Source organism: Polypterus senegalus, chromosome 3 (genome assembly GCF_016835505.1).
Source record: "Polypterus senegalus isolate Bchr_013 chromosome 3, ASM1683550v1, whole genome shotgun sequence".
Taxonomy (NCBI): domain Eukaryota; kingdom Metazoa; phylum Chordata; class Cladistia; order Polypteriformes; family Polypteridae; genus Polypterus; species Polypterus senegalus.
This window is the reverse complement of record NC_053156.1, coordinates 215,574,068-215,829,410: the sequence shown is the minus strand read 5'-3', so window position 1 is coordinate 215,829,410 and position 255,343 is coordinate 215,574,068. Positions and strand designations below refer to the sequence as shown.

The window sequence follows — 255,343 nt, the reverse complement described above, 5'->3', positions numbered from 1 at the left end:
ATGTACATGATTCAGTGAAAAACATGATGAGCAAGAAAGTTATACCGGCCTCATGTCTGTGCCCAGGGTTATGACTACGGGCACTGTATTTTTCACTACAGACTGCAGGTAGCAAACAAATATTAGTCCATAACTGTAAAAGCAATTGGAGTTCACGAGGAATGTTTCAGTTTTTGAGTTAGTTTAGAACATAGCTAATTTGACTAGTCTGTTGTCTTTTAGGCTTAGCGCTAGAATCTCCCGGGGCCATATTTATAAAACATTGGTTGAATAATCCAAAGTGTGAGCACGTGATTATTCCCCTAAAAGTTCCTACAAATAATTTATAAAATATTCCTAATCAACAAGAAATATTGCTAAATTCTTCCCACTCAAGGCTTTTTCATAAATCCAAAATCTAACCTTGTGTGCATGTGAAGAAACATCTAATCTCTACCCAAAGAACACCTTTGAAAGTCCTAATATTTTAGGATTTGTTTGTTTTATAAGTGTCAAGAAACCAGCCATGATTAACTATTTTATAATTGCAAATGAAAAGGTGAATGATCTGAATGCTTTTACTGAATTTTGCAGTTTCCTGTTCACACAAGTGAGTTCATTCACTGAAGGAGCTTGTATGGCACCTTCATGGGTGCGATCAATTAAACATCATGGGTGCGATCAATTAAACTATTCAGAATTCTGTTCAAGTCTCCTCCTAACTGGACTTTCAGTCAGTTCATCATAGGGGTGACATTGATGTAATGAGACATAAAATAATACAGTGCAAATAAGAAGTTTTCACTGCCTTGGAAATTTTAACATGTAATTGTTATGCAACATTGAAGCACAGTGGAATTTAACATAGCTTTTTTGTCAGCAACAATTATTTTGTTAAATATGTATAATAAATGTAAATGATTTTATACTACTTTACAGTGGTCAGTTTTTACTTTGATATTAAAGAATATTTTTCTGTTGATCAGTGTCAAAAAAGCCAAATTTTATCCACTTTGATTGAATGTTGTATAACAATAAAATGTGAAAGTCATTGTCAGATGTCAAAGGGAAAGTATATTAGCTGAGAATAGGCAAAAAAGGCTCATGAACCACTCATCATTGTGAGTATATGAACTGTTTTCTAAAAATGTTGTTTATGCCGCCTCTAGGAGTGAAAGTGCAAAAATAGCTTTAAAGACTTTATATATAAAATAAAGTGTGTGTGTGTTATATATATATATATATGTGCAGTTTATATAAAATGTACTTAGTGGTTAATGATGAATGGTGCTACACCAATTTGGTGATTATCACATTTTAACTGTCATTTTAACATTTTAAATATCACATTTTAACTGTCATTTAAACATTTTAAATGCCATTTGAAAACACCCAAACAATGGGTGTTTCATTGACTTTGCTGTGAACTATAATGAAACACATTTTAATGCAAATGTCTTAATTTAAATATAATTAAACTGTCATTTATTGCTTGTTCTTAATAGTCGTTCTACAACACACTTCTGCTAACCTACAGTATATCAGTATGTTAGTGCAGTCTTATTTTGTTGTTAATTTTGTCCTTAGGTTTTAAGGACAAATCCTCACATCTCATGTTAGCTGAACCTAATGTGTTGTTTTAACTTTGTCTGTTTGTTTGGTTTTGTATTAGTCTCACTAAGTCTTCTGATGGGAAAAAGTGGGCATGCAGTAAACTACTGGTGTGTGTGCATGGATAAATCTTTGTATGCTATGTCAGTTTCAGGTTTTATAAATCCAAATTTGTATGCTGATTTTCATTTAAGATTTAATCCATGGAATTTTAAATTTATCTTTTTGTATGATCATTTTATACTTGAGGCCCCAGGGTCTTTAAAGTACATTGTGGTTTTTGTACTAATAATGTCAACATGAAAAATAGTATGATAAGGTTCACCTGTTAATGACATTATGTTGCAGATGTTTAAATTAATTTTTGCCTCAGATATTAGAGCACATATACTATTTACAGCTTTGCCTGCTCTCTGTGTTTTGGTGAAGAATTAATCTGATGGCTTAAGTGTGCATATAGGACTGTGAATGCTCTCCAGGTGTACACACAATTGTTAAAATTCGAATGAAAGCACTAATTCAAAGCTGCCATTTGGTTTACAATATTAAATATAAGTAATATCAGAAACAATCCAGTCTTTATCTGTTCAGTTCCATTCAAGGTTGTGGGGACTGGAGGCTACTCCACAACTAACAGGCACCATTCCATTGCAGGGCCCACACACTGATACTAATTTACAGTTGCTAATTAATCTAAATCACTTGTTTTTATTAGAAGAGTAAGAAGAACCCACAATGGCTCTGGAGATCCATACTATGCATTTTGAGTTTAGTTCATGTAATATATAAATTCTTGAAGGACCAGGGGAGAGAATGTACACAGGGCATGTCCTCCCTTGTAGTGCTAGATGGAAGCCCCCCAGGATTGCTACAGCACTCCGGATTCCCACAGGGCACACTGTGACTTAGAGTTTTTGGGCTCAGCCTTGTTGGGCTTCCGGAGGTGCTGCAAAAATTTGGGAGCCCTATTTCATTGGGCTTCTAAAAAACCACCATGCCGCGCAACCTAGAGTGCTCCCAGTTGCAGCATAAAAGGGACCACCTCACTTTATTCAGGGAGCCAGGGTCGGGAGGAAGGTGTCAAAGCTTGAGGGAGGAGGAGTGGAGGTGGAAGGAGACAGAGAGAGAGAGACAAAGAGAAAAAAGAAGAAAAGGCATTGCTGTGTGCTATACTGCTTTATTGTGCTTATTTTTGCTTGTGTACTTTGCTGGTTAGTAGGAAATGACTGGGAAGTAGGGATTGCTGATTACTGATTACTGGGAGCCCGGGATTCCCGGACATTTTTCATTCCCACATTCCCGAGAATGAAACTGCTGTAATTCCCGGGAAAGGCCAAGCTCGCATATATAGCATGTAAAAGTGTAAAAATCGATCAAGAAATAACAGAGTTGTATTTGAAAATAATTAAGTGGCACGGTTTTTTGGCCTACGGTGTAGTGTTTTGCAGATAGATTAATAGATTAATTCAGTCAACCAGCAGCAGTTGTCAGTCTCCCGGTTCCGATTAAGACTGAGTATAGTGGACTGGGAGGAGTCTGCACTCGGCAGCTCAACGAATGCCAGGACAGGGCAGACTTCATTGACGTCTGTCAGACAACAGCTTTGAACAGCAACTTGAAATTGTAATGTGTCAGTCTGTTGCATCCGCATTATCTGTGCCAAGAAACTTGCCATCACAGAGTGATGACAAGAAACTGGATGCATCAGTAAAAGCTGAAATGGCAGTGTTTCAGAGCAATGTCAAGCGTGGGCGTTGTTTAGAACAAGTGTATCAGTATCTGATCAGGTAGATCGCATTGCATTCAAAAAAAAAATGTTTTAAGCGTTAGTCTATAATATATTGTCCCTATGGCATTTGCCACTTGATTGACATACAGGGCGGCCAGTCTAAGATCTCTTTCCTTCTAACACACTGGTCATCCCACATGCACCCATACAATCAGATTGTGATTCAGACTACGAATGCCATGAATGTAATTAAAGTACACTGATCTACATGCTATCAAATAAACAAAACACCACGCCGTGGCTTCACTGCTGACGTTCCGAGGTTCGATTCCCGAGAGGGGGTGCAGTGAGTGTGTACACCTGATGAGCCCAGAATTAGGGTGAAACACGTGTCGTGTACTCTTTGCATTATTCTATGATTTTCTTCTCGCAACTGAAGAGGGCACCGTGTCGGATGTTTGCTGACACAAGCGCTACCTGGTAGGTAACCACCCATACAATCAGATTGTGATTCAAACTACAAATGCCATGAATGTAATTACCCCGATCTACATGCTGTCAAATAAACGAATCACACGCCGTGATGCAACGTAAAGGACGAAACACGTGTTGCATACTCTTTGCATTATTTGACAGTAAAACTATATAAACTATATATATTTAGCAATTTTAATTTAGGTAGATCATTTCGACCTAGTCATTTTAAAAGTAGCTTGCAAGCCAAAAAAGTGTGGGCACCCCTGTACTAGATACATGTACTTATATGACAGCATGAACTGCTTGTAGATAAGGTTAGTCTGTTATTGGTGTCAACATATTGCAGTAGTTTTATTAAAAATAAGTGTTGGCTGTTCTAAAACCGTTCACATGTGAGATGCCCGTGCACAGTGTCATCACAGGGAGCCCGGGATTCCCGGGAATGACATGCAGGATTTTCGAATTCCCTGGAATGGATAAACCCGTCCAGGAATGGATTCCATACTGGGAAGTGTTTCCCACATAAAAATAAAAAGCCTGTGTGTTGCTGGACCTGTGGCTGTGCACAATCACATGCATATGGTAGAACAGTACAGAAGCCGCCAAAGAGGCACGGAAACACTGTTCCTGCCTTGATGGGAAAAAAGAGGAACATGTGAGGCCCGAAGGTAATGGGCGGATCAGCTTGACAAAAAGGGAGGCCACCCGGGAGGATCAGATATCTAAGAACAGGATTCGGAAGGAGGTAGGTGTTGGCCCCAGGGACATCTTGGCCTTGGAGGATGAAATGTTTGTCCCATGTGCCTACCTCCTAGATGGAGATTGCCAGGATCTCTGTTTGTGCCCCAAGCACACCAATCCATGGGACAACGGTGAGGCAAGCTCGAAGGAGACGAATGATGAGTACCTGGGAGCAATGGATCACCTAGAGTATCACCTGGAGTCCTGCCTCCCCGAACAAATCTGTCAAATGGAAGGAGTGGTGGAGGGCCTGAGATCAGGTAAGGGGTTGGATCACTGGTAAAGAGTGAAGGTGAGGCTGGCAAATGACCACCTTGAGCCCAAAGGGCACTTGACCGAGCCAGCACAGGGAAAGCGCAGGCATAGTGGCTCACAGCAAGTGCAAAGGGACGACTGGATCTGAGTCCTTCACTGGTCAAACTGATTGATATTATGTTGGCTGTATGAGAGCTGGAAATGGTGCTCCAGTCCATACAGTCTCTGTTACTGGTGATTAGACTCCTAAAAGGGAAGATTGAGGGTCTGCAAAGGACATCCAAGGTGGCCTTGAAGATGGCACATTAGTGTTTACGGAAGCTTGTCGCAGGGCTCTCCGCCCACATAGATGCAGTGGTACAAGTGAGCGACACCAGTACTACACAGGAAAAGGGAGCCCAATGTGAATTGTCCCCAGAAAGGAGGAGTAGCATTTACTCTGACAGTGGATGTGGGCCTGATGAATAACCGCATGGTGGTGGGGAGAAAGACAGAGGGCTGGATAAAACGGAGCAGCTTGCTGATGGCCGTGTCCAAACTCCCCAACCTCCTATCAAACCAGCGGTGGTCAAACGCAACTCTAAAGGGGTGCAGACAGCGTGGGGTCCCTCTTTAAGTCATAGAGAAACCCAGGCTGTCACTGTGCCCCAGAGAAGGTAGGAGACCTGCAAGAAAAAGACAGCATCTCCAAACATGGTAGTGCATGAGCCCATGTGCTCACATATGGTGGACGGCCTGCCTCAGTGGGCATGAAGAGATAAGCTGACCTCAACTGGGCATGAGGATGCAGGAGTTCTCATCCTGCTTTCGTTCCTGCAGGTCATGGATGCTAGAAGGTGGGGTCGCTGTCCAGGACATGGTTGAAGGCACTGCCCATATAGGGTGCCAGTAGATACCAGGAGATGGTGTCGGTGTCTCCCAAATGCTTTCTTGTCTGTTTGTTTCACGGCAGAGCTGTGGACCAAATTACATTGACTCCTCCTCCTCCTAGAGATAGACAGCCCTCACAGGACTGATTGCTACGACTCATATAGCTTAGCTGAGGGAGGGGCCATTTGACGGAGAGCTGAGGCCCTTACCCAGCCAGGATGCCTCTATAGTGGAAGGACAGGGGGATAGAACACGCACAGGGCACTTCCTCCCCCAGAGCTCTAGATGGCAGCACCTCTGGGTTTCTACAGCACTCTGGATTCCCACAGGGCACGTTGGGACTTGGAGTTTATGGGCTCAGCCCTGCTGGTTTCCGGAGGTGCTGCAGGAATTGGCAAGCCCTATTTCATCAGGCTTCCAGATCATGTTAATGGAGTGCAGCATAAAAGTGCCCATCTCACTAAATGTAGGGAGCCAGAGTCAAGAGGAAGTAGACAAAACTTACTGGAAGGTGGGTGGAGGCGGAAGGATACAGTGAGAGAGGCAAAGACAAAGAGATGAAAGAAGAAAAAGCATTGTGTGCTATAATGCTTTATGGTGCTTATTGGTGCTTGTGTACTATGCTGACTAGTAGGAAATGATCAGAAAGCATTTCCCACAGAAAAATAAAAAGCATGTTTTGCTGGACTTGTGTCTGCATTGTCTGTGTTGGGTTTGGCAGCTGGTGCTCTCCCTGCAGGCCACAATATACATATATTGCCAGAACCTTGATCTTGTTTATCGGGGTTTACATCTTTCCAGTGGCAAACTGCATTAGTAAACTGACTGAGAAATTGACTTAACAGAAATAAAAAGAACAGCAGTGTAATCTGCTGAGTATGAAGCAAATTGCAGAAGCCAATTGTCTAATAGGAAGTAGAAAAATGACAGCTCCTGCATTACACATTTGGTGTGGCAACCTGCTAGTACTTATGCACTGCTGTGGCTGGAACTTTGATCTTGGAAGTATAGAAGGTCCATGCACTTACTAGTTCCTCATATAACTGACCATTATTATTTTGTTTTTTTTATTGCCCAACATGAGCAGAGTTTAGAAATAGTTATTTTATTTTGATATGAATGAAAACAAATTTTAACATTCAAAGAGATACACAAGTGACATGTATTATGAGGAAAAACTCATAATGCAGCACTTTAACCTTTATGTGTATTTGTTGAGGAAAAAATAAACATACTATTTAAAGAAAGAAAATGATCCTCTATTAGGACAAGTTTGCTAAAACTGCTTTGAATCAGTAGGGCTGGTAAGACAGGTAACTGGAGTCAGTAATCAGGCTGGAGGAAAACTGTACATTGCACCTTTAATTATCTCCTCAGCAAATGCTGAAGAGTGAGCATCCACCACAGCAATATAAGGATCAAAATGGTGAAGGCAGAGGTCAATTTTATAAACAATTAAATTTACATAACAGTGCTGATTAATGCTTACACATCACCTGACATTTACTGTGATTGGTTCCTTAGTTTACACACCCAGATTACTTGGTAAATAAAAGTCTATTTTATTTCACTCTTATTCTTTTCTTATCTCTTAGGTTTCAGCTATTACTCTTGAAATCTCTGTCCTGTCTTGTTATTTACCGGATATCTGCTGATCTCCTAATCATCACCTAGTACATTTTGTTTTTGACATCCTGGTACATCATTGTTTTTATTGTTGACTTGGCCTTTACTTGGTTTCCTGATATGCTTGAACAGGTTTCTGGTATTTGTTAACCTTTTATGCTGTTTCTTAAGAGCAATGCTATGTTACCCTAAACTTATTCTCTCACATTGTAAGCAGACTGATCAATAGCTATGCAAATATTCTCATTTTTGCTATATTGGGAATTATGTAAATATTCAAGAAACAAATCTAGATGCAATTTTACAAAGCTTATGGTGATATAATTAAGCATTGTTTTAAACATTTTCTTAATCAGTTTAGCTTGGCTTTAATTCTTTAAGTCTGCGAAACCTATAAATTATGATTTATGGAAATCATATCCCTAATTAATTAAACTTAACTGAAACCGTTCTGTTTTATCTTGTAGGGTCCTATGGTGACTCTAATTACCTCTTTACGTTATTGTATAGATTTATCCAAAATGCCTTAGATTCCATACACTCACCACCATAGACATATATAGAGAGACGCCGCATTCACTGTGTTGCCCAGTCGACACGATACGTCAGCGCATCTGCCATATTGCAAGTGGCAAAAGTGCCATTTAAACTAATACAGGTAGACGTGGAAAACGAGTTTTCTGATGAAAAAACAATAACATTTAAAACAATATTGTTTACATACAACAGATTTTGGCGAATCGTTTAAATGCAATTATATATACATTTATACACCAATAATGGCAATTATTAAATAATTATTATTAAATAATTCCTCCCATATAAGTAACATTTCTTGGACTGCCTTCTTCCATTTCCGAAACATTTCTAGACTTCCCATAGAACTGAGTTTGATGTGTTGTACAGAAAGTAGAGCTGCAGATGAGGATCTGAGTGAGCGAGAGTGTCAGTCTGTAGGAGATCAGTGAGGTAGGGGGAGCTTTAAATGTTCAGAGCAGTATTTTGTATTGTATTCTGTAGTTAACAGGGAGCCAGTGAAGTTGAGAGAGAATAGGTGTAATATGTTCAGTGGATTTAGAACAGCAGGTTATTATCCTGGCAGCTGGATACGTTTTTGTGGGATGCCAGATAGAATAGCATTACAGTAATCTATATGTGAGGTGACACGGGCATTAACCAATACTTCAGTACTGTGTTGCGTAAGAACAGAACGAAGTCTCTATGGGAGCTCGAGCGTCCTCTCATAGTGTGCCTCAACTCGGGAATTCTCTTCCCTCTCATATTCGTCAGCTTGATTCATCCATCTATCCATCCATTAACCTGAAAGTCAAAATAGTAAGACTGCAACTGGCAATCTGGTCTTTCTTTTAACAGTGAAATGATACACTCAATGACAAAAATAAACAATTTTTGAAAACATTTCACTCATTCCTCTCTCAATCTCTCTCTCTTTCTCTCTCTCTCTCACACACACACACACACACACACACACAATGTAGTTAATTAAATATATACAGAATAGGATCTAAAATCCTTGAAACAGAACTGTCTTACATAGCTTTTTCCATGTGTTGCCACTCTGTAATTTGAGAGTATTCAGTCTGGAAATATGGTGCAGCCTTAGTTTGTGGAAGACAGACACAACTAAAGACATGAGCATAAAATGATGGTTGTCAATTTCAAACTGTGTTTCCTCAATGTGCTCCTTGAGAAAAAACACATCATCTGAACCAATCTCAGCCCGAACAAACTGATTGATCAAAGATACACTGACAGCTTGCCATAATGTCAGCTGTCAGATAACACGCTCAGCTACTTTGACCACCTTGACTGTACTCTCAGAAGGAATCATCAAACCTCCTTTGTTTTTTAATGTAAGCAAGTGGTAGCTTTGATCATATGATGCCGGTACAGCACCTGTTACCAAACTAGCATGGCACACATCACAGGACAGCTTTCTCAAAATCCCATCTAAGGGCTACCTACCGCTGCTTCCTGAGGTGGATTTCTTTGGGAAACCTTCCAGGTTTGAGAAATGTTAACAGCTAACAACAATCTACATAGTTAGTGACTAAATACATTTAGCCAAAATATTGTTTGGAGGCTCACTTGAGCACATAAATGCATAGCTTTACTAGCTTAGCCTAGCGTAGCTAAAGTTAAGATTATAAAATGGGATTTTCTAACAGCTAAATATAACCAAAACAATTGTTCAGCCTTACCAATGAAATGTAATCCCCCGGGATTTGGTTTGGAGCATACAGCGGATTGTACAATCCCAAGCAGCACATGCATGAGGCATTTTTATCTATTATTTCACTCCACAGCAGTGCCACTTGCAATATGGAGGCGATGCTGACGTACGATGCTTTTGGTCATGCGGTGCCTAATACTACTATGTCTATGCTTACCACTCTGTGGTCAGATACACAGCTTCACTTTATCACGTAACTGCGGTTGGCTGGCCCCCTGCCCAGGATTTGTTCCTGCTTTGTGCCCTGTGTTGGCTGGGATTGGCTCCAGCAAACCCCTGTGACTCTGTGTTAGGATATAGCGGGTTGGATGATGACTGACTGACTGACTGACTTTAGCTCTTCCTCACCCATTCCTTCTTTATGTATAACCTCAGGCAATTAGACAGAGTAAAAGAACATGCAGGAGAAACAGAGTACAGAATACATATTATACGTAATACATTTATTATAACTGGTGCTATACAAGCATATCGAATGTGGCTTTCTAAATCAAGACCTTACAACCTGATAATGCTAGATGTATAATTTCAGGTGGCACAAAAACTTATAGTTGCATTCAATTTCTTTCCTAATCTGTACAGACCCAGACAGCCTGCTTTCTTCAGGTCATCATATGGTCTGCTTCTGTCAGGATGCAACATGGCAGAGAGATCAAGCCTCTCTCTTTATTGTCCTTGTGTAGCTCCTGACAAACACACACTTCCGTGGGCCATTCACCATTGGAATAACTCAGGCACAGCTTCCCAACTCAAGTAATTTTGTTTCTTCTCAGCATCCTTCAAACAAACAACCAAGAAAGGAAATTCAAGTCATTAGGTAATAAATCTAGCCCTTTCTGTCACAGGTCACCATTAATTCAGTCATAAAAGACAGCATTCCTAAAGTTTTGGGAGTAGAGAAAAAGAACTGGTTTGTCCATTTCCATTGCTCTTTAAACATTATAACAATTAAAATGCTAATTCTCCAATTTAAGACATATGAAGTATGTATCAATTTACGTATATGCGACATATCACTCCACCACATTAGTCACAGACTCTCAGATTTTATCTCTTACTTTAATAAATCCTAATAAAAACTTATTTACATCCATACTTTAAACTCTATAGTTTAAGTTTCACTGGTCAGTTCCCATTGATGGCATGCACTAGCTGTATAACTTTCAAAAAGTATCTGAAATCAACACTTTTTCCTATTTAAGTTATAAGTTAATTTGTTTCCACTTTGCTTTATAGAGTAGGGTAATTGGTTTGAATAAGAGATAATACATTTATAAACTGTTAAAAAATTAAGAAAACACATCAGATCTCAATGGGAAAAAGAAATCTTCCTGGATATCTATACTGATAGGCTGGGTAATGTGTTAGGAACGAAAGGATGCCACATCGTTTGATGGAAATGAAAATGATCAACCTACAGAGCCCTGAATTCAAAGACGCCCCAAAAATCAGAGTGAAAAAATTATGTGGCAGGCTAGTCCATTTTGCCAAAATTTAATTGCAGCAACTCAAAATTGTACGCAGCACTTTGTATGGCCCCTGTGTTCTTGTATACATGCCTGACAACATCGGTGCATGCTTCTAATGAGATGACAGATGGTGTTGTGGGGGATCTCCTCCCAGATCTGGACCAGGGCATCACTGAGCTCCTGGACAGTTTGAGGTGCAACCTGGTGGCATTGGATGGACCAAAACATAATGTCCCAGAGGTGTTCTATTGGATTTAGGTCAGGAAAGTGTGGTGGCCAGTCAATGGTATCAATTCCTTCATCCTCCAGGAACTGCCTGCATACTCTCACCACATGAGGCCAGGAATTGTCGTGCACCAGGAGCCACTGTACCAGCATAGGGTCTGACAATGGGTCCAAGGATTTCATCCTGATACCTAATGGCAGCCAAGGTGCCTTTGTCAAGCCTGTAGCGGTCTGTGTGACCCTCCATGGATATGCCTCCCCAGACAATCATTAACCCACCACCAAACTGCTCATGCTGAATGATGTTACAGGCAGCATAATGTTCTCCATGGCTTCTCCAGACCCCTTCACTTCTGTCATGTGCTCAGGGTGAACCTGCTCTCATCTGTAAAAAGCACAGGACACCAGTGGTGCATCTGCCAATTCTGGTATTCTATGGCGAATGCCAATCGAGCTTCATGCTGCTGGGCAGTGAGCTCAGGGCCCATTAGAGGACATGGGGCCCTTGGGTCACCCTCATGAAGTCTTTCTGGTTGTTTGGTCAGAGACATTCACACCAGTGGCCTGCTGGAGGTCATTTTGTAGGGCTCTGGCAGTGCTCATCCTGTTCCTCCTTGCCCAAAGGAGCAGATACTGGTCCTGCTGATGGGTTATGGACCTTCTATGGCCCTCTCCAGCTCTCCTAGAGTAACTGCTTGTCTCCTAGAATCTCCTCCATGCCCTTGAGACTGTGCAGGGAGACACAGCAAACCTACTGGCAATGACACGTATTGATGTGCCATCCTGGAGAAGTTGGACTACCTGTGCAACCTCTGTAGGGTCCAGGTATCGCCTCATGCTATCAGTAGTGACACTGACTGTAGCCAAATGCAAAACTAGTGAAGAAACAGTAAGAAAAGATGAGGAGGGAAAAATGTCAGTGGCCTCCACCTGTTAAACCATTCCTGTTTTGGGGGTCATCTCATTGTTGCCCTCTAGTGCATCTGTTGTTAATTTCATTAACACCACAGTAGCTGAAACTGATTAACAACCCCCTCTGCTACTTAACTGACCAGATTAATATCCCATAAGTTTCATTGACTTTATGCTATACTCTGATTAAAAAGTGTTCCTTTAATTCTTTTGAGCAGTATATATACTGTAAGTGCATTTTGTATATCTTAAGCAAAGAACAAAAAGAATGGGGGCTAGGGGTAAATATTTTAAAAATTATAAATTATTAGTTAATTGCAGACTACTAAATATTGTTTATGGAAATTATGATCCATTTTCTGAGCCCACTTCTTTCCAAGAACATGGTGATGGAGAACAGTGCTGTGGGCGCCAACATAGAATATCTCAGGGTACACTTACTTAAGTAAGAATTCCTATGTATTTGTGGCGAATGACAAATAAAAAGCAACTACACATCAATGCCAGAACAAAGAGTAACTCAACTGTACCATGGTAGGATCAGCATCTGGATTATTCCTTCTGGATCCAAAGTTCATCTAACAGTTGTGATCTCATTTTCTAGTACAATAGCTTTCTTGAGAAGACTAGTAACTGGAACATTTGCTTTTATCCCACTCTCAAATAATTAAGACAAATACCTGAGTCTACCAATCTGAGGCACTTTATCTGTCTTCCAAGTAATTATAAAGATGAATATTTACCAACAATGTCTCACAATTGTGCAGTTTGTGCTATTTTCCAAGAGATCTCACATTCTAGGTTTAAATTCTGTACTTGACCTGCTGTCTGTATGGATTCTGCATGTGCTCTATAAACTAGTGGCAATTCCAGGGGTGGTTTCCTCCATACACCCAATGCTACCTGGATAGATTCCATCCCCTGCAAGTATAATTTGGATTAAGCAAGTTTGAGAAGCCTGTGTTATGTTAATTACATTTGTGTCACCATGTTATCTTTGCTACACTGAAGGTTTTCATCCATCACTATGAACCCTACCACAACATTTGACCTAGTCATTTTTGCCATTGTCACCTTTAGTGACAGTTCTTGTAATATCCTTAAACACTACTTGGGATTTCTTAATGCTATCCCCTGCCCACTGGTGTCATTGCAAAATCCTTCCTGTCATTATTTGGTTATCGAACAGTTTGCATAAACCAAAGCCTTCCTGAGCAAGGACATTAATGTATTATTACTAGTTCACTGATTACATAAAACATAAGCAGTGGTGATGTACTGTATATACAGCATGTAACAAAAATGGAAGATATTTTATATATTTATTTACATTTTAAATTTTTAAGGCGCTAACACTTGCAGTATTCAAATTTCTGCTAGCTTTATTTTTCTCTGTCTGTTTAGCTTTTTGCTAGGAAATGTTGGAAGTGATCTCTGTACAATGTTCTAGGAGGGGTTGCCTATGCTATTGTAGCAATCAAAGCAGAAATGACATTTCAGTTATTAATTAATCAGGAGTAATGTTATGCTGTTGTATTCTCTCTGCTGGAGCAGTAATAATGCAGAAGCAGTGTAATTAAGCAAATGTTCGCCTGAGACATTGTGTGCTCAGTCAAATAAAATTGACGTACCAAAGAAGGCCTCTCTGGCATATCAATAAAGTGAGCAGTGTACTGACATTTTGGTGTATTAGTGAGTGAGCATGATAGGACCAAGAATAGATGGAAGGGGTAATTATAAAAGCTATCGAATAAAGAAAATCCAAGGGTAGTATTTAGGTATGGAACCCCAAATGAACAGCTAGTACCAAGAGCAAGGAGGGAGGAGGTAAAAGAGGCCCTGATAAGAATGAATATTGGATATAGATAATTAATAATAATAAATAATGGAAAGAGAATAGGACAAGATAATATAACAATGGAAGTGTGGAAGAGTTTACCAGAAAAGGGAGCAGATGTGATTTAGGATCTAATTCCAAAGATCTATGAGCAGGATTGTGGAAACCAAAGAGGAATAAAGATAATGTCACACACAATAAAAATTTGGGAAACAGTTATAGAGAGAAGACTTAGGGAATAGACTACCATGGGAGAAGATAAGTTTGGTTTTATGGTGCTGGTGAGGATCAACTGAGGCAGTGTTTGCGTTGAGACAGCTCATAGAGAAGCAGTGAGAAAAACAGAAAGGTGTTTATCAATCTGTAGAAGGTTTATGATAGAGTGTCATGTAAAGAGGTCTGGATGTGCATGAGAGAGAAAGAAGTAGCAGAGAAGTATGTGAGGATTGTCCAAGATATGTGTGAGGGAGTGAGGACTTTGGTTAAAAGCAGTTATTGGCTAACAGACAAGATCCCATTTAGGCCAGGTCTGCAGCTGGGATCTTCTTTAAGTCCTTACCTCTTTGATCTGGTTATGGATGTGTTGACTCCTGGGATGAAAGACCAATCCTCCTATTGCATGCTTTTTGCTGTGTTTTGTGTAACACCAGAAAGCAGACAGTGGAGAAGAAGTTAAAAAATGAAGAAGGGCTTTGGAAGATAGAGGATTGAAGATATATAGAAGGAACACAGAATATATAAGGTTCAATCATGATCAGGATTCAGAAGGTAGCCTGCAGGGAGAACTATTAAAAACAGTGGAAAAATGTAAATATCTATGATAAGTGGAAGCCCAAGATAGAGAATTAGATGCAGAGATATCCCATAGAGTGCAGTGTGGATGGAATATTTGGAAGAAGATATCAAGAGTATTGAGGGATTGAAGAATTAAGGTGAACATTAACGGTAATGCTTAGGAAAGCTGTAAGACCAGCAATGATGTATGGAGCTCAAATATAGGCAGTAAAGGGAAAGCAGGAGAAGAAGTCGGATGTGCCAGAAATGTTGAGACGGGTATATGGAATTACGTATAAAAAAGGGCAGAATAAAAATGAGACAATCAGAGGTGCAGCAAAAGTGAGGAAGCTATCTAAAAAAGTACATGAATTTAGGTTGCATTGGCATGGCCGTGTGATGATAAAAGACTATGAATATGTGGACAAAAGAGTGATGAGAATGGAATTACAGGAGAAGAAAAAGTGACAGAAGCCAAAGCGGAGGTGGATGAACAGCATTTATTTATATAGCACATTTTCATACAAAAAGTAGCTCAAAGTGCTTTACATAATGAAGAATAGAAAAATAAAAGACACCGTAAGAAAATAAAATAAGTCAACATTAATTAACATAGAATAAGAGTAAGGTCCAATGGCCAGGGTGGACAGAAAAAACAAAAAAAAAAACTCCAGATGGCTGGAGAAAAAAAATCTGTAGGGATTCCAGACCATTAGACTGCCCAGTCCCCTCTGGGCATTCTACCTAACATAAATGAAACAGTCCTCTTTGGATTTAGGGTTCTCACGGAAGGACTTGATGATGATGGTCACGTAGACTTCTGGCTTTTGATCCAACCATCATTGTTGGAGCATCATGATGCTTTGAGTAGGTGGTGGTGGCACAGGCCACCACCAAAGAGAAACTGGAAAAAGAAACAGAAGAGAGAGTAGGGGTCAGTATGGATTTTAGAGCCACCATGAATAGTTATTATGATGAATTGAACATATAGAGTATCAGGATTAAGTTAAAGTGAAGTTATAAAAAGGCCATGTTAAAATAATGTGTTTTCAGCAGTTTTTTAAAGTGCTCCACTGTATTAGCCTGGCGAATTTCTCTTGGCAGGCTATTCCAGATTTTAGATGCATTGCAGCAGAAGGCCGCTTATAAATAAATAAGTAAAATAATATTCAAAGGAAAAAGACTTGACTAAGGAGGAAATGCAAGACCAAGCTGTTTGGAGAAGGTTGATCAAGCACATCGACCCCACATAGAAGTGTGAAAAGATGAAGAATAAGAGGGGAATGGGGAACCATATTTCCAGGATGATTGTGTTTCAACAACCATGGTTTGATGTTGACTAAATCTCAGGTCATTACAATGAGAGTGAAACTCACATGCAAAAGATTCTGTTTGCTGCATCTCAATTTAAAAAAATGAGCTCTTTTCACACTTCATTATTTTTTGGTCTGAAGGTGTCATTGACAGATAAACTATTTTCCAGTTATCTTAAACAAGGACAGAATGGAAAAAAAGAGCTTATGTAGTGTTCTTACAGACACTACAATGTGAAAGCAAATATGCATCCATCCATTATCCAACCCGCTATATCCTAGCAGAGAGTCACAGGGGTCTGCTGGAGCCAATCCTAGCCAACACAGGGCGTAAGGCAGGAAACAATCCCCGGGCAGGGCGCCAGTCCACCGTAGGGCACACACACACACCAAGCACACACTAGGGAGAATTTAGGATCGCCAATTCATCTAACCAGCATGTCTTTGGACTGTGGGAGGAAACCCACGCAGACATGGGGAGAACATGCAAACTCCACGCAGGGAGGACCCGGGAAGCAAACCCGGGTCTCCTAACTGCGAGGCAGCAGCGCTAAGGAAAATATTCAATAGGTAAATATAGATTGGATAGATTTATGTTATAAAATTACAGCTGATGTACTTTATTTATTGTATATTACAATATACTGACATCTGTTAAAACAGAACGAGCTAATGTTAAATGACAAGTTAGCTGAAACTGTTAGTATACTGGAATATGAAAAGTAAACTTACCTTGGTAATTATAAATAAATTCCTCCACATCAGTTTTTATGCTTTTGTTGTGCAGTGCTTTTAAACAGTACCTCTTACACTGCAAAGTGAAAGTCGAGAAGTGGAATAAACACAATCCATTGCTGATTAACTAAAAGCATTTCACTTCCACATTTTGAGAAAAAGGCTAACTGAAGTCAGGCCTTATGTTTTACATAAAGCTGATATTAACAACAGAACATTAGTGAGAACACAAGTGGGACAATGCTTCAAAAATACATATCAGGTGATCATATATGATTATAATGTCACATGTAAAGAGTACAGTGAAATGTTTTCTTGTATAGACTAATAAACATGCAACATGTCAAGAGAATGAACACTATGTTGACGTGACTTTGTTGAAGTTTTTTCTTGGTGAGCATCCTTATTCTTGACTTATTATCACAGAAGGAGTAGCAGTGAATTTTCCATGGTGGTTCCAGGAACTTCCAGGAAGTAGGTTTAGCTTGGTTCCAGCTGGTAGTTGAAACGTAGCGTTATAATACACATAAGCAGTCAATCATCTCCTAGACTCAAACACCTTACCTCTTGGGGAGTTCTCCACTCACTAACAAGACCAACCATAATAATCCTGTGTTTCTACATCAAGTATTGCTTTTTTACACCAGGCAATTTATTACAATACCATGTTTAGCCTACTATGATTAGAAATAAGCAATACAGAAATACTAACATTGTTTAATTTATGGAATTTGCACTTCATAATTCAAGTGATATTTATTCAGGTGTCTGAAAAAGATGAAAGACAGCTAGGAATTTATTGAATATCAGCTACATTATTGGTTTATTTTCTTAAATTGTTCTGAGAATTTTTTTCTTCCTCACCTTTTTAACCTAATTAGAAGACAATTTTAAACATTGTGGTAGAAAACCAGGGCTTATTGGAAGAACCCAGGGAGAGAGCAAATTCAGGACATTACCTTCCTCGGAATGCTAGAGGGCTGCAACAGTGCCTCGGCCTCCCACAGGGTTCCTGGGGAGTTGGAATTTGGAACAGCCCTGCTGGGTTCTGTGGGCACCACAAGAACGGCTAAGCCTTGTGTAGCAGAACTTCTGCCAAACCCAGAAGTGCTGCTGGAAGAAGGTCGTCGAGCACCTGGAGCACTTCTGGGTGCCCCATAAAAGGAGCCAGCCACCACTACTCTGAGAGACATAGTCGGGAGGAGGTGGACAAAGCTTGCTGGTGGTGCAGTTAAGGCGAAGAAAGAGGAAGAGAAGGAAACGGGGAAAAAGAAAAGTGTGCAGGTAGGAATTGGGGGAAGGCGTTTCCTACAAGGAAAAAGAAAAAAAAACAAAAAAAATGAATGTGCTGAACTTGTGGCATCTGCATCTGTCTGTGTTGGGTTTGGGTGGAAGGAGTGCCATCTGCAGGCCACAACATGTTATGATGCCATACATACAACAACATTCAGACAGCGTGAACCAAAAAGGATATCATGTCTTTGCTTTATTTAAATTTCCAAAATACACAGAGATTTACAGTATATACACTAATTTAAATACTGGTGATTTTGCTGCGTACCCCATAACAATTATAGAGTATATGTTACAGTTTATATATTACACTTTTAAAAAACTAAACTGAAGAATTAAGTAACATAAAATTGAAAATGACCTTCATTCACTTTTTTTATTTTATGATGGCCTTGTGCCTTTCCTGTGACACAACCTCAAGACACAGGATACCAGGAGGCTAACCTCTTAATGGTTGTTAAAACATAAAAGTAGTCATTAGTTTACTGTGGATGCAGCACAGACGCATAGTGCTTAGCACCAATATCGCATAGTTTTAGGGTATGAGTTATTCTCTCTCTTTGTGGGATTTTCTCATTGTGTTCCGGTTTCCTCCTTTTTCATGATATCATTACCTTGCCTTGGTGAGGAGACTCTCAAACAAGAGGGGTCTTTGAAACTCATGATTCATATACCCAAGTCTGGACAAGTCTTTAGAGATGGTCCAGTCAAAGAATGTTACCCTGTTTCTGCATGTTGAAAATATGAAACAGATAAATGACCCTGCCTTGGAAAATATGTTTTTTTTTTTTGCAAATAAAGGACAACAGCCTAGAAAATAATAAATTATTTGATCGTGGCAATGTACAAACTGAAACAAGGTGCACTGTGAGAAATAAAAAGATGAAGATTACATTGTGGTGGACATGTGCAAAACATGACAGAAAAAAGAGGTAGTGATGTGGCTTATCAGGGTAGTCCAGGGGGCATATGGTGTAGAGCAGAGGTAAGCAATGCCGGCCCTGGAGGGCAGCAGTGGCTGCAGGTTTTTGTTCCAATCCATTTACTTACAGTAATTAGAAAACAACCCTTGCCAGTAACAGATCTTGTTTAATTTCATGGCTGTTATTGTTTCATCTCTCTAATGTTTGATCATACTTATATTGTAGAATTTTTTTCTTTCCAAGAATATCTTCCAAACAGAGGTGGCCTTAGTGGTGTGCAGGGCCTAGGGCTGACCAACCCCACGCGGGGTCGGTTATGTCAAATACTGTTACTGGTATGTATGGACTGTATAAATGAATTTAATAAAAATAATGTTAACATACAACGGATTGTCTCATTACAGTGTTCAGCTAAATTTTTGTAAGATAGCACGCAGATTTTATCAAGATATAACAATATATCTTTTTTTCTCTTCGGCTCCTTTCTAAATACTTTATTACACCAGGTAGTTAAAAATGAATACACACAGGTGTAAATGGAAACCAGCTAGAATGGAGAACTACTGTCATTTGCATCTTATTGCTATTAAGGGGCAATTAAAACCAGTGAGTGCAGCTGTTAGAGACTAAAATGAGCAAATAAAGATTTGGAATCTTAACTAGCAAGACAACTAAAATTAAGCAGAAAAATGTCACTTGAGCAATGAATGACTTCTTGGGTTAGAATAAAAACCTGTGGCCACTGCAGCCCTCCAGGTCCAACATTGCTCCTCACAGATTTAGAGGTGGGTTGAGGAGAAGATGGCTACAAAATCTGGGGGTAAATCTAATAAAAGTGAGGGTTCTGAGGTGTAGAGTGAGGTGAGAAAAAAGAGTGAATATGTTTTGTTTTGGAGTCCTTTATGGGCTCCAGCTCCGAAGGCATATGCATCCATGTATGTATCCTAGTTTCCCACGACTAACTACCAAGAACGGGCAGTTTAGGTTAGATGTAGCCTGTTGATGAGCCAGGTAAGAGAGTGTGAATATATGATTGAGAGTCTCCCGTCTTACGAACTGACAGCAAGTTCAAGATTGTTGCTTTCTTAGCCGCCAATACTGCTGGAATAGGCTCTGGCTACAGCCATGCTGTGATGGAATTAGCAACTTTAAAATATCTATGGATATATAAGTGACTGTGGAGGTTCACTGACAAAAGCGCGATAGACATATGCGCCCCGACAAAACCGCGACGGACAAATGAGTGCCGACAAAATCGCCACGACAAAATCGCAAGAGAGGCCAAGAGAGTGGGACGCATACGTGCGCATTATGTACACATTATGTGCTAGGTTATAACTGTTATAACTGCTGACGGCATGCCGCGAACAAATAACTCAGTTGAGGGTTGGCATAACGCGTCGTATACAAAGCGGAATTACCAGCAGTCAGGCAGCCAGCAAGTCTACATACGCTCAACTATCAAGACGCCCTTTCTGCAATTCTTCCTACATATGCAGGGCATGATCTTAAGGACTATCTGCGTGCCGTGCTGATGGCATGACGCGTCTCATATTATTGACTTCTAAAATAAACATTATTATATATGCTTTAAACTAGTAATTCATATTTAATGAAACTTTCACGATTTTGTCTGCTCGATTTTGTGACGCCGCGTTTTAATCGCCGCTATTTTGTCGGCGCTTATATGTCTATCGCGCAAATGTCGGGTCACAGACTGGGTTTGTGTGTGTGTCATGCAATGAACTACTCTGCCATTCAGAGCTGAATCTTGCATTGCACCTGATGTTGCCAGAGTAGGATCCAACTCTAACATGAAATAAAGGTTCAGTAAATTGATTCATGGATGCGTATTATGCTGGCTTCCTTAAAATTTCAGAAGTGAACAGTAGGTGATCAATGCCATTTTCATTCTTCTGATTATATGATGAAATATAATACCAGTTTTAAACTATCAATCATTTTTTTATTAAGACTTGCTTTTTGGAAATGTATCATCCACTCTGAAAATGCTGAAAAAACTGTATTAGTGAAATGTAAGTTAATGTTAATTTAATAGGTGATATTACTAGCTGTGTTTAGTTAGCTATATAATAATTAATGGGTTAAAAGCACTAGCTTAGAGATTTGTAATCCGACCATTGGTCAATTCTCCAGCACAGAGTTGTTAAGAACAGGAACCATACAACATGCTGTCACTCTCCAGCACCACAATTAGTGAGAATAACAACCTCAAAACATCTGTCCTCCTTACGTGAAATGCCTCAGAACATAGTTTTAACAAAACTGTTTGTTATTAGGAGACATTAAGTTTTATCGAAATGCCGATGACCACAGTTTCTTTTCAGTTGGTGAAAGTACATTCTTTTGATCAAAAGCCTTTATGCCACAAAAAACGTTGTAGTGAATGTTAAGTACCCCTGAGTTTCAATTAATTAAATAGTTTAGCATCATAGTCATTTTTCAAGTTACAGATTCAAATCTAAACCAATTACAGCTCAGCCCTTTCAGCACCAAGAGGTACTGTATATCATAGGCACAGTTTTTAAAATGTGTACTGCTAAGGTGTACAGAATTTCTCTGTGCAGTGTTATGATTCTACTGTGTAAACATACAGTATATCTTCTTATAATGCAAGAACACACAATAAAACCACAAGTGGCAGCAATGTAATTCTTAGTGAATTTTGATCTTTCCTCACTGAAGGCATCATGTTGTTTTTTGACATCCTGGTGCACATTAAATATACCTTACGGTTTGAAAAAAGTTTAAAGTTTAGTTTTCATTTTTTTATATCTAACAAGTTGCTCCAAAACAACAAGGTTAAAAATCATCATCCCAGCCTGAAAACTCCTCATCAGCGTTTGCCTTGTCTGGTGGAAACCTGTCAAAATTTACATAGAGTGTTCCCTGGAAAAAAGAGAACAAGGAGCTGTTAATTAGCAGAATGAATGCATGAATCTCATAAAACTACTAAATATTTTATATTTGTAATTTCATGTTTGAGTCTTGCGAGTAAATATTGTTTAATAAAATGACACACTGTGTTAAAGGGGACCCAGCAGGGAATGCGGTTGCAATGACATTGCCATATTCTAGGAGAGGAATCTGGCTGTATAAGGTAACCAGGTGGCACATAGACTGACAGTGTCATCATTACCAGTAACATCAGACAATTATCAATAAGGGGCACAGTGCCTCAGTGTTGTGCATGTGGCTCCTGTCATGTCAGACATGATGGGATGAATGTCTGAATTCCTCCTATGCCATAAGGTGGCAGTAGGTGACTTTTCACCAGATGTATGTAATAGCCAGGTGTCTGCCTGGCATTTTAGCAATAGTCTGAGGTGCAGGACTGTAGGGACATTTGGGGCCACTACAGGGAGTTCTGATAGGATGACTCCAGGAGTTTCCTAGACCATTGTTGACCCCAAAAGTGGTATCTGAGCATCCCTGAGAAACAGATTCATGCAGGGGCCACTCACACCTGGCCATATGCTAGTTACACCTGGCAATCTGAGGTCTTGTGGTGGCAAGAGTAAATATAAGCCAAAGAGAAAGGAGGAAATGGGTTGTATGGGCAAGTGTGGTAGCTATCCAACCAGATAGACAGGATTGGTCCTCTATATAGGCCCAGAATGGCTTTTGGCTTGTTGTTTCTTCTTATTTTTTGTATCTTATCTCCATGAAAGTCAAAGTCAAAGTCAAAGTCAACTTTATTGTCATCTCTGCTATACACTGTACAGGTACATAGAGAGACGAGACGACGTGGCTCCAGGTTTCCAGTATAGACAAACATAGAACAGCATAACAGAGGATATAGAATAAATAGGCATATGAAATAGACAATAAATAAGTGACACATTTTAAACTAGAGAATGTGCAATATGCATTTAAATAAAGTTTAAGAGTTTTTAAATAAAGTTAGAACTAGAAAAAGACGAAGAGGTAGGAAGAGGAAGTGTGATGGCTGGGAGTGAGTTCATGAGTCTTATGGCTTTTGGGGAGAAGCTATCACGCATCCTGGAAGACCGAGACCTGATGCTGCGGAAGCGTCTGCCAGAAGGAAGGAGCGTGAAAAGTCCGTGTGAAGGATGAGAGGGTCGAGCACGATGCAGGAGGCCCTTTTGATGCAGCGTCTGTGGAAGATGTCCTGCAGTGGCGGAAGAGACGTTCCAATGATGTTTCCAGCTGCTTTGATGATCCTTTCAATCCGCCTGATATCAGCAACAGTACTGTTTCCGAACCAGGTGGAGATGCAGCTGGTTAGGACGCTCTCTATAGTGCCCCTGTAGAACATGGTGAGGGTGGGAGGGGCAGGTTGGTTCGCTTCAGTCGTCTCAGAAAGTGTAGACGCTGCTGGGCCTTTTTGGTGATGGAGGTGGTGTTGGTGGTCCAGGTGAGATCATCTGAGATGTGAACTCCCAGGAACTTGGTGTTTTTTACAGTCTCAACCGTGGAACCGTGAATGCTAAGTGGTGTGTGGGTGGAGCGAGCTTTCCTGAAGTCGATGACCATTTCTTTAGTTTTGTCCACATTCAGCGACAGGTTGTTGTCACTGCACCAGGCAGCCAGCTGCTTCACCTCATCTCTGTATGCAGATTCATCGTTGTTTTTGATGAGCCCCACCACGGTCGTGTCGTCGGCGAATTTGATGATGTGGTTTGAGCTGTGCAGGGCAGTGCAGTCGTGAGTCAGGAGTGTAAACAAAGTGGACTGAGAACGCAGCCCTGAGGAGCTCCGGTACTCAGCCTGATGGTGCTGGAGACAGTGTCACCGATTCGGACGGACTGAGGTCTCTCTGACAGGAAATCAAGTATCCAATTGCAGAGTGAGGTGCTTAGTCCCAACTTGCTCAGTTTCACACACAGTCTATGGGGGATGATGGTGTTGAACGCTGAACTAAAGTCTATGAACAGCAATCTAACATAAGAGTCTTTATTGTCCAGGTGAGAGAGGGAAAGGTGAAGTGCAGTGGATATGGCGTCCTCAGTTGACCTGTTTGTGCGATAGGCGAACTGCATAGGGTCCAGTGAGTGGGGGAGGTTGCTCTTCACTCGTGCCATGACAAGCCTCTCAAGGCACTTGATGATGATGGGGGTCAGTGCAATGGGCCGGTAGTCATTCAGGCAGGAAACTGAAGATTTCTTTGGCACTGGGATGATGGTAGTGGACTTGAAGCATGTCGGGATGATCATCTGGCTCAGTGAAGTGTTAAAGATGTCTGTGAACACCTCAGCGAGCTGATCAGCGCAGTCTCTCAGCACTCGACCTGGAATGTTGTCCGGACCGGCAGCTTTACGTGGGTTGATCTTGGAGAAAGTTCTCCTCACGTCAGCTGCAGGCAGAGAGATGGTCTGGTCGGTGATGAGAAGTGTCGCTTTCGTCGGTGGCATGTTGTTCAGTCGTCAAAACGGGCGTAGAACTTGTTCAGTTCCTCAGGGAGTGTGGCATCTCCCTCACAGCTGCTTGATGCTGGCTTGTACTGGGTGACAGCCTGGATGCCCTGCCATAGACTGCGGGAGTCTTTTGCGTCTTTGACCCTGCACATTTCTATTTGTACTAATACTTTATACTACACTTTCCTTTTTTTGATTCACTTTGGTCTTCTGGTCTTTACTTGGGCTTGCAGTTTACTTTTGAGTACCTAAAACCCACTCCACAAAGGGCACTCCAGGCTTTGAGGTTTTATACATCTTATATTTCGCTGCTGGCTTACTGTAACTTGACATTAAGCTACAATGAACAGAGAACACTGTGGCAGTGCACAGTCAATGAAAAGATAATGTTTGCAACATCTTGATTGTATGAATGCTAACTTGTTAATTTTTACATTTCACTGGGACTTTAACACTCATTATAGCCACCGAGGAACCAAGGCCTAAAAAAAAGGTAAATGTTGTAGAACGTGGTATAACTCTTTCATTGAAAACTCTGATCTAATATTGATTTTGAACCAGTCATTCATTTAGCCATTCATGTAACTGAGCCATGCCAGTTTTAAATTTTATTCCACCATTAGTACATCTGATTTACTTGGCAAAGGCTTGAGGAGTAACTGAATACATGAGTCAAGCAGTGAAAGAGAAGAAAGAGAAGAATGGGGAATACTGTATGTGTAGGTCTTATTAGGAAACACTGATATACTAAAATCATTTCTCATAAATAATTAATAAAATTGATTTTGCACATTTTTGAACATCATGTAAAATATACAGTGTTTCGGTTATAGTTATAATAACAGATGTATTATAATTTATTAGAACAGATGCTTACTCTGTATTTCTTACAAATGGTACAAAAAATTAATGATTAGTTTCAACATTAAAAACTTTCACCATAGTTTGTGAGCATCAAAAGCATGGGTCAGTTGCAGTGTACCTGAGATAATACCATACTGAGTGCAGATGAAGACCAGATTATGTAGTATGGTACAAAGAGGAGATGATCCTCAGGTCTAACTGCTATCTTCATCAACAGTGGAGCAAAATCAGCCTGAAGTTTAATGAATCAGCAGATAGTCTTGTTTTGGCCTCGTGTTTCTCCTCGGTTTGCTCAGCTGGCCATCTGATTGCCAGTTAGAAGTGATGCAATTTACATTTCACCCTTTCTCAATTAAGGATGTGCAGCTACACATTCCCCAGGATTAAAAGAGCATAGGGAAAAAGTACATCCTCATGTAATAGAGAGGTTGGGAACATGTGCTTATAGTGCGTTGCTGCAGCCACCACACACCAAACCACCTGGATTGGAACCTGAGTGTAGTGGGTGACACCTCAGCACCATACTGGAACAGTGTGTGGTTTTTCATGGTGGCTGGAGTGCCAATCCTGCCAACAACCCTCAAGTTTTCCCTGTAAATTTGAGGACCTGCATGTAGCTCTGGTTGCAGATTAACGTCATACCCAGGACGGAGCAATTGTAGGTTAAGGGACTTGCTCAAGGGCCCAACAGGAGTAGAGTCACTTCTGGCATTTATGGGATTCAAACAAGTAACCTTCTGATTGCTGGTGCAGATCCCTAGCCTCAGAGCCACCACTCTGCCTATCCTCATGTAAAGTTATTAAAAAATAATTGCAATCATTAAGCTCAAAATTCACTTCAAGCATATGAAGAGGCTCTGAAATCCCTGTGTGGAAAGTAGGATGACGAGAGATACCTGTTAGCAGTATTGCATCTCAGATATAATTGTTTCCCTGTAACTCATTTCGGAATTAAATAGTTAATACAGAAGAGTCATTCATTATGAACCCAGCTTTTTCTAATAACTGAATTCATCATTAAACAGTCTCCCAAGCATATAAAATATCTAGTCAGAGGTTGGACAATTTTTGTAAAGAGTGCCTCGCAGTGCAAACTTCCCAGTAGAGCAAAACTCTATATAATATATAATACATATTGTGAGTAGGGAATCCAATCCCGGGCTCCCAGCATTCCCAGGAATGAAACTGCTGTAATTCCCAGCTGAACGGGAATGGCCAAGCTCGCATATATAGCGTGTAAAAGTGTAAAAAAAAAAAAGTGTTATAGTTGAAAATAATTAAGTGGCACGGTTTTTTGGCCCACAGTGTACTGTAGTGTGTTGCTCATTAGTTCAGTCAACAAAAGACCAGCAGCAGTCAGTCTCCCGGCTCCCACTAAGACTGAGCACAGTGGACTGGGAGGTGTCTGCACTCTGCAGCTCATGAATGCCAGGACTGGGCAGAGTTCGTTGACGTCTGTGGCACGTGCTGTTGACAGTACAGGCTGGTGTCTTCATCAGACAACAGTTTTGAACAGCAACTTGAAATTGCAATTTGTCAGTCTGTTGCATCTGCATTAGCTGTGCCAAGAAGCTTGCCATCACAGAATGATGACAAGAAACTGGAAGCATCAGTAAAAGCTGAAATGGCGATGTTTCAGAGCAACAGCAAGCGTGGGCGTTGTTTAGAACAAGTGTATCAGTATCTGATGACTGCGCCGCCTACTACAGTGGAGGCAAAGCGTGTTTTCTCAGAAGCTGGCGTACTCTGCACGAAGGTGTGCTCTCACCTGGACAACCGCACGCTCGACATGTTGTGCTTTCTTCGGCTCTTATTACCGCAACTAACTAGATACATGTACTTATATGACAGCATGAACTGCTTGTAGTTAAGGTTAGTCTTTTATTGGTGTCAACATATTGCAGTAGTTTTATTAAAAATAAGTGTCGGTTGTTCTAAAACTGTTCACATGTGAGATGCCCGTGCACTGTGTCATTCACGGGAGCCTGGGATTCCTGGGAATGACATGTGGGATTCCCAAATTCCCGGGAATAGATAAATCCGTCCAGGAATGGATTCCCTAATTGTGAGAAATCTCATTTCAGATATGCAGAACACCAACAAAGATACCTCCATGACACTGAGTTGAAGAAACTGGAAGCATCTTTCAATGTGCACCCAAAAAAATGAAAATTAGGAGCCAGAAAGGCAATTCGAGAGCGTCAGACAATTGTGTAGATATTAAGGCTATTTCTTAATTAGGTACACAGACTCTTAATCTTTGTACTGAAGAGTAATGGTTAAATGTATGTTGATCCATATTTTCTATTTTATTTTATATTTTCCAATATAAATATTCCAATGTATCGCTTGTCTTTTTCTATGGCATTGAGTTAACTATATTTGATTCAGTATCAATCTATACTTCAGTCCCAATATAAATATAAAATATGGTTTCCATATTTTTTTAATTGCATGTAAGTGCTTTTACATGCCCCCTTAACAGTTTTATACATACAGAATTCATTTTGTAACATTACCCACCATACTGTGTCTGTTAAACCTGCTCGTGAGTTAGTATGCAACTTTAGTTCCCTTTCTCCAACTCCATGAAGCCCACTGCAACTGCTCTTAGTCTTAGTCTTGGTCCACTGTAAGCCCACAGCTCTGGGGCACACTGCAAAGGTGCTAAACCAGAAAGTTAGTCTGGTTACAGTAAATACACACTAAGACCAGACCAACATGGAATCATCTCATGTAGACAGAATACTGCAACTGACCCATACAGTGCATTCATGGAACTTACACTACATGTATATTGCTGTCTATTTGTGCATTATTAATTGAGTGTTATTTGGACACCACTTGCCTCTTTTGTAAAATTAAAACTCTACTTTCTATTGAAAAATATGAATACCTTAAAACAAATAAATACCTTCCGTATTAGGCGAACTGTAGGTGCTTCCATTTGTCCAGCCTGAAGTTTTTGCCAGTTAATTTCACTGAACCACCTAAGAAATATATGAGATATCACAGGCCAATAAGAAGGATTTAGAGGTAATAGTAAAAATCTCTTGCAGTCAAATATTATTAGTATGCCAACACTTTAAAGGACTCAAAGGACTGCTGCATATTGGTTACTAGCTGCCATCACAAAGTAATGCATAGTTATTCTATTTAGTTTATAGTAAAGTATGCAGTTAAAATCCTCCAAGCATCTGGCAAGATTTTAATATGGATATTTTATTGGCATTTTTTTTATGTTTCCATGTTATTTTTTTGCATTATTTATCTACATTACTGTGGACATTGCAAGTTCTCCCCATGTTCATGTAAGGTTTTCTCTTGTTTTCCGCCCATTCCATAAAGACAAACCTGTTAGCTTAACTGACAATTCTAAATTAGTCCTGCGTGTGAATCTGAAGAGGCATGTGTGTGTGTCCTCAAATAGACGGGCACACCAGTGCTGCTGAAAAAGACTCCATGATCTGGTGATTTTCTTATTAAATTAAGCACATTCAGAAATGGATGGATGGATGGATGGATAGATTAGAAAACATGTGCAGTACTCAAAGAATGTAATTTGAGATGCACTACTTAAGAATATATTGAACAGAACTTTAAAATCTTTAAACAGAATATCTGACCCACAAGTAACAATTATTGCATTTATCAGAAAGGACTATATGCAGAGGCACAGTACACAATGTAATACCTGAATAAAAGAAATAAAAAACAATATTAAAATGCATTACTTCAATGGCTGGCTTGTTTCCTAAAGCATTTTAGACTCTACCTTTCAGGATTAATATTGTGTTTTTGTACCTGTGGTGTCTGATGTCCTTTATTCCATTTTTTGTGTTTCCTAGTCTTTGGCCAGGTCGTTGTCTATAAAAAAACAAAGACCAAATATGTTTAGTTTAACATTTATTTTTTTAATGTATATTAAAAATGGAGGAATATATAAAAACATTACTGCAATGCCCTTGGTTAAGTTTTATTATTAATATGATCTGCTCATTGCTATAGGCATATAACACCTCCCATGAGGGAAGACAGAATGTTCTATAAGTACCTCGAGTAGTCATATGAACTAAGACAAAATTTATTTGCATATCAATAGGAATATATCAGATTATTCAAATTAGTGAATATTTTGGTAAATGAGTAGTAAAGCAAAAAAAAAATAAAAAAAAATACTGCACTAGGAACAAAGAAATAAACTAGCCAATCTTCTCCTTCATTTTGTGGCTGGCACATGGCTGCACTCGGGTCCTAACCTGGGGTCCTGAGTTGGTTTGTCATATGGTGGGTGTGGTAATGCACTGTATCAGCGCGTGTTCCTAACCTCCTCCTCATCCTCACAGTTCTGATCTACCCACCCACAAGTACAGTAGTTCATCCTTATCTACCTATCGTCCCAAGTATGAATATAATATGAGTCTTGTGGGGACCAGTTTAAAGGAGACATTTAGGAAATATATGGACTAAGTGCCACAGATTATTCTTCGACAACCAGAAAGACTGTGACCTGGAAAAAGCCACCTTATCCTGCTGCCACACCACCTCTGTATTTACTTTGCCACTTTGCCATTCATTTACTTAAAAAAAAAACAACACATTTGTCAGTAGTGACCTGAAGATGAAGATGGCACACCAGTGACCCAACACTTAGTGACTTTTCTGGATATTGTTTTTTACACAACCTACACTACACATTATGCGTCAAGAACATCAAGTATACAAATGTACTTTATGGTATCATTTAATTAATTTTTTTACATGTTATTATTGTATGTAACATTATTGTTATTTTGGTGATATCTTTTTATTGTCATTTTTTTTAACATATCTATTGTATGCATTGTTTAACATGGCTGCTATCATATTCTTGATGTCAGCAACGCTTACAGCTAATCGCATAGGCTGATGGTAACATAACAGGTTATATCTTCACATCCACAAAATAAAAGATGGTGGTGCATTCAGACTGCTGTCCAAACTTCATATTTAAATAAAAGAAGGATCTTGTGATATAGTAAAGGACTAGATTTCTTTCAGAAACAAAAAAAAAAATAGAAGAATAGAAGAATAGTAGAAAACAAATTTCAAGTCTATTTGGACTTGTCTTTTTACCAAATGAACTCAACAACAAACAGCTCAAAATGTTCCCAAGATTGCTTATTTGAGGCCGCAAAAGGACATCAATTACTTTGGAAAAGGAGTCCTAGCTGACAGATGCTTTAGTGATCATGACTAGATTAGTTATGCCAGGCGTACTCTGATGAGCGTTGGTGCCTAATGTGATGACGGCACAGAACACAACTGAGTCTGTGGCAAAGGATACCAATGAGAAATAGTTAACTTGAAGTGTGAGGTGAAAAGGTGTTCGACTATGGCATAATCAACTAATTGGTCCAAGGAGCCAGTGTCACTATTATTTTTGCGTGAAGAGCTAAAGATGGAGTGCACAAAGCACTCATCATGTCATTTTTCAAATCTGATTTAGCTGATCTTTCCATTCTTACCTGCAAAGCTTGTTAACAATGGATCTTGCTGCTTCCCTCATGTAAGCAGGGAACTTAATAATCCCATCCAGGATCTTGCTGTAAATCTTCTGTGGATCAGAGCTAGAGAATGGTGGGCTGAAATACACATTAAATAATAAAAAAAATTACACATTATTGTAACTAATAAAACATTTTCATGTTACAAATGAAACGCACTGACTCCACAAAAAGAAACAAATCATCTGTTAGCCAAGGAATTGACTCCGCAGAAAGTTTGCTGAAAAGTTTCACAGGAAGTTTTGACATGAATTGGGGTAAAGATGTGACAACTCTCTGGTGATAGTTCTGACACAAGCAGGGAATGGTGTCTTAAGAGAAAGAGGGAGAAAAAGGGCAGTTAAGTGTTCTGGGAGGCAACAAGTGCTGCCAAGAGCCACGCGTTTTTTGGGAAAGGAGTTGCAAACTGAAAATGGTGCTAGAAGGAAGTGCAGCAGTTGGGTAAAGTCTTTGTTTGGGCCAGAAAGGCTGCAGCAAGAATTCTGCCATGTGCCTAGTTTCCATTCAGAGGTAGATGCAGAGCCAATATGAATGAGCTGAAAGGTCAGGGGAGGTGTAATGGTAGGGGTTGCAGAAAGTATCTACTCTAAATGCATTGTGGGTGACCATAAGCATTCACATTCTGAATATACATTACACATCTTAAGGTCTGGAAGTAGACCCTGCTGCCTTTTAAATTTGTAAGAACTGAATATTGTGATGAGAGGGTGACAGCCTGCACCCCCTGGAGATACAGTTCAGTTCAGTTTTTTTTGTATAGCACTTTTCACTGACACAATCATTGCTGAGTATTTCCAAAGTAAGAAAGAGCCCACACAACTGCAGAAAACCAAAAGTACACAATCTGAAAACCAATACACATTTGTTTTGTTTTCTGTTTATTTGTGTTGAAAGGACCAATATTTATTTTTTCTATAGACCAGAGCAATCTCAAGTCATGCAATGGTGTTAATTGGTAAAGGACCATTAATAAAAATGAATAGTGCTGTGACCTTTTACTTTCTTATGATAGCTTAAATATTACTGTCATGTAATGTCAGATTTTTCTTTATGTTGCAAATGACCACATGTACTTTGAAAACATGTATATTTTCAAAAATACAGTATGTACACGCATTTTCAAGACAAAGCCACACATTCCAAATCTGGGTCATAGGGGACCCTAAACGCAAAGCGAGAAACAAAATTGAACATGGAGCCACCCCTTCACAGGGCATATACAAACACACACGCAGACATTTATTTTGGGGTGTGGCAAACCAAGTTAACATTTAGAGACACCTTAAAATTAATGTTTTTTGTGATATCTAAAACTCATTTTCAGATATCTCAAAATCCTTTACATTTTAAGATATCTGCAATACATTTTGAGATATGTCAAATGCATTTAAAGATATTTCAAATACATTATTTAGGTACTGTATCTTGCATTGACCTTACATGCATTTTAAGATATCTGAAGTGCATTTCCTGAAATCCCAAAATACTTCCTGTAAAATATACTTTTCTATCAATGGGACAACTTTAGTCTATTTTAAGCTATCTTAGAATGTATCCGAGATATCTTGAAATACAAACCAGATATCTCAAAATGCATTTTAAAATATCTAGAATGCATTTTATATATCTCAAGTTGAATTGCCATACTGGAAACTATTTTGAGATATCTGGAATCATTTTTGACATATGTCTAATTGAATTGTAGATATTTGAAAATGGTATTCAGATATCCTGAAATAAGTTCATGTCTTTTTAAAGATATCTTAAAAGGTATTTAAAATATTTTGAAATAAAGTTCAAGATATCTCAAAATACATGTATAGGAATCTGATATGCAACAGTGTATGGCAAGCCAAATTTACCTTTACAGCTATCTCATAATTCATTCTAAGATGTTTAGAAATTAAAATATTTTAAAATGAATTGCAGATATCTGAAAATACATCTATTTCAAAATATGTTAAATAAATTTAAAGATATCTCAAATAGATTTCAAGATATCAAGAAATGATGCTCTCTCTGTTTTAAGATATCTGAAATGCAATTTGGAGCTTAGTGTGTTTTGAAATCTCAAATGCATTTCAAGATCTCTTCAAATAGACTGCAAGACACATTGAAAACACTGGGATTTTTGCAATATCTTTAATTGTATTTCAGATATCTCAAAATGTATTTGAAATATTCAAAATGGATGTGAAAGTATTTCCAGATAAACTGAATTGCATTTCAGATATCTTGAAATACATCTGAGATAACCTTGAACAGTGTGTCATTTCAAGATATCTTAAAATCTATTTGATATATTTTAAAATGCACTTAACATATCTTGAAATAGATGTATTTTCAAACATCTGTACAGTAATTAATTTAAGATATCTTAAATGGATTTCCACATATCTTAAACTGATATTTTTAAGATATCTCTGAATGTTAATTTACCTTGCCCTCCTGAGAACAGTTTAGAGTTTCCAATCAACATAATCTGCACAAATTTGAGGATATAGGAGGAAAACTGGAGTGCCTTGCATACCATGAAGATGACACAGGGTGTAGCGGATGGCCGAGACCCATGCCCGGCTGGGATGCCCCTTTGACACTAGATCCGGGGGAGCAGCCATGGGATCCACGCTACATCCCCCGGAACATTTGGTGGCTGCCTCCCTGGGTTGCTTCGGGGCCACTATCCTGGAACACCGGAGCTCATCCCTGTTGGGCTCTGTGGCCACCGCCAGGGGGAGCTGCAAGGCTTCCTGAGCCTGTGTGGGTGGGCTATAAAGGGAGCTTGTGGCCACTACTCAGCATGGGAGTCAGGAGGAGGAGGACAAAGCTGCCTGGGAGGAGTGGAGAAAAATTAGTGATTTTTGTGGTCTTTTTGGGGACTGTGTTGTGTCTGTGGGTACAAGGAAGGCGTATCCCACAGACGAAGAACAAATCAATATTTTTGTTGATTTTCACCTGTGCCTCCAGTGTCAGTCTGTGTCGGGTTGGCGCTAACCAAGCGCTTCTGCCACAAGGGAAAATATGCATATTCTCCCCAGTGTAAGAGGAAGGACACCATATCTAGGCAAGGAATCATCCTCAATCCCAGTCAGGATGTCAGTCCTTCCTCTCGGAAGAACACTTGATATACAGTATATGTAGATATCTTTTGCAATGCTTTCAGTAAAGGATACTTTGGTTTTGTTACTCATTTTTGATATTTGCCAGCAGCCATACCACATGCGCCTTAGAACAAGTCATCCAACTGAAGCTAAGCATGTTAGGGCCCCATCAGCACTTGAATGGGAGATCACCCAGGAAAAAACTTGGGTTGCTGCTGGAAGACATGTTGTTGAGGCCAGCAGGAGGTACCTACCCTGTAGTCTGAATGTGGATCCCAATGCCCCAGTGCAGTGATGCGGACAATGTGTTGGGAAAATGGAGCCGTCCTTTGGATGAGACGTAAAACCGAGGTCCTGACTCTCTGTGGTCATTAAAGATCCCTGGGCATCCTTCATAAAGAGTAGGGTGTATCCTGATGATCTGGCTAAATTGTCCACCACAGCCTGTTCATACTGGCCCCTAATCATCATCTGTCTCTGACTGGCTAACTACCTCTTACTCCTTCACCATCTAACTAATGTGTGGTGAGTGTTCCTGCGCAAATTTGCTGCCAGCGCATCATCCAGGTGGATGCTGCACATTAGTGGTGGCTGAAGTTGCTCCCCACTCACTGTGTAAAGTGCTTTGAGTACCTTAAAAACTGCTATATAAATGTAATTAATTATTATTATGTATTATATTTTATTCTAATGTAATTTTGTGCATATTTACTGTATATTATTGATTTGCTTTAAAAAATATTTTAGTGGAGATAGATGCATATTCAAGCATACTCACACTACTGGCAGGCACCACTTATTTGAAACTTATGTTCTAGTAGAAATGATCTCCTTATTGCAAAGGGTCCAACCTTTCTGGGTGCTTATTGACATGGTGATTAGATCTTCCATTTCACAGCTGAAGACTCCTAGTTTCAAATCACAGTGTATGTGTGGAGTCTGCATGGTTTCCCCCCCATTCTTTGACTGGAGATGCTAAATTTAGTCCCACTGTAATGGACTGCTGTCCCATTATGGTTTGGTTCCTGACAAGTGCTTCAGGTTTCTGGGTTTGGCTCAAACCAACAAGATCATGTAATGGAATCCACAGGTTCAACACAAAGACAGGTGGGTGACAGATTTCTTTTTTCCTTACCTGCCTGTCAGAAGCTCATATATCAAGACTCCAAGTGACCAGAAATCAGCAGCAAAATCATGCCCTTCATTTTTTATTATCTCAGGAGCTAAATACTCGGGCGTGCCACAAAACGAGTAGGTTTTTTCTCCACGTACAATCTCCTTGGCAAAGCCAAAATCCACCTGTCAGATTAGAATATGACATTTTTAATCAGAAAAGTGTTATTAATAACCACAGAAAAAAATAATTTGTTAATTAATTTGAAAGAGAGAAGGAGATCCTACCAGTTTGATGTATCCATGCCGATCTAACATTAAATTCTCTGGTTTTAGGTCTCGATAAACAATTCCCTTGTTGTGCAGATAAGAAAATGCCTCAACAACACATGCAGTGCAAAATACAGCAATGACCTCTTCAAAGCGTTTTCTGTGCCACAATGGAAAAAGACGTTAGCTGCAATATGTAGAAATCTTCAAATATACAGTTTTGCAGCCCAAACTTCACTCAAAGTGAATAAAACTGTCAACTATGTGACACTCTCAATGCACCATACGTTTAGCCCCTCAACTTTACATTGTAAACATGCTTCCCCCGTGTCTTTCTGTAAAATGGCCTCTTTAACCACCTTCTACTGTCTTGGTACCTTCTTACCCTTAGACATTGTTTTATGAACATCTCAGTTTAGACAGTAGGTGTGCAAGACTTAATTTTAAAAATGATTGCAAGAATAAAATCCTGCACATTTCAACATGTACATGTCATAGATTACAATGGCTTCTCCCAAAAGAAAGGAATTTGAAAATAATGTACTAGTAATAGTAATAAACAAAGACACAGTAAAGGGAAGAATGCCAATCAAAATCAAAAAAGATTGAAAAGGTCAGGACCAGAAAGACAGCAATTAAATCATTCAACAAGTTCAAAAGTCAGTAATACAAAGCAAAGTTCCTACCGCCCTAATTTTTTCTCCCTAAATAACTAACATGAATTTTTTATATTTGCATCCAAAACTTAGACATTAGTCCTATAGTACCACCATTTTAGAAACTGTCTTTGTAATATTGTCACAAATCACTACACCACCTTTTACAAACAACATGGGTATGACCATGGACCGTCAATTCAAAATGGTGCCCCACTGATGTCAAAAAAGAATTGTGAAAAATAAAATAATCTTAAGAAATACACAGTAAAATAAAACAAAACCATGAAGATGATCGATTCCAAGGTACAAAAAACTATCATTGATAAAAGTACACTGTGACAGGTAGCCCAGCTGAAAGTGTTTTTCCATGGGCAGAATGGGCAAAGGGAGAAGAAATGACAGGGTACAGGCCTGACAGAATTTCTACTTTAAAAAAGAGCCCACATTGATAAATGGAGAGAACCCAGCCACAGGGGATGCACAAACCAGTGTATTTCTTTGTGCCGGTCCCAAGCCTGGATAAATGGGGAGGGCATCCTATGTAAAATTTTGCCAAATCAATATTCGGACAACAATACAAATTTCCATACCGGATAGGTCGAGCCCCGGGTTAACAACAACTGCCACCATTAATGTTAGTCAACAGGATGCTGGTGGAAATTAGGCTACTGTTGGCCGAAGAAGAAGAAGGGGAAGAAGGAGAAGAAGAGGGGGGAAACGTGTCCGGAGGCAGGAGGAAAGGAGGAAGGTAAAGAGAGTAGAACTGAGGGTAGGAACTTTGAATGTTGGCAGTATGACTGGTAAGGGGAGAGAGTTAGCCAATATGATGGAGAGGAGGAAGGTTGATATATTGTGCGTGCAAGAGATTAAATGGAAGGGGAGTATGGTCAGGTGGATCGGAGGTGGATTCAAATTGTTCTATCATGGTGTGGATGGGAAGATAAATGGAGTAGGGGTTATTTTGAAGGAACTGTATGTCAAGAGTGTTCTGAAGGTGAAAAGAGTGTCAGTAATGATTATGAAGCTGGAAATTGGAGGTGTGATGATGAATGTTGTTAGTGCATATGCCCCGCAAGTTGGGTGTGCAATGGATGAGAAAGAAGATTTTTTGAATGAGTTGGATGAAGTGATGAACAGTGTACCCAAAGAACAGAAAGTTTTAATTGGAGCGGATTTCAATGGACATGTTGGTGAAGGGAACAGGGAAATGAGGAGGTGATGGGTAGGTATGGTGTCAAGGAGAGGAATGAAGGTCAGAAGATAGTGGATTTTGCCAAAAGGAAGGAAATGGCTGTGGCGAATACGTATTTTAAGAAGAGGGAGGAACATAGGGTGATGTACAAGAGTGGAGGAAGATGCACACAGGTAGATTACATCCTATGCAGGAGAGTTAATCTGAAGGAGATTAAAGACTGCAAAGTAGTGGTAGGGGAAAGTGTAGTTAAGCAGGATAGGATGGTGGTCTGTAGGATGACATTGGAGATCAATAAGAGGAAGATACTGAGGGCAGCACCAAGGATCAAATGGTGGAAGTTGAAAAAGGAAGACTGGAAGGTTGAGTTTAGGGAGAAGGTAAGACAGGCATTGGGTGGTAGTGAAGAATTAACAGACAGTTGGGAAACTACAGCAGATGTAGTAAGGGTGACAGCAAGAAGGGTGCTTGGCGTGACATCTGGACAGAGGGAGGAGGAAAAGGAAACCTGGTGGTGGAATGGGTAAGTACAGGAGAGTATACAGAGGAAGAGGATGGCAAAGAAGAGGTGGAATAGTCAGAGAGATGCAGAAAGTAGACAAGAATACAAGGAGATAAGGTGTAAGGTGAAGAGAGTGGTGGCGAAGGCTAAAGAAAAAGCGTATGATGAGTTGTATGAGAGGTTGGACACTAAGGAGGGAGAAAAGGACCTGTACTGATTGGCTAGACAGAGAGACTGAGCTGGGAAAGATGTGCAGCAGATTAGGGTAATAAAGCATAAAGATGGAAACATACTCACAAGCGAGGAGTGTGTGTTGAGCAGAGTACTTTGAGAGACTTATGAATGAAGAGAACGAGAGAAAGAAGAGGTTGGATGATGTGGAGATAGTGAATCAGGAAGTGCAACGGATTAGCAAGGAGGAAATAAGGACAGCTATGAAGAGGATGAAGAATGGAAAATCCGTTTGTCCAGATGACATACCTATGGAAGCATGGAGGTGTTTAGGAGAGATGGCAGTGGAGTTTTTAACCAGATTGTTTAATGGAATCTTGGAAAGTGAGAGGATGCCTGAGGAGTGGAGAAGAAGTGCACTGGTGGCGATATTTAATAATAAGAGGGATGTGCAGGACTGCAGTAACTACAGGGGGATAAAATTGATGAGCCACAGCATGAAGTTATGGGAAAAAGCAGTGGAAGCTAGGTTAAGAAGTGAGGTGATGATTAGTGAGCAGCAGTATGGTTTCATGCCAAGAAAGAGCACCACAGATGCGATGTTTGCTCTGAGGGTGTTGATGGAGAAGTATAGAGAAGGCCAGAAGGAGCTGCATTGCGTCTTTGTGGACCTGAAGAAAGCATATGACAGGGTGGAAGGAGGAAGTCGGGAGTGGCAGAGAAGTATGTAAGAGTTGTACAGGATATGTACAAGGGAGGTGTGACAGTGGTGAGGTCTGCAGTAGGTGTGACGGATGCATTCAAGGTGGAGGTGGGATTACATCAGGGGTCGGCTCTGAGCCCTTTTTATATTTGCAATGGTGATGGACAGGTTGACAGACGAGATTAGACAGGAGTTCCCATGGACTATGATGTTTGCTGATGACATTGTGATCTGTAGTGATAGTAGGGAGCAGGTTGAGGAAGAGGTGGACATATGCTGTAGAGAGAAGAGGAATGAAGGTCAGTAGGAACAAGACAGAATACATGTGTGTAAATGACAGGGAGGTCAGTGGAATGGTGAGGGTGCAAGGAGTAGAGTTGGCGAAGGTGGATGAGTTAAAATACTTGGGATCAACAGTACAGAGTAATGGGGATTGTGGACGAGAGGTAAAAAAGAGAGTGCAGGCATTGTGGAGGAGTAATTTGTGACAGATGGATATCAGCAAGAGTGAAAGGAAAGGTCTATAGGACGGTAGTGAGACCAGCTATGTTATATGGGTTGAAGATGGTGGCACTGACCAGAAAGCAGGAGACAGAGCTGGAGGTGGCAGAGTTAAAGATGCTGAGATTTGCATTGGGTGTGACGAGGATGGACAGGATTACAAATGAGTACATTAGAGGGTGAGCTCAGGTAGGACGGTTGGGAGACAACGTCAGAGAGGCGAGGTTGTGTTGGTTTGGACATGTGCAGAAGAGAGATGCTGAGTATATTGGGAGAAGGATGCTAAGGATAGAGTTGCCAGGCAAGAGAAAAAAGGAAGGCCTAAGAGAAGGTTTATGGATGTGGTGAGGGAAGACATGCAGGTGATGGGTGTAGCAGAACAAGATTCAGAGGACAGAAAGATAATGATGATCTGCTGTGGCAACCCCTAACGGGAGCAGCCAAAACAAGAAGACTGATAAATGGAGAGCTTCATTATGGATAAAAAGATGTCAGTAATGATATAACCAGCTTAATATCACCAGAAGAATAAAGTGACCCCCACAGAGTTTTTGATGGCAATTAAGGAACAGGGAACCTTGTTCCACATACTAGGTGTTATGCAAAATGGGAGCAACCTAGGAAGTCTTACTGTCTAAAGTATCATATGGAACAGAAGTGTACAGTGATGAGGAGCTGAGGTGAGATTATCGAAAGAGTCGGATGTAACTCCAGTGTCAGAATCAATGGCCCATTGTGTTTCATTGGAAAATGGATGAGTCCTCCCACCTTATATGCAGGGTATTCACTTGGTATAGTCAAGTCCAGTGGGACAGTTTTATTTTGGCTTTTACTTGTTTGTTATTTTGACTCCTCCTTTTGATCATACCTCCTAAATTTGTTTTGTGCAATAAAATTGTTGCCTTTATTAAAGATCTGTTTCTGCGCTATTCACTCCTGAATGGGGAAGCACACAGAGGATCCACATTACAATATTTATGCAATTTAATACATTTGCATACTGAGTGATAATTAATATTGGTGATATATCATTTACATTCACTATGCAAACACACAAGCCACCCAAAATGTAAAATGAAGCTGCAGGTCACAGTGGAGAAGAAATAATCCACACTCTCGAACAGACAGGAATGATAGGGAGAGGTGGATTTTGAATTAAAAAACTCAATGCCTTGCAATTCCTATTTATGATGTGTGCTGATTTTTATTTAACAATATTTAAGCCAAGAAAACTTTTCTTTAGTATGTTCTAAGCATACAACTGGATAATTAACACACATATGAATTATGTAACACAAGTTTTCTTTTTTCCTTGGATGTTTTTGTTATTGTTTGTCCTTGTACAGCATTATTCACCACTTGCTTGTATTATATCATAAACCTTTTGAATTTTGTTCAACATGAAAATATGAGATAACATTTTTTTTCTTGGTTATCACAACAAAAAACATGGGGTAATGACATCAATGGCAACAACAGAGTTGGAGTCACCCAGTGGGGCAACCAAGGTCAGATTAAAACCCCTAATTTGGAGGTGCATCTCCTCCATCTTAAACATCTGCTTACTATCTATAACAACATGCTGAGAGCAGCCAGGGCCTCCTAATTTGTTAATATCTAATAACAAGTGCAACCTCAAAGTTCTCTTTAATAAAATCTCCAGCCCTATGTAATATTTTGGTCTCTTCAAACAGTGATTGAGATGACTTTCTAAAATAGCTATATCACAGACTGTACACCTACTTTTCCTTCAGTGTCTGCTTTATTAAGAGTTGGTTCCTTGTTCCTTATTTTTTTACTCTTTTAATCCAACGCCCCTTGATGAATTAGTTTACCTTGTCAGAAAATAAAATGATCTTCCAACACTTTAGATGTTTTACCAAGTTCTTTGTTTTTAAAAGTCCTTGATTCTGTTGGCCCCAGCCTGGCATCGGTAATTAATGTCTCCCTGAAGTTCAAAAAAACCCCCAAAAAATTAATATTGAATCCCTCTATTCCTAAAAGGTAGAGGCCCATTTCTAAATTCCTGTTTATCTCAAACAATTTAGAAAAGGTTGTTGAGCAAACAGCCGAGTGTTTTCCTTGAGAAACATAAGCGTTTGGACCATTTCTAGTCAAGCTTTCAAAAACATCTCTCTATAAAAACAGCTCTCCTTAAAGGATCCAAAGATTTATTAATGGCTGCAGACACAGACAAGACCTTTGTGTTTGTACTGCTTGATATTAGTTCAGTCTTTTGAATGGTTGATTATAAGACCCTTTTAAGGTTAAATTACTCTGTAAAAATCACTAGTTCAACCTTGGCTTGGTTTACTTCATATTTATTTGACAGGAGTTTCTCCATAAATGTGTGTGGAACTACTTCTGCTTCTGCCTCTTTGACTTCTGGGGTGCCTCATGAATTTTTCCTTGGACCTATCTTGTTTTAATTATAAATGCTTTCTCTAATTCAAATGATCAGTTCTTTTAATGGTATCTCCTACCATAGTCATGCCAATTATTCTTCAGCTTTATTGTTCTTTGAAGCTGAAACAACTACACCACTTGTCTTTGGTTGACTGTATAAAGGTTAATAAATGGCTGCTAGCCAACTAGTTGAAGTTAAATGCTCGTAAAACTGATATCTTCACTGTTGACCCCCAAGGATCTGCACCCGGCCATTACTCGGAAACTTAATACCATCTCTACTTCTTCTCATGCATCCCTAATTTGTAATTTAGGTATCATATTTGATCAGTCTCTGAGTTTTGATACTCATGTCAAGGGTCTCAGTCGTTCTTGCTTTTTACATTTAAGAAACTTTTCTGAATTGAGAGCTGTTGTTGTTATCTGTTGCTTATCCATTGGGGATGGGCTGCTTGGATGACAAATGATTAAAGTCAGATAGGAGACATCATCACTACTCAAAATCTCAGTACCAACATGGAGGGCATTGGACCCTCTCAAGCATCCTGCCGCAAGAGTGAGTGGCACACAGTGGGTTGGCTGGCAATACTAAGGATGTCCAAGCCTCTTGCAAGAGAAGCAGAAAAGCCATGGAAGCAAAAAGTCCTCTAGTTTGCGAAGTGAACATAAGGAAGTCCCTTCTCCTAAAAATCATTCCATGGTATGGGAAAGAGGTTAACACAACTTCGGAAAAGAGCTGCACTACATCTAGAGTTCAAATTAAATCATATTAGCATAAGGAAGAAAGAGCTGTGAGAGAGAAATCATGGAGCTGAGCAGGGAGAGTACTTTTTATGTTACTTTTGAGATACATAAGAGAATAAGCCAGCCATTATGGAAGAGGAGAGCTGAGGATGTATGACAGCTACATCCAGTGGAGTATCTGGAAATTATTTTAACTTGTACATTTATTTGTATTTTATGTGGTGATCCCTCTCTGGGGGTCTTTTATTTTCTAACATAAACACATTTTTCTTATATCTTGTGTCTTATATTAGGCATAGAGAGATCTCAGGAGGCCTGTCCAATTACACCTGCTTCCACTTTAGAGAGATTTTTCGGCAAAAAGATCAGAGACTTATGTCGTACATGAAAATACATGAAAAAGAATCCCCATGCAAGGTAAGGAGCCGTGTCCTAGATTCAGCAGCAGCAAAAGTAGTCAGGTGAAGCTACTGGGAAGTTCCCCTGTATGTTTCGTTCCTTTGAATGCTTTTATTTTATTTACAGGTTAGGTGCATTGGCGGTCCTAAATTGTCCCTGGTGTGTGGGTGTGTGTGTATGTGTGTGTGTGTGCACCCTGCGTTGGGCTGGTGCCCTGCCCGGGGTTTGTTTCCTTGTGCCCTGTGTTGGCTGGGATTGGCTCCAGCAGACCCCCGTGACCCTGTAGTTAGGATATAGCGGGTTGGATAATGGCTGGATGGATGTCTGTCATCTGTTTGTGTACTGGAAAGAAGACATGGCATATTTATTGGAACTGCTAAGCCGTATCTTAGTACAGGCTCCTCTAAATGACATGTGAGGGATTCATGGAACAAAATCCTGTCATAATTGCACCTTCAAAATGCACAGTTCAGTAATTGGTGAATAATTGGGGGAAGTGTGTGGGGGGGTTAGACTATTGTTTGCAAGAACAATGTACTAAAACCAAGAAACCTTTTCTTCTCTACCCCATGGGGCTGTCATTATCTTTGTAAATCTTATAGAAAGAAGTCCTAATAAGTGGACACAGAGATTAATATGTCAGGCAGGTGTGTCAATAAGTTTATGTCACCATGTACTCCGTGATTTGTGTGCTATTTGTTATGTGCCACCCACATGGGTGGCATCTAGTCATAAACAGTGGTGGGGAGGGCAAAAAATAAGCTAAAGCATAAATCATTAAAATAAAAATAATAAGAAAATTCAGCTGCATTTAACAGCATGTCATTAACACTCTTACTGTCTCAGTTTAGAGATTTGTCAATGATATTGAAAGATTCAGCAGCACAGATGTTAGGAGCATGCGCTGATACAGCGCATTGCCACACCCAGCACATGACAAACCAACTCAGGATCCCAGATTTAGACCCGAGTGGCGCCATGCAATGGGTGGCACCTTAGGACCATACTAGTTCAAATGGAATGGAACCAGTGTGTGGCTTTTTATGGTGGCTGGAGAATTGCAGTAATACTTTACTGAAAACACAACATTAAAAAGTCAGATGAGGAGCCTGGCCTTTAATGCTTTGGAGATTTTTGTTTATTTTATTTTGGATTTATAATAAACTAGAGACTGGGAGCCCGATTGAATCAGGCTACAAATTCTACGTTCTGAAATCCATACTTTCTCTGCAAAGAATTGTTTGTTTTTTAAGTCCTTGAAATGATTTTATCATGGCACTGATTTGTGCTTAAAATAGACCTTTTCAGCCGATGTAATGAAGAGCTTCCTGTTTAAACAGGGCTGCAAGACATGAACTCAGTTCTTCAGCGCACCTCATTTGATTTTTTCCAGCAAACAAATTTTCAAAACAAATCGCATTTTACGACTCTAATCAGAGTCAGAGTAATAATTATGTTCGCGTGGTTTATTTTAGATCTGAGATTGGCTAAAATTTAAACAATGACCATTGTTAATGCCCAACTGTCATTAATCAGTTTGCCAATAGATGTCAGAAGGACGGATGCCTAAACCGAACTGCCCAAAGATAGATTTCGATTACCAAGCAAATGGTGATACGTGCTAAATTACTTACGGTTCCGGGTTTAAGTCAGTTGACGATGTTAGTCCTGTAAAGTATGCCCCACCAAACCAACATTCCAAAAACCAACCAAATTTACTGTTATCTGCTCGAACCAACACCAACTTACTATACTCGGCCGTCCAGCGGCGTCACTGAAGCATTCGAACATTCTTAGCCAATCATGCAATACTGCGTCCGCGTTTGTCACGTTATGTTCTAACTACAGAAGCAGAGTCCCATTGCATGGTTCTAACTTGTATTGAGTCGAAGTATTGACGCGAACACCATACATACGGGGTATTGACGCGAACACCATACATATGGGGTATTGACACCATGCATACAGACAGTATCAAATTATATATAAGAATATTTTTGCGATTTTAATGACCACATTTTTGTTGTAACTTATTTCCATTAAAACTGTATTAGTTCACTTTACAAAAAACAGAAGCAATAATAATAATAATCTACATTTACATAAAAAGGTTTGTGAAATAGTGTGCCATTTCAAGCAACGCTCATTTTTCTTCAAAATTGTATGCCTTATAGTATACATCTATATATAATTTTTTTGTCTTCATTAGCAGACTACAATAATGATACTCTCACATCAATACAACTAATTTAACGCACATACATCAAACAAAATGCCTCATATACATCCACTAAGAACAGTAGTAGTTCAATTATGTGTTAGTGCCTGACAAAGCCAATGTAAAGGCACACACTTACAAATTGTAAAGCTGCATAAACATCCAATTTCTGACAAAATCATGGCGAGGTGTTTATACAGGAGAAGTCATATTCCTTCTTCCGTATTAAGTTAGATACTAGCGATACTGTTCATCTTGCATACACAACAGTTTTCAATAGTTTTAGCATTTGCTATAACTATAAATAAATCTTAGGGCCAGGGTTTTGACTTTCTTGGAATATACTGATGGACCAATAGCGAGTGAACTATCGAGGGGGTTTGGGCCACCATAGTCAGCCAGGGGGACACACCACCCCTAGTAATGATAGTAATAATAGTAATAATAATAATAATCTTCCAACTTGAAGAGACACAGACACAGCAAAATAAAAAAAATAGTTAACACAACAACATGACAGCAACCTTCGGCTTTGAATGCTTTGATCAAGACAGGTTTAATTCAAAGTCAAAATATACAGTAAATGTCTCCAAAAGGAGCTTAAATTAAATCTTGCATTAAAACTAGGTAAATACCACCTTCCTTCGATCACTAACATCTATCATATGATTTATGATATTACTGTCTAACACTGTGACAGTGACATTGTGTTCTCTGCATATGCTGGCATTGATACAATGAACAGGGATCATGGTCAGTGTTTGAAGATAATTATTAAATTTCCACTGCATCACACGGCTAGCCAGTTTATTTCAGAGGCCTGAATACAATTTAGTTTATGGTTTATGAGTGGCTTTAGTGAGATTATGATTTTGCAGTCACCGCCATTGCAGGCTATCAGTTAGGCTGACAAGTCAGATCTGCCTTTATAAGTAGCCTGTACAAATGTATACTCTCAAATGTGTTTGGTATGACCCAATTTACTGCCACACAGACAGCACCTATGCCTGCCTGGTATTTTGCTTCCTTTTTGGCCAGTCTACTCTTTCAGGGCTTTAACTTACCAGTCTTTAACAACTGTATGCTCGTCAACCCAACTTGGTATGACAATAACTGTACCAGCTGATAATTCACAAGCAATATTTACATCAAAAAATTTAAACTCAATAGAAAGCATCAATCATAGTAGGATAGTAGGAGTTTTGTATTAATTAGCAGTATTTTAGTTGAGGGCTAATGAACTAAGTTACTATGCAAAATAAACATTAAGATAATTAATAAGGCAGTTATTCCATATGAATTAAATTAGCCAAAAAATAATACTTGATTAAAATATAAAAATATTAAGCCAAAAATGTCTTACAGTTCTCTAAGTTTGGTCCATAGCTCACCACCAGAGCAGAACTCTAGAACCATATAAATGTACCTGGAATCCTTAAAGGCAGCAAACAGTCTGAAAGAATTAAAATATACGTACATAAGAATATAAAAACATGAAAATTTGACAAATGAGAGGAGACCATTTGGTCCATCATGCTCGCTTGTTTATATACTAGCTAATATGTTCCAAAATTTCATCCCCATTGCTACTTGTATATGTGGATACACAAGTAGCAATATCAATAGACAAATACTGAATGTTCTAAAATATTTTACACACTATATATAATTATAATGTAACATATTAATGCAGTGATTAGTGCTATTCTCTCACAGCTCAAGGACACCTTGGTCACTGCCTTCTTGGGTTCTTCCTATGCCTGTGTGAACTTTCTCTAGGTTTTCTAGTTCTGACTCAGGGTTACTTTTTGCCTCACATCGAGTTCTGCGTTCATTCCCACTTTACATACTTTTAAATAAGTGGGTAAGGAAATTAAGTTAATTATACATACACTCGCTTAAAGGATTATTAGGAACTCCTGTTCAATTTCTCATTAATGCAATTATCTAATCAACCAATCACATGGCAGTTGCTTCAATGCATTTAGGGGTGTGGTCCTGGTCAAGACAATCTCCTGAACTCCAAACTGAATGTCAGAATGGGAAAGAAAGGTGATTTAAGCAATTTTGAGTGTGGCATGGTTGTTGGTGCCAGACGGGCAGGTCTGAGTATTTCACAATCTGCTCAGTTACTGGGATTTTCACGCACAACCATTTCTAGGGTTTACAAAGAATGGTGTGAAAAGGGAAAAACATCCAGTATGTGGCAGTCCTGTGGGCGAAAATGCCTTGTTGATGCTAGAGGTCAGAGGAGAATGGGCCGACTGATTCAAGCTGATAGAAGAGCAACTTTGACTGAAACAACCACTCGTTACAACCGAGGTATGCAGCAAAGCATTTGTGAAGCCACAGCACGGACAACCTTGAGGCGGATGGGCTACAACAGCATAAGACCCCACCGAGTACCACTCATCTCCACTACAAATAGGAAAAAGAGGCTACAATTTGCACGAGCTCACCAAAATTGGACAGTTGAAGACTGGAAAAATGTTGCCTGGTCTGATGAGTCTCGATTTCTGTTGAGATATTTAAATGGTACAGTCAGAATTTGGTGTAAACAGAATGAGAACATGGATCCATCATGCCTTGTTACCACTGTGCAGGCTGGTGGTGGTGGTGTAATGGTGTGGGGGATGTTTTCTTGGCACACTTTAGGCCCCTTAGTGCCAATTGGGCATCGTTTAAATGCCACGGGCTACCTGAGCATTGTTTCTGACCATGTCCATCCCTTCATGACCACCATGTACCCATCCTCTGATGGCTACTTCCAGCAGGATAATGCACCATGTCACAAACATCGAATCATTTCAAATTGGTTTCTTGAACATGACAATGAGTTCACTGTACTAAAATGGCCCCCACAGTCACCAGATCTCAACCCAATAGAGCATCTTTGGGATGTGGTGGAACGGGAGCTTCGTGCCCTGGATGAGCATCCCACAAATCTCCATCAACTGCAAGATGCTATCCTATCAATATGGGCCAACATTTCTAAAGAATGCTTTCAGCACCTTGTTGAATCAATGCCACGTAGAATTAAGGCAGTTCTGAAGGCGAAAGGGGGTCAAACACCGTATTAGTATGGTGTTCCTAATAATCCTTTAGGTGAGTGTATATGTTATGAATAAATACGCTCCCGTTCATGGATAAATGAATTTTGAGAATTTCATGTTTTTGTTATCTATTTATTAATTAATGCTTGGAACTTTTTTATTAATGTCTTTAGCATAAAATTAACAAATAGCTAGCTTCCTGAATGTCTAATTCTTTGATGCTAGTTAGAGGTCCTGAGTTTTTACTATGGAGGTACCCTTATTAGGAACCTCATTACTAAAATTCAGTAAAATGTTAAGTACAAGCTTAGCACAATTCTGCAAATTACTTCTTCAACTTATAAAATGAAATACATTAACTAAATATGTATTTTTCTGTGAACAATAAGGCAGACAAAATATAAATTACTGAAAAGGGTTCAGTTTCCTCATGTTAATTCAGGTTACCCATATGCATTAAATGCTATTTTAAATTAATATTTATACTTATCAAGAACTTTGTTAAATGGTTGCGACTCAAACCACCTACAACCGAACACCAGTAAAACCAAGGAGCTGGTGGTGGATTTTAGGAGGCCCAGGCCCTTCATGGACCCCGTGATCATCAGAGGTGACTGTGTGCAGAGGGTGCAGACCTATAAATACCTGGGAGTGCAACTGGATGATAAATTGGACTGGACAGCTAATACTGATGCTCTGTGTAAGAAAGGACAGAGCCGACTATACTTCCTCAGAAGGCTGGCGTCCTTCAACATCTGCAATAAGATGCTGCAGATGTTCTATCAGACGTTTGTGGCGAGTGCCCTCTTCTACACAGTGGTGTGATGGGGAGGCAGCATAAAGAAGAAGGGCGCCTCACGCCTGGACAAACTGGAAGACAGGCTCTATTGTAGGCACGGAGCTGGACAGTTTAACATCCGTGGCAGAGCGACGGGCACTGAGCAGGCTCCTGTCAATAATTGAAAATCCACTGCATCCACTGAACAGGATCATCTCCAGACAGAGGAGCAGCTTCAGCGACAGACTGCTGTCACTGTCCTGCTCCACTGACAGACTGAGGAGAACGTTCCCCCCCCACACTATGCGACTCTTCAATTTCACCCGGGGGGGTAAACGTTAATATTATACAAAGCTACTATCTGTCTGTTATACCTTCATTGTTATCACTCTTTAATTTAATATTGTTCTTTATCAGTATTCTGCTGCTGGAATATGTGAATTTCCCCTTGGGATTAATAAAGTATCTATCTATCTATCTATCTCCATTTTTTCTGTTCTGTTCATTCGACTTAAAAATTATGAACCAATTCTTAAATAAACATAAGTGTGGCAGGTGTAAAAAAACTTTAAACTTTTCATGAATTTTGCTTTGATGGTTAATTAAATTAGAAACCCACTGATTTTATTATCAACAGCCTCTTTAGGACACCTCTTCACCATGCAGGCCTTTTTGGTGAAAACATCTATAGACACAGAGAGAACAGCAAAATCCACCTTACAAAAATCAAATCCTTGAGTTTTGGGGTGGCAGTTCTGACCACTGTACCACCTGTAGGTTTCCTTGTTCAGGTTGCTTTAAGGACTATATTTTTAACAATCCTAAAATATCAAGAACTGTAATATGCAGAGAGAACTATCCTCTGGTTAAATCACATCTGTATGGCTACAAAAGAGTGATAGTTGCTTACTTGACAACAAAGTTGCACTGAATATCTTGAAGAATCTTCTTCTCCAGCATGATATGATCTTGCTGTCTTTTCGACACAATTAGTTTCTTACTGACTCGTTTCAAGGCAAAATATTCTGCTGGACATGAAATGGGTGTTGTCATCTAATAAAACAGAAGAGGTTTAGACTAAAGATTAGCTGGAAAAAAATGGTTTTAAATACAATTAAAAAATAAAATGATTTATATTATTAAAACTTGAATGTAGGGTTTTTTTTTTATTATGAATGTATGTTTAAAGCAAAGATATAGTTTTGCATAACATAAAATCGGCTTTGCATTTTAGTCTAAATATGGGATATATATGTCAAATGTTATGTTGTTACACGTATAAAAGGAAAGAACTCATCCATGGACAGAAAGATCAGGACACCTTTGAGTAGAACACAATTTAATAAACCTCTGCGCAATATTAACAGAAGGCAATGGAAAATAAAATGACTACCAGCAACTGATATTGTTTAAACAAAGCATTAATTAGCTGATAAAAATGTCATAACCCAACATTTGTGTTATAGTACATAGTACAGACTTTTTTTTTCTCCACATCTAGTTTATGCCCACTTGACGTATGCTGCTTTATAACATAACATTGTAAAGCCCACTTAATCCAGTTCAGGCTCAAGAGCCAATCCTGGCAGCAAGGGGTGCAAAGTGAGAACCAACTTTTGGAAGGGGCACCAGTCAATTGCAAGCCTACCCTGAAAAACATACATACACTAAACTGACACACATGTCTTTTAGATGTGGGGAAGCAACTGTTTTAACAGCCAACAGTATAATCCTTCTGGAGACAGAGCCATGCTTTATAAAGATTATTCCCTTCCAATGGAGTATTATTTGAGAATTTCATAATTTTCTTTCTCCCAGTTACCCCCCAGTTTGCCACTTAAGAATTTCAGAGCTATAATACCAAGAATGCAAGCCCCACTGCCTTTGACATAAGGCTCCCTCAGTGGATACTCAGAAGCATCCTCTTGGAAGGAATGCAGACTGTGAACATGACCAAAAGAGTGAAGAGAAGATAGAAATTTAGAACTAGTTGGGTTTGATCAAAGCTTTAAATTGTCCCACTGTAGGTATAATCCATAAGTGTGCCCTGTAATTGGTCTGCCCAACAATGAGGGTATTTTTATTACTTTTCCTTCTTAGCTACTGGGATAGGCTTGGACTCTATGAAACATTGCAGTATATACAGTAAGTTATGCATAGATTATCTTGTAGCTTTGTACTTTACATAGTTATTTTTTTTCTTATAACATGGATTTACCAAAATAGTTTTAATAAATAAAATTTTTTTAAAATAATATTAAAACATAAGATCAAATCTTACAAGTTCAACACGTCCAAAACCTCCAACTCCTAGGGTAACTGGACTTCCCTGGTATTTTCCATCCTGATATAACACTGGAACTAAATCCTTAAGCTTCAGTGAGGCGTGGAGTCTAGAGTTATGAGAACTGAATATACAACTGTTTCAACATGAAAGAGAAACAATATGGCATTAGTAAAAGTATGGAACAAGAGGTGTTAATACATTTCAGTATATTTAAACTGAGATAAATTCAACAGATTGAAGGCAAAATATTGAAAAACTGAATAATTCCCTCAAGTTGTGCCGAAACATGTGCTAATCACTACATTAGTACATTAGGTTAAGCAGACCAAGGTTCAGAAGGAGTGGTGATGGCATGACTTGGACAGATCAGTCGTTGGTGTGGAGTACTGCAAAACAAGTGAAGGTGTCACCACACACCATTTTTGGAGGAAAAATGGCACTACATATCACCCCAAAAACACCATACCAACAGTGAAGTTTGGAGGTGGGAACATCATGGTATGGGGCTGTTTTCCAGCATATGGTATTGGCAGACTTCAGATAATTGAAGGAAGGATGAATGGAGAAATGTAACAGGACATTCTTGATAAGAATCTGCTGCCATCTACCAGGATGCTGAAGATGAAACAAGGGTGGACATTTCAGCAAGGCAATGATCCCAAACACACAGCCAAGGAAACTCTCAATTGGTTTCAGAGAAAGAAAATAAAGCTGTTAGAATGGCTCAGTCAACCACCTGACTCGATTCTACTTGAAAACTATGGAAAGAACTGAAGATCAGAGTTCATAGAAAAGGCCCCAGAACCTTCAAGATTTGAAGACAGTTTGTATGGAGGAATGGGCTAAAATCACACCTGAGCAATGCAGGCGACTAGTTTCTCCAAACAGGAGGCGTCTTGAAGCTGTCATTATCAACAGAAGCTTTTCTACTAAGTATAAAATAAATTTCAGTAAGCATGTTTAATACATATTCCCTGTGTCATTCCACTTTATTACACATAATTTATGGACATATTTGTTTTGATTTATGTGTATGTGTGGATTACTTGGGTTGTTACCGACATCTGGTGTAAATTTCATGTCAATAGCCACATTAGAAATATATTTACTGAGAAAAACTTTGACACATTCAATACTTATTTTCCCTGCTGTATATATATACAGGTTCAGTTATGTGATCCATTTCTAAAAAAGAACATGTTCCTAGGGAGCAAGTGCCCCCTGCTGGACACAGAAGCTAACAAGAGGCCAATAGCATGATTAAAGAAAGTAACTGGACACCCTTGAATATAACACTATTTTTCATGTTCTCCACAAATGTGAGGTGTGGGGTAGCGTGTCAAGATAGAAACCATTTCTCGCAAATCTGAGAGCATCTAAACTCTCACTAGAAGAAACATGAGGAAACCATGAGGGAAAAATGCATCACTGCCTGATAAGACCAATGTAGAAACATTTTGCATAGTTTCACCAGACAAAGTAGATGTAAAGCCATCACATCTAATTGCCCAAATAACACATTACCTACTGTTATACATTGCAATGACAGAATCATACAAAAGGGCTGCTTCTATTCAGCAGTGATTAGGATGGAAGGCAAAATTATTTCTAAATATCAGGAGAACTGGGTGCAAAATTTGTTGCCATCTGCCAGAAGGATAAGTATTTTCTAAGTTAAAGATAAATTGCATCTTTCACCATCAGAATGATCTGAAGTACATAGCCAATTCAACCATTAAGTGTGATCAATCTGTGTCATTCAGTGCCATGAAATGGACTAGTAAGAGTCAAAATCTCAGTCCTATAGAAAATCTATAGGCTCGCCTTAAATAGAATTGTACACAGAAGATCGACTCAATAGTTTAAACTCTTTGGCAGAATAGTGCAGATGACCTGTCCAGACACAACTATTACTAAAATCAAAGAAAAAGGTGCACCCATTATGTAACAGTTAAAAGGATATGCATACATTAGCAACCAAGACAGTTTATTAGTATTTTTAATTCTTTTCAAAAAATTAATCCACTTGTTTTTCACTAAATACTGTTGGTCATAAAATCTTTTTTGAGAGTGAAAAGGTTGGACATGTTTTGTCTAGATTTCAGCCTTTATTTCCCTAATAATAATAATCATCATAATAATAAATAATAATATCCATCCATCATCCAACCCGCTATATCCTAACTACAGGGTCACAGGGTCTGCTGGAGCCAATCCCAGCCAACACAGGGCACAAGACAGGAAACAAACTCCGGGCAGAGTGCGCACACTCACACACCCACACACCAAGGACAATTTAGAATCACCAATGCACCTAACCTGCATGTCTTTGGACTGTGGGAGGAAACCCATGCAGGCACAGGGAGAACATGCAAACTCCGCGCAGGGAGGACACAGGAAGCGAACCCGAGTCTCCTAACTGGGAGGCAGCAGTGCTACTCACTGTGCCACCGTGCCACCCTATAATAATAATAATAATTTATTTATAAAGCACATTTACAACAGCTGTACTGAAGTGCTGTACAAAGTAAAACAAAAATGAAACTCTGACATATAAAACACTGAATAAAACACTGAATAAAACTATGCAAACAAAAACAATACAACTTGGTCTGCAAACCCTAAAGTGTAAAGGAACAGAATGACTTCCAAGCCATAGCAAAGCAAAAACATAATTCAACATCTCCTAAAGCCCAAGAAACAAGATGTGTCTCAGGACCATGGAAGCAGTTCTGACAAATAAAGGTAACTCGTTCCGGAGTTTTGGAGCAACCGCTGACAAAGCTTGGTCACCTTTCTTTATGAGGTGAGAATGAGGCAATGATAAGAGAAATTGGAAAGTTGATCTCATTGCCCTGAAGGAAAAATATTGGACGAGGAGATCTGAAATATGCAGTCTTTCTATCTTTGTTCCATTGAAAGTGACCTGACTCATGGGATACTCAGATGGTATGACTACAGCTCAGCAGCTAACAAAAAGGCTCTTCAAAGATTCATTAAAACAGCACAGAAAATTATCAACACACCTTTATGTACCTTGGAAGACAACTACACTTCTCGATGTCTGCAGAAGACAAGTAGCATCGTAAAGGACTTGTATCACGCAGCACACCAACTGGTTAATTAAACAAAATATACAATACTAGCCAACACGCGCCGTATCATACGCCGCATAATCAGGCCGGTTTTTTAATGATTTTTAAGCACAGGGAGAAAATTAACATTTGAAAAAATCAGTAATGTAATAAATCAGCAAGAAAAGCAACATTGTAACAATGCAAGGAACGAACCAACACACAATCGTCCGTGACTGAAAACTGTCGGATTCTCCTGCCAGACGGAGGGATGGGGGTGCACGGCGCGGAGTGTGGAACGGGAGGAGAGGAGAAGGACGTCCATTCAGCTCCCTCCGTCATGCCTGTCTGCTGATTTCTCGTTCAGTATGCACTGCCTGCTTATGTGCCCACCTCCAACTCGTCACTTGAGTCGTTGTCGTCTTTACACAGTCCAGATGCACCTGTGACTGACGTAGACGTTTCATTGCTCTGTGCGTTTTTGCTGCTTTTCTATATATAATCCACCAAGACACCTGACCACGGTAGTAGTGAGGTGGGAGGGGGGTGTGTACAAAGGGTAGGGACGAAAACTGTGGGAGCGTATGAGTCGCACTTAGTGGGAATTCCACGGTTTGCAGCCTGAATGGGGTTCAACGGCTTACCCACGCCTAGACACACGCTCAATCTCATGCATAATTATTTATTGAATGCTAAACACTTCTGGAAAGACATGGTTGTCTAAAATGGGTTGGTGTGAGAATACAACAGTAAATGAATGAAAAGATGGAACTCTGGAGAGAGCAAAATACAACACAATAGTGAACCCGCGGCATAATTATTTATTGATGGTTGAAAACTTCTGGAAAGACACAGTTGTCTAAAAAGAGAGGGTTAGAGGTTACAACTGAAAGTGAATGAAAAGATGGAACTCTGGAGAGAGCAACATATAATTGTCCGTGAGTGAAGAAGACGCATGTTTGTCACGGATGCGAATTGCTGTATGTTGTGTGTAAAACAGTTTGCTATGGCGGAGGCGGTCGTGCGTTGTAACCTAAAACTCGTTTTTTAAAGACTGCTTACTTCATTGTGTTTTAACCTCAGTTGTAAAGGATTGTTTTAAGGATCCCATGGGATACCCCTTGCAAACCATTTTACACGCTGCATATGGCAAGAAACATGCCTCTATGAGCAGTCAAGGTGGCTCGGAGCTACATGAGGCCTCCACGACAAACGAATATAAATAACGCCGTTCCTTCTGTGTCGTCGCGTCCGAGTTGGTGGGCGTGGCTCTGCGAGTTGTCGTCGTATCCAATGGTCTTGAAGTTGGTGGGTGTGGCTCCTCCCTGCATGCGCCATAGGTGTCTTATTTGTCGACGGCTTAGTGAATCCACGCCGCTTTCCATGGGTGTCTTGCCTTAGTGAATTATTGTGTAGTGACCCAGCAGCCAGTGCTGGCGGCATGATGCATTGTGGGTAATTTATGTAAAGTTTACTGTTGTGTTAAATTAGCAAGGCAATCGAATTATTGTTCCTGTTGTAATTGTTGTATGTGTTTGTGTTCAACTAGTGGGGTGGGTTTGGGTTATTGCCATCCGGGGTTATTAAATTGTAAATAGTTACCATCAATGAGAAAGATGGCTTCGTTAATGACCTTTGCAATGGCTTTGCAATGAGATTGTGTTTTGTTTTCTGACTATCTGCTCTAATAAAGAGATACAACAGGACAGAGCTGTGTATTGCTAAGATTTCATCTAAGCAATGATTGCGAGACACTCGAGTCGATGCGGTGTATGCGACACGAGTGCTCGCTTGCCTAATGAGCTAGGTACAGCTGCGTGCATGGCGCTGGCATTCCGCTGGCCGACCAGCTTGGGGGAAGTGCACGGCTGAGTTCGGCTCTGAAAACTTTAAGACTCAACCACGGGTCACTACAATATATATAGATATATATACAAAAAGATGTATGGGGAAAATATCAAGAGGTGGTTTAATGATAACAATCCAAAGCAGGTCTGGAAGGGAATAAAAACAATTACAGGACTGGGCTCTAAAAAGAATGTGAATTTTCCAGCTGACAAAGACCACAAGCTTTTAGCAGATGAACTGAATAACTTTTTTGGCAGATTTGAAACAAGTGATTTCAGCACCCAAAATACAGAAATAAACTTTATAAAAACACCAGAAATTCTGCTGTGATGGGTTTCAGTTTAACTGAAGCAGGGAAAGGCTTGCGGCAGGCCAAAACCAACAGGGCAGTAGGACCAAATGGCATATCAGGTCGGCTCTTAAAGTCTTGCTTTAAGCAGCTCTCTCCAGTTTTTCATTTGCTTTTTAACTGTTCTCTGACTTGTGGTATTGTACCTAATCTGTGGAAACAATCAATCATTACCCCTGTATCTAAGGTTTCTAGGCCAAGCTGTGTAAATGACTACAGACCAGCGGCCCTTACATCTATTCCAATGAAATGCTTTGAACATTTGGTGAAAAACATTTTAATGACAGAGACAAAGTCTTTTCAAGACAACAATCAATTTGCTTATTGTGCAAACAGAAGTGTGGAAGATGCTCTGCTTGTTATCTTACATCAAATCTACACCTTTCTTGATTAGCCTGGTTCATATGTCAGAGCACTATTTTTGGATTTTTCTTCAGCGTTCAATACCAGCCTCATATACTGATTGAGAAATTGAACAATATGAATGTAAACCCATTTATTACACTATGGATTCAGGACTTTCTTTTAAATCGTTCACAGACAGTTAAAGTACAGGACACTTTTTCAAGAGTCATTCATTCAAACATAGGAATTCCGCAGGGGTGTGTCTTATCACCATTACTGTTTACTCTGTACACAAGTGACCTGAGAACAATGATCACTGCTCCATTATCAAGTATAATGATGACACCATGCTCATAGCACGCATATCTGGGGGGGATGAAAGCCACTACCTAAATCAAGTGGACTGTATGGTAAACTGGTGCAATAAAAACTCTCTCACTCTAAATGTAAAAAAGACCAAATAAATGATATTTGATTTTAAGAGACAGAAATCTGTATGCTCACCTACTGTAGCTCTGAGAGAAGAGGTAGAAATAGTGACTGAATATAAATACTTAGGAATTTACCTAGATAACAATCTTAACTGGGATACTAATACAAAAACAATATTGTCTAAATGCAACCAGTGCTTATTTCTCCTCCATAAACTCAAACTGTTTAAAGTAGACAAGGACCTCATGTTGTCCTTTTATCGCAGTCTGATCCAGTCTGTGATCACTTTCAGTTTCATTGCCTGGTTTAATAGTCCGACAAACCTAAACTCAAAAAAGCTCCAGCAGATTACGAAGTATGCAGCTAAAGTTATTGGGGCTGATGTAGATGATTTGACTAGTGTGTTTTAGAGGGCAATGTTAAAGAAACTGGAAATCATCTCAAATGATGACAGACATCCATTACATGTAGAACTAAACTTCAGTAAATCAGAAAGGACAGTCTCTTTGAAAACCCACACAAATCGCTCCAAAAATTCCTTTCTTCCTTGTGCCATACAACTTTTTAATAAGAAATATTGGAGATAATGATTAAGGTTTTTGATATATATCCTGTAACCTTTTTTTTGGTGTAAATATGTATTATTTAACTGCCTTACCTTAACCTTTCTTGTTTCTATTTGTCTGTTTTAATTTCATTCTGTCTGTTATTAGATGCAACTGAAAAGGCAAATTTCATATTTTCTTGTGTAAACATGACTAAATAAAGAAACCTTAAATACTTAAACCAACTGTTTGAACTTCTCCCCTAAGGGAGAAGATATAAAGTAGACTGCGCAGTCTGATGAACAGTTTCTACCCCAAAGCAAATTACTAAACACTGTACTGAAATCAAACGCCTAATAGACATATTGTAATTTTGAAATATTATATTTATCATTATTTATTTATTATCTTAACTTGTGCAATATGTATTTATTTTTGCACATGCTGACAATTGTGTAATGCGTAAACTATATATATTTTTTTTAAATGTATAGTTTCAAGCTTCGTTTCAGGTAGTGAACCAGAATCTCATTGTAAGTGTTATGCAATGACATTAAAGGAATCTTATCTTATCTTAAGAAATGTTCACATACACAAATACAGGAGAAAGGCAAAGTACATGTAGGGCAAGAGATAGCAAATATTTTAAAATGACTCTATTACCTGTACTGTGGTTAATATTAAATAATACACTCAATAATTATTTTGTTAAATTTTGGTTTATACTATTTGTTTAGAAAGCCCTTACTTCCCAATATTTAGTACAAAACTTTTACCTTTTCTTTTCAGACAATGAAGACTTTTCAAAGAGGTCACAACTGTAGAAGAAAAGTAATGTTTTTGGTTATTTGTTATTGTTTTACATTTGCATATATATGCTTTAATAAAAGGATCACATTTTCTCAAGAGTCATTAATAAACAATAAAAAACATGTCAAAGCAATACAAAAAGGACTAGAGTCAGTGAGTAATTTTTAGTTCTATTCATCTTCCCTTCCCATGGGCTCATATACTCAGTACACACCAACTGACCATTGTACACCAGACTAGAAATTGCAGGTCCTCCTTAGAGGACAGCTGCCTGTCAAAGGCCAAGGTGTGATCTCTAGCGAGTCACCGGAACATTTATCTTTCCTTTTCCTCAATATTCGATAACATGAAATAAGCTGCTGAAATGTGTCAGTTTTTTTTTCCTGTACTGTAGTAGCACAAGGAGATGAGGAGTGGAAGTAACAGGTTCTATTTTTCAGGACTAATGGGGAAACACATTTTTTCTATTGCTAAAATACTGGAGAAGAGATGATCGATTTCATTGATAGAAGGCCCCCTAGGCTAGCTGCTCGTGCACAGAAGAATTCATTTCAAAATTGTCATAAGAGTCTGGGGTGTAATGACAGCTAAAGCCTCCAAACCGAAACAATTTGTTGTGGTGGCTCCCCCACAGTTATGTGACTGAGGTATAAATTGCCGACCCCACAAAGCTGTTTGAGCTTTGAGTCAGCACTGAGGAGGAAAGACCTACTTTGGAGGAATCAGCATATTACGGATTTGGCAGATTTATTTGGGTGTGTTTGTGGGTGCATGTGTAGCCACTACCACAATACACAGATTCACTGAGACACCTAGTGAGACTATACAGGGCAGCAAGTCTTTGTTTTACGTTACTTTAATAATTTGTTAGACTCTGTTGTGATGTAAGATTTTGCATATAACTTGATAAATGTTTTGTATGTCTTTACTTGTAATCTAGGCAAAGCAATGTAATTTAGTGTTACTTTGGTGAGAGGTAGTCATGTTTGCCCCCGCCGTTTAATTAATTATTTAACTAATTTTACGACAGGATTTGGGGGGATGTGTCTTAAACCAGTTTGATGAGTATTTCTCTGCTAAAGTCTTTTAACCCCCCTGCAAGGAAGCCAGGATGTTTAACATATGGTTTGGGGGCGTGGCAGGTGTTAAGATGTACTATTTCCCCCATTGGTCTGAGATATGGCTGTCTGGATTGGCTGATGGGGTTGGACAGAAAACCTATAAATTTGCTTGCTCAACCACATTCTCTCTCTCTAACCAACATATGATGAATAAGTACCTTTCTCTTGCTAACCTGTGATGATGTAGAAGTATCTTTCTCGTGTTAACAACTGAGGAAGACCAGCACACCATGAACTGAAGACAACACAATCAAGAGCACAGTTTCAGCCATTTGGAACAGACATGTGGCTAAAAGCTGAGCACCAGTGATGCCTTAACTCGAGACATTAAGTAACTACAAGTCTGTGGGCCACCTGAATTACACATCACCATTTTATCAGGTTGTATGGTTGCCAATATTCAAATGTACTTTGCATTTTGTTATTATTTATGAATATTATCAGTAATACATTATTTTATGTGTAACTTAGCTCCTGCTTGTCTTTTTACTACATCTAATTGCCTGAGGTTATACAGTAGATATAGAAGGGAAGGTGGGGATGTTATATACAGTGGTAAGTCTGTGAGATTAGGCATTCTAAGGCTACATATTAATAATACAATAGGGGAAAGTAGAGCAATATATTGTAGACGCTGGCCCGGACACAGACAGGCAGACATGTTGTTCATCACCCAACACACTGTTTATTTACAAATATTTACAAAACTTCGTGCACTCACAACCCCAGTGCCTCTTGCACCGATTCCCCCAAGTCCAGGCCTCACAGTCTCTGTGCCTTTCTCTCCTGGCCGCCTCCAGTCCTCACTCCAGCTCTGTCCTCTTCCACCCGACTTCTGCCAATGACTGGAGGGAGGCGGCCCCTTATATACAGCTCCCGGATGAGCACCTGGTGTTCCCGGCATTCCTCCCTTGGCCACGCCCCAGCGTGGCGGAAGTGCCGGCTGTCCTCCCGGCAGCTCTCCGGGTGTCTCCCAAAGTCTTCCCCCCAGCACTTCCTGGTGTGGCGGAAGTGCTGGGCTTTCGGGATATTTAGGCACTGGGGCGCCACCTGGCGGTGGCCACGGGTCCCTACAGGGCTGGGCTTCCAAGCCCTGTACCCAAGGCCTCCAGCACAACCAGGACGGACGCCCCCTCTCGGTCTGGAGGAGGCACAAGCCCTCCTCCGGTCCTCCTGGGCGTCCCAGCCGGGCTCCAGCCCCAGCTGGGTACCACACGGGATATTCAGGTACTGGGGTGCCGCCTGGCGGTGGCCACGGGTCCCTACAGGGCTGGGCTTCCAAGCCCTTTACCCGAGGCCCCCAACATAACCAGGGCGGACGCCCCCTCTCGGTCTGGAGGAGGCACAAGCCACAATATATATTACTCTACCAAGATAAAACAGACTCTCTGTTTCACCCCAGATAGAGGAAGCAAGGGACAGTGGAGCAAGGGGGAAAAAACCTGGAAAGAGAGGAGTAACTAAATAACTAATTAGTTAACTGTCCTTGACCCCATACTATTTTATTACAAACTCCACATGATACATCCCTATGTGATTGTGGCCTGTTTCAACATGACAATAAGTTGAGTACAAATTATTGACTTTGAGGTCTCACAAAATATCCATGATGTTGATAATAATCCATTAAACATTTAAGTAAACAAACACATTTTATTCACAAGTATCATTTGTTTTATACTCTTTTAAACACATTTAAAAATTATGCAATACTTACTCTTCAGGGAGTTCTATACTTTCAATTGGAATGGTTTCCTCAAAAACTCTGAAAAAAGAACAGATTTTATTTTCAAGGATCTCTCTTGTTCTTTCTTTTATTGCTAATACTATTCTTCAGTTTTAAGAGTAGAACAATTGCTAAGAGACATTCATTTCCTATGGATTTTTTTGTCGAAAACTGTAAGAGTAGAAAATAGTTTGTCATTGACCAAATTAACTGTGTAAGTCAATGTGGTAAAACAGAAAATAGTGGTAAACATTTACTCTCCAGATACTACATATTAACAAAGATGTGCAAAGACCTGTTGGTGGGCTGTTGATCAAACAGGGAGAAAGGGCCTTTTCATGGGATTTGTTCATCCTGGGCACAAACTTGTACCTGGTTGTATTTCTTTGCTTTTAAAATTTACAGGTGCTATTATTATTATTGTAGCATCCAGGCTGGGGTGAACCGTTGAGTGTAGCAGGGAGGATGGAGAGCGGAGCAGAGGACTGCCAACAGAGAAATGACTGGTGCTAGAAGGAAGGAAAGGAGTAGTACTCTGAATGGAGGGGCTGAAAATTGAGATGAAGGTTTCTGGACAGTTGACGGGACGATGAGAAGGTGTGAGTTTAAAGGGTAAGGTACAGGTGCAGGGAGAGGGTAGATTATTGGTAGGAAACCAGAGAGTTTTTTAGGGTGTCTCTCAGGGCCACAACAATGACTAACTGTAACTGTAAAAAGTTCCTGTTCAATTTATTTCATTGATGTTTTACATTTGTTTATTCTTATAATATTGTTAAGAGCAAACTGTTCTTGCAATCACTTCTTTGTCCTAATATGTCTGTAATTCAAACTTTATTATTATTACACATTGTGAGATCAGAACTATGATAACATTCACGACCCTAACAAAAAAATTATGTCTGTCCATAATTGCTGATAATGTTAAATTAACATACAGAAGTTATTACACGCTTTCTACTTAGCCTAAACTTTATATTCCCTGATATAACACATCTTAACACAATGACAGTACAAATAAAACACTTGCAGTACTAAATGCAGACTCTTTTCAAATTAAGAGTAAGAGTTCATTCACATGACTGGAAATCAGATTAATTCATGTTAAATAGACATTTTTTATGTCTATCACTGTTTGTGTATTACTTTTCTGCATAGTTTTTATGATCCAATACTTGCTACACACATACTGTATGAAAGAGAGAGAAAAAGAGAGCAAGCATGCTAAATGAGTTATGCATTTTTTAATCAAAAAAAATTAATAAAGAAAATAATCATAATTTATTTTTACTTATAAAAAAAAACCTGAACCAGGATGCAGGCCAAAACTGTATGTGAAAAAACAACCCATACCCAGCCCAAACGGTGACACTCTGTTAATGCCCCTTTGGGCTCGGGTTGAGGACATTTAAATTATCTGACTAGCAAAATAGCCGTACAGACAATAACATGGCATGCTTGTATGCTAGATCAGATTTATGATAATAAAAACAAAGTGTGAAAAATCAGGTTCATACTGTATCTTAATATTACTGTTAAAAATTGGCAAAAATATGTGCATTGCTGCTTTTTTCCACTTTTTCCAATAAATAAGAGGTGGGAATTTCTGATCAGTAGAGTCCAGTGAAGTCCAGATAGGAAATCTGTACTAATACTGAAGAATAATTGTCAAGTGTTGAAAAAAATGAAATTGGCTGATTGTCTGGACTGTTTCTACCCGCAATAAGGGGTATTTGGACCAAAGATGACAAAGAAGTGGTGGGGTTGAGCTACTGTAGCCACCTCACTCTGCACTTTCCGTATCAGAAGTACATAATATTCAGCTTGCCAGTACTTTTCTTAATTAATGAAAATGGAATACCCACTGGAATTTGATCAACACTTCTCCTTCAATCCATTAGTGAAACTCAGTTCAGGGGGCCTGTAGTCTATCCCAGGTACTGGGCATAAGTCAGGAAGCAAACCTGAATAGGGTCCTGTACGGGACACATTTGTGCACACACATCAGGTCAAACTGGAATCAGCAATTCATTTAAAATGCATATTTTTGATATATAACCCGAACCTCAGCCCAGGGCAGCAGTGGGACTCATCGGAACAGCGCTTGAGTGGCAGTTGAAGGTAGACCTGGGGAAGCAGTTTCGATTCCCAGACGACATCGCAGAGACCACACTGAGGCCTGACACTGTCTTATTCTCAGAAGCAGCCCAGCAGGTTGGTCATGCTGAAACTCACAGTTCCTTGGGACCCAAAATGGGGGTGGGGGGGGTGGGGGCGGGGACACATACATAGTGTGTGTCCACAGAGGCTTTGCAGTCCCTGTATGTGGAAGGCCTAAAGTCTTCTGGGTCTCACAGGTGTGTGCAAGATTAAAAACATTAGAACCATCACGGAGGCAGCAGAAAAATCCTCCAGGTGATTGTGGACTAAGGGGAGTGAACCATGGGGAACTGATCACAATCTGGTTGTGTTGCCTGGGTTAGGGTGTCTGATGTTGAAATACCTGGAATACCTGATGACCCCAGATTACAGAAATAATGAAGTGTCCAAGTGCATTAATAAATGTATGTTGTAACATAATATAATAATATAAAGTTTTCATAATATAAAGTTTTTATGATGTTTTGCATTACAACAAGGGAAAAATGAAGAGTTAGAGAATCAGATATAATCAGAAATGTCAAGATATCCTGTCAAAATAAAAAGGAAGGTAAATGTAATTTTTAACAATGACTCTTTATAAATGAGAAAAAAATTCCATTACTTACTCTTTGTCAATGGAGATGCAAGTAACTTGGCCTACAGCAATGCATGTTGCAGTTCGACATATCTTTCTGAAGGAGAAATAAATATTTTCAAAGAGAATATGTTTTCATATTAAGTTTTTGTTATGTTTTTTATCATTGTTATTGTAAAATGTACTTGAAACTGCCAGTTTGTTTAACTAGGAAATCCTCACATTTGTACCCACTCATTTAAATTAGAAAATAAGATCATATATAACATTTAACTTTATATTTTATTCTCTAATAACAGTTTACATAGAAGTCTTATTTCTTTCAACCAGGTATTCTCCCATGACTCTTAATTATTAACTATTTTGGGACTTTACATAATGCTTAGTATCAAAGATGTTTTCAGGACTATACCATTTATCTGTATTCTGATTGGTGTGTTTGAAATGCTTCATAGTCATTATATGTAAGAAGAAGTTAGATGTGTTCAGTCTGCCATGATGGTTTGAATAATCACATATCCAAATATCCAAATCAAAATATTTTTTATGTTTTTCTTTATTCAGTTTAGAGCTAAAAATGATCATGGCAGTATTAGGCTTAAGGATGGAACCAAAAAGAGGACTGGCATTGATGAAATTGATGGAACCAAATCTGGACAGGCTACATTTCCATGTCACAGCATATTCATGCACACACCCAATTTAAGTATACATGCCTATCTCTAAGATATGGGAAGCAAACCTGAGAACTCTATGCTATTGTCTTGTTTGATTTGCACTCTTTGTTGTCTTATGTACCTATGTATCTAACCCACTTAATGAATATAGTCCTGTGTACTGGTCTCTGTTTAGTCTTCCTCTGTGTGGGTAAAAAAATTGATGTGATAGTAGCTGTACCTTCTGCATATGGTAACAAACAATGTCAACTTCAAAACCCATACAGCCACAGGGTGAATGTGAAAACTCCACACATCCTGCTACCATGGCTGAACAAAGCTTTCCTGGAGGTTTGAGGCAACACTGCTGACCACAGTGCCACCACCAATAAGATCTGATTCTGATTGGTGTTTTTAAATGTTTGGTAATGTCTTTTTGACCTCTCATAAACCTTTAATAGATACACAAATTCACCTTTCATTTTTATCTGCAACTCAGAAAAAAACTAATTAAAAATCTGATTCAATAGTAGAGTCAACATTTTCAGATAGCACTCAAAACTCAGTCCTTCATTAATGTAACATAATATAATATTTTCAGACCTGCTTAAAATAATACAAGGCCCCAATGAGACAAAGTATATCCCAACAGCATCAGGCACAAGGGAGGAGCCAACCCTAGTTGGGTAATAATCCATCACAGGACCAACTAACGCACACTGATATTGGCCCAATTCAAAAATTCAAACAATGAATAATGGAACTAGCTCATCTTTGGGCATGTTTTGGGATAAAACCAGACTACCTGAAGGAAAAACACCTCAGACACGTGACCACTACAAGGATTATGACTACAGACCTACAGTAGCAGTCGGGATCCATGAAGCAGTAATGCTAACCAGTGTACTACTGAGCCACCCTTCAATTAATATAACCTTATTAATTTGTGAACAATTCGAAACAAGTTTGCAATACATCGGCAATTGTAATCAAAGTAAAGTAAATTGTATTATTAAACAAATTAATTCTATTCCTGCCAAAAAGTCTTTAAAGTCAAGCATGTTCATACCGTATTAGAGCCAGCTCTCCAAAATGATCTCCCTCCTGTAACATCCTGATCTCTTTTTCCTGTCCATTTACTTGTTTCATTACTTTCACCTAAAACTCAGAAAAAAACTATTCAATATATCTTGTTTATCATTTTAAATACAGTATGATCTAGATGTGTTATTTAATATTTCTAATTTAAGTAAACAGAGTGCTCTAATTGTCAGAAAGTGAGAAAAAAATATAATTACATTAGATTAGGTAAGATAGAACTTTATCTCTGCCCAGAGGGAAATTTGGCTTTATACAGAAGCTCTTTAAATAAATAAATACATAAATAGGTAGATAAGTAAATTAATATAAACACATACTTTGGTCTGAACAAAGAAGAAAATTAAAAAGAAAGAAAACTTCTGACTTGCCAGTCCCAGTGTGGCATTATGCAGGCACATTGCTATTGGTATAAAGGAGTCCCTGCAGCGTTTCTTGACGCACTTCTGCTGAGTGATTTCTTGGCTGAGGGTCCTCAGTGTTAGTGTGTCAGTGAGAGGATGTGCAGCAATGTTCATTATGGCATTCAGTTTTGTTTTAATTCAATCCTTTGCTACTACCTCCAGTGTGTCCACAGTGCATCCACAGTGTGTCCTATAACTGAGCTTACCCTTTTAATTAGCTTGTTGATTCAGTGGGCTTCGCCTGAAGTGATGTCACCAGCTCAGCGCACCACAGCGTAGAAAATCACACTGGCCATCACAGAGTTGTGGAAGTTATGAAGGATGTCACTTTCCAAATCCAAGGAAAAAGAGCATGATCTGCCCTTTCTTATATAATCTCTCAGTGTTCCAAGACCAGTCCAACCTGTCATTAATGTGAACCCCCAGGTACTTGTAAGTGTGGACCACATCTGCATATACTCCTTGAATAGTGACCGGACATACAGGCTTCTTAGTGCAATAAATGTCACTAACCAGTTCCTTGGTTCTGCTGATGTTAAGATGGAGACAATTCTCTTTGCACCAAGAAACAAAACTCTTCTATACTGTGTCTCATTGCCTTCATCAATACACCCTATAAGTGCAGAATCATCTGAGAATTTCCTCAATGACATGACCTGGTGTTATACAGTATTTGTAACTGAAGGTGTACAGAGTGAAGAGAAAGGGAGACATGACTCCTATCATAGCACCTCCATAGAAACCTGCAGATTAGGTTAACTATTAATTAATTCATTTAATAATTCATATTAAATATGAATGAATTAGTTTAGTTAATGAATTACTTAATTAGGTTCATTATTCTAAGTTAGCTTCATATGAATGAGTGTGTGTGCACCCTGCTATGGACTGACCATGTTCAGGATGATTTCCACCTTGTGACCACTGCTACCAACATAGGCTGCGGCTCTGTGCAACCCTGAATTACATTAAATTGGTTTGAGAAGGTATGTATGTATGCATAAGATATAATTTCATTTATTAGTTGGGTAAACAGACCTGAGTTCTCAGAAAACAGTAGGTGATTGCTTGATTATTTGCTGCCTGTCCTGCTTTATGAGTGTTTGACTAATTCTGTTGAATAAACTCTTGGCGACATGAGATAAGGAATCTAGTAAAGAATAACCCTTGAACCCATGATAGCTTGAGTAGGTTAAAACATCTTTTAAAAAAGCTAGTTGAGCAAATAAGCAGCAATAATTAATCTGAAAGGAGAAATGGAAGGTTAAAGGGTTTAAAATGTCTGTTTGATTTAAGGAGTAATGGGCCTAAGTCTTCACCCTTACAATGCTTTTTCCCTTTCCAGGGAGTCTCCTGTACATTCCAGAGTGGCTTTGGGAATGGAGTTTACCTCACAAAAAAACTTTTATCACAAATAAAGCACTAGGAGGAGGCAGGATTTTCAACTTCTCATAGGCACCTGTGCACTCTTTAGCAAGTGGTGAACTCAGGTGTCTCTGACATTCAAAAAGAAGAAATGTTTGAAAAAAAAATTGAGCTATCAAGTTAATGAAAATACTTTATAGCAATTTAATATGAGCCAGTGCATTACTATTTTAGATATATGAAAACATGTGACGTGTGAGGCGTTGGCAGGTGGGGACATGCCTTTTAACCAAAACAAAGAGGACTGACATAAGGCAAGCAAAATTCCTGCAGGCCAGAAGGGGGCACTATATCTATACTAATAAAAGGCAAAGCCCTCACTGACTGACTCACTCACTGACTCACTCACTCACTGACTGACTTATCAGTAATTCTCCAACTTCCTGTGTAGGTGGAAGGCTGAAATTTGTCAGGCTCATTCCTTACAGCTTACTTACAAAAGTTAGGCAGGATTCATTTTGAAATTCTACGCATAATGGTCATAACTGGAACCTGCTTTCGACCATATATATGGCCATAGCCTGCAGCTCGGTCGCTGTGTGAGGCGGAGTTGCGTCCCGCATCATCACGCCTCCCACGTAATTCAGTGCCTGCCCATATAAGGTAAATATTCGCAGGTGAAGGACTGTGCTTATGCAAACGAAGATGAGATGGTCTAGTATTTAGCACAAACTCAGTGAAAGTACGAGAGAAACTTTTAAGTGCCGGGTCTTAGCTAACATTAAATAAAGCCGTGGACATTGCAAGATCACACAAGAGAGCGTCTCACGTGAACTGACTGTGAACGCAGTACGTAGAGAACAAGGAAGAGCTCCAAAGAGCGCTGAACAAAAAACGCATTACACAATTGAGAAGGTAGAAAAAGAATATGAAGCAAGTGACGCATACAAGCATATTCATAAGTGCAGCTACTGCGGAAACAAAGCATGGTGTAAACCGTAAGTTTAAATTAAGTTTATAGACACGCTGCCGCTAGCGTTTGCCATGCCTATGACGAATACGATATTCGCGAGATACAAGTTTAATGAGAAAACACGAGGTATAAATGAGACTTTGGATCACTTTGTAACGGAGTGAAAATAGGAAAGCAAGGTGTAAAGCTTAACTTTAAATTAAGTTCATAGACACAATGCTGCTGCCGTTTGTCATGCCTAAGACGAATACGATATTTGCAAGATACAAGTTTAATGAGAGGACGCAGTGTATAAACGAGACTTTTCATCACATTGTAACGGAGTTAAAATTGCTGGTGAAGGACTGTGCTTATGCAAACGAAAATGAGGTGGTCAGGGATAGAATGGTGTTTGGCACAAACTCAGCAAAAGTGCGACAGAAACTTTTAAGTGCCGGGTCTGAGCTAACATTAAATAATTGCTGGTGAAGGACTGTGCTTATGAAAACAAATAGAAGGCAAATGTTATGTTATTTTTAAAATGTTTGCTTTTCTTTTTCATAACTTCTTTAACACACTTCTTCTCCACTGTGAAGCGGGGGTATTTTGCTAGTGTTTTATAAATGTGACACAAGTGGCAGAGAGAGAGAGGAAGAGAGAGAAAGTGGGTTGTCAGGAAACAGCCCCAATATTCAAGGCCCAGAGGAGCAGAGACAGCGGTGCCCACTTGAGGTTACTTTACAAGTGTCTCTGTACCCAAAGGAGACCACTCTTGACCCCTGAAGTGGTTATGGAGCTTTCTTTATAGGCAACCCCAGAAATGGAGGTTTCTAAATGTTTTTTGCAATGTGCATTATAAACGCAGCATTGTGAGGTGAGCTGTGGCACAGATGTGCTAGTGGGAAGAAAGGGGAGTCCCAAAGCACAAAGTCCCAAAAAGCGCTTCTAGAAATCCCTACTATAGTCTTAGAACTAAAGGTGCCAGAATGGCTCTACAGAACAACGCCATAAGTGAACGATTTTCATTCCAAAAAGACCCATTCACATGAAAGTTCCAGAAAGAACCTTTATTTATTTATATCTGTAACTGGCTCCATACAGTGAAACCAACAAATACTGTAGGTGGTAACAGATTTGTGAAACTCCAATGGGTCATGATTTAAAAGGACTTTTCAGTGCATTTGTTCTTAACTTGTTAGTTTTCTACCTGACAGCTTACCATAAATGAAAGATTTCAGCTTTTTTCTACATTTCAGGAAGTTTTTCAAAGCCTAAAGAACCAACTTCATATGCAAAGAACCCGTCTCAGAATGAAATGTTGCTTTGTCAAGCAATGGCTGTATGAGGAACCACACAACCCAGTAAAAAGCATAAAACGCCATTAAAGAACCATTATTTTTAAAGAGTGGAGGTGGGATATATTGCCAAACCCTGGCAAGATAAATAGGCAAACACAGAAACTTTTATTTCCACAAATGATGCTCTGTAATACTGTGAAACTCTGAAGAGCACAAAGACAGAAATGGAGCTGCCTAAGAAATAGAACAATTCAAAGCAAACACATTTCAATAACGAAATCTAGAGTGTGGTTGAAAAAAAAAAAATACAGCCAAAGGTCAAAATCCCAATAAATACCAACGCATAGAAAAAGCACAAAAACTCACCAAAACACTCAGAGCACATTCACAATGAACCACTAAAATTATGGGAGAACCCTCTGGATTTACAGTATAAGCCGGAGAGCAGTTCCTGGCAGTGATTAACTGGTTGCCCCATCTCTTGGAACATCACCACGGAATAGTACACAAAGCAAATAATACATGAAAGTAACATTAAAATAAAGCAATGCCCCAAAAGTGAACAAAATATACATAACACAAGACTATGAATCCCAACCAGGGGAAGAACCCTGGCTGAAATATAACGCAAAGAAGCCATTGTTAGAAAAAGTGAGTGTTTTTTGGTGAAACAAGCAAATCAGTGAAGGAAGGCTTAGTGTACTGACAGGATGAAATAAGAAGAGGTTTGCAAGAAAAAAAATGACCAGAAGATGAAAGGTACTGTATGTCAGTTGCAATCAGAAAGTCCATTCTATCCTTTGTCAAGTCCAAAAAGTATAACCCAAAATCATAGATTATCAAAGCTCTAAAGTCTTTATCAAGAAACTAAAATCAGATTAAACACACTTGCCAAAGTTTGAAGTTTCTGTCACAATGTCAGATAACCAGGAAGTGTATGGAGTTGACCTTTATATAGTCATGCTGATGACACCACATGCTTCAATCCCTGGTTAGCAAAATCATAGCAAGTAATGGTGCCCATAGGAAACAATAATGGTGTTGAGGTAAGATATAATGAAACCTAACATCAAAGGAATACTGACTTAATTGTTACTTACAATATGTTCTTTGTAGAAAAACCTTTAAAATGTATAATAGCCAATAGTGATCAGTGCTGTACAATGGCAAATGATGTGGAAAACATCCATGGAAAAAAGAAATATAATCATATAATCTACATGCAAAACTCTTGCTTTTCATTTGTTAAAATATTTTTAAATAGTTACTGTACTTCTGGATTAATCAACACATTATAAACAAGGAACTAAAGCTTCATGGGTTTCACTTTTAGAATTGAAGACAGGACTATTGACCAGTGAATAAGGGGGAGAGATGGGTCATCAATTCAAAAAGTCAGTCCCATGAGGCTTTAGTTTTCTGTTTATGATGTGTACTGATTTTTCTGGAAAGTTTGGACTCCTTGACTTCATTCTAGGTGTTGAGAAACACTCCTATTACACTCGTAAAGAATGCTGGATGTAAAATAACTTCATTGAAGAGTATCAGGCCCATTCGACTGAGGGTCATCAGTCACCTTAGCAGCAGTCATTAAACAGTGGAACAGAATCTCATGGATGCATCTACAGATGGTAACTGAACAATGCTGTTGACTCCAACATTGAAATGCCATGAATCAATACAACATTATACAAGAAAATGTTCCAAAATACTACTCACCTCTCCTTTCAAAATAATATAAAATATATTTCCCTCTGTTCCTTCCTGCACGATAATCTCATTATTTTGAAATTTACACTGGAAAAAAAAAACACAATACATCAAAAATAAATTATAGTATTGTAACTGAATATGGCCTCCCATATCTCAACTCCTCATAATACAAGGACACAAGAGTTTACAATAACTAAATGCATTTTATTATACCTAGTAATGAAGACCATACTGACAGTAGCTGCTTTTCCATTAACCTCCTTATTGTGCTTTTTGAAATTGTGAAACAAAAAAGCAGCAATTGAAACGCGTGAATTTCGAAAAAACTCATTATTTGCAAAAAACATTATATGCTCTCTTGAGGTGGTTTTTCAGGTGAATCGACAGATCAACAATTCACAAAACTGTAATGGAACCACTTTTTTCTCATTTAGGTCACATGACATGACATAAATTTTGAAATACCTGTAAAAATGTGATGTGGTGAATACAGCAGCATCATGAGCATTGGGTGACCCAACATAAATGTCCCTGATCATTAATTTGTTATCAACAAGCGCCTATAGAACAATAGATGTACAGCCTTTTCATTTAACATAATCCTGATACCCGTCACTTGGTACACAAATAGAGATATGTGAGCTGTCGATTGCACCATACACCTGAGATATTTTGTGTGCCTTGTAATTGCACTGTGAAATCTGCCATGCCTCTTCCACATCAGGTAAAGTGATGTATTGCCTCATTAGTTTAGAGCATATGGCCTGTTATACCCACATACACACCTGTGAACAGTGGTTTTGCTCACACCAAACGTCTCTGCAACAACTCAGTACTCTGCCCAGGTAGCCAGTTTGTAAAGCGTGATTGCTATGCACTTCTCGGTCAGGACTGGCTCCCTTGTGTATACAGCTGCAGGGGACACAAGAGGGCCTATTGTGCTACATAATTCCATAAACGTTGCGCTGCTCATTCTAAAATTTGTGTACCCACAGCCCCACGGTAAAATCACTGCAGACGATTTAAAAGAAATCCCTAATACGTGGTCTCTGCCAAATATACTGTAGGGAGTTCTCCTTCCCTTTATTGTAATCACTCGCTTTTGTCATCTCTGATTATAAATGAACACGGCGATTGCAAATGCAATTGAAATAACAGAACCAACACCCATCATATCAGTTGCCTTTTTTAGTTTTAGCTGATAAAGCAAACTTTATGTGCATAAAAACACCCAATGGACACCCAGACAGTTAGCATTTGTGTTTCATTGACTTTTCAAAAGTGTTGCTTCAATATTGTGCATAACTGAAATGGAAACGCAGCTGGTAATTGCTAGATGCTCTACACAAATATACAGAGGTTTAAAAACTGTCCTTCTGTGACTATTAATTTTTTATAGCATTAATTAAAAAAAAGACAACTAGCATTTGATAACTCAAAATAAAAAGAATAATTTACTTTATCTCTCTATTATAAAAAAAATCTTGGAAGGAGACAAGAAGTGATTTTCTCAGAGAGGCGCTTTCATGTCCCGTGAGGCGAGTCTTTGTGCCAAAAGATTTAACCTTGCCCGGGGCTGGAAATAAAAGACAAACAGTAGATGACAAAGTAGAACATCGTAAAGAATTCAAAAACGGCGTGGTACACATGCAGAGCAGGTTAGAGGTAATGGAAGTACAAAAATTTGAAAATCTCAAAAAAATGATCGCATTAGTGCAAACAAACGGAAATTATTATCAGTGAAATAACCGAACAGCGAAAAGAGATCGAATATATTGTTTGAATTTAAACTTTAAGTCGAAACTTGTAGATCATCTAATTCGTGTTGCCATCTGGGAAAAAAAGTAGTGTTTCTTCCTAATGAAGAGGTGTATCTGCGAGAATGAAAAGATTTGTTGTTTGGTGAAAGTGAAATCCCACAAGAGAAAATTTCAAGCCCAGCAAGACAAGAGCTTATGCAAAGAGATTTGGAAAAGTCCTGCCCACATTACCACGCAGCGGTTCAATCATTTCTCATTTGTGTGAATGCAATTGTCAGAAACATTTCCTGCAGAGAGAAAGAAACGATATTCACTCTCGGAGTTGTCATGATGTAATTCCAAACACAGAATCAAAATTCAATGCAATATTGATGAAAAGGTAAAAGCGAAAAGAGATTGAATATATGGACATAGGTGATATGACAGAAGAGCGTCGCTTGAGATGCAGATCATGCTGCACAGCAGCAGCAGCAAGCCAGCAGCTGATCGAGCAAAGAGGAGGTGAAAAAAAAAACTGTGTTTGTTTCCCATTGTATCATTGTTTAAGATGGCTTCTCCTCATCACAACATGAGTGGCAGAGACGTGAAATGGCTGGCGCATAGTGCTGGCCTTTTTGGGGGTTGGCGAGCGAAGCGGGCAGGGGGCAAAGCCCCTTAGTTGTCAATAAATTTACAAAGGGCTCACAGTCAAAAATAGTACTGTAGCATTTCTTTTAATAACATCACTGTATGGTGGATTCAGAAAGTAGTCAGAATCCCTCACTTTCTGCACACTTTATTGTGTTACAAATTTAATTGTAAATGGATAAATTTGACATTTTTGCTTATCAATTGACACACAATAATCCATTATGTCCAAGTAAAAACATTTTATCAGAAAGGTTTTCCAAATTTATTAAAAATTAAAATCTCTCATTTATATTATTATTCAGACTCTGAGTCCACCTGTGGCAAATTGAATTAATTGGACAAAGTTTAGAAAGAAACACACCGGTGTTGCCTCCTGTCTGTTTTTTGACTACTGCCAATGGCAGATGGGACCCCATTACCCACCATGAAAACATCATTAATATTCTTAAGAATACTTCATATCTCAGTGCTCAGTGCCTCCTATGATTTCACTCCTTGTGTACTTCAATTTTTTGTACCTGCCACTTCCTCTGTCAACTGCATCACCAAAGCCAAATCACAAATGGTGTTGATTGGCAAAATTAGACAAACCATTTTTTTCATCAAATATTCACATTCCTGGTTTGGTGAATATTTTCCTGGAAATTTACCAGCTTAGGAAAACATTTTTTTCCAAACATTAGAGCTTCAGCAGCCATGTGCAGAACTTTCAGACATGCTTACTGTAAGATCATTGCCAACATGGCCATTGCTGGGTCGCAATCACACAAGGAAAAAAAATCTGTTTTAGCTCTGAAACCACAAATATATTTCCCCGTCTCTAACTGCACTTGACATACCAAGGGGAAACCTTACTCTTCAACTCTATGTCGTTTCAACATCCCACCCTATGGATTTTCATAAAAATGCTAGAGATTGTCAGATGGCATACAAAGATTCTGCCAAAGAAGCCTACTGGATTAGTGCATCGGATAAAAGTAAGGAACTGGGCTACAGCTGTGTATCACAACAGACACAGGAACCTCTGCTGCGCTGCCACCACCTTCACCAACAGCAGCTGTGTCCTTATCACCAGCCATATATCCACAGCAGGACAGAAGACCACTCCAGAGATTTGAAGAGCTTGTGCACTATTGCAAGGATTGCCAGGAAAGCTTAACACTTGGATGAGAAGCTGACTTGAGCAGCATATAAAATAACAGCAGTAGCAACAGCACTAAGGCCAGAGGTCCGCTGTGTTAGAGCTAGCTAGAAATGCATAGGGCTACAGAACTTTACTGTATATGTTGATTATTTAGTGAGGCTACTTTGGGGGCTGTTTTTTTGTTGTACAATATATATATATATATATATATATATAGTGATAAACAGCCGGCAGCTCAAAGCCCTGAGGATGGAAGGATGGGGAGGCAGCTACTTCCGGACAAAACACTAGATGGCAGCTCCCCTTGAGTGTAACAGTGCCCCTGGCCTTGGTGTTCAGTTTATCAGCCCAGTTGGGTACTGTGGGTGTTGCCAGGAGGAGCTGTGAAAGGGCTGCAGGAGTCATGCCTCATCCATTGCCTGGAAGTACTCACAAGTCACAAGGATGAAAGCTCCGAAGTACTTCCAGGCTGAAGAAAAAGCCAGTTCTGCATCTGAACCGGAAGTGCTAGCAAGTCATGTGGGTGGAAGGACAGAAGCACTTCCGGGACAAGGACTACATAAGGAACGCTGTGAACCCAGCAGGAGAGCCGGAGTCGGGAGGAGTAGAACACATCTTGCTGGGAGGAGTGGAGGAGAGATTTATGTTTATTAGTATATATATATATATATATATACTGCTCAAAAGAATTAAAGGAACACTTTTTAATCAGAGTATAGCATAAAGTCAATGAAACTTATGGGATATTAATCTGGTCAGTTAAGTAGCAGAGGGGTTGTTAATCAGTTTCAGCTCCTGTGGTGTTAATGAAATTAACAACAGATGCACTAGAGGGCCAACAATGAGATGACACCCAAAACAGGAATGGTTTAACAGGTGGAGGCCACTGACATTTTTCCCTCCTCATCTTTTCTGACTGTTTCTTCACTAGTTTTGCATTTGGCTACAGTCAGTGTCACCACTGGTAGCATGAGGCGATACTTGGACCCTACAGAGGTTGCACAGGTAGTCCAACTTCTCCAGGATGGCACATCAATACGTGTCATTGCCAGAAGGTTTGCTGTGTCTCCCTGCACAGTCTCAAGGGCATGGAGGAGATTCTAGGAGGCAAGCAGTTACTCTAGGAGAGCTGGAGAGGGCCATAGAAGGTCCATAACCCATCAGCAGGACCAGTATCTGCTCCTTTGGGCAGGAGGAACAGGATGAGCATTGCCAGAGCCCTACAAAATGACCTCCAGCAGGCCACTGGTGTGAATGTCTCTGACCAAACAACCAGAAAGACTTCATTAGGGTGACCCAAGGGCCCCATGTCCTCTAATGGGCCCTGAGCTCACTGCCCAGCAGCATGCAGCTCGATTGGCATTCACCATAGAATACCAGAATTGGCAGATGCACCACTGGTGCCCTGTGCTTTTTACAGATGAGAGCAGGGTCACCCTGAGCACGTGACAGAAGTGAAAGGGTCTGGAGAAGCCATGGAGAACATTATGCTGCCTGTAACATCATTCAGCATGAGCAGTTTGGTGGTGGGTTAATGATTGTCTGGGGAGGCATATCCATGGACGGTCACACAGACCGCTACAGGCTTGACAAAGGCACCTTGGCTGCCATTAGGTATCAGGATGAAATCCTTGGACCCATTGTCAGACCCTATGCTGGTACAGTGGCTCCTGGTGCACGACAATTCCTGGCCTCATGTGGTGAGAGTATGCAGGCAGTTCCTGGAGGATGAAGGAATTGATACCATTGATTGGCCACCACACTTTCCTGACCTAAATCCAATAGAACACCTCTGGGACATTATGTTTTGGTCAATCCAATGCCACCAGGTTGCACCTCAGACTGTCCAGGAGCTCAGTGATGCCCTGGTCCAGATCTGGGAGGAGATCCCCCACAACACCATCTATCATCTCATTAGAAGCATGCACCGATGTTGTCAGGCATGTATATAAGAACACAGGGGCCATACAAAGTGCTGCGTACAATTTTGAGTTGCTGCAATTAAATTTTGGCAAAATGGACTAGCCTGCCACATAACTTTTTCACTCTGATTTTTGGGGCGTCTTTGAATTCAGGGCTCTGTAGGTTGATCATTTTCATTTCCATCAAACGATGTGGCATCCTTTCGTTCCTAACACATTACCCAGTCTATATCAGTATAGATATCCAGGAGGATTTCTTTTTCCCATTGAGATCTGATGTGTTTTCAAAGTGTTCCTTTAATTTTTTTGAGCAGTTTATATCTATACTAATAAAAGGCAAAGCCCTCACTGACTCACTCACTCACTGACTCATCACTAATTCTCCAACTTCCCGTGTAGGTAGAAGGCTGAAATTTGGCAGGCTCATTCCTTACAGCTTGCTTACAAAAGTTGGGCAGGTTTCATTTCGAAATTCTACGCGTAATAGTCATAACTGGAACGTATTTTTGTCCATATACTGTAATAGAATGCAGCTCGATAGCCGTGGGAGGCGGAGTTTCGATATTAAAGCATTTAACCAATCACATTTCAGCCATCATTTGTTGCCAGGCAGAGAGGCTTTCACAATCTGTTGTGGAGGCACTCTAACACAGAATAAATGTCGATTAACCTGTTGCTTCAACCAATCAGATTTTGAGTTGGTGTCAGTAGGGCCCACTAGCAGGCGTATGGCAACATCACCGTATTCAAACCCATAGATTGTTGAAGCCGATATGAGGAACTCTCCGAGGCCAGTGAACGCACCGCAAAAGATCATCGTGTGCACTACGGCCAACTCCATGGCAGGATTCTGGACAATATTATTTGCCAGACACAGACCAGATTTCAAGACTACGAAAACCTGATGTTTGTCACGCTCCTCGAGCCCCAGAAGTTTCCGGAATACAATAAAAATTTCACGCTTGCAGCCTTCTCCACTTTAACACAAGAGCCACGGAGTGCTTTTTGATCTGTCTCAGCTAAAAACAGAACTCACTGTAATGTATGCCATGGATGATTTTGCAGGAAAATCTCCCACTGATCTCCTTGACGTCCTTCATCAGAAAAATCTAAATGAGAGCATGGGGCAGCTGTTCACATTGGTATGTTTGGCGTGTGTGTACACTGCTCTGTCGAGCGGACATTTTCAGCCCTAAAGCGAATTGAAACTTATGCCAGAAATACCATAGGGCGTTTTAACTTTTCAGCATTAGCTTTGATGGCGATAGAAAGTTAGGTTTTGATGGAACTGAAGAGCACGGATAATCCGTACGACAGAGTAATTGAACTGTTTTTGAGGAAAGAGAGGACGATGGATTTTGTTGACAAATAATCCAAATTTTTGGTGAGTAAAATGTTGCGATTTTCCTAAATAATATTGCAAGTTTACGAGTTATTATTAATGTTTTTTATGTGTGTCGCGGCTGTGGCTGCAGTAGAAGGGAACTTGTTCATCCCTGGTTTGTCTATTCAATAAAGGCATTTATTGTGGCTACAGGAGTTATCTTTTATATATGCACACCCCGATCTACATACTGTCAAATAAAGGAACCACATGCCGTGGCGCAACATGAGAGGCTTTGCCTCTAGCGCTGACGTCCAAGGTTCGATTCCCGAGAGGTGGTGTAGTGAGTGTGTACGCCTGATGAGCCCAGAATTAGGGTGAAACACGTGCCGCGTAGTGTTTGCATTATTTGACAGTAAAACTATTTCAATATATATAAATCAGCACTTCCTGATTCATTTTACCCTTGCACCCCCTTGGTTTGAGAAGAATTATGAAAAAATATGAGGTTAACGCAGAAAAACAGATCATCAATTGAAGCTTTATGAATAATGGATACTTTATTCGTGATCAATAATTGTTTTGGTAAAGCCTTACTCAGTGTAATCCTCCTTCCATTTTATAATTTTTCCACGACTAGCCATGATTAAATGAAAGGTAAAAAAGTAAGAGCGAAGCAAGGGTGACATTCAGGCAGGCAGACGACAGCTCAATAGCTCGTATTTGGATATAAGTGGGTTCTATTTAGTCACCAGAAATATCTTTGGTAGGAATGGAAGTTGAATTTAGTCTTTAAATTTGTATGGTGAAGAAAAATTTATGCAATGATGACTAAATGTAACTTACATTCCTACTAAACATATTTCTGTCGACTAAATATAAATTACTTATATTTAAAATTTAAATAGAACTTGAACAGATATGATAGTTCATAATACCCATGCAGCACTAAGTGCACGTAAGAGCAGGAGTCATCCGTTTTAACAAGCAGTGTATTGCTCTGATACGAAATAGCCTGCCCATTTAATTATTTAGGAATGGATAGATAAATTAAGATTTTGTACAAATAATGTTTTTCATTTTTCTTCCTCGATGGATTCTGGCACCCCCAGCAACAGCTGCTCGCACCCCAAAGGAGATATATATATATTGTCAGGGATGCCAGGGGCAACGACCTGGCCGGGACGCCTTGAAGGACTGGAAGAGGGTCTACGCCCGCCCTGGATCATGTGGGGGCCGCCACCCTGGTTGCTTTGGTGGTCACCGCCAGGGGGCACCCCAATGTCTTGGGAACCCTGGACCTCAGCACTTCCGCCACACCAGGAAGTGCTGGGGGGAAGAGAAGCAGGGACGCCCGGAGAGCTTCTGGGAGAACAGCCGGCACTTCCGCCACACTGGGGCGTGTCAGCGGGAGATTGCCGAGGAGCACCTGAAGCACATCCGGGTGCGGATAAAAGGGGCCGCCTCCCTTCATTCGAGGCTGGAGTCGGGTGGAAGAAGGACGAGGTGAGGAACGAGAGAGAGTGTGGAGGCGGCCCGAAGAAGAAGGCATTATGTGGCCAGGACTTTGTGGGGTTGTGTGAGCACTTGTAAATATTGTCAATAGTTGTGTGAATAAATGTGTGGTGGTGGAAAACAACATGTCTGCCTGTCTGTGTCCGGGCCGCGTCCACAATATATATAGATAAAGATATATATATAGATAGATATAGATGTAGATATAGATATATATATATATATATATATATAGATAGATAGATAGATAGATAGACAGATAGATAGATAGATAGATAGATAGATAGATAGATAGATAGATAGATAGATAGATAGATAGATATATGTGTGTATATCTATACTAATAAAAGGCAAAGCACTCACTCACTCACTCACTCACTGACTGACTCATCACTCATTCTCCAACTTCCCGTGTAGGTAGAAGGCTGAAATTTGGCAGGCTCATTCCTTACAGTTTACTTACAAAAGTTGGGCAGGTTTCATTTCGAAATTCTACGCGTAATGGTCATAACTGGAACCTATTTTTTTGTCCATATACTATAATAGACTTCTGTTCGATGCCCGTGGGAGGCGGAGTTACGCCTCCCACGTAATTTAGTGCCTGCCCATATAAGGCCGTCCGTCAGCAGCAATCCAATAGAAACACTGCCACTAAATATTCACGGGTGAAGGACTGTGCTTATGCAGAGGAAGATGAGATGGTCAGGGTGGTGTTTGGCACAAACTCAGTGAAACTGCGAGAGAAACTTAGCTGACATTAAATACAGCCTTGGGGTGGAAAAAGTCAATGTCACGCTAAAGGAAGACAGTGTAAAAAAAAACCTGTGCATGCAGTGTGTCACATCTCAGATAAAGAGGAAGACGAGCTGTTTACTGATGCATTAAGAAACAACCACACGCCGTGGCGCAGTGGTAGAGGCTTCGCCTCTAGCGGCGATGTCTGAGGTTCAATTCCTGAGAAGGGGTACGCCAAGTATGTACGCGCACTTCCCGATTTATTTTACCCTCGCATCCCCTTGGTTTGAGACGTATGAAAAAATATGCGGTTAACGCAGAAAGACAGATCACCAATTGAAGCTTTATGAATAATGAATACTTTATTCGCCATCAATGATTGTTTTGGTAAAGCCATACTCAGTGTATTCATTAGATGAACGGTAAAAAAGTAAGAGCGAGGGGAGGGTGACTTATTGAGGCACGCAGGCGAAACCACAATAGCACATGTGCTCGATGCGTCGGTGCATGTCAACTCGATCTGAATTGCGCGATCACATTCGAAAAAATATATCTTTTCAAGTTCTATTTAGTCGACACAAATATCTTTGTTTGGAATATAAGGCAAATTTACTTCTTACATTTGTATGGTCAAGAAAAATTTATGCAATGATGCCTACATTTAACTTACATTCCTACCAAAGATATTTTTGTCGACTAAATAAAAATTCCTTCTGTTTAAAATTTAAATAGAACTTCAACAGATACCATAGTTCATAATATCCACGCAGACTTGCACATAAGAGCGGGAGTCATCCGTTTTAACAAACAGCGTATTGCACTGATGTGAAATAGCCTGCCCATTTAATTATTTAGGAATGGATAAATAAATTAAGATTTTGTACAAATAATGTTTTTCATTTTTCTTCCTTGACGGATTCTGGCACCCCCACCAACAGATGCTCGCAGTACCGCCGCTCCCTATACGCAGAGTACGCAGTCTGCATAGGGCACCAACTCCCAGGGGGGCACCATCCCAGCTGCTCAAAAAATAGTTTTTATATATTATAATAATAAATTAATATTAATAATATACATATACAAATAAACAAAAATATAAACGTATATATTGCATTTTACGGTGAACGCAGAGTAAGCTAAGCACACGTGATGACGCGCACGGTTCACCCTCACCTCTGTTACGGCTGCCTATTTGGCCAAAAATGATAATAATTGAACAATATGCCTGGTCCTGGAAAGAGATATCAACAGTCCGGCGCCGAGAAATGAAACAAAAAAAAAGCCCAAGATGAAGCCCGTGCATCACTTTCAGGTACGTTCATCATCCTATGAAACTTTATTTTATTCTGTCGACGTTGATAATGTGTTTTAATGTCGGTAATAATTTCACGACTAACGCATCTTTCTTATTATGAATACAAGCAGATCAAAATAAACAAAATGACTTAAAATGCATTATATTAAAACACAGAGGCAATTATGATTATTGATTAATAATGACCATATGGTGTCATTAAGTAGGTGTTTTTTTTATTATTTTATTTTTACTTCCATAATATTAGGTGGAGGGGGCACAAAAGTACATTTCTGCTTAGGGCACCCATTTGGCCAGCAGCGGCCCTGGTTGCTCGCACCCCAAAGAGCAAATATACATATACAGTATATGTGTGTGTGTGTATATGTAGATATGTATGTATATGTATATACAAAGTATATGTTTATATATCTGTGTGTGTATATGTAGATATGTATGTATATGTAAATATATATGTATTTGTGTGTATGTATATGTATGTGTGTACATGTAGATATGTATATATATATGTATACTAGCAGAATACCAGCAGCATAGCCAGAAGTAGTGTGTTAAAGAAGTTATGAAAAAGAAAAGCAAACATTTTAAAAATAACGTAAGATGATTGTTAATGTAATTGTTTTGTCATTGATATAAGTGTTGTTGTCATATCTATCTATTTATATTATATATATATATATATATAGCAAAATACCTGCGATTGGTAGCGGAGAAGTAAAAAGAAAAGGAAACATTTTAATAATAACGTAACATGATTGACAATGTAATTGTTTTGTCATTGTCATGAGTGTTGCTGGCATATATATATATATATATATATATATATATATATATATATATATATATATATATATATATATATATAGCAAAATACCAGCCTTGGCGGAGAAGTAGTGTGTTAAAGAAGCAATGAAAAGAAAAGGAAACATTTTGAAAATAGCGTAACATGATTGTCAATGTTATTGTTTTGTCACTGTTGTGAGTGATGAGTGTTGTTGTCATATATATATATATATATATATATATATATATATATAAATACATATATATATATATACATACACACACACATATATAAACATATATATACATATACATACATATCTACATATATACACACACAGCTATTTAGTATCAGTGCAATACGCTGTTTGTTAACAAGGATGACACCCGCTCTTACGTGCAAGTCTGCGTGGATATTATGAACTATCGTATTTGTTCAAGTTCTATTTAAATTTTAAATAGAAGGAATTTTTATTTAGTCGACAGAAATATCTTTGGTAGGAATGGTAAAACAGACAGGAATATTATTCCTGAATAAATCAACTCAAACCTTAAACAACTTATAATATTTTGCTCTCCATAAAAATATATCCTGTCTAAATTATACAAGTTAGAAATAAAGTAAACATTAAAAGAACAAACATTCAAATTTCTTTACTCTTATGTAATTTTATATTTTATAAAAAATAAACTTAGATTTTAAATATCCCAAAAGATTTTGCTCTCCATAAAAATATATCCTGTCAAAATTATACAAATTCAAATATGAACATGCTGCATAACAAAACCTGGAAATATAAATAAAATGTGTTCCTTTCAGCAATAACAAATCAAATCATTCAGTTGTCTTTGCTCATATGTCATTTTAGAGCTGGGCGCCTGGCATCTTTTTGGCACAGGTTCGTTTCTGTTTGGTGTGAGGTTCTGTGTTGTGGAGATTCTCAGGATGGATTGCAGGTGCTCATCAGTGAGGCGACTCCTGTGTGCTGTTTTGTTAGTCTTTATCACTGAGAAGAGCTTCTCACACAGATATGTGCTACCAAACATGCACAAGGTTCGAGCCGCATGTAGGCGGACTTTTTGTTCTTCAAAGTCACCAAAGCGCCGTGCAAACTCAGTGCGCTCAGTTTATCAGCAAAGTGCGTTTTGGGAACACCGTAGTGACGACTTGGTTTAACATTACTTGGTAATAGGGAAAGTGGGGCAAGTGGTTGTGTCTCCCATAAAAGCAGCCTCAATTGAAATCACTTTGTGATTGTGCACGGTAAAAGCGTCCGCTGAAGTGTCAGATTCTTATTTAATTCTTCTGCTTTCTGTATCTTCTGCATTGCATTCAGGTCTTTCAGGTTACCCTGATGTTTTGTTTTATAGTGCCGTCTTAGATTAAATTCTGTAATTACAGCCACATTAGCTCCACAAATGAGACACACGGGTTCAGTAAACATATACTCAGCCTCCCATCGGTTTTAAAGGCTCTATTTTCAGAATCAACTTTTCTCTTCAGCATCGTGTGAGCTAGCTTCGCAATAACTTGCAGCATCTTAAGGTAGACTTGATTAACGGTAACTGTTGGCAGGCAGCTGAAGCGCTGCATTATGGGATCTGTAGTTTATTGTGTTACCAGCGCTTCATATACCGGGCTTTAATAACAATAATACAGTATATAAAATGATCTCGGGGCGGATATAATTACGCGGGCGGATGTGGCCCTGACCCTTGAGTTTGACACATATGGACTAAATAGAACTTGAAAAGATATATTTTTCAAATGTGATCGCGCAATTCAGATAGAGTTGGCGCTACAGCCTGCATGCCTCAATAAGTCATCCTCCCTTGCCTTACTTTTTACCGTTCATCTAATGAATACACTGAGTATGGCTTTACCAAAACAATCATTGATGGCGAATAAAGTATCCATTATTCGAGTATGTAGATCGGGTTATATATATATATACATATATATATACCAGCGTGTCATGAGAAGTAGTGTGTTAAAAAGCTAGAAAAGAAAAGGGAACATTTTAAAAATAGCGTAACATGACTGTCAATATACAGTATTTGTTTTGTGAGTGTTACTGAGTGTTGCTGTCATCAAGGATTTGATTATCATTATTTCTTTCAATCAGGTTCGTATTTGTAGGATGTGTTGTGTTCAAGTTACATTCCGTGTTTGTCAATCGTTGTAAAGATGACAGGTTTCATTCATCGATTCGTTTCTTACTGCATCAATAAACAGCTCGTCTTCTTCTTTATCTGAGACCTGACACACTGCATGCACGGTTTTTACACTGTCTTCCTTTAGCGGGACATTGACTTTTTCCAACGTGTGCTTTGTTTCCGCAGTAGTTGGATTTATGAATATGCTTGTATGTATGAGGCGCTTCATATTTTTGCTGCCTTTTCAATTGTGTAATTCGGTTTTGTTCAGCGCTCTTTGGAACTGTTGCTTTTTATCTGTGCACTGCGTCAGTTCACGTGAGCCACTCGGTGTACATGCATCGAAGGTTCCCAGCTGTGCTGGTGCCATCTCGTGCTATGTCCATGGCTGTATTTAATGTTACCTTAGTCCTGGCACTTAAAACTTTCTCTCGCAGTTTCGCTGAGTTTGTGTCAAACACCACCCTGACCATCTCATCTTCCTCTCCATAAGCACAGTCCTTCACCCGTGAATATTTACCCGTGGCAGTTTGCTATTGGATTGCGCTGACGGACGGCCTTATATGGGCAGGCACTAAATTACAAGCGCCAGCGCAGCCTGTCTATGAACTTAATTTAAAGTGTAGGTTTACATGTGCTTTGTTTCAGTAGCAGAACTCATGAATATGGTTGTATATGTCACTTTCGCTTTCGCTTCTTATTGTTTAGCTGCCTTCTCAATTATATAATGCATGTTTTCTTCAGCGCTTTTGAGGTCTTCCTGGTTTTCTATGTACTGCGTGATTACGTGGGAGGCGTGATGATGTCACACGAAACTCCGCCCCACGCGTTGAAGCTCATCTCCATTACAGTAAATGGAAAAACTGCTTCCAGTTATGACCATTACGCGTAGAATTTCGATATAAAACCTGCCCAACTTTTGTAAGGAAGCTGTAAGGAATGAACCTGCCAAATTTCAGCCTTCCACCCACACGGGAAGTTGGAGAATTAGTGATGAGTCAGTGAGTGAGTGAGTGAGTGAGTGAGTGAGTGAGTGAGTGAGGGCTTTGCCTTTTATTACTATAGATATATATATATACACACACACACACAGACACATATATAAACATATATATAAATATATATATATATATACATCTATACACATATATATATATACAGTTATATATATACATATACACAAATACATATATACATATACATATATACACATACTGTATATATACACACACATATATACATACTGTATATACAACATATACAAATCTACATATATATATCTACATATATATATATTAGGGTGGGACTCGATTAAAAAAATTAATCCAATTAATTAGAGGCTGTGTAAGAATTAATCTTGATTAATCGTATGTAATCGCACACGTAAATTTGCCCCAAATCGCAAATGTTTTTTTTTTTTAATTTAAAACGGTTTTAGTGGGCGACAGAATCAAATAATAGACATGGACATGAATATTGTAAACTGAAGCTGTTTTAATTTCTGAAAAAAAGCTTTTAAACTGCATTTGAATTCAAAACAGAAACAAAAATATCATCCCTGGTTAAAATTGGGCAGACTTAAAAATAAAGTGGTAGTTTAAGTACTTTAAGTACATTTTCAGAATAGTATTGTCTTTAAATAATAATAACCAAAATTTCAACATAAAGTGCAGTTTTCTTCTTAAAAAAATAAGTCAGAAACATAAAAGGTAATTTGACCAGCTTACTCTTTAAACTCTGAGTAACATTAGCCAAAATTATTTTGTACATTAGGCTAAAACAGTGTGATCATTGAACATTTTGTAATTAGATGTATTTAGAATTACTAACGGTCACGGAAGTCCAATGATCCCCAGTAAGAGCCACAAAGTCCGCTTTCTGTAATGCATCTAATTTTGCTTGCTTTTCAGTGTGCACAAAACCATGCTTTTATCAAGGCTTCGCTCGGGTAGTCGAAATGATCAGTCGTAGGAACGCGCTTTATTCCGACTCTAACATTTTTGTAGCTGTGATGTGTGCATCAGTGTAATGGATGTACCAGGAAATCATGCATTGACAAAAGTTCCCGTTTGCTTGGAATTGAAAGTGTGATTAAATCGTTATTTTTAGCAGCGTTATGGAGTACATGCATCGAAGCTTCTCAGCTGTGCTTGTGCTAAGAAAGGAAAAATTTTAAAAATAGCGTAACATGATTCTCGTTAACCTAATATTTTTCATACGTCCCAAACCAAGGAGATCGAAGGTAAAATGAATCAGGTAGCGCAGTACATAGTCAGTACCCCCTCTCGAATCGAACCTCGAATGTCGCATTAGAGGCGAAGACTCTACAATTGCCACAGCGTGTGGCTTGTCTATGCTAAAGTATGTATGTAGATCGGGTATATATATACATTTATATATATACCCGTGTACTACAGTGGAGAAGTAGAAGTTATGAAAAGAAAAGGGAACATTTTAAAAATAGCGTAACATGATTGTCAATATACAGTAATTGTTTTGTGAGTGTTATTGAATGTTGCTGTCATCAAGGATTTGATTATCATTATTTCTTTCAATCAGGCTCGTATTTGTAGGATGTGTTCAAGTTACATTCCGTGTTTGTCAATCGTTGTAAAGATAAGAGGTTTCATTCATCGATTAGTTCCTTACTGCATCAATAAACAGCTCGTCTTCCTTTTTATCTGTGATGTGACAAACTGCATGCACGGGTTTTTTTTACACTGTCTTCCTTTAGCAGGACATTCACTTTTTCCACCGTGTGCTTTGTTTCCGCAGTAGCTGCACTTATGAATATGATTGTATGTATAAGGCGCTTCATATTTTTTGCTGCCTTCTCAATTGTGTAATTCGGTTTTGTTCAGCACTCTTTGGAACTGTTGCTTTTGTCTGCGCATTGCGTCAGTTCACGTGAGCCGCTTGGTGTTCTTGCATCGAAGGTTCCCAGCTGTACTGGTGCCATCTCGTGTAATGTCAGCTAAGACCCGGCACTTAAAAGTTTCTCTCGCAGTTTCAATGAGTTTGTGCCAAACACCACCCTGACCATCTCATCTTCCTCTGCATAAGCACAGTCCTTCACCCGTGAACATTTACCGGCAGTGTTTGTATTGGATTGCGCTGATGGGCGGCCTTATATGGGCAGGCACTAAATTACAAGCGCTAGTGGCAGCCTGTCTATGAACTTAATTTAATATAAACTTACGGTTCACGCCGTGCTTTGTTTCCGCAGTAGCTGTACTTATGAATATGCTTGTATGCATCATTTGCTTCATAATGTTTTTCTGCCTTCTCAATTGTGAAATGGCGTTTTGTGCTGATCGCTGTTTGGAGTTCTTCCTTGTGCTCTACGTACTTACGAAGGAGGCGTGATGATGTCACACGAAACTCCCCCCACGCCATCTCAACTCAAGACTCCATTACATTATATGGGGAAAAATAGCTTCCAGTTATGACCCTTATGCGTAGAATTTCGAAATGAAACCTGCCCAACTTTTGTAAGTAAGCTGTAAGGAATAAGCCTGCCAAATTTCAGCCTTCTACCTACACGGGAAGTTGGAGAATTAGTGATGAGTCAGTGAGTGAGTGAGTGAGTGAGTGAGTGAGTGAGTGAGTGAGTGAGGGCTTTGCCTTTTATTAGTATAGATATATGTGGATGTATGTGTACACTCACCTAAAGGATTATTAGGAACACCATACTAATACGGTGTTTGACCCCCTTTCGCCTTCAGAACTGCCTTAATTCTACGTGGCATTGATTCATTAAAGTGCTGAAAGAATTCTTTAGAAATGTTGGCCCATATTGATAAGATAGCATCTTGCAGTTGATGGAGATTTGTGGGATGCACATCCAGGGCACGAAGCTCCCGTTCCACCAAATCCCAAAGATGCTCTATTGGGTTGAGATCTGGTGACTGTGGGGGCCATTTTAGTACAGTGAACTCATTGTCATGTTCAAGAAACCAATTTGAAATGATTCAAGCTTTGTGACATGGTGCATTATCCTGCTGGAAGTAGCCATCAGAGGATGGGTACATGGTGGTCATGAAGGGATGGACATGGTCAGAAACAATGCTCAGGTAGCCTGTGGCATTTAAACGATGCCCAATTGGCACTAAGGGGCCTAAAGTGTGCCAAGAAAACATCCCCCACACCATTACACCACCACCACCAGCCTGCACGGTGGTAACAAGGCATGATGGTTCCATGTTCTCATTCTGTTTACGCCAAATTCTGACCATTTGAATGTCTCAACAGAAATCGAGACTCATCAGACCAGGCAACATTTTTCCAGTCTTCAACTGTCCAACTTTGGTGAGCTTGTGCAAATTGTAGCCTCTTTTTCCTATTTGTAGTGGAGATGAGTGGTACCCGGTGGGGTCTTCTGCTGTTGTAGCCCATCCGTCTCAAGGTTGTGCGTGTTGTGGCTTCACAAATGCTTTGCTGCATACCTCGGTTGTAACGAGTGGTTATTTCAGTCAAAGTTGCTCTTCTATCAGCTTGAATCAGTCGGCCCATTCTCCTCTGACCTCTAGCATCAACAAGGCATTTTCGCCCACCATTCTTTGTAAACCCTAGAAATGGTTGTGCGTGAAAATTCCAGTAACTGAGCAGATTGTGAAATACTCAGACCGGCCCGTCTGGCACCAACAACCATGCCACGCTCAAAATTGCTAAAATCACCTTTCTTTCCCATTCTGACATTCAGTTTGGAGTTCAGGAGATTGTCTTGACCAGGACCACACCCCTAAATGCATTGAAACAACTGCCATATGATTGGTTGATTAGATAATTCCCTTAATGAGAGATTGAACAGGTGTTCCTAATAATCCTTTAGGTGAGTGTATATATGTATATATATATATATATTGTGAACGCCTGGCCCCGGCACAGACAGGCGGACATCATATTTTGCTCCCAACACACTTTATTTACCACTCCAAACAGTCACGTGCACTCACAACCCCAGTGCCTTCTGCACCCGATTCCCAAGTCCAGGGCCCACAGTCCTGTGCCTTGCTTCCTGGCCGCCTCCTGTCCACGCTCTCAGCTCAGTCCTTCTTCCTCCCGACTTCCACCAATGACTGGAGGGAGGCGGCCCCTTAAATAATGCCCCGGATGAGCCCCAGGTGCTTCCTCCATCCTTGGCCACGCCCCAGCGTGGCGGAAGTGTCGGCTGCCTTCCTGGCAGCTCTCCGGGCGCCACACAATGTCTTCCCCCCGGCACTTCCTGGTGTGGCGGAAGTGTCGGGTTCCCGGATAATCAGGCACGAGCGCCGCCTGGCGGTGGCCACGGGTCCCACAGGGCTGGGCTTCAAAGCCCTGTACCTGAGGCCCGTGCCTAACCAGGACGGACGCCCCCACTCCGTCTGGAGGAGGCACTCGCCCTCCTCCGGTCCTCCAAGGCGTCCCGGCCGGGCTCCAGCCCCAACCGGCAACCGCACGGGATAAACCGGCATCGGGGCGCCGCCTGGCGGTGACCACGGCCCCTACAGGAAGGGCTTCCATGCCCTCAACCCGTGGCCCCCAACAGAACCAGGACGGACGCCCCCTCGCGGTCTGGAGGAGGCACAAGCCCTCCTCACGTCCTCCTGGGCGTCGGCGGGCTCCAGCCCGGCCGGGGCCACAGTGCCCCACCGCTAGCGAGGACACGTGGGTCCGAACGACACAACCGAAGGGCAGCCGCGTCCCCCAGCGAGGGTCCTACTATGTCCCCAGGGTCCAACCACGGCACCCTGGGACATCTGTCTTCGGCACCCTCGCCCGCGCAAACGTCCCCTGTGGTCTGCGCCGCTCTCGCCCGCTGTTCCCCCCAGCGGGGTCACCGTAGTCCTCCCGGCGTGGAGCACTCCCGCGGAGCGGCCCGTTCCAGGCGGGCAGGTCCCCGCCGACGTCGGCCTCAGCGCTCGTCGGGGCTTCGGGCCTGTAAAATAAAGAAAAAGAGGGCCAGAAGCACAGCGAGGACACTCATCCCGGCGCCCGTCCGGTCTCCGTGACGACCGTGCTCCTGCCCCCTCCGACAGCCCCCAACTTGCCTGCTGAAGTCCTCCGCCGCAGGTTCCATGCCCGTCCTCTTCGTCCACGGCACCGCACTCGCAGGCGGCTCGCCTAGCCGCCCAGGGGATCTCCTCTGCCCACACAGAGGACGGCCTTCTCCGGACGCGCGCACCCAGCGCCGCTTCTCTCTATCGGAGGAACCGGCATTCACCCGCCGGTTCCTCCTTCTTTTCTTGGGACGCACTGGCGGTCTGGGTCTGAGCACAGCAAAAGCTCAAATCCAGCCCCGTCTGCGTCCAGGCAGAGCGACAGGAGACAGTTGCAGGCTTGGGCGCGGGCGCTAGGACCCAGGGCACTCAGCAGCCCGATCCTACCCGCCTCTGCATATTCGAGCTCCTCGCCTCGCTAGCTGTCTGCACCGCGGCGTCTGCTGTCGGGAGGTTGCTTACTTGGAGCTGATCGTCCGTAACGGTCACAGCCATGTTCGAAAACCTCCCGCTTGCTCACGGGAACGGCAACACTTCCCATTCCCGCCGTGTTCTGCCTGCCTCCGGTTCCAGCGCCGCGCCGATCCTCCGTCTCACTCGGTGTCTTTCTCGGCGCGACCGCCATTTCCATCAGCTGCTCGCACTGGCGGCGAACAATAACAGCTCCTCTAAAGCCGGCTTGGCGGGCCGAAGGGACTCCTCCGACACACGCCGAGCCGCTGGTGGAGAGAGAGAGACAGACGTCGGTGAGCTTACCTGTTGATCGGCTCCGCGCCGTGCGCCTGCCTCCTCTGGGCCACTCCCTCTGGCCCAATCGGGTCCTTCTCCAACACGAGACTGGCATTCCTTGGGCCCGCCTCTATCCAATCATCGGCGGCACGCAAGACACATCGGCCAATCCCGTGCCTGTCAGCGGGCGGGACCTCCGGCCCGCGGCCATCTTGCCTCCACTGCTCCGAGTGCGGAGGCGTGCCTCCTCGCCCAGCGTTGCAGCTGCTGGCGATCCCTTGAGCCGCAGCGGCTCCGAATCCGCAGCCCTCTTCGCTGCCTCCGTCGCCGCGCTGCCGACAGCCCGTGGCCCGGCGTGCCTCGGCCACGGACGCGGATCCGGTTCGTCCCTCCCTGCTGAAACAAAGGTAAGTCCGACCCCGAAGGGCCGATAATTGCAGGGCAGGGCACTCACCTCCCGAATCCCGTCATGCCGAGGCCCCCGCCTCGGTGTGGCCTTCAGTGAAGCAACGCCGGCCTGGCTGTCCGTCCCGACAGCGCGACTGGAGCCGCGCTGCGCTCGGCGATGGCGACTTCTCTCCTCCGCACCGGGAAAGCAATCCAGCTGACGGTGGCGGTTTCTGGTCGAAAGCGCTCAGCGGTTGTGCCGCGGGCCTCCGCGCCAGTGTGTGAGATCGCTGCTGCGCGGGCGTTCACAGAATTATGTTGTTTTAACTCAGGTCCCGCCTTGAACCAGGCGGAGTATCCTGCTGACTTCGCCACTGTGAGCGCTGGCCCGGCACAGACAGACGGACATCATATTTTGCTCCCAACACACTTTATTTACCACTCCAAACAGTCACGTGCACTCACAATAACCCCAGTGCCTTCTGCACCGATTCCCCCAAGTCCAGGGCCCACAGTCCTGTGCCTTGCTTCCTGGCCGCCTCCTGTCCACGCTCTCCAGCTCAGTCCTTCTTCCTCCCGACTTCCACCAATGACTGGAGGGAGGCGGCCCCTTAAATAATGCCCCGGATGAGCCCCAGGTGCTTCCGCCATCCTTGGCCACGCCCCAGCGTGGCGGAAGTGTCGGCTGCCTTCCTGGCAGCTCTCCGGGCGCCACACAATGTCTTCCCCCCGGCACTTCCTGGTGTGGCGGAAGTGTCGAGTTCCGGATAATCAGGCACGGGCGCCGCCTGGCGGTGGCCCGCGGGTCCCAGGGCTGGGCTTCAAAGCCCTGTACCTGAGGCCCGTGCCTAACCAGGACGGGCGCCCCCACTCCGTCTGGAGGAGGCACTCGCCCTCCTCCGGTCCTCCAAGCGTCCCGGCGGGCTCCAGCCCCAACCGGCAACCGCGGGATAAACCCGGCATCGGCGCCGCCTGGCGTGACCACGGGGCCCCTACAGGAAGGGCTTCCATGCCCTCAACCCGTGGCCCCCAACAGAACCAGGGCGGGCGCCCCTCGCGGTCTGGAGGAGGCACAAGCCCTCCTCCGTCCTCCTGGGCGTCCCGGCGGGCTCCAGCCCGGCGGGGCCTAATATATACACAGTATATACATATGTATGTATATATGTGTATATGTATATATGTATGGATATGTATATATATATGTTTATATGTGTCTGTATGTATATATATATATATATATATATATATATATATATATATATATATATATATATATATATATGACAGCAACACTCATCACATCATTCACAACAGTGACAAAACAATTACTTTGACAACATACTACTTCAAGGCTGCGGCGGATATTTTGCTATATATATATAAATATATATAGATAGATATATATATATATGATATGAGAACAACACTCATATCAATGACAAAACAATTACATTAACAATCATGTTACGTTATTTATAAAATTTTTCCTTTTCTTTTTCATAACTTCTTTAACACACTACTTCTCTGCTGCGAAGCGGGTATTCTGCTAGTATATATATATATGTGTGTGTGTGTATATATGTAGATATGTATGTGTATGTGTGTGTGTATATATATATATATAGAGAGAGAGAGAGAGAGAGAGAGAGAGAGAAAGATATGTATGTATATATGTGTATATGTATATACAGTATATATATAGAGATGTGTGTATATATATATACTAGCAGAATACCAGCATGAGAAGAAGTAGTGTTAAAGAAGGTACAAAAAAGAAAAGGAAAAATTTTAAAAATAACGTAACATGGTTGTTAACGTAATTGTTTTGTCATTGATATGAGTGTTGTTCTCATATCTATCTATATATATATATATATATGTTGTTCTCATATCTATCTATATATATATATATATATATGTTGTTCTCATATCTATCTATATATATATCTCTATCTGTCTATATATATATATATATACCCGCGCTTGGCAGCGGAGAAGTAGTGTGTTAAAGAAGGAAAGAGAAAGAAAAGGAAACATTTTGAAAATAACCTAACATGATTGTCAATGTAATTGTTTTGTCACTGTTATGAGTGTCGCTGTGATATATATATATATATAGCAAAATACCCGCTTAGCGATGTCATGTGTTAAAGAAGTTATGAAAAAGAAAAGGAAACATTTTAAAAATAATGTAACATGATTGTCAAAGTAATTGTTTTGTGTATTTGGCGGCAGCGTCACAAAGTTGTTTTCGGTAGCTGCATCAGAAAATGTACCACGACGTCTGACATGCTTCCTTTTTACTGTTTTCTCACAGCTTGGATTGCTGCTGTCATATATATACACACACACACACACACACACACACACACACACACATACATACATACATACATACATATATATATATATATACATACATATCTTCATATCTACATATCTATATACATATCTACATATACACACACATATATATATATATATATACATACATACCTATCTACATCATATATACACACACATACATACATACACACACACAAATTATATATATGTGTGTATGTATGTATGTATGTATGTGTGTGTGTGTGTGTGTGTGTGTGTGTGTATATATATATACACACATACATATACTTGTGTGTATGTTTGTATGTGTCTATATGTGTGTGTATAGGTTTGGTCACTGAGTGCAAGGGAAAAATAATAAATTATAGTCAATAAGTTATTAAACAGTAAAACATTAACGTTTTAAGAAGTACAGGTACATTGAAATTACATTTTCTATTTGTGAACGCTCAAATTTGTGCCTCTGTTAATGTGCCTTACCGGCATTTAAAGAAAATTAGTTTTGTGTCCTCTGCAGTGTTAAGAGAGAAAGGCTTTGGTTTGGGATAAAAGGAAAAAGGTGTAAAGAAAGGAAAGTTGCCTTTTTCTTTTATATAGTATAGAGAGATGTGTTCGCTGACGTTATGATCGCCTTTTGGTGACAGTCGCGATGGGTCTTGTGTAGACTGGTGAGACGTCCCCGCCTTTAATCGGCTGTGATGGCACTGTCAGTCCTCCACTCCTGTGCGTGTCTTCATAATCTGAGCTGAGGACCTCATAATTGTATACGTGCAAAAGAAAGTGTGAATCGCCTTAATATTATTTTGCCGTGGTGTAGAAAAGGGGTCCCGTGTTTGCACTTGTCTGGGCTATAGCGCGGGGAGGATGAAAAAAATTAAAAGTGCTCACTTTGACTTAAGGCAGAAGTGCAGTCAGCGTCTCAAAGGCCGGCACAGCTATGCACGCGCACTGGCTGCTCGACTTTTGCTGGGCAGGAGACCCCAGTTTTTGCAGACACGTTCATGATATCAAAAGTCTCAGCTCTTTGGAGGTCATTCATATATATATATATATATATAGCAAAATACCAGCGCCTCATGGCGAGAAGTAGTGTGTTAAAGAAGTAATGAAAAAGAAAAGGAAACATTTTAATAATAACGTGACATGATTGACTTTGTCATGAGTGTTGCTGTCATATATATGCCCGCCTAAATAAGTCACCCTCGCTTTGCTCTTACTTTTTTACCGTTCATTTAATCATGGCTAGTGGTGGAAAAATTATAAAATGGAAGGAGGATGGCTTTACCAAAACAATTATTGATGGCGAATCGATTATTCATAAAGCTTGAATTGGTGATCTGTTTTTCTGTGTTAACCTCATATTTTTTCATACTTCTTCTCAAACTAAGGTGGTAAGAGGGTAAAATGAATCGGGATGCACTCATCAATGTAATCGGTGTACCAGGAAATCATGCATTGACAAAAGCTCCCCTTTGCTTGTAATGCAAAGTGTGATTAAATGCATTATTTTTTAACGCATTATGGAGCACATGCATCGAAGCTTCTCAGCTGTGCTTGTGCTAAGAAAAGGAAAGATTTCAAAAATAACGTAACACGATTGTCAATGTGACCTTTTGTAAGTAGTGCCTGGAGGATTCAGTGTGTAGAAACTCTAGAGACAGCGTGTGTATTAACTTGTGGATTTTTCTGTGAGTATTTGGTGGCAGTCTGACGAGTTGCTTCGGAAGAAGGCGTTAGCCGCGGAGCTCAGCTCAGAGCGAAATAAGATGAATGGGAAGGGAGATGATGACGTGACTCCCCCACCTGCCTTAACTGTCAATCCCCCACAAACACAGTCTCGGAATTTGCATAAGCACACCCTTCACCTACAATTTTAACTTAGTTACAAAGTGATCAAAACTCTCGTTTATATCCTGCGTCCTCTCATTAAACTTGTATCCCGCATTACCCGTGGGCATGTGAAACGCCAGCGGTAGCCTGTCTATGAACTTAATTTAAAGTTTAGGTTTACACTGTGCTTTCTTTCCGAGGTAGCAGCACTCATGAATATGGTAGTATATGTCACTCGCTTCTTATTGTTTCGCTGCCTTCTCAATTATATAATGCATGTTTTTAAGCGCTTTTTGGAGGTCTTCCTGGTTTTCTACGCACTGCGTTGACAGTCAGTTCACGTGATTACGTGGGAGGCGTGATGATGTCACACGAAACTCCGCCCCCCCACGTCTTTCCAGCTCAACTCTATTACAGTTAATGGAGAAAAATACCTTCCAGTTATGACCATTAGGCGTAGAATTTCGAAATGAAACCTGCTTAACTTTTGTAAGTAAGCTGTAAGGAATGAGCCTGCCAAATTTCAGCCTTCTACCTACACGGGAAGTTGGAGAATTAGTGATGAGTGAATGAGTGAGTGAGTGAGTGAGTGAGTGAGTGAGTGAAACACTCTGCCACTAAATATTCAGACGAAGATGAGATGGTCAGGGCGGTGTTTGACACAAACTCAGCGAAAGAGAAACTTTTAAGTGCTGGGTCTTAGCTAACATTAAATAATGCCGTGGACATCGCGAGATCGCACGAGATAGCACAGGCACAGCTCAGAAGCTTTGATGCATGTACTCCGAGCAGCTCACGTGAACTGACTATGAACGAAGTAAGCAGAGAACAAGCAAGATCTCTAAAGAGCGCGGAGGTGTTTTGATCACGTGAACGTGTCTGCAAAAAGTGGCGTTTCCTGCACTGCAAAAATACTATAAACGTCGGGCAGCCGGCGCGCACGCATAGCTGTGCCGGCCATTGAGACGCTAACTGCGCTTCTGCCTTAAGTGAAAGTAAACACTTTTAATTTTTTTCCTCCTTCCCATGAGCTATAGCCCAGACAACTGTAAACACGGGATCCCATTTCTAGACTGCGGCAAACTAATATTAAGGTGCTTCGCACTTTATTTTGCACATATACGATTATGAGGTCGTCAGGTCAGATTATGAAGACATGCACAGGAGTGGAGGACCGACAGTGCCATCCCGGCCAGTTAATGGCAGGGCCGTCTCTCCAGTCTACAAGAGACCCACCGCGATGCTCATATCGTCAGCGAAGACGTCTCTCTACACTATATATAAGAAAAAGGCAAGTTTCCTTTCTTTACACCTTTTTTCCTTTTATCCCAAACCAAAGCCTTTCTCTCTTAACACTGCAGAGGACACAAAACTAATTTTCTTTAATTGCTGGTAATGCCGGTAAGGCACATTACCACAGGCAGAAATTTGGACGTTCGCATAGAAAATATAGTTTCTATACCACAGCTGTCGTGTAGCGCCTTTCAAAAGGGATCAACTACCAAGAGATGATCCATATACATTTTAGCTGCTGCTAGTACTACTTACCTGTTGTGTTATACCGTCTTTAAAATGTAGCTTGCCCGAAACCACTCCAGTGGGTGCTCAATGTATCTTTACTTCTTAAAACGTTAATATTTTACTGTTTAATAACTTATAGACTACATTTTATTTTTTTCCCTTGCACTCAGTGAGCGAGGCCAATGGGTGATCAGTTATATATATATATATATATATATATATATATATATATATATGAATGACCTCCAAAGAGCGCAGAGACTTTTGATCACGTGAACGTGTCTGCAAAAAGTGGCGTCTCCTGCCCTGCAAAAGTACTATTAAAGTCGAGCAGCCAGCGCGCGTGCATAGCTGTGCCGGACTTTGAGACGCTGACTGCGCTTCTGCCTTAAGTCAAAGTGAGCACTTTTCATTTTTTTCCTGCTTCCCCTGAGCTATAGCCCAGACAAGTGCAAACACGGCACCCCTTTTCTAGACCGAGGCAAACTAATATTAAGGCGCTTTGCACTTTCTTTTGCACTTATACGAAAAAACAAAAAGGCAAGTTTCCTTTCTTTACACCTTTTTTCCTTTTATCCCAAACCAAAGCCTTTCTCTCTTAACACTGCAGAGGACACAAAACTAATTTTCCTTCATTGCAGGTAATGTCAGTAGGGCACATTATCAGAGGCAGAAATTTGGACATTCACATAGAAAATGTAATTTCTAACCATAGTGGTTGTGTAGCACCTTTCAAAAGGGATCTACTACCGAGAGATGCTCCATATACATTTTAGCTGCTGTTAGTACGACTTACCTGTTGTGTTATACCGTCTTTAAAATGTAGTTTACCCAAAACCACTCCAGTAGTGCTCAATGTATTGTAACGTTACGTAAACATTAATGTTTTACTGTTTAATAACTTATAGACTACATTTTATTTTTTTTCCTTGCACTCAGTGACCAAAGCTATACACACACATATAGACACATACATATATATACACATATATATATACCTGTGTGTGTGTGTGTATATATATATATATATATATATATATATATATATATATACACATACATACATACACACACATATATATATATATAATTTGTGTATGGATGTATGTATGTATGTATGTTTGTGTATATATAATGTAGATAGGTGTGTATGTATATATATATATACACATATGACAGCAACAATAACAGTGACAAAACAATTACATTGACAATCATGTTACGTTATTTTCAAAATGTTTCCTTTTCTTTTTCATTACTTCATTACTTGTTTAACACACTACATCTCCGCTGCAAAGCTCAGGTATTTTGCTAGTATATATATATATATACTATATATATTGTCACACACGTGCGCATGGGAGGCGCATGGGAGGCAGCTAAAGGCTTGAGTAAGGGCAATTCCGAATCAGACCAGGATGTGACACAGTGCACTGACTCTTTTTCTCCCTTTCCTGCAGACCATTCATGGGAGATTCCACCTGATCCTCTTGATGTCACTTCCGGGTCCGAGCCTATGGAAGAAGATATGCCGACTCCAGCCCCTGTGATGTCATGTCCGGGCTCAGAACCTATGGTTGAAGACCCTCATGAGCCCGACCCCTTTGACCTCACTTCCTATCTTCCCCTTTAAAAGCATTCACCTTTTCCCTATTCCCTCAGTTCTGTTTTGGACTCAGTTTTGTGCACATCAGTGCTGTTTACATTTTCACAACTTATACGGGTGGTTGCCCCAAACCTTGCTATGACTCAGAGTGGAGTTTGTATATAATATATATATATATATATATATATATATATATATATATATATATATATATATATATATATATATATATATATATATATATATGGTTCGGATATATTTAAATTCATTTGGATAGACCGGATACATATATGCCGGCTCAGATATACATACATTGGTTTAAATATATATACACCGGTTCAAATATATATACAACGGTTTGTCTATATATATAAATCCATTCAGATAGTCCAGTTTACATATTCTCTTCTTGTGTCAGCATGTGCATGTGTGAGTGCTTACACCTAAAAGAAAGATCTTCCTGTCAAAATAATAGACTTTCGGCTTCTTGACGTGAATCATCTTTAAATGAAATGCTGCCAATAAGGAATAATAGAAATCACTGTGCTGCTTTCTATCTATGATGAACTAAAGTTTTATGGTGTTAAAAAAATGATTGCCCATGACAGATACACTTAATCAGTAGTGTGCGACCCACGATTTGTGAGTTTGACTGAGTGTGTGTGTGTGTGTTTTTCAGTTTTACTATAAAAACAGTTAGACATCAGTTTTTTTCCTAAAGCTGGAATATTCTAGTTATCCCTGATCAACATTTAAATGACTTGCCCACATCTGTCTATTAAATAGTCTTTGAGTCAATTGTCCAATTACTTTTGCGCCCCAGAAATAAAGGGATTGTGCTAAAAAATGCTTTAGTTGCCTCACATTTTTATGCAATCGTTTTGTTCACCCACTAAATTAAAGCTGAAAGTCTGCACTTCAAATGCATCTGAGTTGTTTCATTTAAAATTCATTGTGGTAATGTATAGAACTAAAATTAGAAAAATGCTGTCTCTGTCCAAATATTTATGGACCAAACTGTATGCTGTTTGTATATATATATATATATATATATATATATATATATATATATATATATATATAGTATATACAGTATATATATATATATATATATATAATATCCATTTAATTATGTATTATCTAATATTATTCATTTTGAATGATTTTTGTGTTTATATTCACTTTTCATTTACATTCTATTTTTTCTTTTTCACATTTATCCTTTTGGGTTATACTAGCTTTTGATTATCCATTGGGGAAATTAATATGGGAAACCTAGTATTGAGGAGTCCTTCAGATTCATAGAGGAAGTAAAGGTTGGCATAATAAAAGCACCTAATCCAGAAGGTAACTTACTGTATTGTAATTGCAAGTGAAAGTTTGGCTGTGTGTATTTTTATGAGCTGATATTGTGTCCAGACTCACTTTTGAAATTTTTTAAATTATTATTGCACTAGTATAAAATAAAAATGTTCCCTGCGGTGGGCTGGCGCCCTGCCCGGGGTTTGTTTTCTGCCTTGTGCCCTGTGTTGGCTGGGATTGGCTCCAGCAGACTCCCGTGACCCTGTAGTTATGATATAGCGGTTGGATAATGGATGGATGGATGGATATTTACAAATTAATATAGACAGATAAGATAAATCTTACTTTTTATAATACTGGCATTTATGCAAAAACTTGTATACTTTGAACTTGGTAAATTCTCATGTTGACTGAGATGCAACAAGACATGTCTGAATACACACACTAAATTAAATTTTTGCACAACATAATGCAAATCAAACAACATTTCAGTGAAAGGAACTTTTTTTATCAAGAATTTATATTTTCCATACCTCATAATGACAACATGAAAAAAGTTTACACATTTTTTAAAAATAAAAAAACTGAGAAATCACATGTACATGGTCTCGTGGTCTGGAACCCCTACAGATTTTTTTTTTTTCTCCAGCCTTTGGAGTTTTTTTTTTTTGTTTTTTCTGTCCACCCTGGCCATCGGACCTTACTTAATTAATGTATTAGTTAATTAATGTTGACTTATGTTTATTTTTTATTGTGTCTTCCATTTTTCTATTCATTTTGTAAAGCACTTTGAGCTACATTTTTTTGTATGAATATGTGCTATATAAATAAATGTTGATTGATTGATTGATTGATTGACATAAGTATTCACAGCCTTTGCTCAGTACTTTGTCGATGCAGCCTTTGGCAGCAATTACAGCCTCAAGTCTTTTTGAATATGATGCCACAAGCTTGGCACACCTATCCTTGGCTTGTTTCGCCCATTCCTCTTTGCAGCACCTCTCAAGCTCCATCAGGTTGGAAGGGAAGCGTCGGTGCAACAGCCATTTTAAGATCTCTCCAGAGATGTTCAATCGGATTCAAGTCTGGGCTCTGGCTCAATTTTGAGCTTCATGGCAAAGGCTGCGAATACTTATGTACATGTGCTTTCTCAATTTTTTTTATTTTTAATAAATTTACAAAAACCTAAAGTAAACTTTTTCACGTTGTCATTATGGGGTGTTGTGTGTAGAATTCTGAGGAAAAAAATGAATTTAATCCATTTTGGAATAAGGCTGTAACATAACAAAATGTGGAAAAAGTGATACGCTGTGAATACTTTCCGGATACACTGTAAATACAATGTGAAATGTAATCTTCTGAAGCATTTTAAATTCCAGCATTTCCAAGTGCACTATACTCTTACTTAGTAATTTAATTTTAAAACAGCAAAATCATGTGGTAACACAAACTGCAGTTGCTAAAAAGCATATCCTCCATGATAAAGTGAAAAAGAAAGGCTTTTGCATCAGAGACCCATTGGAGTGTTCTCTCCATTTCAGTGAACTTAAAGCCGAGGAGCTGTCTTGGAGGTGAGTGATGTGCTGCAGTTCCATCGGGGACCAGAGACTGCTAGGGATAAGCAGCCCCAGAGTTTTATTTATTTATTTACTAGCAGATTACCCAGTGGCTTCGCTCACTGAGTGGAAGGGAAAAATTTGTCGCTCTCATGAGGCAACGGCATTAATGCCGTCTGAACAACACATCCCATTTGATTCAGATTTAACCTTCTGTGCTGGGCAGTACTCACACATGATGTCCATTTCTCCTATTGTAAATTTTGGATGTAGGCAATAATCTTTTTCAATGTTATAATTGAATCCCTCCATATACGGACCCTGACGCCTGTGTGACGTGGTAGCCTGTGAATACTGCATCCATCGAATTCAATTCTGTTCAGCACATTGTTTGGGTGTTTGTGAGGCCCTCAATTGTGATTGTCGTATACGCTGATCAGCGAGCTTGCAAGCCTTCTCACTCGATCTGCTTCTGTCTCACTTTGTCTGTGTAACCTGACTCCTGTGGTCATACGTAAGCACGTTGTTCGGGTGTTTGTGAGGCCTTCAATTGTGGTTGTCATATACGTTGATCAGCAAGCCTGCGAGCCTTCTCTCTCGATCTGCTTCTGTCTCACTTTCTCTGTGTAACCTGACTGTTGTGGTCATACGTAATTTCCATTTTAAATGCAAGTGCGAGAGAGCCTTATAATATGTTCTGTGGTTATACGTAATTTCTGTTTCAAACGCGAATTTTATATATATAGATTTATTTATCTACTTATTCATTAATTTATTTATTACAACATTCTTACACCACATTTGTACTTTTTTATGACCTTATGTTGCACTGTTTTTCAACTCTTTTTCTAAATTTTGGTGACTTTTAAAAAATATAGAATACATTTTTGAAAAAAATATTTAAAAGTCATTATAATTATTTCACATTTTTTACAGCATCTTTCTTTGTATTATTAAATGCTATTTTGACTAAATTTTGCTAGGCAATTGACAGGAAATAGATAGATAGATAGATAGATAGATAGATAGATAGATAGATAGATAGATAGATAGATAGATAGATACTTTATTAATCCCAAGGGGAAATTCACATAATCCAGCAGCAGTATACTGATACAAAGAAATAATATCAAATTAAATAGTAGCCTAATAAAAATTAAAAAAATGAAAAAAAAAAATAAATAAAAAATAAAAATAAAAATAGCAGACAATAACTTTGAGTAATGCTAGCATTTACTCCCCCGGGTGGAACTGAAGAGTTGCATAGTGTGGGGGAGGAACGATCTCCTCAGTCTGTCAGTGGAGCAGGACAGTGACAAAAGTCTGCCACTGAAGCTACTCCTCTGCCTGGAGATGACACTGTTAAGTGGATGCAGTGGATTCTTCATGATTGACAGGAGTTTGCTTAGTGCCCGTCGCTCTGCCACAGATGTTAAACTGTCCAGCTTTAATCCTACAATAGAGCCTGCCTTCTTAACAAGTTTGTCCAGGTGTGACACGTCCTTCTTCTTTATGCTGCCTCCCCAGCACACCACCGCGTAGAAGAGGGCACTCGCCACAACCGTCTGGTAGAACATCTGCAGCATCTTATTGCAGATGTTGAAGGATGCCAACCTTCTAAGAAATTATAGTCGGCTCTGACCTTTCTTACACAGAACATCAGTATTGGCAGTCCAGTCCAATTTGTCATCCAGCTGCACTCCCAGATATTTATAGGTCTGCACCCTCTGCACACAGTCACCTCTGATGATCATGGGGTCCATGAGGGGCCTGGACCTCCTAAAATCCACCACCAGCTCCTTGGTTTTGCTGGCGTTAAGATGTAAGTGGTTTGAGTCGCACCATTTAACAAAGTCTTTGATTAGCTTCCTGTACTCCTCCTCCTGCCCACTCCTGATGCAGCCCACAATAGCAGTGTCACCAGTGAACTTTTGCACGTGGCAGGACTCCGAGTCATATTGGAAGTCTGATTTATATTGGAAATGTTTGGTGTGTGACGTCATTGAACACCCCGGGCATTTCCAGGTTATCAAAATTTATGGATAAATCTCTGTGTTGATGAGAGATTTTGCAATTAACAACCTCTGGTGAAAATATTTAGTTCTTTGATTTAAAACAATGATTTTGCATGCAGTTTCTTGTTTTAGAGAAAAGGTTTTAGATCAATTTCTGGTTTAGAAGGGCATAGCCTGTTGGAAGAACTTCTGGGTCACACATAGGACCCACAAAATGTAGGGATTGCTGTTCCCATCAGCTTCCACAGAAGCCAACAGGGCTGCCCCGAAGGATTACAGTACCCAGCATACCCTGCGGGTGTCTGGGTGGGAATCCTAGTTCAAGGATGCGGCAATCAAGCATATCGGGGGGAGCATGTAGTTCTGACAGGTTGTCTCCTCCTGTTCTTGGATCACACTGGCCTCTTGGTTGGGTCGAGTATTATTCCTTGCCCCATCCCAGCTGGGATGTGTGCCATCCACCACAACACAGAAAATGCAGACCATTAAGAAATTAAAAATTCAGTACCTAATAAGGTAAATAAAAAGTAACCCAAAACATACTAGAAAAAGTAGTTTTTTGGCAGTTAAGTGATTATATGAATACAAATTTTATTTTTGGTAAGTATGAGTCAGGGTTTAGATCAGATCATAGTACTGAAACAGTTCTAGTCAAGATACAGTAGTAAATGATTTGCAAATTAATGCAGATGCAAATAGAAATCTGTACTTGTTTTGCTAGATTTGAGCACAGCATTCAATACTATTGATCATTATATTCTTATAAACTGCCTTAGCCAGTGATTAGGGCTTTCAGGGACTGCCTTAGGCTGGTTTAAATCATATATAAATGGAAGGAAATTCTTTGTCAGTTATGGAGATCGTGCATCCAAAATACATGATATTCTATATGGCGTATGGCAGGGATCAATTTTGGGACCATTATTATTTTCACTCTACATGCTTCCATTAGGGCAGATTATTTCAAAATCCAATGTAAATTACCATAGCTATGCTGATGACACACACCTTGATTTATCCATTGTGCCTGATGACCCAGAGCTCTAAACTTTTTAATCTAGAGCCTTACTAGTATAACAGAATGGATGAATAGGAATTTCCTTAAACTAAACAAGGAAAAAACAGAATTGATAGTTATTGACAGTAATAAACAAAGTGAGATTCTTAGAAATAAAATTAATCATCTGATCCTGCGAATCAAACCAGAGGTCAAGAATTTAGGTATTATTATTGTCTCTGACCATAATTTCAGATCACATATTAATAATTTTACCAAAACTGATTTCTTCCATCTAAGAAACATTGCACGGGTGCGATCTCTTATAACATTTAAAGATGATGAAAAATGAATACATGCATATATATTTAGCCGATTACTGCAACACTCTCTATCTAGAATACCCAAGAAGGACATAAATCGGCTATAGCTTGTCCCGAATGCAGCAGCAAGAATTTTAACCAAAAAGAAAAAATGTGAGCATGTATCCCCAATATTAATATTTTACATTGATTGCCATTGTCCTTTAGAATCGATTTTAAAATATGTCTACTTGTATATAAGGCTCTATACAATCTTGCCTTTTCCTACATTGCAGAACGCCTGTTTCCTTATGTATCGAATCACAATCTTAGATCTGCAAATACTGGTTTACTGGTTATTCCAAGATCTAAGCATTAAAGAACTGGTGAGGCAGCTTTATGTTCTTATGCACCTAAAATCTGAAATTATTTAGCAATAGAAATATGCCAGAATAAATATGTGGAAGATTGCAAAAAACTTCAAAAAACACATTTTTTTATCACAGTGATCTGATGATAAGCTTAACTATTTGATGTATAAATATGTACCTGGCATTAATCCAATGCTTTTTCTGTTTTTTTGTTTTTTTTTTCCATCCTGTGATATTTTATGAACCCATAACTGCTTAAAGCTCTCTATTCTGCAGTCACCTGGGGTACTGGAGGAAATGAGGTGGCATTGGAAACCTTTATTGACAACTGTATCAGCTGTGCCCAGTGGAGGGTGGGTGACCAGCTGGCCTAGGTTATTCTGACTTCTACAATGCAGAAACTGATAACATCAGACTTAACTATATGATTTGCTTGCTTCTATCTTCTTCTCTCTGTAGCCTGCCAGACGTTTTATTTTTCTCCTATTGCCCCCATCCTAGTGAATTTATTGTTTTCTTCTCCTCCTTGCCTGCTGGTCAATTAATCACATTCAGAATCAAGAACTCTATTTGTATCCTTAATCAACCCAAACAGTTCTGGACTGTTTTATTTGCTTTTGTATCTTTTCATTGAACTTAATAACTTCAAACTTTCTCTACTTAATGTTGTGCCATGTGCACATGCCTAAGTCAAATGTAGATATCTTCTTGTTCTTCTTTTGGCTGCTCCCATTAGGGTTCGCCCTAGTGGATCATCTTCTTCCATATCTTCCTGTCCTCTACACCTTACTCTGTGACACCCAGCACCTGCATGTCATCTCTCTCCACATCCATAAACATCCTCTTAGGCCTTCCTCCTTACCTTTTACCTGGCAGCTCTATCTTTGACATCATTTTCCCAATATACTCAGCATCTCTCCTCTGCACATGTCTAAACCAACAAAATCTTGCCTCCCTGATTTTGTCTCCCAACCGTCCAACCTGAGCTGACCTTCTAATGTCCTCATTTCTAATCCTGTCCATCCTCGTCACATATAAATCAGGTTGTTCTCTTACCATTTTATATCTTTGTGTATAAGGTTTTTAACTAGAAAGCAATATGAGCTTGGTTCTGATAAGAGGTAGGTTTGTTTTGCACTAAAATGTTTAACAATCCACAGGGTGGTTTTCTATTTAGTATGCGTACATTTATTAGAAATTATCGTAATATTAATTAATGATAACATCCAACTACCTATGGTATATCTTAATTGTTTTTGTTAATTAATCTTTGGAAAGAACCTTGAGTTGCATGTAAATGTATTATAAGGTGTTATATAAATAAAGTTATTATTATTATTATTATACTCCAAAGATGACAATAAATTAAATTTGAAACCATATCAAAAGAAGCAAGTACTTTGTGGTGGTATTTGATTTGCCAGCCTTAATTTATTTAATGCTTTTTGTTCTCTCTGGAGGAAGTCCTAGAGACACTCGCATTCACAAAAAAACTATAGCAACAGCTCTATATATGAATATGTATGCACGTATGTATAATTATACTGCTTTTTCAATCATTATGTATAATCTTTATGCTGCTTTTATGAGAGATAGCATACCATGTTTTATTGTATGCATGTACTGTATAATGACAAAGATTTCTGTTCTATTCTATTTTATACAGTATGATTAAGAATTTGATTGATGTGCATTGTTTTCAGGATGTTTTCAATGTAATTTACTTAAGCGCTAAAAGGAATGATGAGTGGCCCTGTGGTGTGGGGTAGCTATTGGTTAGCCTTGTATTTTGCATGTGGACTCTTTGCATTTATACTGAAAGTGGCTATTAACAACTTGCATAGCTGGATTACAGTTTCAGAATTTGTTCATATTTTATTTATTCATTCATTAATTTACAATGCTTTCGTGGGCTAGAAGACAACTCTAGATGAGGCACCAGGCCATTGCAAGGCAGATTCACTCATTAATGCAACCTGGCACACTTGGAGACACATATCTATGGGAAGTGGTGGGACAGAGATGCATCCAAAGCAATTTCATGCAGGTATATGTGGCACAAACAAAGTCCACATAGTCAGTAAATGGACCTGCTTTAGATCCCAGGAATCTCTAACCACTGTTCCACCATGTTATCTATCAGAGATTCACTTGCTTGCAAATTTTGGGTGTGTTGCCATTCTCCATAAAGTGTCACCAGTGTTACCAAAAAAAGTTGTCTGAACTACAAGAAAACATACGGCATGATTGTGTTATTTGTTTATAGAAACAGAAAAAGACACACATACCTCCTCCATTGAGTCGATTATCTTTGAGAGCTGAGTGTCATTGAGACCTTTCAGGGTCTTTGCCCTGTTGAAAACAGAAATTCATAACTTAAAACAGACATGAAGCTTGCCTTTTATTAAATTATGCACCCTTCACCAAGTTCAGTGCTCTACTCTTTTAGGGAATGTTTGTGTCACTTAGCCTTAACTTAGTTTTTGTGTATTTAAAAGTCATTTCACAACAATGATTCAAAAATTGTGCATTTAATTGTCATAAACTAAAAACTATACAAAACAAACAAAACTACAACAATCTAAGAGGAATTAATTTGTCTTACACTTGACTATTCAGCAGTTATTTAGGAAATTCAATTCACTTTTCTACTGTCAGTCAAAGTGCTGTTTGTTAGTTGCTGTATTGGAGCATCACACAACTCTAATTTTTTTTCAGTGGAATCAAATAATTCCCATCTAGATATGCCAATAAATTAACAAAAAGGCTATTAAGGTTTGTAAGGCAGTAGTGCTGCTCTTTCCACTTTTTATATCCCCTTGTGTTTAGTGGTTGAGCATGAGAAATGTCTCCACATTGTATATTTCCACAGGTTTTTACTCTGCTTTTGCTTTAGGGTCCCTAGCATGATATGATTTGATTATAGATATTTTTTTAGCTTGCTGACACAATTAACCTTAAAAGGTGATGTATGGTATTATCTTAAATGCAAATTAGTGGACTCAACAAAACTCACAATATAAAAAGCCTGAAGTATGTATATTAATCTGTGTATTTTCTCTATTCAAATCTTAAAGAGTCAGAAAGGAGTAAAAATACATGAATAATATAAGAAGACATATTATTCTCAATTTTTTTTTTTAATTTACAAAATTTATAAGGAGGATGAGCATTTCACATTGTGTGGTATATGATATGATATTCAACCTGATATAAAAATATTTCTTAAAGATGTATGACCATAGTATGGTCAGGGACCGACTTGAGTAGCTTTAATTTTCTCAGATCATGTGCAGCACTATATTTTCCTGGTGGTATTGTGTGGCATAGGTTAATTGAAACAAATTACACTTCATCAAGTAAGGGTCACCTGACACTCAAATGAGTGAAAAAAATCTTGCAAAATTAAACAATTGGCTAAAAATAGGGAAGAATTGTGGAGTAATGTTTTATGATGGACACCCGGCGTTTCATTCTGGCTGGGACATCCCTCAGCAGAAAAAAGGAGAAAGAGGAGCCTTTTCAGGGCACTACATCCCTAGGGACGCTAGATGGCAGCTCCCCTGGACGTCAACGGCTCCCCGGATTCCCTCAGGGCATCATGGGATATGGAGTCCGTTTCCTAAGCCCTGTTGGATGCCGTGGGTGCCGCCAGGGGGTGCTCACAAAGAACCTGGGGATTTACATTATTACTGCAGCCCCGATGTACTTCAAAGTCACGAGGACGGAAGCCCGCAGTACTTCCGGGATACTTGACGAAGGAGGATATGGCATTTGACCCGGACAAGGAATACTTCCAGGTCATGGACTATAAAAGGACTCTGGGAATATCAGCAAGCTGAGCCGGAGTTGGGAGGGAGTACAACTACTTTTGTTTTTTATTATTAGTTTTACTGTTATTATCTATTTATCAATATTCATTTCAAATTATTACTATCTATTCACTTACTTATTATTTATAATTAATTATTTATTTATCTATTATAGGATAGGATAGTTCTTGACCTGTCTTGTACTTGCCCTGTGTTTATGTATATGTTGCACTTTGGTCCTGGGTAATGTTATTTTGTGCCACTGTATGCTGCAATATTATGTATGGATGGTATGACAACAAAGCCACTTGACTTAAATGCAGCCTCTGTGGTTGAGTATCGCAGTATGGTAACTATTATTGTATAGTTAGACTTTGAATTAAATGTAACTCATGTTAAGTTAAGCATCTTAGACTCTGAGGTTTTATTATAAAGCACACACTAGTTATAGATAAACAGTGACTATTTTGTATTGCTTTGTATACCCATATACAAGGTAAACCAAAGCTTTGCACATGATAGCTGGTCAAGGTAACTAAATTATTACAGCAATTTATATCATAAAGATAAAATGTTTAGACCAAACTCAATAATTTGGACTCAGATTAATGGTCCACCTTCGCGTTTTGCCTTTGGTTAGGAGATGCAAGGCTGTAGTGTGACTGGGTGCTTTGAAAATTAAAATCTGTTTAACTCATAGCCAGCTGAAAATGCATACAAATGAATAAGTGGATTAAAATAATTGATTATTTGTGATAAACTAAATGAATTAATTAATTCATACAGAATGTCAAGTTGACCGTCATTTTGGGCTGGTAATATCTGTTCTGATAGAATCAATCTTATTTATAGCTCTTATTGGTACTGCTGACATCAGAGGTACTAATACAGCTACATGTTTACATGAAAACCCCTCACTATAAACTCAGGAAGTTACAGATGTTAGATCTGAGATTAAATCACCTTCAAAAGTTAGTCCTCAGGTTCTTTTGCAGCTAATTTCATTATAAAATTCATTAAGAGAACACGAACAAATTAAGAATGTTAGCACTCAGCTGGTTAATGCATGAACCAGTTTTTATGAGCCAAAACAGCAAGTACCAGAAGGGCGTATTTAAGTCGTCAATAGGAAGGCACAAGTCACCATAGCACATCCTTCTGACATTAGAAAGAAGGCTGAAATATTGGACAGGGCCATGGTGCTTACAGCTCTTAGCACAAAAGAAGGATGAGAAAATGGAGAAACAACTTGTATGCCTACATGTTTCTGTGTATAAATTTAAGTTGTGTGTTTAAATGCTTTTTGTAAATATACTTGCATGCTTACACAACTCCTTATTGAATTATTTAATAACATATTTAAGTAAAAAATACTTCCTCATGCAAAGAATACACATCCTGTCCCCTGATTTCATCCACTTGACACACAATAAATGTAGGTATTGCTTCCTTATTAACCGATTCTGACCAGCATCACGACCTGGGTTATTTCTGGATGTTGATTACAAATCTGGAATTGTTTTTTTTTTGAAATTCAAGATGGCAGATCCAATATGGTTGATCAATATTTTTCCACGTGAAAAATGTAGGCACTCAATTGAGGGTAACTACTTATTTTTTGTTAGAAGTGACACTTTTTAATTGGCGCTAGTAAAATGTGTTCATTCCACACATTCCTCTGATGCCCACTGACATGCCTTTTGATTTTAAACAGCTACAATACCCAGCATGCCTTGCATTAGCTATGACTATAAATACAGGTCAAAAACTGTCACAGAGGGTTGCAGGCATTAACTTATGAAGCCCATTCTTTCCGTATGATCAGCTATATGTTGCTTGCTCCGGAGTGGGCAGACCAAGACATTTATACTGTACATTTACATTTTAGAGGGGAAAGACAAAAATATTGTATATCACAAAACATTACATTAATTAATTAGACATGTTGCAACAATATATGTTTGTACTTACTATAGCAGAATAAAATCATACAATATATGAATTTGTAAATTAATTATAACTGAATTAATTGGAATTGTTATCGTTTCATTTTCACATTCCCACAAATGCTGATGTTCTAAATATAAGAAGCCTGGGCAGTTCCATGTAGTGAAAGTTAGTACACAATATTTTGAATTAACAGTCTGTCTTCATTGTGAATTAGTTTTCCTTTTCTTTCAGTACTGAAAACTTTAACCTTTACTCTTGAGGTTTCTCAAGACCAAGTATCAAATGCTTGGCCATGTGCAAAATCAGACAGGGATAAATAAATACAAAAAATATCTAAAGCTTGCTGAGCCATGGAGATGGAATAAATGGCACAAGTGCTTGCACGCTAAAATATAGTATTATAATGAAAGTAGTTTTTATTGGTTCACTTCCCGGGTCCTCCCTGCGTGGAATTTGCATGTTCTCTCCGTGTCTGCGTGGGTTTCCTCCTGGTGCTCTGGTTTCTCCCACAGTCTAAAGACATGCAGGTTTGGTGCATTGGCGATCCTAAATTGTCCTTAGTGTGTGCTTGGTGTGGGTGTGTGTGTGTGCCCTGCGGAGGCCTGGCCCCCTGTCCGGGGGTTTGTTCCTGCCTTGCGCGCTGTGTTGGCTGGGATTTGCTCCAGCAGACCCCCATGACCCTGTGTTAGGATATAGCAGGTTGGATAATAATTGATTCACTGACAGTTTTTATTGTTTTAAAAACACATCAGCCTGATTCAGTATTGACCATTCAGTAGGCCGGTTCTCCAAACTGGAGTTTCAGATGTGCATTTACCATTATCTAAATATTCACTGCATTAATCTCAGCATGTTGAGTAGCTTTGTTATATGCACAGGATTCAAAATTGTGAAATTGTGTCATCAGTGAGATACAGTATAAAATAAAGGAAGGGCCCATAGTCTAAAAAAGTCAATTACAGCAAGGTAGTATTAGGTACAAGGTAATATTACCCAGCAAAATCACCAGTGTTAAATTAACACTTAAAAGAATACATAGGAAAACAGTTTTTCAACTTTTAGGGATTAATTTAACACTATAAAAGTTCATTTAACACTTGGAGATTTTGCTGGGTACATATATTAATTAGCAGAAAAAATGATTATACCATTTACATTGATAACAAACACAATATAAAGAAATATGCTAACTGCATAGCCATGCATTAAAAGGACCTGCTAAGAAACAATAAATAAATCATTCTTGATCTTCTTCTTCAGCAATTAAAAGCTAATCACTTTGCCATCTTATATTACAGTTCACTTACTGCTCATACATTGTACTGAATACAAAGTCCACTTATAATATGAGCATTCCATATGTGCAATTCTATATGCTGTTGTTCTTTCTCACCCTGACTTTCCCTATATGAATATTTTGCAATATCATTTAAATATCACATAAAGCATCCACCCATTGAGGACGTGGTGCTCTCTTCACACTGCCTTGACTACGCCTCAACTTGTTAAACTAAAGGTATATTTTTCCAAATCAGGATTAAGCAATTAAAGAACTTACTTTTTTAGAAATCCCATAATTTGCTCCCGTTTTCTTTTGGACTTGTTTGTCATTATAGATCGGTAGGTTTGCCTTTCGATACACCATATCTGGACATGTGTGACAGCTGTTTGGAGGTAAAGAAAAGTAACCAAGACTAAGAATGTTTTCAAATGAATCGCTAAGACCTACAGTATGACACCACTGAGTTACTTGTACATCATGCAGGAAATGGTTTACCTCTTTATCAAGTGAGATGCTGGGCATATGTCATACTATATATTAAAATAGTATTGATGTAAAGAACTGCAGCGGGCTGTCTCCCTGCCCGGGGTTGGTTTGCTGCCTTGCATCCTGTGTTGGCTGGGATTGACTCCAGCAGACCCCCATGACCCTGTAGTTAGGATATAGCGGGTTGGATAATGGATGGATGGATGGATGACGTGAAGAAATATGACAGTGTCGTAATTTAGGGTTTGTACACATGTATTTTCAGTTTAGGAAATTATTCTGTTATTAGAATTCATACTTTTCATTTTTATTGATTTTATGATTATGACAGTGATTTTTATCAGACACTATTTTTTAGTAATATTTTGCCTAGCGGTTGCATTTTACTGATTTTACTGACATGCTGGTAGTACTATTGTTTATCAAAACTACGGCATTGCTGCCAGGGTAATGGTAGCATTGTTGAGTGTGACATCATGGCATCACTTTATTTTAAGATGATTGTGCAATGTGATTGTTAGCCTGACTTTGTGATAAACGACTAAGTGCTTTGTCTTCTAAAAGAAATCTTTTAGGGCTTGTTTGAATAGTTTTTTATGTTGGTCATTGCAGCATTTTTGCTAAATTTAACTATATCTTTAACAGATTGCTTAGCTTTCCAATTTATCTCATATTCTGTCTACTCCCTTTGGCTTCCTTTATTTCCCAGCCACAATCCTCCTAGTAGAAAGTGAATTTTTCTCTTAGAAAATTTCAAAACAGACAGAAAATAATCATATTACATATGACAAATTAAAACATTATGTGTGAGTGAAACACTGTTTCATTACATCATTAACCCAATCTCCTAATATTTATTATCAACAGTGTATTAAATCATTATAAAGTTAAGCACTGTCACGTGCATGCACATTGGAGACAGTTGAAGGGTTTTGATGATGGTAATTCTTCGCTGATCTAAGTTGGCGCTGTGTGATAATGACTCCTCTTTTTTTACTTCTGCAGACAGGAAGATTGACAGCTCTCCAGCCTTGACATCACTTCCGGGGTATGACCACCTGGGTCCACCTCTTCCTGCCCAATTATATCATAACCAGAAGAATCAGCATCTTTGCTGGTCATTGGCAGAGACTCTTGTCTGAGAAGACTTATTTTGCATTTTACATGCTTTTTTGTTATATAAAAATCATTCAATTATATGGGGTTTGTCGAAAGGTGCCCCAACACTCTGACCTTGTTTGTCTTTTCTTATCTGCACTCGACTTTCAACAAAGGAAAGCTTTCTTGTAGTTATGGCAGATCCAAGGTGAGTTAGCTTTTGTAACCAAAGGGACAGTTTAAAAGTCCTGTTCGACAAATATTGTGGCAAATGGCAAAACAGGAGAATTATCCTAGTAATTTCCAAGAGTCAGTACACTATTGGCGCTTTTCCACTGCATAGTACGCCACGACACGGTTCAGTTCAGCTCACTTTTTGGGGGTTTTCCACTGGGAACAGTATCTGGTACCTGGTCCTTTTTTTAGTACCACCTCAGCCGAGGTTCCAAGCACGCCGAACCGTTACCAAAACGTGACGTGTAAACTCTGCTGGTCACTGATTGGCCGGAGAAAATCGTCATTACTGCCTCACTGGCTATTCTTTTCTTTTAAGTACACACACGCGGAAGTTTGTGTCTCGTCTCTCCATCGCTGGACGCAGTTTGTTGCATAAGTGGATGAATGTTTCTTCAGACTTTCGAAAGTTCTCCAGCCACTGAGTGTTTGTAAAACCGGGAACAATCACATCCCACCACTCTGAAGCACGGTTAAATGTCCAAACAGATGGTCTGTTGCGACTTTTTGCAAAATGTGGAAGATCTGTAATATACAGAATCAGCATTTTAATGTTACACTGGCAGTTAAGTTCATTTTATGCTTTGCAACAGTGATAAAAGTTAGCTAGTGATGTGCTTTTTTTAGATGCTTACCCTTGCGCGTCGTCGAGCTAAAGTGTTGTCGTTGTCTACATGTTATTGTAAAAGTTCCACGGTGTCACGGCAGTAGAGGCGGCGCAACTATAACGACACGTGAATAATCCCGCCCACTCTAACGCGGTACTAAACTGCAGTCGAAACGCAAACCGAGCCGAACTGAGCCGAACCAAGGTGAGCTGTACTGAACCGTACTGTGCCGTACTATGCAGTGGAAAAGCGCCTTAAGTCATAGGCGCAATCATTAAAGTTAATGGACAAAATCAAAGACAAAGTCAAATTCTCTATTATAAAAGGAAATCTTGAGACGAAAATTTTTGCCAAGAGATAATTTAAAGTCCTGTGTGAGATGAGACTTTTTGCCAAGAAATAATTTAAAGTCCCGCGTGACACGCACACGGTCCAGTCAAAAACTTGAGATGAGACTTTTTGCCAAGAGATAATTTAAAATCCCGCGTGACACACACACGGTCCAATCACCTCTCATTCGTGTGAATGCTTTTGTCAGACACAGTTCCTGCGCACTCAATACTCATTCGTTTGCTAGGAGATCTTTTCAAGTCCTGCACTCTCGCGAGATGAGACTTTTGCTAGGAGATCCTCCTGTTAACCATATTCAACCACACACACGGTCTAATCATCTTTCTTTCGTGTGAATGCTTATGTCAGACACAGTTCCTGCTCTCTCACCTCCCATTTGTGTGAATGCTTTTGTCAGACACACTTCCTGCTCTCTCAGCTCTTATACACTTTTATGTTTTCCTCATTTTAGGTCGTTTATGAAAACCGAAGTGTTACCATAAAAATGTAATTTTAAAAAGTATTTGTGTGTTAATTTCAAAGCCAAACAGAACAAAACCGTTTAACTCAACAAAAACCTCTAACGCAACATGAAACATATATTTCTTTCAATTTATTACGTTTTACTATTTTTTACTATGGTCAATTACTCGCTGCAATAGTTACCTCTATTATGCATATGTAACAATTCCCATGAAAATAACAATCGCTTTAAATTATACATCCGGTAACCGATACCCGGGGGTGGTGAGCGAAGCAAGCAGGGGGCAGAATCCCCTAGTCTAATTTAAAATTGAAACTAGGAATCTTCATTTACTTGTATGCTCAAGTGCTAGTATCTTACTAGGTCTTCCTTTCAATTGCTCAAGGTTCAGACACTGTGAAATTCAGGATTCCATCTTATGTTTCTTATATCAAGCTGTTATTATTTTTTATATTTTAATGTTTTTTTCCTGGAAACATTCCCATTGTGTATTTCTGTTTTTATGGGAGCCTACATTTTGCGTGGTGGTTTCTATGGACACTGTCATTTTTGAGCTTTTGGTTGCTGTGATACTACTTGGTTGCTATGCATGTGATGCATGTGCTATGTGTCTCATGACATCATGGCCGCTATGTTATAAAAGATGACCACCCACAATAAATAGCATCCAAACTTTGTTGTAAAACAAAGGAATGACATGCAGTGACAAAGCCTTTAAAAAAGTCTTGGTTATGATTCTAGTTTGGTTGATCAATATGAATTTAGTGAACTATTCTAAAACAAATGTGATAATCTACTGACCTTTGGTGTTTTGATTCTAAATACTGTATGTCTGACTTCCATTTGGAAATGTCCCTAATGTCTCTGCCACTTGATTCTTAACTTCAATTCACCTGGATTACTTCTGATGATTACACTTTTGGTCAGAACAACATGTTCATATCATCTAGTAATAATAACATCAACCACACATGAGGCAGAAAATGGGACCAAAGTTGTTTAGAGACAATTTGATATGGTTTTAACAATTTGATATAACTTGCTTTAAGAAAGACATCCTTAAAAACATAGCAACAAAATATTTTAAAATTGATAAATAGAAAATTGACTCCAATTTATTTATGTTTAGGACTTTTCTGAATGACATTAAAATGGAAAGAGGATTTACTTATTCAATGGAAAGAGGATTTATTTATTCATGGTGGTTTTTGCAACAGCTTTCATTTATATGTCAAAGCTTTATTTAGCAATTTGTTTTAGTTTAAGCAAAGGAAATAAATCAGTAGAAAATGCAACAGAAAACCACAGACGACACACACATGTATACAGTATTTTACCTGTAACAGTGGCTGTACGTTTGCAATTGTAGAGGATAGCTAGTTCTCCAAAAACATCCCCCCGTGTTAAAGTGCGTAGATAACGACCAGCTTGAGTAACATTGAGCTCACCATCTGAAATAATGCAACATCATAAAACACATGAACAAAATAAATAAAATGGAATGGGTTAACAAAATAAATTCAACAATAATGAACATTCGGTCCAAGAATTTAACTGCAACTAGATGATCTTCCTTCTGCTTTTGGACAATAATTCTTAATTAGTTCTTAATCCTAAGCATTTAGGATTGGTTAAGAAATAGATGAAATTCATAAGTGAGAAAAATGTATATGATTATGATAGAAGATTGAATGGTTACTCATTTAATTGTGTAATGCTTCAATTATTATAGTAGGTTAGGAGTCGTGCAGTTTGGGAAAACATAAATAATATACTAAAAGTAAATAAATGTAAAACTTTAAAATACAAAATATTAAATGCGTTATATGCACAAAGGTTCTGCGATGATCTGAGACAAAAACTAGCACAAAGCTCATTTCACACTTGCTGCAATGCAGGTTGTAACCCATGTTTCTTGAATTGTAGATACAATTCCATATACTCCAGTTTGAAACATCTTCTTGGGTTAATCCATGCTGGGATTAACTTGGTTAATAAAATGGTATGGATTGGATTGGTGGGAAGTATATTGGGGCTTGTAGTGGTGATCATAGCTCAAATGTTTTACTTACATTGTGAATGATAGAGAACACTCTTGACATGTCTATCAAACCAGGATGAATTTTAAGTAATTAAAACTGTTTTCACTTATAAAAAAAGAATAACACAAGGGGAAAAGTATTAAAATAATATGATCTAATGTGTCAAAAATAAAATCCTAGCTGCCCCTCAGGACCTAGGTAATACAAGACTAGGAACCCAGAGTGCCTCTCTCACCATTCCTTTAATTCAATTCTAATAAGTCTTTCTCCTAACCTTGTCCTTTCTTCCTCTCACCAGTCAAAACATTTTCCTATTTGGTACATGAAACAACATTGCATCAAAATATGCTTTTAAGGAACAGTCCAAATCATGCCAGGGTGAATCCCCAAAATCATCTGAAATCACGATTGTTCTGTGAAACTCCTGGGAACGTCCACCTAGCTGCCCTAGTTGTCCTTGCAGTCGTGACCCCTTGTTTTTGTTTAAAGCTTTGCTGGATCCTAGGGTAACTCATGTTATGTTCCATGTGCCTCCAGTATTTTTCTGTTCCCCAACTCTGAGGTGTCGTTGCTTAGGATACTCATTAATGCCCCATGTCAGCAACGGCCCATGTACATAATATTACACACTGGAGCTTGGTGAGTGATTTGTGGAGTCTGCTATGAAGATGCAGGGCAATAGATAGTGGAAACAGTTGTGGTCAATAACTAAAGTCTCTTTTGCCCAATCCACTATCGCCAATCAAGTAATCAGCAGCCAATGAAATGCCACTGAAAAGCAACAACCAGCAATGTCCATTCATCCATCTTTTAAACTTGCGCTTTATCCTGAGTAGGGTTGCAGGAAAGCTAGTGCCTGCTGGAGCAGGCAAAGGAACAATACCTAGACTGGGCACCAGTCCATCGCTGGGTAAATGTAAACTCATCTGGTAATTCCAGGCCAACATACAATGTCACATGGAAGGATGGGTTAAAGAAACAAGGATGTAGTGAATGCAAATTAAAATGATAATTATACAATAATTTCCTTTCCCAGCTGAATATTATGATTTATGGCAAATTAAATGGGGTATTCCTCCAGTGCTCCAAATCTTTATCATTTGTGTGTCTTTTATTTTACAACAAGCCAAAGTACACCAGCTGCTTCTTCAAGGACACCTTCCATGATGGCATCTTACGCTACAACACTTGTATTGTGCCTATTAAGAGCATTTCCACTCCTGACTGCACTCTACTTCACATAAAATACAAATAGACTCATTTACATTTAATGTCTAGTTTTCAGGTATTCAGGCAATAATTACTAAGAACATACAGAGCAAGCTCTTTTTAAGTGTGCTAATAACAATTGGTGATTGTTAATTTATAGACCTTTTATGATGTACATGTATTATGGCACACATATAACTTATCAATCTTCTTAAGGCTATGCAAACCATTTATTAAGAAAATTACATGTATGACATTAATCAGCTTTCATTAAACATAGTTTCCCTGGTACTTGGGTTGAAAAAAATTAATTTGAAATGCTAGTGTGATAGAGGCTCATCACCATCACCACTGCTTTAATGGTGATTTTCCAGGTTTACCCAGGTTAGCTACTGTAGTTTGCCTACAAATCTTTTTCCTTCATGTTCTATGGCTCTAGGGATCCTTTGAGCTGACACCCATTCTTTTCCTAACATCTGGCCCCCTCCTGTAACCCTATCTTCTTTAGCCATTCCCTCCACCTCTGTTATGGTTCACCTTTTCCTCTAGTCATCCTTTGCCTTTCAATCAAAATGCCTAAACCACATTAGTCTGTTTCTTCACAGCACAATATCTATTACCTCCACATCAAGTCTTCCAATAACACTGCATTCATCTTTCTCTTACTTCATGACACTCTGCACATTCTTGTCATTATTCCAAACTCCATTCCTGACAGCTTTACTTCATGTTCTGCTTTGATACCCCATATCTCACTCCTACACAGCTTTCTTCTTAAACAGCTTTTAATTTATCAATCCTGGACTGACTCTTTTAGGACTCAGAATTTTGGGACAGCTTCTGCAGTTTCTTCCATGCATCTCTCACCCTCAATATCACTGCTGCGCCTGCACCTTTGTCTGCACTCAGTATGTCACCTAAGTAGCAAAATTTCCCTAATTTCTTCAAAACATCTTCTTTACTGCCATACAAATTTACATTTTCTACTTCTGTATTTTGTACCCTGGTCGTGCACTTTCTACAAACAAGGGTCATACTTGCCACTAGCAGTCTTCCTTTCACGCTGCTAAATTTGTATGTGCCCTCTCCTACCAGACTGTGCATTGGATTGGGTTTCTCACAACACTTTTACCACACACTGCATGGTCATGCTTCCACATATTTCACACCTCCTGCTTCTTTTTCTCAATCCACCACTTAATTCTTTCTTTTAGTTACCTTAGAGGCCTTTTACTTCTTTCGTTTGCTTAGATGCACTTAACCAATGATTCATCAAAATGGATGGCGAAAACCATAATGGCAAAAACCGTGTTGTCATTGGCTATGGTACATGAAGGAGATGGTTCTGGTAGATATTGTCTAGTTGAGAATAAATCTAGTATTGCACATACAGTGATAAAATGAGACTCATTTTTAGTGTTGATGTGTGTGTTTTTGACTGATTATATTAACTCTCTTAATAAGTAAGTACAGTAAATAAACCTTTCAGCTACAATTACAGATACAGTACAAGTTTCAGATTTAGAAACAACTAAAAATAATACATTTTGGACACACATAGCAATGAAGGTAGAAACTAATTTTCTTAATGTTAATGAAAATAGTAATCATTAATAATATGTTGTTTACTAATAATAAAAAGTAAAAAGTATCAATGTATACTAAACTAAACTAAATTCATTAGACTGCAACTTCCCTGGGATCCTGACTAGGATGAATCATGTAATAAAAACACATTTTAAGGATGAACTTTATAAAAAGACATTTATTTTTTACCTGCTACAATATATAAGGTGTCTCCTTCTGAACCCTCTCTGATGATGACTTTGCCCTGGTTGCATTCATCCCAGGATAAACACTCCACCATCATGTTAATTTGTTCCTCATCCAGGCGGTTCAGGAAGTCATTCTGTTGAATAGCCTTAATAATCAGACTTCTTTCACTGTAAAATAATTAAAAGGAGAATTTATGCATACAATGTGTTAAGGAAAAATAATTTACTAAATAATGCAATAGAACAGTATGAAGCCGGAAATCAGGAAAGCTTAGCGGTTTGTACTACTTCCTCACACTGATCTGAAACTGGTTTCAAATCAATTTCAGTTTCTATGGAGTTCAACTATTGTCTCTTTTATTTGCATGGACCTTTCTGTAGGCATTTTGGATTCCTCCTACATTGGTGACTTCAAATTATCCCCATAAAAGTGAGTATGAATGCAATGGACTGGCATCTAATCCAGGGTTATCTCCTGCCTTGTACCATAAAACTGAATTGAAAGAAATGGGATCAGGAAATTAATGGTTGATTGGACAATTAGATTAGATCAGATTAGATCTTTGTTTTCTTTTATGCTGTGACAGTATAATGAAATTCATGTGCCACGATTGCTTTGGTGGGGGTTTGCAGGAATATATACAGGTATATACAATCACTAAGACAATAAGTTGATATTTAAATAAATAATTAAACACAAAAAATAAGAGTAGCAGGAGAATGGCCTGATGTACATAGTGCAAAACTATACAGACATATGGACCACACAGTTTAACAATAGCACAAAAAATGTGAAGATGGCAGTACATATACAGCAGAATTACACATAAACCACTAAGTACAGTAAATGTCAGGTAAGAACACATTACCAAGAGTTCAGTGAGGCTCTGCTAGCAGATACCAGAAAAAAGAAGTGAAAATAGAGGATAAGCTGGCAATCAGAGATGGTGGCTCCAGCCCTACTCACACACCGGGTGGAGTAGATGGTATGAAACTGTGGTAGGTCTGCTCCAATGATTTTAGAAGCAATATGGATGTTCCTTTGGAGGAGCATGCAATCCTGGCAAGTCAGGAGACCAAACAACATTGTGATGTATCTGGTCAGGATACTTTCAATAGTGCAGTGGTAGAAGATCACCAGGATTTTGCTTCCTCTCCAAAACTCTTTAGTCTTATCAGGAAAAAAGCATTTGCTAAAACTTTCTGAGGATGCAGGTAGTGTTGACAGACTATGGATAGCAATCAGTGACCTGGATGCCCAGGAACCTGGAGCTTTGATTTGGAGTGGAGTGTAAGCGCCTTTGTTCTTCCTGAAGTACACCTATGTGTAGACTTCTCAGAGACAGTTTGTCAACAGCCCCTCAGGTTACTTCAGTAAAAGGAAACTTATTTCTTCATACAGTATATGTGCCTCTACAGACCTCTGTATAAACTTCAAATACAAGTACTGTATTCATCATTTGCTCTATTAAAGTATTATGTATGAAAGACAAAGAGATATCCTCTAACGGCATATTGGAAGAACGAAGTGCATTTAAATAATTATACTTCTCTAACACTTTTTTCTCTGCAACACACCTTCATTTTTCTCAACATATTTTTATTGTGATATCATTTTGCTATATATATCATTATCATTATATATATTACAATAGCATCTACTGGAGTGCCATGGGAATGTAGAGTGTTTGCTACTGTAATGTATTTGGTTTGTTTAACTTTTATTTAAAATAGTTGGTCATTTGAGAACCACTTCATATACTACTGTGTATTGTACCCAGGAGGTTCAGCATAATAAAATAAAATCACAAAGTCACACATCGCAAATACAAAAATTCAATGAAATATTGTTGCATTCTGGGTGTTAACAAATAAAACTGATTAGGAAGAATACGCTATTGACTTTAAATAACTGCAGAGGTTGAAGAGAAAAGCCCCAAATAACCTGATGTCATTAATGCAAATAAGTGAAGAAAGTAAATCAAAGAGTAACAATATTAAAACTGCCTATAAAAATAATAACTGTCCTAAATGCTGTGTACCTCAGCCTAAAATTGGTTGGTATCATAAGTTCATTTATTGCAAAGCTGAAACAGTTAACATCAATTAAGACTGATTTCTCTGTGGTCCTTTGGTCAGATTACATATGAAGGCTTAGTATGTTAAATAAATATTCCTAGTGATATACTGCATATTAGGTTGCCGCTAATTTCTGTGTTCTTATATATGTGCCAATTTGATTAAAACAAACAGACAAATTAATTCACTGCATGTTGTTTAAAAGGCAGCTTTTAGTGCTTTCCATTTAATTACTGTAAACTGTTCTTTTCCACCACCTTTATTACCCAACATATGACATCTTTGTGTTTGAGAAGGATTCAATAAAAATATCTTTTTACCTTGCAGACTTATGAATGATTTTCAGAGATATGTCCCAGTCTTCTGGTGAAGGTTCAGGTGCGATAGCCGTGGTGCGGCTAATCCTTCCTAGTTGATCGCTGTCCGAACTTGAACGATTACATGAGATTTCTGAGGATCATAAATAAACAAATAATAGGAAACCTAACTGAAAAGGTCACACTGTGAAGTTAATTTACAGTGTCGGTCTATAACGCACAAAATAACAAATGTATATCATGCACACTGCCTCTGCTTACTTTTTTGTATCTCTTCTCTCTGTCTCGTTTACACCAATTTTATTATAGCACATATGTGTGTTTTGTATTGATAAGCATAAACCCTTTTTTACCACCCCTGGATGAATGCAGTGGACTGTGTAGTGTAGCAATTGGTCTCTGTCTGGTAGGGCAGATTAACAGGGGCACCACGAGAAGGTTTGCTACATGCCCCCAGTGAAGCTCTTCCTACATCTCAAGAGCATCTACCCAATGGAACATCCTTCTCTGGTATAGATTGGGTTGCGCTTAACCGAGCTCAGTCAAAGGTGGGCAAAACAAGGGACAACCTATTTAGATGGGGCTTCACAACAAGCGCTGAATGTCCCTGTGGTGAGCCCACCCAAACAATGGACCACATTTTACATAGAATGTTCCCGAGGCCCTACATGTACTGATGAAGATCTTAAGGATGCTAATGATGCTGCTCTTACCTGGATATGGCAGGCGTGATAAGATATGATGATGAGCACAAACCCAACAATAAAATATTTATTAGTTTACAGAACACCATAATACATAGATACAGATAAATAAAGTAAGTACATAATTAAAGTAAATAAATAAATACATGCAAATCTGAAACTAATATGTGTCAAGACCATCTGGATTTTTTCAATAAAAGCCAAAGACAGACCCCCTTACAACTGAGTGATGGAGACTAACGAAATAATACAAGAAGGAGTGCAGTCATAGCCAAGTTTAAAATAGATCAATCATCAAGTTAGGTAGTTGTTGTAATCGTTGAAATTAAACAAGTTTAGTAGTAGTTGTTGTAGTTGAGATCAATCATCAAGTTGTGGAGTAGTTGTAATAGGTGAGATCAATTGTTAAGTTGAGTAGTAGTTGTACCACCTGAGACCAATCATCAAGTTTAGGAATAGTTTTGTTGTTGAGATCAATCATTAAGTTGAGGAATACTTATAATACTTGAGATTAAGCATCATGTTATGGAGTAGTTACAATAGTTGAGATCAATCATCAAGTTGAGTAGCAGTTGTAGTATTTAAGATTGATCATCAAGTTTAAGAGCAGTTGTTGTAGCTCAGATCAATTATTAAGTTGGGGAGCAGTTGTAATAGTTGAGATCAATCATTAAGCTGTGTAGTAGTTGTTGTAGGAGTAGCAGCATGAGTAATAATATTGTCACTCAAATCAGTGTTTGAAGCAGAAGAAAGAAATAATGGGATGCTGCAATTTATGCACATTAACATCTGTACCCAATAATATTTTTAAACCAGTTACTCTAAACCAGTAACTTCTGGTTTTGTCAGAAGTATGGAAATAACACAAAATATAATCTGACTCATATAAGAATATATTTCAATATTTTCTTTCATTTACAATTCTTAAGGTTTTTTAGTGCAATGTTCATTCTTTGTGATTATTTAAACTCTTTCTTAGTGAAGTTTACTCACAATCTCTGTCTTGCCATTGCAGGAGAAAGTACACACACTTGATTCATCCGATAGCTTAAGTTCTTGGCTTGTAGGAGGGCCAAGTGAATTCAATGATTAAATACACACTGCTAGTTATAAATAAAACAACTCCCATTTAAAGTTTTTTGTCTAGTTTTTGCATATGTGTTTTTTGCAGTGCACTGTATTCAAGTTTATTGCTATGAACTAGTAGCTAGTTGTATCTTTTTTTAAATAATCAAACTACTCCTTTATCCATTATTCCAGACAATCGCCTTGCTCCAACACGTCGTTGTCTCTGTTGTGACTTTAAAAATGTTCTGCATTTTCTATATATATATATATATATATATATATATATATATATATATATATATATATATACAGTATGTATACACAGGGTGGTCCAGATCTAATAATGCAGATCCAGATCATCTGGATGACTTTGATTTATGCGGGGATGATTCCAGTTTGGCACAAAGACAATTCTTCATGTCGTCAGTTCGATGAAAGTGATTTTCTATGTAATAAACTTAATAAGTTATAGCATAATGAAAATTGCATAATTAGATCTGGACCACCCTATACTGTATACAGTATGTATATATTGTGATGGATGGCCGGTGTTACAGTGTGGCCGGAACTGGACGGAAATGGTTCCCCGGATTCCTGCAGGGCAGCATGGGACATGGAGTCCGGCTCTTCAGCCCTGTTGGGTGCCGTGGGTGCCGCCAAGGGGAGCTCACCAAGAACCCAGGGATTATAATGGTGACGTTAACCCGGACGTACTTAGGAGTTGCGAGGATGGAAACCTGCAGTACTTCCAGGACACCTGAAGAAGGCGTTTGACCCGGAGACGGAATGCATTACGGTTCAGTGACTTTAAAAGGATTGTGGAAAACACCAGCAGATTGACCCGGAGGTAGAGGACAGAGCTGCTGGGAGTGGAGGATTGTGATTGATTATTATTATTGTGATTATTGATTTATTGAAGAATTGTGGAGTGTGCAGTGCTTAGTGCACTATTACTGAAGAATATAATTAAAATCTTCTTGTGCTTTTACACGTGGGTCTGGATGTCTGTCTGGTGGGTTCAACAGGGCAACAGCGACCCCTAGCATCCACTATGTATATTTATATATATATATATATATATATATATATATATATATATATATATATATATATATATATATACAGTGCATCCGGAAAGTATTCACAGCGCATCACTTTTTCCACATTTTGTTATGTTACAGCCTTATTCCAAAATAGATTAAATTCATTTTTTCCTCAGAATTCTACACACAACACCCCATAATGACAACGTGAAAAAAGTTTACTTGAGATTTTTGCAAATTTATTAAAAATAAAAAATTGAGAAAGCACATGTACATAAGTATTCACAGTCTTTGCCATGAAGCTCAAAATTGAGCTCAGGTGCATCCTGTTTCCCCTGATCATCCTTGAGATGTTTCGGCAGCTTAATTGGAGTCCCCCTGTGGTAAATTCAGTTGATTGGACATGATTTGGAAAGGCACACACCTGTCTATATAAGTTCCCACATTTGACAGTTCATGTCAGAACACAAACCAAGCATGAAGTCAAAGGAATTGTCTGTAGACCTCCGAGACAGGATTGTCTTGAGGCACAAATCTGGGGAAGGTTACAGAAAAATTTCTGCTGCTTTGAAGGTCCCAATGAGCACAGTGGCCTCCATCATCTGTAAGTGGAAGTAGTTCGAAACCTGAGCGATTGGAGGAGAAAGGCCTTAGTCAGGGAGGTGACCAAGAACCCGATGGTCACTCTGTCAGAGCTCCAGAGGTCCTCTGTGGAGAGAGGAGAACCTTCCAGAAGGACAACCATCTCTGCAGCAATCTACCAATCAGGCCTGTATAGTAGAGTGGCCAGATGGAAGCCACTCCTTAGTAAAAGGCACATGGCAGCCCGCTTGGAGTTTGTCAAAAGGCACCTGAAGGACTCTTAGACCATGAGAAACAAACTTCTCTGATCTGATGAGACAAAGATTGAACTCTTTGGTGTGAATGCCAGGTGTCACGTTTGGAGGAAACCAGGCACCGCTCTTCACCAGGTCAATACCATTCCTACAGTGAAGCATGGTGGTGGCAGCATCATGCTGTGGGGATGTTTTTCAGAGGCAGGAACTGGGAGACTAGTCAGGATAAAGGGAAAGATGACGGCAGCAATGTACAGAGACATCCTGGATGAAAACCTGCTCCAGAGCGCTCTTGACCTCAGACTGGGGCGACGATTCATCTTTCAGCAGGACAACGACCCTAAGCACACAGCCAAGATATCAAAGGAGTGGCTTCAGGACAACTCTGTGAATGTCCTTGAGTGGCCCAGCCAGAGCCCAGACTTGAATCCGATTGAACATCTCTGGAGAGATCTTAAAATGGCTGTGCACCGGCACTTCCCAACCTGATGGAGCTTGAGAGGTGCTGCAAAGAGGAATGGGCGAAACTGGCCAAGGATAGGTGTGCCAAGCTTGTGGCATCATATTCAAAAAGACTTGAGGCTGTAATTGCTGCCAAAGGTGCATCGACAAAGTATTGAGCAAAGGCTGTGAATACTTATGTACATGTGATTTCTCAGTTTTTTTATTTTGAATAAATTTGCAAAAATCTCAAGTAAACTTTTTTCACGTTGTCATTATGGGGAGTTGTGTGTAGAATTCTGAGGAAAAAAATGAACTTAATCCATTTTGGAATAAGGCTGTAACATAAGCAAATGTGGAAAAAAATGTGCACTTTATATATATATATATATATATATATATATATATATATATATATATATATATATATATATATATATATATATATATATATATATATATATATATATATATATATATATATATATATATATAGTATATATATATACATATATAAAAATTGACCAGTTTAAACACCTCAGGCCATCAAATCTGTGAATTCATCTGATACCTAAAGGTTAATTTTTTCTTACATATCTTTATAGATTTCAAATGCAAGCAAAAATGAGCTGCTAATCATAAAACTATAAGGCGCATGACCAGTTCTAGCCATAACTTAGAAAGTAAAGGGGTGGTATGATAAGTGAGGGAATGCTTCAAATAAAGAAACACAGTGACATTTTTGCCTGTTGGTCAGCCATGATGTGTATCATGCACTCAGCAATCATGTAACATTGCATGTGCACACAACGGCAATGAAATGATGTCACCAACAAAAATGACATGAACAAATAATAACGTAAAAGGAAATATTATTCACATGGTGTGATGAAATAGAGGTCCTTGGCAGTGCAAGTTTTTAAAAATCTGCCCGACTTGGGCTCTGTGGGTGTGTGTATGGAGTCACACTAATTATTTAATTGGTCAGCTGTGGAAGGATTGCAATCAAGGCACCTTGGGTAGTAAACAGGCGAAAAAAAAGAGTGAAAGAAAAAAACGTGAAAAGGAATGAAGAGGAAGAAGACAGAACTGGGCCTGCCCAAGCCAGTAGGTGGTTTGGTAGACCCATGGAGGAGTGAGCGATCAATGCTCCAGGGGTTGATTGTCTCCCTCTGAGCAGTAGAAGAAGTGGGAGACAAAAAGGAGCCCTCCTAGGGATCCAGTAGGTGCCAGAACGGCCAGAGAGGAAGGGACTGGCTAAGAATGTCATGGCAGACACCGAAGAAGACAGTGATGGTGACAGCCGGAGGTTGTGACTCCAGATGGTGATGTCTCCTATAGCTGATATATCTGTAGGGTGAGCTGGGTAGATTAATGTTTTCATCTGTAATTTTCAATTTTCAATGGAACATTTATTTATTTTATTATGGATTTTAACTTTCACGGATGACACCTATTTTTGGGGAATATTTATTTATTGGATGTTTAAATACTTTGGTTTTGTAATAAAAGCACTAAAGCACTTTTTCACCTTATTCTTGATGGTAGTGTTACTGTATAATTTACCTGGTTCATCCCGGTCATGTTATCGATGGTTCCGGGTACAAGTTGTGTAAGGCTGCTGGAGCCAACCTGACACATGGCCATGAAAAAATTGTTTTTTTAAATGCCTTCAAATGTAGCAGTAGCAAATCAGAGAATGTTCTTTTTCACTTATCTTTAACATTAATACATAACTTGTTTTTGACCTGCGTTGCATACTTACCTAAAGCTCCAAGCCTGGTCTGTAGTTCTTTGATCATGTTGTCCTTCTCTGTTAGTAGATTCTCTAAGGCAAAATAGACAAACACAATGTAATCAGAATTTATTCACTCCTTATTTAAAGAACAATAGATTTATGGTGTTATTGTCTGTTTTTTCTAAAGCTTTAAATATTTTTTCTTCATTTATACAAGACTACCTGCATGTGGTCTTCGGGACAAAAAACAACCCAAAGACTCCCTTGCAGTTTTATTATGTTGTTGAACTTGCAAAGGCATCAGCTAAGGGTCATATCTTGTCCAAGTCAAACATGTAGTGGAATGCAGCTGTGGCACAAATTGAGTGGGACAGACTGGATCCTGTCTCAGGCAAACGTATGGTAGCGTATTGTGTAAATGTACAACTTGCATGTACCACAAAGCTGAATTTGTCTGCCTCGGTTGAAAAGAAGTGACATGCATCTGCCATCCCCCCAAGTCACATTTGTATTAGCTTCTACATCTTCCGTAAAATTCACACCCACTCCTGTGGTTGTGCATGAGCAGAGTGGAGTGCTCCATACACACACACACACGTTTTCGTAATGAGTACTGAGGTGTATACAAGCGGCAAAACAATTTTTTAAGTACATGCATGCGCCATCTAGTGACTGTGGTTGAGCGGATTGCTCCATACACACATACACACACAGAGATCTTTTGTTTATATATGTCTAATACTCACTATTTAAAAGCACAATTTTATTTCCACTTTGTAACATCAAAATAATGAACTGAACTACGTTTTTTGTATAACCGGCTCCCAAATCATTACATAACATTTGTGGCATCCGGCTGGGGGTGGAGCTCAGCCGGGACGCTCAGGAGGACCGGAGGAGGGCTTGTACCTCCTCCAGACCGCGAGGGGGCGACCGCCCTGGTTGTATTGGGGGCCACGGGTAGAGGGCTTGGAAGCCTAACCCTGGAAGCCAGGCGGCACCCCAGTGCCTGAAGAAACCTGGAGCCCAGCACTTCCGCCACACCAGGAAGTGCTGGGGGGAAGAAGATAGGGGACACCCGGATGGCTTCCAGGTGTGCAGCCGGCACTTCCGCCACACTAGGGCGCGTCTGTGGAGGAATGCCGGGAAGCAGCTGGAGCCCATCCGGGTTCCTATATAAGGGGCCGCCTCCCTTCATTTAGTACCGGAAGTCGGGTGGAAGAAGGACAGAGCTGGAGAGAGGACTGGAGGCATCCAGGAAAAAGGCATTTAGACTGTGAGGCCTGGACCGGTGGTGGAGGCACAGGGGGTGCACGTAACGTATTTGTAAATATTGTATATAATAAATAAGTGTGTTGGGTGAAGAAACAATGTCCGTCTGTCTGTGTCCAGGCCATCTACCACACATTGTTAAACCCACTTTATCTAATTCACAATAATGGGAAGCTGGAGTGTATCCCAGATAACACTGGACACAGGTTAGGATAAGAGTGCCACTCCATTACAGAGCCACCTCCTTTGGTTTCATTTACACACCAATTAATCAGGTCAACTCTCCAGACTTTTCAATATTTATCAGAATCAATGTGCCCCGGCAAAACACCTTGCCAGGACTTGAATTTTCAAATGTGGTTTTTAGCTTGTAGGAAGGCAATATTGTATTTCAAAACTGGTAATTTTGTCCAGAATTCTCAACACAAATCACTGCAGACACAGGCAGTGACACCATGTTGTGTCTAAACCTTCCTCAAAAGCAGGAATTATACACTCTATAGAACCAACAGAATATCATCATTGACAGAAAATTTAAAAATTAAAAACTCCCAAATAAAATAAATTATTATATTTCTGAAAAGCTACAATGTTACTTTGGGCACTATCGCTTCACCTGTACTTAAGAAAATTCAATTATATGACATTAAATTATATACTGTATGATCCTTGCAATGGATAGAATTCAGTTGTCTAGTATCCTAAAATGAAATAAATAAATTCAGGTATTGGAGAGGTGGCTGTCACACCCATTCTCTTGTGCTAAAATGAAATAAAGGACTCATCACTGAGAAAAGCGACAATAGTAATCCTGTCTGTTTGTGAAAAAACAGAAATGCATCCTGAAAATTCTTTTTTTTTTTCCTTAAAGGATAAGTTCAGATTTTTTTTAAGTGAAAGTTATAGATACACAAACATAGCATATATTAATTTGGCACATATATTTTATAAATTAAAAAATAACTACTTTGTTCTTGCTTTTTGTAATGGAAATGTTGGTTACCAGGGTCCAAATATTAATAAAAAAACCTTAAAACTTACTGAATACATTGACTTTGAAAAGCAAAGGATTCAATTTAACGAAACATGCCTTCTACATTTCTATTGCATGATTGCGACAACAAAAGTAAATTGGAAATAAAACATTTTATCACAGATTCTATTTTTCTGAGATAAAGGTAAGTTATGACAACCACCCCAACCCATTTGCAAAACTAGATTGTTTTTATCTTAGTTTTGCTTCTGCAGTTCTGTTTCCTTGGGGGTTATGTTCTGCCATGGCTTGTAACAACAGACAGATGCTTGCTGAAATGTTATAATCATTTTTTCCTAAATAGCACCTACTTCTCACTTCTTACATTCTATGTTGTTATTTTACATAGCCTACAGTATGAGATTTTTGCTGAGTGGCAGCAACATGGAGAACAGCACATAAGAGGTTCATTGTACTTTATACACGTAAGAATAAAACTTAACTGAAATTATTACACTAACTGTATCTATACTAATAAAAGGCAAAGCCCTGACTGACTGACTGACTCACTCACTCACTCACTCACTCACTCACTCACTCATCACTAATTCTCCAACTTCCCGTGTAGGTAGAAGGCTGAAATTTGGCAGGCTTATTCCTTACAACTCACTTACAAAAGTTAAGCAGGTTTCATTTCGAAATTCTACACGTAACGGTCATAACGGTCGACAACGTCTGCCATGCTGAACTTTCTTATTTATGGCCCCATCTTCACGAAATTTGGTAGGCGGCTTCCCTGCGCTAACTGAAACCGATGTATGTACTTATTTCGATGGTAAGATGCCAATGTTGGCCGCCATATTGAGTTTTCCAAACATCCAAAGCCATCTTGAGGCTTTCTCTGCAGCTTCACTTCGGATTTAATGGTCCTCTTTTTGGCCACTCCTGTTATGCCCAGCTGTGTGAGGACTCTGTAGAGTGAGCATCCTGAAAATCCTCTGCATCTAACTTCTATGGGCTCATAGAGTACCCTCCAGCCTCTGTCCCTGCACTCCTCCACCAGCTCCTGGTACTTGGCGCATTTCCTCTCGTTAGTTTCCTTGGTATGCTCTTCCCAGTGCACTGTCAGTTCCAGCATGATCAACTGTTTTGAGGCCTCAGAGGTAATGATCATGTCTGGCCAGAGAGATGTTGTTACATTTTGCTGCAGGAACTTCAGCTGCTTTCCCAAGTCAGCCTGCAGCTGCCAGTCAGAGGCTGTGTAGAAGAAGTTATTACTGCCTTTGCCTGGGATTGCTCTCCTGCTTTAACGAAGGTAACTGCCTTCTTTGAGCCATGGAGGAGTTTGCTTGTGTTGATGGCTGAAGCCAAGCTTTCAGCGACTGCCTTGAGCACCTTATCATGGCACCACCAGTAGTGATCATCTGCCAGTGCCTTAGGGCAGCTGCTGAGTAGATGTTCTAGAGAGCCTCGCTCTTCCCCCAGACGTGAAGGTTTGCTGGGCTTGGCAGGGCATTGTAGACCGCCTGCACCAGGACCTGGAAACAAAAGAAAACTGGCATGATGTCCGACCAGGTGATCCTTCGCTGGAGAGTACTCTCCCACCTTGTCCATGCACCCTGTTGCCGGTGTCCTACTGCCCTGCTCACTCTCTCTTCCTCCACTCCCTCAAAGCCATCACTGACTGACTTACTCACTCACTCACTGACTCACTCATCACTAATTCTCCAACTTCCCGTGTCGGTAGAACTCTGAAATTTGGCAGCCTCATTCCTTACAGCTTACTTACAAAAGTTAAGCAGGTTTCATTTTGAATTTATACACGTAACGGTCATAACGGTCAACAATGTCCGCCATGTTGAACTTTCTTATTCATGGCCCCATCTTCATGAAATTTGGTAGGTGGCTTCCCTGCGCTAACCGAAACCGATGTACGTACTTATTTCGATGGCATGACGCCACTGTCAGCCACCATATTGAACTTTCTAACGTCACTAATTCTCCAACTTCCCATGTAGGTAGAAGGCTGAGATTTGTCAGGCTCATTCCTTACAGCTTACTTACAAAAGTTAAGCAGGTTTCATTTCGAAATTCTACATGTAACGGTCATAATGGTCGATAACGGTCAACAACGTCCGCCATGTTGAACTTTCTTATTCATGGCCCCATCTTCACGAAATTTGAAAGTAGGCGGCTTCCCTGCACTAACCGAAACCAATGTACGTACTTATTTAACAGATGCCGAATGTCTCTTCAACACAAGTCCTACAAATACTGTCGTAATTGAAACAAACCATGAAACTCAAACTGATTATGACAGCAGCAATCCAAGCTGTGAGATTTGAAACAAGATTACTGTTCACATGGCCAACTGTACATTGCATACTCAAGAGTAAGCTCAGCGCACAGCTACAGCTTGGTCATATTACAACTGGAGGACCGAACTCACAATGTGGCATACAAAGAGATCCTTAACAAATAATTATTGGTATATTTTCCCTCAGTTTAAAAAGGTTTAATTTTCTTCTTAATAAAATTTTTAAAGCAGTACTTCGCCGCTGCGAAGCGCGGGTATTTTGCTAGTTTTTAATAAAAGCCATAGATTTAGGATGTCATGCGCACACACGATAACAAAAAAATCAGAAAGTAAAGAAGGCAGAGTGTGAATAGAGCTCAACCACAATGAAACAGACAGAACAGCCACTAACCAATTATCAAAATTTTAACACAGGCTGAGTTGCTCTTACTGAGGATATTACAACAAAAGAACTGGAGACAATATGACTGAGCAAACTCACCGAGCCTACCTGATACCAATCAATCCACAAATACACAGGTATTCAAGCAGAACTTAGCCCTGTGAGGCAGGAATGACAGCTTTGCACTACCACTCTGTGTATGTTGAACCAAATTTACCAAACTTCACCCTGATTAAAACTAAATGTATGCCTATAATGTTTGTTCAGTTCTTGTCACTTGATTGCATGTTACATGCATGTTCAGTCTTTCTCTCAGTAGACCACAGAAACAAAGTGCGTATTGACCATACTGGCAACAGAGGCAATATCTTTGTGAAATAACAAAATACGTTTCTGCATAATGAAAGGATATACAGTAAGAGTTTAGAAGGAAGACTTTTTTGCTGTTATTATTATCAGAGATGGCAATTTTAATATCTCAGCAACAGTGTTTGGCAATGATTTTCCGAAGTGAATCCATGTCCCTGGTCTTGAACAGTTGCTGTGGAAGAAGACAAACAGTGAAGTGAAGAGCACAGCAGAAACGTCTTTTAAAATGGATGAATCTCACAAGCATGTTTTGCTTTTTCTGTTACTATTTTGTGATATGTGTTCACTCCCAAGACACACATTAATAAGTAATAAAATTTTTAGCTTGAAAAAGTGATGTATTCAGTCAGTTTGTATGCTTGTTGTCATATTGGGACTCAGATACTGATTAGCTCCATTATAAAAAAGTAAGAGAGGCTAGTTATTTTTTTGAATTTTTAAAATATGCTTCACTTCAAACAATTTCATGTTTTTCAGCAAAATAATATATGCTATGATTATGAAGCAATAACTTAAAAAATGCCGAACTTATCCTTTAATACTTTCTATGGGTTTCACTTATGAGATGATCCATCTGTGTTATAGACCCACTAACTCAAAGTTTAGGGTTGTGGGCATCCTATCCCGACAGTTTGTGGTGTCAGGTAGGAACTTGCCGTGGAGGAATCATTCATTACAGGGCCCACTTGCACTTGCACTGGGCCATTTTAGAATCACTGCTTAATCTAACTTCTATTTCTTTGTGATGAAGGATGCAAAATCAGTGCTCACAGAACAAAGCCAATGCAAGACATCTTCACGAAATTCTTCAGGTTAGCGTTGGGAACCCGCATACCAAATTTCTTGAAGATGGGCCCATAAGTAACAAAGACCGTTGAAAAGTTCAATATTCCGCCTGACAGTGGCATCATACCACCGAAATAAGTACCAAATTTCAACCTTCTACCTACACGGGAAGTTGGAGAATTAGTGACGTTGGAAAGTTCAATATGGCGGCTGACAGTGGTGTCATACCACCGAAATAAGTACGTACATTGGTTTCGGTTAGCGCAGGGAAGCCGCCTACCAAATTTCATGAAGATGGGGCCATGAATAAGAAAGCTCAACATGGCGGACGTTGTTGACCGTTATGACCATTATGCGTAGAATTTCGAAATGAAACCTGCTTAACTTTTGTAAGCAAGCTGTAAGGAATGAGCCTGCCAAATTTCAGCCTTCTACCTACATGGGAAGCTGGAGAATTAGTGACATTGGAAACTTCAATATGGAGGCCGACAGTGGCATCATACCACTAAAATAAGTATGTACATCGGTTTTGGTTAGCGCAGGGAAGCCGCCTACCAAATTTGGTGAAGATGGGGTCAGCCTTCTACCTTCACGGGAAGTTGGAAAATTAGTGATGTTGGAAAGTTCAATATGGCGGCCGAAAGTGCTGTCATACCATCGAAATAAGTACGTACATCGGTTTCAGTTAGCGCAGGGAAGCCGCCTACCAAATTTCGTGAAGATGGGGTCATAAATAAGAAAGTTCAACATGGCGGACGTTGTCGAATGTTTTCGACCGTTATAACTGTTACGTGTACAATTTCTAAATGAAACCTGCTTAAGTTTTGTAAGTAAGCTGTAAGGAACGAGCCTGCCAAATTTCAGCAATCTACCTACACGGGAAGTTGGAGAATTAGTGATGAGTCAGTGAGTGAGTGAGTGAGTCAGTGAGGGCTTTGCCTTTTATTAGTATAGATTCTCCAGGTTGCCTAGCTTTTGTTGAGATATTGATTAACTGATGTTGAAAAAGCATACAACCAACATACAATATGGCTGTTACAGCATATTGGTAATGGGAACAGAGAGGAGTAATTGGCTGTATTTGCAGGATTTTACAGTTAAAACTATTTTGTACAGTATATAAACATAATAATCACTAATTTCTGGATAGTATTTTGTAATTAGGAATGATCTCTGGAATTAACTACTGTCACAGGTGGCTGGGTGCGGTCGGCAATCAGTCGCCTATTTAAGGAGCCGCCCTGCAATCAAGGCTCGAGTCGGGTGAGGAGGAAGAAGAGGTCGGTGCAGAGGAGGCGAGGAGAGGCCCAAGTGTGATTTGTGTGAAGAAATTGGCTATTGAGAGCCTGGAGTTTGGAGGACTGTGGGGTTTGGTGGCGGTGCACATAAGACTTTGTATATAATAGGACTTGAAATAAACGTGTGGTGATGGCTGAAGCGGTGTCCGCCTGTGTGTGCCCGGGCTGTCCTATTTCACACTACTAAAGAGGTTAGACAACTGTTAACCTCATAGATGGTCTGTTCAGGAAAGTCTTGAGGCAGCTTCAGGGTGCAGATCCACCAACTATTTCTTTTATAATGTTAGTTTCAATATTTCTTGTAGGTGTGGAGTTGAAATCTTGAAGTATTGGATACATCGAAACGGTTTAGGGTATAGTACTTGTCTACCCTTAGGAAAGAATCTGGTTAAATAATTCTGAGGTACAAAAAGTAGTTTTAAGTACAGTAAGTGCTTCCCAGGGTTGGTTAAATTTTCATGCAGTCCCATTAGCAACAGCAAAACATTAGTAAACATTCCTAGGTGGCTCCTTTTATTGGTTGCAAATTATGCCTTCTCTATCAAAACCAAAGTAAGGGCATTTTTTTGTTTTTTTTTTTATGTAGGAAGCAAGAGGAGGCTTTAAAAAAGTGTGTGTCTTTAGCAAGATATCAGCTTCCCTGCTCTTCTTGCCCAATGAACACATCAACACACCCTTGTTCACTTAGCAACACAGAGGGGACCTGCTTCACTAGCCAATGTCCCCCATTATCCTTCCATTTTCTATCACTCTGGATGTACTTAGCTCTAAACCTAGCTCCTATTGTTGACAGCCCAGGCAGAGATGCAGAGTTACGGGCGACCTCCTGTGTTGTATTCTTTCAATTTGCCTGCAGTCTCAGTCCCATCTCCGGTCCCCCTCCATGGTCAAATCTCCATGTTCTGCACATGCTTGTATGGGTTTTTTTTTTGAGTATTCTGCTTTTTCTCCCATGTCACCAAAGATGAATAGTTAATGTTACTTGGAGACTCTATGTGAGTTACAGTTCAATGAATGTGTGAATCTGAATATTTGCATGAATGGGATGGTGAGTGCATTGTCTAAGGTGGCTGCTTGCCTTGTGTTCATTGCTGATGGGACAAACTCCAACCCACCTTGCGTGAGACAGGGAGTCAGTCCATTAAAGGGTCCATTCATGCATACTCACATGAGGTGAATTTTGAGTTGCCAATTAACCTGTTCTGCAAGCCATTATCACTTTTGGGTCACAAAATTGCAGATTCATTCAGGGTTTTCAAGAAACATAAATGTTATTCATAAATAGAATAATAAAGCATAACGAATAAAGCAGAGGATGCCTGGGGAAAAATAGACAAGGTAATGAGACCAAAGGACAGCTGCAGTACAGGCTTTTAAATGTTCAAAGCCCTGCGTGAGATGCAGGTCACACAACACAGCAGCAGCAGCAAGCCTGCAGCTGATCTAGCAAAGAAGAAATAAAAAACAGTATTTGTTTCCCATTGAATCACTGTTTAAGAAGGGGTTTCGGAGTAGCAGCCATATCCTCTTAGGGCTGCGTTCAGTGTCTTCACACCAACTTACAATTTAAAGGCAAAAGTCCAGATGTATTCTTTTACCCATGCCTGAAAACAAAATCAAACCTAGGCAACCTGATTGCAATATATTTGTGGTGAGTTGATTTTAAAGAACATAAATATTCTCAATGTTTGTCTTTAGTATTATATTTTTCAGAATAAATGCCTGCAGTATTTTATTATTTGTTTAGTGAGGGCAATACCTCCATGAATTTACCAAGAACTTAAAAGGAACAAATAATCCTTAAACTGGCTGCCTCACAGTACAGATTAAAATGTTTTTCATTCACTGTAGACAATACTTACATTAGTAGGACTCTTGTAGTAAAATAATTTGCTTACCAAGATGCTGGTTTTCATTCTCCAGCTCCTTTGTCCGTAAATACTGCTTTTCCAGCTGAAGCTTCAGCTCTCGAATCTGCCCCTCCATAGCTAAAGACATAAAAATACTCATATTGTCAAACTTGACATGTTTAGTAAGTTTTTGTTGTACTCTTTAGTTAGTTACTTTGCACCCATATAGCAATGTAGGAATAAAAACAAAGCAACTCTTTAGCGTCTATAATATTTCTAACTCACACTTTTATATTAGATCATTATATCTTGTAGCAATTCAATGTGACAAATTACAGCAGTTAAGTATTATTATATTTTAATTTTGATCAATATACTTTATTGCTTGGGAATAGATTTCTTATCACTGATTCCTTTCCCAAGAAAAATAACACAATGTAAACACAAATAGAGGAATAATAGATTTTGAGAGTTGCATTCAAATTGTTATTAGAAATCAAAATAATTAGCACACCCACTTTTAAACTAATAACGTGGACTTCTGCATACAGTACACAACTTGGCAAGAACATTTACAAAATATATAATCCTTAAAAACCAAGAAATGATGTCAGAAGAGCTCATGGTCTTCAGGGACTTGTCTAGTTATATCCATCTGTCAGTGACTTATATTGTTTTGCTTTTCTGCTAACAACAGGAATCAAAATAAATAACATGTCACCCACACCTCTGTGTTTATTTTATATGAGTGAGCTGCTTTGCTTTTCACTTCTTTAACCCAAATTAAAATGTAGTGAATAAAAAAATACTAAATTCTCTTAAATGTTGCATGTTTGTCACAGCTACAGTACAGCATCTACTTGGAGAACCAGTCAAAAAATAATTAATAAGTAAGTAAATTAGTAAATAATTGTCATATGGTTGATCAGGTTGACTGGGATTGGCTCCGGCAGAACTCCGTGACCCTGTAGTTAGGATATAGCGGGTTGGATAATGGATGGATGGATAGTAACATTCAGGTAAGTACGGTAGAGTATCTCAGGAGCCATTTTTTATAAAATATTTGAATTAATAATTAACTTCTGTTTCCCATGGCTGCAGTAATAAAATAAATTTAAATCTGCTGCAGCGGGGGTGTAATGATGGTGCAGAATAAAGCAGGTTGCTTTATATTTGATAAAATAAATGAAAATCGGGCACTTCAAAGTGTGTTTTAACAACTAATACTGTAATTCTATTTATAGGACATTTTCTGGCTTGGATCAACACAGGAGCTGGGTGAACATGTAAATGAGACACCATCCTCCATGAGCATTCTCTCTCTTTTATAATGTGCAGAATAGAAGGGGCGGGGCTTCTTTTGCTTCAGTGCCCTTAAAGGGCAGTTTCTCGAGGCTGTGAGAGAAGAAGGAGACAAAACTGTTAGTTGCAGTGCCCCCTCTCGTCCCGGGGTGGTACTACTTACTTAGGTGAACTTGGAAGTGACACTCTGGCACGCATGTGCAACACTGTTTATACATATATTATCTACCAAGTAGATACAATAATTTCATAAATAAATGAACCTAATATTGACAACGGTTTGGCACAGGCAATCTAGATTAAGAGTTATAGGTATTGTCAGGCATGAATTCCCATAAAGCATTTTAGGGTCTTTAAGCAGGCAAGAACAATAGGGGCAGACAATGATGTGACACCATTGTTAATAACCTTTCCCTGTCCACCTTTAGACAAGTGGAAAAAAACTATGAGAATCTGTGACATCCAGAAGACAGCATTCAGTCATGATCCTGCATCTGAAGGAGACAGAACTATGTCCTCAGAAGCAGGTCTTATGGGCTGAGGAAACCAAGAAACAGATGGGTCCTCTGAATTTTATACGACCACTAAAATTAAATGTGGATTCTGCCATTGATCCCAACACTGCTGTATATCTATGTTTGTTGTTCTGTTTTTTCAGTTGCTGTACCTTTATGCCACCATCAATTTGTCTTTATCTTCCAATAACACAAATTGAATGCACTCAGTAAATTAATAATGCTGCATATTTATTACTAGCTTACATTTCCACAAAGGATAGAAGATATGCCTAGTTTGTATTATTAATTTAATTTCCACTTGATAACGCTGAAAGTAATTACTATAGCATGAAATGCTGATTGGTAGAAAAGGCAGATACTTTATTGCTGCACAATAAACAAACAGAATTCAAGCAGACTTTATGCAGGCAGAGTTAAGGTAAGAATTACACCAGCATCTCTGGCTATGAACATGTACAAATGAATCTGACTTTGTACAGTGGACAAAAACCTGGAATGACGAGCTCCCGTGCCTCCTGTGAGAATGTGTTATGAACACCAAGAAGCCCCATCAACATGAAACAGCATCAGAGGTACCTGCCCAGTCAGACTGCCATTAATGATGTTTTTTAAATACTGTTTTCCACAAAAATATCATATTTATGTTGATGCATATAATAGACAAATCTGTGCTTTTGCTTTCTTAGTTGCAAAATTCTGCTATAAAAAATTTAGTTGCACAAAAAGCAAACTTTCTTACAAACTTAAGACAGAAAGATGTGGGATCAGCTGCACGTCAGCTGCCTTAACACACAAGTTTTGAATCTCACGGTAATAAAAAGGTAAAAATGTAAACAGCCGTTCCTCAGATGTAGAGCTTCTCTCTTTCAGTTCCATCTCAAATGCTGTGTCCCCAACCCTTAGCAGGAGTGCAAATTTTATTAAATCTGAAAAATTTAGAAACAAATCAAGTTGACTTTTACTGAAAAGTCTGTTGTTGAAAGACTTCAAAACTCTTTCCACAACTACAAGAATAAAGTGTGCTTGGAAAAGAGCTGTTTATTAAGTTTGTTTGTGCATTGCAGAGCCCAGAATGAGGCAATATGCGGTATATATTGAGTGAACACATTTCCACTGTTCCAGAGTCAAATGTTGGCGCTCCAGCTGATGCTTGGCATTGTGCTTAGTAATCATAGGCTTGTATGCAGCTGCTTGGCTATGGAAACCCATTTTATTAAGCTGCCAGCATACAGTTTTTGTGCTGATGTCGGTCTCAGAGGCAGCTTGGAACTCTTTTCTGAGGATGGGCGATTTATACGTGGCTAGGAGGTGTCACACACATGCGAGAAGGAGGCAGCTAAAGGGCTTAAGAATTGGTAATACCATATCAGACCAGGGTGCAGCACGGTGTACTGACTGTCTTTCTCAGTTCCTTGCAGACCGTTCCCAGGAAATCCTACCAGGTTCCGGGCCTTTTGAGGAGTCACTTCTGTGATCTGGCCCTTTTGATGACATCATTTCCTCCCTGGGTCTTTAAAGCTGCCATCTTACCTCCACCTCATCAATTCTATTTTGGACTCAGTCGTGTGAACATCTCTATTCAAACTTTTTTCAAACTTTTGCAGCCGGGATATAATATACGGGTGGCTGCCCCAAACTTTTATAATGTCTGAAGTCTCGTCCTTGTCAGAGTGGTGTAGTTGGCAGGATGGTGGTTCCCTGAAGAAAACGGGACAGGACTAAAGAATTAAATTAGGTGGGAAAGTACTGGGGCTGAGTTTCCAGGTGGGGAGTTCGGGTGTCAGGAATAACTTGGTACATGCTCTGCTTCCTAAATACGAAACCAGGCTAGCATTTTCTCAAAGGAAGAATATGGATGAGATTTACAGATGTGCGCTGGTTCCTATGGAGGAAATGAAGAGGGCTCATTATGTTCTCACGGAGGAGAGAGCTGAGCCGCCCATTGGGATTATGATCCCAGATAAATATGGGCTTTCCTCAGGCCAGCAGGTAAAGAACCTCAAAAACTGGGAGCTAGATCCTGAGCGATGTACCCAGGAGCAGGCAGAAACTCTCTGGGAGCGAACAGCCCATTGGCTAGGGCGATTTGTGCTGAATTCATTTCAAATATTGCAGCAGGTTGCTTCCTTACTTTTGTTAAAAGGACTCCCCGAAACTTTTATCCAGCTGGCCTGGGTAGAATTCCACACCATGGATGAGCTTATAAAGCTCCTAGAAACATCTAACCCAGCCTTACAATCTGAGGGAGCAGAATGGTCCTCTAGTGGATTCCGTGGGGATTACGTCACACAAACTAGGTCTCTTTCATGTAAACCGGAGCCTGTTCCAGTGTTCCTGGGCCTCGGGGCGTGCAAACTGCCAGGGGACGAAGAGGGATGCAAGTGGACGGGGAGATGTGGTTTATGTGCACTTGTCAACCCCCTATCACTAGCACATATGGAAGTAGTAATAGTTAATGGATATAAAGTCGAAGCACTCCTCAAATCCGGAAGCAATATTTCTTTTGTTGCTTGCCGATATGTATTACCATGACATTGGAAAAAAATAAAGACCAGCGTTAACTGTATACATGGGGAAATCTGTAAGTATAAAACGGCCCTATGTTTTATTAGCTATGGAAGATCGCTGAAAAAAATCCCCGTGGCGCTCCACCCAAATCCACCTTTCGCTGTGATTCTGGGGTGGAACTGGTCAGACAATAAAAGCACTGTACTAATTACTGCTCCTGAACAAAACTTGGGCCTAGCTATAGACGGGGATGACTCGACTCCAGCTGTCTCCACGCCATGTAACCAGCCAGCGGAGAGAGATACAGAAGTCCAAGAGGTAGACGGGGAGATTCCTCCATGAGCCTCGATGAGCTGGGAAGAATCCCCGCCCCTTGAGGTCAGACCAGACCCACTCTCTGAGTTACATTTTCAATTCAGAGAAACGACGGCTTTTTTCAAAATGGAGCAGTGGAATGACGACTCCCTGAAATATGCGAAAAATGCATCAGTACTTGTCAATGGCCGACACACTCATCAGCCCATGCCACAGGGTCTTCACTTTGTGATTGAGAACAACCTGTTATATTGAATAGCTGAGCATGAGGGGGAGGTGAGAAAGTTGTTGTTAATCCCACAAATTTACCAGTGGCAAGTCTATGAATTAGCACATGCCCACCTCCTAGGAGGCCATTTGGGCACAGAGAAAACATTAGAGCGTATTAAGCTCTGATGTTTTTGGTCGGGAATTAATGAGGAGGTTAGCTGCTTTTGCGTCTCCTGTCCAGACTGTCAATTATAGAAAATTCCTAGGAGGGACCGAGCTCCTCTCGTTCCCCTTGCCCTGATTGATGTTCCCTTTGAGAGAATTGGGGTCAGCATTGTAGGTCCCTTAGAGCCCTTAGAGCCCTCAGCAAAAGGACATAAATATATCTTAGTCCTCATTGATTATTCTACTCGATATCCCAAGGCTGTTCCTCTGCGCTCAGTCATGTTAAAAGCAATTACACGGGAACTTGCAGGGGTCTTTGCGTGTGTCAGCAGAAGTTGTTTCAGATCAAGGGACTCCATTCACCTCAGAGACATTCAGGGAAGTTGCCAAGTTATTTAAAATAAAGCACTTAAAGACCATGGTGTATCATCCTCAAACCGACGGTGTAGTGGAGAGATTTAATCAAACTCTCAAGCAAATGCTTTGTAAGTTGGTCAGTGGGGGCGGGAGGAACTGGGATCAACTCCTCCCCCTCGTACTCTTTGCCTATCGAGAAGTCCCACAAGCCTCTACGGGGTTTTCACCATTTGAATTACTATATGGATGGCAACCTCTGGGATTATTGGATATTTTGAAAGAAGGATGGGAAGGAGAGTCTCTTCCCTCTACCAATATATTAGAGTATATCGTGCAGTTGCGTGATCGATTTGGAAAAATTCGACCTGTTCTAAAAAAAGTCACTTGGAAGAAGCACAAGCAGCACAGGCCCGTTATTATGATCATGGTATGACCCTCCGAGAATTCCATCCAGGAGATCGTGTCATGGTTTTGGTTCCAACCTCCCATTTAAAATTACTTGCTCATTGGCAAGGACCTTATGAAATTAAGGAGAGCAAAGGGCTCGTTGATTATTTGGTAAAACAACCCAATTGTTGAGCAAGCGAGCGGATTTGTCATGTAAATTTGCTGAAGGCGTGGAAGGAGAGGGATCCTGATCCCACCTCCGCTCAGCCCCGCTCATTCTTTGCTCGCACATTCAACCTTAATTTCGCCACAGATTTAAATTCCACACAGAGACGGGAGCTTGAAACAGCTATCCTGTCCGTCCCTGAGGTGGTGAGTGAAAAACCCAGAAGGACCTCTCTGATTGCGCATGACATAGTGACAGCGCCCGGGGTTATCGTTAGAGAGCAACCCTATCGACTTCCTGAGGCAAAGAAAGTAGAAGTGGAGCTTGAAATCCCTGGTCCAGTCCAATCGTCTTGGTTAGTAAGCCTGATGGGAGTTGGAGGTTTTGCAATGACTTCCGTCGGGTAAATCAAGTCTCCCAATTTGAAGCTTATCCAATGCCTCGAGTGGACAACCTCCTCGAAAGGCTTGGCCAAGCAAAGTTTTTGACTACATTTGACATGACTAAGGGGTACTGGCAAATTCCTTTAATGGCCTCCACTAAGGTTAAGACTGCGTTTAGCACCCCTAGCGGACATTGGCAGTATCATGTCCTTCCTCTCTGGGCCTTTAAAGCCGCCATCTTACCTCCTCCTCATCAGTTCTATTTTGGACTCAGTCGTGTGAACATCTCTGTTCAAACTTTTTTCAAACTTTTGCAGCCGGGATATAATATACGGGTGGCTGCTCCAAACTTTTATAATGTCTGAAGTCTTCTTCTTGTCACAGAGGTCATGCTCTGTGAGTTTACATGGCCTACCACTTTGTGACTGAACTGTTGTTGCTCCTAGCTGCTTCCACTTCACAATAATAGTAATTACAGCAGACTGGGGCAAATCTAGCACAGAAAAAAAATTAATGTATTGCGTTGTGGTAAAAGTGGTATCCTATGACAGTGCCACATTTAAAGTCATTGAGCTCTCCAGCATGACCCATATTACTGCTAGTGTTTGTTAATAGAGATTGCAGGACTATGTGCTTGATTTTATGCCCCTGTTAACTTGTGGATATGGCTGAAACAAATGAACTCAATATTCTGGAGTGGTGTCCACATACGTTTGAACATAAAGTATATGTGTCAGAGGGGGACATTTTTTATACACTAGTGGTTCCATTTCTCTCTTAGGCAAAGGAACATGTAAATATTACATTTAAAACACAGCAGATGAAAAGGCAAATTTACTGGGTAATCTTGTTACTGATTATTGTGATGGCTGTCTTCAGAATATACTGTAGGTAGAGAGGGAAGCTGCATGAAAGGACCAAGCAAAGCTGGCAGACAAGAAATGAGGCGTGCCTAGATCACAACAACACAAGGAGTCCAGAGTGGAAAAAAAGGAGCAACGAAGAAACACTGACAGGGATTCCATGATTTTGATAAAACTTCTGTTGGGAAATGAGAGTCCGGTGAACAGACTGCATCGGTGGACAGTTGGACAGTTAATTGTTGGGGTAACAGTGCGCAAACTGGACTCTGCACCACTAAAGGTTGTATCCTCCAAGTCTTGTTTTTGATGGACTTAGAGTGTGGACTGTGTGTTTTCTATTTAAAAAAAAAAGGAAATTCGTTCCTGGTATTTTTAGATTGTGTTATGTTCATTTATCTTTTAAATGTACTTTATATTATCTTGTGTAATAAAAGTTAGTGTTGCTTTTCCTGAAATTACTGTTGTGTCTTTCATTGTGTGTTATCTCACCACCCAATTTAAACAAACCTGTGTGCTATTATCGGTAAATATCAAGAGTTTCCAGTCTTTTAATAAAACTGGGTGGCGTAGTCGGATATTTTAACGGTGTCTTGGTTAGATTACCTGTAAGTGTAAACAGACACCTGTAACATATGTCCTTAATGTAAGGTAGCTGTCATGGCCGTTAATGATATGGCAAGGATTAATAACCTACTATCTGATCTATTTGTTAAAATATAGGTTTTTATCATTATATATCCTCATTATTACTAATTATTACTCGGATGCTATCTGTTTGTGTTTTAATTATAGCTGTAGACGTTTGTGCTTAATTCCTTTTTTTTTTTTAATCTAATTATTTTTTCTCTACCCTCTACTGTTCAACATCATACCCTTGGTTTATTTTTATTGCTATTATTGCATTAAGACTTACTATGCTTATTCTGGACCACTTTCTAACACCATTCCCCGGGTTTATTATCCGGGTGTATTATCTTAATACACTAAGATTGCTGAAGATTATATATATTCTAAGTTCATAGTTTGTTAATGATTAAATTTTATGCATATAGTATTTAGACTATATTGGTAATAGATATCTATATTTTTTAATCCTAAAATGCCGCTGTGTGGAGGCTTGTTTTTGCTTTGGATGTGCTCTGTCTCTGGGTATGTCAGAGGACCGGGACTGTGTGAAGTGAGTTCTAGCCTCACGTGCGGAGGCAAAAGGGAGGTGGGGGTTAGGGGGGAGAAAGAGAGCAGGCTATATGTATACCTATTATATCCTTTTAATCTTTAAAATTATAACTACCAACGTAATAATAGCCTGCATGGCAATAACTCTTGGAAATTAAGGCTGAAGCTGTCTCACTTCCAGTTAAGACTATAAAATGACATCAAAAAGTCAGAATCAATGTCTCCATGATGGGACAGTTAACTTCGTGAGCTGGAATGTTAAAGGCCTGAATCACAAATTAAAGAGAAACAAAGTACTCTCTCACCTAACAGGTCTAAATGCTAAAATAGTATTTTTACAGGAGACCCACTTACTAAGCAAGGATCAGTTCCGCTGCAAAAGACTGGACTGGCCAAATGTTCCATTCTAGTTTTACAAAGAAAACTAGAGGTGTGGGAATTCTCATACATAGAACAGTACCATTTGTAGCATCAGATGTAGTATTGGATCCTGAAGGGAGATATGTGATGGTCATGGGAGACTTATCTTACTGTAAAATGATTTTGATAAATGTTTATGCACCTAATGTTGATGATAAGGAATTTATACAAAATTTATTTGCATCCATTCCCAATCTGAACACTCATAAAATTATAATGGCTGGGGACTTTAATTGTGTTTTAAATCCACTTAGATAGGACTTCCTCCACAGGGGAACGACATCTAACACGCAAAGATAATTACAAAGTTTATAACTGATCACAACTTATCAGACCCCTGGAGGTTTTTAAACCCAAATTCAAGAACATATTCTTTCTACTCACCAGTACATCATTGCTACTCAAGGATTGATTATTTCTTTATAGATAATAATTTCTTGCCTTTGATTAAATCTTGCAAATATGATGCTATTGTTATTTCTGACCATGCACCTCTGATCTTGGAGCTAAAGTTACTATGCCCCACACACTCACCTCGCTTCTATTAGCAGACAAGAATTGTACAGAATTTATATCTAAACAAATCAGTTTCTTCCTAGAGACAAATACATCCTCAGAGATTTCTGCAGGAATACTCTGGGAAACTCTTAAGCCTTCTTAAGAGGACAGATTATCTCATATCTTTCCCACAGAAATAAATTAGAAACCAAGAAAGTAGCAGAGATAAAAAGCGAAATTACTAGAATAGATGAAGAACATGCCAGACTACCAAGCAAGACTCTACATAGGAAAAGGCAGGCTCTGCATTCAGAACTAAACCTCTTGACAACTAAAGAAACTGAACAACTAATTTATAAATCCAGACATCATTACTATGAACATGGAGAGAAAGCTAATAAGCTTTTAGCTCAACAAATTCACAAGCAAGAAGTCCGCATACGCAATCCCAGTAATCACCAACATGAACGGAGATAAAATCATCGACACAAAAATATAATGCACACATTCAGAGACTACTATAAATCCTATATACTACTGAGTTTAAAGAAGACAATACACAATCTAATGCATTTCTGGATACATTACAGATACCACAAATAGACACTTTAGTGTGGAGGAACTTGATAAACCTCTGGCATTATCAGAATTACTAGATGCTATAAAGTCACTTCAAGCGGGAAAGCAGCAGGCCCTGATGGCTACCCTGCAGAATTTTACAAGAAATTCTCGCTCAGCTAGCTCCCTCCTATTAGCAACATTTACAGAAGCCAGAGACAATCAAACTCTTCCTCAAACTTTTGCCAAGCACTAATCACGTTTTCCAAAACAAAATAAGGACTTATTACAATGTGCATCATACAGACCAATTTCACTTTGAATAATGACGTTAAAGTACTCTCAAAAATCATAGCTAGAAGGATGGAGAAAGTGCTCCCCTCGGTAATATCACAAGATCAAACTGGATTTATTAGGGCACACTTATCTTCAAATCTTCGACGCCTGTTTAATGTAATATACTCACCAACTAAATCAAACACCCCAGAAATATTATTATCATTGGATGCAGAAAAAGCATTTGACATGATTGAATGGAAATACCTTTTTACTACATTGGAGAAGTTTGGGTTTGGCCCGAACATTTGTGCATGGATTAAAATTACTGTATACCAACCCAGAAGCTTCAGTTTGTATCAACAACATTTGCTCAGACTACTTTAAACTAGAACGTGGTACTAGACAAGGATGCCCTTGTCACGCTACTGTTTGCAATTGCCATTGAACCACTGGCAATACATTGTCGAAATACTGATCAGATAAAGGGGATTATCAGAGAAGGACTGGAACAGAAAATCTCTCTATATGCAGATGATATGGTACTGTATATATCAGACCCAGAAAATTCTGTGCCTGCAGTCTTAACAGCACTCACAGAATTTCAAAAGATCTCTGGTCTCAGAATTAATCTGAATAAAAGTGTACTCTTTCCAGTGAATTCTCAAGCATATAATATTAGATTAGACACCCTACCTTTTATCATTGCAGAACAGTTTAAATACCTCAGGGTAAACATCACAAGTAAACATAAAGCTCTTTATCAACAAAATTTTGCCGTCTGCATGGAAAAAATTAAACAAGACTTGCATAGATGGTCAACCCTTCATCTCACACTAGCTGGAAGAATTAACACTGTTAAGATGAATATTCTTCCTAAGCTCCTTTTTATTTCAAAACATCCAATATACATTAATAAATCATTTTTAAGCAATTAGATTCAACAATAACCTCATTTATTTGGAACTCAAAACATCCACGCATCAAAGAGCGACCCTACAAAGACAAAAGGCAGAAGGCGGCATGGCTCTACCTAACTTCCAGTTTTATTACTGGGCAGCAAATATACAGCTATAAAACCTGGACACAAATAGAAGAACATACACAGGCTTGGTCCGCAATAGAAGTAAAATCCTGCAGTACTTCTTTATATTCCTGCTCTGTGCCCCATAAACAAGTTATCGGCAATATACTAATAACCCAATTGTGCTCCACTCACTTAGAATATGGAACCAATGTAGAAAGCATTTTAAGATGGAGAAGCTTCTATCTGTGGCACCTCTGCAAGAGAACCACCTCTTTCAACCTTCAAAACATATGCAGTTTTAATATCTGGAAAAATTTGGAATTAACTTGCTTAGAGATCTTTATATAGACAACGTCTTTGCATCCTATGAACAATTACATTCCAAATTTAACATTCCAGCTACACATTTCTTTCACTATCTTCAAATCAGGAACTTTGTTAAACAGAACCTTCCAGATTTTCCTCATCTTGCACCCTCATCCATGCTGGAAAAAATATTGCTCAATCTCAAGGACTTAGACACCATCTCTGCAATATATAAAATCATTTTACAATCCCTCCCTTTCAAAGATCCAAGAGGACACTGGGAAAAAGATCTCTCAATTAATATATCAGAAAAGGAGTGGAAAGTAGCAATGCAGAGAATTCACTCGAGCTCCATATGCAAAAGCATACAATTATACAACTCAAAATTATATATCGAGCACATCTGTTCGATCTGCTGTCTAAAACTCTCCAAAATGTTTCCAGGGCATGATCCAACCTGCGAACGCTGCAATCAAGTCCCAGCCTCACTGGGTCACATGTTCTGGGCCTGCACCAAATTAACATTATTCTGGACAAAATTTTTAATTACCTTTCAGACAGCCTTGGACTCACAATCCCTCCTAACCCATTAACAGCTGTGTTTGGGGTTCTTCCAGATGGGTTTAAAGCTGGAGAAAGGCAAACAAACTGTGATTGCATTCACTACACTTTTCTCACGCAGACTTATTCTGCTAAACTGAACGAACCCAAACTCTCCTCTTTTAAGTCAGTGGGAAACCAATGTTTTATACTATCTGAAATTGGAAAAATCAAATACTCAGTTAGAGGATCTGTACGGATTTTTTTTCAAAACATGGCAGGATCTAATCAGTAATATTTTAAAATAAGCTCTTAAAGCACAGAGGAAGCAATTATTTTTGTATTTCTTTGTCTTTTCCATTCATCTCTATTGGCTTATCAAACTTATTAATTTAGGTATGTTTACAAGACTTAAATTTTACGCCGTTTACCTTGCTCTCTCTCTTAGGGGTGGGGGTCGACTTGTTCTTAATTTTATTTTTTTGTAAAAATTGATTGATTTGTATGGAATAATTGTAATAAAATCAATACAATTTCAAAAAAAAAATGTAAGGTAGCTGTGTTGCTGGAATATTCTGTGCCGACTTCATCTTGCATTGACCTTGAGCTGAGCAAATGGCGTACCAGGATGTTATGCAGCCACCACATATGAACTTTACTGTACACTTGTTGAAGTTGGTGTGTAAACATAGACAGAGACCTCCAGGGTTTCCTCAGGTGGCTATGGATGTAAAGGTTTTGAGGAACCTTGACTATAGTGAATTTGTTCTGTCCACTTCAGGTTATCAGTGATGCTAACTCTATGTTACATAAAGCTGCTGACCCACTGAACAGCATCTTCTTTGATGAATAGACCTACTCCATGCCTTGTGGGAAAAGTAGACTGTTCCAACATCCCTGGACTCTACATAGCAGGCAGCTTGTTACAACAGTCACAAGGAATTCATAAGAATGCAAGAATCAACTACATTAAATCGAACATTGAAATCTAAAGGCTTAATGCATAAGCTTGAAACAATTAAATGAAATGTAGCTATCTCTCTAGATCAGACAAATGAAAGAAAAAAGACAAAACAAAGAAAGTATTGAAAAATCTCCATAGTATTAGGGTGTTGTACTGTGTTAGACATTATGAATGCAATGAGAAGTCGAGGAAAATGACACCTTTTATTGGCTAACTAAAAAGATTATAATATGCAAGCTTTTGAGGCAACTCAGGCCCCTTCTTCAGGCAAGATCTTGCCTCTTTCTTCCTGAGTCTAACCCACAATACGGTGGCTTCTGCAGCTTCAGACAAAGAGGAACATGAAAATGCTTGTACTGAAATTACTTGTACCCCTCTTTGTAGTGACAGTGAAAAAACAGGTGAAAATGTTGGTGAGCGTCTTCTTCTCAAACACAACAACACTGCCATTATAAATGACGACCCACACTCTGAACAAATCAGCTATCAGATAAAGACTGCTGTTCAGGTGAAAACTAAAGTTTATTCTGTAAACAATGATTAGAGTAGATTTACTAATCTATACTAATAAAAGGCAAAGCCCTCACTGACTCACTGACTGACTGACTGACTGACTGACTCATCACTAATTCTCCAACTTCCCGTGTGGGTGGAAGGCTGAAATTTGGCAGGCTCATTCCTTACAGCTTCCTTACAAAAGTTGGGCAGGTTTCATTTCGAAATTCTACGCGTAATGGTCATAACCGGAAGGTATTTTTCTCCATTTACTGTAATGGAGTTCAGCCAGTTCCGTGGGGGGCGGAGTTTCGTGTGACATCATCACGCCTCCCACGTAATCACGTGAACTGACTGTCAACGCACTACGTAGAAAACCAGGAAGAGCTCCAAAACGCTGAAGAAAACATGCATTATAAAAACATGCATTATATAATTGAGAAGGCAGCGAAACAATAAGAAGCGAGCGAGTGACATATACTACCATATTAATGAGTGCTGCTACTTCGGAAAGAAAGGTGTAAACCTAAACTTTAAATTAAGTTAATAGACAGGGTGCCGCTGGTGTTTCTCATGCCCACGGGTAATGCGGGATACAAGTTTAATGAGAGGGCGAGGATATAAACGAGAGTTTTGATCACTTTGTAACTAAGTTAAAATTGCCGGTGAAAGGGTGTGCTTATGCAAATTTCGAGAGACTGTGTTTGTGGGGGATTGACAGTTAACGCGGTTGGGGGAGTCACATCATCATATCCCCTCCCATTTACCTCATTTCGCTCTGTGCTGAGCTCCGCGGCTAACGGCGTCTTCCGAAGCAACTTCATCACACTCCCACCAAATACTCACAGAAAAATCCACAAGTTAATACACACGCTGTCTCTAGAGTTTCTCCACACTCAATGTATTCCTCGCACCCCCTTTATACCCTCTAATCTCCAATTTCAATTCAGATACCTCCAATTTCCTGTAAGGCTCAGCTGCGCGATGACAAGTAATAAGTCTCAAGGACAGACCCTACAAAACGATGCCATTGATTTCAGGCAAGATTGCTTTTCTCCTGGACAACTATACTTGCATTCTCAAAAGTGAGCTCAGCAGCTTCGTCATATTACAACCGGAGTGCAGCCAGAAACTTTTAAGTACCGGGTCTTAGATAACATTAAATTAAGCCGTAGACATCGCAACATCACACAAGATAGCAGCTCACGAGAACTTACTGAACGCAGTACGAGTGATCACTTCCATGCATCAAATCAAACCTGTTCAAAAAACGCATTACACAATTTACAAGGTGATGGCTTTCTATGGCGTTCGTTTATAAAGCAGCGGAGAGGCTGTGTGAAGGCAGCTACACAGAAAAAGCAGAGCGCCACACTCTGAATGTATTGCTGGCATCGCCGTTATACCCTCTGATCTCCCATTTGAATTGAAATGCCTCAGATTTCCAGTAAGGCTCTGCTTCGCGATGACAATTAATAAGTCTCAGGGACACACCCTACAAAAGGTTGCCATTGATTTGAGGCAACATTGCTTTTCTCCTGGACAAAACTGTACGTTGCATTCTCAAAAGTTATATATATATATACAAGTGGAGGAAATAATTATTTGACCCCTCACTGATTTTGTAAGTTTGTCCAATGACAAAGAAATGAAAAGTCTCAGAACAGTATCATTTCAATGGTAGGTTTATTTCAACAGTGGCAGATTGCACATCAAAAGGAAAATCGAAAAAATAACTTTAAATAAAAGATAGAAATTGATTTGCATTTCATTGAGGGAAATAAGTTTTGAACCCCTACCAACCATTAAGAGTTCTGGCTCCCACAGAGTGGTTAGACACTTCTACTCAATTAGTCACCCTCATTAAGGACACCTGTCTTAACTAGTCACCTGTATAAAAGACACCTGTCCACAGAATCAATCAATCAAGCAGACTCCACATTCTACAACATGGGAAAGACCAAAGAGCTGTCCAAGGATGTCAGAGACAAAATTGTAGACCTGCACAAGGCTGGAATGGGCTACAAAACCATTAGCAAGAAGCTGGGAGAGAAGGTGACAACTGTTGGTGCGATTGTTCGAAAATGGAAGGAGCACAAAATGACCATCAATCGACCTCGCTCTGGGGCTCCACGCAAGATCTCACCTCGTGGGGTGTCAATGGTTCTGAGAAAGGTGAAAAAGAATCCTAGAACTACACGGGAGGAGTTAGTTAATGACCTCAAATTAGCAGGGACCACAGTCACCAAGAAAACCATTGGAAACACATTACACCGCAATGGATTAAAATCCTGCAGGGCTCGCAAGGTCCCCCTGCTCAAGAAGGCACATGTGCAGGCCCGTCTGAAGTTTGCCAATGAACACCTGAATGATTCAGAGAGTGACTGGGAGAAGGTGCTGTGGTCTGATGAGACCAAAATAGAGCTCTTTGGCATTAACTCAACTCGCTGTGTTTGGAGGAAGAAAAATGCTGCCTATGACCCCCAAAACACCGTCCCCACCGTCAAGCATGGGGGTGGAAACATTTTGCTTTGGGGATGTTTTTCTGCTAAGGGCACAGGACAACTTAATCGCATTAACGGGAAAATGGACGGAGCCATGTATCGTGAAATCCTGGGCGACAATCTCCTTCCCTCTGCCAGGAAACTGAAAATGGGTCGTGGATGGGTGTTCCAGCACGACAATGACCCAAAACATACAGCAAAGGCAACAAAGGAGTGGCTCAAGAAGAAGCACATTAAGGTTATGGAGTGGCCTAGTCAGTCTCCGGACCTTAATCCAATAGAAAACCTATGGAGGGAGCTCAAGCTCAGAATAGCACAGAGACAGCCTCGAAACCTTAGGGATTTAGAGATGATCTGCAAAGAGGAGTGGACCAACATTCCTCCTAAAATGTGCGCAAACTTGGTCATCAATTACAAGAAACGTTTGACCTCTGTGCTTGCAAACAAGGGTTTTTCCACTAAGTATCAAGTCTTTTTTTGTTAGAGGGTTCAAAAACTTATTTCCCTCAATGAAATGCAAATCAATTTCTATCTTTTATTTAAAGTTATTTTTCGATTTTCCTTTTGATGTGCAATCTGCCACTGTTGAAATAAACCTACCATTGAAATGATACTGTTCTGAGACTTTTCATTTCTTTGTCATTGGACAAACTTACAAAATCAGTGAGGGGTCAAATAATTATTTCCTCCACTATATATATATATATATATATATACACCCCGATCTACAATACTGTCAAATAAACGACCCACACACCATAGCGCAACATGAGAGGCTTCACCTTTAGCGCTGACGTCTTAGGTTCGATTCGCGAGAGTGGGTGCAGTGCGTGTGTACTGCCTGATGAGCCCAGAATTAGGGCGAAGCACGTGCCGCGTACTGTTTGCATTATTTGATAGTAAAACTATTTCAATATATTCAATATATATATATCAGCTTAATGATTCATTTTACTCTCAACCCCTGTTTGGGAAGAAGTATGAAAAAATATGAGGTTAACGCAGAAAACCAGATCACCAATTTAAGCTTTAGGAATCATAGATACTTTATTCGACATCAATTATTGTTTTGGTAAAGCCATACTCGGTGTAATCCTCCTTCCATGTTATAATATTTCGGCGACTAGCCAAGATTAAATGAGCGGAAAAAAGTAAGAGCGAAGTGAGGGTGACGCAGGCAGGCAGGCGACAGCTCAATAGCTCGAATTTGGATATACTACAGTAGGTTCTATTTAGTCGCCAGAAATATCTTTGGTAGGAATGGAAGTTGGATTTAGTCTTTAAATTTCTATGGTGAAGAAAAATTTATGCAATGATGATTAAATTTAACTTTCATTCCTACTAAACATATTTCTGTCGACCAAATAAAAATTACTTATATTTAAAATTTAAATAGAACTTGAACAAATACGATAGTTCATAATACCCACGCAGCACTAAGTGCACGTAAGATTACGAGTCATCCGTTTTAACAAGCAGCATATTGCACTGATACGAAATAGCCTGCCCATTTAATTATTTGGGAATGGATAGATAAATTAAGATTTTGTACAAAAAATGTTTACAATTTTTCTTCCTCAGTGGATTCTGGCACCCCCAGCAACAGCTCCTCGCACCCCAAAGGAGATATGTGTGTATATATATATATATATATGTATATATATATATACATTTATATATATATAGATATAGATATAGATATACATATATAGATAGATAGATATAGGTGTATGTAAATGTGTGTCAGTATATATGTAGATATGTGTGTATATATATATATATATATATATATATATATATATATATATATGCCAACAACACTCATGACAATGACAAAACAATTACATTGTCAATCATGTTACATTATTATTAAAATGTTTCCTTTTCTTTTTCATTACTTCTTTAACACACTACTTCTCTGCTGCAAAGCGCGGGTATTTTGCTATATATGCATATGTATATATGTGTATATGTATATATATATGTATATGTATATATATGCATATATATGTATATGTATATATACTGTATATATGTATGTGTGTGTGTCTGTGTATGTGTGTGTGTCTGTGTCTATATATATGACAGCAACACTCATATCAGTGACAAAACAATTACATTAACAATCATCTTACGTTATTTTTAAAATGTTTCCTTTTCTTTTTTCATAACTTCTTTAACACACTACTTCTCCACTGCGAAGCGCGGGTATTCTGCTAGTTATTATATACAAATGAAAAATAGAGAAAGGAAAAGTAGATCATGGATGATGTACAGCAAGAAAAATGAGAATATGAGAATATGGTGTACTTTTGTTGCCATCTTTCGAAATTGATAAACTTATCTGCTCAATTAAAGCACCATGAAAAGTCTGTAGAACACATCTCTAATATTGGTAACTGGCACCATCTGTCAGAGAGGCTAAGCACAAACTTCTGTCTCACATGCACACACACTCACACTTATTTGCAGTTTTAATGGACTGGTTTCCCAATCCACAGTTTGTTTTCTCTTTGTATTTTGACCAAAATGAGTTTTGGAGATAAAGCTTTAGATTCATCAAAATAAATACCAAAAACTTTGATATCTCGATGATGTGTGTGTGTCTGTATGTCACAGTTTCTTGACGATGGTCTAGAGCTAAAACGGCTGAATGGAAAAATACCAAACTTGAAACTTAAGGCTGTTATGAGATGACGATGTGATGATTAGTTTTTGAGACAAATTGTGCAAGGGAAAGGGTTAGGGTTAGGGTTAGAAAGTAGCAGAAAAAACAGTGCCATAATTAAGAAAAGGGTTAGAATGAAAACCTGCAGCCACTGGGATCCTCCAAGACCAGAATTGGGGACCCCTGCTCTAGAGGACCCCTCAAATGAATTTTTGGTAATATCTCAAGAATTATGGAAAATGCCATAAATTTGCAATTAATTGTGAATTCTTCTTATCAGTTGCTATTGTAATGACCTATTTTATGATCGGAAAGATCTGCATCAGATCGGTAAATAATTACTGAAATGTTATAGAATAGTTCAAGTAATTTGGTTCCTAGAGCACAAAGCCTACTGCTGCTCATGCTCAATTTTTTTGTTATTAGTATGTTCTCCTATTGATTATAATAAATGCCCTTTTCCATTTGACAACTTGATGCACATTTTGCCATCAAACTGTTCTGCTATTGATTATACCAAGTGTTGCTTTCATTTTTTTGTCTTTATGCACCCACTTCTATGGGGAAGAATAGTTTCTAAGTTTGCTTAGAGCCCCCAAATCACTAAGTCCAACCCTACACTGACGTATAAAGTAGTATGGTCTTCCTACTGGTTTTTGAAGTCTATGACCAGCTCCTTGGGTGAGGCAGTTGTGTCAGAAGGGAAAAACTCTTCTTTGTAAGCCATCTTATTATTGTTTGTGATCAGACCTAAGGTGGTGGTGTCATCAGCAGATTTAATGGTGGTGTTTGAGCTGAGGCTGTCCACTTAATCCTAGAATAAAAGTAAAAATAAAAAGTTCTAAATAAGAACTACTGCAGTGGGCTCAAGCATACTATCCTGCGAGGGCCTGTGTTTGGAATCAGTATGGAGAAAGTAACTTTAGGATTTAGATGATTTTTCTTTGCAAAGTAACACCATGAAGATTAGCTTGCAAATAAACACTTTTAGAGGTGCTATATAAATAAAATTAATTGATACTATTATTATAATCCTCTGTCTGCTAAACAGTCTGTTTTTAGCCCTGGCAATTGTTTTATGTGTCTCCACCATCGTTACTTACTTTTTCTTTTCTGATTTTCTTTTCTTCAGTGGTACACAAGTGCTGTAAAATGTCATATAGGGCACCATACTTTACATTTTAAACAGCTTGCCAAAGGCTGCTGTAGCATATAGCATGTCTTCTGTATTGCAATTAGGTGTAATGCGGCATCAAGGCAGTACGTCAGACATGCTGCAGTCAGTCTGCAAGGTCTTTTGCCATGATTGCTTATGTGACTTTGATCTTCCTCCATATATAGATAAAACCAGTCCTGCATCATTTTGATGCCTGTAGTAGAAGAAGGAATGGAGAAGACCTGAGTTGTGATGCACAACAGTTTACAGCCAGTGAGTAGAATCGCTAGTTTTTGAGCACAACAATTTTAATTTGGTAAATAGAGAACAAAGCTATGTATTCTGTGGAATAAAGTCATTTTTTATATCCTGTCAAAAATGCTAGGATGGTGATTCAGATTGGAGCTGATTTGGAGGTTACACAGTGGGAGGAGAGATGGGGTTGCACTGTTTCTAATATAGTTTTCATTCCTAAACTGGAAGAAGTGCTGCTTAAAAATCAAACACATCACATTCATTCCACACGTCTCCTATCTTCTGGGACCCTCAGTGCAAAAAGAAAACCAAACACAAAGACAAAGCTATATGAACATCAGCCTCGTGCCTATTGAAAGATTTACTTTTTCACATTAAACAGGGATGCCAGCATGGTCACCAACTCTTTTTTTGTTTCTCTATTTTTTCCCATAATGTCCTCACTACAATCTTGTGGTGGATCACATATGTAGCATATACATTGATAAGTATTTTGTATGTCTTTATTTGTAAGCTAAACAAGCCAAATGTAATACTAATGTTTAAGGAGGCATGCTTAATTTTATTGATAAGAACAGGAGTGCTTTGTTGTTTACCTAACCAATCCCCAAACACCTCAAGTCTTTAGGACTGACTCAGGATGGCTGGTGGGGATGGCACATGTATAAAATCGGCGTTGCAAGGGTGACTGTCTGGATTTCCATGAGCATATAAGTCATCTCCCACAGGAATGCCATAGACTACCTAAACAAAGCAACTGGGGGATGAGCTCTTTCATTGCTAAATGGCCCAGGAAGGGGCAAGCAAACTAATCCCATTGGTCTGAAGTATGGCTGTTTAAGATTGGTTTTGAATTTGAGGACATTCTGTGCCACGATGCCCCATTTGTTTGAGATTTGTGCAGGAGAAAGTAGGAAGAAATGACACAGTTTATTGTCTAACTAAATAGACTACAAATGCAGGCTTTCGAGGCCTTGCGGTAAGAATGGTCTAATGTTGGTCACCTTGCCTTTACCCTGCTCTCTTTCTCTCTCTCTCATCATCTGGCCATGAAAAGAAGACCATGATGAAGATAACTCTATCTTGGCAGCCATATTGAGAGGGGCATGTGGCCTCTTTCAATACTCCATTCAAAGGCCATGTGGTAGTAAAGCAAGCTAGACTGAAGAGAAGCTGAGAACCGCCTATGGACGCAAGATGCCCTACAACTTAGACTGTACTGGTGTGGTTGGCCAACATTCATATTATACTCTTTTTCTTTAATATTTTTGAGCATATTATCAATAATACATAATTAAATGTGTAACTTAACTCCTGCCTGTTCTTTTAGTCTGTATAACTGCCTGAGATTACAGATGTAGAAGGAAAGGAGGAAGGAAGTGGTAACGTACCTGACCACAGAGTTGTAAGAGTATGGAATTTTAAACGTTGTATTAAGGTGTCTACACAATAAAGAATACAAAGGGAAAATAGGGTCACCATAGGATGGTAAACGACAAAACAATTCCTCAGAAGAAAATTGGCTGCAATATCATTGCAAGATGGAATGAAGACAAATTATTTCCTTACAAAATTACAAAAGTGATTTAGACATTCATTTTCTGAAGACCCTTCGAGTACAGGGTGATGAGGAGCTAGAGCTCACAAATTCAAGTGCCAGCGCTGTACTGGAAGCATCCATTTAGCATCAGTTTATTTACAGAAGATTATTAATATTATTGTTTATTTGTTTAACAGCATTTATTCACGGCAAAATGCAAGGTATACAGTGCAGATTATTATAGCACAAGAAGGTTAAGTGCATCGATCAGTGTCATTTGCTGATTTGGGAGAGGGATTTGAAGCAGCAGCCTTGGGGTTTGAAGTCCAATCAAGCCAAGTGCATGCCTTTGGACTGTGGGAAAGACACTGGAGCCCCTGGGGAAAAATCCTCATAGTCACAATCCAAGAATCATAGGGTTAAGTATATTACTCACTGTGCCATCATGAACTCCAGTTAGTTACAAATACAGTAAATACAGTGCCTAAGAAAAAGGCCCAGAACTCCGTCTAATTGAAAATTTGGGATTGGGCTTTAAAAAAGGCTGTTCACTCATTATCCCCATGCAACCTGACGGACCTTGGCCAGTTTTGCAAAGACAAAGAGGGATACAATTCCAGTGTTGTGATGTACAAAGCTGATAGAGATCTGAGCAAACAGAAACAAAGCTGACTTCTGAATGCTTATGCAATCAATAATTTTCTGCTTTGTATTTGTAATTAATTTAGACCACTTTGCAGAGACCTGTTTTCATTTTGACATGAAAGAGTCTTTTTCTGCTGAACAGTGTCAAAAAAACAAAATTAAATCAACTGTGATTGAATGTTTTATAACATAAAGAGTGAAATTTTCCATGAGGGTGAATGCTTTTTAAAGCCACTGTACTTACATTTGATTGGTGCTGCACTGTATAGACACTTTAAACGTTAATTTAGTTATACCTTCTACAATCATGAATGAAGGAAATAATATTAGATAATGATCTTATAAAAGCATTATTAATTAATCATTTGTTTTACTCGCACATACTAGGTCAGTTCAGCAAATAGTAGTGAAAACTGCAGTACCTAGAGAAATGCACATAGAGACTGAACTCGGGTCCCATGATCTATGAGCCCGTAGCTTTAATAACTGTACCACTGTTCTATCCCACTCCAGACACGATACTTAATAAAATATGCAAGTTAAGCCTAATTTTAATCATACTATCCATCAATAACCAAAAAGAAAAGACAAAAATGCATTTTTGTTTCTTACAAAGCTAAAGTCGTACCAATCTAATCAGTTTGTTGTTGCCCCGGAACATTACAGCAGTGAACATTCAATGTTTATTTCTGCTTTCATTAAACCTTTCTACTTATTTGTTGACCTTCTGTCCTTAAAACATGTCCTCTTTTATACACTCATTCTTCTGTTCATTTCTGCACCACCAACAGTCTCAGTATGCTAGACATTGAAACGGCCTTCTGCCAGAGAGACATCCACATCATCTTGACCTCACTTAAAAATGGAACACAGATGCCTTCTTGTGAATAGCAAACATATAAAGTGAAAAGCCATAATTATAATTTTCAAGAACTACATCATGTTTATCTCTTTTAAAATCTGTAACTTTAATTTTTTAAGCAACACTTGCCTGTACTAGCATATTATGCCTTAAGTGCTTGCGAAGACAGGCAGGCAGATAGATAGATAGATAGATAGATAGATAGATAGATAGATAGATAGATAGATAGATAGATAGATAGATAGATAGATAGATTTAATTAATACTGGCATCCAGATTGCAATCCCCTTCATGGATTTAAAGAAACGTGCATAGTTAAATGTCTACTAATGACATCAGAGGTGCCGAATCCTCTGACAACTGAGATCACATGATTTGTCACTGCATACAAGATGGCAAATTTAACAGTTGGTATATGCAGATCACAAGAAGCAACAGTTAGTGACAAGTCTTCAAAAATTGCTCCAGAAAGCTATTTAAAGAATAGATGTTAATGCTCCTTTAAAGTAAAAAAAAAAAAAAACATAATAGAAGAGAAAAAAAACACAATAGAAATATATCAAGATATGAAATCATCCAGTCATGCCTTGCCCCTGACTCTGGAGAGTCTGGCTCCAGCTCTAAACAGGGGCAGATCCTAAGACCATGGGCTCCTGGGCCTTGCAAGACATTATGACCCCACTACCACCTTAACCCCAGCCAGAACATTTATTTGTATTTATAGGACATCAAATATGATCTTACAATATCATTATACTAGCTGAATAGATAGCACATATTACATATCTTACACAACAGCAATTTAAATTTGAATTTGTATGCTTTCATAAAGCGCTGGCAATTGGGTTAAAGCACAACAGCCTATAAATGCTTAGCATTAAATAATAAAATGCATATAACAGTAAAACTCTACAACTGGGAAATGACACCATCTTTGTTTGGCTGCCTTCCTTCCCCACAACAGACCACAAAATTCATAATCTAATTTGCTCAGACTTAGACATATTTTAACTGAAGCCAAACAAATGGTGCAGCATGGGAATTTGCTGACATGCAACATATAGCGTTGCAGCAGCTGTCACTCACAAGCTGTGCTCAAAGCATGCAGCACCACAGACAGCACTGAGGTGTACCTAACTGAGCTACATGCAATAATAATATAGCCATCGACATTTTATGTTTAATATCCTAACAGACCAAGACCTATCAACAGCTCTACCACCACATGTGGGTTCAACTTCCATGACTCAGTTTGTTTAATTTTCATGAGTGAATTGATATATGATAGCCATGGTGTTTTTTCTTCAGAAGGCTCAAGTATATGTTCTTGTCCTTGTGTGCAAGGATGTAGATATGGAAGGATTGTTGCAGCAGCAACTACACCAGTGCTGGAGTCCCAGCAGCCATCAAAGGATCCATTAGTTGGGCTTGTGAAACTAGAAAAATAGGAAAGAGGGTGACTGCTTGCTATGGGCAGGGCACTGGGGGGCAGCATCTCATCCAATGAGCCCCAGAATGATGAGCCCACAGAGCAGCATGGAAGCTGTGGTCCCACAGGGCTGCCTTGTTGGGACCTTTAGGGATCACCAGGGGGAACTGCTGTATACTGACTGTACAAGGATAGTTGTGGTCCTGACTAAACTGGAAGTGCTTTCCGGAGGCAACAGATTGAGCACCAGAAGTACTCACAGTCTGAGATTTAAAAGAGAGCCCTCCACTTGGGGAGTTGGAGTCAGGAGAGGAGATGGACAACACTTGCAAAGGAATAGGAGAAGTGCGTGAGGAATCGCTATACTGTATTGTTCAGTGCTGAAGCTGCTACAATATTAAGGGAAGGAAGCCTGTAAAATGTACACATTATTGAAAGTAAAAGCAGTTCATTTCCGCAAGCCATTTTGTTCCTCTATAAAATCCATGTCTCTATTTCATTTTGTCAATTGCTGTTTTTGAATACATTGATCGATCTTTTTCAATTATTCCTTGGACATTATACGGGGATGGTCCCCAACTCTTTGTCATTGTGGAATTCCTTTTATTTTATGACAACCAGTTGAAATTGCAACTCTAAACCGGTCCTGTCAGTGTGCCCTATGGTTCTGCTGGGATAAACTTTGTCTTCTTCATGCCTCGTTTTGGATTAAGTATGTTTCAGCAAATGGATGGACAGAGTCACATACGTGCTCATGGGAGGCAGCTGAAGGGCCTGAATGAGAGTAATTCCATGCCAGACCGGGAGGTGGTGGAGTGCACTAACTCTTTCTCTCACTTCTCTGCAGACCAGTAACGGGAAATTCCGCCTGGCCTTGATGACAAAACTTTCTGTCCCAGGCCCAATGACATCCTGGTCCTGCCCCATTGATGACATCACTTCCAGTCCCGGGGCCCAATGACACTACTTCCAGTTATGGCCCTAATGATGACATCACACCCTCCGCTCTCCTTATAGCTGCCATCTTTGTGCCAGCAAATCAGTTCTGTTCTGGACTCCAACCTGTACACATCTGTGCAATCGTTCATTTAATTTTGCAGCCACGGAACAATATACGGGTGGCTGCTCCAAACCCTTTTGTGGTTTTTGTTGAGTTTGAAGAGTATTTAGTGCTCCATTGCACTTTAAGTTTTTAACCTATGCAAAGCTTTACAGTCACTGCCAACCACTGTTTTTTCTCTACCTTCACCACATCAGATACTGTATTTCTACACAGTAAATCATTAAAATCCATCCACATGACTACTTTTATTCTTCAATGTAATAAAATGACACTCCACTGATAATGAGTTGGAAGTTACAGATAAATAATGTATTTTTAGACTATGACCTACAGTAGGACCTTGTATGTAAAATACAAGGAAACATTTATACCATACTCAGAATGCTTTGTTTTCTATTGTTCTTTTTGTTTTTTGCATACAATTTTTTTATTGTTTAATTGATTTAAACAACATGTTTTCTTTAAAAAGTGACTTTTAGCTGCTGGTTTGTTAAAGAGGACAGCACAATGCACAAGCTAGAGTCACTTGCATAAAGTTGCAGGTGAAACACCTCACAGCCTCACTCAGCACATGCACCTTTCTTACTGTGTTCAAACAGGTCCTAATAACTCTCCTTCTGAAGAAGCCCATACTCGATCCATCTCAAGTAGGTAATTACAGTCACTCTCCTTTCCTTTCTATCTAAATCACTCATGCAGTCTCTAACCAAGTTTCTTCCTTTCTTGTACAGAACAAACTATTCCACTGAGACAACTCTACTCACTTTTGATGATATGTTACAGCTCGCAAGAGTTACCAACATGTTTTCTGTCTTTTATTCTTTTATATCTCTCCTCTGCCTTTGACACAGACAACTGTAAGATTACCTTCTCTACTAGGACTGACCTTTGGTGGTTTGAGTTCTACCTCTTGGGTAGGATGATGTGTCCTGACAGGGGGCATAAGGATACCCCAATGATTAGTCTTGGGTCCTATCCTGTTCTCTATTTGCCCCACATTACTAGGCCTGATCATCCATTCCTATGGTTTCTCATATTCAGTGCTACGCTGATGATATGCAGCTGTATATGTCCTTCCCTCAAGACAACCACGCAGTATCTGCTGGAATCTCTGCATATTTCATTGATATTTCAACCTGGATAAAGAAGCACCATCTCCAGTTCAATCTGTCAAAGATCAACCTCCTTTTTATCCCAGCTTGTCCACCTATTCAACACCCCCATCTCTGTGCAGCTCAGTTCACTATTGCCTATTTCCACCAAGTCAGGAATCAACATTGGGGTGGTGATTGATGAACATTGCCTTGATCCTGTCACATTTGGACTACTGTGACTCTTTGATGGCAGGAGTACCAACATGTGTTACCAAGCCACAGTGGCACAGTGTTCAACTAGCCATATAGCAGCACACATAAAGTTCATATTCTTGATGCTTGCCTACAGAGTAGTCAATGGGTCAGCACCTATATGTACGGAGAAACTTGTGAGGTCCTATGTTCTGTTTCAACCACTCAGGTCTGTGATGAATGGCATCTACTGATGCCACCTCTGTATGGCATCAAATTTCAATACAGACTCTTTTCATGTGTAACTCCTAGCTGGTAGAATGAGCTTCCCACCTTGACCTCATACTGCTGACTACCTCCCTGTGTTTAAGAAGTGTTTGAAGACTGTCTGCTTTTGTGAATTTCCATCTAATCAATAATGACTTTGTTTGGTTCTTGCAACCAAGAGGATGTAACTAGACTACAATTTGTTCAGACCTCTTCACTTGTGCAGATCAACTTTGTAATCTTATCCTGTAACACTTGTTCCAAAACAGTCCCTCAGGCTAATGTTTACTCAAACATGTTGAACTCTTTTGTAAGTCACTTTGGATAAAAGTTTCAGCTAAACGAATAAATGTAAATGTGAACTCTATTGTGCTTTTTTGAAAGTTTTCATTCTTCGAGTCACAGAAAAAAAACTACAGAAAAAGACCTGATTTATAACACAAATTAATATATAAATCAAATATTATTTATTATGTGTAGTTATCAGTTTTTCATCCAAGTTGACTTTTATACTTAAAGTAAATTACAGATTAAATGCAGGCTTGTGCAACCATCACTTTAAAGAACTTTTAAATAACAGATTCAGTTTAAAATCTCTACCTGCAGGTTTGTACCTTTGTTGGCACTGTGCTGTTTAGGCTTAAAGAGAGTATTACCTTTGTCTAGGACGTGTTTTCTCACAATGGGGGCAAAAACAAAGAAACAGGAGACAGTTGTAGGTAGCTTCAGAGAGGTCTCAAATTTGTCTGCTTCATCCACAACTCTGAACTTACTGACACAGGAGAAGACAAGTCATCTTCTGCCACTCTCACCTTTAAAAGGATACCACCAATACCTACTTAACATCATGAATGAGCAGAAGATATGTAAGCCTCTATGCAATACTCTGCAGACACCAGTGTTGTCTTTAGGCACCAGTATTTTAATTGTTATTAAAAGGTTCATAACTAGTTTTTGTTGTTTTTGTTATTCCCTTCTCGTCATTTTATTGATTGTAAAGTCTTTTATTGCTGTAGAATTGTCATAATGAAAGTAAGAATTTCAGTGTACTCTGTACACATTGTGATAATAAACCTATAAACATTATAAACCATGTAATGGCTTCAAAGGAATACATTGTAGATGACTTTTTCCTCATAAAGTAAAACTTCTACAGATAGACACATCAGCTTTGTTTTAGAGAAAAGTATATTCCACAGGAAAACATTTAAACTTTCTATTTGACAAAAGAGACTAATTAAAGCTCTAAAACAAACTAACAATGCAAGGACTCTAAAATATATGCTTCAAATGGTAGAACATGTCTGCCCAGTGCATCAGCCTGACCAAAGTGGTGCCTGAGGTGATTGCTCTGTGTTTGTTGTAACCAAGCAACTGGAAAACTGGAATCCAAACCTTCCAAAAAAGGGTGTGGTCAAAGATCTAAATAAGTACAAGGTTGACAGGTTATTAAAGTTCTGCATGTTCAATCATTGTTATAGTTAATTGCATTACCTTGTTAAAATTAATTTTAGCTATGTTCTTGGGATTTTGCCTCTTCTGGTCTCATGATTAGAAAAGGCAAACTAAAAGGCAAACAAAGCAGGAACTCTGTCCTTTGGAAGAACGCGCAAAATATATGAAGTTGGCACAGCCTTAAAATGAATAAGAGAGCCTGTCCAAGAGTCATTTGTAAGAACACTTAAGGAACACTAGAGTGATTTATAAGGAATGGTGAGGACTACTTTTGTTAATATCTGACTTGGAGGACTTAAGAAAAAAACAAAATGATTGAAGGTTAAGATGAGAGTTCTGGTCAGAGTGATGGTTACATATTTATATATACTAGCAAAATACTCGCGCTTCGCAGCGGAGAAGTAGTGTGTTAAAGAAGTTATGAAAAAGTAAATAACGTAACATGATTGTCAATGTAATTGTTTTGTCATTGTTATGAGTGTTGCGGTCATCAAGGATTTGATTATCATTATTTTTTTCAATTAGGTTAGTATTTGGAGGACGTGTTGTGTTCAAGTTACATTCCGTGTTTGTCAACTGTTGTAAAGATAACAGGTTTCATTCATCGAATTGTTCACTACCCAACTCGCTACTCGTGAATCTAAGATGTTTAACAGGCATTCCCGGTATTAACTTGTGGATTTGCCTGCGAATATTTAGCGGCAGCGTGTCTATGAACTTGTGGAATTGCCTGCGAGTATTTAGCGACAGCGTGTCTATTAACTTGTAGATTTTTCTGCAAGTATTTGGCGGCAGCGTCATGAAGTTGTTTTCGTCTAGCTGCATCAGGAAATGTACCATGATGTCTGACACGCCTCCTTTTTACTGTTTTCTCACAGCTTGGATTGCTGCTGTCATAATCAGTGTGAGTTTCATGTTTTTTTTCAATTACATTAGTATTTGCATCTGTCAAGTGTTGTAAGCATACAACCAGCTTCATCGATAACTTCGCATCCAGATTTTGAGAGTTGAAACATTCATAAACATCAAAGTGTCCACTACTGAAATCGTCACTTGTGAATCTTAGATGTTTAAGAGGCATTGGCAGTTCTCCAAAGGTGTAAAATATTTGGCCATTTCATGTACACTTGAAAGCAACAACCGAACAATTCAGCGACAGCAATCAACTCACATGCAGAAGCATAGGTGAAGAGCTTAAGCATTTTACTCTTATAGTGCTCTTGTGTAGTATAATTACTTTGTATCTCCCGTACCGCCATCAGTCAACACCTTGAACCTGTCCCAGTCATTCAATACATAAGACGCAATGTTCCTCCGGATATCAAGATTGAGCCTGATATGGCCGTGCAATATGTAACACAGAGAATGTAAAAGACAGGCGGCATCTCCAGGCATGGAAACCACTCAGTAACTGACAGTTCTTTGATCGCTGGTGATCACCAGACTTGTTAATGGGGGTACGGTTGGAATGATAAAGGAAATGGGTACCTGAACAATAAACTAAGTCTAAAATACCTACACAATAACTATAATAATAATAAACGAATAATAAAACAGCGGAGAAGCCATGGATTAAATAAAAAGGCTGCAGTTATCAGCAGGGAGACGTGAATACCATGGCGAACCAAGGAAGGGAATGAAGAAACCGGAGCGAGGGACGGCCTCATATGGGCAGGCAGTCAATTATGTGGATGCGTGGGGATGGGTGACGCTATATAGGCAGGCAACCAACTACGTGGGATGTGTGGTGATGGGGGACGCAATCCTGCAAGGAAATGGGTACCTGAGCAGTAAACTAAGTCTAAAATACCTACACAATAACTATAATCATAATAAACGAACAATAAAACAGTGGAGAAGCCGTGGATTAAATAAAAAGGCTGCAGTTATCAGCATGGAGACATGAATACCGTGGCGAAGCAAAGAAGGGAATGAAGAGACCGGAGCGGCGGACGGCCTTATATGGGTAGGCAGCCAACTACGTGGGAGGCGTGGTGATGGGGGACGCAACGCCGCCTCACACAGCGACCGAGCTGCAGGCTATGGACGTATATATGTACATAAGTAGGATTCAATTATGACAGTTACATATAGAATTTTGAAATGAAACATGCTTAACTTTTGTAAGTAAGCTGTAAGGAATGAGCCTGCCAAATTTCAACCTTCTACCTACACGAGAAGTTGGAGAATTGGTGATGAGTGAGTCAGTGAGTGAGTGAGTCAGTCAGTCAGTGAGGGCTTTGAGGGAGTGGAGGAAGAGAGAGTGAGCAGGGCAGTAGGACACCGGCAACAGGGTGCATGGACAAGGTGGGAGAGTACTCTCCAGCGATCACCTGGTCGGACATCATGCCAGTTTTCTTTTGTTTCCAGGTCCTGGTGCAGGCGGTCTACAATGCCCTGCCAAGCCCAGCAAACCTTCACGTCTGGGGGAAGAGCGAGGCTCTCTAGCACATCTACTCAGCAGCTGCCCTAAGGCACTGGCAGATGATCGCTACTGGTGGTGCCATGATAAGGTGCTCAAGGCAGTCACTGAAAGCTTGGCTTTAGCCATCAACACAAGCAAACTCCTCCATGGCTCAAAGAAGGCAGTTACCTTCGTTAAAGCAGGAGAGCAATCCCAGGCAAAGGCAGTAATAACTTCTTCTACACAGCCCCTGACTGGCAGCTGCAGGCTGACTTGGGAAAGCAGCTGAAGTTCCTGCAGCAAAATGTAACAACATCTCTCTGGCCAGACATGATCATTACCTCTGAGGCCTCAAAACAGTTGATCATGCTGTAACTGACAGTGCACTGGGAAGAGCATACCAAGGAAACTAACGAGAGGAAATGCGCCAAGTACCAGGAGCTGGTGGAGGAGTGCAGGGACAGAGGCTGGAGGGTACTCTATGAGCCCATAGAAGTTAGATGCAGAGGATTTTCAGGATGCTCACTCTACAGAGTCCTCACACAGCTGGGCATAACAGGAGTGGCCAAAAAGAGGACCATTAAATCCACAAGTGAAGCTGCAGAGAAAGCCTCAAGATGGCTTTGGATAAAGAGGGCTGACCTGTGGATCGCTACTGGGTTGCAAGTTGGCGATTGATCAACCCCTGCTGGGTCGCCTGAGCGAGGGTGCATGATGTTGCGAGACCCGAAACACCTGATGACCTCAGAATACATCACTGATGATGCATCCCACAGCATCCAGGTGATGTTTCTTATATAGTGTGCTATAGTGAAAAGACAATCAATCATTTGGTTGATATGCTTTTAATTATGACATTATAAAACCCCACCAAAATCAAATGTCTTACTTGCATGTGAATTGCATGTAACACAGTTAACACATTGAATTACATTTCATTTTGGCATGAATAATCTTCCATACACTAATAATCACAGCTGTACTCTGAAATGCCAAGCTGCACCTATTGAATGTTCTTGTATTTGTTTAGTCATGTGAAAATAGCCTTATTTTCTCAAAATATATAATTAACTTGGAGATAGTGAAAAACAGCCAATTACGCAAGCTGAAATTGGGGTCATCTCAGTTTGCTTAAAGGATATAGCCACCTCTCCTCGGCCTTAAAAGTTCTTCCAGGCTTTATTTTTGTCAGTAAGCAGTCAAAATCAGTGGCACTAGTGTGAGCCTAGAATGACTGGTTAAATGAGAGTTTTCCAAGATGTCAAAACGTACACTCTGAGGCATCATCCAAGCCTTGAAGTCATTGAGGCAGGAAAAGAGTTTAGATATACCTGATATTTATAAAAGGGTGAATTACATGTGGAACTCAGTGTCATTAACACATGAATGCCATTTTGATGCATAAAATAGATAATCCAGTACAAGACTATTGAAGAGCAGCAGACCAAGCACCAAACCTTGAGGGGCTATACACATCACAAACAAAGAAGAAGTAATTCACCTTAAAAAAGAAAGACTTCATATCCCTGGGGAGGTTGGGACACATTCAGATATACAGCGGTAGAGGCTCCAACTAGGTCAGTTTAGAGATTTAAGAGAGCTTTATGGACAAGTGTTTCAAAGCAGCAGGGAACTAAAAGAAAAAGGAAAGCTTTTTTCTTCTTTTATCCAGTTGCCAGTTAGCAATAAGTAATGAGCTACTCCAGATCGAAAGAATTTGGATGATGTTCCCAGAAAAAGAAAATAAATAATATTAGAAATGTCTGATGTGTTAGACTGAGTGTACTGCCAAGCGATACAATTAAAGTAATATGTGTATCATTAACAGCAAGAACGGGATTTTAATTATAAAACTGTGCGCAGCAAAAACCTAAAGCCATTGCAGCCCTCCAGGAGTATAGCTGAGTTTTACACACTTCATCCACACATTGCTTGACTTGGAATAGATCAGTATTTATTTTTAACTGGCAACTGGATAAGGAAAAATGAGCAAATGTACGTTATCGGAATCATAAAAAAATTAGTTAAAATCAAGAGAGCAAAGTAGGTCCTATTAGCAGAAGTGATTTTGAATACTAATTAAGAAAAGGGTCAGAATGAAAACCTGCAGACAACATGGCTCTGTTTGAGACCCTGGTTGAGATTTTAAAACAGCACATTATTTGTCTTTTTTTTGTGATCAGATATTATTGAGTAACAAACAGCAAGCAACAAAATATACCATAGATAATAACCAACAGTTTTAAAATAATTAGAATAAGATTAAAGGAAATCCCTATTGGTGCCCTTTACCCTCTCACACCCCATCACGATCTGGAAAGTAAAGGAGCAGGAATATGAAGCTTATGATGCTCAAGCAAACCAAGAAAAGAGACTCATCCCATACAGCAGTTGTTGAAGGTTACAAAATTCAGGGATAAGATAACACTGATCAGCTCAGAGGATATTATTTATGATTAATATTCACATATACTTACGATTTTTCAGAAAATTTCACTTATCTTTTATTTTGTATACAGCCAAATTAAATAACAAATCTTCTGTCTGAAAATCGCGTGGCAAAGTAGTTAATCTGGCATGAAGGTGCCAGTGACAACATTGTACATCTGAATTAAATATGAAATGCACGAATGCCAGTTAATTATCCTATGTATATCAAAAGCCACTAGAAGAATTATAAGAGTTCTGAATGGCAAATACATATTTATGCTAAGATTACTATAGACCAGGGACGTGCGATTAGGGGAGGCATCATGTCATCATGAAAACTAAAACAACTAACAATGATAACATTATAAAATAAACATGTCTAATGGTCTGTGCTATACATGCTTTTTCTGTATTATTCCAAAAACTTTGATCATTTTTATAGTTTATATAAATGGGGCATTTCCTGTTCAAATACTGAGGATAAATGTGAGGTGTGGCTGCAACGCGCCTCACCTCACCTTGGACTCCACTCTCACTCACACACTGGGCTGATACATGTAATTGGCACATGCCTGTTGTTGACCCTCTGTACATTGCCAATATAATGTTTGCAGATACGTTTATTATACACCTGACTTTCCTCAGTCTGACTAATATCTTTAATGAATGTGTGTGACATATTTAGTCTTGCTGATCAGACTGAAAACTGCAGTGAAAAGGCACAAGGTGAGGCAAACAGTACCATGCTGCACTGAATGGGGCGCATGTGAGCCCAACAGTTGCTTGTTGCTGCGGTTCTTCTATGCAGACACACCAATAGAAAGTCATGTGCACTGCAGCGGTCCATTAATTTTTATTTTTTGTTCCAAATGACTGCCAAAATGGAAGATTAAGATTTTTAAAACTAAAGGAAAATAAGGAGGACTTTTACAAGAAATTCACAGAGATTTTCATGGAGAAGGATAGGTGCATGGACTTAATTTACAAATAAAGATAAGACTATAAATGGTTTTTTAATTTTATAAAAAAAAATGGGCTCAAACTAAGAAAAAAACAATCCAATATTTAAAAATGAAATGTTGACCTTAAATAAAATATTCTTTTGTTTTTCTTAATTTCCTTTTGTTGAATGGTCTGTATTAAATTTGATTAAAGTGTCAGAATTAAATGCTTTTAAAAACAACTAAATACTTAAATTTAGGTCAAAATTAATATCTGGTTTTTTTTGTACACCACACTATATTTTCATTTGTATTGAATGAATATGAATTGTGGAATTGCAACGGCAAATTTAGAACACATGGTGTGTGCAGAGCAAATGTGCTCTCTCTGCTCTCTTGCCACTATAAATGTAACTTCTTAGACGAATATGTACCTTACCTGTGTGTGTAAAGAATGTTGATGAGATATGTAGTCAATGTACATGCTTCCAGTTGAATAGTGAATAAGCTACACTTTTGGGTTCATATATTTGTAAATCTGACTCTGAAGGAGTCAGTGCCTCACCAGTCATGAACCTCGCCACATGTCACTGGTATAAACAATTACAAATTACATATGCTGTGTTTAAATAAATAGCGCAATTTGACTCATGCTCCATTTTTGCCAGTGAATTATAAGATTACCTGCAAATATCTGACAAAATTCACCTTTTACAGTAAAAAAATAATTTAATAAATACATTTGCTCAGTTTGGCATTGCAAAAAGCTTGTAACTGTATTACCCTACCAGATTTTATATTTCAAGCATACCCACAACACATAGGTATACACATTTTTGGGATTATAGGTAATTACTAAAACAACATGTAGAACTTAACAAGCCAAAACAATAGACTAGAATTGTCCAAGAAAACAAATCTGATAGCTAAGATTAGAGTATTAGAGATAAAAACACACACAAATAAGTCTTTGATTTCAGCAATCTTAGATGATCTGGAAATCAAAGATGCTAACCTTTACTCAGTCATGTCGATGACATCACATGTAACGTCTGTTCCATTTGTTTCAATAGTGATCACCTAACAAAATGGCAACACCCATGATGCCAGTAAGATGGTGTCATAAATACCATAACTATAATATCTATGTATTAAAAATAATAATAGAACAATAATTTGCATAAGACAAATCCCAGGATACAATAAAAATAACAAGAATACATGCAGGAAAACAACCAAATCTTAACATTGATGCATAATGGCACTTTCATTGCAGTAGCCTGAATATCCAAGCTTATGGACAAAAACCACCATGTTGTGTTAACTCATGTTTTCTTTTGAAGTGATAAACTCATTTTGTTAGTTTGGATGTTGAACTGTGCTTTGATCTCACTACTACAATTAAATTTTTGCCCTTTGTTTTAGTTTGCTGGTTATTCAAAAGTTTTAGATACTGAATCTTTGCCTGAAATATTAACTTCCATAACACAACCTTATAGAAAATAATTTATTTCCTTCTTGAACCAAATTTTCTCTTCTAATTTTTGTTCAGATTGCTTATCAGACTGTTCCCTACACTGATCTGCTCAGGCCTCCTACTTAAATATCCTACAGAATGCCAGGAATTCCAGCTGACATAATAAGCACAAGTGATGAGCAAACCCTGCAGAGTTCACTTTGCCATGAAACTGTCAAATCACAGACGTGTTCAGGAACTTTATGGGGGTGGAGGAACAGAACTAGTTTTGAGTAGATTATAATGGAGTGATGCTCTTTTAAGTGTCCCTTAGGGGTAGGGAAGCATCTGCCAACTATGATGGACCAATTATTGCAAAGGAAAATGAGGCTGTGAGGCATCACTGCTAACCACTCGGCTACTGTGCCCCAAACAAAACAAGTTGCAGAGGGAAACATAACCACAAAGAAATATACAAAAAAGAACCAAAAACTAGCAATAAGCAAAAAATTTCATTGCGCTCACAAAGAGTTCCCAGGGTGGAAACTCATCTGATTGAGTCATGACATCATACATGCACAAAGCAGATCAAGCAGTGATCTTAGAGTATGCATGCATAAAAAGCATCATGGGACCCTGGGAAAAAATTTGTTAACAAGCAGGTAACACGGCAAATTTCCAGAAAAATATTCAGAGAATAAAGTCAATGGCGAACACAATATTTTCACTGTGAAAAGCACTTTGTAAAACTTCACTGATCAACACTAATAAGCTCATAACATAATCTGTATAAAATAAAATGAAACATCAATCTCCAACATATGTACATATGCCCAGCAACAGTGAAGTTATCAGAGGAAAGCTGCAAGTATCAGAAGAAGTCATTGGAGCACAAGGAAAAACACATAAAATGTAAAGAAACTGATAAAGAAATCAAATACACACTTCAAAAGAGTTTAAAACAGAAAATATGTTTCCTACCGTACTGTTGTAACTCAAGGTGTGCAAAAAGAGGGAAAAGCTGTAGAAGTCTAGTTATCACCATAGTAAATTGATAGTTTGTTTGTTTAAAGAGATTGACTAACTAATGCAGCTAACTCAAAATCAATTTAACAAGAAGAATGTCCTGAAGCAAGCTCAAAATCAAGAATAACTTCTAAATGGCAAGCACAAAATAAGCAGGCAAAGAAAATGGTATATAATTCAGCTGACAACAGAAATGGAAAGAAATCCCAAAGGCCTAAATCAAAAAGGTTTAAATGCTAGTCTATGGAATCTTAGGATTAAGGGTCTTAAATGCAAAGTTAAGAAAATGATAATTCAAAAAGTACCAAATAATTATCCCATCAAAAGAGCATAAATTCTGATATAGCTCAACAAAGTCAAGAACAAAATAGTGAATATTTATAGTAAACGGGCCTATGTACATGGAGGGAAGTCAGTGTCTGAGTAGTTAGACTGCAACTGTAAGATTTCTTCTTTGGGATTTCAGGTGGCTGCTCTAATGGCACCACACCTACATAATTAGAGGGCCCTCCCCCTTGGTTCAATAGTTAAGCCACAACAGGACACACAATTAATACAAATAATTAAAAAGAAAGCCGTTAACAATAATAAAAAAATACCTGATTACACATTAAAATGTCAACAGAAAAATAAAGTACTATATATTACTTAATAAATATTAAACAAGAACAAAATTAATTTAAATAAAAAACAACAAAAGGCAGCCAGTCCTAACATATTTGTAACAGATAGAATGTTTGGACATTACTTGTTTTTGCCGTCATATTATTGTAACTTCAATGTTTATGTTGATGGCATCACCAAATTTCCACTTTGTGGTTTAATTTCTTCAAAGCCACTAACATTTCCTGTCTATTTCAGTGGAACAAAATAACACATCGATAGATGGACAGATAGATAGACATTATAACAAACAACAACCCCACTCTAAATATTGAAGGAAACACAATCATCATGTGATTGCCCAGCCATTATATAAAATTGTGACATGAACTGCAAACCAGTGCAAGCATTGGATTGAAGAAACTGAAAACAATTACAAATGGCTTGGACAGGGAAAGAATCGAAGACAAGGTCTTAAAATATGGTTACGTTTTTGTGTTAGTGGTTAATTTGGCAGATTTAACGTTAACCAATGACTCCTTTTAGGCTTCTCTCTCAAAAGCCTATTATTGTTTGGCCAAGATTCGATTTAGAAATTTCTAAGGAACAAATGAGTAGGACAGGAAGAAGAGAGACAGAAACTTCAAGGGTCAAAAGTAAGGAAGACAACAAGCCACTTAATGCTAAAAATCAATATGCAAATTAGAAATCAAAATCAAAATAACTCTTTAGAAATGTTTTTTTTTATTATACTAAACACAAACACAAAAACTTTGACAATCAAACATCTTAAGACGTCACAGTCTGCACTTCAGGCTGCCATATGGTAGAAACAGGAAGATGTTTCTAGAAACAATATGGCTATGGCCATTCAGAAATACACAAAACTCTTGTTCCTACCACAAAAACCCAGTATAAAAAATGGTGACAGCTTAACATATCCAGTGAATTAATAAAAAGTAATAATATAGTCAAAAATAACATAAAAATACAAAATAATTGCACAAATGGAATCTAAATTAAACAAGATCCTTAAATCAAAACAATGATTTCCCATTCAGCTTCTTCATTTAAAATTAAAGTAATCATAGACTTATTATTGTCCTCTTGGTGTACTGACTTTAAAATGAAACCCAGAAATTTTTTATGAGAAAGATTTAAAAGAAAATACAAGGTCAAAAATAATATAGCAAAGGACAAAATCAGAGATCAAATTAAGAAACAACAAAACCAGAAACATTAACCCAAAAATCAAAGTTAAAAGTCTTATCCTAATAATTCACAAAGGAAATCATGTAGTCTGTAAATAAATGAAATCTTGGATAAATTAGAGCTGTGAGAATTGACTTTATATAGTCACGCTGATGATGACATGTGTTACCATAGTAACAAGTGATGCATAATACATAAAATGGTTGGAAAAGCACAATAGTTTCAAAAATAATGTCAAGAAATGATAGATTTTTAAATAGTCTCCAAAAGAAAAACAATACATTATAAATAGATTCTCTGGCTTCAGGAAAGCTCAAGAAAGCAAATATAAACATGAATTACAACACCCAGTCAGAGCACTATAAGCTGCCAGGCTTTTGCTGAGGCTATCTGGTGCCAAGAAGGTCTAAAGCAGGCTTCCTATGAGGTCACCACTACCTTTCTATCATGCCCAGCAGGCACAAGAGTTCTGAGGGCAACTGGATGAAAAGGACATAGTCAAAAAAACAAAGCAAGGGTCAGAACGAGAAGAACAACTATCACAGTAAACAAAGCCAAGAATTAGAAGGAAAAATCAAACTCAAGAAGGACTGATGAGGGTTCAAAAGCCCAAGAAACAAAACAATAAACTTTTGGAAGGTTTGAAGTGTTTTGGAATCCATGTAATCAGATGAGGAAGGTATTCTGTTCAATGACCTTTAATTCTGTTGCGTCGTGATTGGCAGGGCCATGACCTTCAAAGACACACCCACTCTGGGATGGAAGCAAGCACAGTGCCAAAAATTGTCAGTGATAAAATGGCCCAAATCAAAAATCAAAATCATAGATAAAAGTGTTATTGAAGAATAAATGAAGGCAATGGATTCCTTGGGGTGAAAAAAAAAACAAACAAACAAACAAGAGAGATATAAGTTTACACAGAGGCAAGATACAAAATATTTTTTAAAATTGGAGACCTTGACACCTTCCCAGGTAGGTACCTCCTTCCAGGGCACTGAGCTACAGAAGCCTTGCTGCAGAGACTGTTTTCTGACTTTGCCTTATTTCTTTTAAGCCTTTTACAAATATGCATATAACGATTATCTAAACATACCAGAAATATTTCATTTTGTAAATATTTGTAAACAATAAATGTATGCTGTTCATTATTGTACTGTATATAATACCTAGCAATAATATTATAATAACTGTAATTACAATGCTTTTATTACCACAGTTGTGTAGACTAAATGAGTGTCTGTGGTAATGTAACCACTCTTCTCAGTGATGCTGATTAGCCTGCAGGTTTTTCTTTTTACTAACATTCATATCTAACTGAAGATCTTTGTGCTACCAGACTAATTTTTCATGTGTCAAAATTTTTTAGGAGTTCTAGTCTTCTATTCTTGAGATATTTTGATATCTTTTGTCCAAGCAGTTATCTAAAATCAGAGTTCCAATCTAAACTGAAATCCCACTATTTCCTTTTCTCTTGATCAGCAGTAGACTTTTGTGCAATCTCATCTGTACCCATAAAATGATATTTTAGTTTCCCTGTTGTTCTTGCTCACAACTAACTCTCTTTGCCATTATCACATCTGCTTTTTTCTTTTTGCTGGCTGCGTTCACGCCAACATCCTCTTCTGTAATTAAACGTGCTGTGTTGCTCTTTTCACTTTTTTTTTTGCAATGAGCAGCCTTAGAATGTCCAAAATAAAGTACAGTAAAACCGACTGGGTTAAATATCTGTGAAGAAGGAGTTACTTGCAAAATTCTTCAGTAATATAAAGTAGGCCTTCACAAAGGAAAATAGCAAATTATAAATGTCTTTATGCAAGAAAACAAGTAGGTCCAATCATATTTTTCACCCAAGCATTTAACAGTGCCACATTTGCAACCCAGAACAGTATCACTCCTCCTAGAACAACTTAACAGAAGGTGAGACAAGTGGAGACATACCATACTCATAGGCATCTCTAGTAAGGCTGCCATGACTTACCTGTTCCTAATTCTCAGAGTCTTAATTCCTGCGGAGAAGTCGAACATCAGATAACTGAAATAACTCCAATTTTTCCGTTTCTTAATCGATGTCTCATGCAGCAGAAAAGCTGTGTGCTCTTTCAGTGACAGCTGGAAGTGTGTCTGGCACTCACAGTGTGGCACTGCCACATAATGTGAGATTTCTCTGTTTGTAAGTAATTCCCTTGAATCTCCTTCTATCTCCTCCCATTTACAGTTAACCTGCTAGTGACTAGAATTAATTAAACATTAACCAGCCCCCTGTCATTCCCTTGTGTTTCAGGCTTTGGCATCTCTTTTATTGCCTGTCATTAGGCTTTGCAACTCTGCAATCTGTGATGTATTGGATTTCAGACACAATACATATCTTATGAAGTCATGGGCTATGATATCAAGACATTCTAAGATAAGTAACTCTGCTCTGTCCACACTTTCCATTTCAGAGCTGTAGAGAGTTGGTGATGGGTGCAAAGCAAGAGACAGAACTGGACAGGAAGCCAATGCATCACAAGACACACTCATCTGCATCTGCAAAAATAAATAAATAAAATAAAATAAAAAAAAACAGGCAGACAAGGAAAGAATGTGTGAACTTCACACATAAAGTGAGCCACGGACTCTGGGAGCTTGTTGAGAAAGCTACATTAACCATTGTCCCTCCCCAGTAATAATTTTCAGCTAAAATAATTATAAACACATACTTTTTTGATAGGTTTAAAACAATGGGAGTAGTAGGGGTGGGCAAATACTTTTGAAATAAGTCCTGCTGACAGTTAAATCATAAAAGAGGATTTGAGGTCTGTTTCATATCATCTTGCAGTACTTTCATATTGTTGATAGAATATATATAGTATACAGCTATAGGATATTGGTGGGAATGTGAACAGAAGAATATTTTTATTAATAAGCCCACCATAAATAACCAGAGTGCAGATGTCTGTCCTAAGCATTGCATAAATAGTCACTTCATTTACACATCAAAGAGTGAGAGAACTGGTTGCATCTAATGGGAAAGCAACTGTCGCTGTCATCAGATAAACCTCCACAGGAGCCTGAACAATTAAAGTCAATTAAATAACTTTCCTCTGGAAAAATTCTCAAGGAAAATGACTTTTTCTTTGAAGATTGTTGTGATGTGAAATTTTGCATATAAGTTGATAAATATTTTTTATGTCTTTATTAGTAACTTAAACAAATCAATGTAATATTAGTGTTACATTATAGAAAAGAACAGCAATGGTTTGATGGTTTAAGAACCCCTTCCCCCCTTTAAGGAATGAGTCTCTTTGTAATTTTATGACAGGGTTGGGAGAAGTGCCTCAAACAAATTTGGCTAATGTTTCTCTGCTAAAGTCTCTCAGTCAACCCCCACAGGAAAGCCAGGCTGCCTAACTGCCAAGCTTCATGGGGGTAGGTGTGAATGTGTTCTCTATCCCATTGGACTGAAGTATGGCTGTTTGGAACTGTCTTGTATCAAAAGCCTTTAAGTACCACAATGCCCTATTGGCTGTAGGGGCTGTACAGAACACCTATAAATTTGCTTGCTTTACCTCACCTTCTCTCTCTTACCAAACTGATGAAAGACAATCTCACACCATGAACTGAAAAGGACAACACAATGGAGAGCACAGCCATATTGAGACAGGCATGCAGATTGTTCTGAAGAAAGCTGGCCACAAATGAACTAGAGATATTTTGAAGTAACTAACACATCTGTGTGCTGCCTAAAACTACACATCACCATTTATTAGGTTGTATGGTTGCCAATATTCAAATGTACTTTGCATATTGTTAATATTTATGAATATTATCAATAATGCATTATTGATATTGTAACTTAACTCCTGCTTGTCTTTTACTACACCAAATTCCCTGAGGTTATAGATGTAGAAGAGAAGGTAGGGAGAACTTATATGGTACAGTAACTTATAAACAGTTGTAAGTCTGTGAGATTTGAGGCATTCTGAGAAAGGCTACAAATTAATAAGACAAAAGGGGAAATATATTTCTCTACCAAGAGAAAACAAAGATAAAGCCATGTTAAGTTTAGTCTTTTGTTTTTCTTTGTGAAAGCCACCTTTTGGTGTTAAAACATACCAATTGAACCCGTTTCTGATGTTTTCTGACATCAACGTCAAGTTTACAAAGCCAACTGGACATTCCTAGGAGAAAGAGAATCATGCCTCATTACTGCAAAGGTGTAATTGTGTCAAATGTATACAGTCTTTGTTTTCAGTCGGTGCTCCTAATTGGTCAAATAACTTGCATTCGGTTGTACAACATAAGAAGACAAGACACAATGACCAATGTGGAAGATTCAAAGGAATGACCCACTTCACATGCCTGTGTTCTTAGCCAATATACAAGATATTTGAAATTTTATTGTTGTAAATAATTATTGTATAAAACTGTAATCAGAATATAAGTTTAATGTCACTGTGCTCTGTACAAAAATTATTTTATAAATCCACTCACATGTACAGGCCAGGCCAAAGTTAGCAAACAGGAGCTCTCAGCATTTAGAAGTGCTGGGCCAAGCATAGGACAAGATATATAAAAACAGCTGGAGGAATGTATAGTCAGCCTAAAGACAGGTGTATACTATTTTGTCCTCTGTTAAAAGTCAGCACAAAATCTTCTTTCCTTATTTGGAAATGGACTATTTGCCGATGTGGGGGACTGCACGTGGAGGAACCAGTATAAAAGACTTGGACATCAGCCAAATACTTTAAAGCCAATGGACAGATGAGTGATAACGTCACCCGTCCTGAAAATCCTTTCATTGCAGTGACGAAAATGACAAACTATACACAAAGTGGCTTCCTCGTCTATAATGCCACGCAAATCGTCAGTAAAGAAAGCTGTTATTTTTCTCTTATGTGATTTTTACCGCTGTATCACTATGGGAGGGATATTGCCTTTTTTACATTATATCTATATAGTTTTGGGTTACTAAAAACACCGGATTTACGAAAGAACTTATTCCAACTAGGGAGCTAGTGCCCCCTAAAGGAACAACCACACCTGACCTTTTACTCTTCTAGCATGAGTATTAATGCTGAGCATATATAACACTTTATTCCTAGTGGACACACATTTGAAATTCAGCCTCTGAGGTTCACTGTCTGAATATTCATAATTGGTGAGTATGTAGTTAGGCCTTGAATTAAATGCAACATATAGTACATTAAGCTGCCTAGTTTCTGAGTTTTAATTTTGAAGCACACGCTAAGCAATAGTGCTTAGCCTCTGAGGCCACATTCATCTGTGGCAACTGTTAGCTGTAGTCATATGCACATGAAAGCAGTTGTTTTCATTTCGAGGAGGGATTGATGCATAGCACTTTTATATTCTGTTCACTTCAGGTCATATTTAAATTTATTTTGTGACTTCTTTTTAAATGTAAAAGTTGGCCCATACAGTGACATGGAGGGTAGCCAAGGTATCATTCCTGGCTTAGATGTCCATTCTTTTTTTAAATTTGTTCATTCTTTTTTTAAATTTATGTTTCAGAGATTCTTTCTCCTTTCCTGTATTTTATTATTCTTCACTGACTGCTATGTTACAGCCAGGGTTTGTTACCTGGCTTATGCTTATTTTACATTTTATGGTTATTTCAAATGTTTTGTGAAGTATAATTTGCCATGTATTTTTGTATTAAGGACTTTATAATAATAATTTTATATTTCTGTGTGATATATTTTGTTATGATTTGGTGTTTTATTAAATTTTTTGTACCATTTTGTGATCCATTTTCCACTAATGTATTAATCTATTTGGGGCTTTGGAGCAACAAGGAATTCAAAATGAGCATTCATTTTTAATTTTAGTAAATTTCAAAATGTTGAAAATATTATTTATTTATTTGTGTCATTATGTATTTGGCAGATTTCTTATGTTTTTGCACTTGGAGCCTGAATGAACTCTGAAAATAGATAGCATGGACACTAAATTTGGAGAGGGTTGCCAAAAATAATAGGCCACAACATTGAACTTGGGTGCATTCAATAGACTACCATTGGTATACTTATGACTTGAGTTCAGAAACTGGTAATGGGAATCAAACGATTTAGCATAAGTGGACAGCGGTAATTATTTTAATTGAACAAATCATTAAAAATTCTAATTATTATTCGTGCTATACGTGAAATAACAATATTTGTGTAAATTCTTTGTTTCAAATTTTTATTTATTGTGCTTGTTTTCCATAAAACAACAACCGCCACTATTCTGCCAGGATAGCTGAGCAGGTTTGAATTTTGAAAACCTAGACCTCGACCATGAGATGAAATGAGACTCAACAACCAGAAAAATGTTGAGAACTGGAAAGACAAATTCTAAGTTCTATAGCCAACTAAAAACTGTTGTCAATATAGAAATGTTTTGAAAACCTGAATTCAGTATAGCATACACAAAAGCTCTCTGAATATCCACTGTCTTGAATTGTAATGTATCTGTAGTATCAGCTTATAAAGCATTGTGCCAGTGATGTCAGGCAGCACGACTTCCAAGACTTAGCAACCAGAAGTTGTGTCCTGGAAGTCATGCACGCATGAGAGAAAAAAGCCATCTCAATACATCAGAAAACAAAAATAATAAACTATAATTAATTTTAATAACTTGCTTTGTGGGTGGCATGGTGGTGCAGTGGTAACTCCGTTACCTCAGAACAAGGAGACCAGTGTTGGCATCCTGTTTTTCTCTGGAGGTCCACATGGATTTCCTCCAGGTGCTCCGCTTCCTCCCAAAGCCCAAATACATGCAAGATAGGTGGACTATAATACAAAATTAGTCCCTTGGGTTTGTGTGTGTTCATCCTGCACTGGCAATGGCACACTGTACTGGTGTTAATCCTGCCTTGCGCCTGAACCTTGTTAGGACAAATTTCAGTTGCCTTGCGACCCTGTCCTTGATAAGTGGATTAAGAAATAGATGGATGGAATTGCTTTGTACAAAATAATAAAATCAAAGAAAACTGTTCTCCTTAAATGCCTAAAGAAAGCTTAGAAAAAATTATGTTAAAACTTAATAATTTTCAACAATGCTTGCTTCGTAACAAACCATAATGTTTATATTGTTTATGATCATGTTTACTGTTGAGCCCCAAACCTCAGACACAGTAATACCCAACACAATTCTGGGTTTAAATAAAAGCACCCTTACAATAATCACCTGCCAAAAAAATCAATAATCAATACACAATTCAGTCAAATTCCTCCTCCTTCCTTCCCCCAAGAGTGTTACTTTATGCCTCCCGATTCTGACTCCTAGATGTGAAGCTGCAGGTTTCTTCTCAAGCAAAACCTGGGACTGCTTCTGGTGTCACCACATTAGTAGTCAGGATCACTTCTGGGTCATATGGAAACCCGTGTTGTCATCCCCTCTGTCGGTACCCGAGGACCCTGACAGGGTTGCACTTCTGCACTCCAATTCCCCTGCAACCAAATTTTGTGTGTGTCATGATTTGGATTAGCCTTGAGGAACAGTGCCACCTTCCTTTTGGGAGTATGAACTGTTTCCAGAATCCATGCTGAGCCAATCCATCAATTATAGAACAACACCAGCCAGGATGAAGATTTTAGGGCATTCTGGCTGGGCTGTGTCTCCAATCCAGTGATCCTTCCATTAAGGAATCCAGTCTGGGTAAAATATTATCCTCCATCCTGCCCAGGATACTAAATAAAATGTTTCTGCTAACAGTATGTATTTGCTTAGCTATTTTGTAAAACTTTCTTTGCTGAAATATGGCAACAGCTTTTTTAAATTATTTAAACGGCAGAAAAATGCACCACTGTCCTAGAATATATGCTCCTCCAATTTGTAATGATAGAAAAAGGAAAATGAACCAATGCATTAAACACCAAAGAAGTAAACATCATCATAATTTTACACTTTAAATCCTTTATGATTAGCAAAATACAAGTTTAAAAAATGCAGATTTTAAATAAGGTTATATAAGCTAAATGTCATAAGCCATAAAGAAGCTTCAACATACAGGAGTTTCAAAGAAAAAAAGTTTTACAGGCACTGTGCAGCCACTTGTGATACTCAAATGTAGGCAGGTGCCCCAGCTGTCCATAAGACCCACTACGGTGAATATTTGGGACCAGGGTAATAGTGCTAATACAGTATGATATGTTGACTATCTGTGTACTTTTTATTATAAATTTCTTCAGCTCTTATGTGTTTGTGTTTCTGTTTCTTTTACCCTTTGGTTATTGTGTGCCTGATATGTTGGGTTTTATTGTACAGCACTTTGGTCATCCTTGATGTTGTTTTTAAAGTGCTTTATAAATAAAATAAATAACAGAGTGCACATCTATAGGTGAACTCCCTAGAGAATTATCACATCCTAACCCAGCATTATAGTAAACATTATATAGTCAAGAAAGACAGACTAAGTTTGAGATATTGTTGGATAGGACCTGGTTGCCGAATAATTTGAATGCAGGCCATCACATCTGTAGAAAAGCTGTCTCTCACAAAAGAGGTCCTAGTTGTAAATGAAGCCAATGTTGTACCTCTCATAGAAAGTTCTCATCCATGTGTTTAGGTCCAGGAGTTGGCTTTAGGCTTCAGCTTAACTACAGAGCATTAAAAGTGGACCTGATACAATGATTCTTGCAGCTGGTGTCCTCTCCTTCGTGGCCCGAATAAGGGATGTGGAGCCTGTGTTCAGAAGTTCTGACTGTCAATATCAAATGTGGTTGAAACCAGCGTGAATTACAGTTGTCCCAATAGTCCTGCCCTTGTGCATCTCAAGCACTGTTGAGGCTCTTTTTTTTTACATCTTTAACTCATGTGCCTGGAAAACACGACACAAACATTTTATGGCCGGGTAACTGTAAATTCAGGTGGCACACAATCGAATCTCCTATAACAACCACATCAACACTGTCTGCAGGAATGGCAGGGGAGCACAGAGGGGCAAATAGGTTGTGTGTGGTGATGCTGGATTGAGGAAGTGGAGATAACTTGGGCTTGGGCCTCTGCTTCCGTTGTTGATGTTCCCAGGTCCTATTTTCATCTAGAGCAGGAGTAGGTGTAAATCTGACTTGGCCCATGGTATGAGCAGCATGGCACAGAGTAGAGGAAACTGAATCAATCCTGAACATCAACAAAGTCTGTAAGAGAGAACCTGTGTGCTCATAATCGAGGCTACATTTTCCTTTCACATGTACCTAAGATTTCCAATTAACTCACTTTCGATTTCAAATTACTTCAATTTCCAGTATATCTTGTATTTGCAATGTACATAAATAAAGCACAAGGATTGTAGTAATTCTAATCCTCTTTCTCTCTATATATATATACTGTATATATGTATGTATAGATATGAGAAACGACTGACGAGACAGTTTCCTATATTATCGATTCATGAAATGCTGAATCTGCTATTATGTAGCTGGAGTACGAAAATACTACTTATTTTTTGTACAGCACTCTTCACTGTGCTGTGAATAATTCACAGTACAAATGCAAGTTCATTATAATCTAATTACTAATTACAGAACTGATAGACATATAAATGCAGATTTGTTAAAATGCACAAAGAAGAAGGTACAACTGATTAAATATAAATTGAAGAACTACGGCCAGTTGACAGTGGTGGGAGTTAAAATTGTACAAGACAGTGCCAAAAATAAAGTTACAGTCCTGGAGGCCTTGGCCAACCGCCTACCCACTCCTGGGTTTTCAATAGTGGAGTCTGTACTGGGCAACCAATCTGATGAGAGAATCTGTCTGTTTGAGAATCTGATGATTCCAATGTCCCTTTATCCTGGATTACTCTTCCATATGCAGGAGAATAGCCTGGCAGCACAGCACTGGCACCAAGTGCCACGTCCAGATACTGATTAGAGTAACACAACAGAGGTGGGTTAGTAATGGTTTAAAAATATTTTGATATTTTTATTTCTTCAAAACTTAACATATAGAATTGCAGTATGCACAAATAATCAACAGCTCTAGTCAGGGTATGGTAGACTAAAGTATTAAGTCTTCTGCCAGGATTTAAAAGCTGAGAGAGGCAGATCACAAGTAGAAGTAGGTACTTACTTCTTTTTTATAGCTGAGATGATGGTGCCTTTTACAACTGAGAATCTGGAGTCAATGTGTCAAATGTGCCACATTACATATAAACACGTGCATGACCATTCACAGTATTCAGATATATTAGTGACTTTCTTGTCAAATACACCGTATATTTAAATTTCTTAGGATCTCTCTGTGCCAGTCTTCTATCTTTTCACTCTCAGTTACCGTCACTAATGTCATGTGGTAATACAGTAGAAATATTGTAAAGAGGAGACACTTTTACTATGTTATTTTTTTCAATGAATACATTTTCATTTCAAGTGTTCAAGTCTATTAAATCAGCTAAATATTAAGGAAGAAGATTATCATACCAAACGTTTGTGCATACCCAGTTTAAATCTCTTAAGTTAATTAACTTGGTTTATGCACGAAAGAGCAGAGCCACTATTTATAGAAACAATTTTAATTATAAATATATTCTTGTAAACCTCTCTTGGTCATCATATTTAAAGGTCTACCACCTGTCATGTCTGCTAATTATTTATTGACCCCCTAAGTAAGCAAATTAATTTTTACCTTAAGTTTCCATAATGCTTTTATTTTGTACAACAAGATATTATAAACCTCTCATAATTGGTGGTTTTATATTTCTTACTGATAATGCCACAGCTCCAACTCTTTGGAAATTTAGCAGTGTTTGCACACATATTAGCATACTCTTGATTTAATATTTTGGATGGTATAATCAATGTTAAATTGATTATGTTAGATCACTATTGAATATCGCTTGATGAAGTTGCTTTTGAAGTTTAAAATGCTTATTGCAAGAATCACAAAGAAATAACTGTTTTAATCCATTGTTAGTTATTAAAAACTTTTGTGTTCTATATGATCAATTTGGTTATACTGAAAATTCAATGATACATAGAAATGCTGACATCCTTTACTTATGTTTTATAAATTGTTGCCCCAGATAAATAAGTACTTGTGCAAAAGTGTCCCAGACTGGTTTTCAGATGCATTTGTTGGTGTTTAATGAATGACCGCAACATAGAGAATGAGAAATGAGAAAGTCAAAACCAATCATCTCACCAAAGTTTGCAAGGAAGTTCCACCATTGGCAATCCATGCCCGAAAAAATGATAACATGTTACAAAGTTTTAATTTTCTATTTCAAAAATATAGTGTCTCTTATATATGACAGAATGAAGAAAACCTAAGTGATTATAGGAGTAAACTAAATTAACAGTTCATAGTGAAATGCTTAAAAGCTTCAGAAATAATTATAATAAAGGAATGAGAAGTGAGAGGTAATGGAATTATATTTTTCAAAGGGTAGTTAGTGACTGTGGTTAAAACACTAGAGTATTATTCTCAGCTATTAATAGTTTATTAGGCCATTGATAAGTTGTCTCATTTATTCTCATCATCATCTAAGTGTAAAGGTTTGTGTTGCTTTGTGACAGGAAAATGATGAATAATCAATTCAGGTGTCATTATACCGAATCCAATACTAAAACCATTCTCTAAAAACATTGTGCAATGTTACCAAAAATGCGCTTTGTAAATTTGTAATTTTGAATTCAAACCCCTAGAAATAAATTACAGCAGCTCTGTTCAAGAATGGTTGTGACAATGTGATAGGATATACAATGGGCAAAGAGTTGTAAGGCAGCAAGTACGATGTGGGATTTTATTACTGAACCAAGATCATCAAGTACCACAGATGTACCTGTTGTAAATAGATTTATGAAGGCTGCACAATTCATTCCTGTGACATTTGTGCACACATTTTTATCTATGATGTATTTCGAGATTGTTTTGCCACAGTTCTATAAGGATTTTTTATAAATGCCTATTTTTATTTTTTATTTGTGCCTATAACATTATTGAAATAATTTCTTATGCACTGTAATTGCTATACTGAGCACTAGTGGTTTATGATGTACTTTTGGGTTGCTAGGTGACAGTTTCCCAAAGTCACGTCATGTTACCTCATTAGCGTATCAATTTAAAGCCAGCATAAAGGAGCTCTTGTTGTCCAAGATTATGGATGTTCTTTTAAAGCTCTTGTACGTTTTTTGGTTTCGATTTTTTGGAAAATAATTAAACCACTGTGCTTCCAAGTTCGATTTTTCGATTATGTTTTGGTTTAGATGAAAGATAGGTTTGATTTTCTCTGGTTTCTGGTTTTGACTTTTTTATTTTTTATGCTTCCGACCCATCTTTCTATTCTTTTGTGGCCGGCCATTTTTTACATCTTGGCAGTACAGATACTGAGGGTAGTGTGAAGGAGAGACAGAGCAGCCCATTACCCTAATTTATAAAAGTATTCTAGGCTTAAGATGGAAAAAGCTTTTTGATCTTTGATTTGAGAAGTGAGCTTTGAAAAGGATGGAAAGAGACCCGACTGGAAACTGTCAAACACATGCACACAGAGGCAGGACTACACACAGCATAGACCCCGATGCCTACTCTGTAGAAAGCAAGAGAGGACTAAAGAAGCAGTAGAAAATGCCAATAAAGCACGCATGGCTGTGCACATCAAAATAATTATAAAGATATGGACAAACAAACATGATGGCAAAGCAAATGCATGTTTATTTAAAAATATTCATGATCCAAAGGCAAGTCAAAAGAGGTGGGAGGCAACCTGTATAAATGCAGTACATTATGACACCAAATCCAGAATACAGGCAAGAGGTCATAAACAGGAAATCAAACAAGACTCAAACAACAAGTAAAACTTGGAAAATCCACTGGAAGAGCCAAAAATCAACAAAGCTCAAATCAACCAGACATAAATCATGAAACCAAGCGCAATCCAACCCAAGACAGACAACACCAGTATCCAATACTACCCTTTTTATGTCCTCTGTTCGTCCATCATGGGACTGCTACTGTATATGATAAAGGTCGCTATGAAACAAATACAGAAACTGATTTGTGATAACATTCAGATCAAAGCCTTTATTGTGTAATTCAAAGGCATTTGCTTTCTTCTTCTGAAAGAATGAAAATATACCAGCAATCTGCTAGATCATGTATATTGTGGGCTTGAATCTGTCTCATCGGTCACAGTTTGAAGAAAGGTTAAGACCAACACAGTCCACTCAATCAACACCATCTTTACAGTGATGTGTGGTGGATTGTTTCATTATGTAATGGCTGGAAAACTCAATAGCATTATGTAGTAAATAGCAAATACTGTATATGCAAATCCAAGGGTGGCAGCATAATTAACAAAGGAAACAATCCTTTAGGAAGGACCAAGACTGAAAATGTAAGGGCAAATCGGCAGTTCACTGGACTGTTCATAAGTCTGAATATTCACATAGTCAGCGTTTCCAGTTTCTTTGAGATTGCCGACTATAACAAATCATCTTAACTTTAGCAGTCTGGTTGAACTTTTCGTTTATAAATAAAGAGTTCATTTTGCAGTATGAGGCTTTTCCTAAACGTTTACTTAGTTTTTATTAAGTTTCTATTTTATCAGATGTAACAGGAAACTTCAGACCTACAGTATATGAAGGACACACGGAGCATGTGAGAAGCAATGCTGTTTTAATGTTTATCTTCTGGCTGTGATAAAACACTTTGATAATTCTTGACCTTTGCTCCTTGAAGCATTTCTCCTCTATTCTTTTTTACTTCATAAGCTCCTCATAAAATTTTTAGTCCTGACCTAATTATCTCCTGCTTTTGAGAGCTTCCCTGGCTTCCTAGGCAGGAAACAATCGCAGGCGAGCTATAGGGGGCGAGGATGCCACATGTACACTGGAGTGCTGATTGATGACTAATGCCTGATTAAAGTGGGCTTCGAGGCAACCAAGAGGCCTACCTTATTTTTTATCTAAATTCTACAAACTAGAAATAGTTTCCAAAAAAATTGTACATAATTATTAGCAAATATGGGTCTTCACAAGTGATATAATTATTAGCAAATATAAGCTTCACCGTTATTGCAAAGCTGTGCCTTCCTTATTTTGTAGGAAATATTCAGATTAAATTACATAAACTTTATTAATCCCATGGGGAAATTCCCCCTGAATGGTGACTAGTTTCATAATTTAATAATTCATTATAAATTGTAATAGTCTTGCCAAGAATAAGATACCCAAAAAACTGCTGCAAGAAATTATTCAGTGTTTTATTGCCGCCTGATGGCTCTAGGAGACTGGGTTCAAATCCAGAGCTCAATCTGTGCCTGTGTAAAGTTTGATTTTTTTTCCTGAAAACTTTTTTCTTCCCTCCCGCACATCCCAAAGAAGGATGGCTTCTTGTCTTCTGGTATCTGTTTTTTCATAGTTATTGACAGCATCTTGAAGGGATACTATTGCATTTTATACCCATCCGTGACAAGAAAAGATCTTCTCAAAATCATATAGGGGGAGGATGTTGATGAGAAACTATGGACACAAATAACTCCTAATAATTTAAGTCAAATTTACATTTCACACGTGTCAATTATGCTTGTGCTTCTGAAAGTTATGCTTGCTTCCGAAAAAATACGCTTGTGGTGCTAAAAGTTATGCTTGCTTCTGAAAATTATGAGAACAATTCTCAGGCGTGAACAAATTGTCAAAAATATGCCATTGGACGCACAAAACATTCGTTATTGAGAAAGAAACAATGGATTTTTGTTACTACGCTTGTGCTACAAAGGTAGAATGCTGGAGTTATTTTTGACAGTGATCATACTTCATACTTAGCTCCCTTAAATTAAAAACAAAATAAAACCGACAGTGAAATTTGTTAAACAATGACAACATACATTTAACAATAAAAAGTGAGAGCATGAAATTAAGAAATTAACGGTGGTGTGTTTTAAACTTTACATAACATCTTAGCTGATGTCCATATGTTTGATGTTGCGAAATGTTTCCAACCTTCAGATTTTGGCACTCTTGGTCATAGATTTGGGGTTGGGGAGGGAGGCATGATATTATGACACCCTGCCACCCGGAATATATGAATAGATACAAACGAATGTAAAGATCGGGGGCTTTGCACAATATAAACTTCTGATGCAGCCCCCTCGTGATGGCAATGCTTTTAAGTGAGGTTTTTTTTTTAACGCTCACGATTTTGCTATGGGAGCACTAAGTTAGATTAATGATATGCCCTTATAATGGAGGAATATTTTGGACAAAAATAAATAAGCAAAATAAACCAAAGAACTGTAATAAGACAATAAATAGATAATGAAATTAAATATGGCAGTTTGCAAGTTTTCCCCGTATCTGTGGGGGTTTCCTCCCACAATACAAAGACATGCAGGTTAGGTGCTTTGACAGTAATAAATTGTCTGTGTGTGTGTATGTGTGTGTGTGTGTACAGTATGTTCGGCCTGCGATGGACTGGCGCCCTGTGCTTGCTGCGATATGCTCCGGCAGACCGCTGTGACACTGTTCAGGACTAAGTGGGTTTGAAAATTACCGACTGACATAAAGGAATAAGGAACAAGTGGCACATTTCCTAACCCATTAAATTATTTATATTTGCATTTCATGTTGTTATTATATATTTAGAGAAATATTTGATAGTAGTTATATTTATTTTCATTTTATTTATTTATTTTTGTATTTAACCATGCACCCATCCAAACCCACTTTATCCTGAGCTGAGGCAGAGTCACAGGGAAGCTGGAGCTTTTCCCAGGAAGCATAAAGCACTTTTCTTTTTTTCTTTTCTTTTGTTTTGACTGTGCCAAAAATTTGGGATGCTGTGTAAAATGTAAATAAAAACAGAATGCAATGATTTGCAAATCATATAAACCCATATTTTATTCACAGCAGAACATAAAAAACATATCAAATGTTGAAAGTCAGAAATTTTACCATTTCATGAAAAACATTAGCTCATTTTGAATTTGATGGCAGCAACACATCTCCAAAAAGTTGGGATGGGGGAAACAAAACGCTGGAAAAAAAAGTGATACTAAAAGAAAAAGCTGGAGGAACATTTTACAACTAATTACAGTAATTGGTAACATGATTGGGTATAAAAAGAGCATCTTAAAGAGGCAGAGTCTCTCAAAAGTGAAGATGTCCAGAGGTTCACCAAGTCAAGTCAAGTTAGGGAGCAGTTGCCGCACCCACCTACACGACAAAATAACTCGGGATCCCAGTTTGCAACCCCCCAGGCAGACACACTGTCCAGTCACACTCCCGGAAATGACCCTCTATCTGCCGCAGCCAGGTGTTACGTGGGTGATCCCTTGGCCTGGTCCAGCCACTCGGGTCCCCAACAATGAGGTTCTTACGAGCCAGATCACCCTCGGGGAAACGTGCCACATGGCTGCAGTGCATCTACAAATTGTGGAACATTTTCAGAATAATGTTCCTCAACATAAAATTGCAAAAACTATAAATATCTCATCACCTACAATCTATACTAATAAAAGGCAAAGCCCTCACTGACTCACTCACTCACTGACTGACTCACTGACTCACTGACTCATCACTAATTCTCCAACTTCCCGTGTAGGTAGAAGGCTGAAATTTGGCAGGTTCATTCCTTACAGCTTCCTTACAAAAGTTGGGCAGGTTTCATTTCGAAATTCTACGCGTAATGGTCATAACTGGAAGCTATTTTTCTCCATTTACTGTAATGGAGTTGAGCTCGAAAGTCATGGGGGGCGGAGTTTCGTGTGACATCATCACGCCTCCCACGTAATCACGCAGTATGTAGAAAACCAGGAAGAGCTCCAAAAACATGCATTATATAATTGAGAAGGCAGCGAAACAATAAGTAAGCGAGCGAGTGACATATGCAACCATATTCATGAGTGCTGCTACTTCGGAAACAAAGCACGGTCTAAACCTAAAGTTTAAATTAAGTTCATAGACAGGCTGCCGCTGGCGTTTGGAATTTAGTGCCTGCCCATATAAGGCCGTCCGTCAGCGGCAATCCAATAGAAACACTGCCGCTAAATATTCACGGGTGAAGGACTGTGCTTATGCAGAGGAAGATGAGATGGTCAGGGTGGTGTTTGGCACAAACTCAGCGAAACTGCAAGAGAAAGTTTTAAGTACCGGGACTTAGCTAACATTACATACAGCCGTGGACATCGCACAACATGGCACCAGCACAGCTGGGAAACTTCGATGGATGTACACCGAGCGGCTCACGTGAACTGACGCAGTGCAAAGTAGAAGAAGAGTCCCGGTGCTGAAATTGCCTGCCTTCAGTCCAGATCTTTCACCAATTGAAAACATTTGGCGCATCATGAAATGAAAAATATGATAAAGAGGACCCAGGACTGTTGAGCAGCTAGAATCCTATATCAGAAAAGAATGGGGAAACACTCCTCTCCCAAATGTCCAGCAACTGGTCTCCTCAGTTCCCAGACATTTACAGACTGTTTTTAAAAGAAGAGAGGATGCTGCAGAGTTGCAAACATGGCCCTGGCCCAACTTTTTTGAGATGTGTTGCTGCCATCAAATTCAAAATTACCTTATTATTTTCTTAAAATGGTACATTTTCTCTGTTTAAACATTTGATATGTTTTCTATGTTCTATTCTGAATAAAATATGGGTTTATGAGATTTACAAATCATCACATTCTGTTTTTATTTACATTTTACACAGTGTTCCAACTTTTTTGGAATTGTGGTTGTATTTAAGGTTTTAAATGCAGACTTTATTTACTTTATTTTGCAGCTATGTTGGACTACTATCCAAATGGCATTGCACCAAGCATCTCACCTCTAACTTTGATGGGTAAGCCAACATGGCAGCTCAATGTAGTTTTTTTTGTGCTGAGGACAAATGATTTACATGGTTCACCAGGCTCTCACTGATCACCAATACCAAACCAGACTCAAGGCAAGATTGAATACCAGGATCCTTGTTTACGGGTGAGTTTTTTTTTTGTGTAATATTCTGTAGTAGTAGTAATAGCAGTATTATTGCTATGTGCATAGAGTAAATTGAAATTATTACTTTGAATTTTTACTTTCCAACCAACATGCAACATGTCACAATTCTCCAATGGCATGATAATCAACAATTATGGCTGTTCAGTGCATCCACTGTTCGAAACCTCTAGCTATCTAAGACAAAAGTTTCCAAATTGTAGGCTGCATCCCCTGTGAGGTTAACATCAATAAAAAAAAACCCTCCAAATTTAAAGGTTGTTTTTAAATTGCCTAGTTTTTAAATAAATATTTTGTAAAATGTTCTTCAATTGTTACATACAAGTAGTTATGTATTATGGAATTAAATGAAAAAAGTCATTGTGAGAGTAAACGTGAGTTAAATTTTTACAATTAATGATACATTTTTGCAAGCATGCATAGCACATTTTGAACACGTGCGCCATGTTTTGAGAGCATGCAACATGTTTTACATGAGTGTGTACCACATTTTAAGCGTGAGTTTAATGTTTTGCAAGCATTCTTAGCACATTTTGAATGATACACTTGGCAAGTGTTTTGCAGTCATGTGAATTCTTGCGTACCATTACTGCCAAAATCCATGACCGAGTGCAAAATATTCCATAAATGCCATTCAAATTTTGAATTCACATGATATTTTTGGAAACGTACACAGAACATTTTAAATCTGCATGATTCATTTTGCCAGTGCATGTATAACATTTTGCATGTGCACAATATATTTTGCGGAGTGTTCTGGTCATGTGATTCTTGGCAGTGTTCTTGTTCAGCATTATTGGCAAAATAAGCCAAGTTGATATTACTGCACACTGGAAGAAGGGCGTGATATATATAGATGGAGACAACTGTTTTTGACTTCAGCCTATTTCCAAAATGTGTTCTTCTCTCCAATGGAAGTAGCTAAGCAGCCACTCATGAGGCAAACCTCTTTTTCCCTCCTCCAAACCGGAACAAGCCTAATTTCGAGAGTTTGGTGAGAAGTTGCTTGAAAACGTTGTGAAAATGTCCAAGTCCAAACAAATATCAGTTATAAAAAGGGTGTTTTTTTAGTTGTATGTTTTATTTTTTACTACCAGGGCTACTAGGGTAGCCCTTTGTCTGTCAAAATTTATATAACACATTTTTTCACTTTGCTAAACTTCCATGTGTAATATTTATTATTACAATTTAACAGAGATGACCAGCTTCAAAGAAGGTAATTAAGTGCAACATGAAGGAAAATGGGAAAACTCATGTCAGCAGTCTGACATTAAGTATTTAAAATTAAACTGATATACCGTAGATATCCACCAAACACAGTTTAAGTTTTGTTGTAGTACTTAGGGACAGCAGCTGAAAGGAGGCCAACGAGAAACGTACAAGAAAAAAAACATTTATAGTTGTTTGAACTATGCAGGTTGAATGTTATTTTGCTCAAATTCATTTTGCTAGTAAACTATGTGTACCATTTCATTTAAATTCAATTAGTTATTCAGATATTGCAGCTTGAGATCTTCTTTTGATATTATCCCAAAGTCTGAATAAATGACAACTACAATGATAAAGATTCTGGGTTAGTCTTCCACAGAGGCCAACAGATAGGTGTTGATTTGTCCTCAAATCCATAGTGACAAGCATGTTGACAGAGACATTCAGGCCACTTCCTTTTCCTTAAATCAGATTTGTGGACAATGGCAAAGAGATTCACTATGAGCAGCCACTGCTCAACAAAAGATGGAAAGGTGAGGAAAATTATTCTCAAAATGACCAGCTCTCATTAAATATTTGTTCACTGTCAGTTTTTTCCAGCATTGTTTAGAAGGGAACAACCCCAAGGTAAAAGAAAGTTTTCTTGTACCAGCAAAAACCGTTGTTGTTAAATAATCTAATGTCCAGTTTTACTTTCCATTAAAGCCAATAGACTGAAACTCTAAATGCTCAGAGAAATTAAACTTGGTGATGGCAGGCCTATGAAAATGAGCATTGACACTGTCTGAAGATAGCAACCATGATAAGGCATATATCTTTTGCCATGGACACCAAGTATAGGCTTATGTTCCAACTGGGATGGTTGAAAGTTCCTTACTTGGCTGGGAGGCAAGGCTATCTATGCATGGACTGTTTGCTCCCCATATGAAATAGGTGGCAGCCTTCCTGGGCGATGGTGCCTGCATGTATACCCATAGGGCAGGCTGGGAACTGTAGTCCAGTTAGACAGCCCTATTGTGGTCCATGGGTGCGACCAAGCTGAGCTGCAGGGACAGACCGTCCCCACTTTAAGGAACTTCCACCTGACCTGGAACTGCTTTCAACCAGTAGTGTAGTAACACCGGAAGTACCCCCGGGTCTGGTATAAAGGAAACCATGTGACTTCACCCAGGTGAGTTAGGAGTCAGATGTGGTGGATGGACAGAGCTCACCTGAGTGGTGTGAGAGAGAAGGAAGAAGACTTTCTGTAATTGTGATTAATAAAATGTGTCTGTGAGGTTCTGTCTGGGGTGCTGCAGTGCCCCCTTGTGGTCTCACAGTTTATAGTTTCAAGAATTCCTATTTAAGATTATAAAATAAATGCTTTGGCATTATTGAATAGGGAGAGTGCATACTAAAAGGGCACAATATATTGTATTAAAAAAGTTAGCTTATTTCCTTTCTTTTTATTAACAATTTACTTAAAACTGAGTTACCAGAACTGGAAAACCAGTCTGGTAGATGATTATTTTACAAAGCACAAGCTAATAAAAGTACATTGTCAAGGTATAAGTTCTGCTCTGTGGAACCTATACAATCATAAAAAGCAGGGTGCATTATTTTTCAACATTACAATGTTAAAACAATCATTTTGTTCATTGATTTTTCCTTGTAATTCTACTGGTGCTTTCAATTTCTGAAGAAGGAAATGGCCAGTGGAAACTTGAAGTGGTTTCACCAGAAGCTTGAGGCTACATCACCAAGTTACTGAAGACTTTCACAAACTGAAAAAATTATACTCTGTATAATTCTTCTTTAAGAGGAATTTGATGATGTGCCTCTGTATCAAGATGTCTACCTTCAAGAAATGCGGAGTCAGTATGCCTCTGCAATTTCTCCTTCTAGGTACTGAAAGCTTCAAAGACACCCATCACATCACACAGGTTAGTGCTGAGTTCAACAGAAATATCTGAATGTTATAGAAAATTAAATAGTTAATAATATACATTCTGTCTAAAACTACCAGGTGCAAGATTTGGCTTCTCTTTAAAATATGACAGCAAGAAATTCAGAGAAAGACATGGAACATTTCTAAGTTATTAATATCTTCGTCGAGCTAATCAAGTTACCCACTGCCTTTGCAAATACTACTCTTAATTTTGTATTATACCTAGCACCACACCACATTCCTGCACTTCTTTCTTGCTCCACCGTCAGATGTCAAATATCCCATTTGTTAGGAGGAGAACCCTTCAGAGCACACTGAAATGTGAAGAAAGGTAATAGACTGCTGTTTTTAGTATGTATAACAGAAGTTATTTATACAGTTTTCTATGAGTGTATTTATTTATGTATTGTCACACACGTGCAAATGGGAGGCAGCTAAAGGGCCTGAATAATAGTAGTTCCATGCCAGACTAGGGGGTGGTGAGGTGCACTGACTTTCTCTCTCAATCCTCTACAGAACATCCACGGGAAATCCTGCAGGGTTCCGACACCATTGATGCTGTCACTTCCGGAATCCAGTCCCACTGATGATGTCACTTCCAGTTTGGGTGGAACTGATGATGTCAACTCTGGGTACGGTACCACTGGTGATGTCACTTCCAGTCCAGATAGCATCACTTCCAGTTCCGATCCCCGATGACGTCTCTTCCTGTCATGGCCTTTAAAGCCACCAACTTTACAACCTTAAGATCAGTTCTGTTTTGGTCTCAGACTTGTGAACATCTCACAATCTAATTACCCATTTGCAGCCAGGGCACAATATACAGGTGGCTACCCCAAGCCTTTTTTGATGTCTTTTAACTATTATTATGACAGTATGGATGTATGCATTTATTTATTTAAAGACCTTATGTAAAAAGTCAAATTTTCCCCTGGGGACAAACATTCCTGAACTTGCATTGGTTGAACTCTATGTTGTTATGTGAGATCAATAAACGTGTGGCCTTTATTTTAATTTAGTTTCACAAATGTTACTGTAAGTGGACCCCATTCCCCTTTTAAGATCTGTATCTCCAACAGCTGAAGTTGGAAATCAACCTGACTGACCTGTAGTTAAAAAGTAAAGAAGAGTGTGGTACATCAGCTTGAACAAGCTAATGATGTCCTCTCCAGTTTTCAGAAACTAGACACATTGACCCTCCCATGTCATAACACTAGACGGTTTGCCTTTTTAATGCTCATTATTAAGTGGTGTGTTTTTTTGGGGGGGGGGTTACCTATTAATGAATCAATGTAAACTGACAAGTTTAAACTGCAAAAATGAATCTGTAAAGAGTGGAAACTAATATTAACACAAGTCATGACACTCTGTGTGTGTGACAATGACCCTATAATAACAACCATCACTGTCTCAGGCTTTTGTTTAATCATTCAGGATGGAAAATATCTTCAGGTCCTTTGTGGACATCTGTTTTATTTAGAGAAGAACACGAAAACAGGTAAGGGTTTTTATTTAACAATGGACCTTTATGACAATGTGCCTGACCAGGATAAGGCCATTATTTGATGTGCAAATTTCAGTACTGCAGTGGCAAACTTGAACTTGATACTTGACTATGTAGTACTTTAAAATTCTTGGAAATGCAAATCAGATCTGACTATTAGACATTTGAATAACCATGAACCTGTGCAATTTTCTGTTCCTATAAATAAGTGTAATTTCTTGTTGATTTTTATGAAACCTGTTAATTAATTTTTTTAACAAGTTATGCTGCTTTAGAAATTGGTGTTATATTTTTTCTTCAGCCAAATTATGCACAGAATAAAATAATAAGAATAAATATTTTATCTAAACTTGGGTATGTTAACATTTTTTATTTAAAATAATCAAATGTGGTATATCATGAAATGGCCTGTTTTTGCAGGTGTAGTTTTTTCCCCCTAAAGCTGAAAAGTGATTTGAGGCTTTTAGACATTCAAAGATTAGCCAAAACTCTGAATCTACCTCCTGTAACAGAGGAAAACTGGAAGTGGCTGTTTGAAAGTCTTCTTGTTCATGTGGTGAATCCTTGAAATAATAATTCCACCTTAACTTGGTGGACAAGTTGGGTATGGATTTCATGAATACACGATTAGATAAGATTGAATTATACTATTAAGGTTCAAAGTTCATTCCAAGGTTATCAACACCCTCCTCCTCCTCTAATTACAGTGTTTTGTGAATGGAGATATGATGGATAAAATCATATAATGTAGCTTTCTTGTCAGGAAATGAACAAAATATAATTTGTATTTCTGGAAACATCTAATGTTGCATTCCTTACTGCTGTGTCAATGACAATCCACAAGTATATGGTTAATTTTATCTTTTAAATTATTAAACAAAGCATGCACCAAATTAAACAGACAAGAAAAGGGCTAAAAGACACTGAAGTTTAGTCTCTCTTAAATCTGAAACCCGATATAATTCCTTGTTTTTTCCAAGGGAATCTGATATCAAATGCAACTCACAGGTATGATACTCACTGAAAAGTTCATGGATGCTAACCAGCAATCCGATATCTTGACTTTTTTAAAAAATAAGTGTACAATTCAGCATGGAGTATCATTACAGCCTACCTGCATTTGCACTTATCTATACTAAATCTGCTGACTAAATATCTTTCTGCTTAGCTGCTGCTTCAGCAAGAGGCCTGAAGAAAATAAGAACTGTAGATTCAGTTAAAATAAAGGGCCATGTTACTGGATACCTTTGCCAACTTTTTTGTGAAAAAATATTTCTTGAAATACAAAAGCCAACATTTTAAAGGAAAAAACATAAGCTATTTTTACAAGAATTAAAATAAAATTAAATACAAAGCTCAGCACAACATCCATTAACAGAACCCACTCAAACCCTGCCATATTCAAATTGAGAACAACTAAAAGAATAAAGGAGACCATAAGGACAAGCAAGCAAGGGAACAACACAGCACTGACAAAATTAAGAAGAAAAGGTAAGGATTATGACTTCAGCCAGGACCACGGGGCATCTGTGCTTGGACCAGCTGTACTCTATCAGTCCATTTATCAATACAACAGTCAAAGGAGCCAATTTAAAAAGGATGACTTCCAGACAGAAAGAGAAGAGGAATCAGGAGATTCCCAGCAAGGGGCAACTTTAGCAGCGATTATCCGTAACACAAATAACCTCTGCTGAGTAACAGATAAATGAAGTGAGGAAAGGTCCAGAAGTACTAAAATTTATTGAAAGTGACAGAAATCATTTTTTGTAAAGCTTGATTTAATTTTAACTCTAATCTTAAATCCCAGCATCTGATATTGCGCTGAAGAACCTCCTTAAGTTCTTGGTTATGGAAGTGGTCCATACTACCTTCCCCAAAGTCTCGACCTGCTTTGAAAAAAAACGTGACTTCCTAGTCACTACAATGATTTCAGAACCTTTCAAAAACTGAATTATTAGCTTGTACTACCACTGCAGACACTGGTTTTGGATTAAGCATAACTATCTTTATTAATGTTTGATTGCCTTAAAATGCTGATATTTAGAAGCTGTTTGTTTTAAATGATATTCAGGACTAAGTCTTATGTTTAATCTTGACAGTTTTGGTCAGTGTCCTTTTCCAGGAGTTGCCAAAATTATAGATAGAAAACTTATAATGGGAAAGGGTCTGGTTTTTGTGGGTTAAATTTTATTTACAAAACCATAACTTTTTTCTTTTCATTGCAAGAATCTGCTGCCCATAACTAACACCAGCTATATATTGCTAATCAAATAAATGTAAATGTTTATATATAATCTGTACCATACAATACATACATACAATAGCAGTTCTCGGCTGAGCCATCTCCTGTTCAGTAAGAGGACACTCAAAGACCAGGGGCCTCATGCATAAACGGTGCGTACGCACAGAAATGTTGCGTAAGAACTTTTCCACGTTCAAATCACGATGTATAAAACCTACACTTGGCGTAAAGCCACGCACTTTTCCACGGTACCTCATGCCTTGTCGTACGCAAGTTCTCCGCTCGGTTTTGCAAACTGGCGGCACCCAGCGTCAAAGCAGTGCTACTGTTCCTGTGTGATTACTCATTATTTTCATGACGCGGCTTTATAAATACACAGAAACTAACCGCATATTGTTTATTAGTGTAATGCATCTGATTGTAATTAACTCGTAACAATATAATGGTCCAGGGAACAGCCATAGTATTCCAAATACCATAACTGCTTTAGCGTTGTTACTCTCACTTCTTCTTCTTCTTCTTCTTCTTCTTCTTCTTCTTCTTCTTCTTCTTTCAGCTCCTCCCGTTAGGAGTTGCCACAGCGGATCATCTTTTTCCATATTTCTCTCACTGCACCACGCGGAGTATTTATATCACTTTATCTGAGTGTGAATCAGCAGCAGCTGATCGGAAAGAGAATTATCGGTATACGGCATTAAGGACACGCTGTCTCAGCCACTGCAAAACGTTTTAAAGCCTTTCCTGTACGGACCTCGCGGTTCAGAAACAGTTTCATCCCAAGAACTTTAAATGCACTCAATCAATTGCACCTTGTAGAACTGTTTGTACTTATAAGTACAATCACCCCACTGTAAACTTGCACTACAGTTATAATATCGCACAACCTGAGCCACTTTATAAAGCGCGTATTTACATATGATGACGATATCATTTTTAAGGTGAAATGCAGCAAAATATGTTTGTTAAATTATACACATAAAACTTTAACTTCATTTAAATAATCTATATTCTTCACTGGGAGTGTCTTTAAGGACAGACTAATTAAACATGTACTACGAAGATATTTCAATGTTCTTTAAACGTTTTGAAGAATCGGCGCTAAGCTTACAGATGGCTTAACGTCTATTACAGAGCTGATTGTATGGCGATCGGTTACTTGGGGAAAGAAAACTGACTGCAGTGACGGCTACGCCAATATATATTGAATATAAAACAGAAAGAGAAAATAGCAACACAGCTAAAAACACAGCGACAAATTTCGGCAAAAGTTAAATGCTTGTGTCATGAGCACAAACGTTCTTTAACTCCTATCATCATGAAAATGACATCACGTATACATCTCAGTATTTTAGTTATTCAGAGAGCTGTAATAATCACGAATGTAATGGACTCTGTGTCCAGTTGGAGGAAGAGAGCCGGTTTAAGAAGCAAGTAGTGATTCACACACATAGAGCACATAGAAAATCAAATACAAAACAAAGCATTTAACGTGCTACTTTAATTACGATGTGATTTTAGAAACTGGTTAATTAAACAATTTTAAGATGAATTTTATGATGTTCTACTTTAATGACAAAATAAACTACGTGATTAAAGTGGAAATGTCGAGATTGAAGTGGACATTTCGTGCTTTTTCCCCACCGTGTGGCTTTTTTCTCTGTACCCTAATAAGCTTACATATGACACTCAGACAGTGGGCTTACAACTCGGCTTTCCACGGCGACTTTGATATGCGACTTCTTTTTTATTTCCTGCACTGTGCGATTTTTGTGGATGTGAGCTTTCATGTTTCTCCAACACGCTATGCCACTCGATCAATTTCCTTTTGTTGATTATACCACGGCTTATTTGAACAAATAGTATGTTTTTCCTTTGCCTCCACTTGGTATTCGCTGAAATTCTTATATTTTCCCCGTGCCTTTCCCATTGTCTTTTCACAGAAGGCTGCGCTTAAGGGCGATTTATATTGATTTGCATATTCAAAGAGGCGTAATTCTGGGAGGATTTAGGGCGTTACAAAATGCGCGTGCACGAGCGTTAGTTTTCACGCTGATCGGGATTTATGTAACGAAAGAACGTGGAAGTTGGAGTACGCACAGATTCCTGCATCTGGATTTTCTGTGCGTAAGCACATTTCGGCTTTTGTGCTTACGCCATGTTATAGTGCGAGTTCTACGCACGGCGTTATACATGAGGCCCCAGAGCTGTGATATCAGGGTTCTGGTCCCCAAATAGGGTACTGGTTTGTCACTCAGTATACAGAATATATAATTCTTTCTACTACCATTACACCAAAAAATAATTTATGAGGCTTAAGCATTGTTGTAGAACAAACTACTAAAGACAGATCTGTTCTGGGCAGGATGGGTATCAAATTTGGAGTAACATAAGACTTGTCCTGCTCTCATTTTTCACATTCACTGCAGGCCCAATAAAATAGTTTGGAGCAGACCAAACTTGCCATTAAAATTAATGCACAAGTTGTTGTATATAACGTGTACACTAACAGCTTAAAAATCTGCAGTGATACAACCTTATGTTTTCCTTTTAAATGACTGTTTTTTAATACACTGAATATCAGCCAGTCATTTAACCTTTCAGTAAAAAATGAAAGTTAAAACTGTTTTATTTTAATCTGTGAAACTGCTATGAATCAAGGCATCAACCAAATTTCCAATAATTAAACAACCAGTGTAATGAAAGGTCTGGCGTCTTGGCTGGGATGGTTTCCTTTCCCTCATCTGGCCAGGAGAGCAACATCATGAGACACACAGAAGAGCAGTACACTAGGTTGGATATCAAAGCAACAGTGGACAGGACTTACTGACACAGCCAAAATGCCAAATTACAGGATGGACAAAATGGATGGTGCATCCCAAGCTAGATAAATAATAGTCTCTTTCTCAGTCAGGAGGCCAAACTTATGGGACAATGGGGGACTGTCTCCCACATGCAGGTTGTTCAACCATACGTTAGGTGGCAGTCTCCCTTAAGGCAACCCCTGGTATGGGAATTGTGGTCCCATACAGCTGCCCTTTTGGGTTCCTTGGTGACCGTCAGTGAGAGCCAGCAGAATGCAAGGGTTTGAGTTTCTGCTCAACCTGGAAGTGCTTCCCAAAGACTAGGTTTTATAGTGGAAATGTTTCATGGTTGGGTTGAAAAGGATGCTCTTGACCTAACAATGGAAGTATGAGTCAGGAGTGCAGAAGGGCAAAACTCATCTGGTAGTAGAGGTGCAAGAGAAGAAGAGGATTATTTGCTGTGCTGTGTCATATAAGAGGAACAGAATCTATTAAAGGTATTTTGATGAATAAAACACCGTGATTTGAACCCAGGATAGTGCTTGTACTATTATTTTTGGGGTTTTGGGATTAGTGGTGCCCAGTATGGTCAGACCAGATAAATCCCTGGCCATTTTCAGAGACTGCATTATATCTCAGCTCTCATAGTTGCTTGGGGCTTAGATTTCCCTCAGTTCTCAGCAGATGATTGTCCCACCCATCAGTGAATGGATTTAAGCTTTCTTGCAAGTGTGATATCAATATAATGACAAGAGAAGAGATTTAAACTGTTAGATCCAGATCCTCTTCTAAAAGTGCAGAACGTCACATTAGATTTTAGTCACTGTTAACCATTGTGACCACTTTTCCTGGTACAATAATTTTTTTTTTTTGCACAAATATCCTTCTTTATAAAATCGGCCAGGATTGACCTTCCGTCCCGTGAGTGCTATGCAGGCGCGGAGTTTCACACATGCCCCATCCATTTTGCAATGCACGATGGGATTTGTAGTTTCGTTTTTCCAGGTAAAAGATGATTTTCTACTCCAGACTGTGCGATATCTTCTTCTTCTTTCTTACTATATAAAAGTGGTCGGGATTGTCCTTCCGTCCCGTGAGTGGAAAGCGTAGCAGTATTCCGCTTATCACAGACTTACTACTTGCAGCTTGCGGTACGAAGCGACATGATGTGAGCAGAGTTCTGGTGCTCCCATCGTTCCCTTGCTTTTGTGCGCGATGCGCTGGAAAAATAGACAAAATTATGTCTCTGGAAATAATTAATGTTGATGGAGTACAAATGCCTCACCGCGTAGTAAATATCAGGGGGGTTCAAAAGGGCGTCCTAAATATAGAAAAAAAGTTTAAATTTCATCACAAAAATAACAGAAACTACGAGTATTAAAGTAATACCGCTCAAATGCAATATAACCAAATTAATGAGTATAAAATGTATAAAAATGTATAAAATAAATGTATAAAATATCAAATTGATCTACATATTAAATTGCCTTAAGGAGTGGTCAACTTAAAAGTCGGTCGCCTTAAAAGGCGGGTCAGCCTAGTATCTTTTAAAAGGCTTTGAACACACACAAATGCAGCACAATTCTTTTCTTTCTCCTATTCTCTATCCTTCCACTCCTCCAGGCGAGCTTTGTCATCCTTCCACCCAGCTCCAATTCACCTAGATGAGGTTGAGCAACTTCTTTTATGTTGTACCCATGAGTACTTCCAGTGCTAGGGCATAGCCAGATGGATGTACTTCCAGGTCAGTCAGAAGTCCCATAAAGTAAAGATGGTGAATCCTTGCAGCATGAAATGCTGAAACCTCCAGAACCCGACAAGGCTGACCTACAGGACTATAGTTCCCGGTGTACCACGCACGTGTCCGTAGTGGAAGCGTCACACTTGGATGCTGCCACCCAGCATGTCTGGGGAGCATGTGATCCTACCAGGTTGTCTCTGCCGACCTTCCAATACACTGGCCATCCTACCAGGTATTGCTCCTTGGTAAAACCCTAACGGGATGATAGTAAAGCCAGCGCCGCAATGGCATCTTATGCCTTTCTTAAGGCTGAGGCAGGACGATCTTCACTCTTTTTTTTGCGCCATTGATAATGCCGGCCTCCCTTCTAGGTAAGGAACCTTGCCCCATCCTGGCCAGGATTCCCACCCATACACACTGTCTATCACACCATACATCTCTTTCTTGAGTCTTTCATTCCCAAATGGGTGTTAGAAGAAGAAGTCACTCTTCAATGTGATTTCTTGGCTCCTAATCATTCCACAATAATATTTGCCATAATAAAATCTAGCAATCCAACATATGGTGTTATACTTTATTTCCTAATTTAATAATTTATCTTTAATTATAAATAAAACTGGTCTTGGACCTAAACTGTATGACCAGCCATGGTAAATTTTGCATTCAGCCTGTATGTTAAATATTATTTGGGAATTCATTTCATAATCAACAACAAAGTTTCAGTTTAATGAGCCTGTACTAGTGCTTATCAGCATCCCTGTCAATGTCCTGGCACTTGCTACAATGTCTCTAGTAAATTAAATGGAGAGATACATATCAATATGTCAGGAAGATACATTTGAACAGCTATGCAAATATTAACCTGACCTTTGATTGTGTACACTTTTTCTAGCAATAAAGCTCCTCTGTTCTGTCCCACACATTAAAAACATGAGATATGCCACATCAATATTCTCCACAATATGGTCACATCTTACTCTAATGAGACCAAAATAATACACATTTCACCTTAAATACTAGACTATGCTGTTGAACAGATGTAATATAAATGGAAGCATTTCTCTTAATAATCCATCCATCATCCATCCATCCATTTTCCAACCTGCTGAATCCGAGCACAGGGTCACGGGGGTCTGCTGGAGCCAATCTCAGCCAACACAGGGCGCAAGGCAGGAAACAAAACCCAGGTAGGGCACCAGCCCACCGCAGGGCACACACACATACCAGGGACAATTTTGAATCGCCAATGCACCTAACCTGCATGTCTTTGGACTGTGGGAGGAAACTGGAGTACCTGGAGAAAACCCACGCAGACACGGGGAGAACACGCCAACTCCACACAGGGAGGACCCAGGAAGCGAACCCGGGTCTCCTAACTGCAACGCAACAGCGCTACCCACTTCACCACCATGCCGCCCTCTCTTAATAATGAATACGCAAATTCATGCAGCAAAGAAGCATTTGCAATTCATTTTTAAAATATGCTGTACATTTAAAATACACTCTCTGATTGGAGGAAAAGTAGAAGGGTCTTGGTTAATCAAAGTTTAATGTTGTGCAGAATCATTTACCTTTTAGGAAAACCAAACCTTAAAACCTCCTTATTGAAGAAATGCCAGGGTGATTGAGGCCAAGGTGTTAGGTATAGCTCCCAGGTACATGATCTAAACTGAATGAGGAAATGGTCAAGTCTTACATTTCCCTCAAAACTGTGATTTGAAACAGGTTTGTGTGTGCGTAATGAGGAGTTACCTTTCAGGAGAAGCCATCTACCTCAGAATAATATTATACCTTGTTTAACAAAGACAAAAATTAAAAACACATAAATAAAACCTATTTGAAAGTTAAAATTACTATGAAAGTGTCTAACAGCACCTACTAGATTAGTTTGTGTATTGCTATTTCTATGTACATCAAAGTTCTGGGTTTAAGAACAGAGTATGTCCTCCACACAACACATCCTAATTGTGTCATTCAGGATCGGATACCTTCAGTGTCTACAAAGTGCATTGGTGCTTTTAGTCTACCTCACTGGCTTCTGTGTTTTTAGGAGTTTGAACTTCCTTATACTAATTGATATCCAGCATGAGGAATTCTCAGTTTTACAACAACAACATTTATTTCTATAGCACCATTTTATATAAATGGTGTAGCTCAAAGTGCTTTACATGATGAAGAAAGAAAAGTTAATAAAAAACAAAAATAAGATAAGACAAAGAATAAAGTTTGGTCCAATGGCCACTGCAGAAACAACAAAAAACAAACAAACTCCTGATGGACTGGAGAAAAAAAAAACAAAACCTCCAAGGATTCCAAGGCCACAGACCACCCAGCCCCAACTAGGCATTTTACCTAACATAAATGACCTAAATCAGTCGTCATGGTTTTCAGGCTTCACATGAAATAATTTCATGATGATGGTCATGTAGATATCTGGGGTATCTGGGGTACTGTCTTAAATCCAACAATGTAGGGACTGCAAGGTGCTTTGATCAGGTGGTGGTGGCGCAGCTCACCACCACAGAAAAACCGATAGAAGGACAGCAGAGAAAAGTAGGGATTAGTACAGATTGCGGAGCATTGAAGAAAACGATAAATCAATGTTTATATACGCGTAGTTTATCAGAGGTACACTAAAATGTAGCTATGAAAAATCCATGTTAAAATGATGGGTTTGTAGCAGTTTTTTAAAATGCTCCACCATATTAGCCTGGCAAATTTCTATTGGTTAACTATTCCAACTTTTAGGTGCATTGGGTCAGTGAACCAAGAGAGTCAGAGTCATCAGGTGCTAATGGTAAATACATTTGTGTGTCATAAGCATAGCTGTGGTAGCTCACATTATGCCTTGAGATAATCTGACCTAAAGGAAGCATGTACATAAATTACTTCACGTTTAAAACCAAAGCATTAAGCTCATAATCTTAAATGGTACCATATAGACTTCTTAATGAGTGGTTTGCTACAGGCACAGGCCTGACAACAGTGCATGTCGACACACTGAAGAGACTGGCAATGTAGGGTATGTGAAGAGCTTTTTTAGACAGCTGATATACAATATTATTTTTGGTTTTCCATTTGCCCCTTGTTCAATGTCCACAGATGGAGGGCTTATTAGAATTTCTGAAGAACGTACATTACAGTGTGAATATTATAATTCCCAAAAGAGATTCCCTTATTTTCTCTGTAATAAAATATTTTTGAGGCATTGTCCATTATTTTTCTCAAGAGATAATATTAAGAACGTTTCTCCAACATACATTTATATAAGGTAAAGAAACCACATGATTTAAAAATTTTTCCACAATGTCTGTTAGGGTTAACTAAAAAAATAACATTAAATTAAATTCAGAAACACACATTTATTTAAAATCAAAAAAAACATTTTAACCATTACAAAGGCAAACTCTTTAGCTGTAAAAGATAAAATAAGAGGTAAATTCACCATAGGTCTTCAGATTATCCTGTGTTTTCAACAAATGACCCACCAAAAGAATACCTTAATCAAGCCAAATCTTTAAGAAAATAAACTTATTAAGATTTTAATACAAGCCTGATGCTTTAGAGGACATATTAATTATGTCAATAGCCGGTTGTAGAGTTTTTCAAAAAAACTTTTTATCATCTGCCAGCTGACTTTTAATGATACTTCTTGAAGCAACAGAAATGTCTTCCAAATGACTTAATTCAATCAAATGGTAAAAAGCTTGTGCAAAAAATAGAAAAGGTTATATATAAATTGGAAAGCCTTGCCTAATTCTTCTTTGCAATCAGAACCTTTGGGTATTGTAATAGCTTAATTTCACTGAGTTATTTCCATTTTCATATAAAGGTTTCAAAGTATTGCAAAAATAAATAAAACAATAAAATGAAGGGATCTTCAACAACACTGAAAGTTTTATAGAAGTCCAAGGAAAGTATAAAGTTGTCAACCAAAGTAAAATCAGAATAATCAATAGAATTAAAAACTAATCTTGTTATCAAATATACAGTATGTCTAAGACTAATAAAACCAGAATGACATGCATCAATAAAGAAAAGTTTTTTTAAGCAATACCAGGAGTAAAGGTAGACAAAAAAAGACCAAAGTCCACAGAAATCTGAACTAATACCAAGTCAAAATAATAAGCTTGACTCAAAAACCTGTAATGACTGTTATGAATGATGGAAATTATTGAAAAGAAAAGTACAGGAAAGCTTTTAAATTTGTCAAAACTTGGATAAGGAAGTGATCTCTAGAATGGCCTTTTATACTTGCCAGGTCAAAGTTTATGATCTCTGAAGGCACATCCCTCGCAATGTGGGAAATACTGACTGGAAGACAAAATTATGGTGATCACACAAAATATTAACAAAAAATATTTTACAAAAATTAAAGTAAACAATAAATGTAAAAAAAAACATAACCATATTAATGTAGTTATACAAAAGAGCAGTGGTAGCTATCAGGTGGTATGTGAAGAAATTAAAAAAGGTGAAAAGTGGAACTTAAAAGGGCTGCTGAACCTCAGTCTCCACGCTTAGCTGAGCTTCAATTCCATCGCTCAGTCTTATGATGTTCCTGCTCTGAGATTTCACTTCAGTTTTTCCCACTCTTGTTCTCCTCTTCTATGTCCATTGCCTGCACCAAACTGAAGTCTAATAATACTCACAATGGTAAAAAGGGAACTACTTCCCCTTGGTTCCACACCTCTATAAACTGATCTGATTTGTGCCTAAAATGAAGATTCCTCGGGAACTACAAACAAAGAGTGTTCTTTTTCTCACTCCTTCCATGGGCATGAGCAGTCTGAACAGCATGTCTGTCTGTGTCTTTCTCAGGTCTGATCCTCCAGCATTACAAGATTTTTATTTTTGGTGAACTTGTTTTTTGTATCCTCACTTTTAGAACTTTTGGAAATTGGCAGAATAAGCCAAAACATATACAATGAAATACAAAGATAAATTTTAACAATTATTAATAATAAAATGCACACATCTAACATTGTATTTCAGAGTTATTAACACAGGTGCACATAAACCCTATCTTGGATTCTCATGATACATTCCAGAAAGTGGCTGAACTCTTAAAACTATCTGCATGTACGTCATCTGATAACAACCTGACATCGTTGCCAAGGCCTTGTCTCCAGCAAAGAGCATGAAAATAGACTCCAGTAAGAACAAAGACCTATAATTCAAGGGATGAAAACTACGATGGAATGAATAACTCGCTCAAAGACACTGATTTTCTAAATGAAAGTTACTTTAATCCAGACAGGAGAAGGTTCAGCCTTCCTTTATATACCTGCTGCACCCTACAGGGTTTGCAGTGAAAGGCAAGTTAGGAGAAGTTCAGGAATTCTCTTAGGATGCATTCATTGAAGACCTGGAGGGATTCTGAGAGAACACTGGGATTCCTCCCAGGGACACTCTGTGCACATTCTCCAAAATGAAATTCTAATATCCTTCTCTCAGAAACTAACAAACTGGAAAGGTGAAATATTCTTCCTTTTTGTAGACATGAAAGCTGACATCCAGTGTGCCAAGCTAAGAAGTAAGCCCTGTCTGCTGAGCAGCCTTTACCTCAGGAAAAGAACTTCAATATCTAAAGTCTTGTGCCAGAAAGATTGATGATTTTTTTTCCATGAAGTTCTGGCTCTGGCTTTTCATGAAACAGAGAAGACAGCAGAAGGTGAACAGGGAAGGAAAAGCACACCATAAGGATCATGATGCAAAGAGAAGGAATGGACTCCAATGCATGAAGAATCCTCACCTTGAGCCCAAATCAACAACAAAGCAACAATTCCACACAACATCAGACAGTATCCTTAAAGACTTGGTATCACAGAACTACTTATCTGTGCCAAGATAAATTAGGAATCTAAACAGAAATTAATATAATATTCTGTATTTTTGTCTGTCTAGTCTGTCTGCGTCCAGTCTTATATGTCAATACAGTATACTGTACATATGCATTTATCATACTTCTATAATTCTTGTGTTTATTAATAAATTGTATTATTCTGTTCTATAAGAGTGTGTCAGTTACCTTGAGCACAGAATATATCTAGCAAAGTCTAAAGGCCAGTGAACTGCTTCCTACAATAAAGAAACGTAAAGCAAATAAAGTAGGAGCCTTGCCAAAGTATTTGGCTAATTATCAGTATTGCCAAAGGTAAGACTGATGATTAATTAACCAACTTCACAATTGACTTTGACTTATTTATTTTGACCTATTTAACTTGAGTTATTTTCCACTTCATTTGATCTGGACTCATATGTTTATGACTATATTATATTTGCAGTTAAAATGTAGGAAAATTGTATGCTTTCTATTTTATTTTTTATCAAATCATGCTACTTTTCTTACTTTAAAAATTAATTAAAAAAGCATCTGACGTAATAAGAAAAACTAAAAGACATACACAATCACATAAACTCTGTAGTCACCTTTTAAAATCACAAAATGCAATATTAGTGGAAGAGGTGGGAGTTAAGAAATCTCACTTTTAGTTGTGCCTGGTAAGAGTCCTGTACTTAACAATTTAAGACTGAAAGAAAATGGGGGTTAATTCAAAATAGTTCAATTCCAGGAGGCGCTACACCAAGAAAAAAGGCTTTAAACCCCTGGTCTAGAGATATCCTATGACATTTAGTCATATTTGTGTCAATAGTCTGAATTGGGATTTGCTAAAATGCAAATATTCCACTAAACTTTTATAAACTTAAGAGGGGAATGTAGTTCAAGAAATGGCCTGCCATGAAAAACCTACAGGTTAAGGATAAAGATGGAGAAACATAGAGATAAATAGTGAGAGAGAATGAGAAGGAAGCAAAAGAGGATTTCCTTGATAGTAAATGGAACAAAAAGAATAATACACCACTGTGACATTACTAGGTGTTTTGCTCCCTTTTTATGTGTTGTAATAATTCACATTAGTAAAAATTCCTTTGTTAAAAAACTCTGTTATCATTCACCTTGGTCTTGAAAAATACAGTACCATGTGGGGGTGCTGTTACACTACACGCATTTGTGACAAGCAGAGACTTCCTCACAGCCATATTTAGGCAGGAAGCAGAAGAGAAATATAAAGCAAAATATTATTGAGAAAGAAGGAAACAATAAAATTCAAATTTCCTCATCCAGATTTGAATAATAATGTGCCGAAGCTGCTGTTTTAAAACTATATTTAGTCGGATGAACTCTTACACTCCTTGCATGTCACTGACTGGGAAGCCGCAAAACTGCTCATATCATTAGGTTAGCATTACAATTGTTAGGCTTCCAATCCAGCAAAGCTGAGATATCTTGTCCTTAATAAAATAACAATAAATAATAATACTGTTGGCAATGCTAATTTGGCCCTTATGTGTCTGTATTCATTCAGTGATGGACTGGTGATACTCCTTCCTTACACAAAAGGCAAACCGCTTCTTCACAATCTATTATATGAGGTGTTAACCAATCTAAAACATCAGTGTTCATGCTAAGCACCTCACTCCTCAAAGTGTCTTCAATGTATTTTCATATACAGTAAGAAACTGCTGAAGCTATCGAATTTATGTCAAGAAAAGTAATCTACAACTTTACACATTTATCCATCAGTTTTCCTTACCCACTTATTTAATATTTGTAATTAAATTGGATTAAGTGGGTTTATTAATGTTACGTAGTTAAATCAAATACACTTCCTTTAATTTTTAGTGCAAAGCTCCGGTTCACTCTCAGGTAATTCAGTTTAAAAGCCATTCCAGTATTCGACATTGCAGCGTAGCGTGAGGTGCCTGTTTTTGGAGCTGGTGCTCTATTCTGTTCGTTTCAGTTTTTGATCTTAGAAATATATATTCCAGGAAATTAAAAGTAACTCTATGCAAGTGACGAGAGCAGAGATCTTATTGTGTTATTTATTCATTATGCTTAAAAACTAGTGGCGATTCATTATGACGTCACCAGCTAAGCGACGAATCTTCTCTTGGGACTAGTGGTAATAAAAGGGGTGGGACTAAAAGTGAAATCCATAATTGGTCAATAGTCTCATGTCAATCATTAGAGTACCATCACAGGTAGTTGGTCATGTGAAGCGAGAGGCGGGCATTTACCGTTTGAATGATGTATCAATGGAATTCAAAGGCCACTTCAATATTGAAGCATCAGCATAAATGTTGAGTCTGACTTGTACACGAGCGCTTCAAAGATGGATGAAAAGAAAATCATGTGCATCGGTTTAGTATGCTTAGATATTATTAGCGTTGTTGACAAATATCCGGAGGAGGATACTGATACAAGGTAACACGGGAAATATGCCACAAAAGAAAAAAAAGTTTCGTTTTGCTGTGTTTCATGGGGACACGCATATACGCTTCATTCAATTGAATTATAAAGCAAAATTGTAAACACCAACTTAACGGATTGTATTTGTATCAAATGGGTGGGCGTGTGCATTAATGTTCGTTTTGTGATCTGTTGCTTGAATGCTATTGATAGAATGTCAAAAGCTTTTCTAATAAGAATCATTCATCTGTACAGAAATTCTAAACGCTGACTAAAACAACAAAGAGTGAAAATAATTACAACTAAAGATAAATATAAAACATGGGTGGCACAGGGCAGTGTTTAGAGCTGCTGCGTTACAGGTTCGGGACATGAGCTTAATTTGGAATCACTGCCCGTTCACATTTTGTAGGGTTTTCGCATTCTCAGATATTTCGGTTTCGTGCTTGCATTCCAGTTTTCTTTCCAAGCCTCACAAACGTGTTAAATTGATCGTCAGTTTTAAATGGCCCGATATGAATGGGTGTGCCCAAAGACTGATTGGAGTCCCCCGTCTATTTTTTCTTCATTCGTTTAGTATTCTCCGCTATCACTAAATTGGCTTTTGAAGAAATAACAGTACCATAATCTACAAAAATGAAGTCATATTTAATGCATGCATTTTAATAACATTTGAACTTTATTTTATAAAATGCTGACAATTTAGTCTTATATGAAGTAGAACAACACATGGTGAAGATCTCTTATTCTAAGATTATGTGGATTTTTCTTTTTTTTGTTTATTTTTTGTTTTAGCATGTTGTTACATAATAACTTGAAAATACTGTTCTAAATGCTGCTAAATCATTGGTATGAATCCAGTACCCAGTCCTTTTCTGTGTGATGTTTCCATGGTCACCATTTATTGACATGTTTATTTCTCTAGGCAATCCAGATTTATTCCCCCTAACCCAATGCCAGTCATGTTCTGTTTTGTCTTGAACACTTTTCCTCTTAATTTACACAGGTGCCCTCAAGTATATACTTTGCATCATAACTGATTATTACATCGACATCTTCCTATCTGCCTGAGCAATTCACCTCTGTGATTCTTGTGGCAGTTTATATTTCACAATACTACAGAGACTTTTTAAAAACTCATGTGCTGATTGAACAGACCACACATGCGGTAAATTATTACAGTTATTATGTTACTTTTGGAGAATGTAACCTTGTAACCATAAATAAGACAGTGTTATCTTCAAAATCACAGCAGCATTTCATGCCACATTAATAGCCTCTTTTGAGCTGATTTATTTTTCCATTGCTAACTAAGACCAAAGGCTAAAAGAAATTAAATCATCTTTCAGGCCTGTAAGGCAATGCTGTCCACAATGTCTGTAATTAGTAATGTGTAAAGTTAATATAGGATTGGTCACTGAACATACAAAAGGAACAGCTGTATTTAGAGTCAAGGTCTTAATGACATCTCCTCAGCTAGTCTGAGAAACAAAAAACAGTAGCACAAAGGTTGTTAAATGATTGATTATGGATTATCAGGTTATTACTGATTGAAAGGAGCACTTTTAAACAGAAATAATAGGATCTAGATCAATGCACAAACATTGTCATATTCTAGACCAAATTATTAGAGAGCATGGCATTCCTATTTTTAGAAATTTTGAAGTATGTTTTGTAGTAAAGTAATAACCTGAAAGTCCTATGCACAAAAATGATGCTTTCAAGAGTGAGAGCAGCACACTGTAAAGTTTCTAAGAACAAATTTCATTTAAGTTTAAGTATGTATACAGGACCATCTAGAGGGCAGCATCAATGTACAAGAGATTTGCGGAATAATGTAAGCTGCAGATGAATAAATTGTTAGCATGAATATACAGCTCTTGAAGTCAGTCTCCCTCTAGCTAATAGGTCTGATGAATTGTAACGATAGACATCTGAGCCTATGCAGGGACAAGAATATGACATAAATATACTACTGCAAATACAAAAAAGCACAGACAGCTATCTGTTTTGCTTGTCTCAACTACCATGCCAATTGTCTGTCTTAGTTTGTACAGATATGTTTAATTAAAAGATAATGTCTCATTTTTAAACCTTCCTGTTTGAGTAATTACAAAATTTTTATGTTAATCTGCTGTAGATATGAAAGTTTTAACACTACTGGCCAGAGACCTCTGTTTTTTCTGGTAGGCACACATTCCCTGCTACAAAAGGTTAAATCTCAAACCTCATGCTAGCCTAAAAACACCCACATACCTCAAAATAGTTAACAGCTGGCAAAACACTTGAATGTTTGAGAAAAAAATATTACTGAGCTTAGTTTTTAATACAGGTTTTCCTTGGGAAATGCTTACAGTTGTAGAGACAAGGAGGATATCCTTCCCTTTTTCTAAGTCAGCAGATCCAGGTCAGGGTCACAGGGAAGCTGTAGCCTATTCAATTAGGCACTGGGCATAAGACAAAAAAAGATCCCAGGACAAGGCAAAAGTCCATCACACTCAAATACACACTGAGGCTAATTTAATAACGCTAGTTTACTTAATCTACTAGTCTTTGGACGGTGGGAGAAAACTGGAACACGGGGAGGAAACCCATTGGGAGAACATACAATCTCAATGCCGGGAGAACCTGGGACATGAACCCTGGTCTCCTCTTTGTGTGGCAGCAGTGCTAACACTGCAACTCTGAAGAAGACTATCATTATCGTCAAATTGACAACATTTGCACAATAATCAATTCAATTCCGTATACCTGTATTCTCTGTCTCTCATGTCTTTCCTTGGGTAAGTATAAATCCTAGCAAAACCTAGAGCTTCAGCTGTAATCATGTTTTCCAGTTTCTCTCTGGATGTTTACATTTCAGAAGGACATTTTTCTGCACCTCATGTGGTTCCCAGTATAGGCTAAAATACTTGACTATTAATGTGTAAATGCAAGATGAATATATGTACAGTATAATATGGAAATATAGCAAAAATCACATACTGCATATTTCTGTACAACGGAAAGCATCAATCCAAATAACAAATTATTGAATATACTTGGATATTACAACATCTGACTTGTCACCAGCTGAAACCATTTGGTTTGGTTATAAGGTCAGTAGATTAGTAAAGAATTCAGTATCACTAGACCTCCATTTTATTATGTGTCACCCTCAAGATTTGTTTGTACTTGCGGCATACAGACCATTACAGTTGTGCAATGGTAGGTCACAACCCTTGCTCTACTGGATTTTTGTTTCTCAGATTAATTGAAGAGAGGAGTTTAAGGTGCAAAACATTTTCAAAGACGTTGACTCTAAATACAGCTGTTCCTCATGTATTTTCAGTAACCAATCCTATATTAACTTTACACATTACTGATTACTTTTTTCAGCATTCACAATCTGATAACTGACAATAATGATCTTATTTCTATTAGTAGTTTTGTGCCAGTTGGTGTTGAGAGGGCAATTTGGGGCTCAGTGCTAAGAAAAAAATTAAAAGATGTATTGGCAGTCCTGTGTAGGGAGGTCAGCTTCAGTTCAGATTATCAGAGCTGTTACTTTCTGCAGCAGTGGAAAGAATCTGCAGTGACTTCAAAAGTGATGACAGGTTGTAATTGAAAGTTTTGTCACTTTCTGAATCACAGCTTGGTATGGCAGCACAACCGAGCTGGAGATAAAAGGGCTGTGATATAGAGCTACTACTTCTTTCTTTTTTTGTTCTTTACCTAGTGGAAAGCATCACATTTAGATGTACCAAGCCCCAGAATGCTATAACACAAGGTAAAGGACATACTGTATGTCTCCATTCTAACACCAGGAAAAGTTTATTTCTGAATGCATAATATTAGCAGTTTAAACTTCACAATTAATCGCTTGAAATAAAGCAGATTTTAATTATTTATTTATTAGTTCTTTACCCTTAATAATAAATAGATATCTAATTTCTTTATAGCAACCAGTAATGAGAACATATCACTTAACAAAAACATTAAATTAAGTAAAATCCTAATTATTCCAGAGCAGGGTCACAGGAAGCCAAAACTCACCATGGCAGTATTGGGCAGAAGCCGACTCTATACCAGGTACCTGCCCATTGCATAGCACGCTCACTTATTTCAGGTCAGTTTAGTGTCAATCAAAATAAATCCCAATGGTAGTATTATGTATTAGCAGGGCTAGACTGACTGAGATGCTTTAAAACTAAATATTGAATTTAAGTTTTATGTATTAATAGGTACTGTAGGCAGAGGCTGTAGCTACAGGGCTACAAAACATTGGAATAGTGTGTCTATCAATATTAGATAGGCCCAATGGCATTTAACAATTAAAAACTCAATAAAACATGAATTTTACAGCAATACATCTGTGGAAATTACTTTTAAGTATTCTTCTATCCAATGCATGAAAAATACAGCTACTCTGTGAAGAAAATGCTTGTCATTAAATACACATGAAGGGTCTGAAAATGTCTCTCAGATCAATATTTTGTTTCTTGATTGCTTATTTTGTTGAGTGATTGAAAATAAAAGCAAGACTAAGCCAGTGGTGGCTCTTAAATATAATTTTAAGGGAAAAATGAACCACTGATCAATGGCCAAAATGAAATACACTGTTAGGCAGAGTCTGTGTCTCGGCATCCCAGTGTAGGGTTCCTGTAGGTTTGGGTGTCGTCTTTTAGGATTTGTAACACATTGTCAAATCAGTGCAGTTTTTTTCTCAAGTAGTATCGCCGCTGCATGTCACTTAACATTAAGTTTGGTGCTGTAAGACAATATTCAGAACAGTCTTCATTTCCAGCCGATCTCATTCAGCCCTGGACCCACTCTAAACTAACCCAGTATGACTAAATGTAGGTGTATAGATGTGTTTTCCCTATGATTGACTGTTGTCTTAGTCACATTTGATTCTTTATTGTGTCTGGTGGAGTTTATTTGTATAGTGTAATAAAATACGGTTCTCTCTGCTACTAATACTGTATATGGAACAAATGACCACAACATAGACAAAATGTTTTCACAGGCAGTAGAAAATTGGCAACAAAACAAAAATTAAAAGCCAACTCTTCTGTTCTGCTTTGCTATTTACTCTCATACTATCCTGTCAAATTTTGACATGTCAAAACACAAATATCACTCTCTTTTTTCCTGACATTCTTTTTTTTGTAAATGTCTAGCCATTCTGCATTTCTGAGAGCTAAGCTTTTACCCCAACCTATCTTTCAATTCTACTTTTTATTCCACTTTTTCATGTGTTCAGCAAGAAACTAGATTTTTGTTTTAGCTTAACAATGTGCCTTAGGTTACCCTTGTGACCTGTTGTTAGAATTATGTCACTGTTCCAGGATGTTGGTGTCAGGAAGGGCCTCAGTCTGGGAAAACGTCTTCTCCAATACCCCTGAAATTTGGGTGACAACTGGCTAACCTGGGTGAATTTAGAAAATGGCTAATAAACTGGAAGACAGGGGGAAATGTGCCTAATGTTGTTTCTGTTCAGCAGCAGGCATTGTTGGTTTATACAGAAGGAGAACATTTTTTTTAAACCTCTCCTTATTATAAGAAGCTCATCTGTTAGCTTCTCATTGGTTTGTCATTTCATTTCATTATTTTATTTTATTTTTTTCTGTATTTGCATACTCTCAAGCATTTGCAATCTGGTTAAGCAGCACTAGTACAGCAGCTAAATTTCACACATCACAATTGTAAGCAGCCCTAAACAAAGAGCGCAGAGATGCTCTTAAATAATATGGTGTATTTTCATGAGCCTATATACATTCCTGCTGTAAACAGTTTGCCATCCAAACCACTGCAAACTGCAAAAGCACTGTTCAAATTTCTAAAAGCTAAATTGATGACCTTAATGATTGAGAGTTCAATGTTTAGCAGTTGCAGAAGACAGCTGGTGTTTCTCCAACTTAAGTCAGTAGGGCACTATTGCAAAGCCAAGAGCTTATCAATAAGTTAAGAAACTCACCCATGCTTCTGATTACAGTGTTGGATCAATATTATTGTTCCAATGATATGCTGATGGTTTGTGGTTTTATCAGCTGTTTGTTTCAAGATGTTAAGTCAGTGGTAATAGTTATGTTGTAAACACAGAAAAAAAATCTTTTTCTGAGGGGATGTGCCCCCTTTGCAAAATACACACTGTTGTTTTATTGCTGGCATGTGGATTCTGTCCAACTGTTTTGTTATTATGAATATTTAGGCAATAAAATTATACATGAGACAGGTTATGATCCTGCAAACACTCTTTGATTTTTAAAACATTACCTATCAAAGTTAAAGTTATAGTGACTTTTTCAAGTTGAACACAATGAGAAAAATGTTTTGACAAATCCTGTCCTTCTCAATCATGTCTCTGATTTTGAACATTCACTTTTATAGCTCATACTTTATTTACATTCATGAAATAAATATAACAAGTGTTATCTTCACTTTTTATTGCATTCTTTTGTCCTTCTTGTAAAATGGAGTCCAAACCTACCCACAGTATTCCAAATTTGACCACATATTCACTGTGCAGATTAATCATACCGTCTCTTGACTGTTTAAAGCAGCATACTATTAAGATGTTTTTATTGTTTCTGCATACTAATTGTGGACAGTGAAAGATCCACTAGGATTTGGATCTTTTTCATAAGGGTGACTACCTACATCTAGGGATGAACAGGTTGCACTTTCTCGTTAAACTGTAATATATTTTCAAATATAAACATTAATGTGATAGCCGTATGATTTGTTGCATGTTCTTTTTTACTGGCAAAGAAACACATGAGTGTAAAAGAGCTGCAGTAGGAAATGAGGCCTTATGCACTGAGCTTGAACTTGCAAGAAGCACGTGATCGAAGCAAAGTCCAAAACACTGTAGTCTCTCAGTGTTTACATGTGCTGAGTGCCTGCTAAATATTTCAATCCACTAGTTACAAAGTTGTACATGGCAAACATTTTCATGCAGTTGCCATTGTTAGGTGTGTTCACAGTAGATTTAGTTACAGTGGTGTGAAAAACTATTTGCCCCCTTCCTGATTTCTTATTCTTTTGCATGTTTGTCACACAAAATGTTTCTGATCATCAAACACATTTAACCATTAGTCAAATATAACACAAGTAAACACAAAATGCAGTTTTTAAATGATGGTTTTATTATTTAGGGAGAAAAAATCCAAACCTACATGGCCCTGTGTGAAAAAGTAATTGCCCCCTGAACCTAATAACTGGTTGGGCCACCCTTAGCAGCAATAACTGCAATCAAACGTTTGCGATAACTTGCAGTGAGTCTTTTACAGAGCTCTGGAGGAATTTTGGCCCACTTATCTTTGCAGAATTGTTGAATTCAGCTTTATTTGAGGGTTTTCTAGCATGAACTGTCTTTTTAAGGTCATGCCATAGCATCTCAATTGGATTCAGGTCAGGACTTTGACTAGGCCACTCCAAAGTCTTAATTTTGTTTTTCTTCAGCCATTCAGAGGTGGATTTGCTGGTGTGTTTTGGGTCATTGTCCTGTTGCAGCACCCAAGATCGCTTCAGCTTGAATTGACGAACAGATGGCCGGACATTCTCCTTCAGGATTTTTTGGTAGACAGTAAAATTCATGGTTCCATCTATCACAACAAGCCTTCCAGGTCCTGAAGCAGCAAAACAACCCCAGACCATCACACTACCACCACCATATTTTACTGTTGGTATGATATTCTTTTTCTGAAATGCTGTGTTCCTTTTACCCCAGATGTAACGGACATTTGCCTTCCAAAAAGTTCAACTTTTGTCTCATCAGTCCACAAGGTATTTTCCCAAAAGTCTTGGCAATCATTGAGATGTTTCTTAGCAAAATTGAGACGAGCCCTGATGTTCTTTTGCTTAACAGTGGTTTCGTCTTGGAAATCTGCCATGCAGGCCGTTTTTGCCCAGTCTCTTTCTTATGGTGGAGTTGTGAACACTGACCTTAATTGAGGCAAGTGAGGCCTACAGTTCTTTAGACGTTGTCCTGGGGTCTTTTGTGACCTCTCGGATGAGTCGTCTCTGCGCTCTTGGGGTAATTTTGGTCGGCCGGCCACTCCTGGGAAGGTTCACCACTGTTCCATGTTTTTGCCATTTGTGGATAATGGCTCTCACTGTGGTTCGCTGGAGTCCCAAAGCTTTAGAAATGGCTTTATAACCTTTACCAGACTGATAGATCTCAATTACTTCTGTTCTCATTTGTTCCTGAATTTCTTTGGATCTTGGCATGATGTCTAGCTTTTGAGGTGCTTTTGGTCTACTTCTCTGTGTCAGGCAGCTCCTATTTAAGTGATTTCTTGATTGAAACAGGTGTGGCAGTAATCAGGCCTGGGGGTGGCTACGGAAATTGAACTCAGGTGTGATACACCACAGTTAGGTTATTTTTTAACAAGGGGGCAATTACTTTTTCACACAGGGCCATGTAGGTTTGGATTTTTTTCTCCCTAAATAATAAAAACCATCATTTAAAAACTGCATTTTGTGTTTACTTGTATTATATTTGACTTATGGTTAAATGTGTTTGATGATCAGAAACATTTTGTGTGACAAACATGCAAAAGAATAAGAAATCAGGAAGGGGGCAAATAGTTTTTCACACCACTGTATGAGGAGCTCTCATATTAAATAAATAAAATATGCTCATAACGATTAAATGTTACTAATATAAACCTAAGCTTGATTAAAGAGTATTATCTAAATCTAGTTTGTGAGCATGGTTAGCTAATCAGACATCTCATTTATTTGAAAAAAACTGTTTGTGTTAATTTAGTGTTTATGTTGAAATAAGGATCCAGTCAAAAATAGTTATACTCTTTGTACTGGCATACACATTCTCATACACTTGTGCAGAAAATGCATACATGCATTTTTAGAGCAAATGCAGACAATGAGGCCAAGCGATTAACTCACTGGATTTTAAACCTCAAGGTTGTTACTTCAGCCCCTACCTTTAGACCACCCACCTTGAGCAGATTACACAGAGAGTATGTTTATAAACCATATATAAACAATTCTGTATTTGTAAAGAGACGGCATTCTGTAGAGAAGGACATTATATGCAATAAATATTGGTTGTTTGTAATGATTGTCAGTAACGAAAATGTTACATTTAGTTTGAAATTAATGTTATTTTAAGAAAATGTTTGAGTGAATGGATGTTGCAAGTTTTCAACTAATTTTAGCATCTTCCAGTTAATTGTGCTTTTAAAATAACACAATAGAAAAGGGACCATTTCAAGTTTAATTTAATCATTTTTAGGGTCATGAAAAAAATGTATCCAAGTCTGTTTATTTATTAAATGTATGTTGAATTCTGTGATATTCTTTTGATGAAAATATTTCTTGCATCAAGTAAAGGAATAGGTCAGTGATATTTTCCAAAGCTACAGTACATGTTTCTTCAACAAAGCTTGTTGCAACTTTCTGACATAAATGTATTGCATTTACTGTTTAACTTGGTAAAGCTGCTGTGAAACTGTACAAGATAACTATCAAACAGGTTGAGGGAAATTTTAAACATGTGTGTATTTAATGTTAAAACTTAGAGCTTTTTTCTTACAGCAAGTGAAAGGTTGATTGCTTCTTGTGCTTTACATTTATTAATTGCTTGTGCAAATTCAGGTTGCCATTTCCATATTATATTTCCTATTGAGAGCTTTTTTTTTAAAAAAAGCATTTTGCACTGCAAAATGTGAGTGTTAAGAGAAAGTGTAACACATCATAACGTTCTATAAAGTGTATACACTGCTGTTCAAAAGTTTTAGTACACATCCAGTCAAGTCTGTAGTAGTCCACAGCCGATATTTCAAGACCCTATTTTGTCCTTTAAGGAACTTCTTTCTTAGTGCCACTTGCCCAGTCAAACCTGCAGCACAAAAAGACTTGCTTTTTTTACCACAGTTCAGCTGTGCTGGGAGCTGTTGTGCTGTGTCTTCTGATTGGGTTGTGACTTTGGATCTGCCATATCTCTTCCTATAAGAGTTTCTTCCAGTTTCCAATTGCCTTTGGATTGTGTATGACACTGTACTCACTAACACTTTGATTTTTTTTCAGTTTCTCTAAATGAAAGGCCTACACTTCTAAGGGTAATAATATTCTGTCTCATTTCATTTATTTGCTGTTTTCTTGTCATTATCACTGGAATTTACAACGTTCTACAGTGTAATAGTCCAAGTAGTATTTCAGAGGGTTAAGTAACACAGTCTGTTCCAACTCTGCTTTAAAACAAACAGAGGGTTTTTAAATAATGACAGAAGTTGTGATACATGTGCTAATTGTTTGCTTCAACTTGCAAGGATTAATTTACTTTAATTGCTATAGAACATCTGAAGGTTGTAACCTATTAATTGTTCCCTGAAGAAGGACAATTTTTAATATGCTGCCCATTCCATTTTTTTAGTTATTGCTAACCTAAATTTTAAGTGTAATCCTCTGGCAGTTCAATGCTTATACAGTATTTTCACCATTTTAGGTCATTCATTGTATTACAACTGATTAAAAACATACTAGAAAAACTGAGGTGTTCTGAAACTTTTGACCGGTAGTATAAATTAAATATAATCAGAAAATACACTTAAGAAATTTTCCAAAATAACAAGTGACCTACAGTAGCTTTTAAATGGATTTAAATATATACATAATGTGAACTTGTGGGTGGTGCAGTGGTAGCGCTGCTGCTTCTCAGTAAGGAGACCTGGGTTCACTTACCGGGTCCTCCATGCATGGAGTTTGCATGTTCTCCCGGTGTCTGCGTAGGTTTCCTCCCACAGTCCAAAGACATGAATGTTAGGTGCATTGGCGATCCTAGTGTGTGCTTGGGGTTTGTGTGTCTGCCCTGCGGTGGACTGGCACCCTGCCTGGGATTTGTTCCTGCCTTGCACCCTGTGCTTGCTGGGATTGGCTCCAGCAGACCCCCATGATCCTGTGTTAGGATATAGCAGGTTGGATAATGACTGACTGACTAATGTGAACTTAAATTATGCACAAACAAATGATGGCTCACAAGCTGAACATTTGGGTATTTTTCTAGACAAAACTTCTAACATGGTAGCTTGCATGCAAAATACTGTATGCATAGGTTGCACCACACCTTTTTCTTGGCTGATACTGCAGGTAGATGTATTCTTGCATTTCAATAAGTTGTTTACTGATTTGCCTTAAACAGTCCTGGGGCCTCATGTATAAACGGTGCGTACACACAGAAATGTTGCGTAAGAACGTTTCCACGTTCAAATTGTGATGTATAAAACCTAAATTTGGCGTAAAGCCACGCACATTTCCACGGTACCTTATACCCTGTCATACAGTTCTCCGCTCAGTTTTGCAGACTGGCGGCACCCAGCGTCAAAGCAGTGCTACTGTTCCTGTGTGGTTATCCTTTCTTTTCCTGACGCGGCTTTATAAATACACTGAAATTAACCGCATATTGTTTATTAGTTTAATGCATCTGATTGTAATTAACCAGTAACAATATAATGGTCCACGGAATGGTCAAACTATTCTAAATACCATAGCTGCTTTAGCGTTGTTACTCTCACTGCACCTTATTTTACTTCTTTCAGCTGCTCCCGTAAAGGGTTGCCACAGCAGATCATCTTTTTCCATATTACTCTCACTGCACCACTCGGAGCAGCTAAACGGAAAGAGAATTATCGGTATACAGCTTCAAGCACACACTGCCTCAGCCATGCTTCCTATTTGAACTGTTTCACATACAGCAAATGCTTCAAACCTTTCCTGTATGGACCTTGCAGTTCAGAAAGATTTTCATGCCAAGAGCTCTAAACACACTCAATCAAGTGCTCCTTGTAGAACTGTTTATGTAAGTAGAATTACCTCACTGTAAACTTGCACCACAGTTATAATATTGCACAACCTGAGCCACTTTATAAAGCGCGTATTTACATATGATGACGATATCATTTTTAAGATGAAATGCAGCAAAATATGTTTATTATATTATACAGATAAAACAAACTTCATTTAAATAATCTATATTGTTAATAATTAAAGGTTGTTCCTGCCTCGCACTGTATGCTTCACTGGGACTGGCGTGAAGGATAGAATAATTAAACATGTACTACGAAGATATTTCAATGTTCCTTAAAAGTTTTGAAGAATCGGTGCTCTAAGCTTACAGATGGCTTAACGTCTGTTACAGAGCTGATTGTGTGGTGATTGGTTACTTGGAGAAAGAAAAGGAAGGACATGAATTGGAGTTTAGTACGTTTGAAAGAGACAGTACTGCAGGGGTGGCCATGCCAATATACAGTATATTGAATATAAAACAGAAAGAGAATATAACGACACAGCTAAAAACGCAGCAGCAAATTTCGACAAAAGTTAAACACTTGTGTCATGAGCACGAGGCGGCTATGCAGTGTCCGCAATGGACATGGCCATCTGCCGTGTATAAGATACCATATTGACATTGGCGGGTGAAGGGGCCACTGATTCTTTCTCTGCCCAGGGCCGTGTGACGATGCGGGTTCGGCTCCATGCTCCCATCTCTGTTTGGGAGCCCTTGAACCCAACACCGTCGATAATGTTACCAAATGAGCTAGTCAGTGAAGGCAACAAGTAAGCAAGGGGATGGTAAAAAAGTGCAACAGTGCTTTTATTAAAACAGTCAACAAAAACAGTCAAAGTGTTCACTTAAAAAAATTGCAGTGCTTCAAAGGTTCAATAAATAATCCAATAAAAAAAAAACATGTGGAGGTTTAAAACAATAGAAAAAAAACAATCCTTTTAAAACCAGAGGTTAAAACATCCAACAAGAACAATCTTTAAAATCCAACAACAAGCTCGGTGCTTCTTTTAACTTGTCACTCCCCTGCTTCTCCCTGTCCACGCTTCGCAACAGGGGAGTCTCTCTCTCTGCAGCTGCCCTTTTCCCTTCACTCACACGAGACTGGAGACCACACGATCCCTGGTTTTGGTCTGGCACTCATCCCAGTCCCCGAGACTTGGTTTCCACCAACGGCCAGGTCGCTCACATTGGGAACTCCACCACCAAGCCTCCCGACTTACGCTGCCTTTCCGGCCTTCTGCGGCTCGTCGCCATCCCCTGGTCACTCCCGCTACCTGCTCACTCAGCGGGAGCAACATCAACTCAAACGCCTGGGTGTAGGCCCAACACCCAGGCTCTCGCAGCTGCCCACGAGCACTCATTTGCTCGCTCACCCGCTCTTCGTGGCTCTCTCTTTCTCTCACCGACCTGCTTCCCAATAACCTCCGTCTTTTTTTCATCCATCCTTCCAACCGACTCGCACTTCTTTTATCTAGCGAGGGGCCATAGCAGCTGCAGCATATTAGCCACGGGAACAATCACTGTGCACTAGGTGAGAAACGCCCACACCGCAGATCGCCCCGCGGCTTGCTACGACTACTATGCCCCTCACGAAGCCGCGAGCGCGGTGGTTATTTATTTAAACGGCCTTTACTAAACGAGCTGTGGACCCACAACACCACAGGCCGCCACGAGCCTAGAGCCGCCCCTGAGTACTGCTGCAATAAATTATTTCAACGAAGTTCGTGCACAATCACTGCGCCTTGAAACCCATGTTTAATAACGTGCTTTAACTCCTATCATCATGAAAATATCATGTATACATCTCAGTATTTTAGTTATTCAGAGGGCTGTAATATCACGAATGTAATGGATTCTGTGTCCTGTCGGAGGAAGAGAGACGATTTAAGAAACATGTAGTGATTTACACACATAGAGCAAATAGAAGAACAAATACAAAACAAAGCATTTAACATGCTACTTTAATTACGATGTGATTTGAGAAACTGGTTAATTAAATAATTTTAAGATGACGTTTATGATGTTCTACTTTAATGACAAAATAAACTACATGATTAAAATGGAAATTTCGAGATTGAAGTTGACATTTCATGCTTTTTCCCACTGTTTGCCTTTTTTTCTCTGTACCCTAATAAGTTTTCATATGACACTCAGAAGGTGGGCTACGACTCAGCTTTTCACTGCGACTTTGATATGTGACAACTTTTTTTTTATTTCCGGTACTGTGTGACTTTGTGAACTTGAGCTTTCAAGTTTCTCCAACACGCTATGTCACTCGATCAGCTTCCTTTTGTTGATTATACCACGGATTGAAATCAACAAATAGTATGTTTTTTCTTTGCCTCCACATGGTATTCGCTGAAATTCTTATACTTTCCCCCGTGCTTTTCCCATTGTCTTTTTACAGAAGACTGAGCTTAAGGGCTATTTATATTGATTTGCATATTCAAAGAAGCGTAATTCTGGGAGGAGTTGGGGTGGGACAGAAGGTGCATGCAAGAGCATTACTTTTCATGCTGACCGGGATTTATGTAGCGGAAGAACGCGGAAGTTGGCGAACGCACAGATTTCTGCATCTGGATTTTTCTGTGCGTAAGCACATTTCGGCTTTTGTGCTTACGTCATGTTATAGTGTGAGTTCTATGCACGCCGTTATGCATGAGGCCCCTGATCTTTAATAGTATAATTTATTTTTGTATATATATGAGTCTTACTTTCTTCGTGCTTATTGAAAGCCTAACACCATATTGTAATTTCATATTAAAACTTAATTGATGGGGCAAGTGTGGGCAGCAAGAATGCAGAATGTCCCTAGAGAGAATAGCAGAAGTTACCAAAACCTACAGCAGACAATTTTTAGAGCATCTATGACTCTCAGAAATTTTCACATGCATTTTGTAAGAAAAATAAATATAGCATGGGAAGAGTATTTTGAAGAACATTTTTAGCTATACACAGAGCAGAGTGCCTTCAACTGGTGCCACCACAGTAGAGTTGATAACGATTTTTTGAAGTTCACAGTTTTGAACAAACAGGTCTTCTGTGAATCAGATCAAGGTACCAAAGTGATTTTCTGCCTGTTGTATTCAAAATAGTACTTGCGTATGAAATTAGATGAAATTTATTTTTGCAAAGCTTTCTTTCCTATGCATTGCCATAGAGCATTTGTAAAGCTTCTAAATACAATGGGAGAAGTCACTATATAATGCATCATTTACATAAATGACACAAATGTTAAATTAAACAGAGTAAAACAGAAACATGTTCAATTTGATTAACATAAAATGTACTTACCATACTACAAAAGATATTTTACTTTTATTATTATTGTATGGTTGTATGGCTAGAACAAAATGAAGCACTCATATACATTATAATTAGTTCAGTACCACCTTTCTTTTATTGTGTAAGGTTTTACATGCGTTTATATATTAATGGATGATTAATCAATATTTTATGACATTATGTCTAATACATCCATCCATTATCCAACCCGCTATACCCTAACTACAGTGTCACGGGGGTCTGCTGGAGCAGAAAAAAATAATGTGGGGTGAAACATCCAATTTAATATTTATTTTTGTTTGCTAAACATCTATGAATGGGCACCTCTTTCTGTAACTAAAATATATTTTTTCCTAGGTGTTTGTCTCAAAGATGGCAGCGAGGTGGCAATGCGTCAAACTCTTGCACTGTACTTTCCCTACTAGGAGCACGTTGTGCTTTTATGGGTTCTCTAGCAGCTGGTCAAGTGGCAAAGTAAGTAATATAAGTTTCTGGATCCAATAAATTTTTCTGAATTGTATAAAACAACAATAATTATATATGTCTGTCTGTTATTAATCCTATTATATGTAAGGCTTACAACAAAGAAAGCCACTAAAACAATTCAGAAGTAAAATTATAAAAATCTTTTTAAAATGCTTTCCAACATTTTATGCATTTATTCAAGATAACTGTGCTTAAGATTACAAATCACCAAAATAAGATTCTTATGTAGAGATGCTAACCTTATTTTCTCTGAAATGGTGACAAGCTCAACAATATGGGAGAATCTTGAAGATTAACCGTTGTTTCTCTGAATCAAGAGATGATTGGCATGTGGTTAGAATACCCTCCTAATCCTCCCATAGGAGGTACAAGGAGCATCGTTCACTAGTAAAATACCCAGGACCCGACCCGGTACATAATATCTCTAAAATGGCTGGGGAACTGATTGGATGTCCCAGTTAGGAAACTGAGACTGTTTTAACTCATTAGGCTTTTTCCCACCACAGGAACTTTGTTTTCAGGAACCATTGTGTTCCTGTACAATGTAGGCCCTTGGCCACTTGTGGTCCTTGGTCATGTTTGTGTGTTCCATTACCACCACACAGCAGGAACTGCAACCTTTATGCAAAGTATGTGACATGCAAAGAAGAGTGATGCGGTACGATGTTTTCTGCGATCAGGAGTTCATGGCAGGCACCTCCACCTTTTTACTTCGATCTGACTGCAACTAGCAACTTATTGGGGTAGATTATTGCTTTCTTGTGGTGCATAATGTGGCACACCTTGGAGGTGGTCCATCTTCACCGATAAGTCTCCATAGTTCAAACTACTAACAGATCTGTAAGATGGCTGTAATGCTTTGGTCAACCATTTAGCAAACTTTGTTGACCGAGCCCCATCCACAATAGTTCCTTGTTGAATGTAAACTACATACCATGGAGCAGGAGCTAAAAAAAAGTATAGGGAACCACCTACCAGGAAGTAGAAATTGACGATGTTCCTAGTGGGAATGCTACAAAAGTTCGTGATTTTCTAAAAACTGCCTGGTTACTGAAAAAGTTCCTGGGACAGCTCCTATTGTATTTTCCATAAGAAATTCATCAGCGGTAAATCAGCTGCTTAAATGAGTGTGTATTACTAAGATGAACAGCTAAATGCAGTCCCTTTTGTTACATATACTTATTAACCACTTTACAACTGCTTATTAATGCAAATAGCATGCTCCACAAAACAGCACTGCAACTTAATATGGAATTCAGATATAGTCAAGATATTATGTAGAAGATTAGCTCTTCTCCAGCATTGGAATGGACAAGACTTGTGTTTTAAGCCAATGTTTCACCATGGATAGGTTGCACCAGTTCACCAAGGGAGACAGCACTTACATTCATTCTCAATACATCAGAAGAACCACTCTAAGCAAATCCATATACAGTTTGGAAGTTCTTGTGGTGAAAATCCTTGCTAATGAACAAGGTCAGAGATGAATAACAAGATTTCTTCAATTTAGCAGGCCATGTATTTTCAAATTCAGTCCCACTCTTGTCTGCTAAGGACTGAAAGGACGTTACAGTAAATGCTAAATCGGGATAACTAAAGATTATAAAAATGTGCTTGGTCTGATGAATCTCAGTGTCTGCTGCAACATGCAGATGCTTAAACAGGGTGAATCCATTGTTCCATCCTGCCTTGTGCCAACGGTACAGGGCTCAGTAGTTATGGAGAGGGGTTTCTTGCCATATATTAGTCCTCATAATACCAACTGAGCATCATTTGAGTGCCACAACATAACAAAACATGGTTACTGAGCATGTTCATCATTTTATGACCACAGCCCTTCTACTTTCAAGTTAATTTTTCGAAAAAGATGATGTGCAGATATCACCTCAGGCTGGTTCAGTTAATGGATGGCATAATCCTAAAATGCTAATCTAATAGACTACTTTTGGGATGAGGTGGAACAGGAGTTTTGCAGAATGAGTGTTTGGCTGAAATAGTTTCTATCTTTCTGTTTGTCTAAATGTCCATGTGAAATGACTCGACTTCCATTGGACTGATTTTGTTGAAATGTGGTACGCTTATTCTTTGAGAAAATTTGTCAGGACAGTTTAATCTAATTCAGATACTTTGAGTAGAATATCCTGTGCAAAGTTTTGAATTTTAAAAAGTTCACCTCTAAAAGTCATTGGAAATTTTAAAAATGTTTCCTCTAACATTATTTCAAATTTACCCAATTTAATTTTATGTTTTCTTTGTTTACATGTCCAACAGCCACTCATGACAAAAAAAACACATCCCAGATAAAGTTTTTTGACATGCCCCACAATCACAGCAAATAATTCTACAAATCACTTAAAAGAAAGTTCTACCATAATCAGAGCCAAGACTTTTAGAGTGGCACTGTGGTGGAATTGTAGCTAATATGACTCATTATTACAAAATTATTTAATAAACAAAATGTGATGTATGTCTCTTTGATAAAGTAAACAAACAAAAATTTTAAAAGAAACTAAAATTTGAAATGCTATATCTTTTACAATAGTAAATTACATTTGCTGTATGCATTTAAAATGTTATGACATTTGTACATTTTTTGACTTATTTATTGTGTAAGAGTGATGATATTCTAAAAATCAGTAAATACAGTTTGCCTTTTCTTAGAAACAGAAAAAGTGAAAACAAAATACTAGTCATGTAATAAAAGTTTTATAATAAAGAATTTAATATTGTAGGCCTTTCAATGTTCATTTTTGTTCTGTTAATTATGCGAACATAGAATGTGTCACCAAAAAGCATTCATCCCTTTTACATTTATTATGTTGCTAGCTGAATGTTAAATGTACTGGAATGATTTATTCTTACAGCCTTAATCGGATTCAAAGGCCAAAAATATGTGAAATATTAGCAGAAATAACATTTTATTTACTTAACTAAGGACTGTTGGCCTCCTTTTTGTTGTACATATTATGATATACAAGATACTAAAAAAGAATTTGTGACACTAGTTGACATATGAATATCTTATACATTAGATATGATAGAAATGATTAATAGTCCACAGTTGAATCCTCCCGATCTTAGACATGCCATGAACATTAGTGGCTAAATCACCCAAAATCTATACCTGCTTTGAAAATGCTGATAAAATCTATTTGTTGCAAATGAAACAGTACAGTCTTGCAGGAACTGAGGTTAAGATATCTGTGCTTTAAGTTGCAATGCAGCTTACCTGCATATTACACACAGATGTTCAGACTATGTGAAGAAGAAATGCTGAAAGCTGCAAGGAGCCACACAACTTTGATCATTGAGTGGCAAGAGACATGTAAAGCATTTATTCATATCAGTGTTTCTGTATCTCCTTCTAATGTATTTAATGCATCAATTCAGAGATAATCCTAAAGGGACAATATCATTGATGTCTGAATAACGTACACTACCATTGGATGCAATAATAAGCAATTAACCTATCCCTTGCACAGCATGCCATGGTTGGGGAGATGCCATGGTTGAGGAGATGCACGGAAATTAAGTACAAAATCACACATTTAATTATAGAAAACCAGTGCATGCCTGGTACATCTGTGCTGGTGAGGAGATTATTGTCAACTACCAGTGAAGGTAAACATGTTGTGTGCACTTGGCAGATAAGTAAAACCGTAAAGTTCCTGAGGTAGGTGATGTATATCCCACCCTTTTACAAGACTGTGTATTTATCTAATCTTTCAAAGATAACTTAAATAATGAAACAGGAGTACACTAGCAATCAAGAGAAGATGTCATATTGGCATTCATTTATTTGTTGTATGTATGTCTTCTACCAAACTTAATAAGCACATTACTTTTACAGTTCAGTAAAGAAATTTATAAAATACTAATGCATGTTAGTGAAACAAGTACCTTAGTTAGCTTTTCCTAAAAATCCGCATCCTGCAACACTGCAGTGGTTTGAAGGACATTCTGTAGTAGAACTCTGTTCCATCTGTTTGGTTGTGATAATGCATAGCATAATTACCAGTGTTAAATTAAAACTTGAAGTGTATATTTATATTTCCAGATATACACTTTAAGTGTTCATTTTAATACTGGTGGTTTTGTAGTGTAATTCTCCTTTACAGCATAGCATTTCAATAATTGCAAGGAAACATTTTTTTTGACAGTCATTGCGTAATTTGGCAGCAAGTGTGGCACCATGTGGATAGGACCTTTCACCTTCACAGCTTTATATTACACTATTCAATTCCCTGCTATTGTTTCTCTTATTTGCGCACTGGTCTTTTCCTGTGCAGAAACAAACATGAGCTAGTCATGTATAAGAATTATTAAAAATAATACTTTATACAAACACAGAATATTTTAACATAGTGTATATAAGTTCAGTATGTAATATTTCCCATATCCTGTGAAAGGTTTAAGAGGCCTCTTTTCAGTCTTTTCCATCTTTACCATGGAAATTTTTAGCTGCTACAGGATCCTTCTCTGAAGTTTTTAAGGGGGTGGGGGCTCACTGCATAAAACGTCTTGATGGTTTTGTAAGCTTTCCCATTTTTTTCCTTTAACTGTTTTCCTGTAAACGTCTAAAATCATAGATATCGATATGGACAGTTTATTAGGCTTCATGATGAATTTATCCTAAAGTCGTATTAACCAATTAAATTGACCATTGGTGGGCTACACCCTGATCTCATTTCAGAATGCAAGAAGGGATTACATGTACAAAGAATAAGGTTCTCTCTGCTGTTGTATTATATAGTAATGTATGTTGAAAGTAACCTAATATTCCCATATAAATTTTATATATAAATTTTTATTTTCATTTTAAATAGATTTAGCAAATAGAAAATGTTATAACAATGCAAAAGGGAAGAATACTTTCTGGAAACATTTTATTTTGCTGGATATTTGTTATAAGTTAAGTTTCCTGCAGTTTTCGTCTAATTGAAATATATTTTTCCTGATTTGTAATAATATCTAGCAGTTTTGTTTTGAATGATCTCCAGAAGTACCGGATTGATGTCAGTCACATGATTCAGCATTTGGATTGTTCCTTATCATCCTCTGTAGTGATTAGCAATGTGAGTAATGGGAGCAGAACCATACTACATAATAGCAGGTTTGTTTAACTAATGGAAGCATAGTTAATTCCCTTTTTAACTTTTCTGTTTATCTTTCAGGTAAATGCTCTTTTGAGAAAAATAAGTGAAGCAACTTCATGTACTGACTTTATGCAATCTGGTGCTTTGCAAGTTTCAGTTAGCTATTCATCTCACTATACATAATGTTTGAACCAGTAGTTTTATCAGTTCACCAATCCTGATAATTACATTTTGTCTTGCAGATGCCATGAAGATGCATTAAGTTCTAAATCACACCACTTTTATATTTTAAATCTAATTTTTTTTAAATATAAAAGCTATACTTTCTTTCTTTGAAAGCTTCATTGTGGATGATTTCACAGCTCGTGGTGTGGACATTTCTTCTGTGGTATGGCAGAATGAAGGAGTGACTCCTTGTGCCTGCTGCATTGTCTGTTCCAATGATGGCTCTCGTACAGTATTATTATATGACACGTAAGAAAAATGCTGATTTGAGTTAACAAATAAACTTGATAATCTGATTTCACAGTGCTATTGCATATATGCCATGCTTGCATAATGCCAGAATATACAGACAGATAATGTCTGACATTATTATTGCAAATAATTAAACACTACAAGTTTTAATCTACAACGCACAAAGTCTTTACTTTCATGCTGAAAGAGTTTAAGTATTGTTTATTCCACAAAATGGAAGGCAGAGCTATAGAATGCTGCACATTCATATAGACCAGACATTTTCCAGAGCCAGTGACTTTCCAGTGACTTTATCCAGCAAACACTGGCCACTTATTTCAGTACTTTGTATCTCCAATGGACACTGGATTTATTTTTAGATAAATTAACATGGATGAGTACTATATAATCCACATCAATGTTGAGCCAAAATAATATTATCCCTTTCTGTTTTTAGTACACACTATTATTGTTGTTTTTTTGCAGTTCTATTTTTAAAATATGGCAACCATCACTAGTTACTAAGTGGTTCATGATGATTATAGCTGGTACTGCTAGACATCCTGCCACTATGCCTGACACTTTTTATATTTTATATACTAATCGGAATGCAAACACCTGGCTTGTGTTTTGGCACAGAATGATTCCAATAAAACAATGCCTCTCTTAAATAGGAACTTTTATTTCACAATTACACAAAAATGGAAGATATAGATGAAAGAAGAATATAAAGTAATAAACACACAACAAAACCTACTGTAACACAGTGTCTTACTAACCAAGCAATAGTCCGTGTCTATCAGATGGGATGTCTCGTCTTATTTACATATCAGGTACTGCTAAAGCCTCACTTGCTCAATTCCCATCTGTCACTCCCCTTTTTTCTTTTTTGGAATTTTTTATTGTTTTAGTCAGTGAGCCTTCATCTGATCTTTGCTCTGAACTTTAAACTCATTCTCTCTTGAGGTGGTTTTATACCTTTCTGGTGTCATTTTTAGTTTAAGGCCCTAAAACACAGACAGGGCCAGTTGTAGCTCAACTTCACTACAGACTTAACAGGCTAGAGCTCAATCTATTGCTCCCTTGTGTTCCAGAATCTATAATTTTGTCTGGCCTTTGAAGGGCATCATTTTTTATGTACCTCTGTGCCATCTTGCTTAATATAGTAACACAGTGCTTTTTCTCTGCCAGGAACTTTAGAATTACAACTTAACTGCCAATTAGAGTTACCATTAAAAACTTTGTCTCACATTTAAATGCATGGTCTTCACTTTCTGGAGAAGAAATCATTTAATTAATGTGTAAAAAAAACGTAATGGCAGAATTGCAAAATGACACTAAATTGACAAAGCATGCGAATAAACACAGAGAAAACTAAAAACTAAGAGATGCAGAGTAAAAAATATTGACATTCAGAACCCCAGACAATACAATCAAACTTAATAGGAATAGCTTTAAAATAATTCTCTACAACACTGACATTTTAACCAGCACATTTATTTTCCTTTGCATAAATGCCATAATTATTTGTATTTTTCTTTAATTAGCAATGTTTGCATTTAAACTATTGGTAGTATATAAAAATTCTTAAGCTACCATGTAGTATATTAATACCACATTTAGAACCGCTAGATTATTTATGTGTCAAAAAGTAGCCTTGAGAGTACCCTCATTGTAGGCAATTATATCAAATTCCAAAATGTTTAATTACATTAGACTTATCAGGTTATTTTAAAATTATAGACAGTATATTATTTTTTCATCTTCTGATTTTTGGGGGTTGGTATGTGTCATACACCTTTTTATCCAACTGTACTGAAGATAAATGTTATTGAAAAATTAAAGAAAGACAGCTAGATATTTCTGTGATATTTCATGGCATTTCTGCAATGCAAGATATCTGCTGTGGCACTGTTCACATCTGCATGTACAATGCAATTAATTTATTTAAATAATTTATTTAAACCAGGAGTTCAGAATTAATATCTTTAATTATCTGCTAAAACACAAACAATAGAAACAGCACCATGTTTATCTACAGTTTATCCTCCTCTGTTTTTGTTTTAGTTAGAGGGTATGTATTTTTGTTGTACCACCTTTTATTTTTCCCCAGCACCAGAATTAGTTCCAATGTTTGGCCTTAATTCTTTATGTGAAATTTAAATAAAAGGTATGGACTAGAGAAGAAATATATAAAAGTATATAAATAATGCACATTTTTTTAAGTGTAAATTAAATTTGCTTTTTGTAGTTGAACTCCAGCGTTTAATGTTTTAATTTATTAAATGTATTTAAAATTAAAAACTATAATTATAATTGATTTACTTAAATTTGTATTAGCAGTAATTCTCATTATTGTGTACCAGTGAAATCATGAAATTTGTCATGTCTGCAGATACAATCTGTTGTTTGTTAAATTTCAACTAGATTTTATTTTTTATGTGTGTTAAGTATTTATCACAGAGCAAACTGGACTGGAATCTATGGTGAAAAAAAAATACGGACACAGTGAAGAAAAAAAAATTCTAAATGTTGAGATTAAAGTCGACATGTTGACTTCATTCTCGACATTTCCACTTTATTCTCGACATTTATGTCGAGATTAAAGTCGACATTTCCACTTTATTCTAGTAGTTTATTTTGTCAGTGGAATGTCGCAAACTAAACTTCATCTAAGAATGTTTAATTTACTAGATTTTCACAAACTCCGTCATAAATTAATGTAGCACATTAAATGCTTTATATTAAGTGTTCCCCGACCCTGTTGTTAATCTCTATGCGCTTCTTAAACAGACTTCCTCTTGCACTGAGAGGCGCCGGCAGCGATCGCCGCACATTGACTTCATGATATTTCAGCTCTATGCTGTCCACCAGAAAAACATGCAAATTCAAAGCAGAGTACACCCGGGACCCCATTGCTGTGAGGCAGCAGTGCAACCACCACGCCACCATGCCCCCACGTGCTTTAATACATTTAAAGTTCTGATCGCGTGCTGATTGGTTATGTGTAACTATTGTAAGAAAAAGTAGTGTAAAACTTGGTTGAAAACATCTGGAGATGTGAATCTTCTGTTGTATACATTTTTAATTTACATTTCTTCATGTAACATTTAATCAAAAGTTTTATTAAAATATACAGTTCCTAAAGTAAGTATTTAATTCAGTTACCAGTTTTTACAAACTGGTTTTAAAATATTTGGGTTATTCATGTTGTTTTTCATGCTGACATTGTTATGTGCTGTCTGTCATATCCATCCATCCATCCATTATCCAACCCGCTATATCCTAACTACAGGGTCACGGGGGTCTGCTGGAGCCAATCCCAGCTAACACAGGGCGCAAGGCAGGAAACAAACCCCGGGCAGGGCGCTAGCCCACCGCAGGTTTTATATATCTGTATGTTTAAAAATAACTCAGTTTTAGGCACTGTGAGTGAAAAGTAGTACAAACTTACTGTTGGATTAACAGGTCACTAATTCTGTTAGTTTGCCACTTTACTAACAATATCTTAGTGTATTCCATCTTATTTTAGATCAGGATATTAAGTTTATGCTTTGTTTAGTTATTTCGTAAACATTGTTTCTTTTCAATAAAGGTAGACTGTAATGTTTTATTATATAGTAATTTTTTGATTACCACTGTATGTGGAATTTAAGACATTTAACAGTATCCAGTTCCTTAAGTTTTTCTCTGCCCATGTGATTCAATGATGTATTACTATATTGCAAAGATGTTCAGTGTAGAATAGAATGTTCAGTATAGTATAGGCAGTTAGTTCTATCTAATGAATTAAAGAAACATCATGCAGGTTTTTCTCTGAATTATGACATACAGTAATTAGAATAAAACTAAATGGAATTAAACATTATTTTCATATGCTGTACTATATTTCTTTTTCCATTTCAACTTAGGCTACAGTACTGAAAACATGTCAGTGTTTAACTGTGAAATTTTAAAAATTCAGACCTTAAAATCCTTGTTAAATTAAATTTCTTGAGATTAGTATTTTGTACTCTAATCCATTTAATGCACTAATTAGTAAAACATGTAAGTGACATTGAACATTTTGAATTTAGCAATCTTCCGGATGTCACTGCTGAAAATTTCAAGACAGTAGATCTTTCAGACTACAAGTGGATTCATGTTGAGGTGAGATGAAATTATTGTGCTTTTTTTTAGAATTATTTTATTGATACCAGTTTTGTTATGTACTGTAAACATTTTGCTTTCACTATGGAGGCCACAAAAGACATGGTTGGACGTGGTTCTCTAAAGATATAAAAGAAATACGCCTCACCTAAAAGAGACACATGATCATGGAAAGTGGAGGAAAAACATTTGGAGACAACTGGTTATCCTTGTTAAACTCAGAAAATGGTTGATAAAGAAGTGGTGATGAAGTATGATAATGATGAAAATGAGGATGATGATTTAGCACAAATTACTAAATTTGATGTTTGTGTCATAATGGGGATTAGTATTTCAGTTTGAGTGTTTGGTTAACAAAAAATAAGTAAAATTAAAAACATTTAGAGTAACTAAGGTTTTTATGAACTGAATTAACTCAGGAAGTCCTAAATGCTTTTCTAAAGATTAACATCTATGCAGGTTAACCTGTGGCAAGTAGAACGTAGTCTGTTAAAACATTTTAGGTACATTTTCTAAAATTCAATGATTAATATAGTAGTAGGACTTTCTTTTTAAAAGTATGCTTAGAGAATTCATCCATTCAATTATCTTCCTAACACACTTATCCCGGGCAGTGCTATTGCAGGAGAACACAGACATACACACACAGACACACTAGGGCCAATTTATCAATGCCAATCCACATAGCCTGCAGGTGTATTTTGACTGTTGGAGGAAAAGAGAGCACTCAAAGGAAACCCATACAGGCTTGAGGGGAATATGCAAATTCCATGCAGGGAACATCTCATTTAGATTGCAGTTAGAGAATCCTGTATTGTTTAAACACTAGCAACGTGGCGCGCGCCACGCTGCGCGTTGGATGACCACAGTTGAAGGACTCAATCGTAAGGACTTCTCATCGGGTGTCTCATTGGCACACTTTTGCCTCTTTCTTTCGCGATCACGGCATAATCTGTCTTCTCTCTCTGTAGGGGTTTCAGTTGCCTTTCGTTGTGCGGCAGAGACGCATCGTTGAACTAATCTGTATGAATGCTGAGTGTCCGTTTCTTGCGAGCGACTGTGTCACACCTTTGCCTCTTTGCTTCGTGATCACGCTGTAATGTGTCCTCTCTCGCAGCAGCAGGTTTAGTTGCGTTTCGTTTCGGCATTGTTCCGTAAGGTCTCCTCCGTACAAGTGCACATGGGTAGCTGAAGACGGAAAGGCATAGCGGGCATAGTGAAACACACAAATTGGTGACCAGAGGAACCATCCGACTCAGATGCGGGGCTCAAAATACTCAAGTGCACATGTTATTTATAATTACATTTTTTTTTTGTTATGAACTTCCCCAAAAGAGTTGATCCCTGTAAATAGTTAATAGTATATCAACAATATAATCTGTTCTAGTACGGGCGTTAATTAGCGTCACACCTCATAACCTGCATACACCACGTGTTTGGCTCTAACGCCAGAAGCGCGGTGGATGCTGTAGGGTAGGTTGTGGTTTCTGTTTCTTTCGTGATTTTTTTATTTCATTTTATTGATTATTTAATAGGGGGAGAAGGCGTTAATGTGACGCTCTGACTATTTCTTTACTTTTGTTTTGAAAATATTTTCGGAAACAGGAAAAATAAAAGCAAAGGGGAAAGAACGGAGGGGGGTAAGCAGGAATTCTGAGAGGGGACGGACTGGGGCTTTTCTACGGGGCGGCAATACAGCCAAAAGGAACGCGGACATGGACACCGCACTGGGCTTTTATTATATAGATGAGTGAAAAATTTGTTTTTAATGTATCAAATGTAGCTCATGAAAATAATTGGTTTGTCATCATATACAGTGTACACAATTATAGCATCTAGTATAAGTCCCTGTCATATTACATCTGCTTAGTATTCTAGTGTTTTGGAATTGTTCTTGTAAATGGAGCATGTGAAATGGTCATTTGAAATACATTAATTTAGGAATTGATGACTCAAAGAATACTGCAGATTTTAAGATAGTAGGCAAGAAACATCCCTCAGTAGGGTGGCAAGTCTATTGCATTGCACACTCTCACACACACTGGGCAAACTTATTGTTGCCATTCAAACTAGCCACATGTCTTTTAACTCTATAAGGAGACCATAGTTCCCAGAGTAAACCTTCTACATTTAAAGAGCTCAAACTCAGCAACTGGGAATTCACACTTAAGTTTGAATTTTTATTCCAAATATATACATACATATGCTCTAAATTCTGTTTAATTCAAGTAAGTGTACCAGGGATCAGAGCCTTTCCCAGAAGCATCTGGTGCAAAAGTAACCCTGAACCCAGTCCATCGTCTGGACCACACATAATTCAAGGAAATCTGTTGTATTTGCTCCAGTTTTAGTTACTAAATACTACTATCGAAATGTCAGATATTCTAAATTTGTTAATGCTTTTTTTTTTTTTAATAACAGAAGTAACATCTTTATTATAACTTATTTTTTTACATATACAGTAATATAATAATAAGGATTCCTGTTCTTCTTCTTCCCTAATCGGTTGAACAAACTGTCTGAGTTCTCAAAATATAAATGTAAAAGACTTGTTCTATTTGGACTTTTAGGAAAAGTAGCCATGAACATTAACTATGCTACCTATTCAGCCTCTCAATTTTTAAGCCAGCACTTAAGCATTTGGAGCTGCTTTATCATCATATCTGACAGTGTATAATATACATCAGCTAAGCTTGCCTCCAGGGCTAAAGATATAACCAACTAAATGCCAGTGAACTTCATGCAGTTCTGTATGATAGTAGCACCTAATCTATTCTTGCTATTGAAACTCTTCCATGTTTGATGTCTTATAAGTGCAGTTTTGCAATGACACATTAGTGAATGAATGATTATTACAATCTTGACAATGTTAAGAATATAATGGGGGTTAATCAATGGAAAAATGTATTGTAATATATTTTGTGGAGATATATCATCAACACCCAGATGGCAAGGATTTTTTGTCCCATCTGTACATATAAGAATCTGTGCAGCAGTGTGCCAATTATTGTCATATACAGTTGAGCCAATCATTTGACTGGTACTCAAATAACAACTTGTATTCTTGTGATGGTATATCACAAATTTTAGCACTGATACAGAAGTCCCAAACAAAATGCTCTGCCCATGCATAAGTCAGACATTGTGTTTTTTTACAGTTGTATAGTAAAGAAATTGCTAAATTTGAAAGTGTAATTTGCATATATTCATATTAAAGTCAGTTACACCAAACAAACTAGAACTGCCTCTGCAGCTCCATCTGATAAAAATGCTTATGTATACTGAAATTAAAAATTATTTACACAATCCAATGTGATCAACCAAAAGAGTGGAATCAAGACAGATCAAGTGAAGTCACTCTTCACATTCTGCTGCAATGGAACTCTGGAAGCAAGAGAATGGTTAATATTCATAATATTAAAATAAAGAGGCTATTAAGCATCACAGGATTTTATTTTCACCGATCAGTTAACATTGAACTTTTATCAGTATTTGAAAAGTGAATAGTGATCAACATATTTTGCTAGTGTATGGTATATTAGTGATGATTGTGAAAATAACTTAAAATAAAATAATAAATCAACTCTTAACAAGAGATTGATGGCACAGTCAATAAACAAACGCAAAAAGGAGCCATAGGCTGTAGCGTAAAGGCTCTAGAATGAGGTCAGGTTTCAGGGTTGGAGGTCCATAGCCTAGCTCTTGCACTGGAAGAGGTGCGGTCAGTTGCCCTCAGTTGGTATCATTTCAGAGTTGTGGGTCAGAAAAGAGCCAGAGGTTGTGCCCCCTGGTTTCCTGGGGTGGTAGTGCATACTTGACAAGTTCAGACAATATGACACACATGTGTGACACTCATTAATAGCTGTTAGAATTTCAAGAAATATATTAGGTGCTATTCAAACAATGTGAAAAAATAAAAAAAAACATTCCAACCTTATTAATTACTTGCCAACCCTACTACCTGTATAAGGACCTAAATTTAAACAATATACAGATGGGGATGTACATTGTCATAACTGAGTGGACCAAGTCTAGGATGCATTCATTAACAGAAAAATAAAAAAAGTCGTAATTACAGGTAAGGCCAATGGTATGCAAAAAGAAGGCAAACAACAAATGCATAGGCCTTCGGAGCTTAACTAATAAAGGAGGTCCCTGAATTCCCCATGGAGTGAAAGGTCCACTTACTAGCCACCATATGCTTTCCTCTTCTTATCACTAGGCTTGCTTTGTTAATTTAGTCTTTGTTCAACTGCCACCTCCCAACTCCAAGTTAACTGAACAAAGGGAAGCAGTACCTTTTAAGATGTGTCCCAAACTACTTCCCACAATAAGCACTTCCAGGGTCCTGGATAACATTTCAGTTATTTGTGTCATATAGACATCACTCCTTCTAGTTGCAGCATACTACAGATTCCTGTCATTATGTAGGTGTACTGTAGGGGTCTAGATTGGTTGTCTTTCTAAATAACCTTGTGATGCTACAACACATAGGATCTTAAATGAACATTTGCAGTGATGGTTGTGGTCTTAATGATCCATAAGGGTGTCGCTACCCAGATTACCATTAAAAAAGTAATGGTAAAGGTAAAGATGTAATGTGAAGTTTTTACTTCAGTTAAATAAAAAGAAATTACATTAATTGCAACATATTACAAATTTGATTCAGAATATTTATTTTAAAACATAAAACAATTACATAATTATGATGACCCAAGTATGGGAATAATATAGTATACTTAGCCCCCTGCCTGTTCTCAGCCATATGTATAATAACAATATTTTGAATACTGCAGGCTCAAATGCAAATATTCCTTAAAGTGTTGTAACACCATGCTGTTAAATATTTAAATATTGCATTGTATTTTTAAATGCAGAGTGAATAACTGTTTGCCGTCTTTCATGATATTTCATTAACAGTTCACTAAAATTCTGCGGTGTAATGTAAATAAAATAATGTTTAAGGTGTTTCTTTTACAGGCAAGAAATGCAAATGAGCAAGTGAAGATGATAAAAAGAATAGAACAGTATAATGACATGATGGCAGCTGGTCAAAAAATTACTGTATCTGTGGAAATTGAGAAAACAAGGGATGACTTGTATCAACTTTTTTCTTATGGCGATGTGGTATGTTTATCATATGTTTTATTTTTTTTTTCCAGTCATCATTCAACATAGAATAATAGGCAGCATTCATGTATAACATTTCTGAAGCTTTGCAAGCAGTGTTTCTGATGGTTTAGACAGCTCTCAGTTTTGATGGTTTAGAGGTAAAAGAGTCAAATGTGTTGTTTTTGAAAGTTTTTTTCTTGCTAAGCTGATTCATAATCATGTTATCAGCAACTACTCATTTCTCAACTGCTTTCTCAGTACAGCTTAGCTAGAGAAAAGCAGACAAGTCTGTCTTTTAATCCTTCATGAGGATGGCATTGTTATATCCAAGCTAAGGGTAGAGATGTCTCATAATGTGTCTGATGTGCAATCTGTACTGATGGAGGTATGTTTTTGGATGCAGAGAAGATTTTAGTTTGTCATTTAGTTACTAGTGAAGCTTTCATATATAAATTGTGCATTTCTTTGTTTAGGACTTAAATGCAAATAGTTTTTATAAATATATGATCATACATAGTTCAAAAGACAATCTGCTGCAGTGGGATTTTCAGTTGTAATCACACATAATATAGTACTTGTTGCCTTGCAGCACTCTCTACTGGAGTCTTTGGTAGTGATTTGCTACTACTAGGTGTTGACAAGCAATGACAGAATCTCTAAAAATGTAGGTTGGCCTTTGGTCAATATGATGTGTAATGGGCTCCTAACTAGCAGTTAGTGTTTTTCCTCAGCAGGCTTGTTATATTTTATAAATATAAAATACATTGTGGTCATGTTATTTTATAAGTCATTTAACTTCACCCACTTCAGTTTGTTGCCATCCCCTCATCATCAACAACAATACCATTGACATTTATTTTATAGCACATTTTCATGCAAAGGATGTAATTCGAAAAGCTTTACAAGATGTCAAAGAAATAGTTGCAAGCTAAGAAAGAAACAAATTAAAATTAGATAATAATGAATCAAAATTACACAGAAATAAATAATGCACACTTATATAAGACAGATAAAGACATAAATATTTATGTATTTCCTTATTGTTTTTCATAATTTTATGTATGTTGCCACCTTGTTCATACTATAGTCATTACAGGTAGTAGAAAAAACTAATGTAGTCAGTCACCATGCCTAGCCAAGTTACATCTTATTGAATATTACAGGCACAGCTTAGTACAGTACTAAAACACCACAACAAGGCCACAGAAAATGTATTTAATTTTAAAAATGAAGTTGCTGTTTTAATTTTTTTCAGGTTTTTGTTAGTAAGGACGTGGCTCGAAAGTTTGGGTTCAATTCTCCATCTGAAGCGCTAAAGGGCTTATATAGTAAAGTAAAAAAGGGGTAAGAGGAAAAATATTTTTTTCTCAATACTGATGACATATTTAATTGAACTCTGATTGTACTGAATAATATGTGTAATGATTCCTTAAATTTGTCTGCAAACTTTAATCATCTGATATTACCTGTGAAATACTTGATATACAAAGCCCCTAGAAAAACTGCAAATGTACATTCTTTTTTCTACTTGTAAAACTTAAATCCTATTAGTTCTGTAAACTTTGAAACAATAATGTGGTGGTTCAGTAACTGAATGGACTTTGTCTTTTCAGCAAATAAAGTTTCATATGTACATTATAATTAACTTTTTTAATGTTTCTTAATCAGGTTTATTTAAATGTACTAATATGGAAATAAAACCCAAACAAAAATAAACTTTAACTTCATTTTAAATTGCTTTATTTATCAAGTAGCACTGCCACAGTTTCTATTTCACCGTAGTATTATCTACTGGTACTGGTACTGATTACAAAGATCAAACAGAATCCAGCTATTTTGATCTATCTGTCTCAGTATTATCTGTTTAAATTATGAATCATACTGTTTTACCTAATGACACCACAGCATAGAAAATTACACTGGCCATCACAGAGTTATAAAAGATGTGAAGGACAAAACAATCCACGATAAAGGAGCACAGTCACCTAAGAAAAAAGAGTTTGCTCTTCCCATTCTTATATAGTTCCTCTGTGTTATGAGACCAGTCTAACATGCCATTGATGTGGATTCCCTCGTACTTTTTGGAGTGCACTGCCTCTACATTCACTCCCTGAATAGTGTCTGGGTGTAGAACCAGTTCCTTGGTTTTGCTGATGTTAAGTTGCAGACAATTCTGTCTGCACCCAGAAACAAAGTTTTGCACCTGACTCCTATACTGTGTCTCATCCTCCTTATTGATACACCCCATAAATACAGAATAATTTCAGAATTTCTGTAGGAGACATGCCCTGGTGTTATATTTATTTTCTGTAGTGTATAAAGTGAAAAAGGAAACAGGGCTGTTCCTTGTGGGGCTCAGGTGTTGCTCACATTCATATCAGAGATACAGTCATTGAGTCTCACAAACTGTGGTCTGCCAGACAGATAGTCCATTATCCCAGACACCATGCTGTTATCCACCTGCATATTTCTCAGCTCATCTCTCATCAGGGGTGGCTGAATGGTATTTAAGGCACTGATGAAATCAAAAATATAATCCTCACAGTGCTGCCAGCTTTGTCTCGATGAGAATAGGCCTTGCAGTGAAGTCGGCAAGCCAATCATCCCCATTTAATTTAGGTCCCAAAATGAAACAAATAGGGCCAATGTGTACACCTCCATTACAAATAACTGTAAACAAATTAATTCAAGCCGTTCTGGCAACAATTCTAAGGAACACAGAACTCCATTCTTCATCTCAGTCGAGTCAAAATTGACTGTCTCTCTCTTGTGGTATTGGGATTTAAAGCCAGAGTACCAGAAAGGGTGGAATCACTTGCCCTCGCTGGGGTTCTTCTCACCGCTGTGGAGGAAAAAGAAGATAAGAATGTTAGCGTGAGCCCCCCTTTTGGCCCAGGGTGATATTACCTGTTTCAGATGAGCCTGGAGGGTGATACACAAACACACATACATGACAATGATTTGAAAAGACCTTTTAGGGAAAAGATCAATATGATACTTGTGTACAAAAACTCAGTTTTATTTAGCACCTTTTCATGTGAACAATGTCTCATGTTACCCTTTTTAGTGCAGACCTTTAGTATTGTCATCGAAGGATTTTAGGTATTCAACAAAATTATAAACCAAAAATAGAAAGGGTTCAAATATATTCTGACAGGCATTGTGAGGAAAGTGTAGCAAGAAACAGAGATTTTTTTAGGAATTCTTACCCCTTTTAACAACTTTGATTGCATATCAAATCTAAAATTTGATTTAGAGTATTTTGTCTTTTCTAGAAATAAAAGTGCAAGTACTTGCTTTGTTTTCCAAAATCATAAAGTCTTAACGCAAATTAGTAATAATAAGCGTTCTTTTTGCAGAGCAATTCTGATATGTGCCTGGGCAGAGAAAGGGGCTGATGGACTATGTTCTGATAATAAGATAGTTCATTCAGATGCCTTCCCCCCAGAAAAAATAGTGGACACCCTGGGAGCAGGGGATACTTTCAATGCTTCAGTTATTTTTGCTTTATCCAATGGTAAGATGAGAATATTTATTTAAATTCTTCTGCCTATTTTTGTTTTTTATATGTACAGTTGTAATTGTTTTATTAGTTCTGTGTAAGGCCTTAATGTATTTTGCTAATTGTAAAACTAATGCTTTAAATTATTCAGTTCAATATTGGTTTAGTAAACTAGCCTTGTACTTGTGTACTTATGAAGTTTTCTTTAATTGCTTCAGGCATCTTATTGGGGTGACTAGGTGGTCTCGTGGCCTCGGAGCCCCTGCAGATTTTTTTTTTTCATCATGCCTCTGGCCTTTGTTTTTTCTGTCCTCCTGGCCATCAAACCTTACTTTATTCTTTGTTGCTTAGTATTGCCTAATCTTATTTTTTATTTTATTTTTTCTTTCTTCATCTTTTAAAGCCCTTTGAGCTACATCATTTGCATGAAAATGTGCTATAAAAATAAATGTTGTTATTTAAACACAGATAACACTAAAATAATGAATTAAGCACTTGGAAGGATTTGCAGTTATGCCTGTGTACAATAACATTTACAGTATCATTTGTCAGTCTCTGGTATGTTTGATTTTGGCAACAGATTAAATATCTATATAAAAATACTTGTTTATGTTACTCTTAAAAAATAGCATGTCAAGACATAAAAATACAGTTTGGCTAAAAGACTAACAATTGTGACATTTTGACTCTTCGAACCTTTATAAAAAGAAGTTGGTCATATGCTTGAAGAAATCGTATTAATAATGAAAGTCATTTCTTTAAATAATTTATTCCCTGTTACAGTGACATCTATACTACACTTTCTTCATGTGTTACAATTTTTCTTGTGTTCATCCTTGTGTACTACCAATTCATATACTGTAAATAACACTTATGAATTCTAAGGGACTCGAGTTAGAGGACTAGTTTAGTCTCCCTTGTGAAACTTTCTTGGATTTTCTATACACCTTACTTGTTCATGGTACAAGACAATTGTCGACACCTTTGTAAAAAATCTCACGTTTTCTGGCAATTTTTCACATGGATTAACATCCATCCATCCATTATCCAACCCACTATATCCGAACCACAGGGTCATGGGGGGCTGCTGGAGCCAACTCCAGCCAACTCAGGGCGCAAGGCAAGAAACAAACCTCGGGCAGGGCGCCAGCCCACTGCAGGGAATAACATTTACTTCACCAAACAACAATAGAGTAACATGTTTCTTGAGAAAGCTGTTTCGTTTTGGCTACATTTGAACCCATAATTGAACTTTAGGAATTCCAGCACCTTGCAGCTCCTCTCTTAAATAATTTTCATTTAAACATGACTAATTAATAGTGAGCTAAGAGAGTTTGCCATTAAAGCACTGGAGTAATGGCTGCAGAATATAGAATTTTTAGTCATATCTGAAATTGTGAATAACAGTGCAATATTGTGGAGGAATACAAGGAGGATACCCCAACTAAACACGTGCCTGCATGTGCTTCATAAAATGGTTTGGAGATATGTAACTTCTGTGAAAACGTAGAGGTGGACAGATTCCTTGCTCCAAAGCCAAAAGATTTCAAGACACCAGATATCATCACTGTTCAATTCTTTCTAACTAAGTCAGGGAAAATACTTTTCAGATTTTAGTACAAAACGCAGGTATATTGTAAGGTCCAGGACTGGTTTGGTTTTCCCCAAAACAATTATTCAATTTCAGTATTTAAAAATAGTAAGCATAATACACAAGTGGAAAGTAATCAGAATTAATTAGTATGGCATATTTCCTTATCTTTACAGGGAAAAGTCTTCAAGAAGCATTAACCTTTGGCTGTAAAACTGCTGGAAAGAAGTGTGGATTACATGGATATGATGGCATTGTTTAAGTAAAGAGGTTCTTCCTGAACTAAGAATGAATAAATGGGGCAATATTTCCAACACTATAAAGAAAGAGCGTGGTGGTCTTATATGTTTTGCCACATTTGTATCATTTTTGAATTTGCTAATACAAATTGGCATTGCCTAATTTTTTTTATCACTTTTAATTGCAATTCATGTAATTTTAAAGTTCTGGTATTTGAAAATATATAGGCTTTACTAGTATACATTAACAGAAGAAATTTCATGTTTCAAGTATGTCTCCAGCTGCAGGAGTCATCTGCATTTATGGTTGTATGCTAAATTATTTTAATTTAAAGACAAATAGCTCAATAAATTTTATTTAATTTGAAAAAAGCTAAATTAAATGCATTATGTTTTAACTGAGTGTCTGTTGCTTTCAAAAAGAATGTTTTTTATTTCTGGTGAGAAGATAAAAGCAAAACAGGTGAGTGATTCTTCATTTAGCCTCTTAGTAAATGCGAGGATAAACTAAAAAACAATTTGAAAATGATATAGTAATTGCAGAAGATAGAAGCAGATGCAATATAACATGTCTTATGGGTAGTTCAAACATACACAGTATCTGCCGTTAGTCATCATTTGAAGCCAAGGGCAAATGAACTTGGATGCTCCACTGTAGGATTGTACCATTGTTGAACAATGTGCTGTAGTAAGGTTCATTGGGGCATAAGGGGTAATAGCTGCTGAAATTCATTATTTATATTGACCAATTTCATATTTTATTCACAAGTCAATCACTTTGAAAGTAGAAGAATCAAACAGGGCTAGGTTTCATTATTTGCCTTTATTAAGAAGACACAATTAAATTAACTAAGAAGCACCACCATGAAACAAATGCAAAAGGATTAAGAGGAAAACTCACTTTAATATCAGTCCTGGCAGCACAATCTTAAAAATAAAGGTGCCAAAGTGGTTCTTCCAAGTGATTCCATAGGGGAACCATTTTTGGTACTCAAAAGACCCATCCACATAAAGTTTCAGAAAGAATCTTTACTTAGGTCCATAACAAGTTCAATAAATAACCATGCATAGATGGCAACAGATTTGTGAAAAATGAATGAGTTACAGGTTGTAAAAGAACTCTTGCTGATCACAATACAACAAAGTTCAGTTTTTCCTGCTTTGTTAGTATCCTACTAGTTAACGTACTATACATTAGAGATTTCTGAAGGACCAATTTAATGTGTTAAGAACCCTGCATAGAATTAAATTGTAAAGGTTATACAAGGAATCACTCAATTTAGTAAAGAGCCATTGAAGAATGTGTCAGAAAGCTCTACGATTGTAGTCTATAATTGATTTCATGAGGATACCTTAAAGAAAATCACTACCAGAGAGGAAAGTGTGCTCCATTATCACTTTTGGTCATAACAGGGATACCTTAAACTAAAGACACTAACGAGGTTATGCCACTAGAGCAGATTGGGTAGCTTAGGTATGGTGAAAGAATGCATTACTTCCCTAGTATTTGGAATTCATGGTTGATTGTGCAATGGTTGCCTCAGCAGCTAATAGAAAACATCCTATGGCAGTTCCAGGCTGTACATAACATATTTATGAAAAGAATAAATGAGACTGCATACTATGATTACTAATTTCTGGCTGCTAGCATTGCCATGAACACATGCAGACTTAATTGGTCGTCCTCTCTAAGTAACGCCAGGATATTGTGCGTGCAAGGGCTTGACGATTCAAAATGGGTGACAGGCCTCCTTGAACAAAATTGAACCACCTGCAACACTTCTTCTTTGGCGTGCCTCCATCCTACTGCAGGTCGTTTCCCTGCTGTAGCCTCCATGATCCTACCTCAAACATAAGTGCACTTCTTATAACTGAATAGAAAAGAAAAAAAAAGCTATAATTAGTTATTCTGTGTTTCACAAAACTAAACTTTGTGATATGGCCTATCTCTGAGGTGGGGTTGGGGAAATATTCTCTTCAATTAGCTAATACAAGTAGCTGGCATCTATGTGCAAGAAATAAGTAATGTTTGCATAATGCAACACTCTTTCTCTATAAACCTTATTGTAATATATCGTACATCTGTCCATTTTGACACCCCAGTTCCATTTCAGGATTTTAGGACATTGTGATCCCAATATATCTTAAGATACAAACACACACATTGTGACACTCGCTGTGGACCATCACAAGCACAGCCAGGGGATGAGAGGGTAAACTGGAACACCAAGTGTAAATGCAGTGGCTGGGCTGGGACTTTACAGATTATAAGGCAGCAAAGTTAGCCATCCTGTTACTAATTCAGGTAGGTATGCTACTTGTGCTCAGTATTAATCTTGGATATTGTTTAACTCACTTATTTCTTTCTTGTCCGATTCTCTTTTCTATTGTTAACACCAGTATTGACCTCCAAGTTTTGGTCAGCAGATGCTGGTAACTTTCTTTAAAAAAATTAAGTCTTTAATATTCACATTAGAACATTAGAACACTCCAGATGAGAACAGGCCATTCAGCCCAACAAAGCTCGCCAGTCCTATCCACTTGTTTCCTCCAAGAAAACATCAAGTCAAGTTTTGAAAGTCCCTAACGTCTTACTGTCTACCACACTACTTGGTAGCTTATTCCAAGTGTCTATCGTTCTTTGTGTAAAGAAAAACTTCCTAATGTTTGTGCGAAATTTACCCTTAACAAGTTTCCAACTGTGTCCCCGTGTTCTTGATGAACTCATTTTAAAATACAAGTCTCGATCCACTGTACTAATTCCCTTCATAATTTTAAACACTTCAATCATGTCACCTCTTAATCTTCTTTTGCTTAAACTGTAAAGGCTCAGCTCTTTTAATCTTTCCTCATAATTCAACCGCTGTAGTCCTGGAATCAGCCTAGTCGCTCTTCTCTGGACCTTTTCTAGTGCTGCTATGTCCTTTTTGTAGCCTGGAGACCAAAACTGCACACAGTACTCAAGATGAGGCCTCACCAGTGCATTATAAAGGTTGAGCATAACCTCCTTGGACTTGTACTCCACAGATCGTGCTATATAACCTAACATTCTGTTTGCCTTCTTAATGGTTTCTGAACACTGTCGGGAAGTTGATAGCTTAGAGTCCACTATGACTCCTAAATCCTTCTCATAAGGTGTACTCTCGATTTTCCGACCTCCCATTGTGTATTCAAACCTAATATTTTTACTTCCTATGTGTAATACTTTACATTTACTGACATTAAATTTCATCTGCCACAAATCTGCCCAAGCCTGTATGCTATCCAAGTCCTTCTGTAATGATATAACGGATTCCAAATTATCTGCTAATCCACCTATCTTGGTATCATCTGCAAACTTAACCAGCTTGTTACTTATATTCCTATCTAAATCATTTATATATATTAAAAATAGCAGCGCCCTAGCACTGACCCCTGTGGAACACCACTCTTAACATCGGCCAGTTCTGATGAGGTTCCTCGCACCATCACCCTCTGCTTCCTGTGTCTGAGCCAATTCTGCACCCATCTAAAAACATCACCCTGAACTCCCACTTCTTTTAACTTGATGCCCAACCTCTCATGTGGCACCTTATCAAATGCTTTCTGAAAGTCCAGATAAATAATATCATAAGCTCCACTTTGATCGTATCCTTTTTTGCCTCCTCATAGAATTCCAACATGTTAGTAAAACATGACCTCCCTCTTCTGAACCCATGCTGACTGTTCAGAATAACTCCTGTCCTTGCCATGTGTTGCTCAATCTTATCCTTAATAATTCCTTCCATTAATTTTCCTGTGATGCTTGTTGCTTACTGGCCTATAGTTGCTTGGATCTGCCCTGTCACCCTTTTTATATAATGGGATGATATTTGCCATTTTCCAGTCCTTGGAATCTCTCCAGTGCACAGTGACTTCCTAAAAATATGTGTCAAGGGTTTATATATGTACTCACTAGCCTCCTTAAGAACACAGGATAAATATTATCTGGGCCTGGTGATTTGTTTGATTTCATCTTATTTAATCTGAGCAGCACTTCTCCCTCTACAATTTCCAGATCCCTCAGTACCTCCTTAGTAGTTGTGTTTACCTCTGGGAGGTTATCCACTTGTAAACACCTCAGAAAAATGTAAGTTTAGGGCATCTGCTATTTCATTGTCTGTATCTTTTAATTCCCCTTTACTATTCCTGATGAACTTGACCTCCTCCTTAACTGTTCTTTTACTACTAAAATACTGAAAGAATCTCTTGGGGTCTTCTTTCGCCTTATCTGCTATATTCCTCTCCAACTGTCTTTTAGCCTCTCTGATATCCTTCTTAATGGTTGCCCTCATGTTCTCATATGCTACGATTCTCTTTGCAGTCATTAGTCTTATATGCTTTATACAGCAGTTTTTTCCTTTGCAACTTCTTTTTTAAAATCTTTATTAATCCATCGTGGAGATTTTTTAGTTTCCTATTAATTCCAAATTTAGGTATGTATCTGTCCTGCATTACATGTAAAACATTTTTAAACCTGTTCCACTGCTCCTCGACTGTCTCCACATTTAAAAGCTTATCCCAGTCTATCCTACTTAGACTTTGTCGCATCTGCTCAAAATTAGCCCTACCAAAGTTCAACTTAACAATTTTAGTCTTTGCATCTGTACTCTTACAAAATACTGAGAATTGTATTACATTATGGTCACTTGACCCTAGTGGTTCAATCACGTCTACACCCTCAATTCTATCCTGATTATTACAGAATACTAAATCCAGACAGGCTTCACCCCGTGTTGGTGCTTTAACGTGCTGTGTTAAAAAACAGTCGCTGATTACTTCTAAAAACTCCTGCTCTTGTGCTCCTCCATCTGTAAGGTTATCCCAGTTAATATTTGGATAATTAAAGTCCCCCATGACTATAATATCCCCCTGTAAAGTTGCCTTTTTGATATTACTAAAAAGATGTGTGTTGAAATTACTGTCTGAATTGGGTGGTCTATAACACACTCCTAAAATAAGACCTCTTTCCCTAATAT

The 255,343-nt window shown here is 38.4% G+C and overlaps 2 protein-coding genes across 7 annotated transcripts; one reads left to right on the top strand and one right to left on the bottom strand.

The window, feature by feature from the left end:
• Positions 1–20,697: 20,697 nt before the first annotated feature.
• On the bottom strand, positions 20,698–179,318 carry prkg3 (protein kinase cGMP-dependent 3). The gene is made up of 22 exons (XM_039748434.1): positions 179,022–179,318; positions 138,456–138,545; positions 129,188–129,250; positions 123,334–123,463; positions 120,936–121,102; positions 117,246–117,359; positions 112,945–113,050; positions 107,913–107,976; positions 71,406–71,483; positions 65,639–65,727; positions 63,945–64,010; positions 61,171–61,218; positions 58,299–58,340; positions 50,924–51,062; positions 49,553–49,695; positions 46,175–46,264; positions 35,335–35,476; positions 35,069–35,232; positions 30,794–30,910; positions 29,091–29,153; positions 28,201–28,276; positions 20,698–21,933 (listed from the first exon to the last, which is right to left on the bottom strand). The coding sequence occupies exons 2-22, from the start codon at positions 138,541–138,543 to the stop codon at positions 21,847–21,849; spliced, it is 2,076 nt and encodes a 691-aa protein (XP_039604368.1). The 5' UTR covers positions 138,544–138,545; positions 179,022–179,318; the 3' UTR covers positions 20,698–21,846.
• Positions 179,319–214,433: 35,115 nt separating this feature from the next.
• khk (ketohexokinase) lies at positions 214,434–250,718 on the top strand. 6 transcript variants are annotated; one of them, XM_039748433.1, is made up of 9 exons: positions 214,434–214,651; positions 230,073–230,189; positions 235,180–235,314; positions 235,637–235,771; positions 239,830–239,902; positions 244,883–245,029; positions 246,270–246,358; positions 248,374–248,531; positions 250,284–250,718. In XM_039748433.1, the coding sequence occupies exons 1-9, from the start codon at positions 214,560–214,562 to the stop codon at positions 250,367–250,369; spliced, it is 1,032 nt and encodes a 343-aa protein (XP_039604367.1). In that variant the 5' UTR covers positions 214,434–214,559; the 3' UTR covers positions 250,370–250,718. The 6 variants fall into 6 exon arrangements, with proteins under 6 accessions (XP_039604367.1, XP_039604364.1, XP_039604362.1 ...); XM_039748430.1 differs by lacking the exon at positions 235,637–235,771 and having other exon boundaries at positions 214,435–214,651; XM_039748428.1 differs by lacking the exon at positions 235,637–235,771 and having other exon boundaries at positions 214,435–214,651; positions 235,177–235,314.
• The last annotated feature ends 4,625 nt before the right edge of the window (positions 250,719–255,343 follow it).

Bases quoted from the DNA above. Each gene is read 5' to 3' on its own strand.
- prkg3 (XM_039748434.1), bottom strand. From the start codon at position 138,543: ATGGAGGGGCAGATTCGAGAGCTGAAGCTTCAGCTGGAAAAGCAGTAT. The intron at 117,360-120,935 runs GTAAAAAATAAA...GCATTATTTCAG, and splicing joins CACCTTATATATTGTAGCAG to ATGGTGAGCTCAATGTTACT. The intron at 107,977-112,944 runs GTAAGTTCTTTA...TGTTTTCAACAG, and splicing joins ATTATGGGATTTCTAAAAAA to GGCAAAGACCCTGAAAGGTC.
- khk (XM_039748433.1), top strand. From the start codon at position 214,560: ATGGATGAAAAGAAAATCATGTGCATCGGTTTAGTATGCTTAGATATT. The intron at 235,772-239,829 runs GTAAGAAAAATG...TTTTGAATTTAG, and splicing joins ACAGTATTATTATATGACAC to CAATCTTCCGGATGTCACTG. The intron at 246,359-248,373 runs GTAAGAGGAAAA...TTCTTTTTGCAG, and splicing joins TATAGTAAAGTAAAAAAGGG to AGCAATTCTGATATGTGCCT.